General features: G+C 46.1%; 5 protein-coding genes and 2 non-coding genes across 15 annotated transcripts; 3 read left to right on the top strand and 4 right to left on the bottom strand.

The window, feature by feature from the left end:
* Positions 1–5366: 5366 nt before the first annotated feature.
* Positions 5367–109420, bottom strand: ERN1 (endoplasmic reticulum to nucleus signaling 1). Of its 4 annotated transcripts, XM_064495668.1 has the most exons (22): positions 109184–109418; positions 85281–85401; positions 69307–69340; positions 68195–68267; positions 64802–64874; positions 62550–62672; positions 59111–59212; positions 57984–58245; positions 56648–56726; positions 55449–55614; positions 52222–52340; positions 49667–49858; positions 47384–47651; positions 46544–46634; positions 46144–46333; positions 45253–45352; positions 44829–45028; positions 41770–41917; positions 40587–40714; positions 37974–38097; positions 37477–37544; positions 32291–37015 (listed from the first exon to the last, which is right to left on the bottom strand). In XM_064495668.1, exons 1-22 carry the CDS (start codon positions 109235–109237, stop codon positions 36803–36805), a joined length of 2928 nt encoding a protein of 975 aa, XP_064351738.1. In that variant the 5' UTR covers positions 109238–109418; the 3' UTR covers positions 32291–36802. The 4 variants fall into 4 exon arrangements, with proteins under 4 accessions (XP_064351739.1, XP_064351738.1, XP_064351740.1 ...); XM_064495669.1 differs by lacking the exons at positions 32291–37015; positions 37477–37544; positions 37974–38097; positions 40587–40714 and adding exons at positions 5367–5791; positions 6256–6323; positions 9396–9523 and having other exon boundaries at positions 109184–109420; XM_064495670.1 differs by lacking the exons at positions 85281–85401; positions 109184–109418 and adding an exon at positions 73959–76081.
* Positions 15958–19155, top strand: LOC135323176 (proline-rich protein 29-like). The gene is made up of 6 exons (XM_064494925.1): positions 15958–16269; positions 16558–16633; positions 16792–16898; positions 18457–18695; positions 18865–18935; positions 19127–19155. The coding sequence occupies exons 1-6, from the start codon at positions 16210–16212 to the stop codon at positions 19153–19155; spliced, it is 582 nt and encodes a 193-aa protein (XP_064350995.1). The 5' UTR covers positions 15958–16209.
* Positions 17385–31735, bottom strand: ICAM2 (intercellular adhesion molecule 2). 2 transcript variants are annotated; one of them, XR_010384579.1, is made up of 7 exons: positions 31507–31735; positions 29155–30550; positions 24721–24825; positions 22734–23000; positions 20992–21312; positions 19624–20296; positions 17385–17520 (listed from the first exon to the last, which is right to left on the bottom strand). XR_010384579.1 is itself a non-coding variant. In XM_064495672.1 (6 exons), exons 3-6 carry the CDS (start codon positions 24779–24781, stop codon positions 20115–20117), a joined length of 831 nt encoding a protein of 276 aa, XP_064351742.1. In that variant the 5' UTR covers positions 24782–24825; positions 29155–30550; positions 31507–31735; the 3' UTR covers positions 19425–20114. The 2 variants fall into 2 exon arrangements, 1 of the variants encoding a protein (XP_064351742.1); XM_064495672.1 differs by lacking the exon at positions 17385–17520 and having other exon boundaries at positions 19425–20296.
* A 9662-nt stretch (positions 109421–119082) lies between the features above and the next one.
* LOC116157797 (cytochrome c oxidase subunit 6B1-like) lies at positions 119083–121698 on the bottom strand. The gene is given in 2 exon segments (XM_064495667.1): positions 119083–119337; positions 119340–121698. Coding segments are annotated over 2 exon segments (258 nt in total). The 5' UTR covers positions 119479–121698; the 3' UTR covers positions 119083–119218.
* An 87-nt stretch (positions 121699–121785) lies between these two features.
* Positions 121786–121854, top strand: LOC116157997 (small nucleolar RNA SNORD104). The gene has a single exon (XR_004142227.2). It is a non-coding gene; the product is annotated as a small nucleolar RNA SNORD104 (small nucleolar RNA).
* A 194-nt stretch (positions 121855–122048) lies between these two features.
* On the top strand, positions 122049–122181 carry LOC116158015 (small nucleolar RNA SNORA76). Its single transcript, XR_004142245.1, has one exon. It is a non-coding gene; the product is annotated as a small nucleolar RNA SNORA76 (small nucleolar RNA).
* Positions 122182–122813: 632 nt separating this feature from the next.
* Positions 122814–221293, bottom strand: TEX2 (testis expressed 2). 5 transcript variants are annotated; one of them, XM_064495662.1, is made up of 12 exons: positions 221165–221293; positions 175367–177038; positions 161654–161854; positions 160344–160683; positions 158597–158844; positions 148038–148184; positions 143336–143435; positions 135949–136081; positions 130110–130235; positions 128469–128678; positions 126070–126190; positions 122814–124432 (listed from the first exon to the last, which is right to left on the bottom strand). In XM_064495662.1, exons 2-12 carry the CDS (start codon positions 177011–177013, stop codon positions 124310–124312), a joined length of 3396 nt encoding a protein of 1131 aa, XP_064351732.1. In that variant the 5' UTR covers positions 177014–177038; positions 221165–221293; the 3' UTR covers positions 122814–124309. The 5 variants fall into 5 exon arrangements, with proteins under 5 accessions (XP_064351732.1, XP_064351735.1, XP_064351734.1 ...); XM_064495665.1 differs by having other exon boundaries at positions 130110–130229; XM_064495664.1 differs by lacking the exon at positions 221165–221293 and adding an exon at positions 220432–220558.
* Between the last annotated feature and the right edge of the window lie 21841 nt (positions 221294–243134).

The following is a 243134-nucleotide window of genomic DNA, read 5'->3' as shown; positions in this document are numbered from 1 at the left end:
GGTGCATTCACTGATCGAGGACAGTTGCGTCTACATACACATGTATTTAATAGAATATATCAAATACTCAGAAAAAAGTCCTCTTCACAGCCCAACACTGACTCAGCACGAAAACAGCAAACCCCGTCTCAGTGGCCCAGAGACCATGGCCCCAGCATGCAGTGTCCTCCGTCCTGCAGACCTGCACCTCTCTGTTCTAAGAGGCAGCTGACAGTGCTAGCAGGTGCCTCCCTCCCTGGCTGGGGCCAGTTCAAGACTTGGGCCCCAGCATGGGCTTTTAATACCTTTTCAGGGAATCCAAGAGCTGTCTCTGCTGCAGCGTCAAAGGACAGGAGACAGGGAGCAGGTGCCAACAATGTCCTGTGCTCCTGTGCATTTGGCTGCATCCAAGGGCCAGCGCTGCAGAGAGACGAGGTGCCCATGGCTCTCAGGGATGCTCCTGGTGCCCACTGAAGAGGGGAGATGAGATGCTGGTGGGCAGAGTGGAAGGAGCCAGCTTGCTAAGCTGTCCCAGGACTGGTGGGCCCTCGGGGTCCTCCTGGGAGCTGCCCCTTCATGGTGGTTCAGAGAAAGCAGAGCCTCCTCTGACTTCACCAGAGGCGGTGGGGTCAGGGAAGGTGAAAGCATGTTGAAAGCACCCTAAATCCCAGCTGACTGGCGGCTGCGCTCCCTCCCTCCGTGTGGGTGGATGTGTCACGGGCTTCCGACACGCACAGGTTGCTGGTTTTTCTCCCCTTGCAGATTTCTTGGCCCAGTAACCTAGTCACACCTGTCCCAAACTCTGCCTCACCTGGGGGCATGTCTGTCCCAAACTGGCCACCTTCCTGGAATTCAGCCCCTGGAATCGATACTCTGGGGGACTTGCTGCAGTGTTTCAAGGAAACTTTGCCCACAGAAACGAAGGAGGGCTTTCTAGCCCGGGTCCTGCCATGACACCAGCAGGCAAGCACACCCTCCCCTTTGTCCTCCCCCTGCTTTGCCAGCCAAACCCCTACCGGGATGCCAGCCAAGAGCAGCCCCTGGTCTGAGAGGGGTGGGAAAGTCTGTAAGAAGATGCAGCTGGCTTCCAAATCTAAAACTACCTTTATTTGTGGTTGGCTCAACAGAAGATGCCTTCATCAATCAACAGAATTATAAAACAGTACAAGAGGTACAAAAATAGGCCGTTTAACTTAGATAATTACCTGCACATCATCAAGCTTTAAAAATACATAAAATTGTACAATCTGGCAGTTTATAAAATATAAAGCTAAAAAGAGGGTTTTAGGTTGCACAAAGAAGATTGTATCACACAATTAACACATATCCATTAAACAATTAACCGTTCACAGAGAAGACACAATGGCACAGAATTTTTTTTAAAAATCACTCAAAAATTAGTATTTTTACCCTGACCAAATTATTCACCCTTCAATGACAAAACTACTGTAAGGCGTCCATCCCATGGAAGGATACAGTATAATTTTTCCTTTTCCAGTTTTAAAATGGTCAGGGGTGTTGTCCAAAACAGATCTGATGTGCTTTAAGGAAGTGCAATTGTCACTGGATACAATTCAGAGTAAAAATTAAATAAATATAAATAGGTTAAATAAATAGGTGATTGCAAAAGGAACACTACATAAGGTCTGCATCTGAGAGTGCTGCGGAGTTGACTGGTAATGCTTTCTAGGTAGGTGGGGACTGCCGCGTCACAGCTTTTGGGTTACTGAAAAGGAATACTGTACCCGCCAGACACACAGCCCGGGTGAGGCGAGCGGGGTGGGGACTTTGGCTGGAAGTGTCCGTTAAGGCTGCTCCAGGGGGCGGCTCATCGCACATGCTGTCTGTGGTTTTCCAATGAATACAGAGAGGATTAAAGTGCCGACACAAAAATCAGAAGCAGTTACTCATGGGAAATCACTGTTTCAGAAAGAAAACCAAGTATAGGAAGAGTAGACCCTGTGGTTTAAAAGATAAGGTCCAGCCCTGGCAGTTGGGATTCTGGCTCATCTGGACAGGACACCTGGTGACTTCCTTCCACGCAAGGTCGATGCGCCAGGCCACGGTCAGCTGAAACGACTGCTCAGGACGGCGAAGGGTGGCCAAGGAAAAGAAACATTGCGGAATAGGAAGAAGAGGGGTTTCAGAAACTGCATGAGCAGAGAGAATGCTGAAGAGAATTTGAAGAGGTTCTTTACAGATGTACTGAGGTCTGCCTTCCAGCCTGAGAAGGCTGCGGAAGTGGAACCAGCCCACCTTCCTGGAGGCCCTCAAGGCTGAGGGTCCGATGAACAGAGATTCAGGATGAGAACAGTCCGAGGAAACCCAGGCTTGGTCAGAGTCCAAATGCTGAGACGAAAGTGGCCAAGAGGAGAAGGCCCTACAACCACATCGGCGGGAGCGGTCAGATCAGCCACCAGCTCATCTCTTGAATGAGTGAGGAAGATCTCAGTGACAAACGAATTGCATTCACACAAAACCTCACCCACAGGATCAGGGTGAACTCTGCTAAGGACCCTTCTAGACTTGGTGGAAGGGAAGTACTTTGCTGGACCCACTAACCTGGGGATCTTCCACTATGACACATGTAATGGGTCGGAGTGACATCTCCCTGGGAAGAACCTATGAGGACAAGGAACTGAGTGAGTGACGGGGAGGTGGGAGAGGACCTTTGCACCCAGGATCTTATACCTCAGCCTCCAGGTAGTTTAGTGACTTATCAAATAACAGCAACGATTCCCAAAAGTGCAAACGCTCTGGTGCCTAGTGACCCGTCGAGCTGTTCGAAAACTGAAGTTAAAAGGACTCAAGAAGCAACAAGAGAATTCTGGCAGGTGCGCCAAAGGCAGAGTCAATACAAGGCTCCACGCGAGATTTAAACAAATTACGGCGTCCCTGGGATTCCTAACAGAAGCGACTAAAATCTGTCTTAAAAAATACGATGGTGTACCTCTAAGAAGTCAAACAGCTTTCCAGGAACCTTACTAAAGATCAAACAGTTCAGCTGTGACAGGACGCAGCAGGCAGCAGAACCCTCTTCTAGCAAAACAAAGATACCTTCCCCCTGCACCAAGCACAACAGGAAACCAGAATTCTAGAAACCAGAACAGGATACGCCACATGCTGCCCAAGGTGTTCCCATGACAAGTGCCCACATGAGAACTCTTCACACCACCTAAAGGCAGGGGACGGGGTTCCTATCGGTGACAGAGGGAAAAAGGACAGAAGGCAACCTGGCCAGATGTGATGGGTGCAAACCCCCAGGGCACGCCCTTCCTCCTCCTCCCCCCACTCCCGAGTTTTCTTGGCGGCGCTGACATTTACTCACTGCTCTTTCTCTCTCTCTCTCTCTCTGTCTCATCGGCTCTTATGAAACAGAGCTTTTGCCTGTTCTGTTCACCTGCGTCCTGCCCAGCTGACACAGTGAGCGCTCAAAGGAAATACTCTGTATAAATGAGTTTGAGAAAGTTGCATGCTTAAAAACTAGTGTGATAAGCAGAAAAGGCATTTTTTTAAAAAGTTGTTCTGGAGACGAGCTGGGCCAAAACAGGGAGCTGACACAAATCCTGGGCTGCGGGGAATGACCTGGCTCCCCCCGAGAGACAACATTCAGCAGCAGGGAGAAGGCAAGGCAGCTGCTCCCCAACCTCGTGGAGAGCTGGCGTGTTCCTTTAAGTCACTCAGCTTGGACTGGCTCAGCCTCTAGCCAGCGGGCAGCTGAGAGACCTGCAGAGCAGGATGGAGGACAGCGGGGAGGGGCAGGCGCTGGCTCGGGGAGTCAGAGCGGGGAGAGGAAGACCGGCTGGCTGTGTTCCTGGAAAACGGACGGTGTGCACAAGACACCACAGGACCCACAGAGGATGCCGGGGTCCAAGGTCTAAGAGAGGTAACTGATGCGGTTTAAAGATGTAGGATAACATTAAAGGAGAAGAAAGAGTGACTTTAGGTATCAGGAAAGGAAGGGAACTGAGTTCTCTGAAGGCAGAATGAGCATTTTTGAGGAACAGCCTTCATTCAAATACACCACCAGAAACATCTCACAAGAAGAAGAAACAGTGATGTTTCTGCCAGTCAGCAAACCTCGACAGTAACTGAGTGGAGTCTCAGTTCACCAGGACAGAACTGCAATGATCCATTCCCCCGGCTGCAGAAAGTATACGGAAAATGTTTCCTTACTGGTACCCTGATTGCATTTAACTTCTAAGGCTCTCGGTAGAGAAGACAGAAATTTTTGACTGAAACTAAAGTTAAAAATTATATTAATTTTAGGGGGAAAAAACCCCATGGTATTGACATAATTTAGAAATATTACTTTGAAGTTATTTCACACATGCATATAGTGTTGCTATAACATTTAACTCTTCAGCATCAGAGAATGTTCTGCGTATGAACACTCTTTCTGGAGGGGAACGGGTCTGTGGGTGCCACATAAAATAGAAGATGTGTCATATTTCTTGCATTACTTCCTCATGAGTAAGCTTCAAGTGAAGTTGATCTCACGCTTATGTAGCATTCTACACTATGATCAAAATATAAAGTCATTAAAATCTGCTGAGAGAAACATAGAAGCCTGTCCACGAAGCATGTGGTGACCCTGGCCTCGGCTCTCAACCCCCTGGCCTGTCCTGCTGGCCCCAGGGACAGAGCAGCCTCAAAGCCTACCTGCTGACCAGGGCTCTCCCTGGGTGGCCGAATGTCCCTTTGGCCTGCTCCTCTCCAGTCCTAAGGCCTGTCCCTGCCTGATTCTGAGCTGCTCTCCTTGGTGGCCAGGGGACTTACTACCTCTTGCCCCCAAATGCTCCTAAACATCCCCAGGTGGCCCAGCACATGAATCTACCAAAGGCCACCATTCAGGCCACCAGTGTGCTGGGCCACAGCTGCCTCAGGACAGAGAGCCCACTTCGCTTCTGAGAGACCCGTAGTCTCTGCCTCACCTTCCAGCGCGCAGTGCTGACCTATCCTGACATCGTGCCCCCCAAGTTCAAGGCTTTCCCTGCTCGGGAGGAAACACTGGTTACAGTGACCTCATAAACTGTGGGCGCATCTGTGATCGGTGAGGCATCTCCGAATCCGGGGACAACACCCTGTGAACATCCTTCTCCTTCCTCCCAGGCACCCTCACCTCTCGAGCCCTGCTTCTAGCAGAGGCTGCATTTGGTGCATCTCGGCCTAGCTGGTCCAAGAGAGATGCTCCTGGTCCCAGCACGCAGGCAACACTGAGGATACCCTCATCTCTTCCTTGAAGGCCCATAGGTTGACATCAAACAGGAATTTTAAAAAGCAACGCAAGTTGTGAAGCAAGTTTATCCCGGAGAAGGCTGAGGGTGCTCCTCTTGCTGCTTCTGGGACCAGCCCTCCTTTGCGGACGTCCTCCCCCCCCCCCCCCTTTGTAAAGCTTTCAGGGCCAACGTCTTCCTAGCTCCCTCGCAGGTCAGCATGGGTCAGCACCCTCCTTTGCCGGCTGCAGAGCGGCCAGCTCAAGGCACTTGGCTTCGGAGCCTGGTCTCCCTGCTAAGCTGGGAGGCGTCAGGCTGAGTGAGGCCCGTGGAGACCAGGCCCTCAGTCACAGCCGGGGCCACCAGAACGGAGGCCGCCCGGCTCAGAGGGCGTCTGGAGTCATGGGGGGCCGGGACTCCGGGCGCTCGAGGGAGTAGTAGGGCTGGAAGGGTCTCTCGTGGCAGCACAGCTCCATGGCCCGGTAGGTGTGCAAGAGGAGGTGGGGGAAGCGGGCGGTGAAGTAGCGCACGAAGTCGTCGGGGAGGGAGCCCAGCGTCTCCCGCACCTCCTCGGGGAGCTCCCGGTAGTGGTGCTTCTGCAGACGGGACACAGACACCGGAGTCAGCGGTGAGGAAGCCCGCTGAACGCTGGCAAGAGCCTCTTATTCAAGGCAGACAGAACGTTAGCTGGGTCTCGGTAAAGGAACAACCCATCTGCTCCCAGGCTTCTTCGCCTCCTTGGGGGTGGGGGGGGTGGGCTCCGAGGCGGGGTGGGGCCTGGCCAGGCCCAGGGCGGGGAGGTCCCGGGAGAGGGAGCCTCCTGGGGCCGGTAGGGGGCACCAGAGAGCCCGCTTCCCAGAGCATAACCCCCCACCTCAACACCCCTGAAGGGAAAATCCACTTAGGGGACAAACAGCCTCTAATTTTTCCATTGCGGCCAAAGCCTCCCAGCCTCTTGAGGTCACGATTCCAGTGTGGATGGAGGGGCCCACAGAGGAGGGACACGAGGAGGAGGCAGCTGTGCTGCAGGCCCTGCCCGCCCAGCGCTCACGGCCCTCACCTTATTTCTCATGGCCCGGAGGAGGTCTCGGACGGAGCCGCCTTTATACGTTCTGAATTTACGCAGATCTAGGAAAAACACAAGGAATGCGATGTAACAAATACACAGCTTTCAAAAGAAAACAATTTCTGGGGCTCCTGGGGATTAAGCAATCAGACTGAAACAAGACCTAACTCCATCCACTCAGGGGACCGGAGCATCTCCCAGACTGAACCCGAGAGCAGCAGTGTGAGTTCGAATTCCACCTCCTGATCGCTCCTGCGACCGGAAATGACCACTGACAGCCTGTCAGTAACCTGTCACTGTGAGAGACCAAACGGAACACCCATCAGAGTAACAGTCTGATCGGTATCCAAACCATAGAAAAGCCTCAACCCCAGAAGTGGCCTTTGGAGCCCCAGCCGCCTAGAGTTGCCATTTCCACATGTGCTTCTCAGAAAAGGCTGCTGCTGTTCAAACACCTCGCCAACCCGGACGCCGGGGCTGCGCGGGTCACTTGTCTGCAGGGGGACGGTGATGTTCTCCCTCCAGTCCATCTTCACCATGGCCCACCCGCCCTGCTCCAGCTGCTTCATTATCGGGCTGTTTAGTGACACCTTCTCTATTCGGTCGCTCACATCCTGTAAGGGAAACAAGGGCGACAGGTGACAGTTAGTGTGTGGAGGCGCTGAGAGCCGGGGGACGGGCACACTGAAGCAGCCATCTGGTCACTGCTGTGTGAGTCTTGGGCCGAGAGCTGGGTAGCAAGCATCCTGCCATCTCTCTACCGTCCACTAACGCTGCCCCTGGGGCCGCCACGTCTGCTGCTCTCCCAGGAGCAGCCATCAGAGACGCACACCTGTCCGCAGACGCACACCTGTCCACAGACCCGCAACGCCTTGACCGTGCTTAACACGCACCACAGTCCACACAGAGCCCCGTGTCTTATCAGTATTCGTCAAGTCACCAAAAACAAAACCAAAGACAGTCCATTCTGACTTGTGTCCTGTGACTTTTGTCTACCCACTGACACAGGACATGCTCGAATCCATGCCTCAGGGTGGGCTGTCACTCCTCATTCAAACAATCAGAAAAGACAGGTGAAGCCAGACCTCTTTTAGGGAAGGATGCTGGTGACAAAAGCGTGGGCTCCGGAGGCCCTGGCCCTGGACGTAAATCCTGCCCCACATCTGAGGGACACATCTGAGCATGGACCTCTCCGAGCCCCCACGAGAGGGCAGCTCCACCGACAGTTGAGGAAACGCTCAGAGGTCTCAAGTGGACAGCAGTCTTTTCTTTCTTCAACAGAGACAAAGCCAGACCATTTGACCATCTAACTTGCAATTGTGAAAGGAAAGCCTTTGAGGGGATTGATGGTCAATTCGGGCACGCTGGGGACACATGGTTCTCAGCTGCAAAGCCGGTAAAGCTAGTGACATGGACGGAAGCCAGGACATGTGACTTGGAGATACTAAGATTTTACGTCCTAACCCCTTGTAGGGTAAAGGTCCTTGTGTGTGAGTTTTATTTCTTTTCGACATCTTGTCATCATCAAAGTGACCCGGCTAGGTTTTGGAGGCCTCTTGAAGGCATCTGACCTTAGAAATTTCATGTTACATCCCGTGGGACACAGTGATCAATCTTGCTCTTTGTTATACGTACCCACTGCTGCCATGGGGAACAGCATTGAAGCGTCACCCTCCCAATCCATCCAAATAGTGGCCAGGCAGTACCCCAGGCAGTAGGAACACAGTGATAAATCCGGAAATCAGATGCTCCTGCCCTCAAGGAACTTACATCCTGGGGGCCTCACCATGGCCACAGCTCTAGTCAGCCTCTGGGACAGCCTGACAGTCACTTCCAAATCTAAGCTCTGCTCTGGCCCAGGCCCAGGAGGAAAAGCACTGCCCCAGTGCCTGCCTTTCAGAGCTGGTGCGTTGGGAAGGATGCGCTGGGATGAGTTTTGGTGAACTCACACCAGGGAAGACTTTCAGAAACACGTCATCTTTTCACAAAGCCATCAGACAGAATCACAAAGCCTCAGAATAGTCAAAGCACCAGCGGAGTTCATACCTGTTGCCTCTATGATGTAACCTCTCAGGATCCATCTGAAGCAAACAGAGATCTGGGCAAAGACTGAGTAAAAGGTGATAGAAAAAAAAAAATCCAAAGTAAGGGAATGTTTATATTTATGAAACTTGAATGAAATTATATGATGCCTGAGGTTTGCTTACAAATAATCTGGGGTCAGACGGGGTGGAGAGAGGGCAGAGGTTGAGTTAATAATTGTTGAAGCTGGCTGATAAATGAGAGTCCATTATAGTATTTCCTCTACTTTTGTACTTGTGTATTTGAATGTTCTCATAATATAGTTTTTAAATTATGGTTCACCCTTATGACAGAAGACTATAGTTGTAAAAATTTTACAAATTTAATGTGGAAAAATACGTAAATATTATATACATTTTAAAAAGGATACAAAACTATATGTACAATTTGATCCTAATCACACGTTTATATATATAGGCATACCACATTCCAGTGCCCTTCACAGATACTGCTTTTTTCTGTTTAAAACAAATTGAAGGTTTGTGGCAACCCTGCATCAGCAAGTCTGTTGGTGCCATTTTCCCAACAGCAATAGCTCACTTCATGTCTCTGTGTCACATTTTGCTAATTCTCACAGTATTTCAAACTTCATGATTGTTACACTTGGTATGGTGATCTGTAATCTATGATCAGTGATGTTACTACTGCAAAAAGACTACAACTTGCCTAAGGCTCAGATGATGGTTAGCATTTTTTAGCAACAATGTATTTTTTAATTAAAGTGTACATTATTTTTTTCGATATAATGCAATGGCCCACTTAACAGACTACAGGATAGTGTAAACGTAACTTTTTTATGCACCAGGGAAGCAAAAAGTTCGTATGACTCGCTTTTGCGATATCTGCTTTATGACAGTGCTCTGGGACTGAACCATAAGATCCCCAAGGTCTGCCTGTACGAAGAAATATATTAAAATGTTAACCATGGTTATCTCTCAGTTATCGGATTACGGGTCATTTGTTTCATGCTACACCCTTTGTTATATAACTTCTGGAAGAAAACTGGAAAAGGCTGACTGAAGATTTTTGACAAAGAAAACAAATGTCTCCACCTGGAAGAACTGGAGCTGCTTCTCGAGGCTCCAGAAGAACGGGTGTTTCAGCACGTGCTTCGCAGACGGGCGCTTCTGAGGATCCTTCGCGATCATCTTCTCTATCAGTTCCCGGGCGATGACGTCCTCTACGGAGAAGGAAACACACGTGCAACTCGTTACTTCCCGCCCGATGGCCGGGAGCAAATCCCCAAACCTCAGCGTCTCCAAGTCCTCCGACTCCAGGCTTCTGAAAGTAACTCATTCCAATAGCGGAAGTGAGACCTTGTGCGAAACTTCAGCTGACGGAGAGGACTGGCGGTGCGCTTCGTGGAGAGGAGTGACTGGAGACCCCGATGTCCGAGGCCCGGGTGGCACCATGTGCCTCCACTCACTGGACTGTGAGTGACCAGAACAGCACTTCGGCTCAGTACGGATCGATGTGAGGAGATATTCAAGATAAAGTTTAAAAATGTGTGTGCTGCAAGACAGCGTGTACTTTCAACCACATTTTTTTTATAAAAGGATGCATGTCTAGATAGCCGATATCTAGAAATAATTTATATAGAAAGGGATTAACGGCAATCATTCATCGCAGTAGAAAGGGATTATCGGCCTTTCTGCTAAGCTGTTTTGTCTCGAAGGATAAAGGAAAAGTAACCCATGAACAAAACAATAAATCAGTTGTACTTTTTTAAAAAAGGCAGCAGTGAGGTGCCTGTGTGAAGAGAATATATTAAAATGCCAACCGTGGTTACCAGGCCCGATGATAATGCAAGAAACCCTGAAGTCAGGGAGAAACACCTGTTGGCCCACGTCCCTGGAGAGCAACGACCCAGCTTGTCCGCCCCAAGCCCAGGCCACACCTGCTGACCGCAGGCCCACACGTGAGTCCGGTTTAAGGAGCATGGACATTCCGTCTCCTCAACTGCCAGGGCAGGGAGGGACCTCAGACTGTTTTTTTAACCCTCACAAGTCACAAGCTGGAAAACAGAGGCCTTGCTCGGGTCATCGTGTGACCTGAATTGACCTCGGAGCTGCTCGGCTCTAGAAAGTAGTCCACAAAGGATCCCCTACCCCGCCCTCCACCAGCCTCCAACCGGGTTGTCAGTTCATGGAGGCCCCCGGGAGAGCAGCTGGGAAGAAGCGCCTCCAGGGACACAGAGCGGGCACCATCCTGACCCTCCCACCCGCCGACGCTCACCGTGCTTCTCGGGCTGCAGGCTGTCGAGGCTGTAGGCGCCCAGGAGGATGTTGGCCTGCCGCTGCAGGGACTTGCCAAAGGGGTGGCTGCCCTCAGATATCACGTAGTAAAAGACGCAGCCTGCAGAGAAGATGTCCACCGTGTAGGTCTGAAAAGAAACATGGTGCATGAGAGGCCGTCAGGTGGAGGAATCTCATTCTTGCTCAGCAGGGAGAGCAGGGGGTGTTGCTGCTGCTTCTGCCACCTTGAAGGTGTCTTGGGAGAACTGGCTAATGTGTTGCAATTGCTCAGAGCAGTGCAGGGCCCCCTGCATGTGCTGGTGCTCCCAGGGGAGAACTGGGCCCTGGGGAAGACCGCCTGGGACGCCGGCTCTGCCACTGACTCTGCGCCTCGCCATCCATGACGATAAGATGAGGATAACCTCACGGGGCTCTTGTGAAGCCTGAATGAGCTAATCTGTGGAAATGGGGACTCGCACCAGTGCCGGGCCCACAGGACTCTCTCTCCTAGCTGCTACTATTCCTTTTTTCAGTGGTTTGGGGTGGGAGTGGTGGGACTGGAACAGCACAGGTTTATTCAATGGCCAAAGAATGGAGCAGCAGGAACTTAGTTTGCAAACCGACCTCTCTGTTAGTGACTGTTTACCCAGCGAGCATGGAACTCCTTGCAGGCAAGGATGTTGGTGTGTTGGCTTCCCTGTCGGACCCCCAGGGACTAGCACGGTGCCACACAGGAGCAGTCTTAAAACTTCATTAATAAACGAAATAGAAAAAGCAATTTTTGGTGCAAAAACAGCCCCAGAGAGAGATTATTTGACAAGTTTCCAGTGAAGTCATTTTGACATTTGATAACAGCTCTTACTTATCCCGTGAACACACACACACACACACACACACACACACACACACACACACACACACACACACACACACACACACACACACACACACACACAATGCTGTTTATCTGGACCACACAGCAGTCTTGAGGGTCATTTCTCCACTCCCACTTCCCCTCACCCCGCTGGCTAGACATCAGTCCCTCAGACGTTGGGGAGGGGATATGCTGGAGGGAGGGAGAGGTTACTTTAGCGCCCCTCCCTCACTTTCCACTTTGGGGCTGCGGTGCCCCCTTGTGGACATATTGAGAAATGACCCATCTCAGCTCGCTCACCAGCGCCCACTCCCGGCAGAGGAGAGAATGCCTGGGTGAATTCAGAGTGTCCCTTAAAGCTCCCCGCAGTCTCCCATACCCATCACTGCAGTGGTCTTTTCTGGCAGCCAGAGCTCCAAACTGAGCCGAGGCCAGAGAGGCCTTTGAGAGTTGCAGAGGGAGGCCCACAGGAAGGCCCAGCGAGTGGTCACCCACTGTCCTAGCGGTGGGTAAAAAGGTCCCTCTGCTCTCAGTGACTCTCCAAGGATACAGCCACAGCACTGCCCAGCCCCTCCCTGGGGGCCAGGCCTGGCTCTGGTGTGAGAAGTCCCTGCTATGGCCAGACTTCACACAGTTCCATCTCTTCCCACCCTCAGAGGTGTGAGCCTTGGTGTTTTCTCTCCGAAGGTCTTCATCCTACTTTGCTCTCACTGACCTGACATTTTGCACGTATATTATCATTAATGTATTCCAGTGACTGCTGGCCCCTGCCTCTTCTTTGCATCTTCCAGCATTCACAGAAAAGCAAATATTTTATCTCAGATCCTTCCCACATTGTCTCACCAGAGCTGTTCCTCGGGATCCCTCTCATCACTCCCAACCCTGCTGCAACTCCAGTTTGCTTTGCTGCTGGCCACTGTCTGGCATTCCTGCTCAGTGTTCCCTTGACAACACACTGCTCTGTCTGTGGGCACTCGAGGGGAGGCAGTGGGAGGCAGCCGTCATTCCCAATAATGCTTCTGCCCTTTCGGGCACTGCCTGCCACTGCCCAAAGCTCTGTGGAGTAAGACCGTCTTTAATGAGGGATTGACATCATTGAAGGGAATTATAACCCATGAGGAGGAAGGGATGCTACATTTAGTTGTATGGGTTGGGCACTGCACAATTCTGGACACCTATCACCTTCGTAGTCATTATAGATCAGTATATTTAAGATGGTCATTTTCTGGAAAATGGTAGCAAAATGTCTAGAGGAAGGGGCTAATATTTCTAAGTTGCACAGGGTGCCATTTGGATTAGGGATGAGGTTGATGGGAAAACAAAAGCTGTGTGTTAAATATGACTTGTTTCCCACAGCACAAGGGGAATGAATATCTCTCTTGGTAACAATATTCCTCCTTGCTTTGAGGAACGGCTCCTCCCATACTTCAAATATGTGGTTCTCATGGGGTTTCTGGTTACACCCTGCCCCGGCCACGGAGCTGGACATGTCACCGAGGTCTGGCCAATCCTCTTGGTCACAGTGGTTGGTCCAAAAGCTGCATATGTGACTCAAGTGTGGCCAATCATGGCCCTTCCTTGGGACTTGTATGTACTGGTACAAAAGAAAGATAATCTCTCCTTGGGATTGTCTAAGTATGTCTAGAGTTACTGAAGTACATCTGGAGGTGCCTGAGGTGTGTCTCCTACAAGCAGAAGAGTCAGTCTGTAGGAAGAGGGAACACCATGCAGAGAGAGGAAAAGGAGGGAGGGAGGGACCTGAAGACACCTGAGTCAGTTAAACTATGAGCCAACTCCATCACTAAACTTCCCTACATGAGCCCCCAAATCCCTTTTCCTAAGCTGGTTTGGGTTGAGTTTCAGTCTCCCACACCAAAGAATTCTGCAAACCAGAATCACCTGTCAGAAAACCTCATCCGGACCCTCAGAAATTGGCCTCATCACACCCTGGCCTGAGGAGTCAGTTTCTTAGTTCATCTGGGGTGACTTTCTGGGAGCTTCAGCAAGGGCTCCCCCAATTCCAGGGATCCCAAGAGGGGACGCCTCTGGACTCCAACAGCTTTTCCTTTCTGTTCGGCACTTCCTCATCTGTACAGAAAAGAAACACTGACATTTCCACTTGAAATCTTAAAAGGATCCTTTTTTCTCCATTTCGATTTGAGGAGAAGAGGAGGGAGCCCATTTTTCCAGTTCCCTGGTTTTTAAAGTCTGCACACTCCTCCTTTGAGTGAATTGTCTTTATTTGCATACCTATTTCCCTATCATAGGACATTGGATAGCATTCCACTTTCAACGCCTAAAAATTACACTCTTAAAAAGAACACATTTGAGTAGAAGTCTTTTTTCATGTCTAGCTTATTTCCAGGAATACATTTACCAAGGCGACAGGGAGATATTTCCATAACTATTGTCTTGGGACACTTAAAAAAACCCCACAACCCGCACCCCAAAGACATAAATAAGAGTCCCCAGTAGGAAGAAATGGAAAAGGTTTAGGTGGCCTATTCAGCACCCCAAAGGAAATACTAGCAGGCAGGACAAGTAGCCCACAGGTTTCCCGCTGGTTTTCCACAGCCTTCTCGCCCTACTCTGGGCTTCCTTTAAAGGATGAGGGTGGCAGCCTCCTGGCTGGCCTCCCTGCCTCCAGCTTTGCCTCAGTTTAATCCAATGAGCGTTACACTCCCAGACAAATGTTCTTCAATGTCTATTTCCACATTTCACGTCACTGAACACAAATTTATCAGTCAGATTTTAGAATAGGTTTTCCCAGGACTTTTCCGCAGCCTTGGGGCAGATGTGGAGAAAGTGGGAGGCGGGTATCTTAGTTTGACTCCCTGCAAAGCAGAACCTGAGACAAGGATTTGGAAGCAAGTAGTTTATTTGGAAGGAGGTCCTAGGAAGCAGTGTGAGGGAGTGGAGAAGTGGGTAGGCTGGTGGATGGGGCGGCCCTTACAGCTTCTCCATAACTGCCTCTCTCCCTGCCTCCCTCCCTCTTTCCCTCTTTCATTCTCTCCACACACACGCACATGCATATATACATATAACTTTTAAAACACAAATTAGATCTTACTATGCTTTCTGATTGTTCTGCTTAACTGCCTTGGACATCATTGCATGTTAATTGGTGTATTGCACACCAAAATTGTCAATGGCTAATAGTCTTCCACCGGGAGGACAACCCCATCACACATATGTTCTCATTCTGGTTGACAGAAAGATGTGAGGAACGAGATCAGTCTTCCTAAAATATGGCTGTGCACACGTCGTCCCCTTGTGTCTCTCCTGCTCAAAACACACCCGCAGCTCTCCATTACCCACACCGCAAAGCCTAACTTTATAAACTGGCTTTGGAGTCTGACCTATGCCTGCCTGGGCCGCTGGGACTGCCCTCTACCCAGCTCCTCTTCCACAGCCTGGCAGTGCGAGCCACTGGGTCTTTACAGGCCCTGACCATTCCTGCATCTGTGCCTTTGCCCAGGCTGTGTCCCCAGCATGGGCTGCCCTCGCCCTGCCACACTGTGAGGGTCCCCACCACCCTCGGAATTCTATCCTTCAGTAACTGAGTGCTCTCTTTTGTGATCCCTCCCTGTACATCTCCCTCAGAGGAGATTTTGCACAGACTTGTATGTTTGCTCTCCTTTCATGGATATGTTTTCACTTGCCAACCAACGCTGGAACCAGTGTGGCTGATCTCAGCTTGGTGATGGCTGTTGAAGCCATCACACCCACCGGGACAGCTAATGCACTGCCCACAGGCCCTGGACCCTGGAGACAGGGACTAAGGTACAAAGGAGGAGGTGGGACACCAGGACTGCGGGGAAGGGGAGCTGAATGGAAGTGGGGGGTGGGGGAAGAGCAACTCAAGGGTGCTGATCCCAGCGTCCTGTTAGGATTTTCTTTGGCTGCTGCTCAGGGTCTATGTTAGGATGGTCACAGATGCCGAAACAGATCTCTCTTTTCACCTGTTCTTAAACAAAGAAGAACTCGATAACTTCCTGTTCGAAGAATGCATGCTCTGGTAATTTTTCCAGGATGAGGGACACTGCCGGCACCCGTGTGAAACTCCCCAGACTTTTCCACGTCTTTGGAGAAGCGGATCACCTTGATCAGGAACCAGGGAGCAAACAGTTACAAGCAGGGAGTCAAGGGGCCAGCCACCTGTTTCTGGCCAGGGCTCAGACTTTGCTGTAAACTTGGTTGGTGTTTCCTTCCTTGGTCTGCTCCAGAAACCACTCTTGGATCTGCAGGATGGCCCTCTGATTCAGAGTGACAGGGGGCAGATCCTCTGCCCTCCTCACTCACCTGCCCCTTGCACCCAAGCCTGCTCCTACAGAATTCTCTATCCCTGCTTAACTCATTATCTCTAGTCAACTGGGCTCTAGAACCGGAAAACCAAGTATCTGACTTCGGGCGGGCCTCTCTAGTCACTCACGGACTCACTCAACGAACACCAACCAGAGTCCCCATGCAAGGGATGCGCAAGAATAAGGGGTACAGCGAGGGATGGGACGCGATACACAGGGAGCCCAGGCGCAGGGGTTTGGAGGCGGACATCGGGAAAGAGACGGGCCTCCGAGGGTAGGGGGTGAGGGTCCTCGGGGACCCTTGGTCGCAGAGGTACAGAGAGAAGGGAGAGAGGCGGCGATATCAGGTGAAAGCCACAGGCGCCCGGAGCATGGGCGGACCTGCGCATGCGTCGATGGAGACTTTGGCGTCGCCCAGCGTCGTCAAGGTAACCCTGATCCACCACAGCTGGTCATGGAATCAGGGACTGGAGGGAGCTGGGGTCATCCCCCAGCCCAGAGTGCAGCCCTGACGGTGAAGGCTGAGCGGGGGAGTGGAGCCTGCCTTTACCCAAGAGGCCAGGGGTGGGGGTTGCTGGGTTGGGGAGCTGTCTCGGGAGGGTCTGAACTTCGGGTGGGGCCCTATTGGGTGGGTGAGGAGAGCGACCCCAGCCAGAGAGGAAAAGATAACAAGAGAGCTGGTAGGCATCTGGGGGGAAAAAGGAGAATGCGGCTCCTGGGGGGTTAGGGAGGCAACTCAGCGTGAGGCTGTGGTCCCCATTCCTTCCCCACCTAGCCTGACTGAGTCTCCCCCTCCCCCCAGCCCTGGGTGACCATTCTGCAGCCCCTCCCGTGGGCCATCCCACCTCCATCCCCGCAGACAAGCCGCGTGAAGGAAGGTGAGACTCCGGGATCTCTCCACGTTGTACCCACCTCTGCCTGTCCTTGCTGCACGCCCCTTTCCGCGCCCCTGGCTGGTCACTGGGGAAAAGGCCCTAGGGTCGGAGCAAGGGCAGAGGGAGGCCTGGCATGGACCTGCTGAACTCCGGTCCCCTAGGCCTGCTGGAGCTGATGCTGCTGCAGAATGCACACATGCACCAGCTGCTTCCGACTGCCCAGGTGGCAGCAGCCCTCGACCCCTGGCCTGCCTGGCCCCGCCCTCAGGTGCGTGGGCTGGGGGTGGGGGAGTAGGGGGTGGGCCACCGGGCCGCCCATCTGCAGGTCCAGAGATGAGGAGCCATCTGGGGTTCCCCGATCTTGAGAAAAAGGACCAGGCAACAAAGGAGCCAGAGACAGCCCACACCCATCTCGCTGGGTCTCTTTGGCATCTGTTATCTGCAAGGCCCCGTGTCAGCCTCCATGGGGTGGCGGTAGGAGGGCCCCAAAATCCAGACATTGAAGATTTTGTTTTCAAGGTTGCTCTGCAGTGCACGCCCCCACTGGCTTGCAGGCCCAGGAGGGCAGGCACCATTGCACTGGGGCCTGCAGGGTGCCTGATACTTTTAGGGCTTAACTGATATTTACTGAACAAGTGAATGAATACATGAATGACTGTGAATACAAGGCAACTTTGACTGTGATTGGCACAAAGTGTGAGTGCCACCTGGTTGGGGCATGAGGAAAAGGTCCTTGGAGGAGCAGGTGGCCTTGGAACCAGCCCTTGAAAGCCAGGTAGGATTCTGATGCTTGGAAGAGGTGAGGGGTGTCTCCACCATCCAGGCTGGCAGGGGCTGAGTCAGGAGGTCAACCAGTGCTGGGCACCTTGAGAGGTCTGGAGAAGTGACAGCTGGGTGGAAGGAGGAGGCCTATCAGTTTGAGTAGAGCAGGCTTCTAGGCGGGGCTGGTCAGAGGAGTCCAGGCTGAGGGAGACCCTGAGAAGCTGCTGCGGGCCCTCACCCCCAGGCCCTCACAGGGCCCTTGGGATGAGCGCCACCCCGTCACCAATGAGGCATAGGTGGGTCCAGGGACTGAGGGTTGACATAGGCTGGGACCTGGGACCCTTTACTGCAGTGCTTGCACCTAGACAAATGTCTCCTCCAGCAACAGGATATAAAAGGCACAAACTACAAAGGGCACAAAATAACTGCACGCACGCACGCTCGGGGCAATGATGAACAGTAAGATGCAAAAAGGTCACAGATCAACTGCCACGTCTGAGGTGCAGAGACCAAAAGCAGGGAACTGCGCATGACCCCTGCACACAGCACCACCAAGGGGGTGGGCAGACCACCTAGGCCACCCCTGCAGCCAGACCCACTGATCAGCCCCCACCGTCTCCCCATCTAAGGAACCAGCCCAGCCTCCTGGGGGAGCGACCAAGGGCACCTGTTTGTTGTTCCCAGTGAATTCCCAGCCTGAATTCCTTGTCTAGCCTCTTATCCGTTTCTGTTGATTAAAGAGTCCTAGGACCCAGAATCCATAACAGGGTGAGACGAGGGGCAGCTTGCTGGTCCCCCTGCCCCAGCTCTGGAGCCATACCTGGATTCTTCCAGTCCCTGCTTGGCCACTTATTAGCTGAGTGACCTTAGAAAAGTTGCTTAACCTCTGAGCCTCCGTTTTCCCACCTGCGAAATAAACAGTAACTGTCTCCAAAGCGCCTTGCTTGCCAGTAGTAAAGTCCCAATGAACAGTAGCCATTTTCTGTGGTGTATCTCGGGAAGTGATTTCAAGGAGTGGAGACTCATCCTGTATCATCTCCCATTCCTTTGTGCACAATCCCCAGGTCTACCTGGAGGGTCAACAGGAGGAGTGGGAGGAGGAGGAGGAGGAGGAGGAAGAGATGAGGGCTCAGGAAGAAGGCCCTTTGGTGTTCCACCATCACTACCTGCCCTGCCCGATGCCCGCTCTGGGAGCCCTGCTCCCCTGGCCAGCTCCTCTCATTTCCTCTCCCCTCCATCAGCCTCACTTGCAGGACACAGCCAGGGTTCAGCACCGTCCTCCTGCCTCTGGGAAAAGGCAGATGTAAGTGAGGTTGAGGGGGGCGGGGTCTGGGAGCTGCCAGGGCCCTTCTCTGAGGCTGGGCTGGAAGAGGTGGCCAGAGGCTGAGGGTGGAGATACTTGTGGGTAAAATTCCAGGGGCCACCCTGGGGCCTCTGATGGGAGGGTCTTTCTTTTCTCTTACCCACCTCAGGCGAGCCGTGCCCCCACCTCCACCCCCCAGTGCCACAGAGACTGTGGGTGCAGATGTACCCCCGGCTTCAGGTAGGTACTAGATGGATGGGCAGCGGGGCCCAGGCCTAGGGGTGGATCAGAAGACCAGTAGGGCCACGTGCCCTGTGTGTAGCAGGAACTCAGGTGTCACTGGCAGGCAACTGACCTGTCCCCTTCCCTTTTCCTCCTTGGGGTCCATGGAAGCAGGAGGGAGTCAAGATGAGGGTGCTGTCTCCCCCTAGACTACTATGATGCCGAGAGCCTACCGTGAGGACACACCGTGGCCCTGGGATCCACGCCAGCTTCATCATGAGGCTGGAAACAGCCCTGAAGACTCCGTTTGCCAACCCTGCACTCACACCTGACAGCCCTTCTTACTCCCTCAACGAACACCAGGCCCTCTCCCTTAGGTCAATCAGTCCCCTCTCCACTCCAGGGAGACCTTGAACCAGCCAGATCTCTGCTCCTGAGGGAGAGCCCCTTAGAGCAGTGCCCAGGTCCTGGAAGCCACATGAACGCCCAGTCCTGCCCCACTGACAGCTGCCTGGGCTAGGGAAGGCCTGAGAACCAGATACCCCCTTCGACCTCCTCCCCTCCCCTCCTTCTGGGATGACTAGGGCTGCAGTATCTCGGTTTGGCCCAATAATGAGCGGGAAGTATGAGGACAGGACTGCTTATGTTATCCATGGCTCTCTGAAGGCCCAGTGATGGGGGAGACCCTCGGGGCTCCTGCTCTTACCCTGTAAGCTGGCTCTGTTGGGAGAAAGGAGAGGTCAGAGCCATGTCCTGCTCCAACGGGAAGTCGCCTGTGTTTCCAGAGGGCCATGGGGGAACAGTGTCTCACTGCTCCTCTGGCCAGATTGCGTCTCCCCCACCCTCCCCCAGGAGGAATGAGTCACTCAGGGCGGATGAGGGTGAGTGAACGGTGCCTGGGCTGGTCAGCATGGAGGCGCCCAGGGCCTGGGCTCGCTGGGGCTCTGGAAGGCCCCTGTGAAGGAGAGGGTGGAGGGAGGCTGACGAGACATTTGGAGACAGAAGTCCAGCAAGGCCTGGTGGGTCCCCTTCCTGGCCATTCCCAGGAGGAGACTGAGGCATGGGGTTAAGTCCAGGGGTGTGTGTTCGGACTAGGAAAAGAAATGGCCCCAAGTCCTCTGCTGCTTGTCACAGTCCTTCAGCCAGGGCTGGACCACAACCCTAAGGAGCCACACTCAGTTCCAGTGGCCATGCCGCTCAGGCAGGCTGTGCTGGGTGGGTCCCTCTCAGCCTCATCCAAGCAGCTTGCACCTTGTGGATACCTCTCCGCCTCTGGTTACCCTGCTGGCCGAAGACAAAGCAGAGCAGGACGGATGTCACAAACAGGAGCAGCACCGACACGACCACGATAATCACCATCCAGTTGTCTTGCACAGGCTCTGGGGAGGGAGGGGACAGTGGTCTTTGAAGTCCTCTGGTCCTAGGCGTCACAGCCTAAGGGGGAGCAGAGGTCCACCCATCACCCACCTGACCCTCGTCCATCCTGCAGTCACCTTGTGTTGCAGACATGAGTGGCAAGTTGGGTATTAACTAGGGGGAAGGCAGACTAGGGTCCTGGCCACCAGCCAGGCCTCTGTGAGACCACCAGGGCCCAGATGTCCCCTTGGCACCGGCCCCTGGCACCAGCATGTGGTTGCTGGACATTATGGCCTGGACAGTGGCATGGTCCAGGCTGAGCCCCTCCCTGGGTGGAGATGAGGGTGCTTCTACCAAACCATGTGAAGACACGGAACATCTTGGCCATCTAGAGTCACAGAACAGTGGAGCTCCAGGGGACCTACGGGGTCAGTCAGGCCAAACTTCTCAAGTGGAGCCGGGCCAAGGCCAGGGAGAGGAGCTTGACTTGGTCAAGGTCCCGCAGCTCACTAATGGTCCAGCAAGTAGTTGGGGTCTAACCTGGGAGCTTGGAGAGAGCTCCAGGGAGGAGACAGAGCGAGAGGGAAGCCTTGGTACAAGTGTGGGGCCATGGGAGCCTCCCCCTGAGCCGGCAGAGAGCAGGACGAAGGCTTTTATTCTTCTGAGGGGCTGAAACGTGAACTGTCTCCCTCCGATTCCTCTGGGGGCTCCCCCTCACCAAAGACCTCCAGCGCCTGGGAGTCTGAGACGCTGTCAACGACCTTCACACCGCGAGACCGCAGGTCCATCTTGGCCTGGCAGGAGAAGTTGTGGGAGCTGTCTTCCAGCTGAGCCTCGGCGCTGTACGTGACCATGGCCTCTTGAGGGGAAAGTGCTGTCCCCTCAAAGGTCTGGCTGTGCAAGACCTCAGTGCTACGGAGCAAGGTGACAGTGAGGCCCTCGAGGGGCGCCACGGAGGGCACCCTGCACTCGATGGTGAACGGGCTCCCTACGGCCACCCGCGTGGGCTGCAGCTTCAGCAGCACTTGCTTTGGAGGGTCTGCAGGGAAGGAGGAAGGCAGGTCTGGTCAGGATGGAGGTGCAGAAGCAGCAGGCCCCACTCAGCCAGGACCATCCCCTGTTACCACGTGTTCTCAGGAAGTGGGCTGGGGCCTGGCCTGCTCTAGAGGGTCAAGAGAGGAAGGAGGAAGCAGGTCAGCGTGAAGGAGGAACTGGGTGGTTGTTTTCCGGACATGACGATTTCTGGAATGGACAAGAATGGAGGGGGCCTGGGGTCTACAAGGAAAAGCTCCAGATTCTGTAATACAACCAAGTAGAAGGATATGCAAAGTTTGAATCTGTCTCCTTCCTCTCTGGAAATTAAATACAATTTCAAAAGTTAAACAGGTTGGATAAGTATGTTGAAGGAGACTTCCAAAAGAGTACTCATGGGAACTGGGCCGTGAATTGTGAGATTCTTAAGAGGTGCAGGCTGGAGTCAGCCACCTCTATCCTTCTCCATCAAACTCAGTAGTCCCTTGGTTCTTCTTTGAATTACAATAACTTGCCCCGGTCACCAAATGACAATACGTTAGACTAAGGGCATCTTCCTCCTCTTTTGATCCACTGATGATGGTAATGAGGACTTGAGCACCACCCTTGGTGCCGAGCTGTTGAGAGAACCCTGGCTTATCCAAGGTCTCCGTAGCCTGTGGGCAGGTTGTGTGATGGTCACACCTTTGCCAAGGGCCCTCAGGGGAAGATACAACCACCGGGTGATGCCTCAACCTTTTCTCCAGGAGGCGAAAGGGCTACTGGGGTGTGCCAGTGCTCCTGACGGGCACCACTCTGCTTGTGCTGGGATTTGGGGTGTCCTGGTGATGGGGGTGTGACTGAGCTGAGAGGAGACTGTCATGCTGCATGGGAAATGACTTTCAGATTTGTCTCAGTCTTGCTTGGATTGCCATTGTCTAAGCAAACCTCAAAAACAGGTTCTAGCAGCCTGAAGGAGTCGAGGGGAGGGTGTGAGCAGCCGCTGAGCCCCCGGTCCAGGTCCTGCTCCCTGTCACCCCAGGAGCCCAGGGAAGTGGGGGCCAAACCGAGAGTAGTCAGCAGCAAGAACACAGCGGCTCTGAGAATACCCAGTAGACACAGGCTGTGGCCTGGGGAGGGGCCCCGCAACACAGCACTCACAGAACACAGGGGAGGGCCCTGCAACACAGCACCCACAGAACACAGGGGAGGGGCCCGCATCACAGCACCCACAGAACACAGGGGAGGGGCCCGCATCACAGCACTCACAGAACACAGGGGAGGGCCCTGCAACACAGCACTCACAGAACACAGGGGAGGGGCCCGCAACACAGCACTCACAGAACACAGGGGAGGGGCCCACAACACAGCACTCACAGAACACAGGGGAGGGGCCTGCAACACAGCACTCACAGAACACAGGGGAGGGGCCTGCAACACAGCACTCACAGAACACTCCGATGTTGAGCCTCTTGGACCCCAGCTTCCCGGAACACCAGAAATAGCAACGCATACTCGAATTCTGGGAGACGTTGAAGATCATAAACGATATCCACTGTTGGTCTTTTTGAAGGACAATTGTGTCTAGGCTGGTCTCCAGACCACCCTTGCTAGGGTGGGTACAGTTGGTACTACAGTTAATCACCCCAGACCCTCCGGACTTCACCATCAGCTGCTCTGGTGACACGCGTACCTCGAATGCCTCCTCACCAGACCCTGGAAGACAAGAAACACTGGGCAGCACGTGTCCCCACTGCCCTGCCCAGTGGAGCTGCCTATGGCTGCCAGTGTGATCAAAGAAGAGGGGTCCAAGAAGAAAGGCCAAGGATGGCCCCTCTGGTCCTCTCCCCTTGCTCAGACCTGATCGCCTGGTGTCGAGACCAAGGAGGCTGCCCCCACAGCTCGCTCCCTGCCTCTGGTTGCTCTTCCTCCAGCTCCGTCACCTCCAGATTAGTCTTTCTGATGCACATCTATTTCCATGCTGAGGGATCTTCAAGGCCCAGCCCAAAAGTCTCCTCCTGTGAAACGGAGGTGGACTGTGTCCTCTGAGCCTCCATGGCTCTGGGATTGACACTTCCCTCCCTTCTTTCCTTCCTCTGCAAATCCTTTTTGACCACCAGCTGTGTGCCACGCACTTCTAGGCTGTGGGGATCCAACGGGCACCAAAGCGCACAAAACCCCACCCTTGCAGAGCTCAAGCTGTAGTAAAGGAGACAGGCGATAACGAACAAGTGAAATAGGCAGCCTGTCAGTTGGTGGTTAAGTGCCTGGGAAAGGAAACAGGGAGCGGGGCGGGGTTGCCATGTTAAACAGCGTAGTCAGCACAGGCCTCACGGAAACACCAGTGTTTGAGCAAAGATAAGAAGCAGTGGTGGATGGCCGGTGGCAGGGCCAGGGGTGGCACTTGGAAAGCCCAGCAGGGATCTGCATGTGGAGGGAACTGCCAGAGCAAAGACCCCGGGGCCAGGCCAGAGGAGATGAGGATGGCTGGAGCTCAGTGAAGAGGAAGGCAGGGGGAGGTGTGATCCAGAAGGGAATGGGACCCTCTTGCAAATGACTGATATTCATGCTGATTCTCCCTTAGACACTTTGGAGCTTCTAGAAGGCAGGGCCCAGGTTTTGCATGTTTCCTTTTGTGTCAGCACAATGCCCTGTGTGTGGCATAGAGCCAAGAAGTGTTTCATGTATGTAGACAGGGCCCTGGGCGCTCAACCCCCACCAAGTGATGACCTAAAGGTGCTCCATCCCAGCGAGCTGGGTCTGTCTGCGTCCTAATCTCCCGCCACACTGGCAAGCCCCCTCTTAGCCCTCAACTAATAGCATAATGAAGGGGTGAGAGAGGGGCTTTGCAGGAATAGGGAACTAGATTTGAATCCTTAGTTTGCCAGGTACTAGCTGTGTGGCCTTGTTCAATGTTCTTCCTCCCTCTGAGCCTCAGCTTCCCCATCTGTCATGTGGGCTGGGTTGTCATGAAAAGCACCTGGCGGGTTGTCCAGAATAGACTGCTGGGTACATGCTGGCATTTTCCTTTCTGTCCCCTGGACCCCCTGCAAGAGGTTTCATTTTCACTTTTGATCCAGAAGGTGATGCCCTCTGTTATCCGCCAGGCCACATCTGCTGACCAGGTCGGGCATGCCCTCATCTTCTCCTGAACTCTGTCTCCCTTCACCTCGGCCTCCAACCTGCCACATCCACATGCCAGGAAGCTGTGGGGTCCAAATAACCTGGCATCCAAAAGGCCACGACCCTAACCCTAACCCAGGGTCACGGGAAGCCAGGCTGGCACAGCATCTTGTACCCATGGTGGGCGGCCGCTGGACTCAAAGCCTCAGAGATTTCTGGACCAGGACAGCTCTCCCGCCCAAAGCCAGGGGAACAGGCCCCCCACCCTCTGGGCTGGCACATGCCCAGTCAGGAACCCCAGGCCCTGGCTCACCTGGGCAGCAGAGCAGGGTGAGAAAGGCCACACACAGTCCCCAACAACAAAAAGGGGACATCTTGAGCAGTGTCCAAGGGCTCACAGGAAACAGCCGAGGACTACCTGGAGAGAGTTGGAGGGCGTGGGTCAGGGACTGGTGGCCTGGAGCCACAGCCCGGAACCCTCAGCCTCTGTGCACTGATGATTGCATTTCGTCTTATTATCTGAGCGGTCCTGAGGAAGCCACGTGGTCTGTAAGAACCAGGAGGCAGAGGGCATAACCTAGTCCTCCTGGCACACGCCCTAAATTCAGGTCCCAGGTCCAGGACAGACGGTCACCACAGCTCAGCAGGCAGAGACTCCTGGGCAGGTTTGTTGGTGCTCTGGTCACCTGCCTAGCATGAGTCCACTGAAACCCTGACACCCTGCTCAGCCTTCAATTCAACCAGCCGCTGACTCAGCTGATACAGGGACACCTTGAGGGAAATGCTCCCACAGTAGCTCCCCAGCAGTCTGGACTGTTACAGACAGAGGTACCAAGGGTCAAGCTGGCTGAGGCCCAAACCCCCAGATTCCATTTCCCTGGCCTGGCTCATGATGCACCCCACTCCAGGCAGGGAGACTTGATCCTGGGGCTCAGGACCTGAGAAGTTGCAGTGTGTTGCTAGACAGGATATGTTAGCACTGAGGGCATCCCCAAAAGCAGTGAGCAGGTGACAGGGGAATTTGATGGTCTGGAGGGCCTTCCCTGGAGGCTTCTGATCACGACACCAGTTTTCTGAGGCCCCAGTTATGCCTGGAGCCCTGTGGACTGACAGGGCTTGGGAAAGGCAGGAGAGGAGAAGGCTTGCTTGTTTTCTTAGGGGCACCCCAGATACGGCCTTCCAAAGAGACGCCCCAGTGTTTTGGGGACTCAGGCCAAACTGCATTCCTGGGTTGGGAGGGTGGGGTGAGCTCACGCCCTTCTGTTTGGCTGCTGAGGCCAAAGGCTGTTATTACTGTGTGCAGATGTCAGATCCAGGGAAGACCCTCAATGGCAGCACTCGGATTCAGAACAATGCCCAGAGCAGATGGAGGAAAGGGTGGAGCTGTAACCCTAGTCCAGGGATCTGATGCCACATAGGATGCAGGAAATACTCCTCCAACCCAAGCTAGATGCCAAGGGGGTGGCCCCAGGGCCTCAGACAGTGGGTGCTGCTATAGTAGAGACTGTGGTTTCTGCCGGGTCAGAATAATAATAACAAAACAAAAATAATAGCAATAATAATACAACAGTGAACAATTACTGACAAAGCACTCTACACATATTAACTAATCAACATCCAACTTACTGCCCCCTCTTACAGACAGGGAAACTGAGGCCAGAGTGATTAAGTGACTTTCCCAGGGTCACAGGAAAGCGGTCATGAAGTTGATGAAAGAAATGGGAGACTACAAATGGAAAGAGATGCTGTGCCCATGGACTGGAAGAATTAATATTATTAAAATGAACATACTACCCAAAGCAATCTACAGATGCAATGCAATCCCTATCAAAATACCATAGGCATGTTTCACAGAACTAGAACAAAGAATTCTAAAATTTGTATGGAAACACAAATGACCCCAAATATCCAAAGCAATCTTGAGAAAGAAGAATAAAGTTGGAGGTATCATGCTCTCTGTTTTCAAATAATACCACAAAGCTACAATAATCAAAACAGTATGGTACTGATGCAAAAACAGACAATACAATAGAGCTCAGAAATAAGCCCAGATTATATAGTCAATTAATCTACAACAAAGGAACCAAGAAGAAACAATGTGGAAAAGAGAGCCTCTTCAATCAATAGTGTTGGAAAAACTCAACAGCTACATGCAAAGAGTCACACTAAATGACTTTCTCACATCATATACAAAACTAAATTCAAAATGGATCAAAGACTTGAATGTAAGAACTGAAACCATAAAATTTGTAGAAGGAAACACAGGCAGCACACTCTTTGGAATTCATCTTAGCAATATTTTTTGGATATGCCTTCTCAGGCAAGGGAAGCAAAAGCAAAAATAAATAAATACATCAAAGTAAAAAGCTTTTGCAGAGTGAAGGAAACGAGCAACAAAATGGAAAGGCAGCCTAAAAGTGGGAGAAGATGTATGCAAATGGTATACCCAATTCAGGGTTCATATCCAAAATATACAAAGAATCATACAACTCAACATTAAAAAAGAAACACTCTATTAAAAGAAAAAGTGAACCTAAAAACAGGACTCACTAGTTGTCAAGCTCTGTGCACCAGTGTAGGGCCTCAATAGCTTTTGTGTGTGTGAGTGTGTCAACTTCTGGTGTACAGCTTAATGCTTCTCAATCAGCTTTTTATAGCCTAATTTTCTGTTTTTTACGGGGGGTGGACTTAGGTTTATTTATTTTTACTTATTTTTTTAATGGAGGTACTGGGGATTTAACTCAGAACCTCGGGTGTGCTAAGCACACACTCTACCACTGAGCGGTAAGCCTCCCCTGCCAATAGCGTCATATTTAAGTGTGTATAACCCAGAAGGCTCACCAGACATTTTAGAAAATCTGCAACTTGGAAAAGATCAAGAGAAACAAAACTGATCTCAAAGGTCACAGAGATAACATAGGGAACTGAAGAAAATTTTTTAAAAATGTTGGATTGATTACCTCAAATACTAATTTCCCCTTAAGAAAGGGACAGGGGTCAAGAGCCCTTGGAAATTAAAAATGATCGCTGAAACTGAGAAAAGTGTCCTAGGAAATTTGGAAAATAACACCAGGAAAATTTCCAAGAGGAACAAAAAAATCAATGAAGGGAATATAAGACATAAAAAGGTAAGTGACATGGAGGGTTAAACTCAGAGTTCCAACATGCTACTGTAAAAGTTCCAGAAAACACACACAGAGCAAGCAGAGGGGAGACAATTGTTTAGAAAATACACAGGCACATTTTTCGTAATGGAAGCACATGATCCTTTAGGTTACAAGGGCTCACCCTGTGCCTAGCATAATGAATAAAAGGATGTGCACCCAGGTATGTCATCGCAAACTAGCAGGGGACTGTCCCAAAGGTTTCCTTAGATCACACTCTACTGACTGGGCGGGCGCCGGGGGTCCCCGATTGAGGACTTGGCCTCATTCCTTCAGGGAGCCAGTAGCCAAGGACACCAGATGAGCGCTCACTCTACCTGGATGCAGTGAGAACCCACCCTGCCATGGAATTGGATGACCAGCTCTTTCTCAGTCCCAGGGACTGGCTTGTGGAAACCAGGATTTTTTACAATTAATTGATTGATTGATGGATGGATCTTAGTTTGGGAGGGCTAATTAGGTTTGTTTGTTTGTTTTTAGAGGTGGTCCCAGGGATTGAACCCAAGACCCCATGAGTGCTAAGTATGTGCTCTACCAGTTGAGCCATACCCAACCCCCAAAACCAGGATTTTTTAAAAGCAACATCCAATATTCTTCAAAATGGGATTTTAAAGCTGATGTACGTGTATATTTAATAGGTGACAAAGATACACCAAACCATGAATGATGATTCTCTTGCGATGCACCTTTGTATAATAAGCATCACCTGGGGGTGAAAGACTGCACAGCCCCGGCTTGTTGGCCTGGGCATGTGTGTGCTCGCCAAGTTCCTCAGACCCTGCTTCTGATATGAGAAGGCCCAGCTAGAAGTGTTCAAACAGCCAAACCAACCCCTCAGCCCCTTGGGGTGACGAAGCCCACGTTGGTAGGGGAAGGGCAAATTTGCTAAGCCACAGCTGTGGTTTCATTGGGTTTTTTCATCATTTTGCTTCTCTTTTGTTTGGAAGGAGGTGGGGGAGGGAATTAAAATACTTGTTTACCTTGGTGGAGGTACTGGGGTTTCGAACCCAGGACCTCGCGCATGCTAAGCACGGACGCTACCACTGAGCTATACCCTCCATCCCCTGTTGTTGTGCTTCTTTTGCCCTCAGTTTCTTCCCTCTGTAGCACAAAAGAAAGAAGGGGCCTTCTGAGCCTCCCAGGATGGAGGTCAGACCTCAGCTCCACACTTCGTGGCACCGGGTAGAAATTATCCCCTTTCTGACCCTTGGTCCTCCTTCACTCCCCCTAAAATTGTTCTGAGGAGAGCGGGTGCTGAGAGAATCTCCGTTCCATCTTCACCCTCTACCCTCTCCCTTCCAACCTAGCCATCCCAGCCCCTGCGAAAAGACACCAAAACCCCCCGCAGTTTGTGCCAAGGGAGGGCAGTGGGGGTGTGCTATCCCTGCCCCTCCCACCTTCCCATGGCTTCAGCCCACATCGCATCAGGTATCACCCCAGGGCCAAACAGGGTAATCAGTCACGGATGGAGAGAGCAGAGGGGTAGGAAGGGGAAGTCAGAGCACCAGGAGAGAACCCCTGTTCTCTGCACCCTTGGATGGTCTCAGAGCATGAACTTTTTATCCTGCCAAAGCTGACCTCACCTTTCCAGTGTGTGTAGCAGCCTTTTCCCTGGACATATTTCCGTAATGTATTAGTCAGGAGGGCTCAGCGCACTGCGGTGACATTTCGGTGGCCGAACGCAAGGGCTTCTCTGGCTGGTGAGAAGTCTTCTGAGTCAGGTGACTCCCTGATTCGAATTGCTTCCACCTTGTGCCTGCACGGAGGCCCATCACTGAGGCAGGGGAGAGGGAACTGGAGGCTTGTGCCAGCTCTGAAGTGCTTTGGCTCAGAAAAGACCCGTGTTACTTCCACTCCCAGCCCAGAGGCCAGAATTAGTTATGATCTCCAACCTAACTTGAAGGGAGGCTGGGAATGTGGTCTTCCTGGGTATCCGGAAAGAGGGAAGGAAGATTTGGTGAAAAACAGCATTATCTCTGCCACTCCAAACACCTTTCCTTTTCTTTTTTTTAAACTAAAGACAGTAATTGGAGATGAGGGTATCTCCTCTCTTGGAGAATATCCCGTTAGCATGTGAAAGGCCTCTGACCAGTATTGCAGCAAATAAGGAATCTTTAATTCAGCATTTCTTAAAATTCTTTGGTCATTGAGCCCTTTTTTCTAAGTTTAATCTCCTTTGGAACTAGTACTCTGAGGTGCAAACTTTGGGAAATTGACTAAATGTGTCACCTGTGGCCCCTGGTTCTCACGCGTTGGGCCAGCCACCTCTCAGAGAAGCCTGTCTCGACCAGAAGGAGCCCCTGCTGGTCCTGGAGGACGGCCACCCCACCCCCACCCCATGGTGAACAGCTCTTTCTCAGCGCCTCCCTCACTGGCTTCCTGTGATTCACACCCATCCGGCAGCCCCTTTGCAGGAACTATCCCACGGAGGGGTGGGCCTCAGGCATAGATAAATGCTCACTTGGAAGAGACCTGAGTCCAACTTCTGACACAAAGCAGAATTTCTCCCTGGCCTGTTCAGGACGAGGCCTTTCCCCTCGGTTGGATTCCTAGGACCCAGCTCCTGCTCACTTGCAAAGCCTCCTTTGGCCTTGCTGGGCAGCTCAAAGTGTTAGGCAGACCTCCCTCCTACAGCCGGGGATCTGCTGTCCGGGACCCTGCTCCCCTGCTTCCAGCTTAAATCCTCTGAAGCAAGATAGCCAAGCCCGTTCATCACCACGTGACAGACATCTGAGTGCCCACCTGCTCCCCCCACCTATCTCTAGGCCAAACTTCTGTCTCTTCAAAAGTCTGTGACTGTTTCCAGGCCCCTCACGGCCCTGCTCTCCACCCCCAGAGCCACCACGAGTGTCAAGGCCAGACTTCCCATCATCCTTGGGGTTGGGCCCAGCATTCCAGTTTGTCCATATCTGCTGGAATCCTAATTGGGTCACGACTCACGGTGGTGGTGATCACTCACTCTTTCCAGCTTTGTGTAGTCTGCAGGGAAACAGAACAAACCTATTTCTGGGGCTCATTCAAATCACTGAGCCGGCCTGGGAAGGGGAAGGCCGACTTGGAGGCACAGGGAGCAGAGGGCAGGGAAGAATGCTTACTGGGCTCACCTGCTAACCTCCTCCAAGGCCAAGTGTACTCAGTTACTGTCCTGCTGACCCTGCCCCTCCTGCTTCTGGAAACTGCCCCCTCCAACCCCTGCCATCTTTCAATAAGGTTTCTCACCAGCCCTATTCCTCTGCCCACAGCTAACCGGCCCAGATACAGGATCATGACTGATTTTTGGCCTTGACAAAGGATCTGATCAGTCCCTCATCAATGTGAGGTTGTTAAATGTTCTTGATCTGGAGGGAAGTACTGGTCGTCAAGGAGCGAGGAATGAGGCCAACCTGCAATTGGGGCACAAGATGCCCCAGCGCTGTGCCTGGCTCAGTGGGAAGGGCAAACAGGTGGGGTGTTTATGCTGGCTGTTAGGATCTCTTGAAGCCAAGGCATGGGTCTAGCACAAGTGACACAGGTGGGACAAATATAGAAAGTACAAGGGCGGGAGGTATAGCTCAGCTGTAGAGCACGAGCTTGGCATGCACGGGGTCCTGGGTTCCATCCTCCGTACCTCCATTAAGGGGGAGAAAGAAGGAGAGAACGATAGTATAAGGAGGTGCATTCACTGATCGAGGACAGTTGCGTCTACATACACATGTATTTAATAGAATATATCAAATACTCAGAAAAAAGTCCTCTTCACAGCCCAACACTGACTCAGCACGAAAACAGCAAACCCCGTCTCAGTGGCCCAGAGACCATGGCCCCAGCATGCAGTGTCCTCCGTCCTGCAGACCTGCACCTCTCTGTTCTAAGAGGCAGCTGACAGTGCTAGCAGGTGCCTCCCTCCCTGGCTGGGGCCAGTTCAAGACTTGGGCCCCAGCATGGGCTTTTAATACCTTTTCAGGGAATCCAAGAGCTGTCTCTGCTGCAGCGTCAAAGGACAGGAGACAGGGAGCAGGTGCCAACAATGTCCCCCTCGTGCTCCCGTGCATTTGGCTGCATCCAAGGGCCAGCGCTGCAGAGAGACGAGGTGCCCATGGCTCTCAGGGATGCTCCTGGTGCCCACTGAAGAGGGGAGATGAGATGCTGGTGGGCAGAGTGGAAGGAGCCAGCTTGCTAAGCTGTCCCAGGACTGGTGGGCCCTCGGGGTCCTCCTGGGAGCTGCCCCCTCCTGGTGGTTCAGAGAAAGCAGAGCCTCCTCTGACTTCACCAGAGGCGGTGGGGTCAGGGAAGGTGAAAGCATGTTGAAAGCACCCTAAATCCCAGCTGACTGGCGGCTGCGCTCCCTCCCTCCGTGTGGGTGGATGTGTCACGGGCTTCCGACACGCACAGGTTGCTGGTTTTTCTCCCCTTGCGGATTTCTTGGCCCAGTAACCTAGTCACACCTGTCCCAAACTCTGCCTCACCTGGGGGCATGTCTGTCCCAAACTGGCCACCTTCCTGGAATTCAGCCCCTGGAATCGATACTCTGGGGGACTTGCTGCAGTGTTTCAAGGAACCTTTGCCCACAGAAACGAAGGAGGGCTTTCCAGCCCGGGTCCTGCCATGACACCAGCAGGCAAGCACACCCTCCCCTTTGTCCTCCCCCTGCTTTGCCAGCCAAACCCCTACCGGGATGCCAGCCAAGAGCAGCCCCTGGTCTGAGAGGGGTGGGAAAGTCTGTAAGAAGATGCAGCTGGCTTCCAAATCTAAAACTACCTTTATTTGTGGTTGGCTCAACAGAAGATGCCTTCATCAATCAACAGAATTATAAAACTGTACAAGAGGTACAAAAATAGGCCGTTTAACTTAGATAATTACCCTCACATCATCAAGCTTTAAAAATACATAAAATTGTACAATCTGGCAGTTTATAAAATATAAAGCTAAAAAGAGGGTTTTAGGTTCCACAAAGAGGATTGTATCACACAATTAACACATATCCATTAAACAATTAACCGTTCACAGAGAAGACACAATGGCACAGAATTTTTTTTAAAAATCACTCAAAAATTAGTATTTTTACCCTGACCAAATTATTCACCCTTCAATGACAAAACTACTGTAAGGCGTCCATCCCATGGAAGGATACAGTATAATTTTTCCTTTTCCAGTTTTAAAATGGTCAGGGGTGTTGTCCAAAACAAATCTGATGTGCTTTAAGCAAGTGCAATTGTCACTGGATACAATTCAGAGTAAAAATTAAATAAATATAAATAGGTTAAATAAATAGGTGATTGCAAAAGGAACACTACATAAGGTCTGCATCTGAGAGTGCTGCGGAGTTGACTGGTAATGCTTTCTAGGTAGGTGGGGACTGCCGCGTCACAGCTTTTGGGTTACTGAAAAGGAATACTGTACCTGCCAGACACACAGCCCGGGTGAGGCGAGCGGGGTGGGGACTTTGGCTGGAAGTGTCCGTTAAGGCTGCTCCAGGGGGCGGCTCATCGCACATGCTGTCTGTGGTTTTCCAATGAATACAGAGAGGATTAAAGTGCCGACACAAAAATCAGAAGCAGTTACTCATGGGAAATCACTGTTTCAGAAAGAAAACCAAGTATAGGAAGAGTAGACCCTGTGGTTTAAAAGATAAGGTCCAGCCCTGGCAGTTGGGATTCTGGCTCATCTGGACAGGACACCTGGTGACTTCCTTCCACGCAAGGTCGATGCGCCAGGCCACGGTCAGCTGAAACGACTGCTCAGGACGGTGAAGGGTGGCCAAGGAAAAGAAACATTGCGGAATAGGAAGAAGAGGGGTTTCAGAAACTGCATGAGCAGAGAGAATGCTGAAGAGAATTTGAAGAGGTTCTTTACAGATGTACTGAGGTCTGCCTTCCAGCCTGAGAAGGCTGCGGAAGTGGAACCAGCCCACCTTCCTGGAGGCCCTCAAGGCTGAGGGTCCGATGAACAGAGATGCAGGATGAGAACAGCCCCGGGAAACCCAGGCTTGGTCAGAGTCCAAATGCTGAGACGAAAGTGGCCAAGAGGAGAAGGCCCTACAACCACATCGGCGGGAGCGGTCAGATCAGCCACCAGCTCATCTCTTGAATGAGTGAGGAAGATCTCAGTGACAAACGAATTGCATTCACACAAAACCTCACCCACAGGATCAGGGTGAACTCTGCTAAGGACCCTTCTAGACTTGGTGGAAGGGAAGTACTTTGCTGGACCCACTAACCTGGGGATCTTCCACTATGACACATGTAATGGGTCGGAGTGACATCTCCCTGGGAAGAACCTATGAGGACAAGGAACTGAGTGAGTGACGGGGAGGTGGGAGAGGACCTTTGCACCCAGGATCTTATACCTCAGCCTCCAGGTAGTTTAGTGACTTATCAAATAACAGCAACGATTCCCAAAAGTGCAAACGCTCTGGTGCCTAGTGACCCGTCGAGCTGTTCGAAAACTGAAGTTAAAAGGACTCAAGAAGCAACAAGAGAATTCTGGCAGGTGCGCCAAAGGCAGAGTCAATACAAGGCTCCACGCGAGATTTAAACAAATTACGGCGTCCCTGGGATTCCTAACAGATGCGACTAAAATCTGTCTTAAAAAATACGATGGTGTACCTCTAAGAAGTCAAACAGCTTTCCAGGAACCTTACTAAAGATCAAACAGTTCAGCTGTGACAGGACGCAGCAGGCAGCAGAACCCTCTTCTAGCAAAACAAAGATACCTTCCCCCTGCACCAAGCACAACAGGAAACCAGAATTCTAGAAACCAGAACAGGATACGCCACATGCTGCCCAAGGTGTTCCCATGACAAGTGCCCACATGAGAACTCTTCACACCACCTAAAGGCAGGGGACAGGGTTCCTATCGGTGACAGAGGGAAAAAGGACAGAAGGCAACCTGGCCAGATGTGATGGGTGCAAACCCCCAGGGCACGCCCTTCCTCCTCCTCCCCCCACTCCCGAGTTTTCTTGGCGGCGCTGACATTTACTCACTGCTCTTTCTCTCTCTCTCTCTCTCTCTCTCTCTGTCTCATCGGCTCTTATGAAACAGAGCTTTTGCCTGTTCTGTTCACCTGCGTCCTGCCCAGCTGACACAGTGAGCGCTCAAAGGAAATACTCTGTATAAATGAGTTTGAGAAAGTTGCATGCTTAAAAACTAGTGTGATAAGCAGAAAAGGCATTTTTTTAAAAAGTTGTTCTGGAGACGAGCTGGGCCAAAACAGGGAGCTGACACAAATCCTGGGCTGCGGGGAATGACCTGGCTCCCCCCGAGAGACAACATTCAGCAGCAGGGAGAAGGCAAGGCAGCTGCCCCCCAACCTCGTGGAGAGCTGGCGTGTTCCTTTAAGTCACTCAGCTTGGACTGGCTCAGCCTCTAGCCAGCGGGCAGCTGAGAGACCTGCAGAGCAGGATGGAGGACAGCGGGGAGGGGCAGGCGCTGGCTCGGGGAGTCAGAGCGGGGAGAGGAAGACCGGCTGGCTGTGTTCCTGGAAAACGGACGGTGTGCACAAGACACCACAGGACCCACAGAGGATGCCGGGGTCCAAGGTCTAAGAGAGGTAACTGATGCGGTTTAAAGATGTAGGATAACATTAAAGGAGAAGAAAGAGTGACGTTAGGTATTAGGAAAGGAAGGGAACTGAGTTCTCTGAAGGCAGAATGAGCGTTTTTGAGGAACAGCCTTCATTCAAATACACCAGCAGAAACATCTCACAAGAAGAAGAAACAGTGATTTCTCTGTCAGTCAGCAAACCTCGACAGTAGCTGAGTGGAGTCTCAGTTCACCAGGACAGAACTGCAATGATCCATTCCCCTGGCTGCAGAAAGTATACGGAAAATGTTTCCTTACTGGTACCCTGATTGCATTTAACTTCTAAGGCTCTCGGTAGAGAAGACAGAAATTTTTGACTGAAACTGAAGTTAAAAATTATATTAATTTTAGGGGGAAAAACCCCATGGTATTGACATAATTTAGAAATATTACTTTGAAGTTATTTCACACATGCATATAGTGTTGCTATAACATTTAACTCTTCAGCATCAGAGAATGTTCTGCGTATGAACACTCTTTCTGGAGGGGAACGGGTCTGTGGGTACCACATAAAATAGAAGATATGTCATATTTCTTGCATTACTTCCTCATGAGTAAGCTTCAAGTGAAGTTGATCTCACGCTTATGTAGCATTCTACACTATGATCAAAATATAAAGTCATTAAAATCTGCTGAGAGAAACATAGAAGCCTGTCCACGAAGCATGTGGTGACCCTGGCCTCGGCTCTCAACCCCCTGGCCTGTCCTGCTGGCCCCAGGGACAGAGCAGCCTCAAAGCTTACCTGCTGACCAGGGCTCTCCCTGGGTGGCCGAATGTCCCTTTGGCCTGCTCCTCTCCAGTCCTAAGGCCTGTACCTGCCTGGTTCTGAGCTGCTCTCCTTGGTGGCCAGGGGACTTACTACCTCTTGCCCCCAAATGCTCCTAAACATCCCCAGGTGGCCCAGCACATGAATCTACCAAAGGCCACCATTCAGGACACCTGTGTGCTAGGCCACAGCTGCCTCAGGACAGAGAGCCCTCTTCGATTCGGAGAGATCCGCAGGCTCGGCCTCACCTTCCAGCGCGCAGTGCTGACCTATCCTGACATCATGCCCCCCCATGTTCAAGCCTCTCCCTGCTCCCGAGGAAACACTGGTTACAGTGACCTCATAAACTGTGGGCGCATCTGTGATCGGTGAGGCATCTCCGAATCCGGGGACAACACCCTGTGAACATCCTTCTCCTTCCTCCCAGGCACCCTCACCTCTCGAGCCCTGCTTCTAGCAGAGGCTGCATTTGGTGCATCTCGGCCTAGCTGGTCCAAGAGAGATGCTCCTGGTCCCAGCACGCAGGCAACACTGAGGATACCCTCATCTCTTCCTTGAAGGCCCATAGGTTGACATCAAACAGGAATTTTAAAAAGAAACGCAAGTTGTGAAGCAAGTTTATCCCGGAGAAGGCTGAGGGTGCTCCTCTTGCTGCTTCTGGGACCGGCCCTCCTTTGCAGACGTCCACGCCTTTGTAAAGCTTTCAGGGCCAACGTCTTCCCAGGTCCCTCGCAGGTCAGCATGGGTCAGCACCCTCCTTTGCCGGCTGCAGAGCGGCCAGCTCAAGGCACTTGGCTTCGGAGCCTGGTCTCCCTGCTAAGCTGGGAGGCGTCAGGCTAAGTGAGGCCCGTGGAGACCAGGCCCTCAGTCACAGCCGGGGCCACCAGAACGGAGGCCGCCCGGCTCAGAGGGCGTCTGGAGTCATGGGGGGCCGGGACTCCGGGCGCTCGAGGGAGTAGTAGGGCTGGAAGGGTCTCTCGTGGCAGCACAGCTCCATGGCCCGGTAGGTGTGCAAGAGGAGGTGGGGGAAGCGGGCGGTGAAGTAGCGCACGAAGTCGTCGGGGAGGGAGCCCAGCGTCTCCCGCACCTCCTCGGGGAGCTCCCGGTAGTGGTGCTTCTGCAGACGGGACACAGACACCGGAGTCAGCGGTGAGGAAGCCCGCTGAACGCTGGCAGGAGCCTCTTATTCAAGGCAGACAGAACGTTAGCTGGGTCTCGGTAAAGGAACAACCCATCTGCTCCCAGGCCTCTTCCCGTCCTGGGGGCAAGGGGCGGGGCTCCGAGGCGGGGTGGGGCCTGGCCAGGCCCAGGGCGGGGAGGTCCGGGAGAGGGAGCCTCCTGGGGCCGGTAGGGGGCACCAGAGAGCCCGCTTCCCAGAGCATAACCCCCCACCTCAACACCCCTGAAGGGAAAATCCACTTAGGGGACAAACAGCCTCTAATTTTTCCATTGCGGCCAAAGCCTCCCAGCCTCTTGAGGTCACGATTCCAGTGTGGATGGAGGGGCCCACAGAGGAGGGACACGAGGAGGAGGCAGCTGTGCTGCAGGCCCCGCCCGCCCAGCGCTCATGGCCCTCACCTTATTTCTCATGGCCCGGAGGAGGTCTCGGACGGAGCCGCCTTTATACGTTCTGAATTTACGCAGATCTAGGAAAAACACAAGGAATGCGATGTAACAAATACACAGCTTTCAAAAGAAAACAATTTCTGGGGCTCCTGGGGATTAAGCAATCAGACTGAAACAAGACCTAACTCCATCTTCTCAGGGCACCGGAGCATCTCCCAGACTGAACCCGAGAGCAGCAGTGTGAGTTCGAATTCCACCTCCTGATAGATCCTGTGACCGGAAATGACCACTGACAGCCTGTCACTAACCTGTCACTCTGAGAGACCAAACGGAACACCCATCAGAGTAACAGTCTGATCGGTATCCAAACCACAGAAAAGCCTCAACCCCAGAAGTGGCCTTTGGAGCCCCAGCTGCCTGGAGTTGCCATTTCCACATGTCCTTCTCAGAAACGGCTGCTGCTATTCAAACACCTCGCCAACCCAGAGGCCCAGGGCTCCGTGGATCACCTGTCTGCAGGGGGACAGTGATGTTCTCCCTCCAGTCCATCTTCACCACGGCCCGCCCGCCCCGCTCCAGCTGCTTCACTATCGGGCCGTCCAGGGACTCCTTCTCTATTCGGTCACTCACGTCCTGTGAGGGAAACAAGGGCGACAGGTGACGGTCAGTGTGCGGAGGTGCTGAGAGCCAGGGACAGGCACACTGAAGCAGCCAACTGGTCACTGCTGTGTGAGTCTCAGGCCCAGAGCTGGGTGACAAGCATCCTGCCATCTCCCTGCCGTCCGCTAATGCTGCCCCCGGGGCCGCCACGTCTGCTGCTCTCCAAGGAGCAGCCACCAGAGACGCACAGCTGTACACAGATGCGCAAGGCCTTGACCGTGCTTCACATGCACCAGAGTCCACATAGAACCCCTTGTCTTATCTATCTTCGTCAAGGCTCCAAAAACAAAACCAAAAACAGTCCATTCTGACTTCTTTCCTGTGACTTTTGTCTACCCACTGACACCGGACATGCTCCAATCCATGCCTCAGGGAGGGCTGTCACTCCTCATACAAACAATCAGAAAAGACAGGTGAAGCCAGATGTCTTTTAGGGGAGGATGCTGGTGACAAGAGCGTGGGCTCCAGGGGCCTCAGCCCTGGACATAAATCCTGCCCCGTGTCTGAGGGACACATCTGAGCATGGACCTCTCCGAGCCCCCACCAGAGGGCAGCTCCACCGACAGCTGAGGAAACGCTCAGCGGTCTCATGTGGACCGCAGTCTTCTCTTTCTGCAGTGGAGACAAAGCCAGGTCATCTGACCATCTAACTTGCAATTGTGAAAGGAAAGCCTTTGAGGGGATTGATGGTTAATTCGGGCACGCTGGGGACACATGGTTCTCAGCTGCAAAGCTGGTACAGCTGGTGACATGGACGGAAGCCAGGACATGTGACTTGGAGATACTAAGATTTTACGTCCTAACCCCTCATAGGGGAAAGGTCCCTGTGTGTGAGTTTTATTTCTGTTCGACATCTTGTCATCATCAAAGTGACTCGGCTAGGTTTTGGAGGCCTCTTGAAGGCATCTGACCTTAGAAATTTCATGTTACATCCCGTGGGACACAGTGATCAATCTTGCTCTTTGTTATACGTACCCACTGCTGCCATGGGGAACAGCATTGAAGCGTCACCCTCCCAATCCATCCAAATAGTGACCAGGCAGTACCCCAGGCAGTAGGAACACAGTGATAAATCCGGAAATCAGATGCTCCTGCCCTCAAGGAGCTTACATCCTGGGGGCCCCACCATGGCCACAGCTCTAGTCAGCCTCTGGGACAGCCTGACAGTCACTTCCAAATCCAAGCTCTGCTCTGGCCCAGGCCCAGGAGGAAAAGCACTGCCCCAGTGCCTGCCTTTCAGAGCTGGTGCGTTGGGAAGGATGCGCTGGGATGAGTTTTGGTGAACTCACACCAGGGAAAACTTTCAGAAACATGTCATCTTTTCACAAAGCCATCAGGCAGAATCACAAAGCCTCAGAATAGTCAAAGCACCAGCGGAGAGCATATTTGATGACCCTATTACGTAACCTCTCAGAATCTATCTGAAGGAAAAAGAAATCTGGGCAAAGACTGAGTAAAAGATGATAGAAAAAAAAAATCCAAAGTAAGGGAATGTTTATATTCATGAAACTTGAATGAAATTATATGATGCCTGAGGTTTGCTTACAAATAATCTGGGGTCAGACGGGGTGGAGAGAGGGCAGAGGTTGAGTTAATAATTGTTGAAGCTGGCTGATAAATGAGAGTCCATTATAGTATTTCCTCTACTTTTGTACTTGTGTATTTGAATGTTCTCATAATATAGTTTTTAAATTATGGTTCACCCTTATGACAGAAGACTATAGTTGTAAAAATTTTACAAATTTAATGTGGAAAAATACTTAAATATTATATAAATTTTAAAAAGAACACAAAACTATATGTACAAGTTGACCCTAATCACACATTTATATATATAGGCACACTTCATTCCAGTGCCCTTCACAGATACTGCTTTTTTCTGTTTAAAACAAATTGAAGGTTTGTGGCAACCCTGCATCAGCAAGTCTGTTGGTGCCATTTTCCCAACAGCAATTGCTCACTTCATGTCTCTGTGTCACATTTTGCTAATTCTCACAATATTTCAAACTTCATTACTGTTATACCTGTTTTGGTGATCTGTAATCTGTGATCAGTGATGTTACTACTGCAAAAAGACTACGACTCGCCGAAGGCTCTGATGATGATCAGCATTTTTTAGCAATAATGTATTTTTCAATTAAAATATGTACATTATTTTTTAGATATAATGCTATGGCCCACTTAACAGACTACAGGATAGTGTAAACGTAACTTTTTTATGCACCAGGGAAGCAAAAAGTTCGTATGACTCGCTTTTGCGATATCTGCTTTATGACAGTGCTCTGGGACTGAACCATAAGATCCCCAAGGTCTGCCTGTACGAAGAAAATATATTAAAATGTCAACCATGGTTATCTCTCAGTTATCGGATTTCATGCTACGTCCTTTGCTATATAACTTCTGGAAGAAAACTGGAAAATGTTTAAATGAAGATTTTTGACAAAGAAAAGAAATGTCTCCACCTGGAAGAACTGGAGCTGCTTCTCGAGGCTCCAGAAGAACGGGTGTTTCAGCACGTGCTTTGCAGACGGGCGCTTCTGAGGATCCTTTGCGATCATCTTCTCTATCAGTTCGCGGGCGATGACGTCCTCTACGGAGAAGGAAACACATGTGTAACTCGTTACTTCCCTCCCAACGGCTGCCAGCAAATCACCAAACCTCAACAACGTCTCCAAGTCCTCCGACTCCAGGCTCCTGAAAGTAACTCATTCCAATAGCGGAAGTGAGACCTTGTGCGAAACTTCAGCTGACGGAGAGGACTGGCGGTGCGCTTCGTGGAGAGGAGTGACTGGAGACCCCGATGTCCGAGGCCCGGGTGGCACCATGTGCCTCCACTCACTGGACTGTGAGTGACCAGAACAACACTCTGGCTGAATACGGATCAACATGCAGAGATATTCAAGATGAAGTTTAAAAATGCATGTGCTGCAATACAGCGTGTAGTTTTAACCCATTTTTTACAAAAATACACACACATGTCTAGATAGCCAATATCTAGAAATAATTTATAAATAAAGGTATTAACGGCAGTCGTTCATCGCTGTATAAAGGGATTATCGGCCTTTCTGCTAAGCTGTTTTGTCTCCAAGGATAAAGGGAAAGTAATCCATGAACAAAACAATTAGTTGTACTTTTTTTAAAAAGGCAGCAGTGAGGTGCCTGTGTGAAGAGAATATATTAAAATGCCAACCGTGGTTACCAGGCCCGATGATAATGCAAGAAACACTGAAGTCAGGGAGAAACACCTGTTGGCCCACGTCCCTGGAGAGCAACGACCCAGCTTGTCCGCCCCAAGCCCAGGCCACAAATGCTGACCGCAGGCCCACACGTGAGTCCGGTTTAAGGAGCATGGACATTCCGTCTCCTCAACTGCCAGGGCAGGGAGGGACCTCAGACTGTTTTTTTAACCCTCACAAGTCACAAGCTGGAAAACAGAGGCCTTGCTCGGGTCATCGTGTGACCTGAACGGACCTCGGAGCTGCTCGGCTCTAGAAGGCAGCCCTCCAAGGATCCCCTACCCCGCCCTCCACCAGCCTCCGACCGGGTTGTCGGTTCACGGAGGCCCCCGGGAGAGCAGCTGGGAAGAAGCGCCTCCGGGGACACAGAGCGGGCACCATCCTGACCCTCCCGCCCGCCGCCGCTCACCGTGCTTCTCGGGCTGCAGGCAGTCGAGGCTGTAGGCGCCCAGGAGGATGTTGGCCTGCCGCTGCAGGGACTTGCCAAAGGGGTGGCTGCCCTCAGATATCACGTAGTAAAAGACGCAGCCCGCAGAGAAGATGTCCACCGTGTAGGTCTGAAAAGAAACATGGTGCATGAGAGGCCGTCAGGTGGAGGAATCTCATTCTTGCTCAGCAGGGAGAGCAGGGGGTGTTGCTGCTGCTTCTGCCACCTTGAAGGTGTTTTCGGAGAACTGGCTAATGTGTTGCAATTGCTCAGAGCAGTGCAGGGCCCCCTGCATGTGCTGGTGCTCCCAGGGGAGAACTGGGCCCTGGGGAAGACCGCCTGGGACGCCGGCTCTGCCACTGACTCTGCGCCTCGCCATTCATGACGATAAGATGAGGATAACCTCACGGGGCTCTTGTGAAGCCTGAATGAGCTAATCTGTGGAAATGGGGACTCGCACCAGTGCCGGGCCCACAGGACTCTCTCTCCTAGCTGCTATTATTCCTTTTTTCGGTGGTTTGGGTGGGAGTGGTGGGACTGGAACAGCACAGGTTTATTCAATGGCCAAAGAATGGAGCAGCAGGAACTTAGTTTGCAAACCGACCTCTCTGTTAGTTACTGTTTACCCAGCGAGCATGGAACTCCTTGCAGGCAAGGATGTTGGTGTGTTGGCTTCCCTGTCGGACCCCCAGGGACTAGCACGGTGCCACACAGGACCAGTCTTAAAACTTCATTAATAAACGAAATAGAAACAGCAATTTTTGGTGCAAAAACAACCCCAGAGAGAGAGTTTATTTGACAAGTTTCCAGTGAGTTCATTTTGACATTTGATAACAGCTCTTACTTATCCCGTGAAGCCATCCCGTGTCTACAGGTGGAACGTGTGTGTGTGACCTCTGGCCTGTCTACTTGGGGTGTAAACCGGGGGTCTCCTGGGCACAGCGTGGGTCCCTGCTGCGGGGCTCCACCACTCGGATTCTCCACCAGACCAAGTGAGGTGCTAGTGAGAGGAAGCCCAGAGTGTAGAAAACTCACCTTAATGACACCCTACTTACTGTCGCTCACCCTCACAAGAGTCCTGAGAGGCAAGCAGAGCAAACGTAACCATCCCCAGATGAAGTCATAGATGGAATGTGGCAGTGACAAGTGCAGGGTCACAGCTGGACAGTGAGAAACCAGGACAAGATGCAGGTCTCAATTCCCAAGCCCCATCATCTTAGCTCTACCGCAGAATTTTCCTTCGGTCGGTGATAGATTCAGTACAGGAGGAACAAGTCCACCACCATGGAAGCTCTTACCTGACTGCCACGTCCCACCTACTCACTGGGTCCTTAGTACTCCCCGTTTCCACATTTCATGCTGCCTGATGCTGCCTGACGTCCCCAGCATCCTCACCGCTGACTTGGGGGCTCTTGTCCTGCATGCCTGGGTCCCTCTGCCCCCACCTGCTCGGCTTTATGCTGTTATGTTCTTTCCCAGACTCACTTCTACCACTTGTTCTTGTGATTTAAATACCCCATAAGCTGATAAAATGCATGTGCCACCAAGTCTGAGGTAAGGTCAATCTTCGGAAAGACTCGATACAAGGGAGTTGTTACAAAAATTCCGGTGGACTTCGATGTGGGAGACGCAGCTGTAAGCTGAGTAAATAGCTGGAGGCTAGGCTTCCGCTCTCAGATCACTCAGGAGGTGTTTGAAACGTCTAATCTCCATCTAGAAGTCACAGGAAGCATGTGAATGTGCTTTGCGCAAAAGAGAAAGGGAACAACTCCATTCAGTTGGACCCAAATTTGAAGGAAAGACCTTGACTTACATCAGAGATTTCTATCACTTCAAGAATCACAGTATTGAAAGTTAAAAGAAAATGTTTAAGGTGTGTATGTATTTTCTCATGATTCTTTATCGTAACTGACTTTTTTGATTAATGACCAGCTGCTGGTCCCCAGTGAACTGGTAAGATAAGAGGGCTCTGGGGGGAGGGTATGGCTCAGTGGTAGAGCGTGTGCTTTGCATGCATGAGGTCTTGGGTTCAATCCCCAGTAGCTCTATTAAATAAATAAATAAATAAATAAATAAATAAATAAATAAATAAATAAATAAATAAATAAACCTAATTACCTCCCCCCACCAAAAAAGAGGACTCCACTGTATCTAATCTATTTTAGGGTGGCTGATCCCATGCAGGTCTGATCAGGGAACTGCCAGATAATTCTCCAAAGTCTGAGCTAGAAAGCAAGGTGCTCTAACACACTGGGCTCTCAGCAAAAGGATGCAAAAGCCAGCTTGAAGGGGTTCCTGTTAGCCAAGTCTGGAACAGTTTAAGTACCAAAAGGAATAGGAACGAAAACAGTAAAGACTATAGTGGATTATACTACTGTTTTTAAAATCCATGACTCCACAGTGATTTTTAAAAAATAGAGAGGAAAGGGGATAGAAATAAAGCTCTTCTTTACAGAAAAATGTCAGCTAATAAACGATCACGGAAAACAACATTAATGGCTGACGTGTGAGAACAGTGCGGTGGTGAGGAAGTAGAATGTACTTGTTCTGGGGAGATGCATGCTGAATATTTAAGGGTAAAGGGTTCGGAGGCAGGCCACATATTCAAATGGTTCAGGATCAGAGAGAAAGAAAGCGAAAAATATTGACAAATGTTGAATCTAGTTAGAGGTAAAGAGGTGTTCATTGTTCTCAATTTTCTGTATGCCAAAAAAAAAATCTTAAAATAGAATGTTGTCAAAAGAAAAACAAATTTAAAGAAAGAATGAAAACTCCAAGTTTGCTCACCTTACGTGAGTCATGATTTCCCAGGTTCCCAAAATGGGGAAAGTGATTGGGAGAGTAGGGTAAACAGACAGCTGCCCACATTCGCCCTTTTCATACATCTGAACAGGAGGGCTGTTTAGAGAGAAGCTCTTTGTAAAGAAACGTCCCTCTCCGGCAGCGAGCGCCCGGCCCCATGCCTGGGGCTGGAGGCTCTGACTCCTGAAGGCCCAAAAGGCTGGTTCTGCGGTTTTCACACAGCTGCGTCCTCTACTCACGGGGTTTTCCTTGCAGTCTTCGCTCAGCATCTCCGGGGCGATCCAGCCTTCTGTACCGGGCACCCCTGAACGGCGGCTGAAGCTGTGCCTGCCCACTGCCAGCTTCTTGCAGAGGCCGAAGTCGGAGATCATGGCCTTGATCCTGCCGTGTGCATTGGGCATGGAGAGGAGGATGTTGTGGGGCTTCAGGTCTCTGTGAACTAATGCAGAACTCCACGTCAGCCTGGTGTTTGGCCTCCTTCTGTAATGGGGATGCGCCCTCCTCGGACCCAGGTTTTGGTTTTCAAATGGGTTAAGTCCCCCTTAAGTTCTTACACAAATGGGACACCAGCAATGTAGCCAAGAGCTTCGACAGAGGCAAGGCCCACCTGAGCAAGTCACTACCTGACCTGGACCACAGCCTTGGTAAGGGCAGGCCTCTCACCGATGTTGAGGGAGTGCAGGTGCGCCAGGCCCGACGTGGTCTGCTGCAGCAGGGTGATGGGCTCCAGGCCGAGGTGGGAGAAGTCCTTCTGCTCCACGTACTGCAAGGGACACAGAGGCTGGGTCACGGCACCCTAGCATACCCCTTTCTCTCCCTTCTTTTTAAGTGATTCCATTTTATTCAGAAAAATCCTGCCTGAAGGTTTCTGCTTTAATTAACATTTGATAGTGAGTCAGCTCATTTTCTTTGATCACATTTTAAGAAAGAAATAGCAAGTTTCACTGATAAAATTCTTTGTCCAAATCCCCATTTTCCAGCAGACTTGCTCCTAAAGTCATAGGCGAACTTAAACAAGCAAAGCTCTGCTTACTAGTTTACGGGTGAGATGATAAGAAGTCAAGAAACCCAAGTTCATTGCCTCATACAGGGAAACCTACAGTGAAGCCAAATGATACTGAAACAGTTTCACAGCCTGGAAACCAAGTAAAAGGGGTTCGATGGATGATTTTAATGACTTGAGTTATCAAGCAGCATCCTCTTAGGCCACACCAGCCCTGACCAGTGATGGGAAGAAGAATGGACTGGGTTTCCTGGAGGCCAAGAGGGAGAGAGGTGCCAACTGCAAATGAAGGCCGCCCCAGGCAGTTGAGGGGACTGCACAGTTAAAGTTGGGGTGGTGAAAATTCTCGACATTTCCACTGTTTGTGGTTAAACAGGTACATACCCTTGTCAAATGCATCAAATCGGATATTTAAAATGAGTACACCGTATTGTAATTTCAATAAAGTTAATAAAAGGAGACAGAGAGAAAGAAATCACCCAGCAGTCCCTAAAACCAGGCCCCAGCTGCCAGAAGGGAGGCTGCGGTGGTAGTGACCTGGGGGCACCCACCTCCTGCAGGGTGGCCGCGCACAGCTCAATGGCGATGTACTGGAACTGCCGGTCCCGCTCGGTGCAGAAGTAACGGATCACGTTCGGGTGCTCGTCAGATTCTCGCAGCAGCTGGACCTCACGGTCTGCAAAACTGAAACACTCGGGGAGGATCCTCTTGACCGCCACGTCGCGGTTGTCAAACATGCCCCTGTGGGACAAGGAGCGGAGGATGGGTCTGGAGATGCACATAGGCTGTGGAAACACAAGGAGACCCCTGGACCCATGGCCCTGTGGCCATCACTTCTCTTCCTGGAGGAACTCTCCTGTCTGCTCATCACTAGGACCTTGCTGTGCCCCTGTGGCTGCTGGGAGCTCAACTGTGAGGTGGTGAAGGCACAGAGCTCTCTGATTCACTCACCGGTACACAATTGTGCCCTCAGCTCCGTGGCCCAGGACATCCTTCGGACAGAATGAGATTTTCCCAACCATCACCATGCTGGTTTCCTCATCTGGGACAAGACAGGAAAAAGCGGTTGTTTTAAACAAACATAACCTTAACAACCTTGAGGTTAGAACGGCTATTAGCTTCCTGAGCTCAGGTTAAGGGATAGGACTTCGGAGGCTTCACGCCCCAGGGCCCTGGTACATTCACACCGGGGCCACCTCCTCCCCCTGCCCCTGACCTCTGGTCCTGCCTTCACATTAATGACTGTGAGAATGGAAGTCGGAAGACAGGAGCTCTCTACAGGTCCACATAAAGGTTTGCACCTGAAACATTCAGGTAGCGACGGTGGATGTGTGAAATGGAGCGACCAGTAGCAGGGTCTCCAGCCTGAGCCTGAGGACCTGAGGTCTCCTGCACTAGGTCTGCATCAGTCCCTTCAGAATATCGGCCCTGACAGCCGGCCTGAGCCAACCTCCTGGAGGAGAATGGATCAGCAGCTGCACTGTTACACTTGACCGCTGGCCGGCCTCGGGGATGCTCTCAAGCCAGAAGGCCAGTGCACCTCTGGTCTGCAGAGATTCTCAGCCCGTGTGAAGCAAGATGGAGGGAGGGCCAAGGTGGCTCCCAGAAGGCCCACTGAGGTGGAGAGGCCATGGGATGGGGCAGAAGCCCAGCCCCAGAGTGGGAGGGACGTAGGAGGGAACTTGGGGAACCCGTGGGATATGGAGATTCCTAGAAGGGCAGGAGGGTTATGGCGCTCAGGTGGTGATACAACAAAAGAGGAAACAGCACCAAAATGGCAGCTCATGTTACCCTCGTCGTCCTGCTCCAGGAAGGGGCCGGTACCAGCCTTGGAGGTAGAGCCGCTGGAGTGGAGCGAGTGGTTGGAGGCTCGGGGGGATGTGTTGGGGCTGCTGGTGCCCGAGCTCTCAGAGTACTGGCCGGATAAGTCCAGGAGCTCGACGTCTGGAGCCGCGTCTCCAGGTGGGTGGAAGGGCAGCTGCTGCTGCTGCAGGAGCTGGATTTTCTCCAGTTCCTTCTGGAGCTGCTGGTGCTGGAGCTGCCGCTGCTGACGCATGCTCTGGGAAGGGAAACACACAACCAGACTAGTGCAGCCACTCCTCTGGCGGGACCAGCAGGCGGGAGAGGAGAGGCCCCCTGTGGCAGCAGAAGCAGGGACACCTGATGTGACCCCACAGGGCAGAACGTGACTGGGGAGAAGGCAGAGGGGGCACAAAGGGTTCAGTCAGACCTCCCAGTACAGCCCATTCCCCGGCCTGGAGGGGCCTGGCAGGGCCAGCAGAGGAGGGATTCCACTGTAGGTGGAGAGCTGAACCAGATGGAGGGGGTTTCAATCAATTCTAAAATTCTGGGACTTTTATGAAAGTCTGGGAATTATTGCAAAAGTGAAACCAGCCTGTAAGAAAGTTTCCCAGGCGCCTGAGAGCGCGGTGGACAAAGGGAAGACCCGAGCTTGCTGTCTACTCTGACTGCACACGTGATGGAGGTTAGTGCACAGGCTGTCAGCGATGCAGAGACGCGGAGGGGGCGGCTGGAGCTCAGGACTTCCTGGCCATCCGCCCACAGCCCCACAGCTGGGATGTGGCTGAGCGGAGCTGAAACACAGAGAGCCTGGCCGAGGTCCCGCTCCCCCTGTTTTGTCACGCTGCCTTCCCCACAGTTCTCTCATTTATTCTGAACAATCCATTCCATCCTAGTTTCAAGGGGCAGCAACCTGTGATTATTAATTACTACCCATGTGTGGGAAGGTCACTGAAGTGATGGGTGTGTAGTCAGCAACCCCTCTGGGAGTTTTCTAGAGATCTGTCTCTCCTTCACTCTCTTCCACCTTGGGTTGAAATCCTGGAAATTCTACTAGCTGAATTACCTTGGGAAAGTTATTCAGCTTCCTGGAGTCTCATTTCCTTATTTGTGGGTGGGGGATAGAAAATAATGAAGAACTGTGTGAGGTAGAAAATAAAGCATGCAAGTGGACACATTTCAGCAGATGCAAAATGCCACACAGGGCCTGGCGCTCCCATCCTCCACCGGGACAGGAGCCTTTGGAGCACTTGTGTTCTGCGTGGTAACGTCTCAATGCTCCAAGCAACCGGATGAAAGACTATCCCTTCATAATATTCTATCCAACCCACGATCTACTCAACTATGTAATTTTAGCCACTTCTTTCCAACTAGAAAGCCAAAGAAATAACCACGCTACCTTTTTCACTCTATCTGATATCTCTAACAGGCAGGGTTTTTTGGAGGGCGGCGGCGGGGGGTTAGGTTTATTTATTTATTTTTAGAGGAGGTACTGCGGTTAAGATTGAAACCAGGATCTCATTCATGCTAAGCATGTGCTCTACCACTTGAGCTAGACCCTTCTCCTCAGTTGTTTTTTTTTTTTTTTGTCAACTGTACTTCAATTAAAAAGCAAACAAACAACCCATTTAAAATATGGTCAGAAGAACTGAACATTTTTCCAAAAGGGGAAATGCAGACGGCCAACAGGAACACAAAAAGCTGCTCAACATCACCAGTACTGGAGAAATGCAAATCAAAATCACAATGAGACGCCATATCACACCTGTCAGAATGGCCATTGTCAAAAAGAACACAAATAACAAACATTGGCAAGGATGTGGAGAAACGGGAACCCTTGTGCACTACTGGAGGGAATGCAAATTAGTGCAGCCACCATGGAAAACAGTATAGAGGTTTCTCAAAAACCCTAAAAATAGAACCACCACATGGCCCAGCAAGTCCACTCCTGGGCACATATCAGAGAAAAACAAAAACATTAATTCAGAACAATATATACACCCTGTTATTAGCAGCAGCACTATTTACAACTGTCTAACAGGCAGGTTTTAAGGGAGGAAAATTAAACAGATTTTCACCTCATATGCCTAGTCATTAAAATGAAAATAGAGTTAATAAGTATTTAAAATGATCTGCAAGTAAGGTTTACAGATTGGTTTTTACAGTCGAGTAAACTATAAGATGTAGGTATAAAATTGCCCTTTCCTGAGAAGCTGGTGTCTCTCTCATTACAAAGTTTTTGAAGATGGGCAAAGGGAAGGGGCAGAGCTTTACCAGGGGGTAGGTGATGATGAAGGCCACCCAGCCGATGAGCAGGAAAGTGCTCAGGATGATGGTGGCCATGTCCTTGAGCATGGAGTCCACGGGGGCCTCGGGCTTGGCAGGTGCATGAGCGAACTTCTCTTCCACATCCTGGGAAACCGTGGTAGGGGCATTTTCTGAAGTCTGGTCAACCAGGTCGATAACCTTGCGTGGGAGAGAGTGGCTACATCACTGCAAAATTTCTAGCCAGATATAAATGAGTCAAACAATCGAGAGAAGCAATTTATGAGAAATGCTATACTGTGAAATGTGTTTGATTTTTTTTTTTTGAAGCCCACCCAAGACCACAAAGCCTGATAATTGTAGCCTTTTTCAAAGCAACTGCTTTGGGAGGCCATGTACTATTGCAGTGATGGTAGCATCACTCAAAAACGGTTTAGAGCAGTACTTTTGAAAGTGTTTTCTGATCCTATATTCTTTTGAAAATCCTCACTAAAGGCGAAAACCTCCTTCGATGGTAGATTTGATATTTGGGGAAACTCTGAAATCATAAGTGACAAGTCTAGTGGAAGGCTGGTAGTCAATTTGGTAATACCATTCCACATTAAAAAAAGGAAAACCACACACACACACACACACACAAAGCTATAAGGTAATAAAGCAGCTTTCTTATGTTGCTTGGAAACTTTCAGTGCGACTTCAAACACAAAGTCATTTGTTCAAATATTCCACCATGTTTCAAAGGTTTTAAAAAGCATCAAAACCCTTTGTTAAAGCCCCAAATTAAATAAGATAAAGTGGAGCCTTGGCCCAAGCTCGTCAGAATCTCTGGGACTTCAAGAAAATGCACTGGTTTCTTCTGGAACATCTGCTATTCTGGGTGTGCCATTATTGTCTGCCTGATGAAATGGACACACAGCCTCCCTGGCACCCCCGACCTGCTCCGACCACTCCCCAGACTAACCTACAGACCCGCCCTCCGCCTCCTGCCAGCCCTCCCTCCAGAGGTGTCTGAGGTGTCCGGGGGTGTGGGTCATGGCCGGTCAGCAGCGGGCAGCTGAGGAATGTCTGCTGAGCATGTGACCAGAGACAACACTCGTTTGGTTATATTTGCTCAAGTGTGTTTGTTTTAAAAAGTTAGGCTCATTACGAGATAACTGCACCTCAGAGTATTTGAATGGACTTTTAAAGGACTTTTAATGGACTTTTCAAGATTAAATGATTAAGTAGGAAAATTTCAACTACAGCCATCTCTAGGGTGTTAGATTAAGGGTATTGTTTAATTTTCCTCTTTATATTTCTATTTTCTAAGTGTTTAATAACAAAAATATGCTTGACTTTAATCAGATCAAAATCACATCAAGATTTTAGGACACCGATGCGATTCAAGATCACCGTTTTAGGACTCAGTGTATTTCTCTGGCTGGCTGCCTCTAGAGATGAGGGACAACTCAGTGTATCCTGGAATCTTAACCATCCATGTGACTTTCTTTTCCTTTCTCTCTGGATAAAATCTTAAACCTCTAACATGACTTTGTCATGATGGAGGAGCCCACATCAGCCAGCTACTCCCCTCCTCCTCTGACCCCGCCCACAGCCCGGGCCTCTTCTCATTCGCCAGCCCCTCATGGCAGGGCTGTCGGAGCACCAAGCCCAGCGGCCTTGGGATCCCCTCCCCACCATCGCACTGGCCTGCTCCCGCCCCCAGCAGAGCCACCCTCCAACCTGCTCCACCTGCCCTCTGCCCCAGAAGTCTGCCCATACGGCAGAGCAGTGGTCGCCCTGCCCCTGGTCTCTGATGGGGACACCAGCAGATGAGACAGAGTTGGAGTCCTGAGGGGATGGTGAGTGTCTCAACTGCAGCTCCAGGCTCCTGGTCTGTGGCCCCCTCCACTCTCTCCTCACCAGCTTCAGCCCAAGTATCCTGAGAGAACCCCAGAATGCCCACCGTGTGAACGGTCTCCCAACAAAACTCCCCTCAAACCATCCTAGTCAGGGTGGCGTCTGCCTCCAGCTGAGACCCTGATGGCAGGCTCTATCCCCCAGGGGTTAGGAGGCCAGCGCCTCCTGGCTGCTGCCACCAGGTAGGCCTCCTTGCCACCCAACGCCCTTTCTGCGGGTCCCCTGTGTCCCTGCCAGACCAAGCAGCCACAGTGGGCCACATCTGGCTTCACCAAACCTTAGGTCTCCGTACCTACTCCCTTATCTGCTCCTCACTCACTGCGGGGCTTGGAACATGGTTCCTCTGCAGGCATGTGACCCCATTTTCCACTGCTCCCTCCCCGGCAGCCTGTCTCCTCGGCCCCAGAGCTGGGCGTGCAGGGTCAGCGGCACCTCCGGGCCTTTCCCTCTGCTGCACTCGCCCCCCAGTGCTCTCTGCTTCTCTCTCATCATACGGCCTTTCCCACAGCCTCCCCTTATGCGCCCCTTCCTCTGTGTCCACCCTCAGCACTGCCTGCTGCTGGTACTGTACACCCTCCTCCCTCCCGGGCAGCCTGCAAACTCTCAGAGGGATGAGGACAAACCTGCCAAGAGGAGCCAGTAACACCTGTCCCTTCCCCACACACCTCTTCAAAGCTCTTTTTCTCGGAGTCGGCAGGAATCACATTCTCCCGGTGTCTGGGCAGGTTGTTGGGGAATCTCTCCAGCATCTTGGTGGACGCTGACAGCGGGGTTTCATGGTGTCCTGCGAGAGGAAACAAAACCTCTAATGAGAACGGTTTCCCCGTACGGCGGTCACTCCGGACGCTAAGCTTAGGCAACAGTTGCTGCCCAGTGAGGGGCCCATGACACAGGCGCTCAGGTTTGTAAAGTGAGAGAAAATGAGAGGCCATGACCAGAAACATCCCATCGAGACAGAAACTTCATTCTCCATGGCACGAATGCAGCCTTCTGGAACAAAGAAGTGTCCTTGTCATGACAGGGACTGGGATGTCGGGGACACGGTCAGAGCATGATTGTGTGGATAATTCCTAATCGAGCCTGTGTGCCGTGAGGCAGTACAAAGCTTCATCCAACACATCACTCCCCACAAGGGTACCAAATTCCCATCTTGGTATTTAAATCGCTCAGGCAGAGTTCTATACCCACAACCTAAACATGAGCTTCCAGCCCGGGAAGCAGTGAAGGGGTCCCAGGAGAGCGGCAGGACACGTCTGCTGGAGGGAAGGGGGTCGCCGGCTCCCAGCGTTCCTTCTCTGTTCCCCGCTCAACTATTTCAAGACTGCCTAGTATTTATTCATTCTGTGTTTACTGAGCATCTATTGTGTGCAAATTGCCATAGGAAAGGCAAGAGTTGAATAAAACAAGGAACTGAGGCTTGATGTGGCTTGACAATGCCTTTAGTGCTAAAATTAACCGACTCCACACACCACCCAAGAGAGCCAGCCACTCTCTCAGGCTGGGCTCTCAGCACCAGGACTACCGTCTCTCCTGTTCTCTCCCTGGGACCAGGTCTCTCCCCAATTCCAGTCTCACCCTGTGATCTGCCCACTGTTCTCCCAAACCTATCAAAGATTGTACGGTATGTATTTCCACGAGAGAACTAGTCCGAGCTACGTACGTTTCTTCATCTTGAGAACTCCTCTTTAACTCTCTCTCTGTAGGTCAGTTCTCTATCTACAATGTGACACTCTTCATTAAGGGAAACCTAGTGTTTTGAACCATCCCTGGTTCCCCTTGTCTTCCGAGGAACTCTTGAGAATGCAGGATCTCCTGAAGCGGTTGCCCACGTCAGATCTCAGACTCGCTGGTGGGGCCCAGGGATCTGAACAGGAGTACCTCCAGGGAACTCTGAGGCTCATTAACAGGAGACCTTCGCTCTAAGAGAAGTGAGGTTGCCCTTCCACAGGCCTCTTTGTGCTGCAGGGCCCTGCCTGCCTGCCTGCCCTCAGTGCTCCAAGTCCTGCCCCTCAGCAAGGCACCGACCAACATACTGCGATGGAAGTGATGGCCCAAATTCCCTCTCCCTCCTGGAATCCTTGCACCAGGCCTCTCCTGTAGCTGGGCCATTAGCTGTTATCACGCTGTGCTTTGAACCAATTGTGCTACAAACATAATCGTGAGCTCCTGAAACATTTCTGTACAAACCGTACCTGGCCTTTGTGATTTACCTCTCAGCATCCATTACGTCCAGGCTCCAGAGCCAGAAGCACAGGCCCTGCCCAGAACCTACTGAATCAGGATCTCTGGGGCCATGTGTGTCTGCCTGACAAGGCTCCCAGGGAAAGCTGAGAGCACCCCAGGTGAGGGCCACTGCGCTGGGGAAACCCATGGACCTCACCACTCAAGCTACTTTCAAGATTAATGGGGATGTCCTTAATGTCTTCCACAAAAAACCAAATCAAAGGACGTGTGTGGCCATAAATGGGCATACCCTTCTCCCGTGGCTCTCAGTCTTCACAAAGATTGTCCCGTGGTCCCACTGCCTTACTTAGAAATGACGAGCTCTGGAGTTTCTCCAAAGGGCCTTTGGAACTGCTGGTGCTTCCCTGATTACTTCTTCGTACTTTGTGGGGTTTCTCAGTTTTCTTACTTGGATGACCCTTCCATTTTAAAAGAACATCATTTTGCAACTGAGCCACGAAGACTTTTTCCCATATCTTTTATGGCCTCACATACACATTTCCTTAGTTTTGAATAATTTTTTCACTTCTTAACCACTGGTGGGCAGTCAGTGTCTCCCTTCACGGGTACAGAAAACTAAGTGGCCTTATGATTTTAATGGCCTCTGCCCATCAGCTCTTTTTTTCCTTCACTGTGGGCCCCTCACACATGCTTTCCAAACTACTTCTGTTCAAAAAAGGGTAGAATTGTCTTATCTCCTTTGCCCAATATTTGGTAAAAATCATAACCAAAAGAAAAATGGCTACAAGGAGTGAGGATGAACAAAGAGCAACAAGACCTGGATGACTACAGAGGGAAGGCCAGGGCTCCAGCACATCCCGTCTCCTCTCTGTGACACTCAGATACACCCCCATCCAGACACCATGGCCTTGCTGCCTCCCGGCCCCCAGTCTCCCAGGCCACTCCACATCCCTTCCCCGGCTCCCCCAGGCCTGAGCCCTCCACCCTGGCACCAAGACAGAAAGTGGAGGAGAAAGCCCGTAAGTCCCTGTGTGCTCAGGCACTCCCATGGGGCTGCATCCTCCCCCCAGCCTCTGGGGCACGGAGCAGCAGACGTGGGGGGCTCCCCGGAAGGGCAAATCCAATTCAAGAAAACTCTGTCCTGCTCTAATTACTTGGGACACTTGCCAGAGACACAGCTCCTGTCACCTCGGCCTTCATTTATCACACTCCCAGCCCGGTGTCATCTCAATGTCGTATCTCTGGCTGACAGGAGCCTCCAATTCAATCCCAGGGCCCGTAGTGTTGGTGGCAGAAAAGAAGAGAAGGAAGAAGGTTCTGCCCCCTACTCCTGTGGCCCCGGGCTCCTGCTGTGGCTCTTGGACCCAAGTTCAGTCTCTTCACCACTTCAATCCCTCCTGCGCCTTCAAATCTTTCCCTCCCCAATCCTTCGCACCCACGCCCACACCAACTCCCACATGAACTCTTCCCATGTGAATTCAAACTAACGTTTTAGAACATCAGTTACACAATTTTTGAAGACTGACGTGGTCACCCAGCTACCCTGTTTATTTTCCTTGGGGGTGAAATATTTCAGGGTCTCCAGGACTAGCCTGGACGTGAACTGAGCACACGAGGCCGAGCTGAGGACCGTAACAGGCAATGTCGGCTCTTGGCCACCAGGAGGCAGCACGTCATCACCCGGGGCCGCGAGGAACCCAACTCTCACCTATCAGCAGCCAGTAGTTCCTCAGGTAGTTGAGCTTGCTCTTCCCTTTGAACCCGGGGTCGAACTTCAGGTCCGTGCTGGGCGTGATCACACACTCCCCCTTGTCCCCGATGGTGACACCGTCAGTCTGGGGGCCTTCCAGCAGAGGAAGGGTGCTGCCTCGGGGCTGTGGAGACAGACTGCAGTGAGGCCGGGGCGGCCCGTGCGGACCCCCGTGAGGACAGCAGTGCCCCTGCAGCGGCTTCCCCTCCCTCGGGACGCAACAAGGCTGCACCAATGTCTTTCAAAATTCAGATGTCTTTTTAAACGTGGACATCTTTTTAAATTCTTACGTCTGGGTGTGAAACAGGAAGGGTGTGTGCAAAAGGCTACTGTGAGAAGCAGATATAAGCGAAGGAGTTCACAAATGATACAACTGGCAAGGGTGGGAAGGCGCCGGCCACGAGCCTGGCGCTGGCTTGGGCACCACTGGACCCAGGCAGGCGCGGCCTTGGGGTGGGAGCTGCTGACCAACTCACTGGGAAGACAGGAGATGCCAACCAAACAGCTCAAACGCCATAAGGACCAAAACAGTGGCCGGGTTCATGATGCCTCAGACACTTAGAGACACCAACCTGCGAGGTCCAAGGAGGCTGGACCGGCCATGAAAGGATGAAAAGGATTTGAAAAGGAAGAAGGAAGACAGGAGGCACTGGAAGTGTGAGGCGCGGCCTGAACAAAGGCTAAGAAAGATGAACAGGGCGCTCCTGGGACTCAGGGAGAAGGTGAGTGTGCAGCACCACAGAGACACCAGCGTGTGGTGGACTGGTAGCGGGAACTCCAGCCTGGGGAGTCTAGACTTGAACCCGCAAGTAAGCGGGGCTTCCTAGGCTTAGGAGGCTGCTTTAGTCACAAGTCTCTCCTCGCAAAGCAGAACGTGGTACATGAAGAAATTGTTTTTGTGGATTTAAGATGTGTGTCGTGAGGAGAGGGTATATAGCTCAAGTGGTAGAGTGCATGCTTAGCATGCATGAGGTCCTGGGTTCAATCCCTAGCACCTCCTCCAAAAATAAATAAGTAAACCTAATTACTACCCCCCCCAAAAAAAGCTTTGTGTCGTGCATCCGTAACTAACAGGATGTTCATATATAATTCAGTCATTCTTTGCTAAAATGGAGCACGAGTGGTGAGGCATCTGAGGGCCCCCATAGTGGACTTACCACAACAGCGACCCCCTCATGTACCATTGAGGGGGAAGCGTAGAGGCTGGTGGAGTACTTCCCAACGTACAGGGTGGGCCTAGGAGACAGACAGATACATGCATTCCACTGTCATTTAATTTCTGGATCTCACAGAAGGGAGATTTTTAGAAAGAAGTATCACAGCCCCAAATACCATCCCCAGGAAAAGTCACATTAGCCCCTGAGCTCAGAGTCATGGGGGTGTGAAGGTCCCTGCCCCGGGAACCAGGAGAAGTGGGCTGCAGGCCCCACTGTCGCTGCCTGTCTGCAAAGCACACGTAAGCCACCTGGCTGCTAGCCTTGGTTTCCTCATCTGCAAATGGCAGGGCTGCACTAGACTATGCCTGAAAAGCCCACAGAAAGGGCCACATGCAGCCACCATCCGGGAGAGACTGAAAGTTCGCAACCACCGCACGGCCTCCAAGACGGCCCTGGCAACTGCGCTGCCACCAGCACCCGCACCAAAATGTCTTGTGATTCCTAAAGATTCTACAACTTCTACAGAAGCACTGAGAGACAGTCAACTGTTGTGATCTGGACCCTGAAGCAAAGCGGATGCACAGGAGATTCCAAACTGGGTGAGACTTCTGGTGCGTGGTCTGCCCCTCTCTGGGGCATGGGACGGGGCGTCTGGCTTTATCCGTGGCTGTCAGCGTGAGAACGCAGGGCGACACACCAGCTGGTTACTGTCAATAGCCAGTCTGGGGTGGGTCACCTACTAAATTCTCTAAACCTCTCTTAACAAACACTTTACAGCTGACTGGGGCTGTACAGCTCAGAGAACGCTGTCCTGCACCTTATCTCATGTGACCTTCCCTACAGCTCGGCAAATGGGAAACAGGCTCGGCAAGGCTAAGCGGCCGAGTTACGGGCTATCAACGGGTGCAGGTGGATAGCACCGGCCTGCTGAGTCGCAGACACTCGCACCCTAACCCTTTTCTCCTCTGATTTTTTAAAGAAAATATAACTTACAATAAAAATTTAGAAAATATAGAAAGTTAAAGAATAAATACATCTCTTATATTCCCACCACCTGAGAGATGTCCAGATTGTAATATAGTTACACTGGCAGTCTCCTTCTTATCCCCACCCATAATTTTAACTTATTTAATATTCAAAAATCTGAAGCATCAAGGGGTGCCCAGTTCTTAGATTCTTAGGTTTCTGAACCAGCAGGGCTTGGCTCTTTCTATCTCTCGTGGCTTCAGGGATTCCCACCCTGAGCCCTGACCCCTGGCGTTCGCCATGCTGCCGCTACAGGATCAGAACACCATGGTCACAGCTGCCCCCTCCTGCCCTGAGTCCCCCAACTCACGTCAGCTTGCTCTTGGCCTCCGTCTCCTTGGGGAATGGGTACTTCCACTTGGTGATGCGCCCCACCTCCCCGGACATGAAGGTCAGGTAGCGCAGGGTCTCCACAGCGACGTTGATGTGCATCACCTTCCGCAGGCCCTCCCGCTGCCAGATGTAGAAGGCCACCACGGGGGAAGCATAGTTCTGGATCCACAGGACGTCTCCAGATTCACTATCCACAGTTACCACCAGCCCATCGCCATTGGACACGAAGTGGGACATTTCTGTACAGATCAGATAAACACAGCATGTCGAGTCTCACCCCACCTTGCAACCACATCCTCTGCTCTCCTGACAAGTTGCAGTCACTCAGCTAAAGGAAACCAGCCTTCTGGAGCATTCTCAGATCACCTCTGAACAAGTTCACTTGTTTCCAATGAACTCGCTCACGCTCTCTGGTATCAAGACACTGAGCACTGCCCAGTTTATAAACATAAGAGAGGAATGCCCTCTCGAAGGCAGTTTGCTTGGTAATGTTCCCTCTTCACTTGGTGACAGCATTCTGTTCAGTTAGTGAGAGTAAATACTGAGGAGAAAGGAACCGATGGCAATCCTGTGAACTTGGCATTGTACAGTAACCATCTCGAACCCACCGGTCAAGCTGAAAGTCAGAGCTGAGCACTGACGCTGCCCACACGTGACCACAGAGATTTCTGTCAGACGCTCAGGTGCCGGTGTTAAGACGGCAAAACTGGCTCTCAGCTTTCATTTGAGTTGGGGGAATGTTCACGAGAGAAACAGGTGGGGGATGAGCACACTTAGGGAGCAGGAGGTTAATGTCACAAGCTGATGTTCAATTCTGTTTGTCATGGGCTCGAAGTCCATTCCTTCTGTGACACAGAGGGACTCAACAAAGTGTGTCCTCCCTCCTCTCAGGCTAAACTCGCTACCGTTTCACCCGGGTCCCCTCCACACTTGTCTCCCAGGCCCCTGCCTTCAACACTGACTGCTGAAGTACTTACTACAAATCCATGGCAAGTCCAGCAAGTCCTGAACCTGGTGGCCGAGTATCTTAAGAGGAAATCCAGGTTTCTGGAGCCCTGGTTTCCCCGTAGGTCACACGCACCCAGGCCACCCGGGGGAACTTACTGTAGTCCCCGTCGTCCTCGGGCAGTGTGGCCGCGTAGTCGAAGTAGGTGGCGTTCCACCGCAGCTCGCGGGTCTTGGTGTCGTACATGGTTATGGTGTACTCTGGGGAACACACACCAGCCTGTTACCCGGAGGGGCCGCGGCGCCTGCGGAGCTGCTGACCTCATCTAAGTCACAACAGACAAATCCTCCCTAAATGGCATGTAAAAAAGTCCAGGCCATCCATGTGGAGAGAGAAAAGCCATGTGGAGGAAAACAGAGTCCCTGACACATGAGTGAACCCAGTCAGCAGCAGAGATAAGCCGCCTGAGCTGTGCCCTTGAACTCAAGACTCACAGAATCATGAGCAAAGTCACGGTGTTGTTTTAAGCCACTTAATGTTTTTGGGGGTTTATCATATAGCGATAAAGAGCTGACATCAAAATTGGCACCAAGACATGGGATGGTGCCGTAACAAAAACCTAAAACAGATGGCACTGACTTTGGGACTGGGCGGCAGATGGAGGCCAGAAGAGCAGTAAGGATCCTGATCCTGGAAGCTGAAAACGGTGACCCAGGTTAGGCTGTGGTGACACGATTAATAACTTGCAGTAACTTGGAAAACAGAAAGAAAGCACCGAATGAACTTGTGGATCTGGCGAAGGAGATTTCCAGGCAGAATGCAGAAGGTGCCAAATGGTTTCTCTTAACTGAATACATTATGGTGCAAGGCAGGCAAACTAAAGAAGAAACCATTTGGTGTTCAAGCTGAGTACAGAGGAAATGTACAGGGTCCGGGACTGATGCTCCAGTTGGAAAAGATTCTCAGTGTAAAAAATGGTCTTAGGGCAAAGATCAAGTTCAGGTACTACCAGTGAAAAATGGTGTCGGGGTCAAGATCAAACCAAAGGTGAGGCTGTAAGACCTCAGAAGGATTTAGGGGGTCCTTCACAGACCCTCTGCTGGGTAAGAGTGCTGTCCCATACCTCAGAGGAGAGGGGTTTGTGGCTATGGCTTTATCTAATGGCGTAGACTATAGCGTGACACACAGGAAACCCACAAAGATTTTTCAAGGAGTGACATCAGCACGGACTGAAAAAGCCAGAGACAGTCAAAAGTTGTGGGGTGGGGAAGCCTCTATAGTCCCAGCTTTCAATGGACAAGGAACAGATTGAGAAAGCGACAAAATCCTAACTCTTTCTTATGGAAGAGAGAGGACTTCTCAGAGGGAAGGGCCAGGCTGCTAAGAATATACTGGGGAACCAATTCCAGAGGGCAAGACTGGGCCCTAGTGAAGGACTCTTCCCCCACTTCAGAGTAGGGGAACCCGAAAACAAGTGCCTGGCTGGATTCCAGAACCACTACGGACCAGGGACTGCTATGTGGCACTCTTTCCTTCCCTTTTTGAATGGGACAGTTTTCTGCAGGGCTCCTACTGTCTCAGCATTGTGTGATGGAGGGGAGGGAAGAGGTGGGGTTGGGGGAGAGATAATGTGTCTCTTTAATTCACAGGTCTCCAGATCAAGAGGAGCCTCACCCACTTCCAAACCTGATGTGGATCACAAGATAGGGAATTTGAGCCCCTGCTGTGACTGGCCTCCGAGAGTCCTGGGGAAGGGTGAGTATATTCTGCATGTGGGAGGGTTGTGAACTATCACAACCAGAACCAGTGGCAGTGTCTGCAAAGATCACCACCCCCAATCCTCTCATCCCTGTAATGCACCTGTCAGTCTTCCCATTAAGAGGCTGGGTCTCTTTCCCCACCATTTCCCTTGATTCTGGGCTGGCCTCTTGACTTGCTTTGACCAACAGACCGCAGTGAAAGTGAAATTCCAGGACTTCCGAGCCCAGGCCTTTGAGGCATCGTAACGTCCACTTTTACTCAAGAGGCGAACTCAGTCACCAGGCTATCTGCGTGGAGCTGAACCAAGGCCCCAGACAACTGAGCGAGCCCAGCCAGCAGTCTGTGGAGGGGAGGCCAACCATCCCTGTAGAGCCCTTCCCAATTCCTGACCCACGGAACTGTGAGCAGTAAAATGTCGGTGTTCAAAGCCACTAAGCTAGGGTGGTCTGTTACGCAGCGACAGACGGTGAAAACAACAGACAGCTTTCCACACCCGCGCACACACGCTCCACCCAGCGCCAGCGCAGCCCAGCTCCCTCAGACACCGCAGTTCTACCTGAGAAGCAAACACTGTTTATTCCTGGGTGAAGGTGGAGCCACTACAAGGCTTTACTTGATGGAAACAGTAAACAAACCGACCAACCCTAAGTGGCCACTACAGTTGGAATACTTGATTCTTACCAGGGGGTGGGAGTTAGTGGAGGGTCCCACAGTTTTAAGAGAGACACCCGCCAACCCTCACTGGTTGCAGGAGAGCCCAGGCAGTTTCCAGGGCCCAAAACTAGTGTCCCTCATGTTTACAAAAGCAATGTTTCCCACAGCACCTGAAGGAAGGTTCTGTCTCTCTTCTTTTAACAGATTTGGCTACCTGAACGTTTAGACCTAGATTTAGTGCTCAGTTATAACGATCTTATCCTAGATTTTTGGTATAGTTTTTTCATACTAAACATTTTCTTGCTTCCCCCTTCAGCTCTATTTTCACTGTTGGTTCCACAGTCTTTACGGGGTACTGGTATAGGCCAGGTGCTGCACTCATGAAGGGAGTGAGGTGGATCCCTGGGCCACCCACTCACTCGTTGTGGCCTCTGAGCACCCAGTGGGCCAGCAATGAGCCCGCTGGAGACTCGGCAGGTGCACAAGACCAGGTCCTGCTCTCAGGAAGCTGACAGTCTAGTGGGGGAGGCAGAAAATAGGCAAATATCACTTAGAAACATGCAGTGTCAAGCACTGAGAAGGAGGAGGAGGCTGAAAAGAGACGAGATGGGAAACAGTGCAGCAAGGAGGTTGCGATGCCCATAAAGGGCCAGTGATGGGCAGTGCGTGGAGGATGGGACGGCTGCCGTCCCTGGGCTGGGGGGTGGGGGGGGTGCGGCTGTGAGGTTAGGGAGGCTTCGCAGAGAGGGTGCCTTTTGAGCAGCGTTGGGAAAAAGAGTGGACACCGGCCAAACAGGCAAAAATGTGGGTGCCTGGTAGAGATGGACCTACGACTCCAAGTTTTTTAAAACAGCACTGGTTATTCTGGAAACTGCAGGTAGTTCGCCCTGCCTGGAAAATGTCAACGGGAGGGAAGTGCAGCGAGGGAGGAGATGGAGGAGAAGCAGCTACATCACTGGCTTTGTGGGCTGCGGTGCAGTTTGGACCATAATCCTGGGGCAATGGGGAGCCTCTGTAGGGGGGCTTATAAAGGGGCACAACGGGGTAAAATCTGCATGTGGAGAAGACAGGTCTGGCAACCTTCTGGAGAATGAAGCCCAGAGGCAGAGACCCAAGGGGAGGCTACTTCAGGTCCTTTTTTGCAAACAGGTAGGTTGTACTTGACAAAAGGTTCCTTCTTACCTGTTCGCCCAAGATACAGAAGAGAGGTTGATGGGCACAGACTATCTGCAAAGGCCGATGACAAAGTCTGCTGCTTCTCCCCGGTTAGGAGGTCAATAACATACCAAATGTCCTGCTTTTTACCTGAAAGGTCACAAGGACAAAGTGTGGTTTACATTCGCCCAACATTGAAAAAAAAAATCACTACCAAACTAGTAGCCCCAGGTGTTCTCTTGAGCTGAGAGACAGGCCTGAAATTCTTACGATGTCAAAGACATTTCTATGATGCTCCGAGGGTGATGAGGTTAATGGTAATGTGGAGATAATAAAACTTCTCGGGCCACTGAATCTTATAACCAGTTAATAACCTAGTCATGGTATAAAAATTTCTCCAAGCCTAATAACATAATAACTCACAGGTTTTATTGCTTTGATGAGTGGCCTTAAATTAGAAGAACCTGGGTTATAACGATAATCCTTTTCCCACAGACTAGGATCTATATAAATCCAGAGAGGTACCCAGGGGTTCATCTCTCTGGTAACCATCATCCATATATCTCAACAGCCCTACTAATGAGCCCTCACGTAAAGAAGATCTACAGTTACCATTTACAGCTCTAATGAGCTGGTACCTGTGAAGAGGCGGCAGAGCTGGTGGCAGCCTGGCACAAGAGAGGCCAAAGTTAGCTCAGCCTGTGACCCCCGCCAGTATGTGACTCCCCAGCCACACACCACCCTGTCACCTCGGTTGGCTGATTAAAAGGTATAAACAGGTAGAGAGCGTGGCCAAATAACACGATTAGGAAAACTTAAAGCATAAGTACCAAGGCTTATGTATACAGAGCATCCGGCTGATGGCAAGTTCCTAAGAAAGCTGCTTTATAAACAGGATATAATTACCACTAAGATTTCAACTAAATACAGTTAGCGCCTGAAGGCCAATACATTCACCCTGATGGGCACACTTCTGCTTTGTAAGGCAAGACCTCTGGTCAGTTGTCTTTTCCTATGTTATTGGCCAAAAGTTTCCTATTTCAAGGGACTCTTGGAAGCAGAATACTGAGATGTCAGCAAGATCATGGGGCTTTAGAATTCGCTAAAGCTACATTTACTCCTAACAGATGTAGCATACATGCCCAGTCCACACGCCTGAAACTTGTCCGTGGATCATAACTCTCCGTTCTCAATGACAAAATCTTAATATGAAAGAGATATGAAGATAGAGAGAAAACGTCACCAAACAGCTGTGACCAGAACCCCTTTCCATCTGCCGTGGCACCCTTCTGTTATCTAAAGGACCGTCAGAGTCGGCTAACTCAGGTACCACTTCAACGGATGGACTGGGCAACAGCCACAACTTTTAACGCACCCTAAGTGACGGACTGTGGGCCAGAGCTGGACGCCCAGACAGAGACATTGACAAGGATGGTGAGATGCTCCGATGGGCCCGGGGCACGGCCCAGAGGAGAGAGAAAGCCCATGCTGATCACTTCCTCTGACTCCCCGGGCTGGGGGCTTCCTCATTCTGAAGGTGTGGAAGGAAGCAGGAGCACCAGTTTCCTTTGCCAAAAACTTAAAATCCGGTCTGTGCTTGAGGCCCAGAAACAGACACAGCTCCCGAGGGATGAAGAGGCAACAAGCGCTTTCAGTCCCTCAGAAAGAAAGCTGCTTTATGAATACAGAACGTTATCACTACTACACTTTCCAGATAAATACAGCTCTCCTTTGTGCTACAAATGCATTTTTATTGACATTTTGGCAGCAACGTGGTAAAAGAAAAGCAGGTGATCTGATGCTTAGAAAGATGTGACCTCTGTAGGTATGAAGGCAGCTTATCTAAGCAAGCTGTTAAGTGCTGTTTTTACCCAATATTCTGATAGCAGGAAATACTAAGAAAGCCCTATAATTAATAGGCAGGGCCTGGCTTCCCTTTCTTGGCTCAGACTATTGTATTCACTTTAAATTTCATCCAGTTGCTCTGGGTATGTTGCAATCTTTGAATCGCAGGGGTAGGTCAACACAGCAGCTGAAAGCTTGTTAAATGAGTAACCATATTACTGGTGTCACATCTGCTCCCAAGCGGGGGGAACCCTTTCTTAATTGGTCAGCTGATCCTGGCGTGAACCAGCACAAGGGAGGCAAGAAAGACCTTTCCCAGAAGGGATGGTGGGGGAGTGAGTGCACACCTCCCTCCGACACGCCACTCTCCCAGACTCTGGGGTTCATTTCCAATGGGATCAAAGTTTTGCAGTGGGGAAAACAGGAACTCTTACCCATGTAGAGGATTCCATCTGAACTTCGGCATGGGGATGCCTGCACCAACTCCGGGATCGTAAAGGGAAGTTTCTTTTAAAAAAAAAGAAAGAAAGAAAGGAAAGAAAAAGCAAAGGGAAAAAGAAGTTAACCAAGTCTTGTGCAATTATTACAATTTTACTGCACACATTGTTTCTGTTACCCAATTCTGCTAAAAAGAGAGAAGCATTCTTGATGGTAGAGGGGAGTGTTCCTAACTGGAAACCAAGGAGAAGAGGTACCCCAGGCTCCCCCAGCCACTTGCGACAAGCCCTCGGCTCCCAGGACCTGGGCACTGTAAATGCTAACTTCCTTTCCTCCACAAGCCCCTCAAAATTGCTGGTCCAGAGCACTTCTGGGGATGACACAAACTTTGCTGAAAAGACACACAAATATGGAGAGTTACAGAATCTTTGAAATTTGGGGGCAGCAGGGACAGAAAGAATTCTCCTGTCTTGGAAAATCGTTCCAGAGCCGGCCAGACAGAATAGAAAACGCTCTTTGGGGTGGGAGGGAGCCCTGAGACTGTTGTGAAGAGAAGCAGCCTGGGTGCCCAGCTGAAGCCCCAAGGGAAAGGAGTCACTTTGTGGGTAACACAGGAGTTCGAGGTGGGAAAAGAAGTTCTGATAATTCTTCAGCAAATAATTCTCTACTGAAAAACAAAATAAAACTGGGCCTTTGGGTATGAAAAGGAGGTTATGGTAGGTGCCAGGAAAAGAAACTCAGGGCAATCCACATGTTTCAACTGCATTTCATCATAAAACCGATTCTTCTGAGTCTACAGCTGACATCTGACAAGTTCTTCTGGCCGATGTTTGTTTCAGAATACTTTATTTTTGGAACATTCTGTGTTCTTGAAACTGTCCTGTAGATGCCTGCTTCTATGACACTGTCACCTTTTTGTCCACGAAAGTAAAGATTTTTCTCTAGCTTTAATAAACAGAACTTTAAATAACCAATAACGTGTGGATTTTCTCATCATCCCAACATTGAAACTAAGACTTCGAAAAGGAAAACAATGCCACGGAGAGGCTGCAATGACTAGGTTTCCAACAGATGTTTCAGAGGATCAGAAAGTTGTCATAAGGCTTCCAGCCTGGAGTGCTGTGGGGTCCGCTGAGCACGGCTGCCTTGGGCCTCCTGATTCAAGGCCCAAGCTGGAAACTCGCTGTTCCCGGAGCGGCTAAGTCACAGCATAGGGAGGCTTTCAGGTGGTGATAAGAGGGTCCTTCGGAAGGTGGAGCTCTTAGGAGCCTCCCCCACCCCAACCCCTGACGCCGTGGCCTTGGGCACATTCCTCCACCTAGATAGGCGGTTTCCCGTACCTCTAATGTGGAGATAACTCGTATATCCCAGAGGGCTGCTGAGATGTTGGAATGAGACACTTTATACAAAGTCTTCATAAAATAATTCTGAAATACCCAAACTAGAACTCACAGGACACTTATGATCTAGACCAGTGGTTCACAAACTTGGCTGCACATGGGAATCATGCAGAGCCTTTTACAACCTTTTACTGAAACAGAGCCTACAAACAGAGCTCACGTAAGTGTACGGCTCATTAAATTTTGCAGAGAGAAAATGCACCCCTGCAACCAGCACCAGATGAAGAAATGGGACGTTTTCAGCACTCTGAAAGCCCCCTTCTTGCCTTCTCTTCCAATCACAACCGCTGCCCCCTAGCCACCTCAGGTAATAAACCATCATCCTAACCGCCAAACAGCATAGACTAGTTTTTCCTGTCCTCATGCTCCATAAAAGTGAATCACTCAGTGTGCAGCCTTTCTCGCTGGTCTTTTATCCAAGCTTCTGCTGGTGAGGTTCATGTATGTTGTGCAGAGTCACAGATTGTCTGTTCTCACTGGTGTAGACTATTAAATTCTAGGACTATTCCGTAACTTACTTATCCCATTTATTACCCATGTCATTTGGGTAGTGTTCACTTGCTGGTTATCATAAACAGGCGAAGCACATTTGGGTCCATGTCTTTGGTGAATATATACACACATTTCTGTTGGGTATATAACCTGGGAGGGGATTACTGGGTCATGAGGCTTTGACAGATACTACCAAACAGTTTTCCAAACTGGTTACACCCATTTATACTTCCACCAGCAGTGGACAGGAGTTCTGGTTACTCTACTGCACCCCAACGCCTGTTTTCTTTTTCCACTTTTCTTGTTTTAGCCATTCTAGTGAGTGGGTAGTAGTATGACACTGTGATGTTTTATTTCTGTGCGTTTAAAAATTTGCCTTTCCCTATGGACCATCTTTTCATATGTTTGTTGACCATGTGGATATCCTCTTTTGCCGGTTTTTCTATTTTTCTATTGGTTTGTCTTTTAAAAATAAACCATAGGAATTCTTTACATATTCTGAATATGAATCATCTGTTGAATATGTGTATTGCAAATACATTGTGGCCTGCCTCTCTTAATGAAGAAAAATTCTTAATTTTAATAAAACCCAATATATCAATTTTTTCTTTTATGGTTAGTTGTTTTATTTGTTTATTTTATGGTCTGTTGTTTTATTGTCTCTAATTTTAAAAATCTTTACCTGCTCTAAGGTCATGAAAATGTTGTACTCTTCCTTTTTCTTAAAGCTTGGCTGTACATTTCACACCTAGATTTGCAGTCTACATGGAACTGAGTTTTGTGTGGCTGGTGTGAGGTAGGAGCCAAGATTTTTTTCCATATGGAGATCCCAGTTAACTCATACCATTTACTGAAAAGACCGTCCTTCCCCACTGCACTGCAGGGTCTGTCACCTTTGTCACAAATCAGGTGACCATCTATACAGGACTGTTTCTAAATTCTCTTGTCTGGGGAGCTTTTTAAAAATCCTTGATCTGTTAAATGGAGACTTTGGGATTGGGACCTAGACGGTATTTTTTGGAGTTCTCCAGGTTATTACAACGTGCAGCCAAGGCTTAGAAGCACTGGTCTAGACTCTCAAGTGGAGGTGGGAAAGGAATTATCACGTGCCCACCCCCAGCCCCTCAACAAGGGGATGTCTGCTGGGGGTGTGCATGGTGTTTCCAACTATACAACCTCCCAAATTAAGGATCACTAAAGTAAGCCCTGTTACTGAAAGGAGTATCATAGCCTTCCAGTGTGCTGGCTAAGCCATTAGAACCTGCTGGTCTAGAGCAAGGTCTCTGAACTCTGGGCTGTACATTTAAAAGCTCACCAAGGAAGCTATGAAAAGATATTGACGCTCAGGCCTCACTCAAGACCACCTGATTCAGAATCCCTGGAATTTTTTTGTTGTTGTTTCGTTTTTTTAAGCTCTCAAGTGATCTCAACACGCAGCTACAGTTGAAGGTCAGTGATCTAGAACCTCAGGAGGACAAAGAAGCTAAATACACTCACCGTCAGGCCTTCATTATTCTTGCCCCCGAGCGTATACAGGCTGCCATCATTGGGATCTGGGAGGAAGGCAGGCCTAGAGATTAAGCAGTAAGTATCAGTGATAGATTGTAGCCTAGGGCACAGAACAAAATACCAAAGCCATGCAAAGCCATGATTGGCAGGGAGCAGGGAAGTGGGGGGGGGGGGTGTAAGACAATTCCACCCACTGCTTTCATTTTAGCCACAGATAATAAACTATCCTTAGGGCAGCATACATTCTACTCGGATGGAGGAAAGCAACCTGCAAAGGGAAACCTGTGCAAAATCACAGAAGAGTAAATCATCATTTGGTCAAAGCACTCTGGATGAACGTAAAATAAATAAGAAAGACACAGCACGTCTGCTTGTCAGTTTCCAAGTCAAATGTATAGAGAACTTCAACAATTAATATTTAATAGCATGGCACAGTACATAAACAGGGAGAACAAATCTACCTTTGGTGTTCAACAAACATTTATTTTGAAGAAGCAATGAAAGTAGACTCTGAAAGCTGGACATGAGAAAGAACCTGCCAAGGAGATGGGTCAAGGTCTCATCAGTGGCCTTCCGTGAAGCAGGTCTGAGGTGCTCTTTGGTAAAGTTAACCTGCTAAAGACTGACTTACGACTAGTCACTCAGCAACCCCTTGCCGAATCTTTTCTCCACCCAGGACATAGCATCCTTTGAGGCTCTTAGAGGTGCTATCCAACCTCTGCTCCGACACACACACTCCAGTAGTGGGTCATGTTCGTGCATCCTCTCCATGGCTAAGCACTATGAAGAGGGAGAGGGCCAAAGACCCCGGGGTCCTCCTGAGGACTTAGGAAGGCTAGGTCACAACACAACTTAAGTTACATCTCAAGTAAGGCTTTTTAATACCATTGCCTCCCCGCCTCCCCCATAGGGAACTGACCTCCCCTCCCCAATAGAGGCATCTATCACAGCACCTGCAAGACATCCTGTGTCTCCTGTGTCTCTCCATCTCTCTCATTCTACCTGAAACTCATGCTCCCAGCAACGAGCTTCAGAAATATTGATTGAATAATATAGAAAATGAATTAAAGGGAAGTATTGAAGCAAATCAGAAAACTTACTCTTCAACATGTGTTGGAACCTGCAGGACTGGATCTGTGCAAAAGAACAACAACAAAGGCATCGTCAGGCAGATTATATCAAGATTCCGAGAGTCCCCAGGACCAACTCACAAAGTGTACGGATAACTTAAATTCATCACTGGGAGATAACGTATGTGAAGGCACTTTAGAAAAGTCACACACAGAAACACAAATGTGAGCTCCCATGACCCTCACTGAGACTGGAGAGAGGGCTGAGGGCAGAATGGAACTGCTGTCAAGAAACGTGCATGGAACTTGGGCGATGGACAGAGAGGGACACACCAGTGACAACCCAAGTAGACAATGGGTCACAGGGTCGCTACCTGACATACCAAGGACTTCTAAAACCTAAATCATCATTTGGTCAGATACCTGGTTGTGGCACTAGATAGTCCCATTAGGAAAAGCAAAACTGCCTTAAGAAGCAATTTTGCTGTTGATGAGAATTTGGATGGTAAACCCCTTTGGGGCAGCAATGCGACAATCTCAGAGCCTTCAAGGATTCATTCTTCTTGATTCATTAATTTGATTCCTATAAAATCTAGTTTAAAAACAACACAAACTATAGAAAATGCTTTCTGTACAAAGATCTTCACAGTAGCACCACAAATGACCTAAATATTCAATGGTATGGTTAAATTATGGAATGTCCACTTGGCAGCAAATTAAGGCTTCTAAAAGGGCTTATAAAGTTTAAAAACATGTAGAAATCTTTATATTATTATGTTCAAGTGAAAAGATAACATTGTACATAGAGTATTATTGCAGCTGAGGAGAAAACTTTCAATGTGCATTTAAAAAAACTAAATGGAAAGACAAAAAAAATGTTAATTGTAAATTATCTTTGTTGGAAATATGACTCCCCCACCTTTCCTGTATTTCCCCAAATTTCTACAAAAGTAGGCATTACTTTTGAAATAGGGGGAAAAAAGTTTTTTTTCTCCAAATCAGTTTTAATATTTGCAGTAGTCCAAAATGGCAGAACTTCTCCCAGGTGCAAATCAAGAGGGCGCTCCTGACTCCATGGGGTGGATGGTGGCGGGGGTGAGAGGACGTGGACACAGCAGTGCAGTAACAGAGCTAAAATCCACAGGCATGAGGCCGCACAGCAGAGAGGCACTGCCAGCAGTCAAGACCCCGTGGGCTATCCATCACTTCAAAGCTGGGGGGCGAGAACGTCAAATACTGTGATATGATGTTGGATACCGAGGTCCAGGCTCCACGGGCACTGCTTCTGGTGAGAGACAGCTGTCTAATTTCCCTAGCCAGTTGGGATTCTCGGATGAAGAAAACCCTTTCAAGCCTTATCACATGTTGACTTTGCTTTACAAGCCCCACTCCGACATGAAGGCATACAGTGTTCACAACAACCGAAGCACACACACCACACGTGGTCTGTGGGCAGCAAACAAACAATTCATTAAAACCAAGAGCATTTCAGGAAACAGGAGGAACTTTCAGTCAGCGAGCACATGTTTATCGTTCCCATTAATCACCTCCCGGTACACTCTCACAAACAGACTGATGCAAGAGACAGGAAATGAGGGCACACGGCACTCACTCTCCTGAAACGAGTCAAGGTGCAATTATAACCCGGCTCCTCCAACGCAGCCCTGAAGCCGTGCACTCCGGGAGGAGAAGAATGCCATATTCCAAAGAAAACACAGCAGTCCAGAGGGCGTCGTTTTTGGCTGTTTCAGCCACTTAAAGGTATCACGGTTAAACACAGACAAAGAAGGCACTACCAAATTCTAGCAAGTCACCAGAAATAAGACGTGGACACCAACAGGGTTCCGATTCTTGTTCCTGAGCTTATCTTGGCTGGACAGTTTGCTCGCTCTCAGGGTCTCGTCCTTAGGGGCAGATTTTTCTGCTTTTCTAGAGCTTATCCACTGGTCACCCGCCATGGAAGCCTCAGGTCCCAGAGTGTATCCTGCACCAGAAAGGTTCCAGTGAAGACACAGGCCGCTGGCAGGAGCCAGGGAAGGATGGATGGGCACCTACGTCACTGTTTACGAGCCATGCTTTCTCCTAGGCTTGGGAGGACACGAACTCCAGCAGGGGCGCCTTCCCAGCCACTCGGTAAAACAGGGCCCCTGAACAAACACCGGCAGAGCTGCAGGCCACGTCGCAGCACGACTACCAGGACAGCTGACGGAGGCATGCCAGTGTGTGACACTGACCTGTTACACAGATTTTTTTTTTTTAAATCATTTGAGGTTTGCTTGAAAATGCTACAGGAAAAAAAAATCGTATGGTGGGGCAGATAAAACAGAAAACGGCAGCCTGTTGATAACTGTTTAAAAACAGAATTGACAATACTGATCTGTCATTTTATCATTCTCTCTACAAAGGCTTGAAATTTTCCATAATAGGAAAGGTTAGAGATGAAAATGCTTGGAAAGCCAGCAAAATAAAAGCAAAAAGCATCACCTGAAAATGTGCAATGAAAGCCTAACGTGAAAAAGTAGTTGTTTGGGATTTAATAATGAGAACCGGTACCAGGCAAGATTCTTGCTTTAAAAAAAAATCAGCCACGTAAAAAGAAACAGTGGCCTAGCTCTAAGACTATCAATAAACACTGCTACAAAATAAGCCTCTCTATCTATATGGAGTCTGATAAGGATAAAAGGCATCTCACAAAGCTATTCTACTTTCAGAAGGAAAAAAAAAAGGGTTACTTTGCAAGTGTAAAAAATGGGTGTGACTCAAGGTAAAGGTTAACACATCAGAAGAGAGGGGGGAAAAATGGCTGAAGTCAGTGTTTGGTCTCCAAGATTAACGCAGGGAGGAACAGAGCGGCCCACTTCTCCGGGGGTAGCCGCTGGCCTCGGTTTCCCTCGTAGGTCCAGCTCAGGCCTTTACATGGGAGAAGCCCGGCTCAGGCAAGGTGACATTCACTGCTCCTGTTCTGTGCTCACTGACTAGTCCTTTGCAACCTGAGGCAGAAATGACTCAAAAGAGATGTTCAACATCCTTCCTATGTCCAAGTTCATAAGGGTAAAAACTTAAACATTTTCATCTCCAAAAGAAGTGAGTTTCCGTCTTTTCACGAAAAACCTTTTCACCTTCACCCTCCATCCCATCCTCTCGCAAGCCTTGTACCTTCTCCCTCAGAACCGGGCCCCAAATGCACACCTGACTTGGCTCCCTTTTGAGCCCTGGGACTTGAGGTCTCGGTCCTTCAGCACCAACAGCTCTGACCTTTCTGCTACTTCCCCAGCACCCGGGGGATCGCACACGCCTGCTGCCCTAGACCGTGTGGTTCGGCCCTCCCCGCCTTGAATCTCCCCACCTCCCGGCTTCTGTGGCCCTGCACCGCCTGGTTTTTCACTCTTCTCTCTCCCAGCCCCTCGTCCCTCCTCCACTCCTCACTCCACTCCTTACTCCAACAGGGAAGAAAATTTCTGGATCCACCCCTCAGTTCTCCCAGAGAGCACGTCCATCTCTGTAGCTTCCCCACGTGGGGAACTCTAAGTCCCCCTCCCGGGAGCTCCTCTTTGTGGACCAGCTGGACATTTCCACCATCTCCTACCAGCACCTCAGCCACCACTTGCCCAAATCACACCCTCCAGCTTTCTCCCCAGACTGGTTTGACTATCTTGTTTTTTTTTTTTTTTTTTTTTTAACACTATTCTAGAAGACAGGCAGGCCTCAAACCACACTGTGGACACTCATTCTCCCCCAGCACATGCCATGGGATGCAAAACTCTATGGTCTATTTCTAGAATGACCATCATTCTGTTTCTTACTCCCAATATCCCTTCAACATCACCAGACCCTTTGTCTTTCAAGCACTCCCTTTTCTCCTAGTCAATGTGGCCTTTGGAATCAGAACAACCTAGGCTTAAATCCTAGCTCTGCCAATTACCAGCTGAGTGACCTCAGCAAAGTTACTTCATCTCTCTGAGCCCTAACTGCCTCATCAGTAAAGGGAAGAAAAGAAATAGAGATGACAACACCAACCTTATAGGGCATCTCTATGTGGATTAAAGAAGGACTAAATGTTTGTTGAGACTTAAAGCCAGTGCCTTGACAGAAGAGAGTAATCCTTCCATAGACATAAATCAGATTATCTTCTCTGCCACTCACAATCTTTTGACGGGTCCCATCTCACTCAGCAGAGACTAGTGTTCACACAGTGGCCTACAAATCCCATGCAATCCCACCCTCCCACAGCCATTCTGGCAATCTCCCATTGTCTCCTCCTCACTGCATTCCAGCCATCATGAAATACAGGGTATTCCTTGAGTAATGCCAAGCCTGCCACTGCCTCAGGGCCTTTGCATATGCTGTTCCCGCTACCTAAGTCTTTGATCAAATGTCACCATCTCAGAGAGGTCTTCCATGACCACCTCCTACCCACCACGTTTCCCTACCCCTCATCCCTGCTTAATTTTTCTCCGTGATACCACTTCTGAAATACTGTGTATTTTACTTATTTTTGTAATGTCTGACTTCTGACCATTGTAGATCCACAGGGGCTGGGGTTCATCTTTTGCTGTCTGCTACACCCCCAGCATCTAAAACAGTGCCTGGCACCCAGGAGGTGCTCAATATTTATTGAATGGAGCAATCGATGAATGTTAGTTTCCTTCCTACTTTCATCCTCGCCCTGCCTGGATATCCACCGTTGATCACGTCCTGGATATCCACCGTTGATCACGTCTGTAATCCAGCAGCCACGCTCTATCAACCCTGAGCCCAGAATCCACCTTGCAGTCCCCTTTCCTCCGCCCAGGCTTCGGAGCACTGTGGAAGAAAACACTCATCACTTGTAGAGACACCATTAAACATGTATGGGCAGCTGGGCCCCACGTCACAGGAGATATATTTATCTACTTCCTGGTTGGCCTCTGTTCTCTGTTCCTCACACCTGGTATTTCCAACCTCCACTCCTTGCCTCAAGGCTCCCTACTCTCCGCCCATGATGCCCTTCTTGTGACACAGAGGAACTGGGGGGGGGGGCAGGGTCAGCACCTCGAAACTTTCTAGCCTTCACCCTTCACGTTGGCCCAACTCCTCCCTTCCCTTCACACCTCTGTAAAAGGACATGCTTTCACCTCCGTGTTCACAGCTACTTCACACTCACATATCCAGAGCCCAGATGATACTGTGTCTCCAAGGAACTTCATGCCCTTCCAGCTAACTCTTTCCCTTCCGCCTACAAACAGACTGAATCTCTGGGCTCCCCCTCCCTCCTCTCCACATGCTCCCTGTTCTCTCCTAAATGCATCTACCTTAAGGGTGCAGTGTGTCTTGAAAAACAGACACATCCACATAGCTCCCCTCATGATCAAGATATGACATTTCCATCACCCCCAAACATTCTCTCACACACCTGTTGATTCAAGGTTCCCCACTCCAGACAACCACCGATACGTTCCTTATGTTTGTTCTAAAATTTCACAAACAGAATTCATACAGGAGGTTCTCGTTGGCGTCTGGCTTCTTTCTCTCTGCATCATGCTTCTGAAATTCATTCATATTGTTGTATCAGTTTGTTCTCTTTTACTGCTGACTAGGCCTCCGCTATATGGCTATCCCACAGTTTGTTTATCTATCTGTTGGCAGACGTTTGGGTTATTTCTAGTTTTTGGCTGGAAGAATGTGAACAAGCTGCTATGAATGTTTGTGTACAAGTCTTTGGACCTATATTTTCATTTCTCTTGGGGAAATACCTAGAAGCAGAACGGCTGAGCCGTACTGTTTGCATTTGGCTTGACATGAAACTGCCAAACAGTTCTCGGAAATGTCTGTACGGCTGTACACTCCCACCAGTGTGGAAGTTATCTATAGTTTTAAAAATGTTGATTCCTAGGTCCTTCCCCTAAGGAGTGGATTCTGTAGGTAGGGCCAGGGAATTTGTGTTTTTAACACATGCAAGGTAGTTCTGACTCTGAGCCAGACAGGAAGCCACTGGTCCGGCGCCTCTCACCTTCGGAGCCTTTCTCACCTCACTCTCTGCCCTACCCTCAGGATAAGCTCAAAACTGCCAGCGGCAAGTTCCAGGGGCCCAATCTAACACTTGCAAATCCCTCTTATTTGGGCTCTACCTGACATCTGACAACGTTCTCCTGGGGAGTCCATCACCCAGTCCCACTCCCCACTGCTCATGGGGCACCTCAGTCCCCAGCCTGTCCCCCTCCCCCTCCTAGAACCTGCTCCTGCTTTCGCACCCCCCAGATGGGCTCGCTGACCCCACCTCCACCCACGCACACAGCCTGGAATCTCAGAGTTCTCCTCGACTCTCCCCTTCTCTTAATTCTAACCCTCTCCCATTCAATTAGATCCTAAGTTTTATAAGATTTGACCTACTTTCTCAAAAATCTACGTCATCCCCCTTTTCATTTCCTTTACCACCACAAAATGCAGCGGTCGCCACTTCCCACTGGGTCTACAGCAGCCTCCTAGCCAGGTCTGTCTCGGATCTCTGCCCTTCAGATCGTGCTCCACCCGCTGCTGGAGAGGGCTCCGCGAAGGCAAGTCTGTTCCCGTCTTCCCTCCACGTAAAATCCTACAACAGATCCCTCTGCCTCCCAAATATCTTCCGTCTCTGTGGCTCAAATCAAACGTTCCCAAACTTTCTTGGTTCACAGCACCCCTTGTGTCGGGGTAATTTCTCCCCAGGGCCCGAGGCCAAAAGAAATACCCAACGGTTCCATTTATTGAGCAGTCAGGTCCAAACGACTTAGGTACTTAGGGCCTTGCAACGTAGAAGCCATGTGAAAAAGCAGAGCCCATGCTTAGCATGCACGAGTTTGTGAGTTCAAACCCCAGGATCTCCAATTAAAAAAAAAAAAAAAAAAAAAAAAGGAGGTCTAGAAGCCATGTGAAAAAAAATACTATATATAAATTGAAAGAAAAACACTTATTTCATTGTTAACCATAATCACTTAGTAATGGACCGTGCGTACTTGCTGAGTGCTACACACATACTTCAGATCTTACACTCACATAGACACGGCCACGCTCATTACCATTCCACATAGATTTTCACGTAGTATTTGACACTGGTGGAGTATTGCTGTGTTTCTCGCACACATTTAAACCAGCTGCAGTGCCTCAAGAGAGCACTGTGGCGCCCAGGCCCCTCAGCAGGGTTTGGGAACCACAGTCCTCGAGCATTCAAGGCTCTGCAAAATCCAGACCCAATTCTCCTCCGTGATCACCCTTCAATCACATCTCTTCCCCAAACTCAGCCCACGCTCTCGTGCTGGTCTCTGTGCTCACCATTACCTGCCCCAACTCCATTTGCCTAACTCTGCCAGTCCTTCAAACACCCCTTTCCGCAGAAAATTGGAAACTGAACGCCCACTGCACTTGGTATGTTCTTACGATGCACTTACCACATTTCTTGGGCAACAGGCACTTCATTGCATGTGGCCTCTCTGGTTCTTAAATATCTGGGGGCTGGACTGAATTTTAAGCCCTTTATAGGGCAAGGACCATCTAGCTTGTTTCTTGTGAAATACACACAGGAAAGTGCCTGGGGCTAATGACAGTTCAGTGAATAATCAAAGTGAACTCCTGTGTAACTGCTGCTCAGGTCTTCGCTTCCCTTACACTTAGCAGGTAATGCTGTCTGCAGAATGAAAGGAAGTCAAGAATTTAAGATATCCAACATTGAATGTGGAATATAGTCATTCAAATACCTTTATCCTAATGAAAAGAACTTTTTCACACAGACACCTACATGATACAAGCTGACAAAGAGCTGCCCAGGCAGAGCTCAGTCTGTTCACTCACATTTTAAAATTATTTAAATTTATGCAAAAACTGATGTGGCATTTGCTTCAAAATAATGGAGGAGAGGGGAAGGGATGGTCATGTTGATCATTACTGAAGCTGGGTGCTGGGTGCACAAGGGCTTCATGACACTGTTCTCTTTACTTTTGTGTATGTTAAAGTTTTTCTAAAATGAAAAAAAAATTTAAAAAGAGAAGCTAAAAAAAAAAAAAAAAGCTACTTAAGGAAAATCTTTCCAGGAGGTTGAAAAGAAAGGCCAGTTCTTCCTACCACCCTCAGCAATAGTAGAAATCTTGACAGCCTGATCCTACACTTCCACGGGGCTGGAAGTGCAAAGAGAAATCCCCGGAGAACAGCACGAAGGACCCTGTCAGCATCAGGTCAGGCTTCCCTAGACACAGAAAAATGTCTCTGATGAAGTCAGCCACAATTTAGGTAACTGTCTCAAACCGGAGTTTGGGCCCGACGGCCTCTCTCTGGAGGTCACTCTGGGCAGACTTACGCTCACGTAGGAAGGAGTAAGATCCCTTTGATTACAGAAGCCGCAAGAACAGGCTGCCCATTTGACTGGCTCTCAAGGAGCCCTAAGAGATCGTTCTCTTCTCTTCCCCAGATGAGCATTGATATTTCTGGAACACGGTGCTGCTCCGGTGGAATCTAGATGGGCCCTGCTCCTCCTCGCTCTTCTTTCTAAAGCACAACCGCCCAGTTGCCCCCCCACACACACACTTGGCATTTAAAACCAGCTTCCTCTCTGACTGGAAGACTCCTCCAGGTTCAAGGACGACGTCATGACACAGTTGGAAATTCTCCAAACCAGACCCTTCTAAGGGCACCTCTAGTAATAATTTAAAGTGTTCTGGGCTGGCCCTTTTGAAAGGTACTTAAGGACCAAAAGACTCCTAATGAATTCCTAACTGCCTTATGATCCCATTTGCTTATAAAAATTGTTGGTAGAAACAAGGTCATTCACCCCTCCCCAACTCAAAACTCAAGTCTCCCCAATGTGGTTCATGCACTCAAGTGAACCAGTTAGGGAATACTTCTCCCCGCTGGCAGCTCACTTCCTCCCTCCAGAGGAAAGGCACTTCGGTAATCTACATCTTAAACTCCCATTAAAGTTGTTAGGTCCAAGTTGTCGGGTAGCAACTCTCAAACGTTCCTCAAAGTTCAGCTTTCATGAGGAGAACATTTCAAAATGGGCATCTAATCAAAACCTCCTCAAATACACGATGAAATTCCAAGTCTCATCAGAACTGGGAGAGGATGCCACAGGCTTTCTTTCAGGGTAATCTCTGCAAGTCACCAAACGTCATGCTTGACAAAGATGATCCTGTAGAAACACCAAAGTAATCTGAGAAACCGCCCAGTACTGATGGCTGTCGAATTCTACTGTTCTTACGCATCCTCACCTGGGCAGAAGTAACTCAGACCTGAAAACGCACACTGAATGTTAGAGCATTCCAATCGTGCTCAACCAATCGTGAAGGACTGAAAGAGGGGAGGGCAGGACAAATTAACGCTTGGGCCTACGCCCCAGTGCCTCTCAGGATGTCGTTAACTTCACAGAACTCATTCTTGAGCCATGGGAGTGTTTCATCCAAAGACGAGCAGAAGGACAATAACTAAGTCACAGCCCAAAAAGGCCTTTTACCTTGTACTTCAGCGGTGTTCACAACTGTACTCCAATACATACCAAGAGATGCTGCAGACAGTACCCACCCGCTGGAGTTGAAATCTGTGCCACCAGGTGTGGTGACTGCTATTCATGGGGGCCCCTCCCTAATGTGAGGTGTATTGCTCTGAAGCAGACCCCACACATGTGGAAGGGACGTGACTGGGAGTAACGAGACCAGGCACCAGTTGGTGCTTACTGAAGCTGACTGATGGGGTAAGGAGGGTTCATTACATCATTATCTCTTTGTTTGTGTATGTTTAGAATCTTGGTGATAAAAAAAATACAAAAAAGAAAAAGAGAGAAAACACTTTTTTCAAGATACTCAAAAGCAGAAACAAGTCTCTGTCATATTCCTTCTCAAAAATTTAGTTTTCAGTCCTGCAAAACAACGGAGAGCAAATAAGCACCTTCTTGTGCTTAAGCAATGAAGCAGAAAGATGCCTATCTTAAGCCTAGAAAACTCCTGAAGAGAAAACAGGTTAGAACCACTAACTCAACGTCATCCCTTTCACAACTTCCCCTTCAATCCTGTTGCCCTCGCACCTCTGAGTGCGGTCTCTGACTCTTCAGAGGAATGTGCACATTGCCTAAAGGATACGAGAGAAAACCAACTGCAGAAAGTCGCAAAAAGCCATGCAACTCAAGACCAGACACTGGAAGTGGAAAATTCCATGACGATGCATCCTGAGGAGGCAAAGTCAAGCCCCATCTGTTTCTCAGGGTTCCCAAAAGAGGTCTGGTCAGGAGGGCTCTGGTACCCGAGGTGGCGCTGCGTGTCTCAGACGTTAACTGAGCATCCCTCACTGTCTGGAGACTCCATTCCCTCAAGGAGTTAGAACGCAAGACAGATGTAACTACTGGAATCCAGTAGGAAGACAAATGTAACCAAAAAGTCACAACAAGCAGGAAGCGCCACACCAGAGGCTTCAGCGCAGTGCCTCTGGGACCCACCAAGGGAGGGGCTCCCGGGGCTTGAGGAGTCAGGGGCTTGAGGAGTCAGGGCGGTGAGCTGTGAAGGGGGTCTTAACGGATTTGCAGGCGCCTAACACTGCAGGCTGCTGGAGGGGAGGGAGCATAAGCAGCAGAACACACTCTTTCCCGGCCTGGAAGGGCTGCGCTGTCAGCATGGAAGGAGTTACGGGAAGAGGCACATGCTTAAACGGGAAACATCCTGGAAGGCTTTCTTCAAACTTCAAACAACTAAGTTTGTTCTGATCCTTCCCTCATAAGAAATCTACAAAATTAACCATTCAGTGGACATCGCAGGAGTCTGGGCCTGTCTAGCTGGGAGAGCAGCCTATTTTTAGGGTAAATAAAGAATGGTTCTAGATCAGACCCGGTCCTCTGTACCTATTATTACTAGAAAGGAGATGGAAGGGAATGGGAGTGAGGTTGCTACAGAATAGACTGCAATCTGATGGTGATCTGAGTGTCAAACCTTAGCATTAACTAGTATTTCAAGGGGAGCGTAAGAAGCCCCAAATTAGCCAATGCAATACAAAAGAAAGTCCTTTAACTGCACCAAGCCAAGGCCAGCTTTGTAAAACTCAACACAAAACATGACAGCAGCATTCGCAGTTTGTACTTGGGCTGGAGGCGCAGAAATGAAACATACACAGCTGTGTTCACTGGTGATATTTCAGAGACAGACAGTGCCGTTGCTACAGTTACAAAATCACAGCTTAGAAAGATCGCACCTGAGGTAGACTGTCAGGACTCAAATTAGTTTTTGAAAACAAATAAAACTTGTTTTCTGTACTAAGTGTAGTTTGCCGCTGTGATGTGAGAAATCTCCATTTCTGGGAACAGCAACACATGTTAAGTTGAGGAACAAAAGCACCTGCCAGAACCGCTCTGTGGGAAGAAAAAAAAAATTCCTAGTTTTTTGGCCCCTTAAAAAAAAGTAAACAGTTAAGAAACCATGAAATGGAATAACAGGTATATATTTTACAGAACCCCAGTTTCATGACTTAAAGGTGTCTGTCTGCATTGGCAAATTTCTTCCATTTGAATTTGACTCCCCACTCAGGCCCGAGCTCGTGTCCTCCCTCAGCTGGACTGGTGCCGTAGCCCCTGCCTGGTCTCTGCTTCCTCCAGGCCCCGTCAGTTCAGCCCCAACCCAGCACCTGCTGATCCTGTAAAGTGGATGCCAGGTGACTTAGTCAGCCCGGGCTGCAGTAACAAAATAATGGCCTGGGTGGCTTAAACAACAGACATTTATTTCTCACAGTTCTGGAGGCTAGAAGTCCAAGATCAGGGTGTCAGCATAGTTGAGTTCCGTTGAGAGCCCTCTTCCTGGCTTGCAGACGGCTGTTTTTCACTGTTTCCTCACGTGGTGGAGACAGAGTGAGCTCTGGTCTCTTCGTCTTCTTATAAGGGCACTAATCTCATTATGGGGGCACCACTCTCATGACCTCATCTAAACTTAATCACTTCCTAAAGGCTCCACCTCCAAATATCAGCACACTGGGGGATAAGGTTTCAACATCTGAATTTGGGGGACACAAGTATTCAGTCCACAACACCAGAGTATGTTACTCTCCTGCTCAGATTCCTCCAGCGGCTTCAAAAAAGCCAACATTCTTAACATCAGCCACTAGGTCCTATACCTGTGGTCTCCATGGGGAGGGCTCAACAGGCAGTGCTCAGGAAATCTACAAGGGCATTTCCTGGTGGTCACAGGAACTGGGTGGTGATGTGGGTACTAAGTGTAGCAGGACAGGGATGCTCGGTAGGCTGAAAATCACCCATATCTGCAGGCCGCTCTGACATCCTGCCAGACACTCACATGGGCCAAAAACCTTTAATAATTATCTGAGCCTACAACCTGAACTGCTTTACATAAAAGTGCAAAAGCATTCTTTGCATAATTTTACCCAATGAATCTTCTCAAACCGTGACTACTGTGTAAATCAAGTAAGAATGTACTTCTCTTATTTGAAATGTTACAAGAATTGTTCACCATCTTGGAAATCCACTCACCATCCTGTCTGCACTTCTGTCAGCCTGCATTAACAGCACAGCGTTCACGGGTGCAGTGTCAGTATGTCAGTATGCCTCCAAAGCGTTTCCATGTTAAATTACATACATGTGGTGAAAAGTCACTTTCCTACTATTTCGGATTACCAGTCAGGTAATACATTTCTTTTTCTTTTTTTTTTTTTTTTATTCTTTTTTTTATGTAGGGGGAGGTAATTAGGTTTATTAATTTATTTGTTTTTTAACAGAGGCACTGGGGATTGAACCCAGAACCTTGTGCATGCTAAGCACACACTCTACCACTGAGCTATACTCTCCCCCTAATACATTTCTTTTTAAAACTGTGTGTGTATGCAGGTTACTGTCTATAAATTGCATTTCAGGCAGTGATGGGGACAACAAATGTTCTGAGGGGAGAGGAAGTTGGAAAGAGACAAATGTATGGGATTAACTGATACAAACTACTATGTATGAAGTAGATAAGCAATAAGGGTTTACTGTATAGCACAGGGAATTATACCCAATATTTTGTAATAACCTATAATGGAATATAATCTGCAAAAAGAAAAAAAACAAATCACTATGTTGTATACCTGAAACTAACACAATACTGTAAGCCAACTGTACTTCAAAAAAAGAGAACTAAATATATATATTCTGAAAGGGAGCACTGCGTCCCTAACACGTGGCCTCTGAGCTCTTCTTTTACTTCTCCCCTCCGGCCCCTTCCAGCCGCTCTCACCTCTGTTCTTCTGCTCCCTGCTCCCTGCCTGGCACTGCGCCCACCTCTGCCCCACCCCACCCCCTGCCTTCTGCACAAAGACTCCCCAGCCTCCAGGAGTTCTTGCTCAAATAATTGAAGCCTTCTCAGTGGGGCCTTCTCAGTGGGACCATCCCTGTAAAATTGCAGCCCCGCCCAGGCCGTGCCCAGCCAGCCACCTGGCACTTCCCAGGCCGCTTCCCTGCTTTATCTTTCTCCACAGCCCTTATCACCACTATGTAATTTACCTCCTTAACTGTTTCCCCCACAGAATGAAAGCTCTGTGAGGACAAGGACTTTGCTGTATCCTCAGAGCCTAGAACGGTATTTGGATACCTGTATAATCTATTTACATATTAAAGGTTTAGAAATACCAATTTAGAAATCTTTAGGTATAACTGCAAGATAAAAATTAAATTCAAAAACTCCGGGTCTCTGGTACCATCTTTAATCTCAGTATGGAAATATATATATCAAGGCTACTGATACCCAGGGCTCAATTTAGCTAAAATAAGCCAGTTTATTCTCAGAAAAACAATGAGACTTAGCACATACTGAAATTTCAGTGAACTGAATTTCATTACTTGAAATTATTAGACCTTAATCAGCTTTCTCTAATTCTGCCTTTAAGTGTCTTTAACCTCCCTGTTCTGCCCACCGAACCAGCTGTTGGATTCTCCTGATCCTATTTCTGGCATGCCTCTCATCCTCCCCACCCCCTCCCTTCCCCGGTCCCCTTTTCAGGTCTGCCCCATGTATCACTGGCCTTCCCGGCCCTTCTTGTCCCACACACTGCTGTTGGATTGTTCTGGAAGCAGGATCACTCACCTGCTCAGTTGCACCAATGGCTCCCAACCTCCTGTTCACTCAAGTACAACAGGGCTCAGCATCCCTTGGCCTCCCTCCCTCCACCTTCATTGCTAAGCTCTTCCCAGATTGGACCTGTCCCCACATCCTAGACCTGGTGCCTCCTTTGCTCCTTTCCAGGCCTCTCTCCGTTGGAATTCAGTCCACCTACTGAGGCTCAGCTCCAACACAACATTTCACAAAGCCTTTCCTGCCTACCCCCCAGCTACCGCCTCAGCTGGACCTGGGCCCACAGCGGTTCCAGGCACCTCTCTGGTGGTCACAAAGCCGCTCTCTGCTGAAGTTCTGTGTACTTGTCATTTCTCCCTCCCAGACTGTGCCCTATTGGAGGGCACGGGCTGTCTTTTCCTTGTTTGTGCCCCATACAGTGTCTTTCATAGACTAAGTTCTCTAAACACGTGTTAAATTTAAAAGGAGGCAAATTCTTTAAGCTCTAAGTGAGAGGAAAGAACAGATTGATTCTTATGTTTGGCTATGTAACAAACAAGGCAGGACACAATTTTGCTGGATACAGCTGAGGCTACTTGCAGAAATTAAATTAGACTTGGAGAAGACCTAGTTAAAACAATATATGCAAAAATAAATAAAATTTTTAAAAACAAAACAATACACACAGGGAAAAGTAAAGCAGAAGAATGAAGTGGCTTGGGGCAAAAATGCCCTGCTTGGGATACTGAAACTGAGGGACCAGCGCTAACATTTAACAGTGAAAATGCTGATCTCAATTCTTTTGTGACTTGTTAATTTTCATCTTTGGACAAAAATCAGAAATCCTGAAATACAAAGATCTCTGCTTCAACATGATGGAGAAAGAAGACAGGTAATATTCTGGGAGCCTAGTAATGCAGTGCCACCACCGGGCTCCCCTGTCTTCTCATGACCCCTCGCTCCTGACAGAGTTGGTCCTTTCCGTTACTTAAAGCTCTTGCTGATCCACGCCGGCCCAGGCAGCAGAGGCGGGGAGCCTGCGGTACGCCAGCTAAGGTCATCTATGGATGGCAACTAGGTTTGCTGCTGAATTGACAAGAAGATGTGTGACCTGACATACGTCAATATTTTTCCATCTAAGGTACTGTTTTGGAACATTTTATTAATGAAGGAAAAACACTTGCTGTGCTCAGGAGAATAATGAGTCACAGATTAGTGACAGAAGAGAACACACTGGTCAGACCTGAATCTAAAACCAAATGAGAATTATGACAGGACAGAGTAATAGAGATGACTCCGAAAGCCCCAAATCCCAGGATTTGCCTGGGTTTTATCCGGGAAGATTACTTTGGGAACTGAACACAATTTCCCAGCGGGAGGGCCTCCACTCTGCCAACTATCACCAGGAAGACAAGATCATAAAATGGAAACGTGGTGGAGTAAATGAGAAACGAGCTCCGCCTTCGACTTCCCTCAGCATAAAGAGCCAACAACGCGACTAACTTGGATGCACGTCAAATCTTACAGCTCTTAATTATTTCAGCCTCTATAAAAACAAATGAGTAATTCGAGGTTAGAGAAGATACCTTCTTGTAATTACGATGACAAGATCCTAATCATTAGAACTTAACAAAAAAAAATTTAATGCAGCTTGTCTTCGTAAAGACCAACCAGCCGGAACTATTAATATAAAAGCCTAGAGCCATTTAAACATAAAATCTGAACAGGAGCAAAACAAACAAACAAACAAACAAACAAACAAACAAACAAAAGAAGATAAAGCTTGCCTCTTCAACTGATGCACCTAGCAGGCAATCACAATTCAAGCTGTAAACCCCTCTGAGTACAATTTCCTCTCCTCTCCTTGCCTCCATTATCTTTTTTTATTTTATTAAATAACATATGACTGCTTTTCTCTTCTTCTGGAACATGTTCCCTCAGGAGCAGCTGAGAGCAAACGTCCATGTCAGCCAAGGACCAAATCCAAATTACCTTCTTTTAAAGTCCATTTGATGGAGCCTGTCCTCTTGCTGACAGCATGCAAACTTCCATCCAGGGTTGACACAAACAGTAAGGTTTCAGGAAGCGTCACAGTGCTGGGGCTTCCAAAAATCTGCAATGAGATGTAGAAGAATCCACCTGGTCAATATGATTCTTCACCTTGGGCGTGGACAACCACAGACAGCCCCCCACCCACTACCCCAAAGCTGTCCTTCTAAGATCCAGATGGCGAAACCCAGGCTGAAGAGCACAAGTCCCCATCAAGGGCACATGTCTGGACAACAGCTGGTCAGGACTGGAACCCAGGTCGCCTGATTCTATCTAAGCAGCAATCCTTCCTGCACACAGGCCCTAACATGCCAGGGCTGCAGATTCTGAAATAATCCAGGGACAGCCTCCGCTGAAACAGAGGGAGAAAGTACACTCAGCTTCCTGACCGACTTCCTTCTCTTGGTTGTATTTCGAAAACCTGGTTATCCTGCAAGACTCCATGATAAAGAAGACTGCTAACTCACCCCCACACACCCATACTTACGAAACACAAAGTTTTAAAAGGCAAAGAATTAGAGGAAGATGTTTAAAGCAAAATAGGAAAAAACAATTCTCATTATATAAAGATTTCAAAAGAGACATGTTATAAAATAAAATGTATAAAAGACATAATGCAAACTCCAGATACTGGATAAAGCTCTTTGCACAATGATACTCACTGCAACCCATTTATAAACACACAAAAAATGGAAAGACCTGAACTTCCGATTAAATCTAAATGGCTGAAATAAATTATGATACATACACTCAATGGAATATTATATGTAAACATTAAAATATCACTTGAAAAAAATCCATAATATAGAAAAAGCTTATATATAACATTAAAAATACAGAATCCAAAATTTAATGTACACTGTGGTTATAATTATACTGGATAGAATTTTTTTCTTTGGTCTGCCTATACTCTGCCTTCGCTAGGTACTGTGCACTCATCCACAGGGTTCCCATGATAGCAGCCGTGTGTGTGTGTGTGTGTGTGTGTGTGTGTGTGTGTGCACATGCATGCGCACACACATGCAGGCAATAGCTGGTATGGTCTCCTAGAATAACATCCTTTTGAGGTCTGGACCCACTTAGCGATGCCACTCTGAAATGAGATTCTTCTCTTCCTTCACCATGATACTGTCCCACCAATCAGCTGGTTCCTGTGGGTCTTGAATTAAACACAGGCCAAAGCAACTTGCTTATATTGTAACAGTTTGAATTTTGGCACAAATGCTATTTTTAAAGTACAGGAGTATGGCTGGCTTTTCGCACTAAACATAAAGGTTGGAGGGTTACTTGTGTACGGGAGCCGGACCCCAGAATACCTGGTCACTCTTGGTAAGAGCCAGCATGATGCCCAGTTAAGTTAACCCCTTGAAAATGAAAGCCCAATGGCTCTCCTCAGGGCAGTCCGAGGTGGCAGGACAAACACTCAGTCCCTGAGTTCCTTTTCCCTGGTGGAGACCCCCTGGCAGGCAGAACCTGGCTCACCTCCTCTCAGCCTGTGTCCGGCCTGGGGGAGACGTTCTGCCCTTCGCTCACCCAGGGCCCTCACAAGCCTGACCGCAGGGTCTATTCTCTGTGGAAAGCCTCAAGGCTGAGGAAGAAGAGTCTGCTTTTAACTCCACCTTTGGAACTAGGGAATCAGTCTCTGTACACCCTGGTTAGGAAAACAGAAGCCCCGAAGGTAGGTGGGGTCTGCCCCAGCTGGAATCCAAAGGTCACGTACACCAACAATTTCAGGGGTGTTAAAATTATTTTAGTCCTGAGTATTGATGGTGAAGCCTCATCTGGACCTGCTCACACCTGAACCAGAGGAACACATGTCACCCAGAGCAGTCGGCAGGGAGGACAGTGGCCCTGTGATAAGACCACAGAGGGCTACAGCTAAAGGGGACTGGGGGCTGCCCCCAGTGAGAGGGGGGAGGGTCTGCAGCTTGATGCGGGATGGCTCCAGTATGTTAAGCGGGGGCAGTCTGAAGGCTGAATATGTGAAAAGGGAAGATGTATGCATATCTGGGGGCCCGACAGGCGGAACCCCTGCTGAGCAGCCCCCCAACCCCACCATCTGCCAAACAGTGGCCCAGGAACAGCCATTTTGCACACTGGGTCCTGGGATCAGATCAGAATTGGGCTGAACAATCTGGGTGGTTGAAGTGGTGAGAAGTTAAACTTGGGAGATTCCTGTGGATATGTTTTCTGCCATGTGCACAAATCTAGATGAGAGAGAGGAACTGAGAAAGAAGCCTGGGAAGGAACACGGCTGAAAGGCTGGGAACAGGCGCCCTGGCTCCCACTGCTCCTCAGGCCTGGCCCCTGTCCTTGGGCTCAGGGACACTCAGTCCTTGCAGCAAAATCCCCTCTTTGCTTAAGTTTTAGAACGAGGTATCTGTCACTTGCAACTAAAACAGTCCTAAATACACATACATACGCAAAGCTATTTTAAAAATATACACATACATATACATATATATATATATAAATGATGAAGAAAATATTGCAAAATTACAGCCAGTTTTTTCTCCTGTTTTCTAAAGTTTGTGTAATATGATCACATAATGTGCAATGAATTTTTTATAAAATAGAAAGGAGATGGACAAGTCAGTATGTGGAAGAGAAGCTGGAATTTAAAGGAGCTTCACCTATTTCCTACAAGTAAGAAGTGGGGGGACACGGAAAGGACCTGTACCAGGGAAGACCCCACAGGATCCTGCTCTGTTTCAACACGTGGAGATCTGGAAGGGTGGTATGCTTGGAGAGGGCACGCGGAGAGGAAGCTCCACACCGTTTCTCCATACCTTGTCCCGTGCGTCTCTTCCATCTAGCTGTCCCTGAATTATATCCTCTTATCATAAACCAGTGACCCAGTAAAACATAAAATAAAGTAAAATAAAGTAAAGTAAAGTAAAGTAAAATAAAATAAGATAAAATAAAATAAAATAAAATAAAATAAAATAAAATAAAATAAAATAAAATAAAATAACTTCAATGAGCAGCATTAAGTTCCAGAAGCACTTTCCGTCTCAGGATATTAGGCAACCCAACCACTTTTGATCACTAATATCCACTAAACAAGGGACAAAACTTTAGAATCATAGACAGAGTGAGCATCTAGAATAAAAGAATTCTGTTGTTATTAAAGCCCACAGTACAATTATAATAAACTAAATGCCCTCAAATATATCCTATCATAGTATTAACATTTTAAAGGGTCAATACTTACTAAAACATATCAGTGCTGCTCCACTACTAGCATGGAAACAAAAGCCACCTGCCTCGTCTCAGTATCTTGGAAACCACAGGAAGAGCAATTGTCTACGGTTGGTTGGTGACTCGAAATAAAACACTAATCACATAACTAACACAGTCTTCTAAAAATCTCAGAAAGACCAGGTTTGGCCAGAAGTCAAATATGGCAACTGAGAGCGCTGACAGATAATCACAATGTCCAGTGATGTCACAAACCCTATCACACTTGACAGATTTTTCTCTTCTTTGAAGCTCCTAACAGTTTCAATTAGAGTAAGCCACTCTGAACGGTGTTATTCTTTCATGAGGCAAATTAATATTATAAAATCTCTGCCTATTTTCCCCCTCCTTTTTTAAAGCACAAAAATGCCTGCCTTCAGATACAGTTGCTGTAACTCAAGTGAATTAAATAAGCGTCTAGATGGCTTGTGCGATACCAAGCACAGCTGAGAACTATTTGTGCCACAACATCTAAAAACACTGCTTCACAGTGATGACCTTGCACGTCACCTTCACCCCATCAGTGCTCCCTTTTCCCCTTGCGATGGAGGAAACAGCAACAGGCCCTAGAGTTATGCATGCTAGTTTCCAGGGAGCCTGAAAGAGGGAAGAAAGTGCTGAATCTGCAGATCTGTTTCAAGTTGACTACCTGGAATCTGACGCATTTTTCAAATTAGTGGGTTATATACTCCTGGCTCCCACGGCGACTTCTGAAAACCAATCACAGTAACACTGTGGAGGGTGAGAATGGCAGTGGCAGGTAATCTGGTCTAGCCTAAAACTAGACACCCATTAGCCATTTGGTTCTCTCACACGAGATGACCCCGATATAACAATTCTGGAAATGCTCAGTCTGAGGACCATGAAGCCTGCCAGTTCGGGCCAGATGATGCTGGGGAAGTGGGCGCCTGTAAAACCAGCTTATTTCACTTAGGCTGATTCCTGCTGCTGCCCTGCTCAGCCTGAAAGCCCTCCCGTGAAAACAAACGTAATTCTGGGGCTGGATCCTCGTGTTCAGTGTTCTGATTATAAAGCAAGATTTCACAAAGTCCGGCAGAGACACCATTTCATAAAATGCACCACTCACTTTGCATTTCCCACAAACACATGAAAGCAGCTACCACCGGCTCATACAGAGATGATTAAAAGGTAGTGAGTCGCCAACAATTTCATTCTCTAATATTCTAAACTCAGCTAATTATTAGTTGCACCTGCATTAATTAACTCAGCTGCTTGTATTTCAGGTAAGAAAAAAAAACATTTCTAAAACGAGTTCTGAAATAACTTTGTTTAGAAAATATCTTCAGTGAAGAAGGCACTATGGACACAAGGATGTGTTTAGGTAGCAGAAAAACAAATGAAACAGCCTCTATCATAAACATACAGTTTATGACTCAGTACTTGGGATGGGTCAGGCCAGAGGCAGCTCACCAGTGGCTGGAGGAGAACCACCAGCAAAGCACCGGGCTCGGTTCCAGCTGCCGCGACGATCACTGAGGTGGCTGCTCACTTCCACCCACCCTCGGGTCCCCGAGGAAGAGCAGCAGGAAGCAGGCGGCTGCTGCCCTAAGACTCAGAGCACAGGGCAGCCCCATACTTCTCAAGAGGGTTTTCAGAAAGGCTGCATTTTCCAAAGAAATACAATTCTTAGGTTTCAGACCCACATTTTAAGAGCTAGCCCAAGGGTTAACTGACTACCTAATAACAAGGGTCAGAAATAAGATTAATAAACTTGACACAGACCTTTCACCTGGAAGTCAGAGGGAAGGAGTGGGGCCGTGCAAATGTGTCTCACACCCAGCTCCCAGAGTGAGGCACATGTGATGAGGATTGCAGTATCGGTTAAGGTTCCCAAACTTGTGTATCCTGCCCCCACGAAAAAGGCGTTCACACACACAGAAGGCCCCCACAGTCAACAGGAGAGCCATACATGCCTCAGGTGGCCTGCAAATTGATGAGGTCTAACCCAAGGGTACATGTTTCAAGAGTTAAATGTGTGTGGTGCACTAGTGTTAGCTTAGTGGAAGTAAAAACGGTAAACATGGTTAAAATAAAAATCTTTCCTGTGAATTTTCTCCCCTTCCTATCCCCAACAGACCAAAATAGTCCTAGTAATCTGAGAATACAATAACCTGGCTAGTAACAAAATGGCATTTTTCTTTTAGGAGGATCACATCGATTTCCAGGATTTGCTGAGAGGCTGGGTTTTTTTGTTTTTAAACTAATTTTTCCTCAGTGTTCATTGGATTACTGTTATATTGCATAATCCTAACTTTAGTTTTATTTATTTAAGGTTAAGAAAACCATTCCTCCAAACTAAAAATACATACTTGTGTAACTCTAGCAAGGATATTAGCATGTTTCCAATAGAATATTCTTACACAATATAGTGTGTACCTTAATTCCTGGAACCTACAACCAGCCACCAACAACCAGTCTGCCTTGTGCAGTGCAGGGCTCCCTGCCAGGGCTCAAACCCACCAGACAGCTTGCCACAGAGGTAAAGCGATGGTGAAGCAACTTTTGGTTGACATGAATATATACATTACAGGATTACAGGTCAGACTCAAAACAGGTACGCAAGTGAGGGAAGGATTACATAAGAAAGATTTTCAAGGTATTTTGTTTTACTACTTAGGACATATGAAATGTTGAGAATGATTACAACTGCATGTCATCAAACGTAGAATAATAAATTGCAGATGGAGTAAAATGTGCTAAGGAATCAGAGCTTATAATGATTAACCTTAGCAATAATGCTCAGAGGTGAGAAGGGCATTCTCTGCCGGGGGATGTACCAAAGCCAGAGGACCTTAAAGGGGAGAGAAAATAAGACTGCACACGTGCCTGTGTGGATGGGGTGAGGGAGGTGGTTTCTGATGCGTAAGAGCAGAGGTGAGGGCTAGTGGCAAATAGACTGGATTCTTCTGCTGGCTAGAATGAGCTGAAAGCCACAGGATGGGTGAGTTGATTTTAAGAGCTATGGGTAAGACACTTTCTGGTATGCCATGATGACGGATACCAGTCCTATAGGGCTTCTCACCAAAAACAAACAAACAAAAAAAACAAAAAAAACCCAGTCAACCTGCACAGTAATATGTCAGTTCAGCTGTATAGTATTACGTAACATAATCCCTTGGTAGGTAATAAACGATATTCAAAAAAAGGGACATCTACGTCTACAATTCTATTTGCAGCCATATTATCTACTTTAGTCCATAAACTCCAACAAAGCCTGGCTATTTGCAATTCTGGTTGCTTTCAAAAACTACCAAGCAGAGCGCTGTCATTCTAATGCCATTTGGTCACACGGTAGAAGACTGTGCCCAATGACGGCCAAAAAAACCATCAAGAATTCAATAAAGCAGCAGAAGATTGAAATCCGTGCCCAGTAAATGCCAGCACACATCCGTTACATAATGTCTCTTGTTGAAAAACAAAGCCCACGTGAGTGTAACAGCCTCACACTCATCAGGAGGGCAGGCTACACCACCCCTCCCAAAGGCCTTCCTTTGAAGGTATCTCAGGTAAAGGCCTGGTTAGACAAATACAACAAAGACTCTCATTCTACTGAAACCTTGCTCCCCATCTCCCATCTCATTTACACACCTGATCCGACAGTAAAGTACTCAGCTCCAAATACGGAGACTTCTATACGGCCATCTGTACAGTGACACAGGAAGCCCACTGCATTTGTCCCAACTCAACAGACTACAGATTAAGAACAGAATTAAAACACTGGTGATACTGAGAGACTTTTTATTGTGTCTATGTTTTAACGATTTCGGTCTATTACAGAATCACGCCAAATTCGGTTATGCTTTGTTTACCTGTGTGTAGGTCAGCAATAATCCATCAACCATAGTTCCTTCCAACCAGCCTATCAGCTGCTACATTTCCTGATATTAGGTCAATAAAGGTAACCGTGACATTTGCTTTGGATAGGAGTCAGGTGTCTGGCTGGGATGCAGTGAAGGGCAAGGCCTAACTGAACAGAACTGTGTGGTTTCCAAACTAAGCCACAAAGAGTGTTAAACTAGTATTTGTGGCAATTCTTGTGTGTGGTGTAATTCACCACCTCTCAAGACAGTTAACGATTCAGGGTTTAGGCTACTCCTTTAAAGGATCGGATAAAAGGTTCCTCATAGGCCCACTTTATTCCTGAGTGCAAAGGTTAGCTAATTTCACAACAGGTAAATACATACTTCCCCCAAACTGGTTCTGGAGCCCCGGGCTAAATTAGCATCTAAGTTCAAGCAGCTGGCAGTTCAACTTGTCTTCATGGTCCCTCTGCCGTCAATTTATCCTGACACCAGGAAAGGAGGAAGCACATTGAGGCATGAAACATTCTACGGGAAACCCTTTACCACACTCTGGTCAAGGAACCAAGCCCTTGTTCTTAGGGTGGCATCAAATCCCTCAGGTCCCCAAACATTTTATAAATATTAAAACCCAAACCCAAGGTTTCACTATCATTTAGTGGCTGAGATTTAGAATGCAGGTATTGCCACCATTACTTTGTTGTCATCTCTACAGGGAAACAGCAGCAATTCAGGTCTTGAAAAACAGAGAAATCTATTAGGCTCACTCACCTTAACAGAGCAGCATCATAAACAAATTAATAAAGGTTTTAGACTGTAAATTCATAAGGGGACTAGCAGCCGTATAAAAAGCCAGATTTGATCCATTTGAGTATGTACATTCATCCGCAGTTAAACCTATTATTAGGAAGCCCTCATACAAAAACCCCAAGGGAAAAAAAAAGACTCAATTAGATACCAGATTTTTCAGTCCTGGTAATAGCAACTAATCTGAAATGTCAATTGAGTTCTTCATACTTGTTGAGAGATTTCTTTTGGGGACGGGGGGGACCGGAAGGGGTCAAGCAGAAAGTGGATAAATGCTCTAGTTAAATAAAAATTACCTACAAACAACTGTATGTGTGACATAATTGCCACCTCTGCTTGCCAGATGTTGCCAACCTTTACGATAGAAGTCAAACACGATGAAATACGCCTCAAGTTGAGATACCTGGCCAGACTGACTCCCCCTCGCCCAATCCCCATTGTCTGAAGCACATTCAGGGATTACCCACTTCCCTGCTGGCCTGTCCGCCAGGCCACCTTCCCCTCTCCAATTAGCTGGAGAGTCCCTGATGACCAAATGGCTCCATACAGCACAGATCAGTCGGCAGGGACTGTTTATGGCTTCTGGGATACGTAACTTCAGAATTTAAGAGATGGAAAGAAGTGAAGAAGATCACCTTCTCCAAACCTCTCATTTCTCAGGAGAGGAAGTCAAGGCCCAGAGAGGTGAGGTCAGTTGCCCAACGCACCACAGACAGTTAACACAGGACCGGAACCAAGGTCTCCGCCTCCCCTTCTGTTCCTCCGCCCACCACCCCACACTGTAATTCCACTACTGTAAATCACGGTTCTCTGGGAAACAGAAGCTTCAATTACTTGAGGCCCAGGGCTCCTTGAGTCCTGCCAAGGCAGATGGAGATCAGCACACTGCTCTGATACGGGGGTAGGATCTTTTGGATGAGACCAAAATGTAATTTGTAGATTCTACATAGACAACCAATATACCAAAAGGCACTGCAAATTATACGGGGTGGAATCTTTAAAATAATGTCTGGGACAAAAATTCTGACATCCCACTGTAGATCCAAGGGGGTGGGAATAACACCACAAAAAGTCAAAGGTCACAGTCTCAGCCATCAGTACATTTATCCAGCCCAGTTCTAATGGTTTTAAATAAAGTGCTCTTTGATGATGAGGAAGATGATGATATGCAGTAGCCATGGCCGATTCCTTTGATGAAACGAGTCACTCTCTTAATGCCGGTGCCAAGGAAACGCACGTTACTGATGAGCGCAGGACAACTCCTCTGAGCAGCGAGGACCATTTTATTGACATACATACACCGATGAGCCTCACGCAGTCAGCCGTGACTGCTTCGCTTAGCAGGGATAAGGTGCTCCCCCCACCCCAAAAAAGAAGGAAACACAGGTCTGAATGTTGACTTTTTCATGTGAAAGAAAATCTTATGCCACCAGATTTCCATAATCTCAGCATGGGTTTCTATTTTCTGGGCTCCTCTGAGAGGCCGATGTAAACATCTCGGTGCAGTTCTCTCATATTCGGACAGAGATGGGAAAGCGTAAGGAACTAAAGGGCAGGCTGCGTTGGCACAACCATACCTACAGAGCTGTGGTGTGGAAACTGAGGACTTAGGAATAAAAAGCAAAGCAAGAGGACTGGCCACAATCGAACAGTATTGCTTTCTCCAGCTTGTCAATGACAGGCAGGAAACAGACGCAGGGAAGAACTGTGAGCAGGGAGATACCAAGCCTTTGGGTTCAAGGAAGAAGCCCTTCCAGACACCGAGGAGGACAGAACTCCCTCCTGAGAAAGGAAAAACAGCTGTGTGGGGCCAGGAGCGGAGAGGGGACGTGCTTTTACAGGAACATGCCCTGCTGCCAACGGGCTCCCTTCTCCCAGGGCTCCCTCTCCCTGAAGTCGCCATCCCGGTCAGGCTTCTGCCTCATCTGGAGGTCATCCAACCTTACTGCCAATTTCTCCAGGTCAGAGGAGTGGCTTACGTGGGCATCTGAACTGTGGGGCAAGGTGCCCAAGCCTCCAAATTGGTTTTTTCTTTTGAAAGCTGAGGAACGGCAACATCCCTTTAAATGCTCAGAAAGCAAAATACATATTAAGAATCTCAAAGACAAGAGTTACATAAATATTAAGGAAGATCACTTTACTAAAGAAGTTGGCGCGAGCCAAAGATACCATCGAAAGGTAAACAAAACTCAAAAACCTGATTATCCACTCTGTCTCAACCCTCAATTGCTCCCCATCTCTTACCCTCACAGGCAGATGGCAATCGCACAAGAGCTGGTGCTGACAATCTAGAATAATTAAGAAAAGGTTAAAATATGTTTGGTTTGTGGTATTTAAGAAGGAAGAGAGTATAACTGCCGAAGTTTTCACCCATCGGCACTGCGTTATAAGTTCTAGGGCTGTACCTGAATTATCTGCAGACTCGCTTATGTAGTAGCCCTCGTTGTGTGATGATGCTGAACAATTCAACATATATTTGTTATCTGTTTGCTTCACTGTAGTGCCTGGGTGGTATGAGGTGGCTGACTCTGGAGCCAGACCACCCGGGATGGTCACCCCCTAGTGCTTTGGTTTTCTCATCTCTGAAATGGGGGGTAACACCGACTTCAGAGGATTGCACAGAGATTTAAATGAGTGTCCAGCTCTGAGTGTACGGTGAGCACCATTTGGGCGTCAGTTCTTATGATGAAGATTAATCAAGAACTGTGTAAGACACTAGGATTGCATCACAACAGTGATCTGACCCCTGCCCCCGTGGAGCTTATAGTCTAAGGGACCATGCTAGTAAAACTATCACACAAACAGAACAGCAAACTGCAGTACGTGCCGGGAAGGAGACGTACAGGGAACCGCGCGCGCGTTAACAGGACCCGATCAGGCCCAGGGTTGGGGGCGGGCAGCACCGTGTCACAGGTTCTTCTGAAGGAGCAGCAGCTGAGTTAAGGTCTACAGGAAGTGGGGAGGGAAGGGGAGAATTTCCTGGGCAGAGGGAACAACAGCCTGTGCAAAGGCACTGAGACTGAAGAGAATTTGCTGGGACTGAGGACCTCTCGGGCCAGGGCTGCTGAGAGAAAGCAGAGGAGGGCACTGGGAAAGCAGGCAGAAGGCCAAGTGTGCACCCGAACAGAGTGGGCCACAAAAATCAGAACTGTCTTTCCATGTCTTGTTAGCTCTGCAGCCTACAAAAAGAGCAGGAGGACATGGTGTTCACACTGGGGCAAAGCAGATCTGGAGGGAAAGACAGACTCCTCTCAGGTGAGGCGTCAGATGTGCCCAACACAATCAGGGCTCACACCTGAGGTGAGTTTTCTCTGGTGTGTTAATTTATACAAACGTGTGACGAATGTTGCTGAGCTGGTTTACAGCTGAACAGGAGCCTGACATCCCAAAATTTCATGGGAGAGTTTCATAAATGAGGCTGTTCCTGTGACAAAATGTGGCCTACAGGACAGCCTCCAACACCAGGTCTCTTGCTTTCTGAGACCCCTCATCTGGGTGCCACCCCCCTATTTTTACTCCCTGGGGTGCTCCCTCCCTGCAGTACCTGCAGCCAGTTTCAAGGCTACTTTTGCTCCAGGAGGCAGAAATCCGGGGGGCAGTAACGTTACAGGACAAGGTAAGTCATGGTCTCATGTTACTCAGCAGGTTGGCAAGGATACAAAGGATTTATCAATCTCTCCCAGGCACTCCCTGCCTCGCGCCTCTTCCTGATGGCTGACTTTTCTACATCCAATTTACTTGCTAGTTTGCTTATTTCAACCCCACCCGCTCGCTGGACTCTATTTTATCCCACAGATACACAGAAAGAAGGACCGGTTTTGTACAAGGCACTGGAGCCCCAAGTCCAGTAAGACTCCCTCCTTCGAGGAGTTTACCATCTAGCAGAGAAATAGTTCAATGCAAGGATGGAGACGGCCGGTTCCACCCCTGTGCCTGCGGGAAGCTGACCTGGCCACATGCCCCAGCCCTGCCCAGAGTAATTCCCTAAGACTCTGAGCCCACACATCCCCGCTCAGGCATTCTGCTCATTCCGTGGCCTCTCCTGTGTTCCTGTTGACTCCAAAGCCTGTTAATTATCCTTAAAACTCCAAGTTAAAAAAACCCAAAGTTCCTGAGGTATCCCCATGAGACTGACACATGCTCAATAGACGTTTTTTGGGCAAATGAAGCTAGAAGAAGATGAGCTGGGCACAGGGATATGTGTTCTGTACGGGCTCTGGGTAAGTCATTACATTTCTCTGGGCATCAGTTTCCGATTCCATAAAGCAAGAAAACTGGGTTAGATGTGACTTTTAGCTCAGAAGAGTGATGATCTATGGTTTACCCGGCCCTCATCTCTCACCACCCTTTACTGTAGGCTCCTCTGGCCCCAGCCAATCAAAACATGCCCAAGACTCATATAAGAATTTGATAGTTTAGAAGTCTTGATGCCTTTGAACACAGTCATTCCCAATCGTGGTCTTTCAACATCCCAGTGTCTCCACTTACCTTGAAATATTGCAACACTGGAAATTAGTAATAATTTGATTCATTTCAGTGTTCGGAGTGGGGAAAAGAAACACCACAGAAATCGACTACTGTTATGCGGGAGGAGGTGGGTGACTCCCAAGCACACATACTTGATGTAGACTCTTAAAACCAACCACCTCCTAAACTGAAAGGGAGATCTCTATTCTCTTCCAAACCACAAATCAGATAAGTGAGTGAACTTTACCCTGGCACCGAAAGCCCCAGAGACTTCCAAGTACTGAATCATCAGATAAAGATGACTGACTTAGGGTTGGTTTTAGAAGCAACTGTGGTTTGGTCCCCAGTTCTAGTACCAAAACTAGAGATAAACTTGTCCTTAATCTCTGTGTGTAAAGGAAACTGTTTTCTTCTTTGCAAAACTAGAACACAGCAAGTGGAAAATGAACCCTAACAGAACGATTGGATAAGGTCACTGGATTGTTCAGAGGGAGGTGGTACCTTCGAGGTCAGATTCCCTGAACCTGGTTTTACACCTTTCTTGTAGTATTTCAGTTTATCTGGAGATCTTATAAATACTTCCACAGCAAAAAAAAAAAAACAAACAAGAACAAAAAACTAATTTTGTTTGTAAAAAAAAAAAAGGTATATATACTATATCAACCATATATATCGATATACACCACGTGTATTTGGGAGCAGAACCATCACAAAAATCAAAGAATTGCTGGCTCTGTCCCCTGAGACATGGGGGTTACCCTGACAGAATTTTAAACTTTCTCTTGTTATGTTATTGTTAAAAATCAACAACAATTATACTCAAAACCTCCTATTTGCCCAGGATTTTCAAACAAACATGAGTAGTTAGCACCAGCCCTTCTGAAGATAAGCTGAGAAACAAACTAGAGGACAAACCTGTATGGTAACCCCGACACCAAGCCTTGAGCTCTGGGAGGGCTCGCGTCTAGAGCACACAGCCGGCAGGGAAGGCTCCACGCTCGGGCTGGGCCCTGCGGGACAGGTGAGCCCTACCTGGTGAGACGACAGCCCACTGCTGCAGTACCTTCCAGGCCCCCGTCTCCCTTGCTCTGCTCCACGTCTTCCTTCTTTCCACAGAATCTTATCACCTTCTCACATTCTATATATTTATGTATTTATCATGCTCTTGTTTCTTGTCTGTCTCCGCGAAGTAGGTGTAAGTTTCATGAGGGCAGGAGTCTTTATTTTGTTCATTAATGTGTCCCAGGCACCTCAAACAGTGCCTCAAACACCTCAAACATATAACACGTACTCAATAAAATTGGTGGATGAATGAATGGCTGAACAGCTGGAATCCACTACATTCAGGAGCTGGGAAGCTGGGAGGCTCAAGGCAGAGCAGCCCTCCCATCTTCCATGACCCGGGTAAGAGGGAACATGAAACGGTACAGCTGGGTGACTCATCCCCTCAACCTAAATGGTTTTCCTAACTTGAAGACATTTAGAAATAAGCCCACTTAAGAGATTTCTAGTTCCATGGCCTTGTTGTACAAATGAAGAAACAGAGGCAAATAACTCATTTGTCCAAAGTCTCCCAGGGAGCTAGTACCCAACCCCTGCTCTCTCAGCTCCCACTCCCTGAAAGAATACATTTTCATGTGTGGGTCAAAACATGTATGAAAACAAAAGACCGTGCCTATAAACTGCATTTTGAAACAACTAAAATGACAGACTGCGCCAGTCCACCGACTTGAGAAGCACAGCTGCCACTCGGGATTTCCTTTCCGCGTGAAGCTGGGTCGGGAAACGCAGCTCTGGGCCCGAAGCTGACCCGACTGTTAGGTCTGAGGCTGTCTCCCAATTCTACTGACGTTTGTCAACATGGTTCCAGCAGAGCTTAGATTTAGTTCAGCTCAGTCCATGCAAGTTTTAGAAGTGAGTTTCTTCTTGTTTCTGAACCAGCTGTTAGGATTCTTTGAGTAACAACGAAGGTTGGTGCAGGGGCTGAGACAGGTGACCGGCCATCTCCTGCCGTGGCGCCTTTCAACTGTGCACCTGCTGTAAAAACCCTTCAGGCTGCAGGGCTGATAAATACCCAGACATCCAGCTCTCACCCAGAAAGGGGAAAGAGAGCATCACCAGCTGTACCCTCTCACGACTTGCTTCCAACATACACATTCTTACCCCGTCCCTTTTTGTTTATATGCTTCATTCCTAGTACTTTAACTCTCGAACTTACTCTTTCCACAAATTTCTTCCATACCCAGTCCCTCTGGCTACTTCACTCTGGCTACAGGTTCTTTTCAGACTTGGAGGATGTTTTACCTGCCAGGTAATTGAAGCAACCTAGAAAACAATATTGTTTTGATTCCTTAGGCCTCTTAATACAGACAGAAGGCAAAAAGAAGTAAGTAAGCGTAAGTGGAATTTTAAATACTTCTAAACATCTTAGAATTCAATAACTAAGTTTATTTCAGCTGAAGGCCAGTTATCAGTTTAAGCTGATTTTTTAAAAAGCAATTTCAGTAGTTAGTACTCCAAGAACAAATATCCATCTGTCTTTTAAAATTGGACAGTATAGTGTATTAGAAAACACGCAATGCTTGCTTCTCTATTTTTAGTTCTGTTGCTAACTAGCAAAATGTATTAATCCCTAACTTCTCTATAAAATGAGCCCAAAGCTGGCTTCGGTCTGGTCCAGGGCTCTGTGACATCACAGGGCACAGGGGGACACACTGGCTCTGTCCAGGATGAAGGGACAGATATCATTTTTTTTTAATTAATTTATTTTTATGGGGCAGGTAATTAGGTTTACTTATTTATTTAAGAGGAGGTACTGGGGATTGAACCCAGGGCCTTGTGGATGCAAAGCATACACTCTACCACTCTGAGCTACACCTTCCCCACCGGAGGGGACAGAAATTATTGATGGCCTCAACCTGGCTACACATTAGAGTCATCTGGGCTTTAATAAAAATAATTTTTTTTAAGAGAAAGAATGCTGGCCTCCAGAGATTCTGATTTCATTCATCTGGGGTGGGGTCTTGGCATAGTTTTTAAAGAGGACTCCAGGTGACTCCAGGTGACTCATTCAGCCAGGCTGGAGGAGCGCTGCCTCAAATAACACACTCCTGGCTGCAGCTGTGGCCCCTGTACAGGTGTTTCTCTCACTCCTAGAGTTTCCTGAGGAGTCATGGATCATTTGCTTTAAGAGAAAAGAGATCAGAGCTAGTTTGGTCCACAAACTCCTCTAACCCAACTGGAGATCAATGACAGCGTCAGGTTCTAGGGATCTGACAGCACTGTTTGTTCAGAAAACGTATGAAAAAATCCGGTTTCCATGACAAACACTTCCGCAGCCTAGACAAACAATTATTCCCTCATCTGAAATAGAGGGGGAATATCATCCACCGGGGGAAGCAGTGGTTTTGAATTATAATTATAAAATTTGTCTACTAACTAGGGAAATCATGTTTAATACATACGTAAGAGGACAACCCTGGATCAAGGTTTATTTTTTAATGGCGAAACATGCTCGTGAGAAATGAAACTGACTTGGAATAATCACAGACTACTTAATCTTCTGGGGTTTGGCGATGGGAAAATTAATCTCATGACTGACAAGGGGAGCCCATCAAGAGAGCACCATACACTAGGGGTCATGTCCACCCAAGCAAGTATCCAGGAAGCCCCTCTCATTCTGTAGAAAGAAATGCTATCGATGAGATCCCATTAAAGAATACAGATTACAGCTAAAGCAACATCTTCCTCCCCCTAGCCAAAACTCCACAACCCACCTGCCTGAGGATGAAAGACAGCTCCTTATTTTATGGGTTTTCAAGAGCCCCAAAGAGAAATCCAATCAGTACTTGCTTCATGCCCCTCGCTGTGCTAAGTGCCCTGCAGGATGCAAAGGTAAGAAAGACTCGGTCCCTGCCAGCAAGAGAAGAGCGCCAACTCAACGCGGGGCACCTTCCCAGCCCCCTCCTCTCTCCCTCACTGCCCTCTCCTGAGACCCACCTGAGCTAACCTATGTCCTTCCACTGCGGTCCAAGGGCCAAGGCCACTCTCCTTCCTGGAGTCATACACCTACTTTCTGGTGCCAGAACTTTGTGGCAGGTGTGGGCCTCTCTGCAAAGGCAAACATCACAGACCCAGCGTGATGACTAGAGAGTTCTGCCTTTTCAGGATCCCCTGCTGAAGGCTGTGCTGCAGTATGGAAGAGCAACTTTGGTTAAAGGCGTCTAAGACATGAACTTTCAGTTTTGCTATTTCAGAAACATTTCAGGGCAAGATCTGACTGAAAAACATGCACCTGCTTGGGTATTATTAGACCTCAAGCAAAGAAATGTGCTTAAACTGTGAATTCGGTGTAAGAGCCTCTGAACCTGCCCTCTCCCCATGGTCGCTGGATTTGGCTCCAGCATTGGAAATGGTCAATGTCCCTGATGGAGATTCTCAGGGGAAGGCAGCCTTTCCATCTCAAAGCTGCATCTTTCGCCGACTGAAACAAAGGGAAAGAGGCTGCGACTCTTCTGGGAGGAACGAGAGCATTTTCCGAGTACTTTCTGAAGCTTACAGGAACATCTACCTTCTCCTCTTCCTGGTCCTTCTCCAGGTGCCATCTCCCACTGCATCATGGTGTGGCCACTCCTCAGGTGTCACTGGGGTAGCAGGACTTACTTGTTCTAACACACATACAGAACATAGCACTGAGGGAGCTGCTCCTTCAGGGAAGCAGGAGAATCAGATTCAAGGTTCAGTTCCACCACCGGCACATGACCTTGGACAGGTCACCAGCCCTCTCTGGCCTCAGCTTCCTTGTCTGTCTGCTCCAGGAACACAGCAGAGCAGTGACAGTTCAACTTGGGAGGGCAAGGTGATGCCTGAGCGAGGGTAGTATGTGCCCCCAAATACCACTCCCAAAGGTTCTAATGTGCTCCCACTGTTACTGATGGATGTACACCCTATTCTTTATGTGGGGTCAGGTGGGGAAAATATTAAGACTCAATGGACTAGACCAGCAAGATCGCTTCAAGGAGTCTAACGTACTGTGATGGGAAGCTATACATTTACCCAGATGAGCTCCCACTGTCCACAATGTTACTGGAATTTTTTTGGAAATCCCCTTCAAAGAATATAGTTTTGAATCCTCTACGTGATAGAAAGTCTTTTACTGGTTTTTAGACACAACCGAAAATCCAAGTGTTCTCGATAAATTGTGTAATCAAGCTGAGTAATAACAGTTTAGATCAAAACTTCAGTGTGGACCATATCAAAGTTATATTCAAGCAAGAACTGGAAGAAATTGGGAAATGTTTTAAGTTGTTGTAAGGATAATCGGCTTAAAAATAAATATTTGCTTTTTCAGAGTTCCTTTTTTTGTTTTTTAAAATTTATTTTATTATTATTTATTTTTAATGGAAGTACTGGGGATGGAATCCAGGACCTTGTGCATGCTAAGCACGGGATCTAACATTGAGCTATACCCTGCCCCCGTTTTTTCATTTTAAAGTTGAATTATTAAATGAAGTACTGAGAAGTTAAAAAAAAAAAAAGGACTGATTTGTTTGACATGAACATTGACCCTGAAGGGGTGATTGTTTTGAAAGAAACAGCATTCCTTTGGATAAATAAGTTCAGGTACGTTTGCAGGAAAAACAAAACAAAACACCACCAAACATTTCACTTTATTGTCAAGCGGTACTTTAATTTTCCTAGGAAAAGCAGCTGTATGGACCAGATGAACGTTTTAAGAACTGCGGCCTCCAAAAGGGACAACCAATGCGTCAACTTTTGATTTACAAACAGTCTTGAGGTAAAATTTTAAACAGCCTCACAACCAATATCGAAAGAATCTTGTCTGTAGTGGGTGGCCTACCCTCAAAACCAAACTCACAGAATTATCCCGAGGTATTTCAGGGTGCTCACGGGGGCCACATCTGCTAGAAAGCTGATCTGAAACCACTGCAGGCCAGAGGACCCTGCAAACAAGTTATTAACAAATCAGAATAAAACATTCTCCCAGTAACTGCTAGGTACATAAGGTGTCATAAGGATACTGTTCTGGTTTTTCAGGTCTTCTAAATATAAGCAAAATAAAACCTAAACATTCCATTTTCACTTGAATTAAAATCCACCCTGCTAAAATACTTACTGTAAAATGGCTATCATGAAACCAATTTAAGGTTAGTTTTGTGCTTTTTAAAACATTTAGTATTGCTTGGGTGCTCTAAAAGAGCACATATGACCAGGAAATTCCAGTTCTAGGAATTTATCCCAAGGAAATAATTAAGCAATTAAGATAGTTCAAGAGTTTAGCAATAAGGTTTAACATAACTGTTTATAGTAATGAAAATTAAAAACAGCCTAAAAATATCTAAATGGTCGAGTGGTCAAGATATGGTATGCCCATTCAGAGAAATATTACACAGCCAGTGGGAATAATGTTGTAGAATTAAATTTATTAGCACAAAAAGATCTATAATGTATTCCAGTTTGGGGAAGAAAAACATCTATGCAAATATGTGCACATAAAAAAACATCTGGAAGGATTATTTCTAGATATTAGTAGATCAGCCATCAGGGAAATGCAAATCAAAACCATAAGGAGTTAGCACTTCACAGCCAGTAGGACAACAACTATAATCAAAAAGACAGACAGTATCAAGTGCTGGTGAGGATGTAGAGAAACTGGAACCTTCTATACTGCAGGTGGGATGTGAAATAGTGCAGCTGCTTTGGAGAACAGTTCCTCAAAATGTTAGACCACATGACCCAGAAACCCCACTCCTCGGTATATACTCAAGAAAAATGAAAATACACAGCCATTCAAAAATTTGTGCCCAAATATTCACAGCAGCGTTATTCATATAAAAGCCAAAAAGGGGAAACAACACAAATGTCCATCAGATAAAGAATGGATAAACAAAATGGGGCACATCCATATAATGGAATATTATTCATCAATAAAAAGGAACAAAGCATTGACACATGCTACAACACGGATGAACCTTGAAAGCATTATGCTAAGTGAAAGAAGCCAGACACAAAGAGATCACACGTAATACGCTTCCATTTATACGAAATGTCCAGAATAGACAAATCTCTAGAGAGAGAGAATTTCGATCAGTGGTTACCGGAACTGGGAGGTTTTTGGGAAATGGGGAATGACAGCTAATGGATACAGAGTTTCTTTCAGTGATGATGAAAATATCATAAAACTGATTGTGGGGATGGTTATATAATTCTGTGAATATACTAAAAACCACTGAATTGTACATTTTAAGTGGGTGAATTGTATGATATGCGAATTATATGTCAATAAAGCTGTTAAAATGTTAAAGGGAGTGGGAAGGGATAAATTGTGAATTTGAAACTTGCAGATACTAACTACTATACATAAAATAGATAAACAAGTTTATACTGTATAGCACAGGAAATCATATTCAGTATCTTGTAGTAACCTATAATGAAAAAGAATATGAAAAGGAATATATATGTATGTACATGTATAACTGAACTATTATGCTGTACACCAGAAACTGACACAACATTGTAAACTGACTATACGTCAATTAAAGAAAGTGTTAATAGAGGTAATGTTTGGGTAACATAAGTATAGGTTTATTGTGGGTGCTTTTTTTTTAATTTAGACTATGCTGTCTAACTTCCTTACAACAAATTTTTTTATAGCTTTTCTACTTTTGAGATTTTTTTTAGATCTTCCCATGTTATCATACAGAAAGCACCAAACACATAAGATTCAAAAAAGAGAAAATCCACCTTTTCTTATAATAGTAGAAAAACTGGAAACAACGCAGGTGACCCCGGCAGGGTGATCACTAGGGTAAAGCATGGCTTATTACCATGGTCATAGGGTCATAGGTCAGTTATGACCCCAGTCCCTAATCCAGGGCTGGGCACAGAAAGCTCAAATGCCTTTTGTGTGGATGATAATTTACTAAGGTGCTACTCAAAGTGACAAACACAGTGGTGCACTCAAACATTTCCTAACAGGTTATAGGAAAGATTCTGTGGGGAAAAAAAAACTGAACAAAATTACAGAACACATGGTATGTGTAATTTTACGTGAACAAAGATCCTAAGACAATCAGAAGTGGTGCCGAGACTGTGTAAAAGTAATTTAAAAATCTTTTTTAATAATGCAAGCAAGGACTTTGGGATTATTTTTTTTAATTCTACTTTTCTCACTCTGTATCTGGTCTGTTGCATTCATTTAAGTATCTGTGAGCATGAGGCAGGGAAGTTTGAAACCAACATGAGATATAGGTAAAGATAAAGATTGAAAAACAAAAATCCCCAGCCCCTGGGAAATAGAGCCAACCAGCATGTTTATTATTCACAGACTATGATTCACTGTCCCTATTTTTTAAGCCAGCATCACACTCTAATCATATTGCTAGGTTACAGGCCCCGGGTTATGTGTGCATGATAAAAACTGAATCCATTAAAATGATACACTAGGCTTTTCTTCCCTGTATCATCTCTTTAGGGAGATTTGATCATTTTGAAACACACACAATATAGAACCTAAAGATTACTCTGGATTTCCAAACCAAAGAGGTTTCTAATGAAAATGAAACAGTTATTCAGTGATTCTTCAACCCGAAAAATGGAGTCACCGCTGGCGGCAGGCAAATAACCACATCCCCCAGGCCCGTGCAGGTGGTGCCATTCCGTCCAGACATGAAGAAACCTTTACATTGTAGCTCACTGGTTTTATATTCAGGAATATGGTCTACTGTTGAACTCTCTCAAGAATCACTCTCACACACATATTCTCCTGTGCTCTGAGAAACTATACTACTGGGGAAAGCCAAGTGGGCAGGCAAGTTAATGAAACAACACAAACCCATGTGCACAACTACAGTCTAATTTCATGACCAGCAGTCTGGAGGAGGTGAGCTTAATGAAACATTCTCCTCCTGGCTCCAGTATAAATACCTGATATTTCCTATTAGGATAATTCATGGAGGTGATAACTATCAGAATAAGTGATAAACAAGGTCATGTCTAGTTAAGACTCGTGTCTCAAGATGATCATTGCAGTGCGTGGTCTGCAGTTCTCAGTGACGTTGTCTATTCCCCTCTAAAACCAAAACAGCTGAATAAAAGCAAGTGTACGTATAACTGAAGAAAGCATCCTGCCTCACAGGCTACAGGTCTCTGCCACCCGACAGCAGTGGCACCCGAACAATGAGGACCCCAGGGCAGCAATGGTGTGACAGCAATGATGCAACACAAACCAACATCAGGCACAAGATCCGGGTCTAGCAAGGAGGGGAAAACTCACTGGCGGAAGCAGCACATTCTGGATTAACAAAACACAGTCTAAAGTGCTTAAGAACATCGATGTAACTGCATTTTGGATCCGGCAGTGTACAGTCTCAGCTCATGGATGAAGCAATGTCTGGCTCAGACACACACTGAAGAAAAATCACAATACTGCCTCCAATGCACTAGTTACTCCATCAATCAAAAAGTAATATCATTAAGAAAATAGTCTTTGCAGAGGCACAGTATAACATTTAAAAAATAATGTCTTAGAGTAAAAAAACACCTTTACGGGGTGGTAAGGAGAATTTACATTATTATCGATGATGCACCAGGTCCCTTCACAAGTGTTAGTGTGTTAGCTGTCCCCATTTCACAGATCACGAAACTGAGCCTCTAAGACTCTGAGGGCACAGCTAGCCAGTGACCAGAAACAACTCAGCTTTGTCTGATTTTACAGCCAGTAGTATGTTCTGCACATCACTGCTGCCTAGTTTAACTGCAAGCTCTGCACTGGGCCACATTTAGAATCTTAAAACAATAATTCTATGTTTAGGGATCAAAATTTTTACAGGTAGACAATTCTGGGAGTGAAAGTCTGAGCTTTTCCCTAAAAAGCAGTTAACACTAAAACATAACCTTCTGATAAGGGTCTGGACTATTATACCGTGAACTCTGAGAAGTTTGGATTTCTAAATACAGTTAGGAAATATTTACATGAACTGAAACTATAGTCCCAACAAAAGGGAAATAGTTATTTTTTGGCTCTTTAGACAAAGTTATTCAATAACCCAAAACACTAGAATCCAGTGAAAGAACAGCAAATGGAAAGCTGTGGCAAAGAAAATCATGTACACCTGGGTCCAGATGATATGAAATGATTGATTTCTGTGTCATGTATTTTGGTCATTCTCTTTATACTCTTATTTGTGAACAGACGCCAGGCAGCAGTTAACCAATCCAAGATGAAATGTTCAAGTTCAAAATTGGACCCTAGTTGTAAAGGTGGATTTTTTTTTTAAATTAGAAGGAAAACTTAACTTACATGAGTTTTATCGTGAAGTGTGTACAAATTTTCCTTTAGGAAAAAAAACCCTGAAATTGAAAAAGGTGGCCCAGTATTACTTCAGCTGCTTCCAAATTCTTGTTATCTCAAGAGCATGGACTATTATTTACCTAAAATGCATAACCTCCAAAGAGTTCATGCGGTGGTACTCAGGTACACACAAGTCAATTCTCCACCTGGCCACCTGGTACCTGATATACCATATTAAAGAGTACACAGTGGAGGTCATTAAACAGGACCTGCTCCAATGTGCCATACCCACATCCTGAACAATAGTTAAAAAAAAAAAAAAAAAAAAACCACACTCGCTAATTTAGGTTCTTCCAACCAGAAAAAAAAAGGCAAGTCTGTCCACAAAATGTCCTCCCAGTCCAAATCCACAGCCTGAGTGAAGGATTGAAATTGTTAAACAAAGGTAAACCAGGCTCTTCTCTCCAGAAAAAGATGAAAAGACATTTTGGACAACCCCACGGCGCTCTCCCGTGAGGCGATAGTGTTTCGTTTAAAGTTTTAAAGCGGCCTCACCGCTGTCCCGTATGGGGGTCTTGAAAAAGAGTCCAATTCTCACCGCTTAACCTGCCTAACGAAGTCCTGCAGCACGAAAGGAAACCCGCTGCCTCCACTGCCAAGAAACCTGCAAGGCAGGTAAGAAGAGTCAAGCTCTTGGGTGAAAATGCTTGCCCACTTCCAGTTGCATTCGTTTCCCAAAGTTACAGCATTTTGAAAAGTTTAAAAGAGGATTACAAACGCAAGACATTCCCTTCCCCTTGATTACAGGCCCTGTAGGTCCTTCCTCCTCGGCCACCGCCGGGCACAGCGGGCGCCCACCTGTGGGAAGGGTCCGGCAGGTGGGGCCGCCTCCCAAGGACCCGGGGCCTTCTGGAGACTCCCAGATGCCGCCAGAGCGACACAAAGTTGCAACATAGAGCACGCGGCCCGGGAGGCGCTGCTGGTGACAGCCGCGCTGGCCCGCGAGGCCCCTGGGTGGTGAACGCCTCGGCGGGGCCGGCCGTGGCCGCCACTCCGGCCGGTCTGGAGGCCGTCGCTCCTGCCCAGCGCCGCCTCCGGCGAGGCGCACCAGACCTCGGGCCGCTGCCGCCGCCACGCTCCCGGCTCGGACCCCAGTCCGCCCTGCGCTGTCCCCCACCCCAAGCTTCCCGGTCACTCACCCCGGGGCCGGGCAGCAGCAACGCCAGCAGCAGCAGCAGCAGCCGGGCATCCATGGCGAGGACTCGGCCCTGGCTCCGGGCCGGGCCGGCCGGCTCCAGGGGGGCGGTGCGGGCAGGCGGGCGGGCGGGCAGAAGACGGGCGGGGGCGCCGCGACGACAACGCGGCGGCTGCCAGGATTCAGCGGACGCAAAGCCGACTAGGCGGTGGCGGCACCCCCATTCCCGACCCTATAAGTGCCTGGTGCCGGCGCTTCTTCCGGTTGGGGCGGGGCTGAGGGCGGGGTCGGGCTGGGGGCGGGCCTGAGGCTGGGAGAGGCCCAAGCTTGGGGACGGAGCTGTCGTGGGAGGGGCGGGGTTGTGGGCGGTGCCAAGGGCGGTGCTGGCCTCCGACTGGCCGTGCGTCCTGCAGCCGCGGCTGCGGCGGAGGAGGACCAGGCCTCTGCGCTCCGCGCCGGAGGGCGCTCAGTGATCGAGGCGAGGATCTTGACTGAGGGCTGGGGAAAGCCAGCAACCCCTCCACGCCGGCGCATTCTCTGCCCCAAGCAGTCCCACTGACCCCGCCGAGGGACCCGCTGCGTCAGACTTGATCAGGGGCAAGACTTGGAAACTGGCGGTGCCTAGTATCCAGAGCCCCCACTTCGTCGTCCTGCCGCGGTGGAATTGTCGGCGACCCTCCACCCCACCCCACCCCCAGCGAGGGTCAACAGCTGGCAGAGGATTCCAGAAAACGCAGCGCTTCTGCTCTGCGCCCGGCTGTCTCTGAGTTCACAACCCAGGGGTCCTCCAGCTGCGCCTCAGTTAGTCCGAAGGTCCCTTTCTTCCCTTTCTTTGCCCTCAGAAATTCCCCTCCAATCATATCCAACAGCCATCAGTTCCTTTTGGAATAACCATGGCCAAGTCATTCGCCTAAAATTACAAGCCAGGAAAGAAATCATTTCAGTTGCTGGTGTCATGTGTGTTTATGTGGCATTTGTAGATGTGACCTTGTGAAGCTTGACATGTGTCACAACTCATTTTAGGGAATGGTTTTGTTGAGGACTCATACAAGGTCTATTTGAAGGTTATGGGCTATTAACCTAATTTAAGGAGCCAGGCAGCTCTTTGGTCATTCGGTCCCTTGCTGCTTTACACTGAGATGGAAGCTGGGAGAGAGGACATTGTAACAAGGGAGTAAACTAAGGTTCAGAACACAACATTTCTATATGCTAGGAGGAAAAACAAGGATAGCAATTTCTCTTAATTTTCCTGACTTGGTCACATGACAGCTTAAGATTTTTCAGTTTTGGGGGAAAGGAGTAAGCAATGATAGAGAAAACAAAGAAGTAGTAGGGGATTGACCAAATGTCTGGTCTGAGTGCATGTGAGTCAATCCTAACCCACTACAGCAGACAGAAATGCTCATAGTAAACCAAAATCCCATCAACAAGAGTTCCCCATTCCCAACCTCATATGCCTGAATCACAGTCAAGAGACTAACCCCCGCCATTGCTGGAGAATCCAACACACCAGTTTAAGAGAAGGACAAGTGTTGGCAACTGTGAAAGTGGTAGATACATTTTGAAAAGTGTTATGTACATGTCTAAATGCAAATGGAGAGGTTTGGAATTGATGATGGATGTGCTGAAACAGAAGCTCCTTCACTCCTGAGCAGTGTGGCCCAAGTGTCCAGGCAAGAGCCCACAGGTAGTGGGAGGAGCTCCAATTTGCAAGCTGACAACAAGATCTGTAAGGGCTGAGTTAAAAGAGAAGCTTGACTGGAAAATGCTGCTTTCACATCCCTTCTTTAGTGATTTTTCTCCAATAGAGTAAGTCTAGGAGGGGAACTTTCTTTGCTGGAACTCTGGCAGCCCTTCTACAATTCAAAATGTCACTGTGATCGTGTAAGCACAGCAGATGAAACACAAAGGGGAATGCTTACCTCAATCTGACTCATAAATCAACTTTAAAGATCCAATAAGGAAAAAAAATCTGTTCCAAGGACCCTGGGCCAGGTAGGGATATTTATCTTGTACTCAGACCAAATCTCCAAGCCTTAACCGCACTGTTACATGTTTTCAGAATTTCTTATGCACCAGTTAGGTAGTTCTTATGCTTAATCAGTTCACATGTCTTGTGCACTTCTCCACTTGACTTACTGATAAGCTCTGGTTTTATTTATGGCAGCATTGCCCAGAGTCTTGCTCCATAGTCAAGTACTGTTTTACACAGCTTTTTGCTTATGATGAAGCAAAAGCTGGCATCACTGATAAAACAGAGAGAACTGGAAATACTTTGTAGTGTGCCTTTTAAGTGGACCTGCCCATATATAAAACACCTGAAAATGGGGGTTAAATGACCTTTCTGGAAGTTGTATTAAATAGCATCCTCTAAACAAGGCAAAGGTCATAGTCTTGGTGTAAAGATAAGCCCTCTTTTTCCACTAAGGTTGAAATATATATGTGTATACACACACACACACACACACACACACACACACACACACACACACACACACACACACACACAAAACATACATATATATTTTTTTTTCCCCCAACAAAAACTGGAGTAGGCAGGACCTGAATATGTCAGGGATCAGGGGAGGAGGGGCGTGGTGGGAGAAAGTGAGTTAAAATCTTATTTTCACTTCTCTCTAAATCAGTGGTTCCCAAACTTGGAGAGTTTTTAAAGAACAGATTTCCAACCTTTTCATGCCCTCTTCCCTCTACTGATTCAGAATCTCCAGGGGTGAGCCCTGTGGGGTGGAGACTGTTGGTTTTCCAGTTTCCGCAGGTGATGAGGGCAGCCAAGATCCTGGAATCCAGCTCACTCACAATGTCCGGTGTTAATCCCTGTGGCCATTAATCCCCTTTATTTATTTTAGCAAATGTCGCCCTCTAGTGGAAGAGATTATGATCCAGCCTTCCAAAGTCTGTGCCTGTCTCAATTCTGTCTAAAAACCCTTCAAAATTTCATTCAAAAATGATTGTGAGCTTGGTTTGCAGATGGCTATTTAGTGAGAGGGTAGTTCCATTTGAAGGAGACTTGAAAGGAAAAGCTGGTAAAACCAGAAGGGGAGGTCATGGCTGAAAGCTCCTGTACTGTCTCAAAGGACAGTGTCTTTAACCAGTAAGTCCGTTTTGACTTCTTTTTTGTGATCTGCTGCTGCAGCGGCTGCTCCCAAACACACTTGAACTTACAGCTCATGTAGGGGGTAGTTAAGAAATAAGTAAAACGAGGAAGCAAGAGTCTCTGGTAGCAAGCTAAATGTTTATCTCCTTCACATCCTAATTTTTTAAGGGAAAAAAATTTTTAAAAGCCACTGTTGCCATGAGCACTTTGGTTCTTAGGTAAATAGAATTTTCTTCCTGTTCTCGGATGACTGGATTTGAAAAGATTGTGACACTCTCTCTGAAGAACTTCTCTTTAGCACGGAAGCCAACCTACTGCACACTTTCTTGTCCTGCAAAAACGATTGTTTCTTATCCCAGTTAAGATTTATTGGCTATTGGCTATTGTTTGGAAAAGTGCAAACGCACATTTCAAAGGCCCATCACATCATTCGCACAGCAGTTCTGTGAGCTAGGTGTTCTCAGCCCCATTTTACAGATGACACACTGAAATTTTAAAAGGTTAATAGCTAGGCAGGTAACTTATACCTCGTAAGAGGCACAACCTGGATTAGAACTCTGTCTATGTAACTTCAGAGTTTGTCAAAGCAACTACAGATGCTACAACACATTCCACCACTAGCCTGTAGTTACTCTTTCCCCTCCACCAGCATGATGACAAGGTACCACTATGTGACCTGGAAATGTAGTGAGGCAGGAGCCCAAATTGGCCTATCCCTGGAATACTGTTAACCACCATGTAGTGATAAGGGGCATTACTTCAAATAAAACGTTAAGTCTCCTTATCTCACCTGGGGGTTGGCTGTGCGAAAGAACCACCGACAAAAAGAACAGAGCAGCCGTCTGGGAGAGAAGAGTGAGTTTTCTTTCCCCTGGGGTTTCTGCTCTGGGAGGAAGTTCAGTCTGAGTTGCTGTATTTTACACCTATCTGTGCCAAGTCTATACACCACCATAACGGCACCAGCTTGTCGTAGACTCATATTATCAAAGGGCTAGCTCGGTGCCAATGTGGAAATGGCCGACCTCTCACAGTAACTCCACTTCCTCACTGGCCAGTCCCTCCTCATCCCCTGGGGTCTGGCTTATTTCCACACAGTGCTCTGGGAACTTCTCTCAAGCAGCTCATAAATGTTCTTCCTCCTGTAAAATCCCGGTGGGTTTCCTTCACTTTTGACCCCGGGCCATTCTTCAGTTCAGGTAGGTGAACAGTTCTTTTTCTCTTGAATTTCTCCTCCTTGGGTATTACCACTTTCTGGCTTTCCTCCTGTCTCTCTGCTTTCTCCCCCTTGCAGACTGGATTTCTTAAGGCTCAAGATATAAATCTTACCTGTTCTCTCTCTCCCTTCTTCCTAAGAGCTCATTCACAGACATAACCAAATTTTAGAGCAGAAAGACACTTCAGCTGAAATTTCATCAGCTTCATTTTGCCGATGACCTCCTCTCTGACCTCTACACGGATGGCTACCATTCATTCATTCATATATTCGTTCATTCTTTTAACAAGTATCATCGAGGGCTTCTGAGTGCAAAGGATTGATACCAAAGGTGGTAGGACATGTGCAGAGGGAACCAATGTACAGGGCCAACTATGAAAAGTGAAAGAAGGTGAGAATAAAGTCAGAAACAGAAGTATGGTGTTCAAGAGAGAGATGGGTCTGGCGGAAGGAAGGGAGTGGGATGGGTAGAGCAGGGAGGGCTTCATGGAAGAAGTGGTATCTGGGCTGGGCCTTTAGTCAGAGCTGACAGGGAGAAGGATATTCTAGGGAGAAAGGAAAGCACTGTGGAAGCCCCAGCAGACTCATCAGTTAGCTCGTGCTGGGCTTGTGCATGGAGGAGCAGGCGGAGATGAGGCATGCACGCAGGCAGGCAGACAGGCAGGCAGGCAGGCAGGCAGGGTGGGCCGGCGTGTGGGGGCGCTGGAGTCAGGCTGGGCTTTCTCTGGCAGGCAGCAGAGTGAGGCAGGACTGAAGTTACCTTTCAGGAGCGTTAGGGCAAAAGACAGGCACTGGAGAGACATGATGAGACTGTTAACAAGGGTGTGTTTAGGTCTTAATCGACAGCAAGAAAAGGAAGGAGGGACCAGGGCTAATACCAGAGACCTTCTTGTCAAGGCAGAATAGAAAACATCTGACCAGTACAGTTACAGAAGCAAGAAGATTCAGAAGAAGGAATTCAACAACAGGTTGTCAAATGTTTACTGTGTTCAAGGGACTGTTACCGAGCTGAACCTGGGTTCGCTGACCGCTCTGGTGCAAAGCCAATTTACTGATACGGGGTTGTGGTGAAGGAAAGCACAGTGTTACCTGCAGGGCGCCAAGCAAGGAGTATGGGTGGCTCATGCTCAAAAGACACGAACTCCTCGATGGCTGTCAGGGAAGGGTTTTTAAAGGCAACATTTGGGGAGAGGGCTGCAGGGGGCATGACTTTCTCCTGATTGGTTGGCGGTGAGGTAGGGTGAAGTTGAAGGAATCTTAATCATCCATCTGGGGTCTACCTGCCTGTGTTCTGCATGTAGTCACCATCCTCCACCTGGGTGTGGGTGGGGAGACCTTAGTTCCTGTAGAACAACTCAAAGATATGTGTCAGATTGTCATGTGTATCCCCCAAAGAGGAACCAGGACTCTGTTTTATCCCTGATTTTTTTTTTTAATTGTTTATTCTTCTTGTTTAACTGCTTTTCCTGTTTCTGCATTCTTTCACTTCCCTAATTCCTGGGACCTGCTTGGTTTCAGCTGTTATCACTGCCAGACCCCAGAGGGAGCAAGCGAGCAGGAATCAGGGCCAACCTTGTAAGAGGGGCAGTCATGCTAGGTGGCGTTGACGCTCCCCTAATGTGCACCTGCCCAGGCGAAGCCAATCATTTTAATCTACTGTGGTAGCGAGTTTCCAAAGATGGCCCCAAACAATATTTTCCCCCCGTATATGCACATGCTGCTCTTCCCATCAAAAGGGAGAGCTATTTCTCTTTCCTTTGCACTGGCCCTGTGACTGGCTTTGACCAGATATGACATTCTGAGACTTCCCAGCCCATGGTTAGGAGGCCTGGCAACTTCCATTTCCTTCCTCTTACCATACTCTCTCGTATGCTCCCTCTTGGAACCAAGCCACCTTGTTGGCAGAAGCCCAAGCCACATACAGACCACATGGAGAATGGGGTTGTTCTAATCAACAGCTCCCAGCTGCCAGCCAGCACCAGCTGCTTGCCATCTAGGTGAGCTATTTTGGATGTTCCAGCCCAGCCAAGCCCCACGGTGACCTCAGTCAACACCACATGGAACAGAAGACCCTCTTAGCTGAGACTGTAAGCAGATAGGATAGGGGGTCTCCAGAGAAAGAGAACCAGGCATCGCTTTCTTGATGTAAGAGAACTGGCCTGAGTCATTCTGTGATCTAAGCGTGGCCACGATGCTTGCCCTTGAACAAGTCTCAGTAATGAATGATTTTAAGGGAAGTGAGGGAAGGAAGGAACAAAGGAAAAGCAATAGAAAGAAACAATAGTTCAGCAATAATAGAGTCCTAGCTCCTCCTCAGGGGACATACGTAACAACCTGATCTGTGTCTTTGAGTTCGGCCCAAACTAAGGGCCCCGCCCAGGGGGGAGGGCGGTGGTTAAAGCTAAGATCCCAGACTGATTCGGTACCTAAGGAATGATGTTGATCTTTTCTGGTCATCGTGACTTCAATCAACTACAGCCCGGACTCTGTCAAACTTTACCCCAGTTCTATGCTGAGTTCTCCTCTACTCAAGCCCCTTCCCAAATATGGGTATCCCTTTGCTTAAAACTTCCCCAACTTTGCTGTTCTGGGAGACACTGCTTTGCGTACAATGCCAGGTGTTCCCCTTACTTGCTGAAGTAATAAATCCTCCCGATCTTTGGCTTGGTTTTGTCTTTTGGTTTGACACCCACCAAGAGGCAAACCCAGTTTTTGGATAATAAGTCTAGTTAACCCATAGAACTGTGAGAAATAATAAAATGGCTACTGTTTTAAACCGCTAAGTTGTGGACTGGTTTGTTACACAATAACAGTTGGCCAAAACAGCTACCCACGTGACCACCTTTACTTGACCCATGGGTAGGCTTATACCCAATCTGGCTCCAACTAGAGTCACAAAAAGAGACTCCTTTCCTTTCTACTGGCAAAGCTAGGAGGTATGAGGCCCAGGAGCTGTCTCCATTCTGTAAAGAAAGCCAATACAAAAGAAAAAGGTTGACAAGTAAAAAGAAGCACCAGTGCAGTCAAGGAGCCCTGGACAAGCTTGGGTTCTGATTCTAGTTGGCTTGAGATCAGCTTGGAAGAGGCCTGGCAACTTCCACGTCCTTCCTCTTAAAATACTTGCTCTCCTTCCCCGATTTAACCAAACCTTCCCCTATTTACTCAAGCTAGTTTGAGTTGAGTTTCCATCACTTACAGCCAATAAACCCTGATTAAAATGCTGATTCAGCATTTCTAAGAGGCCTAAATCGACAAGACATGTGACTGTACCTGGCCCATGGCCAATGATAAAGAGATTATTTTACACTCACCATAGTGCAAACATATAAAAAGTCTGGCAATATCAAGAATTGGTGAGAATGTAGGCCAATGTGGGAGTGCAAATTACAGCAACCACTTTGCGAAATAATTGGTATTATCTAGAAAGTTGGAAATGGGCCTACCCAGCAATTGTGCGTCTGTGTACATACCCCAAAGGAACTTTTGCATACACACAAAAAGGTTCAGAGCAGCTTTGTTTGAAATATTAAAAGCTAGAAGATATTGTAAACATCTAACCTAAGAGATGTATAAACTGCAGTGTAATTGTGTCCTGGGATGCTACACAGCAGTGAACCCAGTTGCATTACACACCACAACTTGAACAACACCAATATTAAGCAATACAAAGAGTAAGTCACAGAAGAATATACACAGTATATTCTATTCCTATAAAGTTCAAAGTCAGGCAAAACTAAATAACATACAAATGTGTGAAGCAAAAGTATAAAAAAAAGGAAAAACCAGACAAACTCAAAATTCAGTACAAGATTTCTCTGAGAGTGAGGGAGGGAAAAGTAATCAGAAGGGGCAAAAAGCGAGCTTCAAAGTTACTGATGATGTCATTTCTCTTAAACTAAGTGGTGAGTATATGAATATTCAATTTATTAATAATCTCCAAATCACACATATAGTTTATATGTACTCTTTGTATGCAGATATTTCAAAATCAAAATTTAAAAAGAATTAAAAAAAATTAAAGTATAGTTGATTTACACTATTGTTATTAGTTTCAAGTGTAGAGCATAGTGATTTGTTCTTTTTGACGATTATATTCCATTACAGGTTATTACAAGATATTGGGTATAGTTTTCTATGCTATACAATAAATCCTTGTTGCTTATCTATTTTATGTGTAGTAGTTTGTATCTGTTAATCCCATACTCCTAATTTGTCCCTTCCTCTTTGGTAACCATAAGTTTGTTCTCTATGTCTGTGAGTCTGTTTCTGTTTTGTATATACATTCATTTGTATAATTTTTTAGATTCCACATATAAGCCACATCATATAGTCTTTGTCTTTGATGTATTTCACTAAGTATAATATTCTTTTGGTCCATCCATGTTGCTGCAAATGGCAATATTTCATTCTTTTTTTATGGCTGTATTGTGTTTGTGTGTGTGTGTGTGTGTGTGTATACACACACACAACATCTTCTAAGCAATTTGTCTGTTGGGCACTTGGGTTAGCTGTGTCTTAGCTACTGTAAACAGTCCGTTATGAACATTGGGGTGCATGTATCTTTAAGTGAATTTTTAAAAGGCAAATACTGTCACATTAGGATAAACACTATAATCCAATCATATGCTTCATATAAAGGGTGCACTAAAAACAAAATAATATGGAAAGGTTAAAAAAATAAACGGATGCTATGCTGTACACCAGAAATTAATATAACATGGTAAATCAAAACAAACAAATAAATAAATAATTTTACAAGTAAAAAAAGATACAAAAAAATAAATGGACAGGCAGTTATATCAGACAAACACAAACAAAAAGAGACATGAGTAGTAATGCTAATGGAAGATAAATCAGAACTCAGGGAAAGACACAAATAGCTTAGAGTGTTATTTTATACATAGATCTATCTATGTAAGCCTTGATGGAAGTATTGTCAGCTATAAACCATAATAAGAATAAACAGCATAGCCTCAAAATGCACAAATACTAATAGAAACAATCAAGGAAAATGACTGAAGTGTATTTTTTAACTTTAATTTTTTGTCAAAAAATTTAATACATTAAAATGAAATCTTCTGCATAGTCATGTAGCCACTACCACAATCAAGACACAGAAAACTTCTCTCACCCTAAAAAATGCCTTTTTGCTGCTGTTTGTAGTCAAATGCTCTCCACACCCTGAATTGCCTGAAAGCTCTTTGATCTATTCTCTATTCTTATAGTTTTGTCTTTTCAAGAATGTCATATAAATGGAATCATAGCATCTTTTTTTATGGGTACATAAGAGTTTTTATTATACTATTTTCATGTGGTTCAAAACATGTTTTTCAAAATTGTACAGATAATAAAGGAGAACATACAGATAAATTTTAGCACACACAGGAACTTGAGGTTATTTTGTATAATCACTCACTCTGTTGTCTGGTAAAAAAGAGGTAGTCAAAGCTTATTAAAAGAAAAATTAAGAAAAAGAAAAAAACCCACCCTGAATTTAGTCCTTCTTACTGGTCAAGGCACTAATTCCATCCCAGCTTCCAGCCTGATCACCCAACTCTTTTACACATACACAGCCTTTGTTCTTCCAATGAGTATTTATTATTAGTTAAGCCATGATTCAGGATCCCAGGGTGGGGATCACCGTGTACCCAAGTTCCCCTTCACCACCCCAGGGAGAAGGACAAAGGGAGAGGAGGTGGGGTGGAGCCAGTTCAGATCTTTTCAGGAAATGTACCTTCTACCGGGCGGTCATCCCAGGCTGATACCCAGGACATGGGGCAGAGGAACCTGTGCATACACGGGTACCATTAGCACACGGAGACATCCCCCTCTTAGCAGTCACTGCCTTCTCACAGTGGTGGGAGTCCAGGTAGTTCTGCCAGCAGTTCCTGGTCTGGTTCTGGTTGAGGAAGCAGCTGTCAAAGCGGGCAGTCTGGGAGTTCCTGATTTTGGTCTTGATGCCTTCTGCCATAGTGCTGACCCCTAAAGACACCCCTAAGCTGCTGGAAGCTCAGTGTAACCTTCAGCAAAGACACGAATCCATCGTGGCTTTTGAAAATGGCTCCTTTCCCGCCTCTGAGATTCTTCATAGTGCACCATGTACCCATAGTTCATTCTATTTTATTGCTGAGTAGCACTCCGTTGTATGGCAGTATCTCAACTGCTTACCATTCACCCATTCACCCACTGAGGGCTTTTAGGTGGTTCTAGTTTTAGGCAATTATGAATAATGTTATAAACACTCATGTATAGGATTCTGTATGAACATAAATTTTCATTCTCTTGGGTAAATACCCAGGGACTGATTGCTGGGTCATATCATTTGGTAACTGTATGTTTAACTTTACAAGACACTGTCCAGCCTCTTTTCCAAAATGGTTGTACTATTTTGCATTCCCAAACAGTAATGAAGTTCTTGTTGCTTTACATCCTTGCCTGCTTTTGGTATTTGAAGCACAATCTTAACATATCACTATTAATCAATGACAGTACATACACTCCCAATCAAGTATAAAATACACAGAGATGTGGACAATATAATTAAAACTAAGGTTGAATTAATAAACATTTCATGTCAATATCTGCACTTGATAGTGCAAACATCTTCATTTCACGAATCTGTGGAACATTCATAAAAGCAGATCATATTCTAGACCACAAAGAAAACATTAATTCATTTCCCAGTGTAGAAACTACCACAATGTCATAAATTTCAAAATTAAAAAGAGAAGTTTAAACAGTAACAAAAATAATCATTGTAAAGAAAAAAAATGTTACCTGCCATTCCAGTTCTGCAAGGATCAAGCCATGAGCCACTGCAGTCACTCACAGTGTGCCTTGAGATATCTGCTCTTTGTGATTAGCAATCATCCTTGATGTTTGACTACATGTTTTTATCCCAGGGGAAAAAAAAATCACATATATCCTGGCCCCTCAGTTATCTCCTTCAGTTCACCTCTTCTCAGAGCTGTCTGAGGGCTGTGTTTCATGCTATATTTCTCAGTAAGACACTGAATACACTCAGTGCACAGCTCTTATGCTATGCCTTTTGTTCTTTTTTAAAGTCAATATAGAGGTTACAAAACACTTGCCAAAATAATTACTGTTTTGGATCAAGGAGGAATTTCTAAATTTAAATAAAGACTGTGTAGAAAATAAGGAAGGTAAGAATCTTATTCAACTACAAACTCAGGCTGAAATGCTTTCATTATTACAAAACAAACAAACAATATACTTTCCTTATTAAAAGTTAAGAGAAAAAAAGGAAAAGAATTCCCACGAAAAACATGCAAAGGACGTAAAGATAACCAGATATTGTGCTGGTCTGTTTTCTGTTTCCTCTCCCAGTAAATCGAACCCAGCGGGCAGGGGAATATTCTTGCTGCCCACTTGTGAGAAATAGGCCTGGCTCACTACATAAGCTCAGTACTTAGAAGTACTTTCATCTTTCCCAAAGTTAGGCCTTCTCTCCTTTGGGCTTCCAAAGTAGTTTGCTTATAGCTCTATTTTAGCATTTATTACAGTATAGCAGTCACATAAGTCTTCCACGTCATACCAATCCTTTAAAAACAAACATTCGTTTACTACTCAGAATGTGCCAGGCGGTTGACATTAATTCATTTACTCCTTACAACACTTACTTTTTTGATTTTCCTGTTTTTCACAAATTGAGGCTCAGAAAGGCTAAGTGATCAAGGTCACGAGGCGAATTCATCACAAAGGCAGCTTTTGGTTGCACATCAGCGCGCTTTCAAACACAAGCTTTTTCTACCGGTATAGTCTACGTTAAATTCAGGGGCAAAGCTAGTTTAACACCTTTATTTCCTCAGCTCCTAGCCTAGCTCCTAGCACAGAATATCTCAAGCAGGCTAGGCATTACCTGCGTCCTGTGGTTTCTAAAGTTTCGAGGTTTTGTACTACAGTGAGATGAACTAATTATAAGCTGACGACGTACGTAGGGAAGGAAACCAGAATTTAAGACACTGCGCGACTCTCAGTCGTTCCTGGAAGCCCATCTCTATGGTTGGCGTGTAACCATTCTATACTGTGGAGGACTCAGAGAGTATGGCCAATCATTAGGCCAGTTTAAAGTCACGTGACCGACAATCTGGCCTGCTACTGGCTAATAGCGGTAAAGCCCGCCCAACCACCTCCGGTCGGCTACTTTAAGGAGAAGCCGGACCCGTTCCCTTTCCTTTCAGCGAGTGTGAAGCTGGAGAGGTGAGTTAATCTGTCCCGGGACTTGGGACCTGGGAGCCGAGCGGAGGACGGGTGGCCAGCGGTGATGACATCTAATTAAAGCACGTGTTAGACTGCTGACGAGGGTGATGCGAACTAGAGTCTGAGCCTGGCTGCAGCGGCGGCGGCGGTGGGAAGGGAGCGGTCCTGCGGGCACACTTACAATCCACTGCTTTCGTTCTTGCAGATCCGGGCCGGACGAGGACGTCAGATCTACTTGTTCTTCCAGCCCTTCGACCTTCCTCCGAATCTAAATAAAACGGTTTGACCCCAGCGCTAGTATCTTGTGTTCTTTGTCGCGATGCGCTGCCTTTGAGCCCTCGCCGCGCCTGCGCGTGGCGCCGGGGGTCAGGCTGCAGCGCCAGAGCACGCGCTCGCGCATAACTGGGGCCGTCTGCCCCCGCAGCGGCGGCCCTTTTAACCGCGAGCCACACGGCGTCACCGAACTGTTGGGCATGGGGGCCTGTAAAGAGCCCCCAAAACGAGGGTTAAAAACCTACGGGAGACGTCGTTCAGTTAGCTGCGGCGTGGATGGTGTCCTCAGGGAGGAGAGATGAGAATCCGACTGTGGCCTACATTTAGGGCCAACTGCTGCTTTAGATGTGCCCCAGATAGCTCACAGCAGGGTTTTGTGAAGGTGAGTTAGATGTGCATTGCGGGGCACAACATAGGCACTAAAGAAACGCACAATCACTCCATAGTCCAGATCTAGGCGATAGCGATCTCTCTTGGGCTTAGGTGAAATGTGCCGAAGGGCAAAGTATTCACAAGCACCATGTCTTAACTGCTTTGGTGTCAGTAACGGGAGGGGGCCCTGAGTTAAAATTAGTAGGTGATTGGTATAAATTCCAGCTCAGGAGCAGAACTTCTTAAAATATGAACTGAGGATAATAGTGCCTACTTTATATTTCAGTGTGGTGAGGACTACCTTGGACCCTTAGGACAGGTACAGTGATCACCGAAGAAACAGGCTGCTATTGGCAGCTGAGGGCCCAGGAGCCCTGTACCGAGTTTATTCTGTCCCTGTTATCTAAGCAGGATTAAGTACAAATAACTTAGATGCTTACCTAGTATTTGACATGAGATCTTTATTTTGTGAAACAATGCAAGCTTGTAAAGATTGTAAATCCCCACATACTATTTGATTAAGTGCAACAGGATACAGTCGTGTAATCGCTACACAGTAGTGCATCTAGTCCTTTGCCTTTAGTTATTGCACAAAAATAAGACCAATTAACAAGACATGCGGGCTGACAGGCAAATTGGCCTACACAATGAGAAATTAGAACAGTACACCAGCTGGAATGGTCCAATAATTTAAGTCATATTTTAATGGTGCAATTAAAGTAATCAAGTAAGGGTTCAAATATTTTTTCAATATATTAACTTCTTTAAAGTCATGTTCAGGCAAGGTGCTGTTTAAAAAACTTAGCTTTGTCCACAGATGTAAGTAAGTTGTCCAAAGTTACCCAAGATAAAGTTTGTTGAACGCAGTTTTAATTTTTAAAAATTGTATTTTAAGTGTACTTCTCAAAGCAAATTATGCAATTTGAGGGAGACTTGAAACTTGTAAACTAAATATTCTGACACAAATGCACAAAATAAAGTTGGCAATGTTAAGTGTCACATTAATTTTGAGATCTGTAGTGTTTGATGTTGGGCAAAGTTTTGGTCTAGACTCAAGATGTTAAAGAGCAGTTCTCCATTTTGGCCATCAGAAAAGGAAATTTGCAAAACATCCCAAACCAGTTAACAAAGCATTTAAGATGCCTACATAAAGCTTTCCAGAGCACACAGGAGGTGCCAGCTGGAAAAAAACAGTGGCTCTGGTTTTCTGGCCCCACTCCAGTCATGTGCAGTGTTTGACATTTTCACATACACTTGTCTCAGGAAAACATTTGAGATAAGTTAGAAACCAGGTGATTTAGCTCATTGGTAAAAGGCAGAGGATGGTTTGATCTCATGGCTTTGCCCAGTGTTCACATGAATCCCACTGTTCCCCGCCCCAGCTGACAGTGTTCGAGTGTATGTTCTATGGCTAGTTGCTTCCAAAACGCACGATTTACTAAGAGTAGGTTGCTATGCATATGTCTTTATCACCAAAGGAACAGTTCACAAAATTCCATTCCCACCCTCCACACAGGTAACCACAGTGACATTCTCTGCACGTGGAGGGCTGCGTCACAGGCTATAAGTGAGAGAACATTCCACTGCACTGGCTGCTTGAGGAAAAGCTTTGGAGGCGTCAGGAGGCAAGGGGAAGCCTTTCAGTTGTGCAGCTTTGCTCTTCATGTGCTCTTTTGCTGCCACAAAAAAACTGGTAGAAAAGCCATGGTGTGAGTCACCTGTAATCTCTGGATCCACTGATGATTCTTCCAGTTTCCTTTGCCGAGTCAGAGCTTTGCAGCAGGCAGTCTGGACACTTGACGGTGGAGTGGGCCTGGGCAGGCAGAGGGCAGAAGCTGTGACACCAGGGAAGGCCAGTGCCACAGCCCAGATGGTAGCCGAGAACCCCAAACCTTGAGCTCCATTTCCTAATACTGGGAACACCAGACCTGCACCTATCACAGCTGGTCCGCAGCCTCCACAGGTGGGTCCTTCAGGAGGCTGGATGCGGAGCGAGGATCCATGGCTGAGTGCATTATAGGGATATAAACATCGTCCATGTTTGGCATGACAAAAACTTTCTGTGGAGGGAAAGAACAGCCATGTGGAAGAATGCTCTGTTTTCTCAGGCTGTTGCCCTCCTCTGTTCTGACTGTAATTTTAGGCTCTAGGCAAGTTTTTAAAATAATATGAAACAACTTTTCCTACATGTTTCAAACTGATTCCTCAACAGTATTTAGTGTGGAGGACTCACACCAGTATGTGAACACAAGAACACAATACGCTCAGGCAGAAGGAGCCTTTGATTTCATGTACATATAATAAAATTACTCATGATAAGTAACATTATTCTAAGAGAATTGGCGTAAGCTGCTCACAGTATTTCCAAATTATATCCAAAGCACATATTCCAAGTGAATTTATCCATTTAAATCCTAGCAACAAAATGCAAGCTTTTTTTTTTTTTAAACCAGAATCAGAGCTACATGTGAAAGAAATCTCACTACAGTGAAGACCTGAAGGACAATCCGTAATTGATAGGAATGGTGCTTTACCTATCTGTTTATAAATTGATTTATGTAAGTGAATTTTAGCTATGTATTCAACTTCAGCTGTGCTTTCTTACCAAAGCAAAAACAAAACAGGTGGCTATGGGAGAAATGCAAGCAGTTAGCCTTCAACTTCCCAACTTGCCTCAAAAATACCAGGCCCCAAAGTCTGCCCCCTAAAAGAGACGACCCCTATGCCCCTGAAAGAGATGACCCACTCAAATCCCTAATGTAGGACCTAGGGAGGTAAGACAAAAGGGAAAATACTGAAGGCATGAGGTTGTCTTTAGCCTAACTAGGTTCAAAGTACTCTTCCTTTGGAGATAAGATTAAGCTTCCCAGAAACGGGTTTTTAGTTATATTTAACCCATAGCTTTTAAATAATAAAAATGTAATTTTAAAGGCAATAACTCAAAATACACCACTGCAAAAATAATAGGGGCCTTCTTCAAAAGGTGAAATTCATTACAAAGTAAACTGTTAACTCAAAGTTTTAAAAGACAACTGTGCCTCAAATATCTAATGAAAACTTGACAGAAATAGCTCGTTCCGGGGCCTCAGCTACACTGCTGTTACCTTTGGTGGCAGAATGCAGAAGACAGGCTTGGAGAACGAGCTTTGGCTTAGTCAACTTCAAGACTACTCTAGAAGATCTGCACGGGAGGGGCAGGCCTGATTCATCTTTGGACTCCCAGAGTAGGTGGTAGTGGCACATGGAATGGTTTCCATGAATGCTGAAATGAACAAACTGAGCAAGGTGGGTACCACAGAAGGCAGGAGCGATTTCCCTGACTGCTGGCCAGGTGCTACTAGCTGGCCAATTCCATACTCCACCCAAACAAAAAGTCCAAAGATGGCCCCAGCAGGTGGACGGCTGAACCCTCGCCAGGCCTGCTGGTACAAGACAGTCATTTTGCTCTTTGACCCCTACCTTTTGGGTTTCCTCTGAAGACTACTGGACAGGGTTCTGTGGATGAGTTTCAGACTTTCTGAAGGTGTGCCTGAAGTGTTCCGCCTGTTTGATCATATGTGTTCTTTCCTGGGATGAGAGTCCATAGCTTTCGCCAGATTCTCAAAGGTGAACCCTGACCCACATGAAGTTCAGAACCTCTGTTCTACCCAGAGCTTTTAGACTCAGCGTGAAACACTGGATGACACTGCAGGTTTACCTGAAACTCCTGCTCCAGTTTCTTCTCTATCCAGTCTGTCACATGAACTAAAGTCACTTCTCTCTCTCCAAGTTTTGGCCGAGCTTTCAGCTCTATAAATGGTGGCTTCCGGAAACCGTACCTTTTAAAAGAAGATAAGTAATAACCACATTTAGAAGCAAAGAAAGGAAGAGAATAGTACCAAGAGCGAATATTCCTCATTTACATGAGGCTTTATCACTACTTACATGTTCTCTTCTTCTGAAAACTCCTTGTAAAAGATAATTCAATGCAACAAGTATGAATTGTGAACTCCCTGTGTCCCTCGACCCAGGGGTGTGATAACTTGAGAACAGTTCTGACAAACTAAGAAAGCCAGGAAACGCCACTGGGAAAGTCCATGACCTGGGCATTGCTTTTTGGTTTTTTTTTGTTTTTTTTTTTTCTAAAATAGCAAGGATCTTTTCTGTTTCTATTTTTATGAAAGTAGTATATGTCTGTTACAAAACCCAAAATATACAAGCATATAAAGCAGAAAATAAAAGACACTGCCTCTCTCTGAATCTCACCAAGACAGGACCACTGACAGAAGTGGGGTTAATTTCCTCCATACTCCTAATTTGCGTATATAAATAGAGAATATTCTGTAACCTGCTTTTTCATTCTACATTCCACATCATGATTATCATGGCTTCTCAGTAGAGTGGACTGGCACTCAGAATTGTGAGAAAAATATCCAGACAAGAGACTGTGTGCTATCAAACTATCTAAAAACTTCAATCCATCATGGACCAATGTTTTGAAAAATCCAGGCACACCTTGGAGATACTGTGGGCTCTGTTCCAGACCCCCTCAATAAAATTAATATTGCAATAAAATGAGTCATAGGAACTTTTTGGTTTCCTGGTGCATCTAAACGTTATATTTACACTGTAGTCTATTAAGTGTGCAAGAAATACATACCTCAACTTAAAAATACTTTATTGCTTAAAAAATGCTAACCGTCATCTGACAAGGCAGAGTTGCCACAAACCTTTAATTTGTGAAAAACACAGTATCTTACAAGTTCAATAAAGTGAGGCATAGTAAGACGAGGTATGCCTGTACAATTAAAATGGCAAATTGCTATAAATATTTCTCCACACTCTTGATATTTACACTTATCTTGGTGGATCGATAACAACAGTCAGGCACTCAAGCATGCAATGGGTAGCACCATCCTAGAGGCCTTTAACTCCTACTGATCAGTGGCCCTGGGAACTGGTAAGTCAAAGCTTGTTGTATCAACTCTCAATATTAAAAAAAAAGTTTTTTATTAGGCTTGGAAAACTACACAGTGAGGTATTAGCAGTGGTTATTTTAGGATGGTAAGACTATAGGCTTTTGTTTTCCCAGTAAAAATATTACTTTAAAAAGTCTAAAATGGTATTTTAAAGTTTTTCTTGGGAAACACAATTATCATCATTAAATGATCAGTGAATTAAAAAAATCCTCTGTGAACATTCCTACTAGCCCTTCTGAACACTAAGGATGTGGACCAGCATGCTGGTTTCACTCTATGATAGAACAGAACTGTCTTTTTCATATGAGTGTGGTTTATGGTACAATGAGGTCTTTGGTGCAATCCCTGTATATCCTTATGCACATTTTATAGGACTTGGAATGTCAATTTAAAATTGAAATTGAAATTTACAGACAGTGATTTTCTTCTGCTGGACCCACGAGTAATTTACTTCAGTGATTCTCAATCTTGGCTTAGTTCCCCAGCCCCTGAATCCTGGGGGACAGGCTGGGCACAGCTTTAACAAGTCCCCAGGTGACTATGGTATGAGGTGGGGTTAAGACCGACTGGTTCATTTAAATGACAACTCTTTAGGTAGATCTTCTGCCACAACTACCAAGCACACACGCTCCTGCATCCTTAACAGCCAGGTCTGACCTAGGGGGGCCTTCCCTAACCACCCAGGATTCTGCTGGATGTGTGATCCCTGCCTGTAATGCAGGCATAAGGTTGGCCCTGTCTCCCCAAGATGCTTTGAGGACTGACCAGGTGAAGCAGTTACCCCCCAGGCCAGGCAGAGAGTTAAGAGCCCTAACAAGTGACAGTTTTTCCTACTGGTGGGAAGGGTTGACTTGAGAGACGAGGAAGACCAAGAATAGAAACAGCTCATCCCACAAACTTTACCTACTAACCTTAACTCTCCCAAGCGTGTGGAGATGAGTCTTAATACGTGAATTAACTACTCACAGAAGGAAGCAGAATTAGATTTACAACTAATATTAAGGTTCCACGAAAAACGTTTGCAAGTCCTTCTGCCCAGGGAAGGTACTTTCCACAACGTCAAGGGTAAGCAGGCTGGGATTTTTAGGGTCACGCAACAAGGGGAACCCCGGCTGTCCCTGAGGGGCCCTCTGCGTACCATATTCGGTCTGTCGGGGGAGGTGGGATGTTGACCGCCAAGGTTCCTCTACATTCCTGAACTTCCACGGTTAGTAGCAGGGGTGTATTGGAAACTTCTTCAATCTTCTTTTTAATGAACTCTGTCTCCGTGGCTTTTTGGAAATATTTTGACTTGGTTATTTTATCAACAAACCTCATAATCTTACTTGTCCGATGACCCCCAACATACCTTTAAATGAGAGACACAAACAGGTGTTAGTATGAACTTTGTTCCTTCCCAAACAAAAACTTGGTGGCTCCGTGTTCACCTTACTGCAGACCAGAGTTTCTCAACCGCAGCGCCACTGATGTTTTGGGCTGGGTGATTCTCTGCTGTGGGCACTGTCCCATCTACAGTGTTTAGCAGCACCCCCGCCTTCGCCTGCCACACGTCAATAACACGCTCCTTTGCAGTCATGACAATAAAAAATGTCTCTGGACATTGCAAAATGTCCTCTGAGGGGAACAAAATAACCCTCAGTTCAGAACTATTACTTAGACAAGGTGTAGACATCAGACAGAGCCTGAGTCTTGACAGAGAGTCAGACCGAGTTCTCACAGTGTAAGCAGAAGGGGCATCTCACCTGTTCCCCTTTGTAACCTTCAAATACTGAATATAAGTTCAGTGTCCTCTTAGAGAAATCTCACCATCTCTATATAGCAAATAAGAACTCATGCTGCACCCACAGGGACACAAAACACAGGAACTGACTGACTGCCTTTTAGATGGTGTCACACCAACTTTGAGCAGCAACTATTTGTCAAAGGCCTTAGAAACATCCAAAGAAAAAAGCTACATCAAGCTGATATGCTAGCAGGCCAGGAAAGCAAGCTTCTGTATCAGGTCTGCCCTAAGAAGAGAAGATATTTGCTTCCTAAAATCCTCCACCATTGCAGGGTATCAGGAATAATATGTGTGTGAGGGAAAGCAATTATTCTTTAGAAGATGAGTAGAGTTTAAATAATACACACAAACTTTAGTGCCAACTCCTCAAACGTCTGGATTCTCTTCTCAGCTTCTGTAGGATTTCAAAGTGAATAGGTTGATATTTTCTTACAAATGCTTCTGAATCATCTCATTTCTTTATCATTTTAGTTTCTTCATTCACTTTAAATAATTAAAAGATCCTTACAGAGAGGCTGCTTAAGCACTTTGATCACTCCACAGTCCAGTCAACAGGCAAAGGGAGCCCTGGAATGAAGTTCATGATCCCAAAGATCAGCTAAGCAAGCCATGTTTTCCAAAGTCACCAAGAAATCACCTGAATGTTTCAGCTGTGGAGGAACTGAAAGCTCAACAAGCAAGTAGTGCGCCCCACCAGCACCAGGGGGAGGTGTTGTGTCATTCATGCTCCTTCAGATAACCATGCCCTTCAGTTCTCTATTACCCACTCCAGTGGCCTGAGAAAACCATTTTGATCTGGACCTTCATAATTAAGGAAAGCTATACTGGCCTTTTTGCTTTGGGGCCTGGAATTTTAAGCCACTGGCTTTGAGTTATTAATGCAAAAACCATCCACTCAGTGTGAAGGAGGAAAAAAATCACAGGAAAAGGCAAAAAAGGCTCAGTCCCAACTTGCTGCCCTGACCCCGGAAGACCCCAGAAGCTGGGTCCACTCACCCTTCGGCCCCTGGGACAAGCGGTTTGTCTCCCGCGCTGGGCTCTGGCGCGTCGTCTTCGTCGGAGGAGCCAGCACTGGAGGACTCCTCGTCGCTGTCGGCCAGACAGAACGCCCTGGGCCTGCAACTGATCAGGGCGGAGTCACCAGGCAGCCCGCCCGCCCCGCGCCCCGGCTCTGCTTATGAAGAGCACGCGTTCCACCGCCATCAATCTGTCATCATTCTCTCCCACCCACCTCCCACCTGGCAGAAGAGGCCCAACCCGAGTCCTCGGACTGGCCCAATTTACCCGGGAGACTCTTTGGCACCAAGCCCCCTGGCAGGACCGCAGAGGACTTGGGCCTGAAGGGTTCGATTCCGCGCATGCGTCAGAAAGACAGGTGGTGGGAGCATGATGCAGTCACATAAAATGCAGTGATTTCGTCAACAGTGCAGCGTGGTCAATGGGAGGGTGAGTGAAAAGAAGGATGGTTGCAGGGTGAGGTGACAGCTCATGTTGGCAACATGACCACCTCACTGATGACAGGGATGTTCAGGCAAGTGCGCTGACTCCAGCTGAGTTCAACAACTATGATGCCTTCTGGCTAAGTTACCTCCAAGTTAGTTTTGGTTCAAGACTCCTTCCTAGTGAAATTATGTATCTTACCCCATGTCTGCTCCAGCTCCTGAAGGTCACAGAAAAAGACCACCACAAGGTACAAATCTCAAGGACTCTAGGGAGCAACTGACATTGAGAACCCAGGAACTTTTCTGGAGAAGTACAAATTTAAAACTGTTTTTAAAATGCAGGAATAAAAAAACCTCACTGGAAAACAATGTCCCTCATTAATCTTTCCAGGGTGGAGCCTCAGTTTCCAGAGGCCTGGGGGTTGCTGGATCACCAGCAGTGGTGAGTGATCGAGGTTCCCCCTACTGTGGGGGGTCCTGGTAGAGCTTTGGACCCACAAAAAGCACCTCTCTCCCTGGATGGTGGCTTTGCTTCAGAAAGACAGGCGGCAGGGCCCATCTCTGAGGGTTAGAGGCAATGTGGATGAAATAAGCAAGGGACAGAGTAGTCTCTGAACACTATTAAGCTACCAATGGTCACTGAGCAGAGGGTGGGCCTTGTATTTTGGATAAGGACAAAATCACCAGGGCAGGGGAAGGCAGCACAATTTAGGTCCTATCTCCCTGCAGGTGTACTCCTTTAGAGTCTTCCTCAAATGCTGTCCTTGGGACCACCAGAAGTCCAGGGGGCAGTCATCTCCTGGCCAACAAGGGCCAGGGGCACCCAAGGGCAGAGCACACCCACCAGTGTGGACTAGAAAGCCCAGCAGAAGCCCCAGCACTGGGGAGACGGTGGGTACTGAAATCTCCGCCCTGAAACAGGAGCCCAGCTGTAAGAGGACCGCGAGAATGTCCTCCCTGGAAGGACACCCGGATCCTCCTCAACCCTGGCTCTGAAACATTAGAGCCAACAGGCTTGAGTGTATCATTAAAAGGAAACTCCCTCTGCAGAAACAAAAGCCTCTTGTCCCTAGCCACGGGGACAGCACCTGACTCTTCCTCCTTTCATCAGAGGCCTGGCTAATCCAGGAAATGCTCATGTGTATCCGCTGATCATAAAACCATCTCAGAGCTTTCCACGGTTAGGCAGCACTCAGAGAGCTCTCCTTTTATATAAAATGTACAGAGCAAGATATGATTCCCAAGAAAGTCTACACTGGGTCTTGGGATGAAGAAAGTCAGGGAGATAAATCCCCAAAGATAAAACGACCATCTCGGACACCTATCTTACTTTTCCATCAGTAAAATGACTGAGCCCCGGCTCAGACCTAACAATGCCTGGAAAGGAATCTACCCAGCACAAAGGGCCACCTCAAGATCTTGGACCACAGTGAACCCCGCAGAACCACTGCCCCCTCCAGTCCCCACTGGTATCTGTCATCTGGCAGCTTCCAGACCTGGGGCAGAAGATGCCAAAGGCTGAGCACTGCAGTGAGTTCTTGGGTTCCCAAATTAATCCTCCGCAGGACAGAGAACAGGACAAATTTCGTGGCTTGAAGTTAATAATTTAGACAGTGCTACATCAGTTAAAACAGCTCAGATGACATGAAGTTCTGATTCTGACCAAATGGTACCTCTGCTCTCTGCTTGGGAAGCTGTATTATGAGGCACCGAATAATTACTAATTAAAAGTGTAACGAAATGTTTGGCTATATTCAAGTTTGATAACTGACATGCATTTTGTGATCTCAACCTTATGATGTCGGCATGAATTTCAGAGAAAGACACCCTGCACATTCTTATATAAGATGTGCTAGAAAGCGATAAACCTATTTTCTTTGAAACACACCTTAGAATTCCAGATGAGTGTGATATCCTTTCAAAGTGCCACCTGAAAAGGCTTATTCCAGTTTTGCTGCCTCTGCTAAAAATCTTTCTGGAAATGTGCTTGGTAGTCAGACACATAAGAAAAAGTGGATTATTTTATCACTGATACTCTGTCTTAAATCAAACGTTTCTTAGCCTCATATAACCACCATCATTGCTGAATGACTTACGGCAATTTCTCAAAGATCTAATCCATCTAGAAAGCGAGATGATTTGCTGTCACTCAGAATAGTTAAAACAATGTCACAGACTCCAGAGGCAACTCTAAAAAGCAGCTCCAAAAAAACGCTTTTAAGTGAAGGATGCATAATTAAACAGGCCAGTTAGGTGACTGCTTTAAGGGGGAACACATTCATGAGAGTGCATTCATTTTCTTTAAAAGAGACTGGATCCAGACGTGTGCCACAGACACACCATGAGCGTGCACACACGCAGTTAGACTGAGTCACAGTGTGGGCTACAAGCACTGGTCTCCCAGAACGTGAGGGTCTCGGGACAGGGTGGTGGACCAAGGTATACTGTGGACTAGTGGCTCAATACAGAGGTCACAGGAGTCCTCCCTGTGGGGACTGGCACAGCAGCCAGGCTTCAGGGCTGGAGCATGGGCAGGTGCCTTCCAGGAAATGCCCCACCACAGTGCACTTGTCCATTTAAAGAGTAGCCGCTATGCACAGCAGTTCCCTTACTGACTTGCTGAGGTCCCCTCAGGCCGACTCCTGAAGTTAGGACTGATCAGCTCACCACCTGAATTCTATTTTGAGTGCCTTACTGCCCCAAAGTTACCATAACTCCAATATGTAACAAGATTAGGTGGGAAATAAAAAGACTAAAGGAAACAGGTCTGCAAACATAAAGTGTACCCACATTTCAAAGGGAAGGGCCTTCACCAGAGTGAAAGGGCAGAGACCTCAACTCAACACCACCTGTGGGATGATTACCTGAGAATGCAAAGTAGGACCGCCTGCAGGCTGAGCAGCCTCTCCTCATGGACGCCCCATGGGCAGTCATTTGCACCCTTGAAAGGGGACTGACAAAAACAGTGACAAAGCAGAGGTGGGCTCTGGACAAGCCCTGCCCGGAAGGGAGGCCCAGGACAGGAGGCCTCGGGCTAAAGGGAGGGCACTTCAGGCACAGACAGGCTGCTCCGGGAGAGGCCTCCTCAGGGAAATGTCAGCGCTGGGCAGCACTAGGCAGGTGCACGGACTCTGCTCTCGTCTGGTCTCTAGCCTCAGGTTGAGTCTATGCTCTGACTGAGAAGTGGGTCCTCGAATCACTTCTGGGGTAAGGCTCTTATGTATGGATGGGCTTTTGGAGGCTCTCAAAGTTCCCAGAAACTGTGAGCCAAACGGTGCCCTCTGTAGGCATTTTCTGGGGGAAGGATCTAGAGTTCTCAGATTCCCAAGGGGGCCTTTTATGCAAAAAAGGGTTAAGGGCTCATTTTTCCAGATCTTTTTCTCACAAGTGAAGTGCTTCTGAATTGCATTTTTCCTTGCTTTTAAAATTAAATGACAACCAATTATACATCAATATTTAACATTTAACACCCTCACAAGAAGCAAAATATTTTATACGACTCTTACTAGAAAAAAATGACTTTAGCTATATATTACAAATTAAACATAAGGCCATCATATTCCTAAACCAGGGTGGTTTTTTTCATGCAGTCTAGAGAAGCACTGCTTGCTTAGAAACATGTCCATCCTGTGATCAGCCAGAGTGCATGAACTTGAAATTGCGCCAAGAGAGCCGTATGACTAACAGTGAACGTGGGACACCTAAGCGGCAAAGATCTCAGGGGCCCGATCGTGGTGGGGCCCACCTGCTGCCAAGACCCCTCTTTCCAATGGAGTCCCAGCGGCTTTGGGCCAGCACAGGGCCATTTCCAGGAAGGGCTCCCTGCACAAAAGCTTCTGACTGAGCTCTGCTCTGTCCCGCTCCCAGGTAGTTAGGCCTCATTTTCAAGACTGCTTCTGCCTAAGGTGCTGGGTTTTATCGGCAGCTGGTCCTGCGACTCTGGTGTCATGAGACTGGACTGATGGCGCTGGACAGGGCATGGGGCTGGGCGGGGCATCCAGGGGCGGAAGCTGAGTCTGACTAGAGGGCTAGGTCAGGACCGTGCAATTCACGCCAAGGAAGTCTGAACGACTTTCCCTACCAGGAAAGCCTCTTAAATACTCCTGATCTTAATCCTCTCAGGTCTACAAATGGTGTCTTTATGTCCAGGAACACAGCGAAAGGACAAGCTTCCTCATGGTGTCACATGGGTCCAAACGAGACTCAGCACTGACAGGGTATGAAATGCTGCATGGAGAGCTGAGGAACACCACTCACCGGAAAATACAATCCACAGATTGCCGAATCCACACACATTTTACCCAACAGTAGAAAAGTGAAAGGAAAACAGCACAGATACAGGTTAGATTGCATACAGCACGTTAAGTTCTCCAACAATAAAAATAGGAACATTTTCATTAAGTAACCTGGATAAACCAGAAAAATCTCAGTGAAAGAACATTTTCAAATGTATGTGCCAGCTCCCCTAACCCCTATCTACTGTGCTGTACTCATGTACGAACACAAGCATTAGGTCAGCATCGTGACTGAGCACAAGCCGAAGAGCCTGTGTCTTATATTTATATTCAGACTCTGAGAAGGTGGCTCCTCGTGGCATTTTCCTATCATTGTGCTGTTTAGTCCATGCAAAGGGGCTAAAGATGGGAGAAGCAGGCTCTAATGAGCATGATCAGTTTGGTAAAAACAATAATATAATCTAAATTTGTGGTCAGAAGCAGTCATTTTTAAGATGTGTGGAAATGTGAAAGTCCCAGCTTATCCAGTCTAGGCATCTAAGAAAAAGAAAAAAATCAGCTTCATTAACTATCACACGAACTGAGAGTATTTACTAAATCAAACAAACTCAGGAGCAGATGCACCATCTTCTACAAAGAGGAATTTACTAAGAAAATCAACAGTGTATTTATTATTTAGGGGAAATGCTCCTCAAACAGTTTAGAAGCACCCTCTTGGCTATGAAATCAATCGTCTAATTATAAATAACCCTGACTGTGATTAAAGCAGGCAGACCTCCTAAGGACCTTAGCCTGGCCCACGTACTGCTCTTTGTGGCTGCAAGCTGAAGGAGGGACTTTCTGGTTGATGATTCTCTTCACAAAGCATTTTATTGTGCAGCCTGCCCTGCTGGTTTGAGTCAGGGATGCTTTCTGGGTCATCAATACCATGTGCCCCACCGGCAGCACTGAGGCCAAAAGCACTGAGCAGAGGTAGGGACTCACAGTCTGTGGGGGATGAAACCAGGAAACCGTCCCCTGAAATCCTCTGTGGTCGGGAAGCACTTACATGGAAGTTCAATCAACACTGAGGCTACTACATATCAGAGTGCTTCTCAAAGGCTGGAGGGAGAAGTTGGTTCCCCAGGGTTGGATTAGTAAATTCATATAGCCCCTTACCCTTCTTTGCCAATTTCTCCAACCTTCAGGGCTTCAACAAGAGGCTCTTTACCTAGTTTGGTCAAATTCATTTTGGTCTCGAGAGTCATCAGAAAGGACCCATTGTAGGACATTTCCAAATCGATCCAGAGTCCTGGAGAAATGGTAAAAAAAAAAAAAAAAAAGTTTTTTCCCCCCAGAAAAACATGACTACAAACAACAGTATAAAGTTTTATAAAGTATCTAAGTAGGTATCACATTGAAAGTCTACAGACACATATTGCCTGTACTGCCAATGCATGCAAGAGGAGACTGAAAAAAGCTTCTGGAAATAGTTCGAGCATTGGCAAGCTGCCAGCATTTCAATATCCATTAAAATGGTCACACTGAGTGCGTGCCCTTGTTAGCCCTGGAAGGGTCCTGTCCTCTGGGTTCTTCTCGCATTCAGTGAGAAACACAGTCCCCGCCAGGAGGAGGTGGCTCGCCCCAGGGCAAAGCCAGGAGGAGGGCTGCTGACTCCCTGCCAGCCAGAGGCAGGAGAGACGTGCAGAGACTTCAGAGCAAGCTTGGCTCTTCTTTAAAGACACAAGTGAGACTTGCTGTCTTTCTTAAAGTTATCTTTTGTCGGGGGTGTGGGAGACGAGGGGGACAGAAAATGGTTCAGGTTTAGCTTCGCACAATAAGGATGGTGACAAAATGTTTTAGAACCTTCTTCTTTCTGGAAATTGCCTAGTAATGGGAACAAAAGAGTTAATGCTTAAGCCTCGGGATTACCTAGATAAATCTGGGGAACCACTCTGAACCTTAGTTTAAAAACCTATTCCTTAGAAAAGACACTCATGTCCACGAGGGCATGTCTTAGAGGCTTCTGGCTTTGTGGAATTTCACTGGGAAGATCACCAGCAGACATGGCCACTGACCAGAAGTCTAAAACGCAAACAGGGGTCACCTCACGACCTTCTACCCCAGGCTCCTGTAATTCAACAGGTAGCACAGGCTATGCTGTGATTTTTCTGACTCAGAATTCCATGCCTCATGGACTTTCAGTCAAAACATGATCCTTCAAGTGAGCATTTAAAACTTAGTAAAAACTTTTTACAGAGATCATTGTAAGACAAATGACAGCATCTAAAAGGAAGCAGGAAGGTAATCTAAAACCATTGTTCACACACAGCAGAATTTTCAAGCAGTTACAGTAAATAACCCACCCCCTATTTGGACACCATCTCACATAAAGCTTTGCTTAACCTCAGTAACCACCAGTGGTGTAATTCCTCACTAAAGGCAGAATAATTTCCACTCTGTTTTCACAGAATTCTTTTTATCATAATTGAAGGTAATTATTTTCCAGGAATGACCTGGTTTAATTAAGTGATATGCAGATCAATTGTGAATGTCTTCTTTGCAGGAACTCATAAAACTGCTTTATTTCTTGCTTACATTAAACACTTAAAAATCATTAATTAGCTTGCTCTTCAAGGCACTGTTACTGGAAATAAAGGGCACATCTGCTTTAATAAAGACAATTACTTAGCCATTAATCACTTCCAGCAGAAAGGGGATTAAGGCAAAAGACTTGATATTAATAAATTTTAAACTCAGTATAAATAGAACATCAATAAAGAAGACGTACATTGTGGCATATCTCCAGCTTTATTTAACTTAAGAATCAATAAGACTCAAACTACCTGGTTGCTATATGAATTCAGACATAATCATTTCCTTTGAAAATCCTGGTCAGGTTTCCTATAAATATTACTTGTATGTATGTCTTTGAAGGTTGTCATATTAAAGGCACCAGAATTTTACTTGTCATAAAGTGGAAGGTTTTGTCTGATTTTTATATGAGGGGCTATGGATACAGGTTTAGTAAGCAGCTGGCCCACACCCCAGTCATCAGGACATTCCACTCACTGACGTGTGGTCCAGCCCCTGGCCGGGAGCTGAGGCCAGAAGGAAGAGGGAATTGCACCTGGAGCCCAGTCACACAGAGCAGGGCTTGAGTTTACCAGGGCTTGAGTTTCACCGGAAGTTTCTCGACCTCTGTGCACTCTGTGCACCGGCCTCCTCACCTGCACAGGTGAGACCACGCTGCTTGGACAGCCCAGCGCCTGGCACGTGCTGGCAGGACTCTCTCCCCCTTCTCTGCCACCGCCAGTCCACTTCCTTCCTTCCACAACTCTGGCTGCAGCCAAGCATGCTGCTACTGCCACGGCCGCTGGGGACCAGACCAGAGGAGGCCACAGGGCCAGAGGGAAGAGGCTGCACTGGGCAGTCAGAGCCCTGTCTGGGGTGGGCAGGGGACGAGGCGTGGACATCTGACTGAGACTCCACGTATGGGATGGGGTCTGTTTTTTCTCTCATTGTCTGTGTCTCACGAGGCCCACCCATGGGGCCTTGCTCAGCCCAGATTCTCAGTGAAGATATAAAGGAGTCAAGGATGGTTTGAGAACCTTTAAAAACAGATATAAACTGCAAACATTCCAACAAATCATCTTAATATGACGTGTTTGCATTCTAACAAGAGTAAGAAGACTATTTTAACGTTAGGTACAAAGAAAAACTTGCTTCTGTGACAAAATTCAGCAGCAAAAACTGCCCTGAAAGCCTTGGAACACACACGACAGGAGCCGAGGCTGACTGGTTACAAAAAGGGTCAGTCAGGAGCCTCACGTTGCGTGACTGAAAGATGAAATCAACAGTTTTCCCACCAGGAACAGAAGTAGCTACACTGTGAAGTGGGGACACACTCTGTGCCCTGAGTGGCACCCTAACTCTGATGAGCTGAATGCACCTCACCTGGGTGAGTGCAGGGTCAGGGCTCCTTCTGGACTCCTGACCAGAAGTTGAGGAACAGGAAATTTTTTTTAAAAGTCTTTAAATAGGAGGAAAGCAGTCAGTCCTGAGAGGTTCTCTGGAAAGGGCGGGAACACAAAGGGTCTTGTCTCAGTCCGCTTGTGCTGCCGTAAGAAAATATCATACATGGGGGGGCTGAAACAATAGACATTTATTTGGCACATTTCTGGAGGTTGGAAAGCCAAGATCAAGGTGCCAGTCAGTTCACTCCTGGTAAGGGCTCTCTTCCTGGCTTGCAGACAGCCGCCTTCTCCTGTGTCCTCATGTGGCAGAGAGAGAGACAGTTGTCTCTGGCCTCTAGTCCCATGAGGACATTAATTCCATCATGACCTCATCTAAACCTAATTACCTCTAAAGGCTCTGTCTCAATATACCATCACATGGCAGGTTAGGGCCTCCACATATGAATCTAGGGGGAACGAAGCATTCAGGCCACAGCAGATCTCCCCAGCACAAGGGGTCTTCATGTTGTGAGGCTGCCCCGTGGTGAAGGGTCGTGCCTGACTGTAACAGGTCTCTATAAAGCCAGCCCTTCACTGGGCAACAGGGGAAACACAACCGAGATGAAAATGACAAGCTTCAGTCAGTCTTCACGCAAGGACCCGAACGGTCCTTTTTGTTTCTCTTCAGCTTCGTGAGAGAAGGATCAGTTACCACTACACCGCTACTTGGAGGGAGACTGTGACAAAAGTTACAGCTCCACTCCCCAAATTTTATTGAGTTCTTAATGCAAGACATCAGAGCTGAAGATGCTGAGATGAATCCCTGTCCTCAGGAAGTTTATGCTCGAAGAAGAAGGATGGCCTGGGCCACCTGGTGCAGAGCAGATCGTGCGGCCGCCAGCGGTGATACACGTGCCCTGGCACGTGTCACCAGAGACAAGCAAAACACAGGTGCTTCCGCCTTCTCCCTGGTAGTTTATTTCATAGACCCCTGGGCTTCAGGAACAGTCCTACTGCAGCTGCATAAATCTGGTAATTTCACTCCACAGCTCATTGTTGTATTATTATCAAAATAACTAAAAGGCTTCAGTCTCATTGGAACAGGTTTAATGGGGCACCTGGTGCTCAGAAGGAGGTAGGAGACCCTAAAGCCTTGCTCACCTGAGCCTGGCCTTCATGCCTTCTGCTCCTCCGCTGCCCTCTACCTGCAACTGGTGGCTGACTTTCACTCTGAAAGTCAACATTTGGCATCCAAGGAACAAAAGCTCTTAAAATGGAACACTTAATGACATATTACCAAGAACAGGTGTTTGAGTTATTCGGCTCTCAGAAGAGCATATCAGTGATTGTTTTGTTCTTGGCAAACAGACTGGTGCCATACTGCTCACTCGGATATGGCAGAAAACCAGTATTCCTTGTATCTGGATGTGTCTTTTAAGACAGACATCATGATTGGCTTTCCCTATCTGTAAACTATTCTTGGAAACAGGTCTGCCTTTCAAGGTCAACATGGTCCCAAATCAAGAGTCTCTTCTCCCCAACCCCACCCAAGTTCCACGAAAGGGTATTTTCCCCCTCTTTCCACAGAAAGTATTTTTTCTTTTTGCAATACCATTTGGTGAGAGTACACGTGCCATTCTTATCAGCGCTGAGACTCGCAGTCTGACCCTGTCACTGTGATCGGCCCTGGGCAGCTGCTCTCTCGATGAGGGCTTAGCTGGAGGATGGGCGGGTAACAGACCGACTCTAGTTCCATTTTTCTGCAATACTCCAGGGGCAAAGTAACTTCAGTCCCAGCACTGAATAAAGGCACCAGGCAAGGTCCAAAAGATGTGTGTAGGTGGGTGGACCTGCCAGAATCGCCTTTTTCTTTCCATTTGTTCTGGTAGGATCTGCCACCTTTGAGCTGTAGGATGGGTCAACTGAACACCACAGCCCCTCACTTTCTAAACTCTCTGAGAGCAGCAGCAGCAAAGGCGGCAGTAATGACAGCAGAAATAACAGTAGTTACCACTTCAAGCTCATCTGGCACCAGATGCTTTCCAAGTGTCTTTCATGTATTAACTCATTTAAGCTACCAAGTAGGTGCTATCAGTCTCCTCAGCTGAGAGAAGAGTTACCGAGGAGGCTAAGGACTTGTCTGAGGCCACGGAGCCATGAATCCGGCAGTGGGTCCCCAGAGCTGGAGCTCAGAATCACCCCTGCATTGCCTCAAGACAGGAATCCTGAGGGTGGAGAGATCCAGACAGCTCTGGCCCGAACATCCCTCCTGAGCCATATGCCTCCAACAGATAAGCACGAGTTAAGGAACATTTTTTTTTTAAAAGGGTGTGGGGGATCCCCGGGAGGCACCCCTCAGGAGAGCTGCTGAAGCCTTCTTTACTCTGGGTGGCAGGTCCCTGAAAGGTGAGCTCTGCTTCTCAGAGCCAGTTTTAACAAGTCACTCCTGATTTTAATTCCCCACAAAGGGAAGGTTTATCTTAGAGCAATGGTATCTAAGACACATTTTCCCTTCATGTTCATTTCTGTTTTACCATCACATGTATTTTTCGCAGACTTGGAAATCTAATTTGATCAAACTTTTAAAACCCACAGGCTTTATGTCTTTATCATTCCTTTCTTTAGTAACATTTCCTCCCTTGTTACATAAGCAGGCAGATCTCTAAAACTTGCCCTGAAAGGAGTTAAGTAAGCCTCAAATGGATTAAAAACTGGCAAAGCTTTGATCTATATAATAAAATGTCTTGCTACAGCTCCAGCTCCAGAGGAACAAGAAACAGACTTGAGACTTAGGCATTTGGTGAATTTCACTCAAAGCCTTACAAAGCTGCCCCGAGAGGCTGCAGAGTTCACAGCCACAGGGACACTTCTTAGATGCTGCAAAGCCCAGCTGTGGCCCTGTCCCCTCTTATTGGAAATTTCTACTAATTCAACAAAGCACAGTCCTGAGATAAGAGATAAAGCATTAGAAAATAGAGCATGCACACGTATTATTTACTTTCTTTAATTAAGCCTGACTCTCAGGAGGTCTATATTAGCTGATCATTTACCAGCTAGTTAGAAGCCAACTCCTAAAGAGACAAAGAGCAAAGGGCAACCCAAAGCCCGCTAGAGCCAGAGGAAGGCAGGCAGCCCTCGTAGGCCAGTGGGGCGAAGATCCTAGTTCTGCACTCCACACATAGATAATGCATCTTGTAAAATTTCACATACAGTTAAAAGAACTCTAGCTAGACCATTTGCAAAAACTCTTTCCAGTTTTACTGAGCAAACCAGAAGTTAACTAAAGCTAGGAGCACTCAGATTCATCAAAGTGTAGACACAATCAAGTGGTCACAAGTGATCTCACCAGGCTATTAGATGGACTTCTGAATTTGCAAGTAATTCTCTGCTCTATCCTTCTCTGAAATCGATGGGATGCTAAAAGACCTGGAAATACAGGCTTCATTGTCAGCTGAAATATTGCTAGAGAGATTTGCTAGAGCTGCTCATTGTACTGCTAGAAAAAAAACCTTTGTATTTGCATCAAATGTATACAACACAGAACTTGATTTCACTAAATATGTTCAGGAGCCATCTGATACAGTCATACAGAGACAAAAGTAGATGCTATAGTCTATAAATTTTACAAAACATTTACTCCAAAACAAATCTCACTCTCTTGAAAAGTTACAATTATTTTCTCCCTGACTGTTCCTGAGCCGTTGAGGAATAATGTAACTAAATCCAGTTTAAGTGGACAGGGGCTCATTTGGAAAGGGATATTACAGAAAGAAGTCGGATGCTTCCATGACGGGGAGATTTTTCCCTTCCTGTTCATGACTCTTCTTGCCTACTTCAGTCTTCTTTTCACCAAACTCCTGGGTACTCAATTTCCCACTAAGATGCCTCAAAATGCACATAAATCTTTATATCTCAATTTTATTTAAACTCTTCACACATTCTAATCAACTTTTCACACACACACATACACAAGTAGGCATAAATAATGTGTCGGTATGTCTTAAAAGCCAGTTTTGAGGACTTCCCTCAAGCACAGAGCCTTACTCTCAAAATACTGTCTGACAATATAAGTCTTCATTTTTCAAACCCCTACTGAGCACCTACTAGGAGTGGCAAAGAACAGAAAGATGTAAAACTCGAAGCTCCAAGAATGTGCACCCTAGAAGTTAGGGCAAGGTAGAGATATCAGTACATCTGAGGAGAGGCAGCTCCTGGGGTAAGAGTCCAGGGCGGGGCAGGTGCGCACGTGAGGCCGCGCGGAGTGAGCAGCCTGAAATGCAGCCCACTGTCTCCCACCCAGGCAAGAGCTGTAGCCGTCCAGGACCGGGCCACACCAAAGCTCAGGCCCCATAACTGGCATGTGGGCATCTCTAACCTGTAAGGATCCAGAAGACAAGAAGGATGAGGAGGGGGGAGTCCTGATCTACTCCCCATCAGCGTCAGGCTGTGACTGTGAATAACGGAAGACATGAAACACAAGATAGATGGTTAAAAAGCCCCCAACTGCCCCCAAAAACAAAGCCTTGGTATTCAATCTGCAGTGATGGAAACATTTTCACACAAGCATAAGTAGATAGCTCAGTTCCTCGTTAGAGTCAATGAAGAGTTACCTTGGTGATCAACGTAAGGCTTGAAGGCCTGAAGGATTTTTGGCACAGCTACCCCCATGTCGAGTTCCGTCAGAGTTAGCTCGTTCATGAAGTAGGGGAGCTAGAGAAGAGACACAAACAACCAGTGAGGCATGTCAGGAACCTGGTAAGTGTTAGAACTCAACATACTCCCAGAGGGAACGATGGTGAAGGGTTGGGGGACACATTGCTTTAACCCACATTTATCGTGCACATACCACATAGTAGGCATTGTACTACAGAGAGAGCCGTGGACGAGTCGGGCAAGGTCAACCTCTCGTGGAGTTTGTATTGAAGAGGCAGAAACAGATAAACAAGTAGACAAATAATCTAACTTCAAGAGTGATTACAGCCACAGAGAAAATAAGGTGGATAATGGGACAGAGGGAACCTGGGGTATTTTAGATAAGGAGGTCAGCGAAGGCTCCTCTGAAAAGTGGCCAGAGACTTGGAGAAGGAACCAGTCCCGCGGGTCACAGGCTAATAACGCCCAGAGTTGGCTATAGTCTCAGACTACTAGTGGGGAGTTAAGAAATCACAACATTTCTTGTAGGCCAACTCACAACATGTACTCAAATCTTTGGAAAAAAAGATCACACCCCATAACCCCACGCTGTGTGTCTTCCCTTTGCCCTCCTGGATTCCAGTTCCTCACTGCACCCTGAGAGGCCCGTGGGGCGGCGGGAGGTCCATGGAGAAGAGAACTGTGGGGCATCCGTCCCCTCCCGCTAGTGAAGCCACAGCTCCTGGCAGACCGGCAGCCCTCTCCCCACAGCCTCCCTGCCCGAGTCTGGGTAACTGCCCCCAACTTTCGCCCCTTCAGGGAATGGTAACGGCTCCCCGCTGCTGCCAGCCCTGGGTTGCCGCGCTGTGCCTCTCAGTGTCCCTACATCGGCCCACCCTTTATAAACCTCCCCCTTTGTGAAACTCCCCCCTCAGCCCGCTCCATCTGACTGCGCCATCTGCTTCCTGCTGGGACCCCAATTAGTGCAGCAGCAGCAGGCATTTACCCTGCACAAGAGCACTGCTGTCATGCCCGGCCATTCCTACCTCACCTCAAGAGCACAAAACTAACCCATCTGCGTTTCCTCCACCTGGATTTATGTATGTGTTTGTATACGCAAAGAAATCTTTAGTCCACTCTTAATTTTAGTGCAAGATGTAAATTAGGGATCCACCTTAATTTTCTTCCCAAGGGCCAATCTGGTGTCAACCCACTTTTTGAACAACCACATCTTTCCCTGCTGACCTGCGATGCCACCTTTCAGTATGAAATTCCACTGCACTCTGTTCCCACCAGTATCAAACTGCTTCTGCTACTGTAGCTTTAAAGCACATTTTTAAATCTGGCAAGTCCCTCTCTTTTCTTCCCCACCATAATTTTCTTATTCTCATGAGTACTGCTCCAGCTGAATGTTAGAATAATTTTGTAAAATTTAGAATATAATTAAGAGTTTTAAAAAATTGAACATATGCTGAACATTTCCCATAAAACGAGGTAGCATCTAGCCAGGTGTGGATTTAATATCTATTTTGGCTGGGCCTCTTCAGCTGTCTCTCTGCAGAGATACTTAGATGCTTTCAGGATTCACCAGTCAGAGAACTTCATCTTTCATTTTTTGTGGGGATGGAGGTGTTAATTTAAAGAGGTTATAACGTGTGAGGTGGACAACTGACTAGAGGCAGTGTTCAAATGTGCATTTTTGAATTGGCGGTTGCTTTATTTGGAAAACCTTTTTCCAAAGCATCAATGTTATGTGGTGGTTGGCCTCCCAATCAGCCTACAGAATGCTACTCGGTCAAGAGTGTAGCCAAAATCTTACACCCTTGCCCCAGTCCTTTTTGTCTATTATTGGCACTCTAATACCCAGTGTTTCAGGGGCACGCCAGGTTTCTATGGGAACAGGAGTCGACACTGAGCCAGGGGAGTGAGAGGGAATGCAGACAGAAGGAACGTGGTGTCTCTCCCTGTGCCCTGTCCAGCCTCCCACCTCACCCTGTCCTGCTTCCTGGGCCCCCACGAGGGCAGGGGAAGGACCTGAGGTGCGACCTAAGATGAAGGCGGGAACTGACAGACTGGGACTGAGAAAGCCTCGGCGGGGGTGGGGTGGGCACTGATTGCCAGGAAGCAGAACTGGGCGGGAGGGGGGATCAGCAGCACCTCATTTTCTATTTATTCACCTGAGTACCCAACTCAGATCCTAGAACATCTCTAGCCAATCACCCCTCCCCCTTACTCAGATCTCTGAGCTGAATCAAAACTCTCAGGACCAGGCAGGCCCTAAAGCCGCTTCCTTCCTGCTCTACAGGGGAAGGCAAGGAAAGGTCACTCCTCCTCCTGCTCTTTTCAACCAGAGACTCTCTTCTTCCCCCCTAAAGGGCACCGCAGTGAGACAGGAACCCACTGTGTGTTCTCTATCCCCCTGGGTAAACCCAGCTGGGGACTGGATGTTCTCCAGGTAGGTGAGGGGTGAGTCAGAAGCCGTATGTAGTAAAAGCTGCATTTGCTGACAAGGGCACCAAGGCCCACAACTCCTGAGGGCTCCAAGTGGTGCTGGAGCAGCCAGCCGAGGCCCAGGGTGTACTTGCTGGTGGGGCAGAAACTCAGCTCATTTTAAACGCATCACTGGGTGCCAGATACACACACAGGGCTGCTTTTTATGAATCGTTATCACAGGTGAGGGTGCAGGGCAAGGCCAGCAAAGAGCTCTCCCTGCGTCAGGCCTTCAAAGAAACCAGGGGAGATCTCTGTCACAGCGGGCAGCTCAGGCTCCTCCAGTCATTCTGGCCGTTGACTGGCCATGAACCAATACCCACTACTAGGTTTAAGGAACAGCCCTTCCCAGGGACACTTGGATATTGGTGATATTAAGAGTTCTTTTGGCAGGGGTGGTGGCAGGTTCAGAACTAAACTCATGTCCTACTGCCTTCCTGTTTATTCCATTGCCAGGGTCCCCTCTGGTCTGCAGGGCACTTCACGGGGCCGCAGCTCAGGTTGGGGTGGAGGGTGGGAGGTGCTGAGGCTGGCAACGGATGGGGTACAGCTGGTGTTCCAGCTGAATCGAGGTCACTTTTCTCCATCCTAACCTCCCAGCACTTCTGACCTCAAAAAACAAAAGGGAGTTTAAGTTTGTGGCCTGCGAAAGCCCACATGGCCAGCAAAGGGAGAAGATGAAACTCCCCCACCACCCCGGGAGGGCAGAGGCTCCGGGGACTTCCGCTGTCAGAGAGGACCATGGCTCCCTGCCCTCTCCGAGTCCACGCTAGAACCTGCATGCTCAGACAGGCCCCGCTTTCTGTCGCCCTGTGCCAGATCCCGCAGCCCTCCTGCTCAGGGAACAGTCTTCAGGAAAAGAGGAGCACCAGCCCCACCCATGTGCCTGGACCCAGGAACTCAAGCCCTCCGTCATCTTCCAAAAAGGGGAAGAGGTTGAGGGGGCTCCAGGTTGGCTGCCAGCCTCTCCTCTCCTGCTCCCCTCCCCAGACCTGGCTGGCAGAGCGGGTTCAACCCTCAACTCACCCCGAGAACAACAGGCTGACCCTCAACAGAGCCCTCCTGAATCCCTGCCCCGACTCCTGCCTCAAGATCTGCTCTTCCAGCTTTGGAGGCAGCCCCTCCTTCTCATCGGGGGCTGGGGAAGGGATGACACGAGGCCACAGTGGCAGAGAGAGCCTGACTGAGGCAGGAAAGGCCCTGTTCATGACCCAAAGAATGACAGAAATCAAGTCAAAGCTCCTCCATGCCTACATTTTCCTTTTAATATGATTTACCTTAGCTCACAGATTTCTAACTTGGAGTCCTTGAACTCTCTGAAATCGCGGGCAATAAGCTGGGTCAAAGTGCGTTTTTCTAGGGAAAGGGCCCGTATGTTTCTGCTTCTCAGAGGTATCCATGACCCAAAAAGAGCCACTGACTTAAGTTGCTGACAGCAAGCTAAGCTCTCAGTGACAATCTGGAGACCAAAGTGACTCACTCTTGATTGGGTCTTCACTGGATCAAAGACTTACTTGAAAGTAACCTATACAAGATTTCTTGGTTGGTAAAGGTGGTACTAAATGAGTCTTTTAGTGGCAATCATGAAGAATACTTATGCAAGTTTAAACTCACTTCCAAGTGGGCCTACAACAGCACCAGGACTGTTTCCTCAGCAAAGAGGGAGCCCAAAATAAAATACCATCTGGCCAGAAGTAAAGGTCAAATGCAGACACATTCAGAGTGCAACAGTAACCTTCTCAGCTTTGAGAGGGAGTTGAGAAAGAGGTTTTAAGCAGTCTGGCATTTTCCTCAGAGCATATGCTACGTGGCCAAGACTGTGAGGCTCGGTGGGCTCTCCGGGCATACAACTTAAGCTCATTACTAACTTAAAAGACAGAAAATTTTATACAACAAACCAGCTACAAAAGCTCACGTTTTCATAAACCAAATTCTGGATCACCACCTGGAGTGGATAAACAATGAGGGCAAGAACAGGAAAAAACAAACAGGAACATGCACTAAATCCCCAGATGCACTTAGTCCTACGGTCAAGGGCACAGCCCACACATGTTGTTTGATAAGAACTCACTACTCCCATTTGTTACATGCTTTAAACCAAATTATTTTTCACTTAGGATATAAGGGTACAAAACTTCCAGAAATTAAGATACATGATGAATTGGAAGCCTCTGGTATGGAAAACAATACCTTTATTTTGCTGAGTTTCATTTGGATTTTCTTAGACACCAGATCAGACCAGTACTTCTCTCCTAAGAAGTCCCAAAACATTCTTCCAAGCAAGGCGTTCACCCAGGCTTCCTGTTCTTCCTCCTCGGAGGGTGGAGCCTCTGGCAACTGGCGAAAGAAAAGGGACCAAAATTAGCTAGAAAGCAACTGGAGAACAAGACAGGTGCTTATTTTTATAAAGTCACTAAAGGTTCCTCCCCCTAGAGATGCGCGACCGCATGAGTTGTGTTTTCTCCCTATAAATTACAAGTCCCAAGTTATGTCAGAGAATAGAAAAAGGGCAACAAAAGCCACCGTCAGAGATAAAAAAAAAACTCCTCTTTGACTATTTTCTTTTTCTACCAGTCTTCTTGTGAACCAGCTAATATTTTCATACAATTAGCTCAGCCGTAATACTCTGCCCCCCCCACCTTGATTAGCTTGGTACCAACATCCTGAATCAATGATTTATCTGATCAAATGTCTGCCTATCTCCCTTCCAGCTAAGGCTCCCAGGACGTGTAACTGTCAAGCTGGTCTCACCAGGCAGCCCCAGAGTCTCCCAATGCCCAGACTCTCACATTCAGCCTGACTCTTACGAGGTCATGACTCACCTGGGAGAGGGGCAGGGGGTGCTCAGAAACGCTGGTGTCTGGGTCCTATATCCAGAGATACTAATTTAAGTGGGGGTATGAGGGCTTTTAGAAGCTCTCTCACCAATGTCATGAACAGGTGAGGTTGAGACTCACAGCCCTGGATTAGAGAGAGGAATTCTGTGGAACTCCTACAGCTGTTCCCGCCCATCATCTCAGCCCAGTGAAACACCCTGGGCCTCACCTCCATTGATACAGTCCATCTGAAACATCCGTCATGGCCAATGTGCAAGGTGGGAAAAGAGAAAACCCTGTTAGTCTCCAATTTCCAAGGCTAAGTACCAGACTATGGACTCTTGCCCGAAGAGGGCCAGGGTCGGGGTGAAGAAGGGAGGAGTGGTGGTGACATCCACGGGCAGTGTGGCAGTGCAGTGATGCTTGGTGGTGTCCACTGACCCCACGCCAGGCCCTATGATAAGACTCCTTCTTAGGTCCCCTCATTTACATCTCGTGAAAACCAGGACAGAACTTTTACTTCTTTTTGAGGGAGGAGAAAACAGTCTCGGAACCTCTCAGTGCCCTGCCCAAGGCCCCTAATTCATCAGCACAGCCTGCCTCACAGCCTCCTCCCTGTCCTCCACCTGCTCTGTCCTGTGGGAGGAAGGGGGTGTGACTTGTCCCTGGTGTGACAGATATGTCCCTGTGCCGAGGTCTCTAATTAGATGACAGCCTTGTAGAAACAATTAGCCTTGGAAAGCAAAGACCAAAAGAACTAGAAATGCAGGAATCTGTGAATTGCTCACCTTTCCTCCTGCTTCTGTGATTTATACAAATGCATGTGTCCTGCTCTCACGGGCTGCCTGCAGCCATCACATATTCCAGACACCTCACCGCCTCTGTGCCCCATACGTGTGGGCTCACACCAGTGCTGCTTGTCGTGGGCAGCCAGGACTGTGCCCCAGCACAGCTGTGTCCTAGGCGGGGGCAGAGTACACAGGTAGCTTGGTGCTTGTGGATGTGACACCGAGAGGTCTGACGGCCCGTGAGAGCCCTAAAGGTCTATGGCAGGTACCCAGCTGCGATTGTCCTGAAGCCTGGAGTCTTTAGGGTCTGACCAGATGCCCCGGGCACTGAGCTTGCGCAGGGCCGGGCGGGCTGCCCAGCACCCTCTGTCCTCCAGTCTTCTCAGAGCTTGTGCCGTCTCCATCTCTGGGGACCTGGGGGTTCACTTGCACTTTTCAATCTCATGTTACTGCATATAAGGGACAATATTCTATGTCCTAGGAGTCCTTCAAATTTGGGTGTTTTCAAAGTGCTCCCTTACGAATGTCGGTGAGTTTCATTAAAAAAGAAAAAGTACTCTGGTTTAAAAAATAATACCTGGTGGTCAATGCATTTCAGAAGACACAGCTCTGCCTGACTCATCTGCATGGTGCTCGAGCATTCTCTCTGTGCTTCCCTCGTGCTGTGAAGTCTTCTGATGTTAACCAAGGCACCTCTACCACCAGGTCCCAGACGGACCAGTGGAAGTCTGGGCCCAGCGAGTGCTCAGTCATGCCACAAGCTGTACGTGCTTTTTGGAATCACATTTCTCTCTGCCTGAATGTCTTTGCCCTGTCCCCAAGGAGATCTGTCTAGCTTTTCCGAGATCACTGTCTCTGAGTCACATCAGACCATCTACACAGACCTCTGAGTAAACACTCCCCCGGGGACAATGCCCTCCTCCCCGGGGTTTCCAGCCTGTGCCAAGACGCTGCCCACGCAGGTCACTGCATGTCTCACTCAGATATGGAGGCTGCATAAGAGAAGAGGTTACTCTTCCCCTTCTCATGTGGGAGAGCTGACCCTTTACTAACCTTTCCTTACAACCCTAGTTATTCACAGGAAACAGGTTTAAGACAAAATAGCATGAAACAAAGGCTATTTCACAACTTTTGTCCAAGCCAAAGGCATATGATGTGGAAACAAATTTCTGAAATAACTGACAAACAGGTTGTTTTTCCTTTTCAACAGCTCCTTCTTCTAATGCAGGCTTCTCTCCACAGACTCATTGGGAACAAAGAGAAACCCATGAGCAGCAGAACACTGACAACGCATCAAAGCAACTTTATGAACAAAATCTGGATTCAACACGCTGCTGGAAAGAACTCACTTCCAATGAAAGTCATAAAAATTTAAAACCTTAAAAAAAATGTGCATACATTTCCTAATGTTGCTGTTTGGCTGCAGGAAGGAATGTGAGAAGCATATTCATCTCACCAGTTCAACTACTGATGTACGTGCAGAAAGGGTGAGTTTCTAAAAATGGCTTCCAAAACAAAGTCTGGAGAGTTCAGCGGCCTGAAGCCGAAGCAGGGCTATAACAGGCGTCTGAGTAGCTCTTGGGAGATATTTTATCAAAAACTAAACTACAAAAATAAAGTACTACAGATTTACTTAGTTTTGTAGCATAACTTTTCTATTACAAATAGCCAGGAGATCAGCCCAGCTTTTTGGGGACAAAGAGAGCTTAGTGGCTTTGCTGCTAAGGTCTGGTCACCCATAATCTGGTGCCACGAGGGTTTCACAAAGGAGAAGGCACAGCGGAAGGCACACACTCCCCACCATTAGCTGCTTTGCCAATTATAAAAACAAGTATATTTATTGCAGAAAACAACCATAATCTCCCTGTTCAGACACAATTATTTAAAACACTTAAACTATATTTCCTTTCAGTCTTTTTCAATGTATATATACACTTCCAAGAGTACAGAACTTAAAAAAAACTAATGTGGTTTTTGTATCCTTTTTTAAAAACAGATTTACTGAGATATAATTCACATACCATACAATTCACCTATTTAAAGAGCATAATTGGTGGGTTTTGGTATATTCAGAGTTATGAAGCTATCATCACAATTTTAGAGTATCTTCATTACCTCCAAAGAAACCCTGTACCCATTAGCAGTCACTCCCAACTCCATCCCCACAGCCAGAGGCAACCCACCACTAACTGGTCCCAATGAATTTGCCTACTTTGGACATTTCGTATAAACGGAATCATACAATATGTGGTCTTTTGTGACTGACTTCTCTGACTAAGCGTGATGTTGTGAAGGTGATCCACGCTGCAGTGTGTGTCCGCACATCACTCCTTTTCATTGCAGAATAGTATTCTCTACCATGTGCATGTACCACGCTTCACCCTTTCTCCACCTGATGGGTATTTCAGTTGTTTTCCATTTCTAGCTACTGGAATAACCCTGCTATGGACAGTTGTGCACAAGTTTTTGTGTGGACCTACGTTTTCATTTCTCTCAGAGATAGACGTAAGAGTGGAATTGCTGGATCATACAAATCTGTTTAACATTTTGAGGAACTACCAAACTGTTTTCCACAGCAGCTGCATCATTTTACAGTACTGCTGAACAAGGGTGCCAGTTTCCCCACATCCTCACTAGTACTTGTTATCATGTCTTTTTCTTTCTAGCCATCAGAGTGGTTTAAAAGTAGTCTCTCATTATGGTTTTGACTTGCAGCTCCCTGATGGCTAATGACCTTGAATATCTTTTCATATGCTTATTGGCCATTTGTGTATCTTCTTTGGAGAAATATCTATCCAGATCCTTTGTCCATTTCTTACTTGAGCTATTTACCATTTACTATTGAGTTGCAAGAGTTCTTTATATATTCTAGGTACAAGACCCTTAGACGTATGATCTGCAGACTCTTTGGGTTGTCTTTCCACTTTCTTGATGGTGCTGTTTGCGGCACTAAAGTTTTTAATTTTGATGAAGTCCAATTTATCTGTATTTCCTTTGGCTATGTGCACTTTTCGTGCACTTAGCTAAGAAGGCTTTACCTAGCCCCAAATCACAGATTAATCCTGTGTTTTAAGAGTTTTATAGTTTTAGCTCTTACATTGAGGTGTACAATCCATTTTGACTTAATTTTTGCATATGGTGTGAGGAAGGGGTCCAAACTCATTCCTTTGCATGTGGATGTCCCGTTGTTTCAGCACTATTTGTTGAAAAGACTATTCTTTCCCCCACTGAATCGTCTTGGCACTCTTGTCTGTATCCTTTCTAAAATTTATTTTAAAATTGGATATATAGCTTCATATTTCTTACTTATTGAATGATAAGCACTTTGCAATTTCCATTTTTAAATGTTTCAAAAGCCGACTCTGAGGAGGGAAAGGCAAAGCCTTGGGAAACCACCCTGCCAATTAAGATTTCTTGGTTCCTATTTGATTCCTGTTTGCTCTGTAGAGTTCTCATCTCCTGATAACACCAAACAGGAAGTACTATCTTATGATCCAGTTAATAGGTAACAAGAGAATAAGAGGAACTAATAATAATGAAGACAGGACTCTCCAAACATGGGGCAGCCTCTATCATCTCTAAATATTTCTTAAAACCTTCCACTGAAAAGGAACATGCAAGTGCCTGATGTGATCTGAACACCAGAGCCTCACCTTGGGGGACAAACACAGCACCACCTCACTGACGGTCCTCTCTCCCAGGAAGGCCACTTCAGGGCACACAGAACAGGCAGCCTCCTGGGCTTCACACCCCGAGCAAAACTGCAGGCTGCCTGTGGGGTCTCCCTTCCTGAGGTACCCACACTACCGTTAATACTATCCCACCTTTAGACTTTTTCTTTTTAATGTAAGACAACTTTAATCAGCTTTAATGTACATGTAATTGGAGAAATAATATCCAAAAATTTGCCAAATTTGATGAAAATTATAAATCCACAGATCTGGGAAGACTGATGAACTCCAAGCATAGGAAACATGAAGAAAACTACACCAAGACATATCATGATCAAATTTCTCAAAACCAGTGATAAAGATAAAAATGGCCAGAGAAAAAGACGTATTACATTCCAAGGACAAAGATAAGGATGGCAGCATGTCTATCGTAAACCAAAGATAGTGGAGCAACACTTTTTAAACTGGGATGAGCAGAGGGAGGGATTATAAGAGCATGAGGGACGTTCTGAGGGTGATGGGTACGTTCATTATCTTGATTCTCCACCTTGAGACATGTTTAAAACGAGAGTTTCCTATTTCCTTGTTGTCTGAGTTACTATTTAAATCTGTTCAAACCAAGCAGACAACCTCAACAAGATGCTAAAGCCCTGGGCCCCCTCAGCCGGCCTCACGGCCTCACTGCTGCAGCGGTTAAGCTGCCTGAGAAGAGAGAAAATGGCACCAAGGTCACAGGGTTTGGAGGCTTCAGAGGCTGGCACAGCTCGTGTATGTGAGATAAAGTAGAGTCACGAGGGCCAGTCAGGGCTCTGCGACCAACCACCAACCACCAACCACAGAACATCTGGAGAACCGGGCCCTTCCTCCAAAAATAGTGGTATTTTGTAACTCAAACTTTGAGCTCCAAAGTTACCTCAATATGCAGAATCTCTGGAACATTTTGTTAATTATTATGGGTAAGAATAACTACAAAAAGTGCTTTAGCATTGTTTAACACAAATCTAGTCTATACGTACTAATTATCACTGGGTGTTCCTAACATTGGTTTGGCTTCTGAGCACAGTGGCCCCACTCACCTCCTGACCTAGTTTAGCACTAGGCAACGTGTGAGAAAGGAGGCCAAGTGTTTGGATGTTACCATTAGATCTGGGGCCCTCAGGGTAAGAGGTGCTTTGAACATGGCCTGTAAGAGGTGGCAGCAGGGCTGAGGGGTGGGGAGTTGTGTCCCAGGCTCCGTCTGTGAAAGAGGAGGGGGTGTGCTACCCTGGGTAAGCATCTGAGTGGTGGCCAACCCTGATGAAGAGACACTGTAACTTTTGTTTGTTTCCATGTTAATCATTTTTTGGGTGATTATTTTAAAATTCTTATTTTTTACTGAAGTGTAGTTGATTTATAAGCACGTTTCAGGTGTATAGCAAAGCAATTCGGTTATACACACACACACACACACACACATTTATATTTTTTTCATAGTCTTTTCCATTACGGTTCATTACAAGAAACTGAATATAGTTCCTTGTGCTATACAGGAGACAGTGTAACCTGAAGAGATGTCAAAGGTTCCTTTGTGTTTCCTGAGCTCTTTGAGTTCCTCTTGAACTCAAGATACCAGAGGCAATATGGACCTTAAAAAATAATCTGGCTGTCTCTGGCAGGAAGGATGAGCACTAATCCAAAAGGTCCACATTCGGTGAAACTGGGGAAACAGGCACTCTTATTACTGGTGGGAATAAACACTGGTGCAATCCTTTCTGAGAGGAACTTGGCAACATCTAATAAAACTACATGTGAGGCTACCTTCTGATCTAGCAGTGCCATTTCTAAGACTTCACCTTGAAGATACACCCCCCAATAACACAAAAACACAAATACACAGTTGCTCACTGCAGCACTGTTCATCATCGCAAAACATTACCAACCACATCTATGCCCATATAAGAGGGAGATGGACTATGCTACAGAACATTCACACAGTGGAGTCAGTCTTTGCAGCTGCTTGAAAACAAGAGGAAGGGAAGATATCTATGAACTGAGGTGGAGTGATTACCAGAACGTACTGGTAAGTGAAAAAAGCAACATGCAAAAGAGTATCCATAACGTGCTATCCTTTGAGTAAGACCGACAGGGAAGTAAACCCAGAGAGGATGAAGCAGAGCCCAGGGAGACTGGTTCACTATTGGGGAGGATGGCGTGGGTGAACAGAAGCAGGACGGTGCGGGAGACAGCACTTTTCTGAATATGTCTTTGTATAGCTTTGGTTTTTGGAACCATGTTAATGCTTCATGGGCACAGAAAAGAAAAGAAAATCAAAGATGGGGGTAGGGTAAAGGTCCTCATCTGCTCTAACTGCAAAATTAAAAACTAGTAAAGAACTATCTCCACCGACGTATAAAGGGAAGCATGAAAAGTAATGAAAGGAGTGTAGGAACACTGTAGCAGACCTTACTTTCCAAAAATGGTGCAATATTTCCCATCCCAGATGCTCTTCCAAGAACTTGCAATTCCCTCAGCAAGAGATGGACTCTCTGCTCCTCTCCTTGAAGCTGGGAGGGCACTTAGACTACTCTGACTAATGGAGCAGGATCAGTGACATTGTTTTACTTCCCAGACTAGGTCATAAAAGGCAATACAGTGCCCACCTGGCTCTTTCTCTAGGGACACCTGCGCTCGGAACCCAGTCACCACGCTGAAGGAAGCTCAGACCACGTGGAGAGGAACCGAGGCCAGAGGCCCTCAGCCCTCAGCTCTAGTTGAGCTCCCAGCCAACACCCGGCATGTTACCAGCCACGCAAGTGTCATCTTGGAAGCAGGTCCTCCAGCCCCCAGTCCAGCCTCCCCAGCTGACACCGCGTGGAGCAGAGAGAAGGCGTCACAGCTAAGCTTGGTCAGATTACAAATTTGTGAGCAAAGTAAATCACTGTTACTATTTTAAGCCACTTCTTTTGGGGCTATTTGTTATGCAGTAACTGAACTAAAACAAAAAACACACACCACACCTCGACCTTATTCAAGACCCTCTTAACTACCAGACCACCCCTGCCAGCCCACACCTGCTCCAGGCAGGCTGCGTGGAGGTGGAGCCCAGCACTGAAGTTCATGCAATTTCTTCAACAGCCATCTTTCAAAGACAGTTATCTCTGTTCACACAATTCCAGCTCTCTGGTTTCCTAGCCTGTGCAGATTAGAATCATTAAATTAAGGGCAGGGGTGGGAGACGGGGACAGAGCTCAATGAAAGGCAACTAGAGGGACACACACCAACACCAGCCAACTGATACCGACAGAAAACACTGCAAGGTCTGTGGCGCGGAATGGCGCAGACCGGGGCCAAAGGCCTTCTGACCTTGGTAGCCCTGCATGACGACAGGCCTGAACTTCCATCTTTAAATCATCAAGAGAAGATTAAATCATTCTTGCCTAGCTCTGCCTAAGGCGGCCAGAAAGTGCAATGTGGCTTTTAAAGATTTTCATCAGATTTAGAAGGGGAAAGAAAGGTTTTGGTGCTTAAAGGGGTAAGTGCCAAGTACCTGGAAAAAAGGTTTGTAACAGAGACCCCACCCCCCCACCCCACTGAGAGCAACACTAGGTCGCTAGGTCAAGGGCCTGACTGTGTGCCATCAGGGTCTCCCAGCCCCTCTTGGGGCTTCCACAGACCCCAGTGATTACATGCTACAACAAGCAGGTGTAACACATACCAAGGAAACAATGTTCTAAAACTTTTCTATTTTAATTTATGGAATTCTTTAAAAAAAAAAAAAACAAGCATTTTATGAGATCATTTTCCTACATCACACAATTCTCCTCCTGATTTTTCTGAGTCTAATAAGAATCCAGACAGCTGATAGCCCAGGGAGAAAGGGAATTGGGAGGGGTGGGATTCACTGGTGGTAAACACTGGTAGGACATTTCTAGAACAGTTTTAAATTGTACCACCCTAGCTTAGAGGGAGGCCTCCTTCCCACTCTACCTGATAACTTAGGTCAGAGGTGGACGCAGTGGATCAGAGGCAGGTAAAGGTTTATGGTCTTTTTTGGACCCTGACAAAGGAGGCTGGGGCGAGTTGGGGGGGTGGTCTAGGGCCTCCTCCTCGCTGAAGAGGTCAACAGAATGAATAATGGCTGAAGGCACAAAGAGGAAGGCATCAAATGCTTCCCATTAACTGAAATATAGTCACTGTAAGATGTCAAATACTTCAGTGACTGAACATGGGAAAAACAGGCCTCATGCTCCACAGGCAAGAGGCTGTGCCTTAGAGCCTGAGTGGGAGGGGTGGCAGGGGCTCAGGTCAAGCACCGTTTGAGAACCACCCACCACGATGGCAGTCGTGGCAGCCAAAGGGCCTTGGAGTCTCAGGTCAGATTCTGTACACTCCATCACCCAGCAACTGTGACATTAAGCTACTTAAACCTCCATAAGGCTCGGTTTCTCCATCTACAAAATGGAAAGGATATGATCTAGTTTACAAGACGATTCAAGGGATCTGAGTAATTCTATTAAAGTAGTGAACAGTCTGGCATATGGCAGCTTATAGTTATCTTATCACAGATGATCTTGAGTCACTGTCCAGCTGTTACACTTTGGAAATAATGCTTATGGTAAACCTTAAGAAGCAGTGGACACAGCTGAGGAGTTTGAGAATTCAAGAACAGTGTTACTGAGGAATCAGACCTCAACTGCTAATGATTCTGTGAACTTCCCTACTGATCACCCAGTTGCTCACGTCAAAAGCTAGAAGTAATCTTTGCCTCCTCTGGTTCTCTCCACCCCTCATCTAATTCGTCTGCAAATCCAGCCAGCTTTCCTCCAGCACAGATCCCAAAGGCAGCCACTTCTCACCCCCAGCTATGACCACCTCCATGCCAGCCCCATTCTCCACTGCCATGACCATGGCCCACCCACCCTCTTCCTCCTGTGCCCACTCTCCACTCTCCATGGAGAGCCACTCCACCACGACTGCCTGCTCAAAACCCTCCCAGGGCTTCCCAGGATCTGATCTGATGAGGCCCTGCCTCTCTGTCCTTTGCTCACGGTCACCCATCTAGACTCATCACAGTTCGTTGAAAACTTCAACCACATCCCTGCTTCGAGGCCTTTGAACTTTCTGTTCCCTGCACCTGGAATGCTCCTCCCGCACAGATCACCAGGGCTCACTTCCTCACTTTGGTCAGGTCTCTGCCCAAATGTCATGTCCTCAAAGAGGCCTTCCTTGACCACCAACCTATAATAGCAGTTCTGGCCACTTCCCATCCTCCCTTATTTGGCTTTATTTTAATCCTTATCAGCACCCGACATTTGTTTCTCGCTCTCTCCCTGACTAGGGTACAAGCTCCTGAAGGGCAGGGCCCTCCTCTGTCTTGTTCATCACTGTGTCCCCAAGGCCTAGAATAGGGCCTGGGACAAGAAGCACTCGAAGGGCCCATGTATGAGGAAATGAGTCCAAGAGGAGAAAAGCTACACCCTGGCAGCCAGCGTTACCTTTTTCCCAGCTGTGGGGCTGCTCTCTGCACTCTGCACAGGGCTCCTCTGGGGGCTTCGGTTTTCTTGGGGGACACATCTGGCCATGTACACACTGTAGTCCAGGAGCATCTTCTGCCGCACGCTGCCCGCCAGCTCCTTCTGCTTCGGCTGGGACATGATCTCCTCCACGCTGCCTTTGCTGCTGCTGCGGCTGTGGGTCAGGTGCCCGGAGGGGCTGTTGTGCCGGCTGTGTGAGGGCAAAACCCCTGCAGCAAAAAAGTGATGGCTGTTAATACAGATGAAGAAAAGGACTGCAAAATAAATGGAACACAGAACAAACTCCACTGGGTTCAGCTGAAAAGCAGCTAAAATGATATATATGAGTGTTTGAAAAACATTTACAAGGTTATTTCCCACCCTGCAAGACACCTCCCACTGTAACAATAGATAATTTTTTTAAATAGTTCTTTTTTAAAAAAATTTTCTCCAAGAAAATTCAGAGTAACAAGAGCCATACACACATCTGGTAGGTAGGTACCTTTTTCTTTTTTTCCTGGTAATCATTTAGGGTCAAATAAAGGATTGACACACCCCCACGGGGCACATGGCAAGTGGGCAGAAGGCTAGTTGTCCCTCCACGGCGTATGGCAATTCCAAACACACCATCTTTCATTCAACAAATTTTTTGTCAAGCACTTTCTCTGGGCTCCACAATGAAAAGAAGAATAAGACATATACAATCCCTGCCCTTGAACTCAGGCACCCAGGCAAATAAATTACAGTTTTCTGTAATAAGCACTGTAACTGAAGCATGACTGAAAGGGCTTTCAGAAAGAAGAGGGTGAGTACTTCTGCCCAAGAGAGCTGAGAGGCACGCAGCCCAGGACTGACTTTCATAGGTAGTGATCTCTGGACTCTCTTGAAGAAATAGTTGGCATTTTCCTGAGCTAGGTGACGGAAGAGCATTCCGGGTAGAGGAAACAGCATATGCTAAAAGCAATGACAGGGCACAATATGTTTGGAGAACAGTGAGAGATTCAGTGACGTTCCAAGCAGAGTACATGGGGCAGAGGGACAGAAAATGAACAGAGGTGCATGGTGAGTAATGCAAATGCAGTGAGTCAGGAGGCCAGAGAATTCCTGGCTTCGATGGGGATCTCAGGCTTGGAGGCCAAGTTGAAGGCCAGGAGCTTGGGAGCACAAGCTACCTTCTTACCTGCCTTCTTTTTTATTTTGTAGATTTTTAAAAACCTTCTCTCTCTCTCTTTTTTTTTTTTTTTTTTTTTTTGGCTGGGGGAGGTAATTAGGTTTATTTATTTATTTTTAGAGGAGGTACTGGGGATTGAACCCAGGACCTTGTGCATGCTAAGCATGCACTCTACCACTTGAACTATACCCTCCCCACTTCACCTGCCTTCTTATTATAACTAGGGTTCTCCTGCTCCTTCTTCTCCTAGAGGAGCCACAACATGTAAAAATAAATATAATCCTTAAGGAAGCAGCAACAGCAAAAATAAATAAATAAGTAAATCAAAAAACAAACCAAAAAACCCATTCATCTGTAAATGGTTCCCTCACTGGTTAAATGATTGCGTACAAAGCACTGCAGTGATCAGCCTACAAGGCAAATGTTCCATGAACATACCTCAGGTGCCAGATAGTCATCAGTTCAGGGTGGGCTTCCTTCCTCCCTACCTGGGAATCTCTCTCAATTCTCCCAAAGGCCCTTTAAAAATGCATAAGCATTTAGCACACGTGTCATTACCTGGTTTACTTCCAGAGATACCAGGTGGCTTCCTGACTTCTGACTTCAGCTTAGATGCCAGAACAAATCTCCTAAACCACTCCTCTTTTTCTCGGCCAGTTCTCCCGAAGAGATAGAGTATCTGATCCCGCTGGCCAGATCTTGTTCCTTCCTGAGGGTGGGATGGCTTCTTCGGGTCCTCGCCTCCCAGCTCTCTCTCAGCTGGTGGCTTTTCTTCAGAAGTCTCTTTATCAGACTGGGCCTTAGACATAAAGTCATCTTGTCGACCAAGCTCGATACAAATAGGGTACTTTTTATTCCAGATTCGTTTTCGAGCCAAACTTTTAGGCACAAGATAAATCTACAGAGGAAGAGGAAAGATTTATTTACTAAATTGAGAACTGGCTATCTTGTGTATTACTACTGTGCAGAGCATAAACGCAAAATTTACAGTATTTTTGACTAAAATGATGAATGTGAAATAATTACCACCTGTCTATAACATGACTATAGAAACTGGAATAAATTTTTAGAAATAACTTATTCTTCAAAATCATTCCAGAAAGTAAATGTTTAAGAATTTTGCAAGACTTACAAAGATCTATGATTTTCAGGTAACAGTAGCACAGTAATTGTTCAGTGGATTATCATCAGCTTAGTTAGGATATCAACTGTGTTTAAAGACTCTGGGCCAAATTTAAGCTGGGAAAAAAAAGAATTTATCAAACTGGATCTAGATAGGAAGCTCGAGTTTATTAACCTCAAGTTAAGAATGAATTTATAAAAAAACTATTTTAAATACTTCTGCCATTTTGGGGAAACCCAAAGGTCACTCACGTAAGTTACAAGAACAGAGAACCTATAGCTTTTCCAAATAACAAATAATTTACACTTCTCAAAAATAGAAGTATATTAATACTTTATCAAAATGTAGTTATTTTGCACATCCATAATTTCACATTTACAGAGCCTCCATTAGTTATTACCCTAGCACCATCGCACATGTCTTTGTTTGACTGAAAAAATTAACTCTCAAAGTCAGAAGAGCGTATGATTCCCTTGCTTCTCGAAGTGTGGTCCACGGACCAGCAGCTTGGGTATTGCCTGTGAGTTCATAAAAATGTAGACTCTTAGGCTGTACTCATAGTTGCTGAATCAGATTCTGTATTTAAAAAGATGCTCGGGTGATTCATCTGCATATTAACCTTTGAGAGGTACTGCTCTAAATTACACAAATACTTTAAACACACACAGAGGGGGAAATACAGTAAAGCAACCAAGATTCCCAATGCTTTTTACTCATCTAAGCTTCCAAAATTCATTGGGCTCACCTTGCTGTCTGAGAGGTCGTAGATTTTCTGGCTGATGTAGGTGACCTCTGTCTTTGTTTCATTGTAGCTTGCCCTCCTGGATATATTTTTATTGGGCTTTGAAAGTCTTAAGGTCCCACCCTCAAGTCGAACAAAGACTGAATGTGTCAAGGTCGCGTGGTAAGTTTCTGGATCATAGCTGTAAATCTCATTCATCCATCCCTGATAGAGAAGAACTTCCGTTAAGTCAAATTAGAACAGACAGACATCGGAGTCAATGTGAAAATGACGATTATTCAGGTATTCAGAACACTGAACTCAAACTTGATTATGACATAAGTGTCCATTTATTATGACTAGAGGTTCCTGAGACAAGATGCTTAACTTGAAGGATAATCAGCACTGAGGAGTAATTTGGTATGTTTTTGATAACTAAAAATCTGGATTTAGGGGGAGAATGCCCCTAAATAATTAGAGGTTCTTGTCTTTCTTTTTCTAAAGCTGACAAACAAATCAGGAAACTCAGAAGTTTTTTCATGTAAACTGAAGAAGTCTCTTGGCCTCACCTCCTCTGGGGGTGAGAAATCCCACCCAGTCTGGCTTTCTCAATTAGCCAGATACATCCTCTTCTCAGCCCACCTGCAAAGAATCTTTGAAATCTCACAGACCATATTAAGTCATGTTACCATTCCAGGACTCAGAGAACGCCTACCTCTCCCCATTTCTCTCTCAGTGAAATCACATAGCAAAGCAGATGATCAAGAATTAGGCATTAAATAAATCATAGATATGACCAACAATATGTCAAAATTCAAAGATAAATAGTAACTTAAGTGAGTAAAACTGTGTTCCAGGTTCCCCTCACCCCATTAATGTAAGTATACTCATACACTGATTTTTAAAAACAGCAAACATACTGAAGTGTACAGACAACACACAAAAGCCTAAGGCACAATAAAACTGTGCTAAAGCTAGTCTCATAGCTCTAACCATTGTCCGTCACAACACTCTGCCAGCTCCACAGGACTTCTTCAGATGCTATGGGTGGCCCAGATCTCTTTAAAAGATGTTCTCTAGGGGATTTTAAATACTATGTCCCCATTCCCTTCATTTTACACATGTCGTTGTAATAAGCAGAGAAACGCTAACCATCACTATACTGGAGTTGGGACTGTCACTCTTTTCAAGGAATAGTCATTTCCATGGTGAGTATTTGAGTCTCACACTAAAGTCTTGAATTGAGACCCTTGCCAAACAAGGAATTCTCAAAATTCTCTTTGATTCATTCATCAAAACATGCACTGAATCTCTTGATGTGCCAAGTAATATGTCAAAAGTTGATACAAAGATTTTAAAAATGAGAGGATTTTGACCCAAGGTTACTCTCAAAACATTAGGAAGAACTGGTCTTCCTTTTGCCATCCTACGACCCCACTAGAGCAACCATACAAGAGAAAAGGCCTCACGAAGAGTATCCTGAGTGTGTTATGGAAATAAAAATGGACAACACACTTCTTTGTCATTGTGTGTGCAGAAAATTTATGAGTCAATTATACAGATTTTTACACCTCAATATATTTTTTGCATGAGCTAGGAATAGCTCTCCTCCCAATGAGTCATTGCATCTATTAAAAAATGTTGGATGAGTAATCAGTGGCCATGGGGAGAAGGTGTAATCTAGGTGTTTGTAAAGAAATGGCAATGATCAGAGCAATGAAGCTACAAAGGGGACAAGAGATACAGAGCACAGTGGTGCCTGAAGTGGACTATACTGTCAGAGCATCAGTTTGGGCAGGTTTATTTTGCTTAATGTAGAACTAAGTACAATTTTTGGTTCATAGTTTTTTGCCTTTTTCTTTAGTTTGTTATTATGGTTAAATACATTCATTGATTTTTGAATTTGAACAGTCTTGCATTCTTGGGCCAATTATGCACAGGTCATGATGTGCTGAAGCTGGATTATACCAGCTCGTGAGAACTCTGACAGGTCCAGGTCTCCCTCTCCCACTGGAAAAACTGCAGGAACATCAGGACAACCTGAGGATGTGAGGAAGAGCTTCAAGTCCTCCACAGCTCAAAACCACAAAACCCTGCCTGCCCACTAGAGGAGACAGAGGTGAGAGGCAGGGCTGGGCCTGGGAAGAGAATCTAGGAGATGGGAAAGCCAGAGGGGCTCCAATCTCCCTTCTTCCAGTCAGGTTTGGGGCTGGCTTCACCCTCCTTCTCCCAACCCCCATCCTTTCAGATTCACCAGCAGCTGAGCTCCAAACACAAAGGCACCTGTGGTTTCTCCTTCCCTTTTATCTTCACATTTCCTCCTTCCTGCACTACTATTCTCTTTGTGTTAAAAATCTACCTGAAGTTAAAGTCCACAGCTGCCAAAAACTAAATAAATTCAACCCACAAGCCAGGCTTTAAATTGCATGTCTATTGTGAACAATCATTTGTTAGCTTAAGTGAGTCCAGATCCTTGATCATACTTGATTACATGAAAGACTGCTGGTCAAAACACATCCACTGAAACCAACCCCAAAAAATTAGCAGAACTGCTAAGGGTCTGACACAACCGGGTTCCAGTCCTGGCTTCACCACTCACTGCCAAATTGGATGATGATTCGCATTAGAGCCTCAGTTTTCTCACCTGTAAAAGGGACCCAATCTGCCTCACTTCCCAGCTTCGTGGCTCCCTGGTCCCCACCTCACACTCTGCTCAAGCCGTAATGACTTTCTCCGTGCTAACACTACTTTACTCAGGTACAATCTGCATATAGAAAAGGAACAATCTTATGAATATGATTTTTAACTACCAATATTAATATTTGTAATAATAGGTTCATATTATGATCCCAGCCCTCACACGCATTATCTCCTTTACTTCTGCCAATTCCCTACGGATTTCTAAGTAAGGAAAGTGGTGAGAGAGGTTAAGTGATGTGCCTAGAGAGCGGTTTAAAAAAAAAAGTGATCTGTGTAGTTGCAAATCTGGGACTTAAATCAAGTCTACCCAGCTATGAGGCCCGGGTTCCTACCTCATTCCCATGGCAGCCCCACCTTGAGTCTGGCTGACACCTGTCATCCCTCAGGTCATGGCGAAGATGATGCTTCTCCCAGGAAGCTTCCCTGATCACCTAGGCACAATCCTCTGTTACTTCCCCCCATCACTGTATCCATTAACTGCCTGGTTTGCTTAACTACATAACTCCACAAGATAATCACCACTGTAACAAATGTTTGTCCACTGAACACATAAACGTAGCCTAATTCAGAGGGTGGCTGGGAGGATTAAAAAATCTGTAAGGCACAAGTAACCAGGACAGACTGCTGGGCCCATCACAGCCCACAGGTGTAGCTGCAGCTACAAGTGGACAGAAGCAAAGGAATGAGATGAGATCCTACTAAGTGCAGGGAGATGGAAAGGTTACTTTGAAGAAGACTTGGTCACTGTTCCCAAAGAGAAAAACCGAATTATAACTGCACAAAAGAGCACAGAAGAAGAAAATATGTAACCTCAGAGGGACACTTAAGAGTCACAGATGTTAAAGCTTTTCAGGACAGAAACTGAATTAGTCACTTATCTACAGCAGAGAGAGGTGTTGTGATTGGAGCCCACGTGTCCTGACTCCCACACAAGGCTCTTTCAGGAACATCACAAGCTTGATAGTAGGAAACCTTGAGAGTCACAAGGGCTGCTACTTGACCCACATCCGTCAGGCATACAGGATGCAGATGGCCACTGGGATGCTCAGACCAAGAGCTGGCCAGGGACGACTTCTCTCAGAGTTCCCTGTTCTGCCCCCAGTGCACCCCTACTGATCCGGAACCAGGCTGCCCTCGCAGAAAGCAATTACCCAGTGCAAACCCTGATTGCCTTTTTTTTTCTTTTTTTACATTTTTTTTTTATTGAGTTACAGTCATTTTACAATGTTGTGTCAAATTCCTGATTGCCTTTTGATACCATCAATCAGCTAACTTTTTCCTGGGTCCTGATCAGCTCCCTAGATTAAGCTGCACATGGAATTGCCAGACCCAAGCAGCCCAATATCAAATTTTGAGAGCAGCGCCACAGCTCCAAGGCCTTCATCTCGTTCCCCATATAGTGCCCAACTGTCCACTGTTCAGCCGTTCTTGGAATTCCTTACCAAGTAAGATATTTTTCCAACTTTGTTTTGACATGGGACAAGGGGGTGGGTATAAAGAGACACAGATATAGTTAGCAACTCATTCCATTCCAGCAGCTCAACTAAAAAACTGAGATGCTCTCAACCCACACCAAAGCATCTCAAACAAGCCTCGTTTCTTTCTGACACTGGAGCTGTTAAAACGGAGACAGTGCACGCCGCTGGGGGACAATGACCACAGTCAGCTGGGCTGCAGCTGTCTGGCCCACAGACTGGTCCTGTGATCCCATTTGTAAAAGGTCAGGGGTTTCTCTTCAATTCTCTGCTGGATTTAGAAGCCATGTCTGAAAGTATAAACCACAATCTATAAAGGGATTCATTTAATACTTGAAAAGATTAAAAGCTACAATTAACCTTTTGCAAAATAATAAAGTCTAGAAGAACTACTATTGTGCTCACTCTCAGTTACGGGGCCAATCAGCAGGTCAAGGCCAACGCTCTCTTGCTCAGCTTGACACTGAGCTGACCAGAAGAAAGCACAAGCCCTCCGGCCTGAGGAAGCAACGGGGACTTCTCTATCTTTAGTGTGCGGGGTGCCTGGGCTGACACCCTGCTGTCACGTGGCTGTGCTGGAATTTGAGGCTGCTTGTCACTCCGTTCCCCCGCATCATTCCTTCATCTAGTCTATCAGGGAAGGAGCAAGTCCTAAACCTAAGAACAAAGCCAGGACCTGACGTCCCTGCTGCTGAAAATCATCTCTATAGCACACAAATACGTGATTGTTTTGCTTTTGTCCCCCAAACTAAAACATAAGCAGGATTTTCTCTTTGCCAGGCTTACACTCTTTCCGATGTATTAATGGTTTAGAAGTGGAGTCGTCAGTTAAAACATAATATCATAGATGATGGAGTTAGAGAATATGGCAGGAACAGCCTACTAAACTTCACAGAATTTTAGATACAAATTTGATTCTACCCATGAAAGACAGATAGACCTACAGACAGAATTCATACTATGAATGATAGCCTCAAGCACACAGTCAACATTCAACATAAATGCTGCTTTAAGACACCAGCCAAAAAAAAAGCCCATTAGGGGAGGAAGTGCCAGAGCATCAATACTACCCACATCCTCCAACAGCCTGCTTCAAGGTCACCTTTCCAGCAGTGTCACCAGAAGCACTGGAATTAGGGCTAAAGCCACAGACTCTGCCTGGGAAAATGGCCTTTTTCTTGGTTTTTCCTATACTTTAGGGCAGCAGCTTGCAAAGTCAGGTATATGCACTGGCAGACAGTAATAGAGGTAGGCGATAACAAGCATGTAAATTAGACAGAAAAATAACATCACATCAGATGAACCAATGAAATAACCAAGATCTATTTATGTTGATACACAGTAAACATAATATCATATTAACAAGTGTTGAAATTATAAGACAAAAGATTAGCAAGCAAATAAATTAGTAGACGCCAAGCTTTAGATCACACATCCCATCAGTTAAATGTGACTGTATACCCACAATATATATATTTACTTATAAATTATATACATGTTCTAATATAATACAGATGTTATAAAAAGTAAAAAGTAGCTAAAAGTGAAAAGTGAATAAGTGGCCTTTTTGCTAACTTTTAGTTTTTCCCTTCTGATGTCCTTTGTGCTATCTTCAGGTGACACATCAAGGCACCACATACACACACACACACACACACACACACACACACACACACAGGGTGAGGCTCATCGTTAACGATAATGGATATAAATCCATATTTCAAATAGTCTTCTTGATAATTTCCAAGGATTTTGGCCAAAGGTCAACATATGGTGATCTGTACGTTAAATATTAGCAAGGCTTATTTACTTTCTTATAGATAAAGAGTAAAAATATGTACAAATAGAAACTATAATATTTTCTTCTTGGACTGTGTCTTCAGCAACCCATTTTGGACACCACTGAAAGGAGCAACAGAATCTACACAGAGAGCTTATAGCAGCCGCCAGAGCACCAACAAACCAGCGTGCTCATGCCCTGGGGCCATCTTGCTTAAAATCTCCTTGTCTTTAGGGGGATGGCAAACTTCTTAAAGGCGAACTATTGTACAATAAGAACAATCTTGGATGCATTCTGTACCTTCTTTATACATTACACATAAAATTTAGAGGTGAAAAGATATCTAGCACTGATTTTTTTTCATATTTAATAACTTACTCTTCCAAAAAAAACATGACTTGAGAAATCTCAGACCCACACTGCCCAGTTTCTCTGCTCACTCCATAGATGACCCCTGAAACAAAACCAAAAAGGATGATCCTCCAATACCTAGCTGGAATTCAGGATGCATTTTCCCAAGGAAATGATGCTATGAACTGTAGCTGCATTACAGGTAGACCAGAATTACGGTTCAGCCGTGACATAAATTAATAGGCTAAGTGGCAAAATGCATAATTGTTGAAGCTGGGTGTTGGGTACATGGGAGCTCATTACACTATCCTCTCTACTTTTGTGTATACTTGAAATTTCCTACAATGAAACATTAAAAAATAAAAGATGAAAAAAATCATTCTGGGTTTACCTGACATCCTTACCAGTGTTTTATGTGATCCAGGAAGCATTTTCCACACAGTTACTTCTCCAACCAACCCAAACATGGGGTACCTGTTTGTAGGTGAGAGCGCCTACCCTAAAACATCTCACCTGACAAACTTCCCGAGCAGCAGGGCATTGGGAAATAGCCATGATTATAAAAGCCAAATGTAAAAACTTAAGCAACCCGTTACCAGGGCAGGATATTTTCAGATACGTGTAACATAGAAAAAAACACTTTATTTCTTGCACTCATTGTATTGAGGGTTATAAGAGACCAATAAAAAAGAGACCTTTTTTTCGCTCTGTGTAATGAGTCTCTTTCGGCTGTATGTAATGAGGCTGTTTTTACCGTAAGGTTTGCTCACTCTAATTTCTTAAAAGAAAGAATTGCATGAAGTTGAGATTAAATTTACAAGTTAGAATTTCATCTCAAAATTGATAATGTTCTCCCTACAGAAGTATTCTTTTATATGTAAAACCACAGCCTGCATTAAGGGAATGTGATTATTTTAAAAATCTATCCCTCTTATTAAATATCTCAATGTGACATGACCTAAGGGAAAAAGATTCTCCAAAATTAATTTGTTAGTTATGCAATGGTGTAAATGCAATTTTAGTCAACCTTCTGGGCCATATCTTTCAAAAAGAGACAGTCATCACTCCCAAAACCAACATTCTACTGCTGTGTTCTGCAGGTGGTTTATAAGTCTGAGATTAAGAATTTACTCATGAATATAACTCAAAATTACATGACTCATGCACTCAAACATAAACCCAAGAACCTTCTGAAATCTTCAGGAAGCTTCTCATTATAGACATATGGAAATGTTAGTGTATAGGAATGGTACTAAATTAAATATAATTGTCCTGCAGTATACAAGAGGGATTGGTTTCAAGACCCCTGCAGATACCAAAATCCACAAATGCTCAAGTCCCTTATATAAAATGGTGCAGTATTTGCGTATTACCTATGCACATCCTCCTGTACACTTTAAATCATCTCTAAATTACTTATAATACCTAATACAGTATAAACGCTATGTAAATAGTTACAAATACAATGTAAACCCTATGTAAATAGTTGCAAATACAATGTAAATACTATGTAAATAGTTACCAGCAAGCAGTAAATTCAAGTTTTGCTTTTTGGAACTTTCTGGGATTTTTTTCCCAAATATTTTTGATCCATGGTTGGTTGAGTACATGGAGGGGGAATGTGAGAATACGGAGGACGGACTCTATACTTCTGGTCAAGTGACAAGTACATTCTTGAGGAAGAAAGAACATCCAACTTGCTTAAGAATGCTTAGCAAAGCAAAGATCCCAAGTGCAATACGCAGAGACTAAATGCCTCATTCTCCTCCTGCCCAAACCTGTTCTTTCCCAGGGTCCCCAGCTCAGGGTATCTAGCTAGTCACCCAAAATAAAACCCCTGGAAGGTTACCACCTAGGAGGTGTTGCTCACAATGATGCCTTGGGACTCAGTGGCACACAGGAGGCTCCGCCTTGAGCTAACTTACCCAGATCTCCATTCTTTAAGTCTCATTAGCTTCTCCTAACATTCTGGTCTTCTCCCGGCTTTCATCTGTTCACGTGTTACTTTGTGATGAATGCAGATGGCAACTTTTCTTCTATTTGCTACCTCACATCAACTATGAATTCCCATCATTTATAAAAAGCAGACTTTGGAGGGAGTTCTAAGAGTTACTCTGTGGACTCTGTGACAGCTCTTTAGCGTCACAGAGGCTCTGACTGCTTCTATTCTAGACAGCAGAGCTGCTAATTGGCTCTGGGTGAGAGGTGGTGGAGTACCAGCCTTTGAGGATAGCTGCTACTTGTCTGCAGACTAGTCTTCTGGGCTCACCACCCACAGAATCATCACTGCTGCAGTGTCATTTTTAAATACAAATGTCTGCAGTATGGATGGAATAATAAAAATCAATAGAAAGGACAGAAAAGCTTTACTTTTCTCCTCCCTTTCTTTGTCAGGTGAAGGCACATCGAATAAAAACTGCAGTGCTCTTTGAATTGTTCATGAAGCCAATAAAGGAACCAGACTCTCAGTCCAGACTGCAAGGACTTCCTGGACCCATCAATGAGATCATATATGGTTCAGAGGCTTAAAACCACACGGTCTCCTGAAACAGCCCCTGAGCACCAGGCCCCCTGCCTGACTGGTTCCCGGGACTCACCAGATGAGTGTCATTTCTGGCTCAAAGCATTTGAGGGCTAGTCAGGGGCATGAAGTATGCAGGAGCTGGGGGCAGGGCCTCTGTACTTGAGAGTTTTATCACAGGCAGGTTTTATAGCCTCTTGTATCAGTAAATGTTTAAAAAAAAATTTCCATACCTGCCCTCAAGAATTGCATCATCATATCCTCTATAAAAATGAACTACATAGCATCAGAAAGTAACTCCAATCAGCTGACAAATCCCCCAAATCAAGCTATTTTCAAAAAGTGACTCTTTCCACTCATCCTAGAAATCGGCCCACAGAACTGTTATAAAGAAAACCAAGGCCCATCTCCTGCAACACTTTAAAGCCATAAATCTGGAAGCAGAGTGGAAATCCAGAACACACCACCATCCCCATTCCTCCCATGCTCTCCTTGATATCCACTTTCCATCCTTCGCTCCCTCTGAATTCAGGAGGGCAGTGCTGTAAGGGCCTGGTGAGAGGAGGGCAGACTTGCTGCTTGTTTCTAAGCAACAAATACCAAGTTTCAAATCCTATCAGAGATGGACCATCTTGGCTTTTCCACTGCTGTGGGAAAAGGAAAAACTTTCCATAAGCTGTACTTTTTAGTAATTATTTTTCATCTCTTTAAAAGATCACTCTGATCAAATTATGACTAAACTTTTTTTTTTCAAAAAAAAAAAAACAGCAAGTATCAGGGATTTCTTTTAAAAAGCAACTTTACAGTGAGATCACAGGGTCAATACTAACTTACTGCCTAAATTTTCTGATAAAATCTCATTCATCCACCTATCCCTCCACCCATCTACCCATCCATTCATCCAACAATCACTTAGCACGTGCCTGATACATGCAAGGTGCTGAGGACACAATGATGAACAAGACGGACATGGTCTGTGTGTTCATGAAGCTTCTGGTGAACTGGGGGAGACACAATAAACATACAAACATGGCTCTGATAAGTACTATGAGAGTAAGGCAGAGGAGGCTGGCTGTGCCTCCAGAATATGGGCACCCCTTTCCACAGTGTAGCACTGTTGCTGAGAATAAGCTACCCAGCCAAGTCCTAGGTTTCCAGGGCCTCTGACATTTTGGAGGGTCTGTGGGACTAGCTCACCCCAGTGGAATGTGAATGGAAATGATGTGTGTCATTTCTGGCTCAAAGCATTTAAGGAGGTCCACTTTCTCTTTGCTTTCTCTTTCCCTTTTTGCCAGCTAGATACAAAGAACTCTAATGACTTGGGGCAGGGGTCAGCACACTGGTCTTGAGGCCTCTTTCTGTAAAGTTTTATTGGAACACAGCCACACTCATTCATTTACGTAACGTCTATGGCCACTTTTCTGCTATAATGAGCTGAGTGGGTTGCAACAGAAATTGTATGACCCACAAGCCTAAAATATTTCCTACCTGGCCCTTTAAGAAAAAGTTTGCTGAGCCACAAGATGGAAGGAATTTGGGTTCCTAATCAATATGTAGAGGAGGCCAGCCACCCACCTATCACCAGGAACACCCAAGCTGGAAACAAACTTCTACTTGGTTACAGCTAGTGTTATCCAACCTCATTCAGAAACTTCCTCATACAGAAAGTAAAGCACAATGTCCAGTGAAAAAACATAACATAAAGTTAGACTCCACTATATTTTCCTTTTCTTATCACAACATTATGTCCTAAATTTAATGTCAATACTTCTAAATGTTTTCAAGTGTCATCTTTTTAAAATGGTTCCCCAGAGTACAATCTCCTTCTCAGTAAAATTAATTGAAACCAAAGAACATTTGCATTTAAATTCTTAGGCTTGCAACTTACAATTTACCCTTCTAGTTCATAGTAGTGTACCCCTTTAAAATAGAGAATGTATTCAGCCAGGTATCTAAAAACAGCCCTGTACACCAAACAAAAGACCTCAGGCTAAAATGTACAATGTGCTTGAATTACACATGTCAGTCCATGACAGCACTGAAGTACCTGTTCTCTACAAGGAAAATTCAAATACATTTATTCCAGGCACCGAGAGCAAAACACCTTCCTTGAAAAAAAATAGTCAGCCCTGCTTGGCTCCCTTACTCACTAGCTGTGTGACCCTGGACAGGTAACTTACCCACTCTGCGCCTCCATGTCCTTATGTGCACATGCCCTAACTGAAAGGGGTTGTGATGAGGATTAAATGAGATAATTAACCCTACAGCCAGCCCTCTGCAGGTGTTCAGCATTGCAGTGCTGCCTTTACTGTTTCAACGATCAGATCAAAGCAACCACTCTATGCATCCTCCATGCAGCTAGTAAATTCTTGACTAATTAGTAGACTAGTTAGTAAATTGGACTCAGCCCTAAAGACTGACTGGATTAAAATTAAAATCTTCCCAAGACAATTAAGAGCTCAAACCAGTTTAAACTGAACACCACAGTTAGTCATGAGGCCTGGTATTAATCCAAGTACCATAACGCTTTGCTCAAGTTAGCACTAACTTACAGGGCATGTAATTCAGTAGTCACAGCATCACCCTATCAAAGAAGCTTAGCAACGATACATAGTGAGTCACTTTTGCTCCCCTTCTTACATTCATGCTAAGCTTAAGTGTGTCACATTCTCAAGTCTCAGCACCAGCTTCTCTTAAAAAAGAAGCAGTCTCATAACATATTGCCATGTGAAAGAAAAAAGAAAGAGGCTGAACTGCGAAATACAGGCAAACCTCATTTTATTGTGCTTTGCATTACTGAGCCTCACCCTATTGCATTTTTTACAAACTGAAAATTTGTGGCAACCCTGTATTGTCAGATGAAGGATAGCATTTTTTAGCAATAAGGTATTTTTAAATTAAGATATGTACATTTTTTAGACATAATGCTGCTGCACACTTGATAGACTACAGAATAGTGTAAACACAACTGGGAAACCAAAAATTTGACTCCTTTATTGCAATATTTTGCTTTACTGTGGTGGTCTGAAACTGAACCCACAATATATCTGAGATATGCCTGTATACGATCCCATTAAATCAGAACAAAAAGAGTGCGTGAGTGTGAATGTGTGTGATATATATGCTCATACATGTAAAAATGTAGGAAAAAACAAGGATATATATGTTATTATGTATGTACGTATATATTAACTATATATATAGTTAATATAATAAATATAATACATATAATATATGTGTGTGTGTATATATATATATAAACTGTAATTCCCTCCCTCTAGTGTGATAAAGACTAATTTTTTTCTTTGGGTTTCCTGTGTTTTTTTAAACACTGACTGTGTATTTCTTTTGAATAAGGGAAAAATGTTATAAAATTAAAAACCAAAAAACAAACAGTATTTTGGACTCTGAGAGTTCTTTCCCTTGTTTTGTTGTGCAATGAGGAGAGATCATGGTGCCATTTTCTGAGTATTCTTAAACAAAGAGAGGGAAAAAATCTATTACAGAGAAACCAAACAAGCTTTGAATTATCAAAAGACTATCAAAAAACCAGAAAATAACAAGTATTAGAGAGGATGTGGAGAAACTGGAACCCTTGTGCATTGCTGGTGGGAATGTAAAACAGCACAGCCACTGTAGACAACAGTGCAGTGGTTCCCCAAAATATTAAAACTAAAATTATCAGATGATCCAGCAGTTCCACTTCTGGGTATATACCCAAAAGTACTGAAAGCAGGGTTTCAAAGAAATATTTGTACATCCACGTTCATAGCAGCATAGGAAAAATGTGGAAACAACCCAAGTGTCCAGTGACAGAAGAATAGATAAGCAAAATGTGGCATATACAATGGAATATTATTCAGCCTTAAAAAGGAAGGAAATTCTGCCACATGCTACAACATGGAATAATCCTGTGGACATTATTCTAAGTGAAATAAGCCAGTCACAAAAAGATAAATACTGTGTAATTCCAGTTATATGATATGGAGTATTCAACATAAAAAAAACCCAGAAAATAATAGTGTTTGCCAGGGGCTGGGCAGAGGGGAGAATAGGGAGTTACTGTTTAACAGAGTTTCAGTTTTACAAGATGAAAAAAGATACGGGGATGGATGGTGGTGATAGTTGTACAACATTGTAAATGAATATTAAATACAATGCCACAGAACTGTTTACTTTAAAATGGCTAAGATGGTAACTTTTGTTAGGGGTATTTTACCAAAATTTAAAAATACATATACAAAAAAAAAAGAGTGTATTTGTGAATGACTTATGAACCATAAAAGCTACGGCTGTACTTTTATATCCTGTATGTTATGAAACAACCATACATTTTTTAACTATGCTGAAATAAATTCAAATGGCAGTTCTAATATTTTCTTTCTTTATTCTGATGGATTGCCTGGGGCCCCTGAGAGGCCCAGCTCCTGAGACCTGATGTGCATGGAAAGGTAAGGCCTCCTCCACAAGCCCAGGCCTCACTGTGTGCAGGGGAAAGAGGGATGTGAGCAGTAATCTGCCTTCTCCGCCGCCGCCCCTTCTCCTGCATTCCAGGGGTACTTAACCTTTCCCCAGAGTCTCAAGAACATTTAATCCTAACAGACTCAACTATGACAAATCCCCAGCAAGTAGCAAATCCCCGGCAAATTTAGAGAGAGACGGAAAAGGAAACTGGATGTAAATGTTAGTCTCTCGAGCCATGAAGATCCTTGAAAAACTATGTGGTCAACTGGCAAAACCTGAACTAGAATGACGCTCACTGGACAAGTCTCTTGGGTGCCTGGAAGAATGAACACATCCCAAAGTCTTAAAAACACTGCTTGTGCAAAAACCTGTGACAATTAACTAAAAGAATGAAGTTGGACCTAAAATAAGGCCGGATGCCAGCCGGCTGCTGCGGAGAGGCTTACCTTTAGTATCTCGGGTTCTTTGATATCCAGAGACCTTGGGTTCCAGTGTTGCAGATTTTTATATAATCTGTGATATTTATGAGCACTTGGTGGTGTAAAAAACCAAATCGTGCAAACTGCAGTCATGAATCCAAGGCCAATGCCCAGAAAGAGTCCGCTCACGTAATGTGGGAGGGGGAGGATGAGGTACGCATAGACGCACATTACAAAGAAGCCCAGCGTCTTCACCGGTAAGTCCGCGTGCTGCACAGCCGAGTCCACCTCGTGGTCGCTGTCCAGAGCCGCGCCATCATCCGCCAGCGCCTCCGGCTTAAGAGGGATCTCCGGGAGCTTATCCACTTTACTCTCCCCCTCCGTTTCCAAATCAAAGTCCTCGGTGTACAGTTCACAAAACTCTTCATCTTCTTTACTCACTAAGGCAGACAGAGAGCACTTCTCAAGAACCAGAGAGCCAGTCTTCAGGCCTAAATCCTTCAGACTGCTCCCCTGGGAACTCTTCGGCTCCGCCTCTCTCGCGGGCTCCTCTGCGGCCTGCGGCGGGCGGTCAGTCCCCGGGGCGGGGGCGCTGGGGCCACTCCCCTCCCCCTCGCCCTCTGAGTCGCACTCCTCCTCCTTGATGCTGTAGTTGTTATTGCTTTCCAGGTGGCCGTTCAGGCTGGACAGATTGGAGAGTTCTGAAGCACTTGAAGATAAGGCTTTGGGCCTATGGCTGCCGCTTTCTTCCCCTATAATTTTACTAAAAAGCTGAAAAGGCTCATATATGACTTCTGAAAGGCGTCTTTTAGTGTCTTCGATTTTAGCCTCCATTTCGGGCACTTTGAAAAAGGAGCGCGTGTCAGAAGGCGAAGTCAGTGGGGAAGAGGGTGCAGTTTTGGAATCTCCACCTGTGTTGCGTGGCTGCGTGAACTGCTTGAACAGGTGTAAATTCAGCTTGGAGTCGGGTGGTTTATAGGACACCGCGTCTGACTCCTGCCTGGAGGTGTCAGTGGACAGAGACTTGACTAACGTCTTCATCAAGTGCCTGTGCCGTGGGGGGTGTGGGGATTCTTTTGGCTCCACCTCGGTCGACAGGGACTTCACAAGGCTCATGAAAGGTTTTGCACTGGAAAGGGTGGAGGATGAGGCACTGGATGAGAGGACAGGAGACTTGGAAGGTGAGGACAGTGGGGAGGAAGAACTGGTTTTCTGCTCAGAAAGGGATGACACGCTGGGAGAGCTGGCTAAGGGCCCCAACAAAGACGACCCTGGGGATAGAGCCAATGGCACTGTACTTAATACCTGCACTGCCAGAGGAGGGGGCTCCAGCAGCTTTACAGTGTTCTCGGAGACGGGCAAAATGGCAGGGGGCACAGACAGCCCGTCTGCCAGGATGAGCTGGGTGCCAGGGCCAGCAGGGTCATGGCCACCCTGGGGTTCAAGATAGAGGTCTTCCTTGGCTTCGAGCCCCGTTACAATGCTTTGGTCGTCCAGCCCCTCTTCAAAGTACTCCCTGAACTCCTCCTCCTCTTCCTCCTCCTCCTCCCCAGATGCTGAGAAGTGAATGGCGATAGTGTCTCGGGACACGGATCTCTGCACGTGCACTCTGGGGGCTGATGGTTTTGGCATGTCAATGGTTTTTTCAGCATGGCGACCATTCAGACTTGTCATCGCCAGCTTCACAAGGGCTCAGGCTCTGTGAAAACAGCGAGAAAACCAGAAGTCAGAAAGCGGTTTCTCCACAGGAGATGCTGTCATGTGCAGACAGGAGCACAAAGGAAGCTCACTTCTAAATGGTGATTATGCTTTTACTTGGCAGATGGCCACTGTTTTTCACTTGAACAGGTTTAATGGTTTAATTCTCATTAGATAAATTCCAGTTAGGCATTCTCTTTCATGAGCAAACTACACATCGGTTTTATAAACGCCATACAATCTGTCTTACTTCACAACATCTAAGCAATTGTTTCCTCCCTCTTAACTGGCTCATTTCTATCAGTAATTCTGTATTGCAAAGCTTGAAAGACCTGCACAATAGCTGTTACCAGCATTACTTCAGAAGTCCAACAGGATAAAATGCAGCATCCTGGGGATTTTGAGGCTCTTGGAACAAAAACTTCACCAGTGGTTCTCTAGCTATAAAAAGCTAACCCTGGAGGGTTACTGCTTCCAATGCAATTTTCACAGCAATCCTAACAATTATTTGGCTTGCATCTCCCACCAACACTTACACATCTTGCCACAGCAAATAAGTAGCACAGTATCCAAGGAAATCTGTAAACTAATTGCTGTGACCTGTTGGCTTCTTTATTTCCCAAATGGTAGGTACCATAAGGCCAGAGTACTTAGGCAGCCTTGAAGACATGGCCATGTTCTGAGGCTTCAAGGTAAAGTAAACTTACATTTTAAACTGCACCCAAGATTCAAAGGGCTGGGAAATGAAGTAACAACGCTGTAACCTACCACCAACTGAGAACTCTGCTAAGAGCTATGGGGAGAGATATGGAGGCTATACTTTCTGCACTTCTGGAGTTAGTAGCTGGAGAGACAACAGACACCTGAAAAGCTGGGCAGCAAAACAAAAGAAGCCAAGCCCACCTTGTGACACCCAGTACATTACATCTCTCCCTGTTCACTTAGGGCCCATTTACTGGGAATCAGGCATCATGACAGGTCCTACAAGATGGAAATTAACACTACAATCTGGAAAGAGACTCTGTCACAGGAGCTAAAACAAACTTGAGGAGTGAACTTCAGGCGTTCTGAGGAGGGTGAGACCAGCGTAGCGGGCAGGACACCCACTGATCCTTTTAACTGATGGGTAGGTTGTGGCATGATGGGCATGATTAGAAAGAAGGGACAAAGGCATGAAGCTGAGCATGGGCTTGATGTGTCCTGACATGCGGGTCTGTTCTCCTCATCCAGGACGGAGGGTGGGTGTTGAGAGCAGGGGGACACCACCAGTACGAGAGGCATCATGGGAGAGAGGAAGGAATAGCCTTGGGACCAAGAAATAGAGCTTCTGGTCTTGCTCCTTTCCAGCTGGCTCTGTGGGAACTTGAACAAGCCAAGACCTCTCTGGGTCTCAGAATCTTCATCTGTTAATTAAGGGACCAAGAGTCCTTTTCAAATCTAAAACCCTGTATGTTTACAGATGACAGTACACAACCCAACATAATATGCTGACACAGGTAATCCACCATAGAAAATTAACATTATGTTGCTTGCTTGTTTCTTTAATTTGAAGAACTCCTATATTTAAGTCTTCCACCAAATATCCACATTCAAAATGCTAGCAACTGCTACTCCCAGCAAGAAAGAAGGTAAAACTTCTTGTGTGTTGAGGGGTGGGGATAGGGGAGGGCAGGAAAAAACTATTTCCTAGAAACAGGAAATAACCCAACAATGACAAGAATTACAGTTCAAGGACCCAGCCATGACAAGGACACATCTGAAACGACATGTTTTCACTATCAACACTTGAGAAAAATTACTTTCATTAAAACTTTTCAATTGAGTCTTGCCCAAGCTCATTCATGACCCTCAGCTCTCCTTCCCCCATGGGATCCAAGAAAACGGGAATGTTCTCTATTGACCAGACAAAGCAATTTAAATCCAGGAGCTGGAGGCAAGCTAGAAAGACACAGCCACGTGTTCAGGACAATGCCTTCCTGTTATCTCAAAGCCAACAGGTTTGTAGGCTTAGAAAGAAAAGAAACACCAAGCGCAACACACGTTTTTCATTTAACTGTCACCTAGTTTTATAAGCGCAATTTTAAAAGAAAATTATAGAGGTAATTTAAAAAGAAAGTTTGGTACTTGATAATTCTCAGACGGCTGAAAAATAAGCTTTATTTAAACTGCTTTAATAACATAAAGGATGATCTGAAAGGCTCTGCTGTTCTGAGGCTGCTTTAGTGGTAGTGGTGACTGCAAATGAAGGCGACTGTGGGCACAGGTGCAAATACAGAGAGCATGATTTGGGGTGAACGGTGTGAGCCAGTCCTCTGGGGAGTAAGGTAAGAGTGGAAAGGCTCTTCTGTAGCTGAGGGTGGGAATCCGCAGGCAAAGTCAGACCCAGTCCAGGGCAAAGGGGTGAAAAGAGCAGAGCATCCAGGAGCCTGCAGTCTCAGCAGTCAGAGCCCCAGGGAGCAGTGAGCTGGCAGCGGCCTAGGAAGGGGTGTCAGGGGCCTAACTGCCCAATCCTTCAATGCATAGTTGGGATTTTGACTTGCTGGTTAAAGGGACCTCTGCTGATCTCTGACTAAACCATCTCAAGGTCTGTGTCAGCCAAGAGGGCCGGAGCTGGGCCCCATGGAGAGCTAGGGGCCAGCTGGCCAGCCGGCAGGGGCAGGCTGGCTCCGCACTGCTAATGCCTTTCTCCAGGGCTTGGGCAGTGGCTTCAAAGGTTTAGAGTACACTCCCCCAAATCCACACTGACCAAACCCGGGCTCCATTTCACTAGGTTTTTTGTTTTGTTTTGTTTTTCACTAAAACATGCCATGTGAGGCTGGTGCAACACTACCACTTTTAAATACAAGAAAATCTTGGGGCCCTGTTCACTCATCTGCAAACGAGAGGATTAGACTAGATAAACAAAGACTGCTTCTAGGACCTAATCTGCTGGATAATGAGTGTCCTGGAACCAGAGTCCATGGTTTGGGTTCTAAACAAGCCATCAAGTGGCTACTCCCTCCTCCTCCTCAGTGGGGAGCACGGGGGGGGCTCCAACTCCTTCCTCACTGTCCTCCCAATGGCTGGCTGCCGGGGCCAGCAAAATCTACCCTCCCACAGTCACAGCCTTGCAGGACAACCAAGGTCAAGAGAAAAAGCACATGACTATTGTCCAAAAACTTTCCATGGTTTGTCCAAGGTCACAGGACTGAATGAGGAGGGGGCGGGGAGACAGTTAGACATGGGCTTTTGACACTCACGCCCTGATGCCTTCCCCACCAAAGCAATCTGCCTCCTCAAGCATGTCACACATGGTCGTTTGATTACTGCTCCTCCTGGACATGGTACCTGCCCTCCGTGCTCCTGCATGGATCTCTCTCAGAAACTAAATAAAGGCTCATTTCTCAACAATCAACATGTGACCAGCTGCATTGGGACATAAAAATTCGTTATCCATCTGACAATCTAGCATCATGAAAAAGTAACTAGCGTCCTGCCCCCTAGACTCAATTATTATCTCAACTGAATTATAACCAGGTGAAGAAGAAGAAAGAAGAAGAAGAAGAAGAAGAAGAAGAAGAAGAAGGAGAAGGAGGAGAAGGAGGAGAAGGAGGAGAAGGAGGAGAAGGAGGAGAAGGAGGAGAAGGAGAAGAAGGAGAAGAAGGAGAAGAAGGAGAAGGAGAAGAAGAAGGAGAAGAAGGAGAAGGAGAAGAAGGAGAAGAAGGAGAAGAAGGAGAAGAAGGAGAAGGAGAAGGAGAAGAAGGAGAAGAAGGAGAAGGAGAAGAAGGAGAAGGAGAAGAAGGAGAAGAAGAAGGAGAAGAAGGAGAAGAAGGAGAAGAAGGAGAAGAAGGAGAAGGAGAAGAAGAAGGAGAAGAAGAAGAAGGAGAAGAAGGAGAAGAAGGAGAAGGAGAAGGAGGAGAAGGAGAAGGAGGAGAAGGAGAAGGAGAAGGAGGAGAAGGAGGAGGAGGAGGAGGAGGAGGAGGAGGAGGAGGAGGAGGAGGAGGAGAAGGAGAAGGAGAAGAAGAAGAGACAACCTTATCTCAAGCCCTCAGGAACTGAAGTGTCAAAAAAGGACATTTCCTTCCCAAAAGGTCTCCTTCCAAAGCCACCAGCAGATCACAAGACCTTGGTGTTTAACACTGATTTTGAGTCTCATGAGGGAAGGACCCATAGCTCACATCGTCAGATAGGACGACTTCCCGCCAGGGATGTGTTTAAACAAAAGTCTGATTTGGTCATGATCAAAATGATGCTAAAGATGAACCATGTCCAGCCCCAGAATAGATGGGAGTGGCAGAGGCAACAACGACAAACTAAGGCCAGAGGTCTGGTGTCCGGAGAAACAGCCTCCATTATCGGGTTCACCGTTCTGCTGAAAATAACTAACAATGAAAACACTGTTAAAAAAATCTGAAAAGCACTGAGGCTTCAGCAACTACGTAAGGAATAAGCAGGCCAAAAGGAAGGAAGAGCCCCAGAGGGATGAGCTCTACAGAAGCTACTCTTGCCCTCAAAACATTGGGTGATTTTGGCAAACTGGAACCTTCATTTTACTGATCTCTTGAACAGAAATCAAAGTTCAGGGCTGGCTTAGGTGGACCCCAAATGGAGACCCTTCCACAATGAGCTGAGACCCCAAAGGGCCACAGGTAACAGGTGAGCCAGAAATAAACCAGCCCTTAGATTTGAGAGCTTTGGGGACACTGTGCTAAGTGAGATAAGCCAGTCACAGAAAGACAAATACTGTATGATTCTACTTATATGATCTATCTAAAGATAGCAAAGATCTATCAGAAAGTAGAACGGCAGTTACCAGGGGCTGGGGGGGAGCAGGAAATAGGGAGTTGTTTTTTAATGGATATAGAGTTTTGTATGATGAAAAAGGTCTGGAGATTGGTTTCATAAATGTGAATATACTGAACACTACTAAACTGTACACGTAAAAACAGTTAAGATGGTAAATTTTGTTATGTATACTTTACCATAATTAAAATATTAAAATAGTTTTTAAAATTTCACCATTCAAAACTTTACAATACTTTGAACTAGTTATCATGCCAACTAAAACAATTCTATTCAAAAAGCTCACACTGTTCTTCAGTGTTTACACACCATGTGGTTATGTTCTATGGTAATAAATGCAAATGTATTCATTAATGCTCCCTTACTTTTTGGGGGGAAAAAAGGCTATTTAGAGTCAAACGCTCTCCAAAACTTAGCCTTAGTTAGGTATGTTTCCAAGAAGGATTTCTCAGACTGTTCTGCTGATGGGTCTTAAAGTCTTGACTGCACCTCTCCATTAAAGTTACTAAGCCTTATAAAGATGTTCATAGTTCTCACTAAGACTGAGAAGGCCAGCATTAATGCAGGATTCTATTCTATCTGGTCTAAAAATAAGGAACAAACCAACGGCTTTCATCTAACCTGAACTCTTAAAAAACAAAAGCCTCAACAGGAAGCCAGTAGCCAACTGCCCTGCCTATCAACCACGAATCTATCAACCTCAGTGGATGAGAGTCAGGATACCAAACATCCATGAAATTTATTTTATTTCTGGTCACTTAAAAAGGTTATTATCATTAATTAATTAGGTCATGAAAAACCAATCAACAATAAATCAGACTGTGCAATGAAAAATGAAGAGCTATTTCAAGACTCAATGTTGGCGTTTATTAACTCAGATATAATAACCTCTCTGAATCTGATGGATTGGTTTTGGGGGGGACTTGGGGGCTAATTTTCTAATAATAACTGCCCTTCCTACATTTAGCTGTATTTGAAACAACTCAATCCCAAGGTCCTACAGAGCTGTAAAAAGAGACAGTAGTTCCTCCCAGGCTACTCACTTATCACCAACTCATCTGCATGGTCCTCCTACATCAGAACAAACAGTAATGTGGCTATTATTATTATTATTATCAGCATTATTAATTTCTAACTCACATACTAGATAAGAGGAAATGCTGGAGGAAGGAAAACAAGAAGGAGGAAAGCAAACAACTTTGATTAAAAATTAAACTCGTCTCCAGATACAGAAAGCACGGTAATACAGCATCTTAAGAGGCAAGCCTGGTTTGGAACATGCCTCATTTCTCAGGGCATCCCTAATCCTTGAAGATCATTGTTAAAATTCTTTGTCTTTGTAAAATTTGGCCCGGTAGATAATTGCTGTCTCTGAACAAGCTCGTACTTGGACATATGATGTATGAGTACCATCTGCTAGCATGGGTTGTCAGTCAATAGCTTTAATTCAAAAACATCTCTTGGTGGAAGAAGAGTCAAGCTGCACTGTATAGCAGAGGATGTCTTAATACCTCTTATCTGTGCAGTTTCTAATAGGATTTGGTTTTCTAAAAAGTAGAGAAGGGCCTTAAGATTCATTTTTCCACCTTGATGCTGCCAACAGTGAAACTGGTCAAAACCAACCATAGTAAGAAGGTCTGATTTAGCCTAAAAATCTCAAGTACATCTTAACAGCCATCCCTGGATTCATTTAAACTCAATGAAGCAGCTGAGAACTGCCGGCAGCTATTCTAATCTGTTAATACTCCACCTCACAAACAAAAATCAATATTGACATTGCAGATAATGAACTAGCACCAGCCTTAGATTCACTTAAAAAAGGGAAGTACTCCACTTCCAGTACAGGCAGTCCTCCCAAGGCACTTAGACCTCGATTGTTAGAAACTCAGAACTCCTTTCCAGCTGGATAAGAGGTTTCCAGACCGCACTCCAAGTCTCTTCCCACCCAGCAGCACAACACAACACAAGGTTTATGCCACTAGTAAACAACAGGTTCACCCCCTTCAGCCATGCATGGGCCTTTACCTGATAGGAGGAAGGCCCACCTGGGAAGAGAGCCACATCCCTGAAGGAAGAAGGTCTTCCAGAGTATCAACACGATCAGAATTTTGCTTTATAGATTATAGATGGTTCTAATAATGAAATCCAAATTCAGTTCACACTAACTCGTTCAAAACCAGGTCATGCCTTCAGCACAACCACATGAGGCCTATGGAGGTTTGCCATCCACTGGGGAAAACTCAAGGAGACAACAGATGGATGTTGTGTAATGACATCTATATGAAAGTTAAACAAACAAAAACCAACCCTAAAGCAAAAACAAACAAACAAACAAAACACCTCAGGACAGGTATGCCTAAATCAGATGGTACTAATTAGAGTACAGGAGTCTGGGATTTTTCTTTTTTTTAAGCAGAAAAGTCATGTATGTGACTTAGGAGGAAGAAGTATGAACAAAATAATATAGCAGATATGAAACATCAGCACATGGAAAGGCACTGAGGTGGAAACAAGTCAAACAAGAGAGTCGCTAGGCAGGTAAGCTACAGCTGAGGGGCTGTGCCGGGGGGCACGGAAGCAGACTTGTATCTGAGTTTAGAGGCAGGGGATCAATTGTTCAAAACCTTTAAATGCTACATGATTGGATTTATATTTAAATTTCAGGAAACAGAACTACTGTAGGTGTAAACATTTTTGTTCAGGAGAGTGAATGCCTGGAACGTAGGAGACCGTGGTGCTGAAAATCCTGAAGGAGGTTGAGAGGGGGCTGTGGTCACAAAATAGCTCGTTTCGAAAGCTATGCTCGTGGGGTCAAATGTTAACAACGGATGAATTTTAGAAAGAGTAAATGGCGTTCCTTACTCAGTTTTTATTTTTGCAACCACTTTAAAGTTTGAAATTATTTCCAAATTTAATAACAGCAACAATAAATGCAGGCTCCTAGCCACTGTTTGGCTGTGGGTCTGCTGTCATATATTGCACTCCCCCTGCCTCCCGCAGTCAGAATCACCAAGCTCAGTTACAGGTCGTAATAGGAGAAGTTTTACTATTCCTTGAATTTTTAAAACTTTATTTTAGAATAATTATAGACTTTCAGGAAGTTGTGTAAGAGGGGTCCTGGATATATTTCACCAATCTTTTCCTTAAATTTTAAAGCCAAACTTCAAAGTCAAATTCCAAGTGGCTAAGCAGTCAGGTTTTAACCACAGACCACTAATTCACCCTGTAGGAAAAACGTATTCCAACCGGCAGAGTGAAACTTCCCCTTAAAAGGACTTTCTAATAGTCTTGCTTAAGGTCTTCAACGGTCAACCTTAGGAAGACATCATTAATAGACACTTCCCAAGTACATGAACCAAGAGTTCAAATGGCCAACAAACAAAAAAAGCACAACTTACTAAAAACGACAAAGAATCAGAAAACAAATCAATGAAAGTTTTGGTTATCAAATTCCATCATTAAAATATAACATGTGATGCTGTCAAGGGCACGAAGAGACAAACCCACTGCTGCACTAGGAGTTGGAACATCATTAGCAAAAACTTGTGAAACCAATTTTGCAGGAACTATTAAGCACCTCAATAATGTCCATGCACACACCAGGCAAAAGGGGCAAAGGGGCGTTAACACTAGCTTTCTCCATATAATATGCGTATCAGTAATATTTATTTTCTACTTTTAGGTGTTTCCAAATATTTTTGTAATCTAGGGGGAAATATATACAATGCATGTCAATTTTTAAAATAAAATCATTATCCTCAGACTATCAAATCCCAACAGCCATCCCGCACACCTCACCCCTGAGAAAACTAAGGCACAGAAAGATTCATTTTTATAAATGAGTCACACCATATGTATGTATGCATGTAATCTGTTTTTATACTCAAGATAACACAGTGAAGTAATCTAGCATCTGGGTATCAGCAAGGCCTTTGGCTTCAGTTCCTCTAACTTGGAAGGAGTCTAACCCTCAGGCAAATTATTTACCCTAACCAAGCCTTCATTTCGCCACCTGTAAAATGCCAATGGGAAAAGACCGGTTCAGAAGATTAAAGGAAACAATTTATGTAAAAGCACTGTGCACGGCCCCTGGTATAGAGCAAGTATATTTCCTAAATGTTAACTATTCTTATAAGTATTTCGTCAAGTCAGTAAAGATTCTTTCCCACATGACTTTAAATAGCTACATAAAATGAATATTCCACATTGTACCTATTTCAGCTTCAAATTTTTTGCTATTACAAACAATGCTGTAATATATTACGATGCTATACATAACCTTTGACTGCCTCTCTGATTATTTCCTTAGTAAATATTTTTAGAAGTGAAATTACAGGATTGAACAGCATATATAAATGTTCTTTAAAAAAAAAACCCACAATTTCAATATCATTGTAAAAACTTCAAAAACACATTTATGCAGAGGAAAAGTGAAAATCTCTCCCAGTCTCCCCAAAATCAATTGTTTAGAATGTACCTTTTCTGTCCTTCTGTACGCATTTATAGATATACACAAATACACAAAGTTTTGTTTTTGGTCTTAAATGAGATCACACTATACATATCGCTATGCAGTCTGCTTTTCACTTTTTGTTTCTTGGACCCCTTCCTATGCCAATACAAATAAATCTATAGGTACACACATATTTATTCTACACAGTATAGACATACCATCATCCACTTAATCATTCCTTTACTGATAGAAATTTGAGTTCTTTTCCATTTTTCACCATCAGGAACAATGCTGCCTTGAAAAGCTTTCTATATACCTCTTGTGCACAGAGCAAGTCTCCTGAAAGGGTGCCTTCCCAGAAGTGGAACTGCGGGGTCAAAGGAGGTGCGTATCTAAAACTTTGAAATCACCTTGCTAACTTGTCCAATTTACCAACTATACTCCTACCAACAGTGTGTAATGTATCCACATTGAACCCTTGTCAAGACCGACCATTACTTATAATGATTGCCTATCTGATGGATGGGGAAAAGGCATGTCCAATGCTTTGATAATCATTTCATGTTTCTTCCCCCATCTGTTTCTCTTATTCTGTTAACTGGCCATGGGTATTTCTTGCCCAAAGGCTTTTTTTAAATTCACCTTCTGTATCAAGAATAATTAACACTCTCTCTACCATATATGCTGCAAATATTTTTCCCCATCTCTGACTGTCTTTTCATTTTATGGGTTTTTTTTAAACTTACAAAGTTTTATACTTTGAGGTGATGAATCAATCTTTTTCTTTATAGTTTCTGGGTTTTTGTCTCCAGAGGAAGCCTTCCTCATTCCAACAGCATAAAAGCATTACTCTCTGAAATCGTTTTAGAAAATGTTGACAATAATGTATGTAACACATGTTCTCTGTTTCCTGTATAAGAATCAAACTTTAAGCTTTGGAAAACCTGACTGATGTGGACAATCACTTCTCTGGATTTTCTAGCTATAAGTGGTAAAGCAGCTGACATTCCCCCTCCAAGTCAGTATTAGTAAGCTAGAAAACCTGGTTTACATATCTGAACCCATTCACATCCATTCACTGTTCAGCTTCACCATGTGACAAAAGTATTTTGGATTAATTCTTCATAAACTGAAAAAACTCTTTGAGAACTTAAAGAACAAGAAATTAGCCTTTCTTTTTCAGTCAGAAACAATAATTTTCACACATGCATCAGTAGACTTAACCTTGATACAGGGCTGTAAAATCTGTTAGTGTATACTTATATCAGAACTTTATTTATAGGTAAGGAATCTGAGGCCCAAAGAAGACTATTTTTTAAAAATCAGGTGTGAGATGTGTGTGCATGCCTTGTGTGTGCATGTGTATGTGTGTGCGTGCGTGTGTATGTGTGTGTGTGTAGGGGAGAACAGTGGGAGTGAGAAAAAGGAAGTGATGGGGAGGGGGTAGGAGGAGGTTAGAGAGGGTAGAACGAGTTTCCCAGGGTCCATGTGTGCGCTGGTCCTTGGAGACCTGACAAGCTGACTGCAGAGCCCCAGGGTGGAGAGTACATTCCAAGTGAAGGACAGGACATGAGTAAGGGGAAGGAGGTGAGAAACCCAAGGCCATGTTCAGGCCTGCAAGAAGGCCAGGAGATCCTGGGTTCCTGGCAGAGGTCCTGGATGGCCAGCTGGCCAAATTATGGCCCCTGTGTAGAGAACTACTTGCCCACAGGCCTCCTGAGATTTTCCCCATTCCACTCCACCACCACTGAGGACTGTGACAGGGAAAGACTTTGGGAACAGCCCAGTGATGTCACCTGGTCCCAAAGTTCCACCTAAGTGTGAGATTTTTATAATTGTTCAGTTCATAGTAGAATCAGTCACTGAGAATACAAACCAAATGAAGCCATGAGGTAGCAGGCAAGCCAGGAGCTCCGAGGTGGACCAAGACCTTCAAATGACAGTGACGGAGCTCGCCCACTTCACCTCCCTGAGCCTTGGGTTCTTCCACTGTAAACCGAGGGAAGGGCCCTCCTTCACTGTCTTCAAGGAATTTTCCAGAAAGCTCTAAATTCTATAAGTCTATTGAGTCTGTAATTTAATTTTCATAGAACAGAACCTGCTTAGCTACTTTTCTACTTTGCACCAGAGAAATTATTGGAAACTGCTCAAGTCAAGCAAAGAAACTAGAGTACGCTTAAACTGACTAATGTGTCTAAGGCAATTCAGTCAAAATAGTTTTCTAATAATACTGTAACAGTACATCTCACATTAACAAACACTTTCAGACTTTCCGGACTTGTATTGCCTACCCCAGCTGCAGAAACATCCCTTACTTCCGGTTATGGGTGGAGAGTTTGCTGAATCTGCTAAGAATAAGATGCAGATAATCAGCACTTGCCTATGGCAACAGATGACACTCTTTTTTTTTTTTTAACCATTTAAAAATTTATTTATGTGTTTATTTTATAATACCATAATTTTTAAATTGAAGTACAGTTGATGTACAATATTATGTTACAGGTATACAATACAGTAATTCATAATTTTAAAGGTTATATTCTATTTATAGTTATTATAAGATATTGGCTATTTTCCCATGTTGTACAATACATCCTTGTAGCTTATTTTATACCTTTTAATCCTCCACCTCCATCTTGCCCCTCCCTCTTCCCTCTCTCCACTGTAACCACTAGTTTCTTCTCTACATCTGTGAGTCTGTTTCTTTTCTGTTATATTCACTAGTTTGTTGTATTCTTTTAGATCCCACATGTAAGTGGTATCTTACAATAAATATGTCTTTCTCTGTCTGACTTATTTCATAATGCCCTTAGCATAATGCCCTCCAAGTCCATCCATGCTGTACACCAGAAACTAATACAACATTTTAAATCAACAGCATTTCAATTAAAGCAAATTAAAGCAAACAAACAACTCATCTAAAATGTGGGCAGAACTGAATAGACATTTTTCCAAAAGAGGAAATGCAGATGGCCATCAGGAATGAAAAGTTGTTCAACATCACTAACATCATGGAAATACAAATCAAAATCACAATGAGATCGTCTCACAGCCTGTCAGAATGGCCATCATCAAAAAGAAAACAAACAACAAATGCTGGCAAGGATGTGGAGAAACGGGAACCCTTGTACACTGCTGGTGGGAATGCAAATTGGTACAGCCACTATGGAAAACAATATGGAGGTTTCTCAAAAACCCCAAAATAGAATCACCACATGGCCCAGCAACTTCACTCCTGGGCATATATTGAAGAAATACAAAAACATTAATTCAGAACGATACATACACCTCACAATTAACAGCAACATTATTTATAAGTGCCAAGATATATAAGTATACTAACTGTACATCAATAGATGAATGGATAAAGAAAATGTGGCACATATGTGTAATGGAATATAACTCACCCATAAAAAAGAAGGATATTTTGCCATTTGCAGCCCTTCATTCATTTTTTTTTCTCTTCAAAAATCAGAATTTTATAACTGGCATAAACATTTCCATGACATCAAAAACAACTAAATACCTAGAAATAAACTTAACCAAGGAGGTTACCTATTCTCTGAAAAATGTAAAACACTGATGAAGGAAACTGAAGATGATACAAAGAAATGGAAAGATATCTTGTGCTCTTGGACTGGAGGAATCAATATTATCAAAATGGCCGTACTACCCAAAGCGATCTACAGATCCAATGCAACCCCTGTCAAAATACTCACAACATGTTTCACAGAACTAGGACAGTTCCAAAATGTGTATGGAACCATAAAAGACCCTGAATTGCCAAAGCAATCTTTTGTAGGTCTTTTTTTCTCTTTCTTCCTTTTGTTCTCTTTTCTTACGGTTTGATGACTAGAGAAGTTCCTTTAACATTTGCTGTAAAGCTGGTTCGGTCGTACTGAATTCTTTTAGCTTTTCTTTATCTGTGAAACTTTTGATTTCTCCATCAAATCTGAACAAAAGCCTTGCTGTATACAATATTATTTGTTGTAAGTTTTTCCCTTCCATCACTTTAAAAATGTCATGCCACTCCTTCTGGCCTGTAGAGTTTCTGCTGAAAAATCAGCTGATAACCTCATGGGAGTTCCCTTGTATGTTATTTGTTGCTTTTCTCTTGCTAATTTTAATATTTTCTTCTTAACCTTAATTTTTGTCAATTTGATGACTATGTGCCTTGGTGTGTTCCTCTTTGGGTTGATGCCTGTGGAACTCTCTGCATTTCCTGGTCTTGAGTGACTGTTTCCTTTCCCAAGCTGGTAAGTTTTCAGTTATTATCTCTTAAAATTTTTTCTCAGGTTCTTTCTCTCTCTCTTCTCTTTCTGGGACCCCTATAATGTGAATATTAGTGTGCTTCATGTTGTCCCAGAGTTCTCTTAAACTATCCTCATTTCTTTTCATTCTTTTCTCTGTTCTGCAGTAGTGATTTCCACTAATCTGTCTTCTAGCTCACTGATCTAGCTCATTTAGTCTATTCTTGGTTCCTTCTAGTGTGTTACTCATTTCCGTGATTTTATTCAACTCTGGGTATTCTTTATATTTTCCAACTCTCTGCTAAAAACTTCACTCTGTGCATCTATACTCCTCTTCAGTTCTCTGAACATCTTTGCCATCATTACTTTAAACTCTCAGATAAACTACCTATTTCCTCATCACTTATTTCTTCTTCTGGGATTTTATCTTGTGCCTTGGCCTAGAAGATATTCTTCTGCCACCTCATACTGTCTATCCTTCTATTTGTATTTTTTAGGTAGGTTAGTTACATTTCTCGACCTTGGAGAAGTGGTCTCTGTGGGAGATGTCCTATGTGTCTCAGCAGTACACTCCTCTCTTCTCACCCAAGGGTCAGGGTCCAGCCAGTCCCAGTGTAGAGTCTGGCCAGTGTTTGTGGATTCCTTCCACAAGCTTTGGGATTGTTGTTTTCTTATTTCTGGTATCTGCCTCCTGGTGGATGAGGCTGGATTAGAGGCTTATGCTGGTTTCCTGGTAGGAGGAGCTGGAGCTTGGTCCTGGACCTCTGATGGATAGGGCCATGTCTAGAGGCATCTGTGGCTCAGGAAGTCTGCTGACGGGTTCCCACCCAGTATGCTGTTTGGCCTGAGGCTTCCCAGCCCTTAAGCCTACAGGCTGCTGGGTGGGGCTAGGTCATGGTACTAATGATCCAATCAAGGTGTCAGCCTCCAGGAAAGTTCATGTAGATGAACACTTCCTGGATGTCCACCACTAGATTTTATGTCCTCTGGGTGAGCTGCAGCCATCCCTTTCCTCCCCAGAAGGTCCTCCAAAACCAGCAGGCAGGTCTGGCCCAGGTTCCCATGAAATCACTGCCTCTGCCCTTGGACCTAGCACACATGACATTCTGTGTATGCTTCCCAAGAGAATGAAGTCTGTTTCCCCCTGTCCCATGGGGCTCCTGGAGTTAAGCCTGACTGGCCTTCAAAACCAGATGTCCTGGGGTCTTTTCCTTCCAGTGCCAGGCTGGAGAGCCTGACGTGGGACTTAAAACTCTCACTCTTGTGGGAGGGCCTCTGTGACTTAATTATTCTTCAGCTTGTAGGTCACCCACCTTGGGGGTATGGGGCCCAATTATATGGTGAGTACCCCCCTCCTATCGTCCCACTGTGGTTCCTTCTTCATGTTTCCACTTGGAGATCTTTTTTGCTAGGCTCCAGTCTTTTTTTTTTCCTATGGTTGTTTAGCAATCAGTTGTGGTTTTGTTGTAGTCATGAGGAGAGGCGAGCTTGTGATCCTACTACTCCGCCATCTTGACCAGAAAATCTGACCCTCTGTCTTTCTCAAGCATCCCTTATCCCTTCCCGACCCATTGCCAAACTGGACAAGGGGTAAGTCCTGCCCAGGCTGCCTCTGCTCTGGCTGTGATAAGGACAGAACTCCCATCGCTCTACCCCAACGCTTCCTTCATTCGTACTCTGCACAAACATCATTCCAAGCACAACCTCTTGGCTTCACCTTCTCGTGGATTCAAGCTACACCACCTCCACATTCCCACCACCCTCACTTCTACAGTACCCTGCAGAGCCCTCCAGGGACACAACTCCCTGCCCTCTCACAAAAAACGATCCTCCTCCTACTCTGCCTTTTTTTTTTTTTTTTAATGGAGAGGAGATCAAGGTAAGAGAAGGGCTAGCCACGTTTTCAACACCAAACCATCATCTGTATTTTCAGACAAAAGCACCATCTGTGTTACTACCTCTAAGTCATTAGCACTGCTATTTACTGCCTTCAAGACATCCCCATCCCCAGGCCTGAGTCTCTCTTACTGCCAGGGCTCTCCATCTCAGCCAGGGAGGGATGGGGGGAGAGGGTTGGGTGGGGATTGCTGCAGACCCCAGCCAGGAGGTGGCTGTAGGATGCAGGCCTGGTTCAGGCCCTTGCTGTTTCCAGGAAATTCCTGAATTAGCTCACTGATTTCCTAGTCAGATCCCCTACTGGTGTGATTCCAGAACTTGTCTCCCTCCTTTCTCACTCTAAGCAGATGGCGTTGCCCCTAATTCACCAGGAAGGTGGTAGGAGTTGCTATTTTGTCTCCCATATCCATCTATATATACTAATCACTATTCCCATTCTTTGGCTAGAAATTATTCTATCCATTCCTCTCTACTCTTCACCCAAACACAGTCTCTATCCAGGTCCAAACAGGTCTCATTCTAAACCCAGCAGACCCCTCTCATTCCTGCCCACTCCAACTGACCCTACTAACTCCCTCTCATCCACTAAGGGGCCACTGGTCTTCTAACCACCGAGGTCCCCACCACAAAGGTTCTTCTGATAGTCTCCTCTTCTTTATCTACCATGCCTCATTAGTTCTCCAAGTCCTGCTGAGTTCTTCTTTTATCCCCTCACACCTCAGCATTTCTTTCTGACTTCACCCCTTGCCCCAGTCTCCAGCCCACGTGGCATTCTGCTGTCAGACTAGCCTTCCTTAAACACTACTCTTATCATGTCACTATTTTGTTCAAAAACCTATCATGCTCTTCTGTCTCATCTAATCTCCTCGGCTTTCAAGGCCCAATATAACCCAGCCCCCCTATCTACTCAACCTCATTTTCAGGTCCTCTCTAATGTGTTCTCAACATGCTGGTTGGCTCTGATGAGCTACTGGCTCATGTGAAAACCATCCTCCTTCCCACCTCCATTTATGTAGCTCCCTGTATTGGAAATGCCTTCCCCTCTCTCCTCTGCCCTCTCAAATCCTAGCATCCTCCATGAAGGCAGTGACACTTGAACTGAACCCCAGGCCTTCCTCTTAGACAACTCCAGCCTCTCAGCTGACCTCCTACAACATTTATATCACTCAAGTAATCAGAGACAGTGAATCCTCAACCACCAGTAGACTGAGTTCCAAAAGTTCATCAGTAAGTCAATTGTTTGAAGTTCAAAATCCATTTATCCTGAAGAAAAATAAATGGGAAATAAATAAAATGTATGTAACCCACAATATAACAACTATGGTACAAATGTACCTTTCCAACTATACAGAACCACTGTTTGTAACATACACAAAAGAAAAACACATTCTGAGTTCAGAAATAGGGTCACACTCCAGAAAAAAGACAATTCTGGCGAATAGGAAGCCAAAGGCCCAGAGGGTAAAACCAGACACTTTTCACCCATCTCCCCAGCCAGACTTCAAGAGTCTGAACTCCAGTTTCCAAACCAGCCTAAGGACATGAGTCTGCTTTAATTCATGTGTGAAATTATCTCATTCAACAAAACCAAGACCCTGGAAAAGTACAGAGGCATCAGACCTGCCTGCCCCCAGACACTTGGGAGCCCAGGTGGCAGTCAGAGCGGGGCTCGCTCCATGCCCCAGAGCGACTGCTTCATTGACTTCTCAGTGTTGCCACAGAAAAAGACAACAGGGAGAACATGGGGAAAATTTTTAATTTGTCCAGAGAATGGAGCAGGGCACACAGATAATGTCTAATTAGCATGCATAGGAACTTGGTGGCCACTCCCCAGGAGGGACTGGTTCTAGAGTCAGGACAAAAAGCTACCTATAGCCAAAATCACACCTAAGAATCCCTGGAGTCTCCAAAGTACTGTATACATGTTTCACATGACCTCATGTGGTCACTGTTGTGCCCACTCAAGTTTGAGAAACTTCAAGGTCAACTAAAGGAAAGGAACGCGCTGGCCCTTCATACCACTCTGCCCTTAGGAAGACTGAAAATCCCTATTGTGTATGGGAGCTGCTTGTCTGTAGCATTTACTCTACCTTGATTTAATATTAAGCCTCTGTGACTTTAGTACACATGAATAGATGTGTCTGTTGCAAGGATTAAGGTGGAAGGTGGTTAGTTTTCTGAAGTAAGCTGAGAGCTGGATGGGCCCGGTGGTGCACAGAAAAACCTGGTTAGTAACTCTAACTCTGGCATTGAAGAGACCCAGCTTCAGGTCCCAGGTCAACTGCTTACCAGCATGTGAATGTGGACAAGTCACTGCAAAAAGCCTCTTTTCCCTCATACATAAATAAAATGGTGGTAATACTGCCTACCTCATAGGGGCTGCTGGGGAAATTAGGAAAGAACACTTAGCAAATGTAAACTATTATTACCAGCGTCCACAACAGGTGTGAGCACATCTTTTTCACCTACACAGAGCTGGCAGGAGTTGACCCTACCAGCCTAACAAGGATCAAACAGATGGGTCTCCACCTTCTCCCATCACCTGAACTAGACTGTCCCAACTGTCTCACTTCAGGTTTAGCCCAGGTAGCTGTGACCATTAAGAATGATGAAAACAGGGAAAAAGTAGGAAAATGGAAAGGCCTGTAGATTGTAGTCAAAACGAAAAAGGAGAACCTGGGATGGTATGCATACATCAAACACAACAAGTACAAATAACATATGGGACCATTAGGATCCTAGGAGCTATAGAAACTAAGTATTAATAATCGGTGCTTTACTTAGGGAACTACGTTCAATATCTTGTAATAACCTTTAATGGAAAAAAATATGAAAACGAATATATGTATGAATATGCATGACTGGGGCATTGTGTTGTACACCAGAGTTTGACACACTGTAATTGACTGTACTTCAATTAAAAAAAAATAAAAAATAATTTTAAAAAACAGTTAGTGCTTTACTGTGAATTATCTTTGCTTTTAGTGCAAAGTTGGTTAAAATGATCATTTTTAAAATGAAGGCATTGACAAGGGGGTGGGGGTGGGAAGAGATACACTGGGATTTCAAAATTGTAGAATAGATAAACAAGATTACACTGTATAGCACAGGGAAATATATACAAGATCTTATGGTAGCTCACAAAGAAAGGAATGTGACAATGAATATATATATGTTCATGTATAATTGAAAAACTGCTCTACACTGGAATTTGATGCAACATTGTAAAATGATTATAAATCAATAAAAAATGTTTTAAAAAAATTAAAAAAATAAAATGAGGGCATTGAATGAGATATGCAGTTTTACTAACCTCTTTTTTGTCTCTTCCCCAGGCTGGCCACATGTTTTGCAAGAGTCTAACAAATGATGTTTTACAGTAGTTGACTGATTCTGTGTATAATTTTTCCATTCAGTGCTGATTCAAATTTTAGTCAATAATCCACATTTATAAAGAGTTCATAATAACACTGAAAGCAAATCACTGCCACAGGTGTGATGAAGATAAGCACAGCTAAGTAAACAAGAAACAATCAGTTGCTTAATTGTGATAGTCAAGGGCACTCACATTCAAGGTCAGGCTCATTCTAAAGGTACTGAGCATGTTCAGTTTGGGGAGTGAGACCTGACAGCAGCTCTAGTAACAACATCTAGAGTTAGACCAATCCTGTCTCAGAAATTTCTATTATGTCATTCACAGCCAATCAGAACTTGGAATCAGCATGAACCCATACAGACTCAAAATTCACAACAAAAGCAAGGAAACTTGATGTTCTGGGTAGCTTTTGTGTCCTTATCCTGAGTAAACATATAGTTTCTGTTGAGCCTTTTGAAATGCTGAAAGTGGTGCCCTGGCTCCCATGAGTTCCCCAGCAGATGCCAGGCTGGAACCCTCAGCCTCAGTCAGCTCTACACAGCAGACTGCGGTGGGACAATGATGGGCCAGCCCTAATCACCTTCTTAATCTGGGCTCTCAAAGGGCAGGTGCATTTTGGGATGGGGCGGAGAGGAGGTATTACCAGAATATCCTAGGAAACATCTTCCTACAGATGACTCAGCCACCCCATCCCCAATCAGGGATTATCATAATTGAGATGGGGAGATTGGAAGACATAACTTGAAATAAAATTCCCAGTAATCACAGCCTATGTATGTGCACATACCTCTCCCCTCCAATACCCAAAATGGAATTGAGACTCACTGGTCTAAATCAACTTGGAACATCAGGAACGCATTACACTTAAACATACACACACACACACACAGAAAAGGGTGATGGAATCACAGGAACTCAGTTGGAGATACAGTACCAGTTATTCCTGGGCACCAGTAACTAGTCAATCCAGGCCTCACAGAAGGCATCACATTAGAGGCAAATTGCTTTGTAAGAGGTTAACGCTCCGTACCAACACGAAAAAAAGGCCAGATTCCATCAAAGTTCATCAATCAACTACAGATATTTTAAATGAGGGATCAATGGTGGGCAACTGCTTCCATAGACACAAGATACAATCAGACACAAAGTTCTGTTCCTAATCTTTGATACATTTGCCTTTATTCTTTGCCCCTTGAGTTGTGGTCTCATCCCCTCATCTCCCTGCTTGCCCCTTGAGTTGAGGCCCCCCTCAAACACAGACCCTGGGTATACACTGAGCCCAGCCAGAGCCTCCATGGCTGCCCATTCCTGAAGGTCTATTTCACTGCTGTCTCAAGGCCCAAAACTGGAAAGAAGGCAGAAATGAAAGGCAAGTGAAATAAAAAAGAAAGTTGGATGCACAGAGTAACAAGAGAAAGGGCTGTTCTTCAGTTTTCAAGAAAATAAGCACAAGAAGCATTTCATAACCAGAAATACAAGTACACAGCATGGAACAAAATTGTCTAATCTCATTCTGGAGGCACAATAAACCTGATGGCCGCACTGGGGCTCCATTTGACGTTTCAAACAAGCAAACACTGTAAAGTTGTGATCTTGATATTTTTCTGTTCACAGGTCCAATAACTGCCTAATAGCAGTGTCCTGCCCTTTCCCAGATGATTAGTGCTGAGTTTGTTGCTGGGTTTTTTTCTGCCAGCTTATGTGGGTCCTCAGAGAACACTCTCTGCCAAAGCAAAATGCCAAAACAGAAGCAGGACTTTCTGGCCATTGCAGTGCGATTAGGATCTCATAAAATCCCACTCAGACAAGTCAACACCCCAAAGTGCGCTGCTTGGAACAGCTGAGGCTCACTGGGAAGAGCCCAGTTCAGGAGAAGCCTCACTGAGCCTGGATTTTCTAATCTGTCAAATGAGGGTCATGATGGTGAAACACCACCCCTCAGATTGCTGGGAGAAGGAATAAATGGGGTAGCACCTTATAAACTGTAAGTCTGAGCACCTGACAGTACAGAAATGTTATAAATAACCACACTGCTCTCTCCCCCTGATATAAAGGAGGAAAGTGTACCAAGGTAATACTACTTGTTCTCAAAAGATCCTATCTGTTTGGCAGTTACTCTGTTTAAATTAAGATGTATCATGGTTATTCTCTTCTTGAGAAAATATAGGTTTTTTTCCCTCCAAAACCTTTTTGACAGCCATTTAAGTTTCCGTGGTAAAGAACACAATTTATGTGCTAAATAGTACGTGCCCCAGTCAACCAAAAAGCAGCTGGAGTTATTTCTTGGAGGAAAGGAGGGCCAAGGGCCACAGAGGTCCAAGAGGGACACAGAGCTGTGAAGGTGTACCGGAAAGATTCTGAACCAATACAACAGTTCACTTTTACGTGGCTCTAAGAGCTTCACCAACAATATCTCACTTACGCCTGACAACTCTCCAAGGTAGGTACTACTATTACCTCCACCTTTCATAGATGAAGAAAGACTGAGAGTGGTTTAGGCAACTCACCAAGGTGACAGAGCTACTCACTAGCGGAGCTGGGACGCCAAGGCCGCGCTCTTCACCACCGCATGACACTGTCTCACCTCATTCAGATATTTCCACGATCAAATCAACCCTGAGTCAACAGAAGCCTTCCACAGGTGCTCTGTGCTTCAAGAAAGATTTCCATTCATTCAACATTCACTGAGCACTGGCTGCATGCCAAGCCCAAGACCTTCACCCTATTTGTCCAGAGGAGCATCAATTCCAGGGTGGACCTTGAGTCTAAAGACAACTCAGGAAAGCACTGAAAAGTGCTTTTAAAAAGCTGCAGTAATTCACAGCACGGGCTATAACATCCCTTATTCTATTGTTATAGGCCCCCCAAAGCTTGCCTGGGATGACAATCAACTCATTAAGGAAATGTGCTCCCTGGCGGGAAGAACTTCCCGTGGTATAATAAACTAAGCAGACAGCAAAAAGCAGTCCAGTAGGCCTCTATCAGCCCCCAGCCCCACCTATCTCATCCCACCCCTCTGATTCACTGCTTTATAAGCAAATGTTCTATTACATGTACTAAAATCATAAAAACCCCCAAATACTGCACATCCCTTTTTCTGTGCCTTGGGAACAGAATTTCCATCTTTAGGGAAGCTGGTTACAGTTAGCTGGGACGTCACGGAGACACTAAGAGAGGTTACGGCAGGTGAGGCTCCCTACGAGGCTTCACCTGTAGCAAATGCTCAATCCACATCACCACTCACCTGGTGACTTTATGATGTCTCCGCCTTCCCTCTTATACCAGGCATCTCAGGCCTGCTACCGCAGATTTTCCCAGTGTAATCTACTCCACAAACCGTTCATCTTAAATACAAGGTACTGCCATGTAGAAATTAACTTCAAAAATAACACTTAAAGACAAACTCTTATTTTCCTCTCAATTTATTATGTATATAAAACAAGCATTTGGAGTTGACTGTAGATCTAAAACTCTCTTAATTTCACAATTTATGTACTGTTACAGGCCTGTTTGCACAAACATTTTAATTTAAGCCTAACTTTTCTTGTTGGACACGTGGAATTTAAGCTCTGAGAGCAGAGGCCATGACTGAGCATTCAGTACTTGTCATCTGTAACTGCCTTACAATTCACAAAGCAGCAGAGTGGACCTCAGGGAGCTTACAGGGGTTGTGGGGGGACAATCAAGCAATCAATGCAAGAGCTACAAGGAACATAAGGGCACCAGAGGGCACAGCCAGCGGGGAGACTTGGTCAGTTTGAGCATCAATCATGGAGGGGTCCCTGGAGCAAGTGAGCAGACTTCTCGAGGATGAAAGATACATTCCCCAAAGCTGAAGTTAGGCAGGCATTTCTGAAATGGTTTCGTCATATATGTTGCTTGCACAGTGTTATTAGACGTTCTGGACTTCAAGAAAATACCTCATTATGCAACAAGCTCTCTTTCCACTGGTTTTAGGTTATTCATAAGGAACCATTAGTCTCCCATTTGGGTAGAAATGTAATAATATCAGTTAGTGGGACATCTTAAAGTCAGACACTTGTTGACCTCTCAGGGTGGATGTCAGAAAGGTACTGAGAGTTCTATTCACTAACTGATACATCTTTCCATTTATTAGTCTACTCAAAAAAAATTCTTCAAGTTTTGGCATCCTCATTTAAACTAGGCAACAAACAAGAAACTCCAAAACAGAGAAGGAAAAAAATAACTGTTCCCTAAACAAGCAGTGAGGGGTTTCTGTATCACCCAAATAGCTCATTTAGCATGCACTAACTCACTCAAAGTTTTGAGTTAAGAGTAAGAAAAGAGCTTCAGTTTTTCATCTACAAAATGGGAAAAATCAAGTCTACGTCACAGCAGCTGTGTGAGGGTGAAAGGAGTTCTACACAAGCCCCTGTACAGGCTTTTCCTCGCGTGGCCAGTCCCCTTCTTTCCTTGACCAGCTCAGGGTCAGTTTCCTGGTCTGCCACGGGGCATGGTGACAACAGATGTCTGAGGATGAAAGGAAAGTGTATGGCAAAGGGTTTGTCACTGCAGCCCTACACAAAACTGGTTATCAATGTACCTGGGACTGTGGGGAAACAGAAATAACTGTGGGCTTACTGACAGGACACGAGTAAAAAAATGTTCTGAATGCTGGCAGCATCACTGGCAGAAGTATACTGCTTCCTAGAAGACTGTTCTATAACTGTGATTCAATGCTTAAAATGACACCAGAAAAAACAGCCTGAAGTCAACAGCTGCAATCCTCCACCCACACCCAGGGTCCCTGTGTCTGGGACTTGGGGCCACGCTCAGGTCAGGTGGCCTCTGGATGTGGTGAGCATTCCAAGGAAAGCATTCAGGTTGTTAGACCTTGTGGAGTGACTACTGAAGGGTCAGTTCATGCATTTTATTTTTATTTTTTATACTTATTCTTAAAATTTCCTAATTTTTCTCTTTTTTAGAATAGTTGACATAAAGATTAAGTTAGTTTCAGGTGTACAACACAATGATTCAACATTTAAACACAATATGAAATGATCACCATGATAAGTCTAGTAAAACCTTCTGTCACTATACAAAACTGTTACAGTCTTATTGACTCTTCCTTCTGTTGTATGTTACATCCCCATGACTTACTTATTTTATAACTGGAAGTTTGTACCACTTAATCCTCTTCACCTATCTCACCCAACCCCACCCCCTTCTCCCCTCTGGCAACCACCAATTTGTTCTCTGTATCTATTTGTTTTGATTTTTTTTTAGATTTCACATATAAGTGAGATTATACAATGTTTGTATTTCTCTGTCTGATTTACTTCACTTAATATGATCATCTCTAGGTCCATCCATGTTGCTGCAAATGGCATTATTTCCATTCCTTTCTATGGCTGAGTAATATTCAATGTATATATACACCACATCTTCTTTATCTATTCATTTATCGATGGACTTTTAGGTTGGTTCCAAACCTTGTCTATTATAAATAATGCTGCAATGAACACAGGGACACATATATTTTTTCAAATTAGTGTTTTTGATTTTCTTCAGGTAAATACCCAGAAGTGAAATTGCTGGATCATATGGTAGTTCTATTTTTAATTTTTTGAGGAAACTTCATACTGTTTTCCATAGTGGCTGCAACAATTTCCATTCCCACCAACAGGGCACAAGGGTTTCATATTCCCACATCCTTGCCAACACTTGTTATTTGCTGTCTTTTTGATGATCAGCCATGCTGACAGGTGTGAGGTGATATTTCACTGTGATTTTGATTTGCATTTCCCTGATGATTAGTGATGTTGAGCATCTTTTCATGTTTCTGTTGGCCATCTGTGTTTTCCTTGGCGAAATGTCTATTCAGGTACTCTGCCCATTTTTTAATTTTTTTTATATATATATTAAGTTGTATGATTTCTTTATATAATTTTGGTATTAACCCTGTATCGGATATATCACTTGCAAATATTTTCTCCCATTCAGTAGGCTGCCCTTTCATTTTGTTAATGGTTTCCTTCACTGTGCAAAATCTACAAATGCAATGCAATCCCTCTCAAAATACCAATGGCATTTTTCACAGAACTAGAACAAAAAAATCCTAAAGTTTGTAAGGAACCAAAAAAGACCACAAACAACCAAAGCAATCTTGAGGAAGAACAAAGCTGGAGGTATCACATTCTCTGATTTCAAACTATACTATAAAACAGTAGTAATCAAAACAGTATGGTACTGGCACAAAAACAGATACACAGATCAATGGAACAGAATAGAAAGCTCAGAAATAAACCCATACTTATGTGGTCAGTTAATCAACAACAAAGGAGCAAGACTATACAATAGAGAAAAAAAAAGCCTCTTCAATAAATGGTGTTGGGAAATCTGGATAGCTAGATGCAAAAGAATGAAACTGGATCATTTGCTTATACCATATACAAAAATAAATTCAAAATGGATTAAAGACTTAAATGTAAGACCTGAAACCATAAAACTCCTAGAAGAAAACAGAGGCAGTATGCTCTCTGACATTGGTCTTAGCAGTATCTTTTTGGATCTGTCTCCTCAGCCAAGGGCAACAAAAGCAAAAATAAACAAATGGGCTCATGCATTTTAAAGACTGCTGGGCACCCAAACGTTGAGAAGCTAGCGAGCTTCAGCAGCAGAGCTTGAAGCCAACTGGGGAGCAGGGAGATGCTCGGTCTGCTTTGAACCACGGCCAAGAGGCCAGCAGCAACTTCCTCTCACCTCCTATTCTTGCCGCAGGAAAACTGACAGTAAGGAAAGAGGGCACCCAACCAGATTAAGGTCGGATCACCCTCTCAAAAGGTCACTGACACCAAAGTCCTGACTCTTCAAAAGGTCCTTCAAATTAATCAGTGGAAATCTCTGCACAGGAGCCTCACTGAATTCCATGGCCTCAAAGACCACTGTTATTGCCCCAAATTTCTCGCAGTAAAAATAATGGCAGGACTCAGTTCAAATGCTTCCTCCTCAGGAAGACCTTCTTGACCACCTTCTTCTGAAAGGACAGGCTCCCCATCCCCTTATTCTCTTTATTTTTCAGAACATTATGTTATACGGCTGCTTACTTGTTACCTGCCCCACAGAACAGATGCTCCATGTGGGCAGAAACATAGTTCATTCATTGCCATGTCCCCAGTTTTGTTCAGAGCAAGCACTTAAAAATATTTACTGGTTGAATGAATAAACAAACAATGCATGTAATACCTAAGTAACCTAACTGTGTCCTTTTCAGAAAATTCCATATAGTACAAAAGATAAATCTATCATTTACAGTTGAATATATTTTTAGAAATTGGGCATCAGGTTTTAGCTCCCAAACGTAACATGTTATTACACTGCTGCTACAAGCAAGTGAGATCATCTCTACTCAGTAATATCCCTCCCAGGAACACAGGCCTTCCTCACTGAGGACTGTGGGCATGGTCTCTTTCCTTCCATAGGACCACTTCATATAATGTTGTTTTTGCTGGGAAATGCATTTCTTTTAGGAAACTGAAAGTCTAACCCAGATGCTGTGTCAAAGATAAGGGTCCTTCAGGAGAGGGAGGTCTTCTTAGACCTTGAAGGCATAAATAAAGGCTCCTCTGCAAGTCACCATTCACCAGCGTTCAAAAGTAGAAATCAAAGAGCTGTTGCCACCAACAGGACTTCAGACCTGTGGCTCCAGGGCCTGCCTTTGCTCAGGAACACCTCACTCCCAGCTTGTCTCACACGGGAGGGCTGCCGGAAAGTGCAGTAGAGGATCGGAAAGCAGGACACAAATCCAACATGGGCAGTTTTCACGATGTACTTTCTTAACAACATCTATTCTCAAATGGGAGAATTCTGAAATCATGTTATGCCATAACAAAGCATGCAATTTCTCCTTTATTACTAATAGAAATAGAAATAGAAATAGAAATAGAAATAGAAATAGAAATAGAAATAGAAATAGAAATAGAAATAGAAATAGAATTTGTAGAGAGCCCAGAAATAAACCCACAAACTTTTGGTCAATTAATCTTTGACCAAGGAGGCAAGGACATACAACAGAGTAAAGACAGTCTCTTCAGCAAATGGTGTTGGGAAAACTGGGCAGTTGCATGTAAATCAATGAAGTTAGAATACTCCCTCACACCATACACAAAAATAAACTCAAAATGGCTTAAAGACTTAAACACAAGACAAGACACTATAAACCTCTCAGAAGAAAATATAGGCAAAACATTATCCAACATAAATCTCAGCAGTGTTCTCCTAGGGTAATCTACCCAAGCAACAGAAATAAAAGCAAAAATAAACAAATGTGACCTAATTAAACTTATAAGCTTTTGCACAGCAAAGGAAACCATAAACCAGACAAAGACAACCTACATATGGAATGAGAGAAAATATTTGCAAAAGATGAGACTGACAAGAGCTTAATCTCCAGAATATATAAACAGCTCATACAACTTAATACGAAAAAAACAAACAACCCAATCCAAAAACGGGCAGAAAACCTAAACAAGCAATTCTCCAATGAAGACACATGAATGGCCAATAGGCACATGAAAAAATGCTCAATATCACTAATTATAAGAGAAATGCAAATGAAAACTACAGTGAGGTATCACCTCCCACCAGTCAGAATGGCCATCATTCAAAAGTTAACAAACAAGTAATTTGCCTAACAAATTAATTTCAGGCTCTAAAATCCCACTATGTCAAAGGCTGTATCAGTCTTCTCACTCTGAGGGAAAACATACCTAAGCAACCAGGCGATTAAATGCAGAGTTGGAATTGCTTTTTCAATAAAACTGCCCTTAGACAAAAAGACCCTTCTCCAAAAAGCTCCCGACAGGAACTCCTGGGCCCCAGCTCCTGCGGGGAGTAGGGAGCTGCACCTTCCAGAAGCACTACTCTCGGATGGTACAGTTCTCTCAAAATGAGGCCGGGCCACATGTTCCAGCCCTGCTAAAACTTACTGGCCAACCACCCTCAAGGTACGTTTTCAAGCAAGAGTCTGGACCCTCCAGTGAAAAATGGTGTAACAGCAGCAAACTCCTTTCTAAAATTCTCTTCGGAAACTTGCATTTTACTGTAAATCAAGGTTTCTTACGTCTACATGCAAAATTGGTCTGTGTGGATTTGTGCGATTTTCCAGGGAGAGAATTCATACTGTTCTGAGGCTCAAAGAGGTGTATGTCCCAAAAGAAGTTAAACCACTCTTCTAAGGGGTGGCAGAACTTCATCCTCCGCATTATTTCAGGAAGCCAAAGTTTCTCAGAGCCGCCTCTGCTGAGCAAGGTTTCTACCTAGTTGGAGACTGTTTGGGATCACTTTTTCCCAGGAGAAATACTAGCAAACCGGAGGACAAGCCGCCACACTCCTTTTGTGGGTGCGGATCCTTCACATTTCTGGGGTGCCCAACGAAGCCTGCTGGACCTCGGGGCTCATGTAGCCCCTGAAATCAATACGGCAAGTCAGCGAGGTCTGCACTTAGAATGTGGATTCCTGAATTTGCTTTGGACTCTTGCATGTTGGCATTTTCCACTGCAAAGCTGTGGCACTTCATAATAACTTACTATTTTTTTCTCAGAAACACATTATTTTATCCAGCTTCCAAAGAAAGATCAAAATTAATGTTGAGTCTTCGATGCTTTAGTCCATCACTCAAAATGCAGGGCACATCTCCATAGAAACTTTCCTCCTAGGCACATTTCTTCAACTGAGCATTTCTACATCAAAGCAGAACCCTTAAGTCACTGTTCCCACTGGTCTCTGGCTCCCTCAATACACTATGTCTTGGATATTTTAAATTTTTCAACACCCTATAGGAATTAACACATGTACATTCCCCTTCCCATTTAAAATAGTTTAGTTTTTATTTTTGTTTTAACAAACCCCTGGTCTCTATGAGCTTTTTCTAACATGGAAATTTAAACAGCACATAAATTTACTTAAACATCCTACAGATTGCGTGAAATATTCACCTTCACCAGCCCCGGCTGCTGGATCCATTGTGATCACACCTTTGCTTCTTACAAGCCAGGGAAGAAAGTGACCTTGTTACTCTAAAATCTCACTCTCATTTCAAGTCTACCCAGTTACCAATATTTTTTCACACATATGGCAATTTTTGGTCTTCTTCAAAAATGTGGCCAAAGGTACAATAAAAGGCTGAAAATGACTTTTTTCTGCTTGCTCTCCCAGACTACAAACTCCCACCACCATTTCTTCTAAACCAAAAGGTACCATTACATTTGGAAAATAATCAGTTTCAGAAAAAGGTACTTTAAGCTATTGTTTCCAGAATGACTACTAGATGCACAGAAGGAGAAAGTATAATCTGCTGAGAAAACTGCAAAATAATTTCTAACTCTATTTGCTATAATTTGACAATTCTATCTTAAGAGTCTAGAAAATGTACCATTGCGAGATGTCTCAAAGCCATTATCCTAATTGAAGTCTATTTAAATGGAATAGTCAATTCCTTTTCAAGTCACATAAAAGCACATACAGACCCGTGATCCCACCTATTAAATCAAGGGGTGCCTATAAAGTACATGTCACCAAAGCAGTAAAGATTTTAGCCTCAAAATACCCCAGCCATCTATCATGCTCTATGTGAGCACTGATCTAGAGACATTCACATGCTGACATACATACAGAATGAAGTATTGAACAATGCTCCTTTTAAAAAAATGAAGTCAGGAAAAACAGACATATTCTATTCATCTGGCTGGTTTTCAACTTCCAAGTTTTTGTTTTCCACATGTCTTATCTTCTTTAAATACGCCAGACCTTCCTCTTCTCAGTGTTCATAGAAAAGAAAAGTGGAGTGGATAATCCCAATTGACTTGGGAATCCACTGCATTTTTTGGTAGTTTTCCATTTAAAATGGGTCTGTGTCAGAGGAGGAATGAGGAGAAATGTAAACTGACGGGAGTCCGCAGGCACAATGGGGAGCAAAGGAAAGCCAGGCTTAAAGACTGGCAAGAGATAATCTGCCTTTGGGTAACTGAGAGCCAAGGCCATAACTTCCTCTGTATTTAAAATCCACAGTGCTGTCTCTTCATTAATTTTAGATGAATTTCACGGTAGGTTTTTTGTAATTACCAACGGCTTGCATTACTAGCTCAAGGGATGGCTCTATCAATTAGGAGATCTGGTTTCCTAAGCAGAGCCTTCCAGATCACATGCCCACCTTCACTTGAAGGTGCCGCCAAGGGGCTACTCAGAAGTAGCAAGAGAAGATCTTCCTCTAAAACCCCTTCAGGTCAGATCCCTGATCCCCCAGAGCACTGAGGGAGAAAGTCAGAGAGGAGAATAAACTTAAATTACCAAAGGTAGACAATGATCATCTCTGACTGTAATTTAAATTTCTGCTAATAGGGTTCTGTTACAATAATGAACATCTGTCACTCATGTTGTCATATATTGGCTTGCCCCTGGAAGAATGCTCTTTTTGAAAGCAATATTTTCTGTCTTTTCTGCCTCTGGCAAAAGTAGAATAAGGAATATAAAATGTTCATGAGAAGCACACTTTCATGAGCAGAGTTCACCATCACAGGACACACATGAGGTCCACGAGGAAAGAAGGGAGCCAGTGACAGTGATGGCAGATGTGTGATCCTGGCCAGTCAGAAGCTGCAAGAGCAGACCACTGGACTTCCGGGCTGGAAGGGGTGAGCTGAGGCGCCTGGCATTCCAGGGAGGGCAGGATCCATCGACCAGACTCCCAGTCCTCTATCTACTTTAGGGCCTCCTTTCTGGCTGCAGACAAGCATTACCAGACCTACGAGAGGGAACAGATTAACTTAGAATTCACTAAGAAAAAAAAGGAGGAGGAGGAAGAAGAGAAGGTGGTATAAAAGAGATAAATCCAAGAAAAATGAAAAGAGAGGCTGTGAGAACTTAGTGGGGCAATCAGGGCACCGATCAAAAGAAACTGACTAAGGAACAAGGAGGGAATATCATGGCACAGGACACCTGGCTCGGACGACAAGTTTATCCAATGCTCGCCCACAAAGGGGATTGTAAGGATGTGAGGGGGGAAGAGGCCAGCAGTGAGGACAGAGAACCTCTGGGATCCAGGCATAGCCCAGTATGACTGACAGGAGAAGCCAGGCTTGCATGCATGGACTCCCACAAGCTAGGAACCTGCAGCCCATGTTCTAGGTTCTTCCCCTGCTGAATCAGTCTCTCCATTCTGAAAAGCTGGCTTGAGAGCTTTTTAGACAAGAGATAAAGAAACTTTAAAGCTGGAGGTCTTCCTTAACCTAACCTGATGAACATCAAAGACTCCACCCACTGCTGTCGCTGCCGCGGAAGCCACACACACACACAAACAGCCGCGAGATGTCACATTCAATTGCTCCCCTCCCCTGACCCAGGGGAAGACCTCTGATTTAAAGAGCTTAGTGCATTGTTTTGAGTAACAGGGGTGGAGTTTTGATCCTCACCCCTTTGGATGGTGGGTGCATGGTCTTTCAGGAGCCTGGGCGAAACAGGAGAGAGTAGGGTGAAGTCCTGCTCTAGGAAGGTGACAGCCTTCTAGTGTCTCCCAAAGCTTCACCAAGATTTTTACTCCTGGAACCAAGACCTTAATGGGAAAACAGCTGGTGACTTTCTAGATACTCCATAAATAGCCAAAAAATTGAAAAACAAATGAAAATTCCAAAACATACTTAAGTGCTTACTTAAGTAAAAAAAAAAAAAAAAAAAAGAAAGAAAGAAAGAAAAAGAAAAACTGGCACACTGACTTATAAACTATTAATCTGGGAGAAGAGAATCTAACTAACCATTCTATAACTAAGAATTTATCATGTTTAATGTTATTCAAATACCTGCTTTAAGATTATTTAAAGGCCTTCCTTAAAAGCAAACCCTCCTACACTGTTGGTGGGAATATAAATTGGTGAAGCCACTATGGAGGACAGTATGGAGGTTCCTTAAAAAACTAAAAGCAGACTTACCATATGGATCAGCAATCCCACTCCTGGGCATATATCTGAAGAAAAGTGTAATTTGAAAAGACACATGCACCCCAACACTTATAGCTGCACCGTTTACAATAACCAAGACATGGAAACAACCTAAATGTCCATCAACAGACAAATGGATAAAGAAGATGTGGTGTGTGTGTGTATGTGTATGCACACACAATGAAATATTACTCAGCCATAAAAAAGAATGAAATAATGCCATTTGCAGCAACATGGATGGACCAAGAGATTATCATATTAAGTGAAATAAGAAAGATAAAGACAAATATTATATGATGTCACTTATATGTGGAATTTTAAAAAAAATTTTATTTACAAACCAGAAATGGACTCGTGGATATAGAAAACAAACCGTGGTTACTAGGGGGGAAAAGGGGAAGGGATAGATTAGGAGTTTGGGATTAACAGATACACATCACTGTATATAAAACAGATAAACAACAAGGACCTACTGTATATAGCACAATATACAAAAGGAACTATATTCAATTTCTTTCAATGAGCTGTAATGGAAAAGAATCTGAAAAATATATATATATGTACATGTATAACCAAATCATTTGCTGTACACCTGAAACTAACATTATAAACTGTCTACACTTCAATGAAACATAGAATTAAAAAAAAAATTCTTCAAAGGCTTTCCTTAAAAAGAATGCCCAAGTAGGCAAGGACTTCATTTAAGAGATTCACAGAAAACTATCACTGCAAGAGTCTGGACCTGCTCAGTGACAGTCCCCAAGCACAGCCACTGTCTCCTGAGCAGAGTCATCTGCTGAGTGCTCAAGGGATTACTGGATAAGAATATTAACTCAATATGGGGATAACCTATTTGATAAGCCCTTTCTCAGCCCTTACAGAATTTGGCTTGAAATCATCGTGGTGATTGGATGAGGGGTTCTGAAGCCAATTTCCAGGCTTCCTGCTTGGCTGGCAGGGCCACTCGCTCCCGTAGCAACATCACATCACTGAGAGATACCGATGTAACCCTATTAACAACAGGCAGGAAAAGGGACCAACAGGGCTGAACCATATACCTGACCCCGCCTTACCATTGCAAAAACAAGAAACTAAAAACCTCGTTCCCACTTGAAATACCAATTCAGAAACCTGTATAAAAGAACTCCTAAAACAGAAAAATGTGGCAAAAAATACACCTTTTTTCCTTAACTTGAGCACCCATCTCACTCAACACTAACCAATCAGCGGGGCCTGCTGCTCTGTGCTCACTGGCACCGAGAGGGTGAGAGGCCGGGGACCCCGCTGCAGCGCTGCGGGAGGGGCCCAGGGGGAGCAGGACAGCATTTCTGGCAAAGGAAATTGAAGTTAATAGGTCAACTCTGCCAGATAACACAAAATGATTAAAATTCTTATCAGGCCACAGTGAGCGAAGTTTTAGGTACTGTTAAGCCTGCAATTTCTGGGAGATTTCTAAGCTGTAGGTCAAAAAATGTATATACTTTAAGCATGCTTAAATTTTTGAGACTAACATTCTGGCATTATAAATTCATATAGCTGGAAGGACCTCTTGACCATTCATCCCAGAAAACCCTGGGCCTTGTACTTGTTACCTCTGCTGCCAAAACAACTCACCTAGCTCAGAAACTCAAATTGTGTTTTTTCCTTCCACAAGATTTTTGTACCACAAATCAGAGCTCATGAAATAAAACTCACTTCAGGCTATTAAGCCTCTGCCAACACCACTCTCGATCACAGTCAAGCCTGAAGACAAAAGCTAGGCTGACCAAATGAGTTTCGCCTCTGGCTCAGAGCATGATCGATAGTCATTTCTGCTGGGAGTTTTAGCCTCAAAAAAAAAAAAAATTAATGTTCCTGCTTTACTATTAACCTACCCCATCAGGATCGAATACCACTCACCATCTCTCCACAGACAAGAGCCTACCCTGGGAAATTAAAACAAAAGCAGCCCCATTCCCATGGGTTTTCTACTACTCTGACTTATTTTCCAGTTCGATTTTGCCTGTGAACTTAGCCAGAGAAAGCAGCTCAATCTTCCCTGAGGACAGCTCCCTCTAGTCTTCCCAGCATAGGGACTGGAGTTTCTGCTCTGAATTCTGTAGTGGAGGTGAGGCGGGAGGGAAACCGAGCAGAGGCCACATCAAATTAGCCACTGCCATGGGCTACTGTCCCAGAGGTCATTTCTAACAGGCACCTGGACATTGAGGACACTAAGATGGCTCCTGTTCCAGCTCATGTGAAGAGCAGTTCCATCATTTTTATCAAAGGAAGCAGCAAAATCAGGTGGGAGATACTCAGCCCAGTGACTGTGGAGCCGACCTGCCTAGACCCAAGCTCTCTCCTTATTCCTGGGCTGCAGCCACAGGCCCCCTTGCCCTCTGCATGGCTTTATCCCATCCTCACCGTCAACCAGCTTTTCCTTATACAAACATCTGCTCAGTCTACTACACCTGCCAGGGGGACCCATGTTCAAATCTATAGGAAAAATCATTGCCCCTCAGTCTGACAGGCGAAGTCCTACAATGACATCACCTGCCCTCCGCTCTTTCCATCATAATTGAAACACTTCCCATCAACCTTCCACAACCGGGGCACACACAGCGAATCTCTCCTTGGGTTTCCTTTCAGAGCCAGGCATATCGACTACATTGCTCTGCACGGATCCTCCCCACCACGAGGTCATACTCACCTGGCTGCGCTGTTAAGGTTTCCAGTGCATGGAGGCATCACCTGCTCACCCTCAGGCATGAGTTTTCCCACCCCTTCTTCAGTGGCGTTCTCAGCTCTGAGGCCAGCTCCCACTTAGAGCCCTGGGCACCATCTCAGTGCGACACTGCTGCTAAGCCACACGGGTCTCTGTGGTCTCTGACTCTGCAATTTTCCGGGATACTTTGCTCTTCCGTCCCCTTAACATTAAGCTTAAAGCCTTCCTAACCAGACTTGCAAGTGTCCCAGAAAACATATCACTCTGGTCTTCCCCGAAATACCTCCTCTTTGGTTATCAGAGGCTCTGCTCTAGGGAACCGGTCCCTTCCTTCCAAAAACAAAAGCAAAAATAACACATTACCTAGGAAACCAGCTAGTGACATCCCATACCAGTTTTCTCTTTCAGAATTACAAAAGTTGTAGAAGAAATTTAACCACCATCTCCGACTCAAGTCCTTCCACTTCCTATTTAGAAATCCAAAGCTTCCGGTGAAGAGACAGGTTTCTCCCATCCGGCCCTCCCCCATGACAGGTGGCTCTGATGAGCACCAACAGGCTCCTCCCCTCATCTAGAAGGTGGCCTCAGGAAGAGAGCAAGTCTCCTCACCTGCAGGGTCTAAACACAGCTGCCTCCATTCTTCCCAACAGCAGAAAGTCTCTTTCCTGACAAGGCACAGCTAGAATTCCCTCCCACTGCTGCCAAGAACCCTCCCTAGGGCCCCCTGGGCATTATTTTTGAGTTGTGCCAGGGGCTATTAACCAACACCCGCTGAACACAGTCCAGTGGTGCCAATGGGATTGAGGGCCGTGGTTAAGAGGAAGGAAAGAGAGACAAATATGAACAGGGCAGAATCCCTATCCTCTAGAAAGAGAGAAAGACTACTACACTACTACTGTGGGCTGTGTACAGAAGACTTCAACCTTGAGGTCTCAAACTGGAGCCCCGTGCTACTAACATACTGATGTAAGCAGTGGCAGCGATGCCTCCTGAGCCTGGGATAGGAAGCCAGACAAGAGGGCCACCCTTGCAACTCGACGAGCAAATGGCTTTCTAGTCTGGGTCAAGGGCACAGACATGCTTCTTTTGTAAGACAGCTCCAACAATGGATTCCCATGGACCCCTCCCACTCCATTTCCCTTCCCGGGTAATTCTACTCTAAAATTTATTCAATCCCCCTCACAATAAATCCAAGTTTTAAAGAGCACACTTCAAGTTCTCCCTTGTTTCTATGTGCTTGCATTCATTCATTCACTCATTCATCCAAAAAACATTTCAGAAGCCTGTGCAACGGGTCAGATGCTGTACTAGACACTGGGTATATAATGGTGAGCAAAATCGACAAGGTCCCTGGCTTCTTGGAGAAAGAAAAGCAGATGTCCCCTAAAGAATATGTCATAACAGTGAGAAGTGATGGAAAGGATGAGAGGAAAGGGCAGTAGGGTGAGGGGGCGGAGCTGTTTGCTGAAGAGGGAGCAGCACAGTGGTTGGGTTCCTGAAAGGCCTAGCTCCCTTCAAGCTGGGAACGGAAAGGTGTCTGGAATAGGACAAGCCAGGCGGAGAGGGGCACGGGCTCAGGATGAAGCAGAAGGCAGGAGAGGATACACCACATAGCACTTTTCAGAACAGGTTCAGAATGTGGGTCTTATCCCAGGAGTAGCAAGAAGCCTCTGTAGGGTTTTCAGCAAGGACGTGGCATGAGCATATTAGGAATTAGAGACCACTCGGGCTGCGGAGGGGTGAATGGATTAGAAAAGAGTAGAAGCAGCTGTGGGGAGAGCAGTGGGGAAAGCAGCGAGGCGGCTGCGGCAGTCTTCCAGGCAAAAAGATGGTCTTCTGGACTAGTGGTAGCAGTGAAACTGGAGAGAAAGCGAACATTCAAGAGAGGTTTAAAAGATGAAAATAACAGCACTTGGTAAAGGACTAGATAAGAGCCAGCCTGCATTTGCAGGGAAGAGAAATGTCAGTTACCCCCGGCAGAAAACATTGGCTGTGTATACGCTGCAGCTCACTGGTATTACACTTACTTCCCTTGGCACCTATTTTTCAGAATTTCTAGACAAATTTAGAGCTCTTCTCCTTATTTGCTCTTAACTCTATTCTTAAAAACTGTCACCCATTTTTTTAAACGGTCATCCATTTTTGAAACACATTTATTGAACATCTACTGTGTGCTAGGGATAGAAAGGTAACCAGGCCAGGCCCTTGGCACTTCTCCTCTGAGCCTCTGAACCCCCCAGCAGTGATGGCAACTCCCAAGGCTGGGGTCACCCTGCCTCCTGAAACCTTCATACAAGCCACTTAAGAGACTCCAGTCTACCTCTTAAGAGACCTTCCTCGACGCAACAGCAGCAAAGCACTTTGCACTCAAGAGTCACTCTTCACTTCATAAGATCTGAGCCCTGGGAGACATCAAGGCATGAAATCTAACTTCTCCAGGTCTTTGACCACCAAAACCTTGCTCTTACAGGAAGACCATGAACCCCACCAGGCAGTTCTTCCTTCTACATAATCAAACTCTTTTTCTCTAAAGCGTACTGAGTTCGGGAACCACATGTGAATTGTGCTTTTTCATTTGTTGCCCAACTTAGTTTGTGCTAGATTTTATCCTATCATAGAGATGCATGGTTTTATAAACCCTGGAGCTATAATGTCCAATGTGGCCAAATGGAGCTACGTAAATGAAAATCAACTAAAATTAAAACTTCTTCATTTCTCCGTTGCACTAGCCACCTTGTAAGTGTTTGATAGTCACATGTGGTTAGTGGCTACCATATTGAGAGCACAGATATGGCATGTTTCCAACAATACAGAAGGGTCTGTTGGAAAGAGTTCCAAAGAGGTGCTGCTACAGGGTTTTCTGCATGTTTCATTTGAATCTCCCCTTAAAAAAATACACAAAAGTTTAACAAATAGAGACTTTCAACATATAAACTGTGTCCTCCTTGATTTTATAAGTGAATGCTATAATCTAAACTTAAATTAACATACAACACTAAAATAGTACTTTTTAGTTAGTTTCATCAATTGTGTATATTTTAGCCAGGAATGTTAAAAATAACGTTGTGATTCCTTGTGGGGCAGAAAGGGACCATGATTTTACAAGCCACTGTGGACAGAGGCTGTCTCACTCTTTTTATACATACCCTCCCCATTGCCTAATATAGCTGACATTCTCAGTAGATACACAGATTAACTGTCATCTAAGCAAGGGGCTTGCAAGAAATGTTCATTTCAGATTTGGAATTTCAACTTCTAACACCAGTCCTGTAATTAGGCATGCAGGAATTTTTTTCTCTAGGACTGTATCTACCATATGATTTTATATTCCAAAGATACATTTACACTGTGACAGAAAATCCAACAATAATACTTCAAATGTGAAACTATCTTGGAACAAGATTAGCAAAACGTTGATAATTACCAAAACTGAGTGAGATACATGAAGCTCATAATGTTATTCTTTACTTTTATGTATGTAAACTTTTTTCCAGAATAATAGATTTAAAAAAAAAAAAAGAACTGATGCAATTACATACAAATTTCATCAGTTCTAACAAATATTCTGTAGGGTAATTATAAACTTTGCTATGGCTGGGTTCATAGAAATTTATCAAACATCCCAAACCAGGCCAAAGAACCAACAAAGCCAGTGACTTGTTTATGAAGTTCTTCTCCTGTATGATTCCGAGGTGGCTGTGAGAAAGCACCATACCAAGTCTCTTCAGAGACGGGGTACAGGTGGGTACTGCACACAGCAACTCTGGGTTGTCATGCTTGATCACCTGGTAATGAGGCCACTGGCCTCTGCCTCGTCTTACTGGAAAAAAGGTTAAAACTCTACATCCCAACACTAAAGCGGACCACTGCCGGCAGGAGCAGAGAAACAACTGCTTCCAGTCCACCCCTGCTTCAAGGTGAGCTCTGCACCTGCTGCAGAGGCTCCACGCCAGGCCTGATGGTTAGCACATCCCAGACAGTTCCCCACCTCTAGTGGACGTGCACATAAGCCACTTCAGTCTCACCCGCAGCCCTCTGGTTACTCTACACACAGAATGATGGAAAATGTTGACCCACAGCTGCCTGCGAGTCAGCAAACCCTTCCTGTACAAGCCAGGCACTGCACTCAGTGTGTGCCAGACACCCACTCATTCAATCCTGACAGCCATTTGGAGGCGGGAAACTGAGGCACCAAGGTTAAGAAATTCCCAAGGCGCCTCAAGCAGCATCTGGCTCTGAGCCCCAGCTCCTGCCCTCTGCTCTGTGACAGGCCTGCCTGCCCTCCTCATCTCCACTCCCTCCTCTCTGCCCCTCCACACTTTCCCCACGTTGCTCCCTCCCTTGAAGTGCTCTTCCCAGAACTCCCAGTTGCTGGTTCCTTCCCTTTACTCTTTCTCAAGGCCTTTTCTTTTCCCTCAGAGGAAGGAGACTTCACATTTACCACAATTTGATGTATACGATGCACGCGTCTGTTGACTTGTTTATTGTCTAGACTACATAATATGCTATGTGCCAGCACGGAACACATCTGTTTTGCTTCCCGTCGGATTTCCCACGCCAAGCACAATGCTGGGCTCCAGCAGATGCTCAGATACTTGTTTAATGACTGATAATCATTGTTCAGTCAGTCCTTCGAGTGGAAAGATTTTTAAATGCAAGACCCAAATGATAACTAGAACCATCTTGATAAACACTGCTTAAAAAACAATGTCAGGTGTAAGAAAGGACTTAAAACTGAAAGAGAACAGGCCAGCTTATGTCAGCTTCAAGTAACAAAAAACAAAATGATACTCTTAGGAAATGCATATTGCAATTCTGAAAGGTTATTTGCAGGAGCAATCCAAGGAGTGAGTTTAAATCTCAAATCCTAACTAAGTTGATGACTGAAGAGGGCTCCTCTTGCCCTGCTCGCTTCTCAACCATTAGGATAAGCCAGGGAGGTGCCCTGTGTACCAGTTCTAGTCATTTTCTTGGGGGAAAGCCCTTAGAACCAATCTTCCAGGCAAATCCAACAAAGGTTACCTAGTTGTTTCAAAGCCCACCCCGGCTCCTCATCCCACCAGCTTCCTCCTTCCTGAAAGGTCAGATTCTTCTCTCAACAGTCCCAACTTCGCTCACAGTGACCTCGCCTATGGCTTTCATTCACCAAAGAAAACACCTTCCTTTCAAGGACTTAAGTCTTCTGCAACTCCCAAGGGTTCTTCTGTAGGTTTAACAAATTTCTCCCAACATACAACAGATGTCGTGCTGAGAACTCAGAATTTAAACAGGGGTCAGTACACAATAAAAGACTAGGAGTGTATGCCCCAAAGCAGAAGGAATATCATTTTTTAAACTGGGAAAACGTCCAGGGTGCATGGCTTGAGAGGATTCCAAAACGAGGCAGAGTGCACCTGAAACAACTACTGAAACCACACTGGAGAGCAACGTAAGTCCTGAGTTCTGGTCCCAGCTATAAGCCTTTGTCCTTGCTGTGTGATCTCGGATGTTACTTAACTCCTCTGAACTTCAGTTTCCTCATCTTAAAATAAGATTGATAATAATAGCTACTACTCATAGGACAACGTGAGGTTTAAAAGTAGGAACAGTGCCTGGCACACAGCAATTCTCGGTGAACAATGGTTACTCATACTGTTATCACCTACCTGTTGTTTTCATTTTGCAAAGCGCTATCACAAACAACCAACTGAGACCTCGGGAGTCATTTCCTTTCAACCAGTTAATTTCTCAGATCCTTAGATTCATAAGCTCACAAAATCTATGGCACTATTGGCGGGAGTTGAGGAGAGGAGACTAAGAAATCAAGTCCTCATTTTGGAAAAGAGACCCTCAAGGCCCAGAGTGAAATGATGTGCCCAAGACACACATAATAACAAGATAAACCCAACTCCAGTGCTCTCTCTAACTCACCTGGAAACCCAAGGGTTTCTGTACCTTCACGACCTCCTAGCACCCCTCTGATTAATGGTGTCTCACAGATACTTCACACAATGCAATTATGCATTACAGGGAGTTTAGCAAGAGGAAACACGGAATCCTGCACATAACCTTGAGGTGCTTTAACATTCACATGTAAGAGTATTCACATTAGCGTAGGTTTCCAATCTTCTCATTAAGGCAGTTATATTTAACTTGGGATTTAAAGTTGACAAAAAACTTAATGAATAGGCAAGACAAAAGGAACCGTCTGTCCATGGCTGGTTAGCTCCTGAAGTTAATGCTTCTCACGGGGACAAGAGTCAGCCAAAGGACAGCGCTCCAGGCAAATTGGAAAATGTTCCTCCAGCCCACAGATCATGGATTACTGCCTGGGCTCTGAGGGGCAAATCTTACAAGATGTTCCCCAGCTTTCCCCCAGGGCCACCCACCAGTTAACTGTACATTCTGTCATTCGACAGCATCAGCTGTTCCTGGGTGCTACTATGTGTCTGGCACACAAGTGACCTCATGTAATTCTCCCAACTACCTATAAAGAATGTACTACCATAGTTCGTCTGATCTAGGACCCCACTAACTGTAAGACATACCATTATTTTATGCACAAAAATGAAAGTCACTGCCAACTACAACTGTAAGATTATAGGATACTTTTTTTTGTTTTCAGGAATGTTAAGATATGACAAATTTCACTGTCTTAGCACTGTTGAAATGTCCCATTTTACAGATAAAGAAATTGAGATACAGAGAGAAAATAATTTGCCCAAGGTCACAGAGCTGGTAAATGGAACCACTGGGACACAGATCTAGTAAGTCTGGTCACCTTCTCATGGCAGTAAACTCAAATTTCCCAACAAGCCACCTGAATTACCCAAAAATGCACCTGGCAGAGAGGCAGGACACAGGGTGCTAACTCTTGGTCCCCCATGAGCACATTAATTGTGGCAACGCTCTGAATATCTCTGAACCTGACCTTTCATGCGTCCAAGAAGGCACTATGCTAGACCATAATAAAGTGCCATTCTTCTTCTGGGAGAAGCAACGAGGTACAATGGAAAAAGCGTATTTAGAATCAGAAAGTCCTGGATTGAAATTCTTGTTCCACTGTCTAACCAGCTTATCACCCTGGGTAGTAACTGAACTGCTCTGAGCCTCAGTTTACTCTCCTGTAAACTGAGGCTACGAGCAGCTATCTCCCAGAGGACTGATCAAGGACAGGAGAGGCTTTTACAAACGGAGAAAGCAGCCCACGGCAGAGCTGGAATTCAACAAATGCTCTTTTCTGTACTAGCCACCATCTGCTTTGAAACAGAGTCAAAGAACAAACATTCCCCATGATTTCAACAATTCCCAAGGTGGGCACTCAGGAGAGAATAAGGATCAGACAGAAGAAAGCCAACCCTGAGGGACACTCAGGCAAAGAAAATGAACTGGAAGCACCTGGAGGACAGGCACAGCTGATGAACTTGCAAACTTCTGAATAAATGAACTGATATGGGAAAGAGAAAAAAAGAAAGAACACCATCAAAAGACACTGGTCAGTAGACATGAGGATGAGATATACCAAACTTGGCACAAAATACCACTCTCTGAAGATTCTGGGTCGCACCAAAAGTGATCTACAGCAGGAAGAATCTCCCCACTGTTTTGTTTTGTTGTTACATTAAATAACGTTCTGTGCATTTCTCCCCTTTCTTGCCTCAAGAGCTTCAGAAAATCCTCAGAAGATGAGAGCTCTGACTTGGAGGGAAGGCGAATCATATGGATATGGAAACAAACTCTTGACCTGTTTTTTCTCTCCATTGTACTCATAACGTCTCAAAGTTTCTGGCACACAGCTGAGTATTTGTTAGCTATATGTAATTTCATTCTGACCAAACCTCCAAAATACCCTATACATTTATCCTACCTAAAAGGCTAATAATCTTCTGCTTCTTTTCCAGAAGTATTCTAAAAACACAATGTCTGATAAACAAATGCTACCTTTGGTGTCTGCTATGTCTCCTAGCCTCTCAGGTGATGACACTCTGCTGTCTCTCCAAACCTCCAACAAGGCCAGCACCCTCAGCCCAGCAAACTCCAGCACTTTCTCTTCCCGCTCGTCCATCCCAGTCCCTTGGTTTACTTGGCAGCTATCTCAATGACCACGTCGTCTGATCTGAATCAGTCTGTTAATCTCCTTCCTCTCAGGCACAGCAACTTTCCTGGAGATAAAGGTGCAGGCAAGCTGAGTTCACCCACAGCCCTCCACCCTCAACCTACCACCCCCTCCTTCAAGCCCTCCTTGATACTCCCAGAGAGGCCTCTGTGAAAAGAAAGAAACCATATGGCAACAATCCTACTCTATGCTCATTACCTTAGGAGATTTACTCGTTTTCCATAAGTTTAGCCCAACCACCAACTTGCAGAAGTTGAAAGAATACTGAAATAACTTAACGGGTGGGTAAGACCTAATAGAAAAGGCACTTTTGCTCTTCCAATACCTCCTAGAGATAAGATTCACCACGTCACCGAGCTCTAAACCCACAAACTGGACTCTGCAAACACTCCCTACCCCAGAGCTCAACGATTATTTGCCCCTCCGTTTTTCCTTATTAGTTTCCATATAAAAGTCACTCATCCTTTCCCTTCCAGCGTACATCAGGCTCCTGAAAGGACGCCTTTAAATCCTTTGAAAATCACCAAAACATGTTGAAAGTCTAGTTCTTTTCAATTCTTGTGCAGAGCAGCCGTGGTGTCAAGACCAACAACTTCAAACATGAATATGGCACCACCCCTGCCTTCACAGAGCCCACGCTCTTCCTCCAACTCTAAAAAGTCTGTCCTCCCCGTGAAACGTCTACTAAAACGTAGTGACAAAGTACTTCACAGCTTTGGAGGAAGAGCGAGGGTGGAAACAGACTTTGCCCTTACATTTGATGCTCTGTAACTATAACAACCGATGATTTAAGTAACCATCAACCCAACGAGGGGCCAAATTTTCCAAAAACCATTTTCAAAAGGGGAAAACTCCCTGCACCAACTCCCGCGTCAGCGTGCGTGGTACCAGTAAAGCCGGCTGTTCGGTCCATCTCCGGCTCCACCGTTTCAGTCGTGTGCTAGCCAGCAGCACAGCCTACACCGTCACACTCGCGCTCCCAGGCAGAGCACCTGGCGTTAGGCCTCAGCCCAATGTCACTTGTTAACCTTCCAAACCTCCGGCTTTCGGGACGCCGCCGCCTCAGGTCTAAAGCATGCAAACCAGCCACCGCCACCTGCGATTTCCAGGAGTTGGAGAAAAACAACTCGAGGCGCGGACAACCTCCGAAAGATCCGCGTAAAAGTAACTGCGGTTCTCGACTTCAAAGCATTTCCCGAGGTGGGCGCGGGGGGGGGCAGGTACCAGGGGCACCATTCATAAAATTACAAGCTGTTTTCCCTTAGTTTGCGTGTGGACAGACCTCCCCGGCGGGGGTCGAGCCCAGAGCCGGGAGCCCGCGGACCGCAGCCTTGGGGGAACGGCTAGCGGGCACCTCCGGCCGGGTCAAGCCCAGACCGCCCCACACGGCCCCAAAGCAAAGAAGCGTGCGCCCGGGGACGTTGCGGGTGGGCGTCCCCGTCAACACCCGGGCCGTGACAGTGGGGCGGGGCCCTAGGAGGCCGGACCCCCGCGCCCAGCCGCGCCAACGGCCGCCGGCCCCCGGCCAGACCCCAGACCCTGCGGAGCTGAACCGCCCCCAGCCCCGGCCTTCTCGGCGGGCGCTCCCTCCCACGCCCTGCCTGTCTCCGGGCACGCTCACCCCGGATCCACTGGCTGCCTCATTGTACTGCGCCGGCGCCCGTGCTCCACGGCCGCCGCGGCTCCGCTTTCTGCTCGGGCTCGGGCCGCCGTCCTGCTGCCCGCCCGCCCCCGGGCACCGGCCGCCCCGCCCCGCCGGCGGACCCGCCCCGCGCCCGCGGCCGCCGCCGCCAACCAGAGGGCGGTGGGGGCGTAACAGGCCGCGAGCCAGGCCCGGCCAATCCAGGCCCTACCTGCGCGCCGAGGAGCGGACGCGGAAATGGGCGGGCGATTGGTCAGGTCTGTTAAAGGGGCCGCCGCCCACGGGCTGGAGGGAGGGGCGGCGGAGGGGTTACCTGGAAGAGCCTGGGTTGGGAGGAGTAAGAGCTTCTCCTCTCTAGCAGTCCAGCTACCGCGCTCGCCCTGGCACTTTGCACTTACTAATTTCCTGTTCCTACAGCCTAGCAACAAGTAGAGACAGAACCTGCCCCTGAAAGGAGAAACTGAGGCTCCAAGAACCAAGGGTCTCCCGCTTGGCCAATTCACTCAAATTTGGGTTTTAGAGGGCCGTCAGACCCATCTGTTCCTGTCCAATCCCAGAAATTAGCATTAAAAACACATCCTCATCCTTATCATGGAGGATTTTTTGGATATTTTTGTAATGTCAGTATGTCCTATGTCTAGAATGGGATTGGGGAAAGTATGCGTTTTTTCAACGCCCCTCCCCCGAGGTGATTCTGAGGGAGATGGTACAAGAGCCACACTCAGGCAAGTATTTCCAGTCCATCATTGCAGTGAAATTCAAATTCAACTGCCAGAAATTGAAATAAACTCGTTTTTATCCTCAAAATCAGTACTGTGGTTGGGAGGCTTGCTAGTTGGGCAGGAGGTCGCCTACTGAGAAACTCAGAACGGTTCCCTGAGTGGGTCATGCTAAGAACTGAATTTGAAGAGCACTGGGCTGGAATGAAGCAACAAGCCAGTCTTGTTCTCTGACTTGTGAGACAATGCATAAACATCTTAATGGCAAACACACCCTTCCTCATTGCCATCACCAGGCCCAGTCATAATCCCAGGAGGCTGCCTAGCCCTTCTGGAGCTTGCTTCTGATGCCATCAAGCCTTGCCCACCCTCCCAGACACATTCTTCTACCCAGCTCCGTGTCCCAGACAAACATCTGACCCAGACATCACTTGAAAATCACCTCCTTCCACCTAGATCCCTCGTATAAGGAGCAAATGGCTTCTGAAGAATAACTCAATTTTTCGTTTTGTTTTTGTTTTTGCTGTGATATCTAACGAGTGCTGTGTTTGCCAGGAACAGCTCTGCACACACATTGATCAGCCTCATCAGGATTAAGTCTCTGGGTTGCAGACATCACTGGCTGGGATCACCATTTGCCTCCCCGTGGCCTTCCCAAAGGAAAAGGAACACTTGCCTTAAATGGAGAGGGTTCCAGTGCATATTTGGAAATGTTCAACAAAGGCAGTTATCAATAGAGAAACAGGGTAGGGAGTGGAGATGAGGTCCCACAGCTGCACCGTCACAAGGGTCCTGGGAAGCTGGCAGTGTGTATCTCAGAGGACCCCCCACCCTCTTTGCCCATGCCAAGCCCTACATAAATATTAGATTCATTAAAGCAGTGTCAAAATGACCTCAAAGAAAGCTAATAAGACCCAGCGCAAACACTTAGGAGCCCTTCTTTTTGAAAAGTGAGGAATTTGGATGCTTTGAGAAATAAAAGAACATATAATAACATAATGATATTAACACTTGCTAACTTTAAGAGGTTATTCTGCGCCAGACACTATGTCAAGATCTTTGCACGTATTCCTTGAAACCTTACAAGAACCCTATTTGGTAGGTATGGTTCTTATTTTCTCCATTTTACAGATGCAGAATCTGAAGCTCACAGAGGATTGGTAGTGTGTCTAAGATCACAAGACTAGCTCAAGAAAGAGCCAGAATTCATGACCCTTATGACTAGACTCCTCCTAACTGCCCATTCCAGTGGCTGCCAGATTGCCCTTCCTTGCTGCCAGAAGCAGAATGGATAACTTCAAAAGGCAAAAGAAGAAAATACCACTGATCTTTGCCAAAAGACAGTACAATATAGCAGCACTGCCTTGGAGTCTAAGTCCCATTGCTCTAACTTACCATCTGTTTGACCTTGAACAAAACATATGATTAAATCTCTTTGAGCCTCTGACTGCTCGTCTATAAAATGGGATAATAAATTCTGCCTCCTTGGGCTGGCATGAAAACCAAATCAAATAAAGAATATCTATGAATCTATATGTACTTTGAAGTTACAAATGAAAGGAGTGATTTTGGAGCTTGGCGTCTATGACTCACAGTGACCAATGACAAAGGCCAAGGATTGTGATGCTAAATTCAGATATCAAACAAGACTCCTTACTTTGTCCCCCAAATAGCTGATAGATAGGTAAGTATATGCAAACTGAACTAAATTTTTCTACCTACAGAAGAGATAGAAGTCATAGAAATTCAAACCCAAGTTATTACTCTGTCATCTGCCTCCCTCCCCGACTCCCTAACCCCAACCATCACCCTAGTCTCTCACAACCTGGGCTTCAGCTCAAGCCTACATGGACCCAGTACACCTGAATTATTCCCAATTATGACATTTTAAGAAATCCTTATTTTCTCATGAAACCTAAACAAACAAACAAAATGCTCCAAGATTTTTACTTCAATTTTTTGACCCAGTATTGCACTCTTGGAGGGAGAAATGGTTATGAGGTACACCAAAACAAAAAGTTGATCCACTTAAACATCTAAAAAAAAAAACGGTTAGGAACTCATTGTGCCACAAACTGCACCATTAATGAGCATTCACTGAGAGCTCAGTAAGTACCAGGTGGTGTGCTAAGCACTGGGGATGGAGATGAAGACAGTATCTGTTTAAAAAAAAAAAAAAGTATAAAAACGGTGGGCTTTTGGCACCAGATCTAGCAGAGAAAGACTGACAAATTGATAGACCATTATAGGCTTCCACAAAGTTAAACCCAGGAGCCACGGGACACCGAATAGGCATATAATCCCTGAGGAACCCAAATAATGTTTTAGGGGTGGCCGGATGAAGGCTATGAAGAAAAACCAGGCACGACAGGGGAGACGGGGAGGTTACAGCTCAGTGGTAGAGTGCCTGCCTAGCATGTATGAGGTCCTGGGTTCAATCCCCAGTACCTCCATTAAAATAAATAAACCTAATTACACCCCACCCAAAAAAAAAACAAGAAAAAGAAATAATCCTAATTCCTCCACGCTCCCTACCCAAAAGACCAGAAAAGTGATAAAAACCCAAGTAAGAATGTTGTCATCAAAGGAGTAGAGATTGGAGAAGGAGGGAGCAAGATACACCTCAGAAGGGTCAAGTTGGAAAAGATCTGAGCAGTGTACCTCGGGATATGGAAATTAGAAGGTTGTTGAGGCCATTGACACAAGCAGTGTAGGTGGTGTAGGTGGGGCTAGGGATGCAGAGGCTCCCGGGGCTGAGGAACAGAGCTAAGAAAAGAGAATGAAGAGGCTGGGCAGGGGAGGACAGCTGCGACAGGGTCCCAGAGACCCAGGGGGCTAGAGGAGCTGGCCCTGGAAAGGAAGAGGGTTCCTTGTGATGGTGCAGCTGCAGGCCCCTATCTCCACTCCCTACCCTGTTTCTCTATTGATAACTGCCTTTGTTGCACATTTCCAAATATGCCCTGGAACCCTCTTCCATTTAAGCTGGATGCAGATAAGAATGGGTGTGGGTGCAGATTCATTCACAGGCGGAGTGCAGGAAGCTGAGGAAATTCCTGCTGGCCAGCCCGCTTCTATTATTGTAGCTTTAAAGTGAGAAGCAAAGTGAAGCAAAATCATCTGTTGAGAATGGGTGGGAGGTGGTAACAGGGGCTTTGAGGGAACCAGTGAGAACTGGAAGAGCCACTGAGAGAAAGAAAGAGGGAGCTGCCAGGTTGAGAGGGAGAATTCCGGGCCGCCCTGAGGGCCCACGCATTTGTGGCATTCCCAGGATAGGAGTTGGATGGATGGTTAGGGGGGGGTTTGGCAGCTGTTGGAGAATCCAGAGTCAAGAGTGTACAGAGTCAGGAGCAAGAGAAAGACAAAACAGTGCGGGGGACTGACAAGAAGGGGGCTGAAGTGACGGATCGTGGGTTCTATGCTGGATGGAGATAGAAAGGAATCCAAGGAGGAGGGGTGGGACCAGAGGAAATACGTCAGGTAGGAGAGATGGGAAGAACCAGACTTTGGGTTGATTTGGAGAGGGATGGGTTAGGCAAGGTTTTCACAGAAGAGCAATTCTGAGTGATGACAAGGTCAGCTGCAGGCGTAGAACTGGGGTTCTAAAGACACTCAGCTCCTGGATTTTCCCTCCTCTTTTCCTAATGACCTGAGGCTGTGCTGCCTCCGGGCTTTGCGTTCACTCTGCACCACCCCCAGGGTGACTCTCTCGAGATGATGGTGGTGGGGAGAGCATCCTTCTCTCTTGTCTGGTTTTCTTTCTAAAATACAAACCTGTCAATGATCAGGAGGACTCCCATAGCCATCACTGAGACATGCGCATTTGTGCGAAGGGCTCCCGGAGGGAAGTCTTCTGGGGCTTTAGAGATGCCTCAGCCAGTGATTGATGCACCTGTGAATAATTCCCAGCCATCACAGAGCAGCAGACGGCCAGCCGATGTCAATTATTTACTTTGCTAGTTAGCATATGATACCTGAAGATATTAAATATAAATGTCTCAAACCTCTGTCATTCCGAGGGCCATTGGGGGAATGGTGGGGGAATTGAAGTGGAGCAGAGCCAGAGTGGATTTCTAGGGAGAAAGACTGACATTTCCCTCCATTTCCCTGCTGACTCTCTCCCTTGCCTCTCAGGGACCCTCCCAATGCTCCACACAGGGAATGATCTATATTCCAGCAGTCACTCCCTCATTCTCCCTATAACCTTGACATCACGCACCATCCTGGCTGCCTTCCAACCACCAGGCCCTCTACTCCACTCCAGTCTGGGAAATTGAATCTCTAGCTTGCCCAGAATCACCCTGGAACACAATTTTAACTCCAGGGATAGAGGGTCAGGAGTGCAGCCCACAGGTGCTGGCCCTAGCGCTGCATCTCTCGTCCCCACCAGAACACATCACCCCCTTAAGTAGCAGAAGTGGGAGAGCTCAGCTGGCCTTTTTAAAATTTGGTGGGGGGGGGGGGGGGCGGCGGTAATTAGTTTTATTTACTTATTTAATGGAAGTACTGGGGAGTTGAACCCAGCACACTACTGCTGAGCTATACCCTTCCCCTCCTCAGCTGCCCTTTTAATGACATATACATCCGTCTAAACATACAGGAGGGTTTGTTTACTTGTTTGTTTTTTATCTGGAAAACGTGATCTACATACTCTGATACAGAGTAGCAAGAAGTCAGTGGAAAATGTCTGCTCTAGATCAAGCGGTTACACAGAATAAGAAATGGAAAGGGTAAAGTTGTTAGCCTTTGCCATTTCCATGTGGCTACTTTACTCAACACCTATGCGGTTCTGAAGATAAAGGTGTTTTATATTTGAGTGAGAACACAGGCAAAGAAAATATTTGAATCTTTTTTGGCCAGGGTTCCTTCAAAAGCAGAACTTGAGACAAAGCTCATGCGTGAATTCATTACTGGGGAGCGTGAGCCCAGGAGAGCAGCTGAGGCTAAAGGACCAAAGCAGGGGTGGAGGCAGAGGTGTTGGATACTGTGTTGTTGGGGTGGCCACATTCCCGGCTGCTTGATTTGGAGAGACTGAGAAGTCCTAAGAAAAGTATCTCAGGACCCACCTTCTAGGATGGGGCAGAGGGAAGCAGGCATTTATCCTATGGTTCTGCCCCAGTTGGTGAAAAACTCTGCACAGGGGCCTGAGTCCTGCCTCCCAAATGCACTGGCCTGGCACCAAGTGGGTATCAGCAGAGATGCCCTGGGTGGGGCCTGAGATGCCGGCTGTGAGCCAGAGGCGAGACACTGTCGGACTGTGCCTGCTGGCAGCTGGCTGGAGCACTCACAGAACTGGGTGCTACGGCAGTGGCTGAAGACCTCTAGTGGTGCACAGAGGTTTCTGATACAAAGTCCATTTTCAACAAGAGAAACCTTGCACTGTCCAAAAAACCCTGCCATCTTAAGTTAGGAAGGAGGGCTGTAAGATTTCAAATGTCTTTTAGTGTTGTTATCATGTTCTCTTTAGGGAAGCAGCATTAGGCTCGCGGCTTTGAGGGGGGCGTTTGGACATGGTTTCAGGTTTTGCCTCTGTCATTTCTGAGCCACGTGACTTTGGAGAAGCTATTCAATTTCCTTGAACTCCTGTTTCCTCATCTATAAATTGGAGATATGCACATCATATGCTATTGTGAAGATTAAGTGTATGTAAAAAAATAAGCTAACTTAAGAAATAAAAATTTTTATTTAATTTTAATAAAAATTAAAAATTAATAAAATACATTAAATTTTTTTTGATTTAAAAAAAGATTAAGTGTACACATAAATGCTTAGTGTAGCAGCTTTATGTAATAGGTGACCAGTTAATGGAAGTTGTTGGTTTTTACTTTTAAAATTCCAGGCTATAGAGTGTACAGGCAGACAATGCACACGGGAGGACAATGGGGTGATAGGCTTAAGCCTCAAAAACAGAAGTGAAAGAAGATATCACATGGTTGCAGGCAATCAAAAAAAGACGATTAATACTATAAAACGACCAAATAGCTTTTATCTACAGTGACTATGTATCTTGAAGTTTCCAGGCGAGCATCAATTTCAAATGTTCTCTCATGTTGTCCCAGGACAAAAACTCATATTTGAGAGGCGGTCACCTTGACCTTGGACCAGAAAACAGCATTCTAGGTATATCCCATCAGAAAGGGGGGACATCAGCCCTCTAGCTTCCTTTGCTCCGCCCACCCCTGGGGTGTGGGAAACACCACTTTTCTCTCCAAGAAGGTTCTTCCTCCCACACCTCAAATGAGGAGCCAGCTTTGTTGCACAGGTGAGCTAATGAATAGCCATTGCCTTTCAGAAGAACCAGACACTTGGACACCATGAATGCCATACAGCAGAGGAGGAACCAAAATCTGCAGGTGGAAGGCTCCTCCCGCACCCGCCAGCTCCCCCTCCAGTCCCCCAGCACCCCTCTCTCCTGCACCTCCTGTGTCTCCACCACAGTAGGAAACGTTTTGGGTTTCAAAACTGTTATCCATTATGAAAGTGATAGAAGTTCAGTTTAGAGTATTCAAAAAACACAGAAACCTGGAAAAGGAAGGGGGAAAAAAGCTCACTTATCTTCTTACCATCTATTAACAATCATCAACATTTTGTTTGTGTTTCCTTCTGTTCTTTTTTAAAGCATAGTTTGTTTTACATAGTTGGGTGGGTTTTTTGGGGTTTTTTTTTTTTAACGCTACATACAATAATTTTGCATTCTCTTGTTTAAAACTTAACATTGTAACATAATGAGCAGCAGCACAGGATAAGGGAGGAAAAGGGCTTGGCTCCAAGTAAGAAGAGTCTTGAGTATTCATCTCAGCTCTGCCACTTACTCACTATGACTCTGGGCCTGTTATTGGTCTTTTCTGAGCTTCAGGTTTCTCACCGGTACAATGAAGATGACAGACACATCCATTCTCTGTCACTAGATTTCTTTATGGTCCTAGACTATGGGACCTGGACTGTGGTTTACACTGTAAGTTCTGTGAGCACAAAGCCCTTTGGACTGGTCCTCTGCTAAGTCCCCAGAGCCTGGCTCTGGAAGTGTAAAGGTGCCCACAGAGTCTTGGTCATTCCCCACCCAGAGATAGAGTTTCTTTCTTCACCCTTGGAATCTTGGGCTGGTCCGAGTGATCCTTACTTCCTGGTCATTGATGCCTTGCATAGTCTCCTCCCACTGTGAACCAGGGCTGGTCTGTGTGACAAAAAGAGCCTGGTGGATGTGATAAAGTCTGACATCTGAAGCTAGCTCATAAAGGATAGCCGTGGCCTCTTGGATCACTTGCTCGGGGGGAAGCCAGGCACCATATCACGAGAACACTGAAGTGGCCTATGGAGAGGCCCACGTGTAGAAGAACTGAGTCCTCCTGCCAACAGCCAGCCCCAGTTTGCCAAACATCTGAGTGCGCCTCCTTGGAAATGGGCCCTCCAGTCCCAACCAAGCCTTCAGATGAATGCAGCTCTGAATGACATCTTGACTGCAATCTCAGGAGATGACTCAAGCCGGGACCTCCTAGCAAAACTGCTCTGTGATTCCGACTAAACCTGCTGGAAGAGATACATATTTATTATCACTTTAAACCATTAAGTTTGGGGATTATTTGTCATGCAGCATTAAGTAACCAACACACTCAAGGACTGGCTTTGACCCATAGAATGCAGCAGAAGTCGCATTCTGAGACTTCTGAGCTCAGGCCTTCAGAAGAATGACAGCTTCCACTTCCTGGCTCTTGGAAATCAGTCACCTGCTTTGAGAAGGCCAAGCCACGCCGAGAAGCCTTACAGAAGAGAACTGAGGCACGCACGCCGGGTGAAAGGCCCAGCTACCCTCCTGGCCAGCAATCAGCACCGACTGCCGTCGCTGTGCATGAGCCTCAGGGAGGTTCTGAGTCTCAGCGCCAATGACCACCCTCCGCCACTATCATATGTAGCAAAGAATCGCAGAGCTCAGCCCAGTCAACAACCCACAGAAATGTGAGAGAGCAAAATGGCTGTTGTGTTAAGCCTTTGAGTTTTGGGGTGACGTGCAGCCACACAGAACCGAAACACTGGCCCAGCACCTGGCACATAATTGGCTCTTGAGAAATAAATGTCTGGTGACTAAACAGATAACGCTTGTCCGGCTTCCACTGCCTCTTCCATAAAATCACAGAGGTTAGGCCGTTCTGTGCCTTACGTGCTGCGTGTCTTCGTCTCCCTACTGTTTTGTTTCGTTTTTTTTAAACTTTTTTTATTGAGTTATAGTCATTTTAACACTGTTGTGTCAAATTCCAGTGTAGAGCACAATTTTTCAATTATACACGAACATACATATATTCATTGCCACATTTTTTTTTTTGCTGTGAGCTACCACAAGATCTTGTATATATTTCCCTGCGTTATACAGTATAATCTTGTTTATCTATTCTACGTATGCCTTCTGCATATCCCTTCCCACCCCCTGACCTTGCTTTACTCTTGTAGGCAGACTCCAGTGTCTGTGGCATCTCTGTCCCTCAACAACCCCCACCACCAGTTCCTTCTTCTTTCTTTCCAGGGCGCATACCCCACTCCAGGCACCTGGACCTCATGATACTTCCCCAGTGATTTCAATCGTGGAGCTGGGTAACTTGCCAAGGAGAGACCAGCAGAGCCCTCCACCTTACAGGCAGCACCTGCTCCATGCAGCCAGAGGAAACCGCAAACACTCCCGGCGGGTCCCTGGGATGCACTGGCAAAGCATGGAACACACGCAGACAGCTCTTTCCATGTACCCATCCCCTAGGCCAAGCCCTGTGGTTGTCTTTGAACTAGAAAACGATTGGCCTCTTTTCACAGCATCCAGGGCCCCGGCTAAGTCTCTTAGAGGAGAGACAAAGCCTCTGCTCCTGAGACCTCGTGTTCAGGTTCTGGTTTACTAGGTTCCCTTGTTTGCCATAGGTTTTATTAGTGATTTTATTAGTGGTGCCTACAGCCACTTGGGGTGGTAGATCTCTATTACACCCATAAAACCTCCAAAATAAAAACAAAACAAAACAAAAAGGCTGAAGACGTCAAGTAGTTATCCTGAGGTTCAGAAAAACCCGGTTTACTGGTGGCATTGGAATTCCTCCCTCCCATTTTCCAATCACCCTTCCCACCCGCCTACACCCACCTTGCCTCTCATGGCCCTCTGAGCAGTCATGGTGTAAGCCATTTACGTGATTATTCAGAAGAGCAGTTGGCCCTTCCTGACTCTAAGTTATCCCCCAGTCGTCATCATCATCATCATCATAATCACTCAATGCTCCCCTGGGGCTGTGATGGTATCTCAGAGACCTTTTCAAGAGCTTGGCTATAGCATTCATGTATCTGCTGTAATTCTGGTTAATGTTTATGCTGAGTGCCCAGGGAACGACTTGAAACCTCCCTGCCTTTTCTCCCTTTTTGGAGATCGATCCATGTAAAATCCCAAACTGTTCATCAACATTCACCTCCCTCTTCTCAAACCTCTTCACTTTTACCTAAAGAGCCCTGTCACCCTGGCAACCAGTTTCCTTGGCCTTGGGCTGTAAATCAGAGTGGCCTAGATTCCTCTGGTCCTGAGTATCTCCTTTGTGACAATTATCCAAAGAGTGATTCAAGTGATTAGCGTCTCTGACCCTGGACAGTGAGTGAGGTCCAGGGGGGCAGAGGTAGTATCTTGTATCTCCTTCCTTTTGCAACTGAAAGCCCATCAAAGGCTCTCAGTAAAAACTCATTGCTGAAGGAGTGATGTCCAGTAAGAGACAGTGGAGGGTCCTCCCTGGGTGTGTTGGACTCAGAAAAACGACCCTCTGTTCTTCCCTTCCCCTCAGCTCTTACAGACACGTGCTCTACCCAGCTAGAATTTGGAAAGGTCCCATCTGCCTCCAGCCTTGTCTACCAGAAGAACAGACAAGAAATTTCCTGTGTGCTGAGTTGGGATATTTTTAGGCTAGGAGCCCCCGGGATGAGCTGGAGTTCTTGTTCTTACTCCAAGGTGGTGTGACAGACAGCATTTCTTTCTATGCCTCAGACGCTTCAAAGTGACAGGTCCCATCAAGGGAACAGAGCAGCACCGGGAAAAAAAAAAAAAAAAAAGAGGTGCAAACTCTCTAACCTGGACCCTTAGGATGGAGTTTCTGAAGCCTGGGGGAAAGTACAAAAGTCCTGTGTATGGTTTGGAAGGGTGGTGACTCCAATGACTATATCTAACATCCACTGAGCTTAATAACATCCTGCAGTAGCAGTGTTTGCTTAAGAGCAGCAATATTTGTCTGCCTTAAAAGATTTTATTTCTTAAATCACTTGCAATATATAAGGACAGGTAGAAATTCCTATTTCTGTGGCCAAGTCAGGGGGAAAAAAGGAGGAGTGTGTGCGCTAAATTTTGCTTTTTCTTAAGGGCTTTTTTTTTTTTTTTAAAGATATCCAGGGTTTTCAATAAATTTATATTTCTAATAACTCATATGATAAAAGCTGAAGACATCTGACATTTACTAAACATCTATTTCATTTTTTTCTTGCCTTATTTAAAATTGAGATATAATTGACATATAACATTATATTAGTTTCAAGTGTATAACGTAATGATTCTACATTTGTATATATTGCAAAATGATCACCACAATAATTCTAGTTAACTTCCATCGCCACACATAGTTACAAAATCTTTTCTTCTTGAGATGAGGACTTTTAAGATCTATTCTCTTAGTAACTTTCAAATGTACAGTTAGTATTATGAACTACAGACACGATGCGATACATTACACCCCTGGGAATTATGTATTTTATAACTGGAAGTTTGTACCTTTTGACCCCTTTCACCCATTTTGCCCACCCTCACCTCTGCCTCTGGCAACCACAGATTTGTTCTCTGTATCTCTGGGTTTCGTTTTTGTTTTCTATGGGTTTTTTTGATTCCATATATAAGGACTCTTGAGGACCAAAAAACTAAGACCTACAGAGAGGGGCACCATACTGTTCCCAGTCTTTCCTCAACCTCCTCTTTTGAGTTTACTTCCCTGGGGACCAGTCGCCTGGAGTGAGTGCTGTGGGATGGGCCCAAACCTGGCTGCTGGCTGAATCTGCCAGGTGAGGTCTCTGTGTCCTGGAGAGAGAATTCAGAAGGGTGGATAGAAGGTGCCAACCCACAAGAGGGAGTACAAGGAGGGAGGGTGTATGGGATACAAGTAAAACCATGAAGGGTGAGTGCAAAGTTACAAGAGGTATAACTATTTCCTTTAGATACCATGACCTTCCCCAGGGGATGGTCTCCAAAAATACCTGTGTTTGTAAGACACAAACCATTTTGCTTTTTAGAGTTAAAATGATGGGTGACAATGTTCACAGCAGCACTATTTACAATAGCCAAGACATGGAAACAACCCAAATGTCCATCGACAGATGACTGGATATACACAATGAGTGTGTATATGTCCATGTATGACTGAAAAATTGTGCTGAACACAAATTTGACACAACATTGTAAAATGATTATAAATCAATAAAAAATGTTAAAAAAATGGTAGTAACTATTATAATTTATGCCCTAATATATCTGTTTGATTGTAACAAAAACCAGTGATCTTACCTGGTTTTAGGGGTGTACATGCTCCATCTGGAAAATGTATGTGTTTCCATTGTAATACTCTTGTTAATACAGACAAATCATCACTTAAATAGGGTCAACAATCTAGTGTATTAATAGGCTAACTGAACTGTATATTTCTTTGCTATTAAAGTAAGGATTTCTAAGCAAAAAAAAAAAAAGAAGTTGTGGTATATTTACACAATGGAATTCTACTCAGCCATAAAAAAGAATGAAATAATGCCATTTACAGCAACATGGATGGACCTAGAGATTCACACTAAGTGAAGTAAGTCAGACAAAGACAGATATCATATGATGTTGCTTATATGTGGAATCTAAAAAGAAAGATACAAATTTTATTTACAAACTAGAAATAGACTCATAGACATAGAAAATAAACTGTGGTTACCAGGAGGGAAAGGTGGTGGGGAGGCATAGATTAGGAGTCTGAGATTAACATATACATATTACTATATATAAAACAGATAAATAACAAGGACCTACTGTATAGCATAGGGAACTATAGTCAATTTCTTGTAATGAGCTGTAATGGAAAAGAAACTGAAAAAATATTTATGTGTATGTATATGTATGTATGTGTGTGTGTATGTTTATATATATATCTATCTCTGAATTGTTTTGCTTACACCTGAAACTAACAGTGTAAATTGACAACACTTCAATAAAAAATAAGAATAAAATTTTTAAAATTAAATACAATGATGGGTGAGATTCCCCCAGTGAAGTGGAACACTGAATATTTCCAGAAATTTAACAAAGGCTGCACCAAATGATGGCTGGGGAATATGTGCATGAAATTGTCATAAGAGCATTAATTATAATTCAGAAGAGGATTCTCAGAAGTTTGAAAGAATGAAGACCAGAACTCTACAACCCTTTCCAGGTCTATTATCCTATTAAAAATAAATAAAAAGTCTTAGCAAGACAAAATCAGTTGATGTTTTGATTTCAGGTAGACCTTAACTCTTGTTTGATGGGGAGAAAGACTTGAGCAAAATTATTCTAGAAAGCCACCCTCTTCCCCTCTGCCTTGCTCACTAATTAGGTAGAACACGAAATATAAGGCTGGCTTCCCCTGTAGATTATAAGATTCTTTACAGCTATGTTTTAAATTTTTCATCATAGAAATTTTCAAACACGTACCAAAGTAGAGAGAATAGCATAATTGACACCTGTGTACCCCAAACCGAGCTTCCTCAACCACCAACACATGCCCCATCTTTTATCATCAATCTCCACTCCTTCCTCAGCTGGATAATTTTCAAGTAAATTCTATACAGTATTATTTCATTTGTAAACACCTCACTTTGTATCTTTAGGAAAGGCTCTTTAAAAATACATAACCACAAAATCATTAACATATCTAGAAAAATCAACAGTAATTCCTTAATATCATAAAATATCCAGCCAGAGTTCAAGTTTTCCTGACACTAAAAAAAAAAAAAAAAAAAAAAAAAAAATTTGGTGCTGTGTATTTATCAAGAGCCTTAAAAAGTTTGGACTTGATAAGTTCACTTCTTAGAAATACTTCCTGAATCCAGAAAAAGCTTTAGACATAAAGATTTTTTTTGCAGCTTTATGTATAATAATGAAATTTGGAATAAATTAAATGGACACCCTAGGTGAATGATTGAGTTATAGTAACATCCAATGAACTAGCATTGTGATGAGAGAAAGGCAGTGATGTTAGACACAAAACATCTTGCTCCACCATTTAGTATCAAATCTTGAAGCATCATTTTACTCACATTAAAAGATGACGTGAGGACTAAGTAAAAACACACATAAAACACTCAGCAAAGTGTTTTCCTGTTTCCAAGCAAGCCCTCAATATATGATCACTGTATAATGTGCAGCAATAAATGTGCTTATGAAGAACTTGCAGGAATACAGAAAACTTATTAAAATATCAAGATTAAAAACAATTAAACAATTATACTACCATATAACCACAACCAAAGTTAATATACCAAAATAACAAGTTTATCAGAGTGGTGATTCGCTTCCTCCCTCCCTCACCATTTCTGTTTTTGTAAAAGCAATGTAAGCTCACTGCAGAAAATTTATAAAGTGCAAAACAGGAAAAAAAATTAAGGTTTGATTGATTAAGAAGGGGGCAATCTTGAGATTTTCTTTTTAAAGTCCTCAGTGTCCCCCCACCCCGCCCCAACTAGTGGCCACCAAGCCCATTAGCGCTACCTTGTGGTCAAACTGAGCAACTACTCTTAGACAAAAATCCAATGAAGACTCAAACTGACAATGGTATAGCTCCGTAGATAGAATAAATGTCACGCTGGGTCTTGTGCCATGGGACTTCCAACCCAAGCTCCATCTCAGCCATGGGACTAGAGGTAGCTTGGGGACGTCGTGAAATTGTCCTCAGGTGAGAAACATGGCTCAAGGATTTCATTTGACTAACAAGCCCATTAAACAGACTCCATGAATCAAGCTCACTCACCTCAGAGCTATTCTGTGTTCCATTTGAACGTTTCTGGAAACTTGTCTCCTCTGTGTCAAACTTTCAGAAAAGAGCCCACCTGCCCCAGGGTTTACAGCCAGTGCGGAGAAAACCCGGCCAGCCCTTGCCTACCAGAAAATCCCCTGAGAGACGAAGGAGTCCACCAGGCACCTGCACCTGGGTTTCCCATAGCTCCACCCACATCGGATCCTCCCCCAGGCAACCCTATTTTGTAAGGAGCTAAACCAGATGTGGCTCCTTGTTAAAGTCAATCAGCTCCACCAAACCACAGCTTCTTTTCCTGTAAAGCTAGGGGAGCAGACCTGAGACTCCCAGAGGCTGGTGCCTGGATCAGGAGCATCAGAACCATCTGGGGGACTATGACATAAGGAGTTTTGTTGCTTCCACCCAGAAATTCTGATGCAGGTGGTCTATGGGGGATGGGGAGATTGGGACTCTGTAATTGACAAAAGCTCAGCAAGTCTGGGGACCTGGGAATCTCTCTGGATGCTGTCCCTTCCAGAATTGTCAGTCTCTGTCTTCTTCCTGTGGGGTCTGAAAAACGTTCTTCTGAGTGTGGCATTGCTTCAAGCACATCCAAAAGTGACACAGATGTCACCGTGGTTAAGAGGAGGGCTCTGGAGGTGGATTTCCTCCTGGATCTGCCCCTTAACCTCGCTAAGCTTTAGTTCCTTCATCTGTAAGATGAAGATGCTAAGGTTAGGAACTCACAGTGTTGATAAAATTATTTATTATGATGATTTAATTATACTTACATTTACATTTAATTATAATTATTTTATATATGCAAAGCCCAGAGCTCTTAAAACAGTGTCTAACACATAAGGGCTATTATTAGTAGTGATTGCTTTAACTATTATGATTATCATTGCTGTTACATACAGATGGGTATCTTTAAATAGGAATACTTTAAAAAGGATATGACCCTTAAATCTTGAAAAAGAACCTATGGGGAGTAATTAAAATACCAAGCTCAAGCCAACCCCCTAGGTATCCTCTCAGAGTGAATCCAGGTGGAACACCCAGGACTGGGGTGAGCTGTATCATCATCTCTGGAAGTGATGCTCCCTGAGGAAGGATGAATAGTGGGGGTGGACAGGTTTTAGGAACAGGAGAGGCCAATTGTGGTGACAGAGGTCATATCTCAAAGCCCTGGGCCAGTCCTTGAGGATACAGAACAGGGTTTTCTGAAATGGGCACTGCTGCAGGCAGCTGAGAAGTTTATGGTGGTCCAGGGGCCAAAACTGGTCATTAAGATCCTGGGCCACACCTTTTTTTTTTTTAACAGAGGTATTGGGGATTGAACCCAGCACCCCATGCATGCTAAGCATGCACTCTACCACTGAGCTATACTCACTCCACCCCAACACATACACCCCATTGTTTTGTGTCTCCATGATGGGTCAGCTGACACCGGCGCTCAGTGCTCTGGCTGTTCTGTTTCATGGCTGAAACCAACTAAACTACAAATGATTTTACTGGACATCCGCCCTTCAGGGGTGGGAACTTTGTCTCTTTCACCACCGTATGCCCAGCCCCTAGAACAGTGCCTGGCAAACAGAATGTGCTAACCAATACGAGTTGGATGAATGAATAAATAGAAGAGGAATAAATGTGGCTTCCTGAACTATTTATCCAACTCTTGAGCCAGATGAAGTTAGCTGATAAAGAAGTTTCTGGAAAGGTAAGGCCTGAACTAAATCACTGACTGAAAAGATGCTCTCCTGATGAGTAAGGAAGACCCTTGCCCACCCCGCACCCCGATGCCTGGGCTTCACAGTGCTCTGCTGAGGGGTGGTCATAGATGGCCAGCTGCTCCCCTGCTTCCAGCCCCTCATATCTGCTGGCTAAGTTTAAATTCTCTGCTGGCATGTCTAAGAGGGGTCATAAGTTTTGTCATGTGGACTCAAGGCCAGCAAGGCTCAGGCTGAAGAGTGGCTTCTATTTGAAGCCCCATCCCAGAGAAGGAAGCGACATCTCACACCCAGAGGAGTAGGGTCTGACTCTCAAAAGGTCACTTCCTAGCCCACATCGGGAGCTATTGTCAGAGGACAGGGCTCAGAACAGAGATGACAGCTCTTTCCTTCTCTGATGATCCAAAGATCAGAACCAGGTAGAGACATCCAGGGGTGCCACCGCCGCCCACCCTGGTTGGACTACGGGGCCCTGGGGAAGTGTGAGCACTGTCCCTGGCTGTCACTCAGTTGGAATCCACCACCGTCTCAGTGCACATGACAAAGGATGGTCTCCTGTCTTGGGAGGAAATGACGTGAGAGAATCAATCACCAGGGGTAAATTTCCAAAGACTCAGATCTATGGACTGACTGACTGCCTGGCGGAAGGAAGATTTCAAGGTCTTCCTGCCCTGAGGGCACATCATGAAGTCAGCTTTTGGGGATCACCCCAAGAACCAGCCTTCATGGCCCTACACCCTGAGCTTGTCCCCTAGGCCTTGGCCTGGGAGCTGCCAGGGCCCATAGAGCCTCTGTACCCTCCCTTCACATCACAGATCAAGGGGACCCCCAACCTGATTCCATCCCCTTTTAAACAAAGCAACTGTAAATATTTCTGGAATAATTAGGGAAATTCGAATATGAATTGGGTATTAACAATATTAAAGAAAATGATGACTCACAGCATGATAAGGGCACTGTGTACAGGAAAGTATCCTCACTTTTACAACGTGTGCTCAGGTGTGTAGAGGTGAGCTGCCGCCAGGTGTGACATTTACTTTAAAAAGCGTTCAGAAAAAAATTAGGAAAAAACCTGGCAAGATGTCAACAGTCGTTAAACCCAGGTGATGAGCATGGAAGGCTTTCTGTATGTTTGGAAATTCGGGTAGTATAATGTGGGAAGAACAAAAATCACCCCCTCTCAGAAGCTTTCCCTGGTTCCCCAGAACTGGGTTGGGTGCCCCTCTCCTGGGCTCCGGTTGTCCCAGGACAGGAACTATTAGTCACCAGGGCGCTTACTGTCCTGAATTCACGCTCTGCTTCTCCAACAAGGCTAACACATTTGAGGGCACCTCAGGGTCTGGCAGAGAGTAGGTGCTAATCAAGGTGTGATGAGGGGGCAGGGGGCAGGGGCTACAACCCCAGCACCCATCTCAGCGCCCGGCACAAAGTCCTCAACTCTCGTTCACTAGGCTGAATTTCCTAAGCAGCCAGCTCTCCTGTCTTCCTTCTCCTTGAAAGATCCACCAGTGTGATGTCAGAAAATGGGCTGGTTTTGCATCTGCCTTCACTGACTTTGTCTCAAGTACACTCTCAATCAAAGTGCTGGTAGAAATTGACAGTAAATATTTATGTCCACCACCCAAAAACATGCCTATGAATGTTCATAGTGACATTATTCGTAATAGTCAAAAAGGGGAAATAACCCAAATGTCCATCAGCTGATGAATGGATAAACCAAATGTAGTATAGCAACACAGTGGAATATTATTTGGCTGTAAAAAGGAATGAAGTACTGATACATGCTCCAGAATGGTGGTCCTTGAAAACATGATGCTAAGTGAAAGAAGGCAGGCACAAAGGATCACATAGTGTCTCACCCCATTTATATGAATGGTCCAGAGTAGACAAATCCATAGAGACAGAAAGTAATTAGTATTTTACTAGGGCCAGGGGAGTTAGGGGAAATAGGCAGTGACTGCCAATAGGTTTGTGGGTTTCTTTTGGAGGTGATAAAAATATTTCAAAATTGATATGGTGATGGTTGCACAACTCTGTGAATATACTAAAAAAATCACTGAGTTGTACACTTTTGAAAGGATGAATTTTATCATATGTGAATTATATCTCAATCAAGCTGTTATTAAATATATATTTATGGCCATTACCCAGGCTGTGTCACTGGGTGATATGGTAAACAAAGATGAATGTGGCATTGGCTATCTCCCCAATTTAAAACAGAATAATATAAGATAAATTTGGCCAGGAAGAGGTGGGGTAAGTATGTAACAGGGCCTATGAATATGACCTTGACTTTTAGCTGTCAGATGCAAGGAGCTGATTAGGCCTGGTTATCCGTGACCTTGCAACAGGCCAGGTTTGATCGCAATCTACCTACTAAAGAGTAAGTGTGATGCTGTGGAGAGAGGAAGGAAGAAAATTCCTCCTGCGATGCTAGAAAGATATAATTAAAAACATAAATTACACTTTCCCGGCTTTGGAGGCATCATTGGACCGCTTTCCACAGGCGTGCACAGATAAAGCGGTTTGAAGAATTCTACGAATTACCTTGGGAAAGAGAAAGAGGGGCCACCTCTGGAGTTGGGAGTGCTGTGAGTGGAAGGACAGAGGACAGAGCTGCAGTTCGACACAACTTTGGAGCAGGGCTGGCCAGAGAGGATTCACAGCCTGGTGGTCCACGGCAAGAATGTGTTCTGTGGGCGTTAGACGTTTCCTTAATCAGCTGCCATAGAATGTAAGCTCTAGGAGGGCACAGGTTTTTGTTTGTTCTGTCCATCGATGCACCCAGGTGGCTGCTGCATGCATTGAATAAATGAATATTTTAAAACTGGGAGATATGAGGGGGGTGGGGTATATAGCTCAGTGGTAGAGAGCATGCTTAGCATCCATGAGGTCCTGGGTTCTATCCCCAGTACCTCCATTTAAAAAAAAAAGACATTAGGCAATAAATAAATACATAAATAAATAAAATTAAGGGATTTGACTTCCATGTCTGACCAAGACAGAATAACAGTGACCAGCCTGAAACAATACAAACACTGGACAAAATATATGAAACAATGGTTGTCAAGACACTGCACAGCAGGCAGCAGGGGTCAGCGGTCCTTGAGAAATGAGACCTGAGGGAAGTGAGTCCTACAGCTGCCCCAAGTAACTGCCTAGAGAGTTTGCGGATCATGGTGCGGGCAGGGGGAATCCAGAGGGAGCTTGAATTGAGGCTCCCTGAATTGAGGAGATGGAGATATTTTTCAGGACAGGGGCCTAGAAAAAGAGAGAGTTTCAGAAAAAGAGACTTCTGGAAATCAGGGTCTCCCGCAAGTCATCAGCTGAGTACTGATCAGCACAGACATGTGAGGAAATTACTAGAAGTCAGGGAAAGAACCACTCAAAAGGAACAGAAAGAACAGTCCTTGGAGCTCAGACAGGAATAGGAAGAGTCCATGGTCCTATCAGCCAGAGTGGAGATCCTTGGAACTATTTTTTTTCCCCCTCAACAGTAGGGAAGATTAAACACTGCTCTGGTCCTGCTTAACAAAGCTTCATAGGCAGCCTTGAAAGGATCCAACTGTTCCCAAGCAACTTAACTGCATCCCAGAACAAAGCTCAAAAATATCTATAGTCATAAGGTGGGAAGCCCCATAAAAAAGACCAGCAGGACCCCCAGGCAGGGCACTACTCTCCTGACAGCACCATCCAGATCCCCGGCCTAGGGTTCTATCTCACTTTTTGCCTCTGAAATGGCTTACTTCTAGGAAAGTGGAACTTACCCCCAAAATTCTATTGGTTCCCTGAGCTAACTCCTGATTGGCCCATTTGTAGTAATTCATTTGCATGGAGCTCACTCCTGATTGGTTATTTCTCTCCCTCCTGATTTGTCCATTTCTACAAAGCTTGTTCCTAATTAGTCAACTTTTGTTATACCTCATTTGCATATGATGTTGCAAAGTGTAAACTGGCAGCCTATTAAAGCCTGTGTAAACGTACAGACAGGTTCCAGAGCTTGGAGTGTTAACTCCTCTGGGCCCACTGGCGTGATAAACCTGAGTTCTCCAACTCTCCGGGTCTCTCGCCCAGATCCAGGTTTCTGTCACAACTGAGCTGTAACACCAAGCTGTAACACAATTTTCTGCAACAGTCACATTAAAATATCCAGCACCCAACAAAGTATAAAATTCATGATGTCTGAACAATCAGGGGGAGAGAAACCACATAGTAACTGAAACAGGGGAAGTTTAGTATACAGAATAGTTAATTATAACAGGGGATTAGCTATTAACAAGTAAAGAGAACTCCAAAGAATATCCTAGGGCTGAGGGGAAGATCTAAAACTGGAATTCAAACATCATTGAATGAGGTATGTTTGCAGCCTGTTCCACAGTGAAGTTCACTGGGTCACCTGGGCCAGAGCAGGTCCACAGTTGCTGGGCAGAAAGGAAACACCCTTCTGGGGTGCAGGTGGGTCAGCGTGGTGGGCACAGAACCATGGGGTTGGGATTGGCAAATAGGAATCTTCCCACTGGGGTGTAGATGAGTTGAGGGTAGACAATCTTTGTGGGGACCTGTGAGATTCACTGAGAATTCGCCCATGAGGGAGCTCTTGAAACTTGATGAGAAGCTGTCAATGGGTTGCTGCTAAAATTTGTGAATGAGTGACTGTCCTCCACACTCTACTGACCACCCTGTGATAAGAGTGAGAAGCCAGTGGACGTACATCAGAACAAGGGCAAGAAGCCCCTTTACTACCAGAGTCCCTCCAGTGCCCTCTACAGACAAAGCTTAACACTGTGCCAGCTGCAAAGAAGAAACGCTTACAGGGTCCTGCTAAATTATCTCAAGGCAGGTGATGAAGAATTGATTTGGAGCTGAGAGGGAACGAATTGGAAACTGGTATAGTCACAGTCTGACATCCAATCAAAAATTTTCAGAGATGCAAAGAAGAAAAAAAAAAAAGACCACAAATGAGGAGAAAAATCAATCCATAGAAATAGACCCCAAATGACACAGATAATACAAGTTGTAGACAAAGACATTAAAACAGCTATTGTGACAGCCATGATATACCCTCTATTCAAGAAGGTAGAGGAAAGATTGAGCATACTTAGCAGAGATACGGAAAATATGAAAAAAGACCCCCACTGACCTTTTACAGATGAAAAATACAATGCCTGGGGCAGGGACGGGGGTGAGAGGAATGCACTGGATGGTATTAATTCCAGATTAGATGATGCAGAAGAAAAGATGAGTAAAACTGGAGACATAGTATTAGAAACTATACAAAATGAAACCAGAAGGAAAAAAGATTTAAAAAAAATGAACAGACGGTTATCTCCTTGCTTCCCGTTTCCCTGGTACAGGAATTGGGAAACTTTTTTATAAAGGGACAGGGAGTAAATATTTCAGGCTTGTGGGCCATATGGTTTCTGTTGCAACTACTCAACTCTGCCTATTCCACTGTGCTCGAAAGCCACCAAAGACAGTATGTGACAAA

The sequence above is a fragment of the Camelus dromedarius genome, chromosome 16 (genome assembly GCF_036321535.1).
Source record: "Camelus dromedarius isolate mCamDro1 chromosome 16, mCamDro1.pat, whole genome shotgun sequence".
NCBI classification, from domain to species: Eukaryota; Metazoa; Chordata; class Mammalia; order Artiodactyla; family Camelidae; genus Camelus; species Camelus dromedarius.
The sequence above is the reverse complement of the archived record's forward strand: the minus strand, read 5'-3'. Positions and strand labels throughout refer to the sequence as shown.

What these genes read in the sequence shown, in the direction of transcription:
- LOC135323176 (XM_064494925.1), top strand. Translation starts at nt 16,210, where the DNA reads ATGGAATCAGGGACTGGAGGGAGCTGGGGTCATCCCCCAGCCCAGAGT. An exon ending in GACAAGCCGCGTGAAGGAAG is followed by an intron (nt 16,634 to 16,791) that starts GTGAGACTCCGG and finishes CCGGTCCCCTAG; the next exon opens with GCCTGCTGGAGCTGATGCTG. An exon ending in AGATGTACCCCCGGCTTCAG is followed by an intron (nt 18,936 to 19,126) that starts GTAGGTACTAGA and finishes GTCTCCCCCTAG; the next exon opens with ACTACTATGATGCCGAGAGC.
- ICAM2 (XM_064495672.1), bottom strand. Translation starts at nt 24,781, where the DNA reads ATGTCCCCTTTTTGTTGTTGGGGACTGTGTGTGGCCTTTCTCACCCTG. An exon ending in GCTCAACATCGGAGTGTTCT is followed by an intron (nt 21,313 to 22,733) that starts GTGAGTGCTGTG and finishes CCTTCCCTGCAG; the next exon opens with ACCCTCCAAAGCAAGTGCTG. An exon ending in CCAGGCGCTGGAGGTCTTTG is followed by an intron (nt 20,297 to 20,991) that starts GTGAGGGGGAGC and finishes CTCCCTCCCCAG; the next exon opens with AGCCTGTGCAAGACAACTGG.
- ERN1 (XM_064495668.1), bottom strand. Translation starts at nt 109,237, where the DNA reads ATGGATGCCCGGCTGCTGCTGCTGCTGCTGGCGTTGCTGCTGCCCGGC. An exon ending in TGCTGCTGCCCGGCCCCGGG is followed by an intron (nt 85,402 to 109,183) that starts GTGAGTGACCGG and finishes ATCTCATTGCAG; the next exon opens with ATTTTTGGAAGCCCCAGCAC. An exon ending in GAGGGCACAATTGTGTACCG is followed by an intron (nt 46,334 to 46,543) that starts GTGAGTGAATCA and finishes CTTGTCCCACAG; the next exon opens with GGGCATGTTTGACAACCGCG.
- TEX2 (XM_064495662.1), bottom strand. Translation starts at nt 177,013, where the DNA reads ATGACAAGTCTGAATGGTCGCCATGCTGAAAAAACCATTGACATGCCA. An exon ending in GCCTTACGTTGATCACCAAG is followed by an intron (nt 136,082 to 143,335) that starts GTAACTCTTCAT and finishes CCATTTCTCCAG; the next exon opens with GACTCTGGATCGATTTGGAA. An exon ending in GGAGAAATTGGCAAAGAAGG is followed by an intron (nt 130,236 to 135,948) that starts GTAAGGGGCTAT and finishes CGCCCTGATCAG; the next exon opens with TTGCAGGCCCAGGGCGTTCT.